Source organism: Mustelus asterias, chromosome 10 (genome assembly GCF_964213995.1).
Source record: "Mustelus asterias chromosome 10, sMusAst1.hap1.1, whole genome shotgun sequence".
NCBI classification, from domain to species: domain Eukaryota; kingdom Metazoa; phylum Chordata; class Chondrichthyes; order Carcharhiniformes; family Triakidae; genus Mustelus; species Mustelus asterias.
This window is the reverse complement of record NC_135810.1, coordinates 107,335,693-107,624,050: the sequence shown is the minus strand read 5'-3', so window position 1 is coordinate 107,624,050 and position 288,358 is coordinate 107,335,693. Positions and strand designations below refer to the sequence as shown.

Below are 288,358 nucleotides of genomic sequence, written 5' to 3'. Positions count from 1 at the left end.
GATTCTCCGTGGGTCAAAGATTCCCTCCCCAGTTTTTGCTCTGACTATGGTAGCCTATAGAATCCTGCACCAGGAAGAGCTCAATTGTGGGGTCACAGAATCACAGAATCCGACAGTGCAGAAGAGTCCCTTCAGCCCATCCAGTCTGCACCGACGCATGAAAGGTCGTGACCTCCCCACCTAATCCCACTTGCCAGCACTTTGCCCATGGCCTTGAATGTTACGGTGTGCCAAGTACTCATCCTGGTATTTTTTAAAGGATGTGAGGCATCCCCGCCTCCACCACCCTCCCAGGCAGCGCGTTCCCAGACCGTTACCACCCTCTGAGTAAAAAAGCTTTCCTTCAGGGTCGGTTTAGCTCAGTTAGCTGTCCGGCTGGTTAGTGATACAGAGCGACATCAACAGTGTGGGTTCAATTCCCGTACCTGCCTGAGGTTATTCATGAAGGCAAAAGAGAAAATGCTGGAAAATCTCAGCAGGTGCTTACAGATGCTGCCAGGCCTGCTGAGATTTTCCTGCGTTTTCTCTTTTGATTTCAGATTCCAGCATCCTCAGTAATTTGTTTTTATCCAGTTATTCATGAAGGCCCCACCTTCTCAACCTCGCTCCTCACCTGAGGTGTGGTGATCCTCAGGTTAATTCACCATCCGTTAGCTCTCCCTTTCAGGGGCCTATGATCATTTGGGACAATGGCGGCTCTGCGCTTACCTATTGTGGATTGATGTAATTAAGTTTGTTTATATTTTAGCTTCATCATCGATTAACGGTCAGGAATGACCGTTGCTCGTGGACACGCTCTTATTCATTTCTGTGGGATAAGTGTATTGGAAAGATCAATCCCGTATTTGTGCTCCAAGTTAATTATCTCATGGTGAAATTGTAATTTTGGCGTTGAGTCACCCCTACATAAAAATTACTCGAAGAAGTTGATTGCCATTGGTTATTGGAATTACACAGCAGCAGAGTTAGAAATTACCAATTAACCCTGCTCTCACTCTGGAGGCTGAAGACATGGTGTGGTACATAAATACAACTGAGCAAAACTAATTTATCTAGCATGTAAAAATGCCATGCATTGACAAATTATTTACTTAACCGATGACGAACATTGTAATACATGGTGCAACTATTGCCTACAGAATCAGGTTTTGTCATCAAAGCAGCAGCGTAACAATTTGACACATTAATTGGCATCATCCCATTCTCAATACAACCTCTATAATCTGATGACAGATTGAAGGATGTCTACAAATAATTATGATATGGTTCTGCCTCTTCGGGTAATAAACAGGTTGCGACAAATTTCTTTCCTGCCTATTGCATTGCAATCCAGTCGCACTATTGTTTGAAATTGGAAATTACAGACATATTCATTTTTTTTTAACAAAGGCCCTTGTTTCATCTTGAATGGTCTGGCTTTAGCCAGCCCTCTAATATGTTGAGGTGAAAGGCTAACGGCTGGGATTTTCCAGCTCCCCCCGTCATGGCAGGATTTGCTGGGAGAGATTTGACAGCCCGGTCAAATGTCTGGTGACTTTCAGTGGGACTGGACGATCCCAGCAGTGGGCAGGAATGCAAAATCCCGCCCAATGTCTTTAGATGCAGATGGTAAATGCACGCTGATTTGTTTTCTCCCTAAGTACACTAAATGCATTGCCCAACCTAATGCACACATATAATATGCATCACACCTTGACATCTCAAGAGTTTCTTTCTTATTCATTCATGGGACATGGACGTGGCTGGCTGGCCAGCATTTATTGCCCATCCCGAGTTGCCCTTGGGAAGGTGGTGGTGACAACTGAGTGGCTTGCTAGGCCATTTCAGGGCCAGTTGAGAGTCAGACACATTGCTGTGGCTCTGGAGTCACATGGAGGTAAGACCAGGTAAGGACGGCAGATTTCCTTCCCTAAAGGGCATTACTGAACCAAATGGGATTTTCTGACAATCAACAATGGTTTCATTGTCATCAATAAATTCTTAATTCCAGATATTTTTTATTGAATTAAAATTCAACCAATTGCCATGGCGCGATTCGAACCCAGGTCCCCAGAACATTAGTTGAGTTTCTGGGTTAATACTCTATTGATAATACCATTAGGCCATCACCTCCGCGAAAGTACCAAAAGACTGCTTGTTTTCTCATAATTATTAGCCTTCTGTGGTGGGCTTCAGTTGTGCCTTTGTCCTGCCTGGACCACCGTTGTGTGTTGTTATGCCTGGACACATCCCCTGCCGGCTCGGCTCCTCCCCTTGTCACCCAGTATAAAGGTGACTGTTTCCTCCCCCTTGTTCAGTTCAGGCCGGTTAGCTGTTGGGATGTGCTCCTGGTTCTGTAATGAATAAAAGCCTACAGTTGTATTGGCACACAAGTAGTCTTTTGCCTAATTGATAGCGCATCACCTTCAAACGGACTCGAAACGTTAACCTCTCTCTGCAGATGCTGCCAGACCTGCTGAGTTTATCCAGCATTTTCTGTTTTTATTAGGGGCAGAATGTGGCAAAGTGTAAATATCTGTCCATGTTGTCATAAATTGATGCTGGGACCTCATTGTGCTTTGGCAGGCCTGCTCTCTGTGCTGTTAGTTGGTTGTGTGTCTGTTTGGGAAAGATGGGAAAGTATGGCATTGCCAGCGCCAGTTAAAGGGGAGCTGCAGGTAGCAGGAAATGCTGAAAATTGGTGAACCTGGCAGCAGCACTGCTACCTCACAGCACCAGGGACCTGGGTTCGATTCCTGGCTAGGGTCACAGTCTGTGTGGAGTTTGCACGTTCTTCCCGTGTCTGCGTGGGTTTCCTCCAGGTGCTCCGGCTTCCTCCCACAGTCCAAAAGACGTGCTGGTTAGGTGCATTGGCCATGCTAAATCCTCCCTCAGTGTATCCGAACAGGCTCTGGAGCGTGGCGACTGGGGGACTTTCACAGTAACTTTGTTGCAGTGTTAATGTAAGCCTACTTGTGACACTAATAAATAAATTAAACTTAAACTTAAAGGAGTGCAGAAAGGGGCACTCACACTCTCTCTTCCAGCTCTCAAGATCCCTATGTAGAAAATCAACAGGAGTAGGGAGGTCCTGATTCTAACTCCAGAGGCAGAAAGACTTCTTGACACTATCTATAGAACAGCAGGAAGAGGTGGCTGGAGAGGTTAATGGGAGGGGCTTAACCCCCAGGGTCTGACTGCCATGTTCAAAAAGGTTTAATGACCTCAGCAGGATTGTCAAGGTAAGAATTCTGGATCTCAGGTCAACGACTCTCTGCTCGCACTTACACTACCTGCAGATTTGTTAAGAACAACACTTCTCTCCACAATTACCCTTCACTCTCCTCCAATCGCTGCACCACGCTTTATTCGATCACCTTCGCCACCTACTCACACACACACCTTTGCAACCCTCACTTCTCCTCTTATGAACAGCTGCACAATTCGACAAAACAGTAAATAAGACGAACACTGACGTATCACTTCTTCTTTTGCTGTTCACGATATTGGAGCCTTAGGTGCCTTTTTTGCTTTTGACAAATTAATCAGTGCAATCCAACTTCAAGCGCAGTGAGCTTTCAAACAAGGGAGGCTGAGTGATGATCACATATTCATGGCGGATTGGGATTTTGATTACAAACAAAGTGCATTGTCGCAAAATCTTATAAAAGCACTCTCAAGATGTGAGCATCACGGGCAAGGCTGGGATTTACTGCCCATTGCCGGTTGCTTGCTAAATGCAAGTATCTTAAACAGAACAAAGAACAATACAGCACAGGAACAGGCCCTTCAGCCTCCAAGCCCGCGCCGCTCCCTGGTCCCAACTAGACCATTCTTTTGTATCCCTCCATTCCCACTCCGTTCATGTGGCTATCTAGATAAGTCTTAAATGTTCCCAGTGTGTCTGCCTCCACCTCCTTGCCCGGCAGTGCATTCCAGGCCCCCACCACCCTCTGTGTAAAATACAGAGTTATTCGTCTTGGAAAGTCACAAATACTTTCTTGATGACCAAGATTTTAATTACACGTTTCAGTGTATGACTGAATTACATAAACAGAAAGGTGCCAAGATTGGTCCTTGACCACAGTTGATCAGCTGATCTCAATCAGGGTGGCAATTGAGCGTTTTTCTTTATTCTTTTCATGGCATGTAGGCAGCACTGGCAAAGGTAAAATTTGTCACCCATCTTGTTATGGTTTAGGTTCGAAACTCCAAAGTGTTCGAAATTCCAAAGAATTACACTTCAGGTATAATTCAAAAGACCCATTAGTGAGCTTTTATCAAACAAGGCTTATTTAAGAATATAGTTAACATGTATAGTAAGAAAATTAGCAATAACTTTGAACAATTACAAACAAAAACAAAACAACCACTATGATGAATAACTCTTAGTGAATATGCATAAGCTGTCCCAAGCAAACCATCCTCCATAAACAACCCTTTAAACAGGTTCAACACAGCATAGACTAAGGCTCACGTGACACTGGGATTGAGGCCATTAGTTGAATTCTGCAGTCAAATGCTCTTGAGACTCAGAACAGTTTGAAGACAAGACAGCTTCCCAAAACATCAGAGAGACTTCAGTCCAACCCCCAACAACAGCAGGTTTTACCCTTCAGAAAAACAAGATCTTGCTTTCAGCTAACCAACAGATTTCCCAAAGGGAAAAAAAACAGGGGAAGGTAGACTTCTCTTTCAGCTTGATGTTGCTAACACTCCAACTCCCAAACTGAAAATGAACTCCTGTCGCCTGAACTGCCCACAGTTTTTTTTCCTCCTTCCCAACAGTAACATTACCTAAGGCTATGAGCATAAATTTTTTTTAAACTCTTAAAGGTACATTAACACCACAATCTCTAATGTCTTGAACTGAATAGCTTCCTATTTTCTTTTTGAAATACATTTTTATCAAAGATTATTTTCATTGCAAAAAAAAAATGCAACACACTCTCAAAGAATGTACAGTATAGTTGGATCATTTTCAAACAAACGCTAGTGGAAAGAGAGACAAAAAAGATAATGGACGGGATTTACGGCCCCGCTCGAGCAAGACCGGAAATTCCCACCCGAGGTCAATGGACATTTCCGTTCTCCGCCCCTCGCCCACTCCGATTCCGTGGTGGGCAAGGTGGTAGACTTCCAGCAAATTACCAAAACGGTTGATTTGGATTATTCATTGTATCCAGCACCTCCCACCACACAAGTAATAAGATGATATATCAAAGGATGCAGAGATTTCAGAATGACAGGACACAGCCACAATTGGCTCAGTGCTGCACAAGCAAGCTAACAGGATAACAGTAACAGAGCCGTAGAACGTATGGAAAACCTTGCAGGAGTAAATTAGACAATGTGGAGCCCAGAAGCTTAAGATAAGGGTCCCAAACTTTATGGAATGTATCTGATTTAGCACAAAGTAAACAAGTCAAAAATGCCATTGGTATACATTCCAGAATGACTTTTTGTCGATTCCAAATTGAATCACTAAGGCATGAACATAGGAAATTCTTTTGTGCTGCAAATATTAGGATATTGCACAGTATTTTACTATTCACAGTACTGATCTTTTTGACCGGGAGATCCAGTATCAGATGCAAGGGGTCAAACCCTAAGACCAGATCAAAGATCCTCTCAAGCTCTTTCGGAGCATTAAACCAATTGGCCTCAATCAGGACACAGGACCAATAACAATGCAGTTAATCCCCCATATCCATCTTGACCCTCTGGCACAATGAGGATATGGCGAGGTCAAACCTGTGCCACAAGCTTTGAATCATATTTAGATGGTGAAATATCTTAAGCTGAGTTTCTTTTGTTCTGTTACAAACTGAAATTTTATTAGCGTATTCCCAAATATCACCCCATGTCTCCCCACCAATATTTATAGTGAGGTTTCTCTCCCAAAATCGCAGTGTGTCCAATGTATTATCACCAGATTTAGAGCATAGGGTGTCATTAAAAAATTATTAACTAGATGCCTGCGCTCCACTGATAGGGGGGGGTGACACGGTGGTTAGCACTGCTGCCTCAAAGCACCAGGGACCCAGGTTCAATTCCAGCCTCGGTCACTATCTGTGTGGAGTTTGCACTTTCTCCCCATCTCAGCGTGGGTTGCCTCCGGGTGCTCCGGCTTCCTCCCATAGTCCAAAGATGTGCAGGTTAGGTGGATTGGCCATGCCAAATTGACCTTAGTGTCAGGGGGACTAGCAGGGTAAATGTGTGGGCTTAGGGAAATAGGGCCTGGGTGGGACTGTGGTTGGTACAGGCTCAATGGTCCGAATGGCCTCCTCTGTACTATAGGGATTCAATGAGATCTATGATAGCAGGACTTGTTTCCGCCAGGGAAATCTTAGTACCAAAAAGAAGAATTGTATTATTGAGGAAAAATTCCCTAAGTTGTAAATATCTAAAAGGAATGTTTCAGAATATCAAATTATGGACATAGCTAGCTTACTATTTTAGAGGGCAGTTAAGAGTCAACCACATTGCTGTGGGTCTGGAGTCACACATAGACCAGACCAGGTAAGGATGGCAGATTTCCTTTCCTCAAGGATATTAGTGAACCAGATGGTTTTTGCAACAATCAATGAAAGTTGTCATGGTCACCATTACCGAGGTCAACTTTCAATTCCAGATTTATCATCTATTGAATTTTAAATTTCATCAGCTGCCATGGAGGGATTTGAACCCACGTCCCAAGAGCCTACTAGCCCAGTGGCATTACCATGACAGTAGCACCCCTCCCCATAGTGAGTTTAACCTCAGTCTCTCTAGAAAAGGCTTGACGGCTTCATATCCAAAAGCATCATTATGGTAACAAAACACTTTTGAATTGTAATGATTGTTGTTCTGTGAGGAATCTTTTTTTTATTCATTCATGGGACATGGGCATCACTGGCTGGCCAACATTTATTGCCCATCCCTAGTTGCCCGAGGGCAATTGAGAGTCAACCACATTATTGTGGCTCTGGAGTCACATGTAGGCCAGACCAAGTAAGGACGGCAGATTTCCTTCCCTAAAGGACATTAGTGAACAAGATGGATTTTTCCGACAATTGACAATGGTTTCAAGGTCATCAGTAGATCCTTATTTCCAGATATATTTTATTGAATTCAAATTCCACCAACTGCAGTGGTGGGATTCGAACCTGTGTCCTCAGAACATTAGCTGATTTTCTGGATTAATAGTCTAGCGATAATGCCACTCAGCCATTGCCTTCCCTAGTCAGCAATCAAACTGAACGCAGCTGGGTCACACACACAGCAATCGATAAATAGTCTCTTTTAGTGATGTTAGCTGAGGACTGCATGCTGTCCAAGGCACCAGAAAAGTGCCATTGGTTTTCCCCAAAGAGCGTTGTGAGATCTTTTGTCTGGACTTGAGAGGGAAGATTGGTTTAACGGACCACCTCCTCCGGGAGTGCAGTACTAAGTATCATCCTGAATTAGGCCCTAATGGGCTTGAAACCACAACTAACCGAGGCAGAATGCTACCACACAAGGCTAGCATGTGAGCTAAAAGAAGTAAAAGTTAATAAGGATCTCACTACTACTGGGAGGAACATGCATATGGACATACACCAGGCTCTGCTATGATATCCCCATAAAGGAATACCTTCCTGGAAGGTCATTAAACATAAAATGTGGTGCTTTGATCAACAAAAACAACAACAAAGCACGTGAGGAGATATTAGATCAGATGACCAAATGTTTGGTCAAAGAGGTAGATTTTAAGGAGAGTCTTAAAGGAAGAAAGTAAGATAGAGAGGCAGCGAGGCGTAGGGAGGGAATTCCATAGCTTAGGGCCTAGGCAACTGAAGACTCACCACCAATGGTAGAGTGATTATAATAGGGAAGGTATAAGAGGCCAGCATTAGAGGAGTGCAGATCTCTAAAAAGGTATAGGATTTGGAGGAGATTACAGAGACCGGGCCCTGGATGGGACCCAGGGAACCAAGCTCAGCACAAGGCAAGCCCTCGATGTGAGATGGGGAAAAATGAGAGAAAGTGGAATGTAAAAATATTTCCCACAGAGCTTGTCAAAACTGGTAATTTATGCAGAACCTTTTTCTTTCCCTCCTTTCATGGTATGTTTTTGGCTGAATAATATGGGGGATAGGGTGTGAGGATCGCATGCAACGTTCCACCCGGAAACAAGGCCGGTGTGGAGCTGACATGTGGGACTTCCAGACCTCAGTGACCGGCAGCTCCATCAGTCCTGGCAGCACGGGGCAGGTGTCAGAGGCGGCTGCTGGGACTGCAGAAGAAAAAAAACCAAGGCCCACGGATCCCCGGAGTTGGTCATTTTGGGGTCTTATGCTGAGAGTGTTTGTGTGTCAGTTAGGGAGATGGGCAAGGGTGGGAGGGTGGATTTAATTGGTACCCCCAAAGAGTTATCTGTCCGTTCCCCAACTTTCCTTCCCGCTCTTTTAACATTTAAGTTAACAAATTGGCCTTCCTGCTCCCACCCCAACTTCCCGCACCAAACACTTCATGGCGTGAACAGTGTATTATCAGTCAATTCACTTGATAACATTGATTAAATTGTTGTCAGATGTATTAACATAGAATGAAAAGTGTTGTTTCTTGCGCGCTATACAGACAAAGTACATTGGGGAGAAGAAAAGGAGAGGGTGCAGAATATAGTGTTGCAATCACAGATAGGGTGTAGAGAAAGGTCAGCTTAATGCGAGGTAGGTCCATTCAAAAGTCTGATGGCAGCAGGGAAGAAGCTGTTCTTGAGCCGGTTGGTACATTTTTTCAGACTTCTGTATTTTTTTCCCAACGGAAAGAAGGTGGGAGAGAGAATGGCTGGAACTTTACATCCTCGCTCAGACGAGGCTCGTAAAATCCCGCCCGAGGCCCACGGAGAATTGCGTTCTGCGAGCCTCGCCCTCCCCAATTCTGGGGCAGGCGAGGCGGTAAAATTCCGGCATAGCGCATGTAGTCCTTGACTATGCTGGCTGCTTTCCCGAGGCAGCGGGAAGTGTAAAGGGAATTCTCCTTTAATTGTTGATTTAAATGTGGCAGGCAGGCTGATGATTATGAGGGGGGTGAGTTCGGGAGTGGGCGGGAAGGTAATGGGGTGGGTGGCCACCCTAATTTGGTGGGAAACCCACCCACCTTGGGCACGTAATATTCAGCCCCTTGTGTGGGGCAGAGACTTGGACATTAGTATTTTGCGCATTTACCTTTTCCACCACCCATCAGTAATGACCTTGTAACTCCGATGCCATTCACAGTTAAGAAAACAATTATGTTACGTCGCTTTATAATGTGCTCAAAAATTATTCTAGTTGACCTAAGGTTTTCTCTATTTTATTAAAACCGCTTTGATGGATGGTGGAGATAGTCTCTCCTGGAGCTGCTGTATCAGATTATCATATTAATATTGAATGACTGTATCCATTGTATTTCAATCAAAGGGAATATGTTTCATAATTTGATGGAAACATGATTATTAACGTTCAATATCAATGTTTTTGAAAAAGGCAATGAAATTACTCATTGGCCGGGAGTGTGTAAACAAATTAAACTTTTTCTTAAATATCTCAGCTCGGATCCAGGCTGCTGCTTCTCTCAAACATTGACAACTTTTGCAAAAAGAGTCTTGGTTATTAATAATTTGTGCTACCTTTTGTAGAAGAAGGGATGTCAGTGAATCTAACAAACATCTCAATGGAGATCATTAGCGGTGCCTCTCAGCTCGCTGTTCAGGAGACTCTGGCAAGCACAGCTCCGCCGTGGTCTGGTTTCTTCTGGCCGGAATTCTCCAGTCCCGCTGCAGTGAACGGAGGTTCGGCCGAGCGCCAAATTCTCCGTCCTCGCTTGCAGCGGCGGAGACACGTGAACGGCCGGAACATTCCGGATTTTATTTCTCCTTCCCTGTCCCAGACAAAAACGGACAAACTGACCTCAGGACGCAAAGGAGAGGAGAATTTGGGTCCCCTCACATCATTTTGATTAGATTCAATTTGATTTATTATTGTCAGATGTACTGGGATACAGTGAAAAGCATTGTTTCTTGCGCACTATACAGAAAAAGCATACCGTTCATAGAGTACATGGGGGAGAAGGAAAAGAGAGGGTGCTAAATGTAGTCCATCAAGCCTGCACTGACAACAATCCCACCCAGGCCCTGTCCCCATAACCCCGTCTTAATCCCCCTAACGCTAAGGGGCAATTTAGCATGGCCAATCAACCTAACCTGCAAATCTTTGGGCTGTGGGAAGAAACCCGGAGCACCCAGAGGAAACCCACGCAGACACGAGGAGAATGTGCAACCTTCGCACAGACAGTGACCCGAGGGTGGAATTGAACCTGAGTCCCTGGGGCTGTGAGGCAGCAATGCTAACCACTGCGGCACCGTGACCAGAACTGTGTACAGTTTTGGTCACCCTATTATAGAAAGGATATTATTAAACTAGAAAGAGTGCAGAAAAGATTTACTAGGATGCTACTGGGACTTGATGGATTGCGCTATAAGGAGAGGCTGGATAGACTGGGACTTTTTTCTCTGGAGCGTAGGAGGCTGAGGGGTGATCTTATAGAGGTCTATAAAATAATGAGGGGCATAGACAAGGTAGACAGTCAATACCTTTTCCCAAAGGTAGTGGAGTCTAAAGCTAGAGCGCATAGGTTTAAGGTGAGAGGGGAGAGATACAAAAGTGTCCAAAGGGGCAATTTTTTCACACAGAGGGTGGTGAGTATTTGGAACAAGCTGCCAGAGGTAGTAGTTGAGGCGGGTACAATTTTGTCTTTGGAAAAGCGTTTAGACAGTTACATGTGTAAGATGGGTATAGAGGGATATGGACCAAACGAGGCAATTGGGACTAGTTTAGGGGTTAAAAAAAGGAGCGGCATGGACAAGTTGGGCTGAAGAACCTGTTTCCGTGCTGTAAACCTCTATGACTCTATGACTCAAAATGTAGTGTTGCAGTCATAGCTAGGGTGAAAAGAGAGAGCTAAGCTTAATATATGGTGGGCCCATTCAAAACTCTGATGGCAGCAGTCAAGAAGCTGTTCTTGAGTCGGTTGGTGCGTGATCTCAGACTTTTGTATATTTTACCTGATGGAAGAAGGCGGAAGAGAATAAGTCCTGGGTCCTTAATTACACTGGCTGCTTTTCCAAGGCCGTGGGAAGTGTAGACAGAGTCAATGGATGGGAAACTGGTCTGTGTGATGGACTGGGCTTTGTTCACAACCCTTTCTACTTTGATATGTTGCAGCATAAGTCCAGCATATTATCATGGCAAAATACTGTTTAATTATTGACAAGTGCCTATTTTTCTAACAACGATTGGGACTAGCTATATAGTGCACAGGAAGTGTGCACTCACTTTCAGCTGGAAGTTCACCGTCCACTATACTGGGGAAGAACAAACCAGAGCTGCTTTTTACCCAGGCCTGGCGAAGGTGTTAGGCCGTTTGTGAATGCCAATAATTGGCTGAACACCCCTCTGAGGGCTGCACACCAAGTTTGATTTCTCCTGAGGCAGTCAGTGCCACAGCAGGGGAATCAGCTCATAGTGACGCTTGCGACAAAGAAGGCAGGGAACCTCGCTGTATGTAAGCATTCCGACAGCCCTGCTTAAAATCCTCCACCTCGCTGCTGCTCTCAAACTCCAATCTCTCCCTCACATAACCAGTTTCTTCTCCTGACTCCTAAACCCAGACCTCTCATGTCCCCTTCCAATTCCAATCCGGGACCCAGTCTCAGGCCACAATGTGGCATCACCTGATGAAGGGGCAGCGCTCCGAAAGCTCGTGATGCCAAATAAACCTGTTGGACTTTAACCTGGTGTTGTGACACTTCTTACTCAGGCCACAATCACATAGCAGCAGCCCAACCCTGATCTACTCAATTCCTTCCAATTACATACTTTGGATTTTCTTATACTGCTTGTCTATTATTTTCTTTCTTCTCTTTAAAAATTGTCAATCGATAACTCTCTCACTTCCTTATTATTCTTCATACTCTGCACTACTTTCGTATTTAATGAGCTGACTTTCCTTTAACAACTTATTCTTTCATGGGATGTTACTGGTAAGACGAGCATTATATTCCCATTCATAATGAGCCAGGTCATTTTAGAAGGCAGTTAATAGTCACCCACATAGCTGTGGGTCAGGAGACCACCTATAGGCCAGACCAGATCAGGATGGCAGATTTCCCTCCCTTAAAGGACATTCATGAACTAGATGGGTTTTTATGATAATCGAGGGCACGGTGGCACAGTGGTTAGCACTGCTGCCTCACAGCCCTAGGGACCTGGATTTGATTCTGGCCTTGGGTGACTATTTGTGTTGGAGTCTGCATGTTCTCCCTGTGTCTGCATGGGTTTCCTCTGGGTGCTCCGGTTTGCTCCCACAGACCAAAGATGTGTGGGCTAGGCGGATTGGTCTTGCTAAATTGCCCCATAATGTTCAAAGCTGTGGAGGTTACATGGATTAGCCATGGTAAATGGCAATAGCCATGTGGGGTTGTGGAGATAGGGCAGGAGAGAGGGACTGGGTAAGATATTCTGTCAAAGAATCAGTGCAGACTCGATGGGCTGAATGGCCTCTCTGCACTGTAGGGATTCTGTAATGATAGTTTCATGGTCAATTCCAGATTTTATTTTTAATTGACTTTAAATTCCGTCAGCTGCCATGATGGGATTTGAACCCATGCACCCAGCCTAGGTTGCCTCGGCCTTTGGTTACTCGTCTAATGACTAGTGAGAACATGCAAACTCCACACAGTCATCCAAGGCTGGAATTGAGCCTGGGTCCCTGGCACCGAGAGGCAGCAGTGCTAATCACTACCACCGTGCTGCCCAATCCCTCAATCAACATCACAAAGACAGATTATCAGGTCATTATCGCATTGCTATTTGTGGGAGTTTACCATAGTTGGGACTTTCCAATCCTTCCTGATCTTCCGATCCCGCCAAAGTTGACCCCTGCCTCGGGTTCCCTGACAGCGGGGCCGGTGAGCTGTGCAAATTGCCGTAGACTTCAGCAGGACTGGAAGAAAGAACATGCCAGTGGCCAATGGCAAGTTGCCTTCCTAATGAGAAAACCTGTCCGGGTGGGAGGGGTTGGGAAATTCTGGCCCATATGCAAATTGCCACACTACCGACATACCCAACACAGTGAGTGTGCTGCAAAACCATTTAAAGTGAAGTTTGTTTATTAGTCACAAATAAGGCTTACATTAACACTGCACAAGTTACTGTGAAATTCCCTGAGTCGCCACAGTCCGGCGCCTGTTCAGGTCAATGCACCGAACCAGCTCGTCTTTCAGAATGTGGGAGGAAACCCATGCAGACATGGGGAGAACGTGCAAACTTCACACAGACAGTGAATCAAGGTCACTGAACCAGGTCCCCGATGCTGTGAAGCAGCAGTGCTAACCCCTGTGCTACCACGCTGCCCCTTCAATCACCTGTAAAGTGATTTGTGATGCCCCGAAAGGCGCTATATAAATGCACATCTCGAGTCATAGAGGTTTACAGCATGGAAATAGGCCCTTCGGCCCAACCTGTCCATGCTGCCCTTTTTTTTAACCAGTAAGTTGGTCCCAATTGCCCACGTTTGGCCCATATCCCACTATACCCATCTTACCCACATAACTGTCTAAATGCTTTTTAAAAGACAAAATTGTACCCGCCTCTACTACCATATCTGGCAGCTTGTTCCAGACACTCACCATCCTCTGTGTGAAAAAATTGCCCCTCTGGACCCTTTCTTTTCTCTTTCCTCATGTGACTTGCTGAAAGATCGCTGAAGAATCCTTTGCCTATTCTGTAGTAATTCTAAATGCATTGTCCTCTATGTTTCTATCATATCTGAGAGGAGGATAATGGACCAACATTTATTATTTTTATAGAATCATAGAAACCCTACAGTGCAGAAGGAGGCCATTCGGCCCATCGAGTCTGCACCGACCACAATCCCACCCAGGCCCTATCCCCACATATTTACCCGCTAATCCCTCTAACCTACGCATCCCAGGACTCTAAGGGGCAATTTTTAACCTGGCCAATCAACCTAACCCGCACATCTTTGGACTGTGGGAGGAAACCGGAGCACCCGGAGGAAACCCACGCAGACACGAGGAGAATGTGCAAACTCCACACAGACAGTGACCCGAGCCGGGAATCGAACCCGGGACCCTGGAGCTGTGAAGCAGCAGTGCTAACCACTGTGCTACCGTGCCGCCCATTTTAATGGTGTTTTAATGTGGCACTGAATCAAGCCGTATCCTCACCACACGAGAAACTGAATGATCGCATGCCTCGATGAAAGGACCATGTTATAAGGAGCTAGCAGGGAATTCAAAAGGGACAACCTGCCTGAAACACCTTAGATAATTCTTTGATGAGGTGACAGACAAGACGCTGGGAAAGCATTTGTAAATGGGAGAGCGCTAGAGGGAAAAATGAAGGGCGTAAGATTAGAGGGAGAATTGTCAACCACAATAAAGTGGTTAAAAATTAGAAAATGAGGTTGGAGTCAAGGTGGATTGTTAGGGTGGTTAGGAATGGGTGATGGTGTCCCATAGGAGGCCACGTCTGCTTACTGTGTGCGTCCACGATCCCAACATAGACCTCGAGGGAGTAGGCTCCAAATTCGCAGATGGGATTGAAAAATATTGTTCATTATTTGGAAGACCAAAGAAAGTTTCAAAGGGATATTGAGAAGATGGAGGAATGAGTTATTCACATGTACAGATGGTTTCAGGAAGCACCAATGATGGACTGTTTCCATAGGAGTCAAGGGCAAGAGGCTGTAAATACAATATGAAATGTTAGAAATGTTTGAGCTTGAAGTGGAAGTTATATGAATATTCAATGTTAGGTTGGATAGATGAATGAAGGATGAAAGGAAGATGGACAGATAGGAAAACAGCAATAAAAAGCAGAAAATGTTGGAAAAATGCAGCAGGTCTGGCAGCATCTGTGGAGAGAGAAACAGAGTTAGCGTTTCGAGTCTAATGTGACTCCTCTTTGGAAGAGTTCTGCATTGCAAAGAAAAGTCATACTGAACTTGAAATGTTAACTGGGAGGCAATGGTGAAGTGGTATTGTCACTGGACTAGTAATTCAGAGAACCAGGTTAATGCTCTGGGGACCTGGGTTCGAATCCCACCATGGCAGATGGTGAAATTTGAATTCAATATAAATCTGGAATTAAAAGTCTAATGCTGGCCATGAAGCCTTTGTCGCAAAAACCCATCTGGTTCACTAATGCCCTTTAGGGAAGGAAATCTCCTGTCCTCACCTGCTCTGGCCTACTTGTGACTCCAGAGCCACAGCAATGTGGTTGACTCTCAACTGTCCACAGGGATGGGCAATAAACGTTGGTCCAGCCAGTAATGTCCACATCCCATGAACGAATAAAAAAAACTCTGTTTCTCTCTCCACTGATATTGCCAGATCTGCCTAATTTTTCCATGCATTTGCCACTTTTTATTTCAAATTTCCAGCATCTGCATCTTTATTTCCGTGTAGGATAGGGGAACATGTGATTAGAGCTACTGGTCGGGATTCTCCGACCACGTCAGCGGCTGGGAATCTCCGGTCCCGCTGTTTGGCTAAGCGCCAAATTCTCCATTCTCACTGGCAGCGGTGGTGGGGTGAATGAGATCGGAGAATTCCGGCCAGTAACACACATGGAGGACAAATGCCAATGAGTGTGCCAACTGGTCGGTTTTGACGTTGTAATTTTGTCAGTGATGTGTCAGCTAATTTTATAACGTTAGCCTGTTGCTCTGGAAGGAACTTAATTTATTCATGTTGATATATAGTCATTGTGACAATGCAATCAAATCAAACCTTAGTGTTTCCCAAAAGCAAAATCTCTTATTTCAGAACTTCATACAGCTCGAAAGTAGGTTGTATTCTTTAATGTGGAATTGGCAATGAAATAAATAGATGGCTATAGTGACACTTAAAAAAGGGCACGGCTTTTATATTAGGAATCTATGACTCATTAATGTTTCAATTCCACGGCCAACAATTTGTCAATCATCTCATGTAAGAAATAAATCCACAATAGCATTTCTGCTGCCTCTATTAGGCATGTTCATTTGTAACACAGAACCACAGAATCCCTACCATGTAGAAGGAGGCCGTTCGGCCCATCGAATCTGCACTGACTCTCTGAAAGAGCATCTTACCCAAGTCCACCACCATATCCCCGTAACCCATGCATTTAGCACGGCCAATCCACCTAACCTGCACATCTTTGGACATTAAGGTAAATTTAGCATGGCCAATCCACACGACCTACATTCTTTGGACACTACGAATAAATTTAGCATGGCCAATCCACCTAACCTGCACACTTTGGCCACGAAGGGGAAATTTAGCATGGCCAATCCATCTAACCTGCACATCTTGGGACACAAAGGGGCAATTTTAGCATGGCCAATCCACCTAACTTGCACACTTTTGGACACTAAGGGGCAATTTTAGCATGGCCAATCCACCTAACTTGCAGATCTTTGGATACTAAGAGGCAATTTTAGCATGCCCAATCCACCTAACCTGCACATCTTTGGACATTAAGGGGAAATTTAGCATGGCCAATCCACCTAACCTACACAGCTTTGGACTGGGGAAAACTATTCTGTCAAGGGATATGAGCAGAATCCTACCGCTCTGCCTGCCGCGGAATCAGACCGGGCGAGGGGCAGACAATGGAAATGTCCGCTGACCTCAGGCGGGAATTTCCAGTCTCGCTCGAGCATGGCCATAAAATGCTGCCCCTCCAAGATCTTATAGAGATGCCTCTTCACCAACAACCTAGATGTGGTATGATAATGGGCACCATAAAATGATCATTATACCTGTCAGCATCCTTCAAGTCTGTGTTGATATGCACAATCTTCTTGGAGATCCACTCCACTTGAAGCCGGCAGTTCGCCGTGTCGATGGTAGCCATGATGTGGAGATGCCGGCGTCTCCACAACATGGCTAGCATCCTTCATACCAGCTTTTGACATTTCCACCACTGAGTCCATCACGAATGCTTGATGATGCAGCTTATTGGACTGTGGGTGTGTCACACCACAGAGTGACAGAATGTAGCATAGCATCTCACCCAGTATCGTTACAGTGCACTGTGCAGAACAAGGGATTTTCTAAAAGGGAAGAGACTCAGTGCAGACTGCTCCCCTGAATCGCAGAGCTGCCACTTACAAGTAACATCTGAGTTTAAAATGCCTGGGGGCAAAATGTTAATGAGAAAATACTTCACAAGAACAATATAAGAGAACTGCAAAATGATCTCAGAAGGAGGATAGGACACATAAATAAGTTGCTTAAAGCCGACAAATCATTTTTGATTTTACAGAAAATGCCGGATAAACTCGACGGATCTGGCAGCATCTGTGGAGAGAAAGACAGAATTAACAGCCAGAATTTTCTAATATCGAATGCCCCGCCGCCACTGCCAGAGAGAACGGGGAATTTGGCACTCAGCCAACTCTCCATTCACTGCAGCGGGACTGGAGAATCCCAGCCATGGGTGAGGTTGGAGAATTCCGGCCAGTGTTTCAAATCCAGATAACTCTTCTTCAGAACAGATTTCCAGCAGCCGCATATTTTTCTTTGCTTTTTGATTTTATGCTTCTGCAGGACCAGGATAAATGCCTGAAACTGTACCACGCAGCACAGTGTGTTCCAGCGTGCAGCTTTTCAAAAATATACTTGCAGAAATCCTCCGTCCTCGTTGACGGCTGGGATTTTCCGGTGTCGCTGGAAGAGAATAGAGTTTTGGCTGGAACGCCACATTTTCCTTTCTCGCTTGCAGCGGGTCCCGCTACGGACAAGGCCAGAGAGATTTGTGAGATTTGTTTACCATAAATTTCTATTCAAGAGAGAGAAGGAGAGTTACTCAACTCAGAATTCCCAGCCTTGTAGCCACAGTATTTGTGTGGCTGGTCCAGTTTAGTTTCTGGTCAGTGAGTGGTGACCCCCAGGATATTGATGGTAGGGGGTTCAGTGATGGTAAAGCATTAGAAGTAGATTTGACTGTCCCTGGGACACATGCAGTGAGACTTGTGATAGACTGAAGGATTTGTCTGTTGGCTTTATTAATATTCTACTGAAGTTGTCTGTGGTCATACATCAGTGAATTTTCTGATAGGAAGCTGACTCTTTAAAGGAACTTTATTCAGTTTATTTTCTTTTCATCAGTAGGCTTATAGGCAATTAGTAAAATTGTCCAATTGTTTTTGTCAGCTTGGAGCCCCCCTATTGATATCAATGGAAATATTATTTTAACAAGATGTTACAGGTGCTGAACTGCATTAGTAGCAGGTTTTGCAGCAGCAGGCTCAGTAACCCTTCCATATCTATATCCAGAGCACTCAAAGTACAATTGGAGCATTTTCACCTCGCCCCCCCTCCCACTTAGACCATAAGAGGGGAGGCGATGGCCTAGTGCTATTATTGCCAGATTATTAATCCAGAAACTCAGCTAATGTTCTGGGGACCCGGGTTCGAATCCTGCTACAGCAGATGGTGGGATTTGAATTCAATAAAAACAAAATATCTGGAATTAAGAATCTACTGATGACCATGAAACCATTGTTGATTGTCGTAAAAACCCATCCGGTTCACTAATGTCCTTTAGGGAAGAAAATCTGCCATCCTTACCTGCTCTGGCCTACATGTGACTCCAGAGCCACAGCAATGTGGTTGACTCTCAACTGCCCTCCAAGGGCAACTAAGTATGGGCAATAAATGCTGGCCAGCCAGCGATGCCCATAAAATATAGGAGCAGGATTAGGCCATTCGGCCCATCGATTCTGCTCCGCCATTCAATCATGGCTGTTAAATTTCCGAACCCCATTCTCCTACCTTTTCCCCATAACCTTTGATCCCCTTACCAATCAAGAAACTCTCTATCTCTGTCTTAAATATACTTGCCCGGGAAATGATCAAGATTAGATTAACACTCAGTTTATTTTCTATTGAGGACTCCTGGTCTATCTTCATCCATTAACCTATATCGCTAAAGAAGTTCTTTTAAAATTCATTTTTATGGGCTGTGGATGTCACTGGCTAGGCCAGCATTTATTGCCCATCCCTAGTTACCCTTGATCTGTTCCTTGTTACGTTGCTGTTTTTGGGAGCTTGCTGTGTACAAATTGGCTGCCTCACATTCTGCATTGCAATTGGGACTTAAAGTTAAAAAAGTTTATTTATTAGTCACAAGTCGGCTTACATTAACACTGCAATAAAGTGACAGTGAAAATCCCCTAGTTGCCACACTCCGGTGCCTGTTCGGGTACACTGAGGGAGAATTTAGCATGGCCAATGCACCTAACCAGCACGCCTTTCAGACTGTGGGAGGAAACCGGAGCACCTGAAGGAAACCCACGCAGACACGGGGAGAACGTGCAATCTCTGCACAGGCAGTGACCCAAGCCGGGAATTGAACCCGGGTCCCTGGTACTGTGAGACAGCAGTGCTAACCACTGTGCCACCGTACTAGAATATGTGATTGATGGTAATGGACTTTGGGACATTTTATCAGTGTAAATGACAATGAAAAATGCCAGTCTTTATTTCATTGTCTCCCAAGTTATTTGGCGAGATTTTCTCACCCAAACGCATTGGACTTTTGTCTTCTTACCAGAATTTCCAGTCACACCTGAGCGGATTCGCACCACAGGCAGGATAGGAAAATCCCAGCCATTGTCTGAAAAAAATCATGTCGTAAAAATATGTGACACACCTATCACAGTATACTGACAATCATAGATACCATAGAAACCCTACAGTGCAGAAGGAGACTATTCGGCCTATCGAGTCTGCACAGACAATAATCCCACCCAGTCCATATCTCCGTAACCCCACATATTTACCCCGCTAATCCCTCTAACCTACGCATCCCGGGACACTAAGGGGTAATTTAGCATGGCCAATGCACCTAACCCGCACATCTTTGGACTGTGGGAGGATCCTCAGGTTAAACCACCACCGGTCAGCCGATGGTCATCTGATGGGACTACGGCTAATTTGCACCTTTACACTGTTGTCGGCATGCTGTCAGGGCAGTATCCAGTGCCCACAGCCGTTTCTTGATATCACGTGGAGTTAATCAAATTCCAAGGTGGCACAGTGGTTAGCACTGCTGCTTCACAGCACAAGGGACCTTGGTTCAATTCCGGCTTCGCGTGACCGTCTGGGCAGGATTTTACGGCGTCGCCAATGCGAGACCAGGGATTTTACTAGGATGCTACCGGGACTTGATGGTTTGAGTTAAAAGAAGAGGCTGAATAGACTGGAAGTTTTTTCTCTGGAGCGTAGGAGGCTGAAGGGTGATGTTATAGAGGTCTGTAAAATAGATCAGCTAGATAGTCAATATCTTTTCCCAAAGGTAGGGGAGTCTAAAACTAGAGGGCATAGGTTTAAGGTGAGAGGGGAGAAATACAAAAGGATCCAGAGGGGCAATTTCTTCACACACGGGGTGGTGAGTGTCTGGAACGAGCTGCCAGAGGTAGTAGTAGAGACGGGCACAATTTTGTCTTTTAAAAAGCATTTAGACAGTTACATGGGTAAGATGGGTATAGAGGGATATGGGCCAAATGCGGGCAATTGGGACTAGTTTAGGGGTTTTTAAAAAAAGGGCGGCATGGACAAGTTGGGCTGGAGGGCCTGTTTCCATGCTGTAAACCTCTATGACTCAATGACTCTATGACTCTAATCCCACCCGAGGGCAACAGATGGATCATCCACTTGTCACTTCTGGCTGGCGATGGTTACAAATGTCTTCTGATGCGCTTGCCTCCCTCAGCGTTGAGGATGGGGAAATCTGCGGAGCCTCTTGCTCCTGTTGGTTGTCTATTTCATCCACCAGATCCATGACTGGATGTGACGGGAATGCAGATCTTTCCTCATTTGTGGTTTAGCCGTCTCATTTGTCTAAGCATTCCAACGGAGGGAACCGGGATTGCCACCTGAATGTGTACATTCTAAAATCCTTCGCCATTGCCACAGACCCGCAGCTCACAAAATTTCATTTTGATACGCCTTGAGGCTGGTTGACACTTCCAGTTCTGTGAGCCACTGGGAGTGTGTAAGTGTAACAGCGTAATTACATCCTAACATGGTGGCTACACAAGGATGCGCTCTCTTTTCAATTTTGCATTCCGTGTGGTCTCCGTCGGAATCCCTCCGGAAATCACGGAATCACGGATGAATAGCAGCGGAAAGAGGGATGAGGCACGAAAATAAATCGAAGTAAATTAAATCCAGCAAAGAACAAAGGAGCTCTGCAAAAGGAAATGCGGTTAGGAGAAAGCAGATGGGGAATTCCTGGAGAATGGATTGCAAAATCCATTCATAGGCATCCAGGTTGCCAAATAAAAGAGGGATCGTTGTAGCAAGATAGGATGAATTTTTTTTTTTAAAGAAGTAACAATCAGCAAGAAATGTCCTTGCACTGGGGAGGAAAATGACTCAAGAATAAAGGATGCATAAACCGGTTGGATGGAAGCCTCAGCAAAGGTGGGCGGTTTGCAATCCAGTGGAGGCTGTCTAGTTTAATTTGTTTAATAGATTGCTCAGTGTACGTGGAGCTATTTTGAGCACTGTTTTGGGAATATAAACTTAAGCTCATTTTAAAACTCTGCTACCCGTATCCTAGCTCACACCAAGTACCATTCGCCCATCACCTCTGTGCTCACTAAACGGCACATGCTCTCAGTTAAGCAACGCTTCCATTTTTAAAATATTCATTCATGGGACATGGGTGTCGCTGGCTGGCCAGCATTTATTGCCCATCCCTAGTTGCTCTTGGAAGGCAGTTGAGAGTCAACTACATTGCAGTTTGATTTGATTTTGATTTGATTTATTATTGTCACATGTATTGATATACAGTGAAAAGTATTGTTTCTTGCATGCTATACAGACAAAGCATACCATTCATAGAGAAGGAAAGAGTGCAGAATGTAGTGTTACAGTCATAGCTAAGGTGTAGAGAAAGATCAACTTAGTGTGAGCAGGGAATAAGCAGCTCTCGAGTTAATTGGTATGTGACCTCAGACTTTCGTATCTATTTCCTGACGTAAGAAGGTGGAAGAGAGTATGTTGGGGTGCGTGGGGTCCTTGATTATGCTGGCTGCTTTTCTGAGGCAACATAGAACATAGAACATAGAACATTACAGCGCAGAACAGGCCCTTCGGCCCACGATGTTGCACCGACCAGTTAAAAAAAAAACTGTGACCCTCCAACCTAAACCAATTTCTTTTCGTCCATGAACCTATCTACGGATCTCTTAAACGCCCCCAAACTAGGCGCATTTACTACTGATGCTGGCAGGGCATTCCAATCCCTCACCACCCTCTGGGTAAAGAACCTACCCCTGACATCGGTTCTATAACTACCCCCCCTCAATTTAAAGCCATGCCCCCTCGTGCTGGATTTCTCCATCAGAGGAAAAAGGCTATCACTATCCACCCTATCTAAACCTCTAATCATCTTATATGTTTCAATAAGATCCCCTCTTAGCCGCCGCCTTTCCAGCGAAAACAATCCCAAATCCCTCAGCCTCTCCTCATAGGATCTCCCCTCCATACCAGGCAACATCCTGGTAAACCTCCTCTGCACCCTCTCCAAAGCCTCCACATCCTTCCTGTAATGTGGGGACCAGAACTGCACACAGTACTCCAAGTGCGGCCGCACCAGAGTTGTGTACAGTTGCAACATAACGCTACGACTCCTAAATTCAATCCCCCTACCAATAAACGCCAAGACACCATATGCCTTCTTAACAACCTTATCTACTTGATTCCCAACTTTCAGGGATCTATGCACACATACACCTAGATCCCTCTGCTCCTCCACACTATTCAAAGTCCTCCCGTTAGCTCTATACTCAACACATCTGTTATTCCTACCAAAGTGAATTACCTCACACTTCTCCGCATTAAACTCCATCCGCCACCTCTCGGCCCAACTTTGCAACCTGTCTAAGTCTTCCTGCAAACTACGACACCCTTCCTCACTGTCTACCACACCACCGACTTTGGTGTCATCAGCAAATTTGCTAATCCACCCAACTATACCCTCATCCAGATCATTAATAAATATTACAAACAGCAGTGGCCCCAAAACAGATCCCTGAGGTACACCACTTGTAACCGCACTCCATGATGAATATTTACTATCAACCACCACCCTCTGTTTCCTATCCGCTAGCCAATTCCTGATCCAATTTCCTAGATCACCCCCAATCCCATACATCTGCATTTTCTGCAGAAGCCTACCATGGTGAACCTTATCAAACGCCTTACTAAAATCCATATATACCACGTCCACTGCCTTGCCCCCATCCACCTCCTTGGTCACTTTCTCAAAAAACTCAATAAGGTTAGTAAGGCACGACCTACCTGCCACAAAACCATGCTGACTATCACCTATCAATTCATTACTCTCCAAATAACTATAAATCCTATCCCTTATAATTTTTTCCAACATCTTGCCGACAACAGAAGTGAGACTCACCGGTCTATAATTCCCGGGGAAGTCTCTGTTCCCCTTCTTAAACAATGGGACAACATTCGCTAACCTCCAATCTTCTGGTACTATACCAGAGGCCAACGACGACCTGAAGATCAGAGCCAGAGGCTCTGCAATCACTTCTCTTGCCTCCCAGAGAATCCTTGGATAAATCCCATCCGGACCAGGGGATTTATCTATTTTCAGACCCTCCAGAATATCCTGCACATCCTCCTTATCAACTGTAATACTGTCTATTCTACTCCCTTGCAACCCAGTGTCCTCCTCAGCTATATTCATGTCCCCTTGCGTGAACACCGAAGAGAAATATTGGTTCAATGCTTCACCAATCTCCTCCGGTTCCACACATAACTTCCCTCTGCCATCTATAACTGGCCCTAAACTTGCCCTAACCAACCTTGCCCTAACCAACAGGAAGTGTAGACAGAGTCAATGGATGGATTGGGCTACATTCACGACCTTTTGTAGTTTCTTGCGGCTCTGGAGTCACATGTAGGCCAGACCAGGTAAGGGCAGCATATTTCCTAAGGACATTAGTGAACCAGATGGGTTTTTACAACAATTGACAAAGGTTTCATGCTCATCATTAGATTCTTAATTCCAAATATTTTTTATTGAATTCAAATTCCATCATCTGCTGTGGTGGGTTTCAAACCCGGGCCCCCAGAACATTAGTTGAGTTTCTGGATTAATAATCTAGCGATAGTACCACAGGACCATCACCACCCCAATCTCATCCTTGTTTTTGATTCCGTCCATGGCTTTGACTCTCTCCAACTATGCAACCTCCTCCAGTCCATCAACCCTGTGAGATAACTTTGCTCCTCCAATTCTTGACTGCGCGCAAACCAAATGTGAATTGCTGTGAACTTCCTTTACTTGCCTCGGTCCTGAGCTCCAAAATTCCTTCTCTAAGTCCTCATTGTGCCACCCTTCCCACGGGGTGGGGTTGGGGGGGGTTCCCTGCAGTGGAGGTGGTGAGCTATTGGCTACCAGCTGGATCTTCCAGTCCCATTGAAGTCGATGGCAATTTGCATAGCTCGCTGCTCCCCCCCCACCCCGCCCCCCCCCCCCCAACCATAGAATCATTGAATCCCTACAGTGCAGAAGGAGGCCATTTGGCCCATCGAGTCTGCACCGACTCCCTGACAGAGTATCTCACTCAGGCCCTTTACCCCACCCTATAACCCCGTGCCTTTCCCATGGCTAACCCATCTAACCTACGCATCTTTGGACACTAAGGGGAAAGTTAACATGACCAATCCACCTAACCCGCACATCTTTGGACTGTGGGAGGAAACCGGAGCGCCCAAAGGAAACCCACGCAGACACGGGGAGAACGTGCAAACTCCTCACGTCCAAAAGGCTTAATTCTGCTCCTATATCTTATGGAGTCAGGAATTGGGTAAGATACATGTTCACTATATTAGAGAGAGAGGGATTTTGCAGTGGAAAGGCTGACACCTGCAGGAAGAAAACCTCCTGCAAGCTGCACGCACTGCTGCCCAAGACTAAATAATGCATCCTCGCTGAATGAGTGCTATATTTTTTTAACCTCATTTATTCCCAGCCAACATTTTGCGGCGTTTAACGGAGCTCGTATTTGAAAACATTATCTTCTGGTTCAAAAGAAAAACCCTCTGCGAGTATCTAATCCGTCGCAATAATAATGCAATTTAAGTCCAGTGCGGCATTGAAGCAAACATGAAGCTACACTGCATTACTGTGAAATGCAGATTTATGCTGCTACAACGGCAGGACTGTATCAGCGCAAATCCGAGGAGATCTGATTGGAATGTTCACTGGTGAATATCTCTAACTTTTAGCAGCAAAACTTCGCCCAGAGGCCTGATTGGGGAAACGAAAGCATGCTGGCACTGAGAAATCCCCGAGCAAATCTTTAAGCTTCAGTCACAGCAGACTCATCCCTTGAAGCAAACTGACCCCTAACATCAATTTTTAAATCTGATTTTATTTGGCATGCTATCGACTAACCACTTGAAGGCGAGAAGGTGGACCGGATTACGCTCAGCGTTTGCTACCAGACAAGTCAAGAGATTCGATCCCCTTTTTATTGCTCACAACCCGATGATTCTCACTGCTGCGCATTTTCATTTGGCCGCTTGCTTAAGCGCAGCAAACTGGTGGCCTTGCAAGACCGCGGCGTTCAGGCCACGGATCGAGCACCACATCTGGGACAAGAAAAACAGAAATGCTGGAGAAACTCAGCAGGTCTGGCAGCCTCTGTGGAGAGAGAATAGAGCCAAAGTGCAATGGATGCTGGGACAATGAGTAAATTTTAAGGAGGAGTTAGACAGATTTTTGATTGGTCCTGGGTTGAAGGTTATGGGGAGAAGGCAGGAAATGGGGATGAGGAGCATAACAGCCATGATCGAATGGCGGAGCGGACTCGATGGACCGAATGGCCTAATTCTGCTCCTATATCTTATGAACTTATGCTGAAAGCAAAGAAAATCAGACAAGATTTATACTATGAGGGTGGAGGGGGGGCTGTAATTGGGCAAAATGAAATGTAAATGATGATGATGAGAGCTGAGAAAGGTGCTAAAAGCATGCATTAAGTGATCGGAATGTGTGAGTGGCAGAGCAGAGGTACAGATTGTTAAGGGACTGCCTGACAAATGTGGCAGTTAGTCCTGAAGTGAGGGGTGGGGCTTTTTTTAATTTTTATTTATTAGTCACAAGTAGGCTTACATTAACACTGTAATGAAGTTATTGTGAAAATCCCGTCGTCGCCACACTCCGGCGCCTGTTCGGGTACACTGAGGGAGAATTTAGCATGGCCAATCCATCTAACCAGCACATCTTTCGAACTGTGGGAGGAAACCGGAGCACCCGGAGGAAACCCCACGCAGACACAGGGAGGACATTCAAACTCCACACTCCAAAGGCCGGGAATCGAACCCGGGTCCCTGGCACTGTGAGGCAGCAGTGCTAACCACTGTGCCACCGTGCCGCCCCCTTGGAGACAAGAGAGAGAGCGAGATTTCAAAATGGAAAAATAGAAATAAGAATGGAAAGTGATAAAAATGGATAAATGAGATGAAAAGAAGAAATGAGGAGAAGCAAAGATGTCTGGGAAATTTGGTGATTTATTGCGTGAGGTCCTTCACTAAAATGACTCGCCCTGGTGAATGATCGTGACTTGGAAAGAAGGGCACCAGCCTGTGACACCACAGGATGAACCCACATTCTGTGGCGCACTGCAAAAGCTGACTGTAAAAGAGGACTCTCCCTGGTTTTTTTGCTTCCTTCCGGTGAGCTTTAGGTAAATGTCCCTGATGCACGCACATTCTATTAATCCCCAAAAATAGGCAGTAAAATGAGTAAAAGATTGCTTTCGTTATACCGTGCTCAGAATTTTAAGTTTTGAAAATCCCCACAGTTAAAAGGAGAGCAGAGTAAGGACAGGATTCAGATGAGGGAAAAGTAAGCGGAGGATGAATGTCAGCAGCTGGACTGCGCAGCACATCAAAAGGTCCAGCAACACCAACAACAACTTGTATTTATATCACACCTTCAATGTAGGCAGCGGGCCTAGTTTTTTTAATTCATCCTCGCGATATGGGCGTCACTGGCTGGCCAGCATTTATTGCCCATCCCAAGTTGCCCCGAGGGCAGTTGAGAGTCAACCACATTGCTGTGGCCCTGGAGTCACAGACCAGGTAGATCAGACCAGGTAAGGAGAGCAGATTTCCTTCCCTAAGTGGTATTATCGGCAAACTATCAATCCAGAAACTCAGTTGATGTTCTGGGGACCCGGGTTCAAATCCCGCCACGGCAGACGGTAGAATTTGAATTCAATAAAATATATCTGAAATTAAGAATCAACTGATGGCCATGAAACCATTGTCGATTGTCGTAAAAACCCATCTGGTTCACTAATGTCCCTTTAGAGAAGGAAATCTGCTGTCCTCTCCTGGTCTGGCCTACATGTGACTCCAGAGCCACAGGTTGACTCTCAACTGCCCTCGGGCAACTAGGGATGGGCAATAAATGCTGGCCAGCGATGCCCATGATCCACGAATGAATAAAAAAATATAGTGAAAATGTCAAGGATTCTCCCAGATAGTGGGGACTAATGCCTGGGATCATTTTATTGGACATTTTTATAATGGGGGAGGGTGGAATTGAATAGCCGTTCTGCATGGAAGAATTAAAATGGGACTAATTGGATTAACGCATCCCTACTTATCTTTGTGAAAAGATTTTTTTCAAATACACTGTGGTAATGGAAGCTATTTTTAGAAGAGAAAATTAAATGCCATCTTTATTATTCCGTTTTTTTTTCCTCCAGAACTGCTTTTGTCGGCACTGAGAGCATATGATTATTGCTTCTTGAAACCATCGCCATGGCAACCAGACATGAAAGGCCCAATTACACCAGAATTTCTACTGTGAGAAATATCTGTTTCAGAGTCTGGAGAAACCCCTTCAACACACGCGGCTATACGGTGCTCGAGAATGAAATGCACGAACACAGGATTGTGATCCCAAGTCACAAAGGCAGCCATTTTGGGTCCCCCAGACAATACCTTGGGAATAAAATCTGCACCACTAAATACACCCTGCTGAACTTTATCCCCAAGAATCTGTACGAGCAGTTTCACAGGTGGGTTCTTGTTTTCACTGGTTTTCAATTAATGTTCCTCGAATCAGTTCTCTCATAGAATCGTAGGAGGAGGCCATTCAGCCCATCGAGTCAGAACCTACCACAATCCCACCCAGGCCCTATCCCCACAACCCCATGCATTTACCTGAGCTAGTGCCCCTGACACTAAGGGGCAATTTAGCATGGCCAATCCACCTAAATCCGCACATCTTTGGACTGTGGGAGGAAACCGGAGCACCCGGAGGAAACCCACACAAACACGGGGAGAACGTGCAAACTCCACACAGACAGTGACCCAAGCCGGGGATCGAACCCTGGTCCCTGGCACCATGACGCAGCAGTGCTAACCACTGTGCCACCATGCTCTCATCCTTTATCTCTTTCTTTCTGCAGCTCACTTTCCTTTGCAGAGCATTGCAACCAATGCTAATGATTTTAATTGAAAATACTAACCTGATCAGCCCAAATTATACAGGAGTCATTTTCACCATTCTTCACAAAACTGACCGTTCTTATTCCTGATTTATGGCAATTTTGATTAATTCATGGAATGTGGGCATCGCTGCCAAGGCCACACTCCGGTGCCTGGTCGGGTATACTGAGGGAGAATTTAGCATGGCCAATGCATCTAACCAACACACCTTCCAGACTGTGGGAGGAAACCGGAGCACCCGGAGGAAACCCACACGGGCATGGGGAGAACGTGCAGACTCCGCACAGACAGTAACCCAAGTCGGGAATCGAACACGTGCCCCTGGCACTGTGAGGCAGCAGTGCTAACCACTGTACCATCAGATTGTATGTCGAAACTGCCTTGTAATTTTCAGATAGAGATGGGTAATGTATGGTGAGGCTCGATCAGCGGTCCTTGAAGGAATCACTAAGAAAAAGCCAAAGAAATTTTAGGAAGAGCTTTTTTGGGCCCAGAGGCTGTGCTGGGCCACACTGTCTTAAAAATTGAAATTCTTATACATCATCAAAGGAAGATGTGTACACTGATTGTAGACTGTTGCTGCATTAGCTTCAGTTGGCAAATCCTTTTAAGAGGGGAAAATAGTAAAGTGATAATTTCTGAAATAGTATTTAAAGAGATGAATTCCATACCATGCGGTAGCTTTAAGTGGCAGAAAGAAATCATATGAAGGATAAAGCAGAGGAGTGGGACTAGCATCCTTATAAAAAGGAATTATAGCAGAGTAGAATAAACATAAATATTATAGTCTTGCTTTATATTCCAGCAAAAGCAGTACAACACCAGGAGTATTCAAAACCATCTATCGTTGGTATGGGAAGACATACGGATACAGAATTTCATTTGACCGTTAGTCTAACATTGCAGACGTATTTGTTCTGACATTTTCAATGCATAGCACTTCCCAGCAGCTGACATCCTCGTGCATATCTTCCATTTGCGAATATTACTGAAAAGGTCAGCTTGAGTATGAAGTGGAAGATTCTTTCCTGTACACATCCCGCCTAACAGCAGAAAATATGCCGCATTGTACTTTATCGACACCCACAATCTGGATTAAAAGTTGCCGAGGCTGCAAGCTTGCCGCCACATCCACTAGAGGTCTCTAAAATGTTGTCCCTGCCACGGCTAATGCTGTGGGCTATGTAAATCTCGTTCCCCCGCACCAGTCGTAACTTTGTTCCTGCGGTGATGTTCTGAGACTGGTTGGGTGTCAATAAGCATTGCGAATCCAATATCATATGATCAATAAACCACGGCATGATCAACTCTACCTGCCACCAGGAATCAGTTAAAACATTTGAAGCTTAAAATTGTGCAGTGAGATAATAGCAAGCAAACGCTTTGTGCATTTGTTTGAGGTCATTCTCTATCTCTCTCTGTCTGCTATTTCTGCAGAGCCATTAGCCTATTTGAAACAAGCGAGTTAAGAGGCCCCAGTGAATTCCGGGCAAGAAAGAATTTCCGAAGGATGCATTTGGGTACACTTTGCAACATCTGGGTCACCAGCATGCAGGGACGGCAGGGGTGGCACCAATTCCGGCCTCGGGTCACTGCCTGTGTGGAGTTTGCATATTCTCCCCGTGTCTGTGTGGGTTTCCTCCGGGTGCTCCGGTTTCTTCCCACAGTCCAAAGATATGCGGGTCAGGTGGATTGGCCATGCTAAATAGCCCCTTAGTGTCAGGGGGACTAGCTAGGGTAAACGCATGGGGTTATGGGGATAGGGCTTGGGTGGGATTGTGGTCGGTGCAGACTCAATGGGCCGACTGGCCTCCTTTTGCACTATAGGATTCTATGATACTATGATGTAGCCATCAGAACTTACCTTATAATCGTAGGTTTGTAGATTGATACAGCACTCAAGTAGGCCATTCGGCCCACTGTGCCAAATCTTTTGTAGAGTGATCCACTTAACCCCACTCCTCTACCTTTTGTTTCCACAGCTTTACACCTTTACCCCTTCAAGTAATTTAAGTTTATTTATTAGTGTCACAAGCAGGCTTACATTAACATTGTAATGAAGTTACTGTGAAAATCCCCTAGTCGCCGCACTCCGGCACCTGTTCAGGGAGACTAAGGAAGAATTTAGCATGGCCAATGTGCCTAACCAGCACATCTTTCAGACTGTGGGAGGAAACCTGAGCACCCAAAGGAAACCCACGCAGACACGGGGAAAACATGCAAATTCCACACAGACAGTGACACAAGCCGGGAATCGAACCCAGGCTCCTGGCACTGTGAGGCAGCAGTGCTAACCACTGTGCCACTAATTATCCAGTGCTTTTTTGAACATTACAGTTGTGATCTCTTGACTGCCCTGTGAAATAGCCCGCAAGACATTCAGTTCAAGAACAATTAGGGAATTGGGTGACCAATCGGGAGTCAGAGTGGGGAAATCACCCTGGGGCCGGAGGCAGGGGTGGGGGCAGGAAGAGTTCTCCTCACGCAGAGGTAGAACATAGTTGTGCCGAACATGACGCCAAATTAAACTAATCCCCATTTGTATTATCTCCAAATTTGCAGATGATACAAAGAGGGTGAGCTGTGAGGAAGATACAGAGATGCTTCAGCGTGATTTGGACAGGCTGAGTGTGTGGGCATCTGCACGGCAGATGCAGTATAATATGGATAAATGTGAGGTTATCCACTTTGGTAGCAATAATAGGAAGGGAGATTATTACTTAAATGGGTGTAAATTGAGAGAGGTGGATACTCAACGAGACCTTGGAGTTCTCGTGCATCAGTCTCTGAAAGTAAGTGCACAGATACAGGAGGCAGTAAAGAAGGCAAATGGAATATTGGCCTTCATAGCAAGAGGATTTGATAGGGATAAGGATGTTTTCCTGCAATTGTATAGGGCGTTGGTGAGGACACACCTGGAGTATTGTGTGCAGTTTTGGTGTCCTTATCTGAGGAAGGATGTCCTTGCTATAGAGAGAGTACAGCGAAGGTTTACCAGATTGATTCCTGGGATGGCAGGTCTGTCATATGAGGAGAGACTAAATTGGTTAGGATTATATTCACTGGAGTTTAGAAGAGTGAGAAGGGATCTCATAGAAACTTCTAAAATTCTAACAGGTTTAGACAGGGTAGATTCAGAAAGAAGGTTCCCAATGGTGGGGGAGTCCAGAACTCGGGGTTTGAGTTTGACAATGAGGTGAGGAGAAATTTCATTCCCCAAAGGGTGGTGAATGTGTGGAATTCACTACCACAGAAAGTAGTTGAGGCCAAAACATTGTGTGATTTCAAGAAGAAATTAGATATAGCTTTTGGGGCTAAAGGGATCAAGGGATATCAGGGGAAGGGGGGAAATCAGGATATTGAATTCAATGATCAGCCATGATCAAAATGAATGGTGGAGCAGGTTCAAAGGGCCAAATGACCTACTTCCGCTTCTAGTTTCTATGTTAATATATTTCTATGTAATCCCTTCTGCCTGCCCTTGGTCCATATCCCTCTATTCCTCATGGGCTTATCTATATTTTGGAATTAGCTGCAAACACGCAGCTCCTGTGGGTGACTTGTAAATAAATCTCTTTTTGTTCCACTAATGAACTCCCCGAATGTGAATCATTCCACTGGCCTTGCCAGCCACATCCACATCCCACAAAATAATTCCATAAAAATTGAATCTACATGTTTATGCCACCTTTTCCGTCAGTATATTCCATATCATAATAGCTGTCTGTGTAAAAAAAACATTGATTTGATTTTTTTTCATTTGATTTGATTTATTATTGTCAGATGTATTAGTATACAGTGAAAAGTATTGTTTCTTGTGTGCCATACAGACAAAGCATACCGTTCATAGAGAAGGAAAGGAGAGGGTGCAGAATGTAGTGTTTTAGGCATAGCTAGGATGTAGAGAAAGATCAGCTTAATGTGAGGTAGGTCCATTCAAAAGTCTGACGGCAGCAGGGAAGAAGCTGTTCTTGAGTCGGTCGGTGCGTGACCTCAGACTTTTGTATCTTTTTCCCGACGGAAGAAGGAGGAAGAGAGAATGTCCGGGGTGCGTGGGGTCTTTAATTATGCTGGCTGCTTTTCCAAGGCAGCGGGAAGTGTTGGCAGAGTCAATGGATGGGAGGCTGGTGTCTCCTCAGGATTTTTGCCTATCCTCATGTTTGGTAAAGAATGGACTTACATTTATCAGATCAGATATTGCTGGAGTGGGCACCTTGCATCTTCCCCTATCTTAAAATTGAATATAAAAGAATTTTGATCACAAAGTTTTCTGGAAATGTGGGCTGATAGAGACACAGTAAGGACAACAAGCTACCTGTGAACCTGTTGAACAGGGTAAACAACTGCATATCCCCTTAACCGAGAGATTAAACGATTGAGAAATGAACGGAGGCTGTAAAAAAAGGCAAATTGGAAGTTTTATTCATTCATGGGATATGGGCACCATTGGCTGGGCCAGCATTTATCCCTAATTCCCCTTGTACTGAGTGCCCATTTAAGAACCAACCACATTGCTGTATATCTGGAGTCTTTTAAAGGCCACACCATGTAACCATGGCAGCTTTCCTTCCTGAAAGGACATTGGTGAACCTGATGGGTTTTTACAATTTCAGATTTTCGTACCGGCACGGTAGCACAGTGGTTAGCACTGCTGCTTCACAGCTCCAGGGTCCTGGGTTCGATTCCCAGCCCGGGTCACTGTCGGTGTGGAGTTTGCACATTCTCCTCGTGTCTGCGTGGGTTTCCTCCGGGTGCTCCGGTTTCCTCCCACAGTCCAAAGATGTGCGGGTTAGGTTGATTGGCCAGGTTAAAAATTGCCCCTTAGAGTCCTGGGATGCGTAGGTTAGAGGGATTAGTGGGTAAATATGTGGGGATAGGGCCTGGGTGGGATTGTGGTCGGTGCAGACTCGATGGGCCGAATGGCCTCCTTCTGCACTGTAGGGTTTCTATGATTTCTGTGATTGGATTTAAATTTCACCATCTGCTATGCTGGGATTATGAACCAGGGTCCCCAGAGCATTACCCTAGATCCCTGGGTCAGAACAATACCACTAAGCCACAGCCTTCCCTAAGGAATGGGTGAATTCAATCTCAAGAATAGGAAGATGCAGAAAGAGAGGAAAAGAAGATTGGATTAAGAGTGAGAGAAAAAGAGACAGTAAGGAAAATAGCTAACATTCAAAATGTAAAATTTGGCATATTAGAAATGTCCTAAAACAATTTGCAACTTGAAGGAGGACTTCATACTTTACTGTTTTCCTGCTGGGAAGGAGAAAAATTGGCAGTCATTAACTAATATCATATCCTAAAAGGTATTGGTACTGATAGTAACCAGGGTAACCTACTGCGGTGAATTTAGGGGCAGTTATTTAGCATCTAGCGCATGGGCGGTATGGTGGCACAGGAGTCAGCACTGCTGCCTCACAGTGCCAAGGACAGGGATTCGATTCCCGGCTTGGGTCACTGTCTGTGTGGAGTTTGCACATTCTCCCCGTGTCTGCGTGGGTTTCCTCCGAGTGCTCCAGTTTCCTCCCACAGTCGGAAAGACGTGCTGGTTAGGTGCATTGGCCATGCTAAATTCTCCCTCAGTGTACCCGAACAGGTGCCTGAGTGTGGCGGCTAGGGGATTTTCACAATAACTTCATTGCAATGTTAATGTAAGCCTACTTGTAACGCTAATAAATAAACTAAGCTAAACTCTTTGTGAAATGCACATGGGGGTTAAGCAGCATTCACACAAAGCTAATTTTTCCTCATTACAAGTTGCAGGCTGATTTGCACATTGACAATGATGTGCTTTTTTCTTTCTCAATAAAATCTGGCCCATGGTGTCTTTCATATCGTAAACATTTCACAGGCAATGAATTGCTTTTGATGTGCAGTCACGGTAATTTTATGGACAAACTTAGCAATCAATTTGCATGCAACAAGGTTCCGTGCACAGTAAGTGGGACAAATGATAAGTTATTCTATTTTGACACTGCAGGTTGTGGTAAAATATTGATCAGGACACCAGGAGATCTTCCTGCTCTTCTTCATCTTGAATCGGCACGGGTGGCACAGCGGTTAGCACTGCTGCCTCACAGCGCCAGGGATCCAGGTTCAATTCCAGCTTTGGGTGACTGTGTGGAGTCTGCACGTTCTCCCTGTGTCTGCGTGGGTTTTCTCTGGGTGCTCTGATTTCCTCCCACAGTCTAAAAGGCGTGCTGGTTAGGTGCATTGGCCGTGCTAAATTCTCCCTCAGTGTACCCGAACAGGCTCCGGAGTGTGGCGACTTGGGGATTTTCACAGTAACTTTGTTGCAGTGCTAATGTAAGCCTACTTGTGACACTAATAAATAAACTTATAAATTTATCCTAGGATCCACCTGACTGTGGAGGCTAGCTGTTGGCTCAATTGCTTATCCAAAATCCGCACTGCTGACAATGCAGTGTTCCCTCAGCACAACGCTGAGGTGTTCGGCTAGAATATACATTCGAGTCTTAGAGAACACAATAGAAATGCTATGAGCTGAGGCAAATAAAAATGTAACCATTTGATTGGATTTATTATTGTCACACGTATTGGTACACTGTAAAATGTTTTGTTTCTTGGGCACTATACAGACTAGGCATACTGTACATAGAGTACATAAGCGAGAAGGAAAGGAGAGAGTGCAGAATGTAGTGTTACAGTCATAGTGAGAGTGTAGAGAAAGATCAATTTAATGCAAGGTAGGTCCATTCAAAAGTCTGACTGCAGCAGGGAAGAAGCTGTTCTTGAGTCAGTTGGTACGTGACCTCAGGCTTTTGTATCTTTTTCCCGACGGAAGAAGGCGGAAGAGAGTATGCCCGTGGTGCGTGGGATCCTTGATTATGCTGGCTGCTTTTCTGTGGCAGCGGGAAGCTTAGTCGAAGTCAATGTATGGGAGGTTGGTTTGGGTGATGGATTGGGCTACGTTCACAAACCCTTTGTAGTTTCTTGCGGTCTTGGGCAGAGCAGGAGCCATACCAAGCGTACACTAATTTTCCACTTCGTGATTTCAAAGGCTCAGTTTTTAAAGTGAATCTTACAGAAGTAGTTGAGGGGGGCGTAGCTGCGGGATGGAGCTAATCAATGACAAACTGTAATGGAATTTGAGATTATGGGAATAAATATATACCAAGATGATCACACATACTCCCCAAGACACACACTGGGCTAATGGGCAGAGAATGAGGTTCCTGGAGGTTAGCAGACCAGCATTCAATTGTAATAATTGCTGTAAATTTGGTCAAATCTCCCTGTTTATACCCGGGGTTGTTCACTGTTTTGACTATCAGTGACCATGTCTTAAGCATTCCAAACATTTCACTTATTTCTTCCTTTATTCTTGTGCTCACAGGTGTGCCAATGTCTACTTCTTATTTTTGGCTCTTTTGAATTGGATCCCTGTCGTTGGAGCGTTCAGAAAGGATCTCACTATGATCCCATTAGTTATAGTTCTGGCGTTGGTTGCAATTAAAGACGCTATTGAAGACTATCGGCGATACAGATTTGACAGAGCACTGAACCATCTACCAACAGATGTTTTGGACAGGTACTTTGCTACAATTATGACAGTGCTTGTGTGCCATAATGCTGTTAAAAATGCAGGGAGCATTAACAGGGACTTGTCAATGATTGAATAACAAATTCAGTACACCAGTACAACTATTTTTCATCAGAAAAAATATCATCATAGAATCACTATAGTGCAGAAGGAGGCCATTTGGCCCATCGAGCCTGCTCCAGCAACAATCACATAGAGTCATAGAGATTTTCAGCATGGAAACAGACCCTTCGGCCCAACTTGTCCATGCCGCCCTTTTTTAAAAAATCCCTAAACTAGTCCCAACTGCCCGCATTTGGCCCATATCTCGCTATACCCATCTTACCCATGTAAGTGTCTAAATGCATTTTAAAAGACAAAATTATACCCGCCCCCACTACTACCTCTGGCAGCTTGTTCCAGGCACTCACCACCCACTGTGTGAAACATCCAAGCCCTATTCCTGTAATCCCACATATTTACCCCCTGACACTAAGAGGCAATTTAGCATGACCAATTCACCTAACCCACACATCTTTGGATTATGGGAGGAAACCAGAGCACCCAGAGGAAACCCACACAGTCACGGGAGGAACCAGCAAACTCCACACAGACCTGAGGCTGGAATTGGACCTGAGTCCCTGGCGTGAGGCAGCAGTGCTAACCACTGTGCCACCATGCCATTTATCTGGCAATATTACAGCAAAACCCTCTATGTATACAGTGCTTTTAGTATAATGCCCCATGAGCTTCACAGGAGCATTAGTGTTTCACAACGCACAACATTACGCAACATTAGAGCAGATGGTTTGTTGTGTAGGATCCATTCATTCCTCAGAATAGACGTAGGTAGCACTTGGTATGATTTTAAAATTAACTCAAAATAACACACTGAAGTGCACAATATATGTTATTCATAATCTGTGTTACTGAAATTGCTGGTGCAAACTGTGTCTCTAACTTTCATAAACAATTGGCAGCTGTGTGACCATGAAAACTTCTGTTTTGGCTTATTAAAAAGCCTGTTTACCTTGCATTGTACTTTCAAAGAATGCAGTCAATTTCTAAGATAATCCCAGAACACCTGCTGAGATTAAAATGCGGCCAAGTTATCTTTAAAGCTTAGCATAGTTAGTTACATAGGCAGAAACTCACCTGGGGCTATGGTAGAAGGTTACAAATAGTCTGCCTCAGCAGTGGTCAGTGAGAAGGATGGAGAAGCTAGGGAAGGGAGTTCATGGTAGGGACCAGAGACAATAGAGCCATAGGGTGGGATTTTCCGGCCGTGCTTGCCCCAAGACCGCAAAAACCTGCCCTAAGTCAGCGAACTTTTGCCTGGTCCTGTCCTGCTCGCTATGATTCCTGTGGCGGGTGGGATGAAAAAATTCTGCCCCATAGAATCATACAGTGCAGAAAAGGCTCTTTGACCCATCGAATCTGAACTAACAATAACTACCACTGGAATCATAGAATCCCTGCAGTGCAGAAGGAGGCCATTCGGCCCAACGAGTCTGCACCGACCACAATCTCACTCAGGCCCTATTCTTGTAACCCCATAAACCCCCACTAAAGTCGCACTAATTCCATTTTCCAGCATTTATCCCATTTCTTTGAATGTTGTGATGTTTCAAGTGCTCACCCAAATACTTTTCGGAGGTTGTAAGGCTTTTGGCTTCGACTACCTTCCCAGGCAGTGCATTACAGATTCCCACCACCCTCTGAGTGAAAAAATGTTTTCTCAAATCCCCTCTGAATCTTCCGCCCATTACCCTAAAACTATGACCCCTCGAGATTGACCCCTCTATCAAGGGGAACAACTGCTACCTATTCACCCTGTCTTAAGTTTCCAGATATTTAATTGACAGAAATGTATTTTATCCGTTACTGGAAATTGAACAAACGGTCGGATGGTTTTGCACCAGTGAAGGAGTTGATGGAGATGGTGGTGAGATGGTGTGGTCCATGTACATGTCAAAACTGATGCTTTAGGGTGATGTTGCCCAGGGGATAGTGTGCTGATGAGAAACAGAGAGAATCCAAGGATAGTTATTTGGATCAAACCAGAAGTAATGATGCAGGAGTGGGAAAATAAGCCATTGCAGGTGATACTGGATTGGATAAGATTGGAATGAGGTGAGTGCAGTCCCAGCAGGCTGGATGACCATGGAGAGTCTTTGGGAAAGGATGGTGTGGTAAACCATGTCAAAGTCCGCAGACATGTTGGGAAGGATGAGGGAGGATAGTTTACCATGGACGCAGTCACATAGAATGGAATTTGTAACTTGGATGTAATTTGTAATTTGGGGAGGGAGTGGCGTAGTAGTATTGTCACTGGACTAGTAATCCAGAGACCCAGGGCAAGTTCTGGGGACCCGGGTTTGAATCCCACCACAGCAGATGGCCTACATGTGACTCCCGAGCCACAACAATGTGGTTGACTCTTAAATGCCCTCTGTAACGAAGGGCAGCTAGGGATGGGCAATAAATGCTGGGCCAGCCAGCGATGCCCACATCCATAGATGAATAAAAAAAAGGATAAGAGCTATTTTGGTACTGTGTCAGGGGCGGAAATCTCTTCATTTTTATTCTTTCACAAGATGTGGGCATTGCTGTGTAAACCAGCATTCATTGTCCATCCCTAATTCCCCTTAAGAGGCTGGTCAGCCACCTTCTTTAACTGCTGCAGTCCACGTGGTGGAGGTACACCCATTGTGCTGTTAGGGAGGGAGGTCCAGGATTTTGACCCAGCAACAGTGAAGGAACAGCGACATATTTCCAACTCAGGATGGTGAGTAACTTGGAGAGGAACATGTAGATGGTGATGTTCCCAGGTATCTGCTGCCCTTGTACTTCCGCTTTGTAGAGATCACAGGTTTGAAAGGTCTTGTTAAAGGAGCTTTGGTCAGTTCCTGCAGTGCTTCTTGTAGATGGTGCTCACTACTACCACTGTATGTCTGCGGTGGAGGGTGTGAATGTTGAATGTGCTGTCGATCAAGCGGGGCTGCTTTGCCCTGAATGGTGTCAAGCTTCTTGGGTGTTGTTTGAGCTGCACTCATCCAGGCAAGTGGTGAGTATCCCATCACACTCCCGACTTGTGCCTTGTAGATGGTGAGTCAGGAGGTGAGTTATTCATTAGAGAACTCCCAGATCCTCACCTCCTCTTATTACCACCATATTTACGTGACTCGTCCAATGCAGCTTCTGATCAGTGGTAACCCCAGGATGTTGATGATGGGAGATTCAGTAATGGAAGTGCCATTGAATATCGAGAGGCGATGGTTAGATTCACTCTTGTTGGAGACGGTTGTTGCCTGGTGTTTGTGTGGTGCAAATGATGGACATGGACTTGGGAAGCAATGATAAGCTCAAGGACTTTGGAGAGAAATGGGAGGTTGGAGATGGGACAGTGGTTCCGAAGAGCGGTGGATTCAGAATTGATCTTCTTATTACAGCCATGCTTGAATAAGTGGCCTTTAAAAGAATAAAACTGATTGAATTTTGAAATGACTTATGTTCTTTTTGGTGGATATCTGGATAAATGGCTGCTGAGATGCTCTATTATGATTTCTGGCCTGCTTTGGTGTGGTGCAGTGCTCATGCGCATGTTCTACTCATTAACAATATTCTTTGTCCATCCTCAGCTCAGAGAGACGGGGAGCTGAGTAAAACAGGATTGCCCTGTGCCCACTGCGACATCTTGTCCAGTGCATTGAATTTAGATCAATGTTCTCGACGCCATCATGTCAGAAAGCAGTAATTTGGTGGGCGGGTAGTCCTAGGAACCAGGAGCCAGCCCACCATGTTCAAATTGCCGATTAATGGATATTTGCGATCATTAGCAGTCCAATCGACTGCAATAGTACGTTCTGAGTGTGGGAAAAATGGCAGGAGGGAAGTTTGCTCCTTTCCATAGTTGCAGGTGAGGATGGGTTTAAAAGCTGCAGTTTAGCCTCAGTGTTTGTCTTCAGCAGTGCAGTCCGCTGTGAATTGTGTGACGTTATTCTTGGAAGGTGTGCGTTTGGTAGCTTCAATAGGTGTTTCAACCTTGAAAGCTGAGTGCAGACTTGTGCTCTTGGAGCCTCATCTGCACTGCAGCCCGTGTTCTATGATCGACATGGGGATAAGAGGGGCACGGTGGCAGAGTGGTTAGCACTGCTGTCTCACAGCGCCAGAGACGTGAGTTCGATTCCCAGCTTGGGTCACTGTCTGTGCAGAGAATCATAGAATCCCTACAGTACAGAGAGAGGCCATTCGGCCCATCGAGTCTGCACCGACCACAATCCCACCCAGGCCCTACCCCCATATCCCACTCACTAATCCCTCTAACCTACGCATCTTAGGATACTATGAAGCAATTTTAGCATGGCCAATCAACCTAACCCGCACATCTTTGGACTGTGGGAGGAAACTGGAGCACCCGGAGGAAACCCACGCAGACACGAGGAGAATGTGCAAACTCCACACAGACATTGACCCAAGCCGGGAATCGAACCCAGGTCCCTGGAGCTGTGAAGCAGCAGTGCTAACCACTGTGCTTCCATGCCGCCCTGCACATTCTCCCTGTGTCTGCTTTGGTTTCCTCTGGGTGCTCTGTATTCCTCCCACAGTCCAAAGATGTGCTGCTTGGGTGCATTGGCCATGCTAAATTCTCCCTCAGTGTACCCGAACAGGTGCTGGAGTGTGGCGACTAGGGGATTTTCACAGTAACTTCATTACAGTGATGATGTAAGCCTACTTGTGACTAATAAATAAACTTTAAAATCCCCCATCCCTGGAACCATTCTTGTTAACCTCTTCTAAGTTTAAGTTTATTCATTACAGTGTCACAAGTAAGCTTAAATTAACACTGCAATGAAGTTACTGTGAAAATTTCCTAGTCACCACACTCCGGCGCCTGTTCGGGTAAACTGAGGGAGAATTTAGCATGGCCAACGCACCTAACCAGCACATGTCTTTTGGACTGTGGGAGGAATCCAGAGCACCCGGAGGAAAGCCACGCAGACACGGGGAGAACGAGCAGACTCTGCACTGTCACCCAAGCCCGGAATTGAACTTGAATCTGTGGCGCTGTGAGGCAGCAGTGCTAACCACTGTGCCATCATGCTGCACCCCTTCAAGGGTAATCTCAAAGACAGATATTTTAGAACATATAATCCCAGGTAAATATTGGAGTTTGGAAATAGAATAGGACAGTGGACCTCATTATTATATGAAATGTGGACAAATAATTCCTTTTAGGACGAGTCACATTCATCCTCATTAGTCAGTGTTTCCAATTTCTGGGGGGCATTTAAATTTGCTGAGCTGCTTTTTGGGGGAAATTGTATTCATTTATTATTGAACTCCTGACTTTGTAAAAGTATACTAAGTAAGGAACTTTTCACCATAATTGCTAATTTTAACCGAGGAATCATTATTTCTGGAAGTCATCATTAGAAATGTACTGTAACAATCTGCAGTGTACATTATACCTCTTTCTGCCAATGTTGTCATGCATTCTGCTTTCTCAGCAGAATTAATTACCTGAAAATAATAGCTCCCATCTCCCTGATGGTTCAGCATCTTGGTCCACTGAATCACACACACCAGGAAATTCCTGTTGCTGATCCCCAGTCTGCATGAGTTTGCTTACATACCCTGGGAGAAGGTCAGTTCATGCCTTGCTCTCCAGTGCCTGATGTTCACTCTGCTGCATTGGCCATGCTATATTCTCCCTCAATGTACCCGAGCAGATGCCAGAGTGTGGTGATATGGGGAATTTCACAGTAACTTCATTGCAGTGTTAATGTAAGCCTACTTGTGACAATAATAAATTAAATAAATCTGCGGCTGAAACTCTCATCCAATGCTTTTGTTAATTCAGGACTTGTCTATTCCAACGCGTTCATGGGCAGCCTCCTATCGACCGCCCTCCCTAAGCATGAGCGGTCATCCAAAACTCTACTAACTGTGTTCTAGATCATAACAAGTTCCATTCATCCATCATTCCCATTGGCTTCTGGTGAACCATCCCCAGATTTCTTGATTCTGAACCTTATTATTTGTGTAAACACCTCCAACTCCATGCGGTGGCGGCATGGTGCACAATGGTTAGCACTGCCGCCTCACAGCACCAGAGACCCAGGTTTGATTCTGGCCTCAGGTGGCTGTCTGTGCAGAGTTTGCACGTTCTCCCCGTGTCTGAATGGGTTTCCTCCGGGTGCTCTAGTTTCCTCCCACACTCCAAAGATCTGCTGGTTAGGTGGATTGGCCGTGCTAAATTGCCCTTAGTGTACAAATTGTGTAGGTTAGGGGGATTTGCAGGGTAGACGCACAGAGATAGGATGGATGGTGGGCCTGGGAAAGATGCTCAGAGAGTCGGTATAGACTCTCTGTGCCAAATGGCCTCTTTCTACACTGTAGGGATTCTACTATTCTATGAATTTCCCAGATACACCTGCAATCCTCCAATTTTAGCCTGTTGTGTATTCCCAATTCCGAGTTGAGTATTGCTGAAAAGACACATGTTGAAGCTTTTTCTCTTGCACTCATCAGGACACTTTGTAAGAATACAAATATTGTGTAAGAAGAAAGTGTTGATTAGTTGGCAAGTGGATCTTGATTGGTAGTGACATTGCCATGGAGAATGTACCAGTTGATGGTGACTGACAGTTAATCGCCGATCATTGTCACCTGCCACCCAATCAACATTCTCTCCTCAGACAGTATAAATTGTTGTTTTCCCCTTGTACCGGTATCACTGGGAAGTGCCCTGATAAGTGGAAAATGAGAAGCTTCAATATATCCGATTTTTCAGCAATGCTCAAGCTCTGTGTTACTAAGTGACCAATTCTAATTGTTCCACCATTAGCAGCCATACATTCAACTGCCGAGGTTCTAAGCCCTGGAGTTCCTCCCCCATACCTCTTCACCTCTTTCTTCCATCCCTGTTCCTCCTTTAAGACATTCTTTAAAAGCTAACTCTTGGTTCAAGTTTTTGATTATCTGCCCCAATATCTTCTTATGTGACTTGCTATTAAGTGTTGCTTATGATACTTTTGTGAGGACTCTTATTACATTGTACGTGCTGTATCAATACAAGCTGTTGCCATTATTCCCAATTGCCTATTTCTCTCCCATATGCCTACTTCCCTGACTAAGGGCCTCTCACTAGCATCTCTCTGACTCCCGGGGGTAGATTTTATGGGGGTACAGTTAAACGCCTCACCCCACCAAAATCAGTTGGCAAAGCCAGTCCCCCCACCCCTGGAAGCCTTAATTAGGTTAAAGTGGGACAACCAATCTGAAAGTAAAGTTTATTTATTAGTCACAAGGAGGCTTACATTAACATTCCAATGAAGTTGCGATGAAAATCCCCTAGTTGCCACATTTGGGTACAGTGAGAGAGCATTTAGCATGGCCAATGCACCTAACCAGCACGTCTTTCGGTCTGTGGGAGGAAACAGGAGCACCCGGAGGAAACCCACACAGACATAGGGAGAACGTGCAGACTCCATACAAATGGTGAATTGAACCTGCATCCTTGGCGCTGTGAGGCAGCAGTGCTAACCACTGTGCCACCGTGCCAGGATCGAGCAAAGGCCGCTACTGGAACTACAAGCAATTCCTGGAGAGGAAATGTCATGGTTCTGGTTTTCAGGTGAGTGCAGAGATTTTGGACATACCTGCCTAATAGGTCCCATTTTGGGGTGGGGGAATCATCTTGTGGAGTTGGTACCTCTGATGGGCACAGTGGAACAAGGGACCCCCCTCACCCGCATGAAGGTGGTACTCCCATTTCCTGCCTGACAGCACCCTGTTCTGTGAAGGCTGAGGGGCTGCCTGCTTTACTTCCAACTTCCCCCCACTGCAGGTATTGTAGTGGTAGAGCAAATCGAGGCCCCTTAAATGGCCATTAATTATCCACTTCAGCCCCTCAAGAGGCCCAAGGGTGGGCTGCCTCAGGCCTTGCCCACTCATGGGAGCTACCTGGTGGGGGTGGGTGGGAACCTGATGGACAGGCTACCTGTTTTATTTGATGCCACAATCAAGCCATGATCTAATTGAATGGTGGAGCAGATCTGAGGGCCCAATGTCCTACTCTTGCCCCTAATTCATTTGTCCGTACAAGCTCCCCTACCTCCAGAGATACTGGGGAGTAGGCAGAGTAAAATTCACCATCAGGTCTTCTGCTTGCATTTTATACACTGGTGTGCTGGGATTTTCCTCCACAAGGTTGTCCAGAATCAGGTGGGATACAGCCGAACGAACCTCCCAGGCCCAGCTGAGACTATCCTTTCCTGCCCCTGCCTGGACTTCATGCAAGGAGTGAAGCCCGGGCTGCAGAAGGATTTCCCTCCCGACCATCCCATTTCTTGCTGCATCTGGTGGCCGCCTTGTGATCCTGGGTTTCCCCACTAGAGGGAGATGGCCTCGTAGCTTTTGCAATGATTTAGCTATGTAGGCATCAGTTTCTGCCAAGGCTCATGAGGTTGTGAAAGACCTCTGCCCTTTTAGTTCCACCTCCACCGCTTTGATGTGTGTGCCATCCAACTGTAACACCATCAGAATTTTCCTGAGGACTATTGACCATCTTTTGGGTGGGAATCTCAAGATATAGTTGGGCCACTCCTCCTTTGTTGTATCTCTCACTGAGCAATGGGTACAGTTTATAATGATGGGGCTTGCCTTACGAAGCTGTATGGGGATCCACTGAGAGCACACTGCACACATTTGGTGGTACACAGATATTTTCCTGTTGATATTCTATCATGGAGGAACTAGCCCCAGGGCCTGACTAACCGCTCACATCACACTGATTCCCTGTCTCCCACTCACCTTTCACTGACTCCCAATCTTAAATTCTGTCCCTCCAACTGTAATTCCAAAGCTGCCCCAGCATGAACCTATTTGCTTGTGTTGGGGGTCCAATGGATGAATGTTATTGGGCTCCCCACTGCAGCTTAAGAGGCAGCTGTGCAGTAAATGGGGCAGAAGTCCCCCAATGATGAAGGGCTCTCCCCATGGCACGCTTAGTGATGTGGGGGTGAGGGGGGGACTTAATTGGGCAGGAGGGTCTTAGTCGGGGACTCCCCCATCTCACCATTGATTGCCTGGGGCACGGAGGCCCATGGATGGCCTTTCCTTCACAATGCCGAATCGAAGGATCCAGCCTCAAGAACAGGGTGTCTGCAGAGAGCCACCTTGCTTATCCTTGTTGCTGATATCCCTCCCCACCTTCCTCCCCCTCCCACCCACACCCCTCCCCCCGCCGAGCAACATGGTGGCACAGTGCCTCACAGCATCAGGGACCCAGGTTTGATTCCTGCCTTGGGTAACTGTCTGTGTGGAGTTTGCAAGTTCTCCTCGTGTCTGCATGGGTTTCCCCCGGGTGCTCTGGTTTCCTACCACACTACAAAGATGTGCAAATTAGGTGGATTGGCCATGCTAAATTGCCCCTTTATGTCAGGGAGATTAGCAAGGTAAATACATGAGATTATGGGGGTAGGGTAGGATTGTTGTTGGTGCAGGTTTAATGGGCCAAATGGCCTCTTTCTGCACTGTAGGTATAATAAAAAAAAGTTATGATTAAGGCTAGAGATATAGGACAGGATTCTCCAGCCGCACTGCCTGGAAACTGGAGATTCACGCTCGACTTTAATGGACCTTTACATGGTCCATCCCCCCACTCGTTAGAATTCCAGTGGCGGATGGGGGGATGGACCATGTAAAGATCCATTGAAGTCGGGCGGGAATCTCCAGTTTTCAGGCGAGTGCGGCCGGAGAATCCCGTCCTATATCTCTAGCCTTAACCATAACCTTTTTTTATTATATCTACAATGCAGAAAGAGGCAATTTGGCCCATGAAATGGAAGAATTTCGGCCATATTTTTGACCACATACTAAACACATACAAGACTTAGCTTGTCCTTGATAACTAGTCAAAATAATTTTCCTTTCATTGTCTACACAATATATCCAGATGTTCCTTCCTGTAGCATTAACAATGTGATCGCATAATCAGGGAAACTGTCCTAATGTGCAGGAGTCTATCAGTTAGTTTTCCTTTCCCCCACGTAAAGTGTATCATTATGACTAAGCATTCGGTAAGGGCCTGGGCAAGAGCTTTGAGAATTCATTTACAGAGCCAAGGTTGGAACGCACTCTGTTCTTCAGAATGAGACTACTGGACCATCAGAGCAACCGGTTTTTATTGTACAAAAAAATATACCTTTTTAGAAATTACAATGGAAGCTGTTTAATATCTTTGTATGGTGGATGCTGCATTTGTAGAGGGAATGCAGTCACACACTTGGAAAATGAAAGTTATGAACAGAGATAGGCTTCAGAAACTGTGCTAACCCAAGTGGTAAAGCGAAACCATTTCAGCATATTGCACACTGGTAATGTTTGTTGACTTGCCACATACCAGGATATATTTCAGAAATAAAATGTTGTCAATTTATGTTGCCTTGTCTTCATAATTTGTGTTGTGTAGCAATAATTCTTGAACTGAGGTCCATAGAGATTTCCCAGGGTGTTTGTGAAATAATGGGAATAGGGCCTGTTGCTGTGATGGCAAGGATCTACCTCTCGCTGTAACTTGTCCCAGTGGCAGAAATGTCACACGCCAAGTGGCATGTCAGCAATACTCCAGTGCAGGCAGACTGGTAAACACTAGAGGGGGAGGGGAGAAATTCTGAAACGCTTGGCAGCTGCACAGTGAGTAGCTGAGAGACGGAGGGTTACACCTGAAATGCTATGGGTTTTTCCAATGGAGGCCGCCACACCTAATCCCATTCTAGGAAGAACAAAGAGGTGCGGCACAGTAAAGTATCCAAGGTGAGGGGATGGCCTAATGGTGTTATCGCTAGACTATTAATCCAGAATCTCAGCTAATGTTCTGGAGACCCAGGTTTGAATCCCGCCACAGCAGATGGTAGAATTTGAATTCAATTTTTTTTAAATCTGGAATTAAGAATCTGCGGGTGACCATGAAACCATTGTTGATTGTCAGAAAAACTCATCTGGTTCACAAATGTCTTTTAGGGAAGGAAATCTGCCGTCCTTACCCAGTCTGGCCTACATGTGACTCCAGAGCCACAACAGCGTGGTTGACTCTGACCTGTCCTCTGGAATGGCCTAGTAAGCCACTCAGTTCAAGGGTGAGTAGGGATGGGCAACAAATGCTGGCCCAGCCAGCGACACCCATGTCCGATGAATGAATTTTTAAAAAGGCATATTGGAGTTCTTTGAAGGAGTCACAGGCGCTGTGATAAAGGGGAACCAGTGGAACCGCCCCACCACAGATACCCCGGCAGTTGAGAGTGAGAAGAACAGGAAACCCGTTGGACAGCAATGGGAAGACCTTGCTGCCAGCCAATGGCGGTCCGCAGCCGCAAAACACGCAGCAGGGGGTACGGAAAATAAGGCCTATGGCAGCCGCTCATTGAAGATATAGATGAGGAGGAAATTATTTCATCAGAGGTTGGGAGTCTATGGAACTCTTGTCCTCAAAAGGTGGTGGAAGCGGAGTCTTTGAATATGTTCAAGGCAGAGCGAGTTAGATTATTGAGTGATAAGGGGGTGAATAGTTAAGTTTAAAGTTTATTTATTAGCGTCATAAGTAGGCTTACATTAATACTGCGATGAAGTTACTGTGAAAATACCCTAGTCGCCACATCTCTATTCGGACACACTAAGGGAGAATTTAGCATGGCCAATGCACCCAACCAACACGTCTTTCAGACACAGTAGATGGTGAACACGAGTGGGTTTCCTCCGAGTGCTCCGGCTTCCTCCCACATTCAAAAGATGCGCGGGTTAGGTTGATTGGCCATGCTAAATTGCCACTTAGGGGGACGAACAGGGTAAAGACCTGGGGTTACGGGGATAGGGCCTGGATGAGATTGCTATTGGTGCAGCAGACTCAATGGGCCGAATGGCCTCCTTCTGTACTGTAGGGATTCTATGACCTTTTGACTCAAGAGGCTGGATGCATTAAAGTTGAAGCTGGACAATCATCAGAGGGAGAAGGGAACAGAGAGCTGCGATGATAGATTTAGATGAAGAAAGATGGGAGGAGGTTTGAGTGAAAGATGTGGGCAGCTTGGGGGGAGGGGGGGGGGGGTACAGGCTTGTTTCCGCACCACATATCCTACGCAATCCTAACCCCAGGACACAGTTAGAATACCCCTGCACTTGGCAGGGGTAATCCACAACGTGGAAAAACTTTTGTAATATCGGTAATTTTATTCCATTCCAGTCTGAAGGCCGGTCGTTGGCTCATTTGTTTATCCTTGGCATTCCTTCTCTCGGTGGTGGCTAGCCATTGCCTTGCACTGCCAGCGCCAAGGCAAGGAGACAGGTCGCAAGTCTGTCTCAGCCAGAAGAGGAATCGAACCCATGCTGCTGCCATTATTCTTAATCATCCGCAAGCCATCGAGCTAACCAAGCTAACCAGCCCCTGGGTAATTTGATGCGGACGAGTAAAGTTATGGTTTAGATTTATGCTGCAAATCGCTTTGAAAATGTGTTTGTGCAATTTTAATTCCGAGCGCCTCCTTCCTCAAGGAAAAATAGCGAAAATCCAGAGAAATGAACTCTGTGCATTCCCAGCGGCTCACTGCAGTCATTCTTCACAGAGGCCAATCTCAAATGGCCAATTAGACAGGACAGAGTATGAACACACACACCAGAATCTAAATATCACGCTAGTTTAGTGCAACACTGCCCCGCATAATCAATCCTTTCCATTTCTTGCTTTTTAAATTAAAAACCGGCACTGTGGCACAATTGCAGTTACCACTGACTGAGTGTAAGTGTCGCAGATAAATGATCTCTGCCCCGTGTGTGCTCAGAGTGGGTATTGAACTACTTTTTCTTTGTCCTCTCGTGCTTTGGGAATCGTATCCTTTCATTGGGGCTGCCGTGACCAGGCCATAATCTTAATAATACAGAGTTTATCTGTATATTTGCCACGGCATAGAATTTTATCAATTCAAACCCTTTATGAGTTGTACAGAATCTCAGGAAAACCTAACAAAGGCTGTAGTCAACATAACCTAAAGACTTGGTGTATTTCAGGAAGTTATTCTTATATGGTTTGAGATATCGTAATATTGAACCATAGAACCCCTACAGTGCAGAAAGAGGCCATTCGGCCCATCGAGTCTGCACCGACAACAATCCCACCCAGGCCCTATCCCCATATCCCTACATATTTTACCTGCTAATCCCTCTAACCCCCATATTTACCCGCGAATCCCTCTAATCTACACATCCCGGGACACTAAGGGGCAATTTAGCTTAGCCAATCAACCTAACCTGCACATCTTTGGACTGTGGGAGGAAACCGGAGTACCCGGAGGAAACCCACGCAGACACGGGGAGAATGTGCAAACTCCGCACAGACAGTCACCCGAGCCGGGAATCGAACCCAGGTCCCTGGAGCTGTGAAGCAGCAGTGTGGGAGGAAACCGGATCACCCGGAGGAAACCCACACAGACATGGGGAGAGTGTGCAAGCTCCACACAGACAGTCACCCGAGGCCAGAATTGAACCTGGGACCCTGGCGCTGTGAGGCAGCAGTGCCAACCATGCTGCCCATAAGCACGAAGCAGGAAGTAATCACTCACTTGCAGACTGTTCAATCCAGAGTTGCTCCCATTCTGCAAGGAGTTCTCACCCACAGTTTGAAAGGTTCTGATGCTGTACTTTATATTTCCAACTCAAACTGTTCCCCTGAAAGACTCTGACCAGGTGCAGAGCTGGCACATTCAGTGGCAGCACAGCAGACCAAGGAAAACATAAGTCATTACCTGCCACCAGGACAGGCTAAGCCAGGCAATTGGCATTTTCAATTGTAGCCACTCAGCCCGACAGTCAACTATGAATTTCTTGTCAACATGCAGCTTTCCATTGTAAATAACTTCACTTCCCCATTGGAAAGTTGACTCTGTTATTACGTGAATTTATGATGGAAAAGGATCCACAATCTGCCCAGATCCACAAATGTTCACTCCAGCCAGTGTCTGGAGAATATTACAGGGCCAGGTTTAAGGGCCTCACTTGGCAAGTTTGGAATGGCAGTACTTTGAAAACTGGTGGGCTCTCTAAGAGATCTTCCCAGAGAAGACTAATCAAGGGCCGTCCAATTACAGGTCCCTGAAGTTGCAGGCCCAAACAGAGGGCCTGCAGCTAAGGTATGACAGTTGCCCCACCGACAGAGCAGTCACTGTAGGAAGAGGGCTTAGAAAACTTTCCATGAGATAGCCGGCGACAGCCACTGTGGCCTGCTGATAGCCACGGCCCCACTGGGGGGGATTAGTGTTGGAGGACCTTGTGCCCAGGGCAATGGTCAGCAAAGCATGTCCTGGCACCTGCTTGGCTTGGTTCCTCAGTGAGAGATCCTGGCATCATCTCCAGTCAGCCCATTGCAGATTGGTTACCGGGCGCTGTCTGGCAGACAGCCACTGAGGGTGACAAGCCACCTCTGGGAGGATTGCCCGAAGGTAGGAATGACATTGACCTGATGTATATTTTCCTGAAACAACTCCTGGCCCCACCTTGAAGCTCACCCCCGTGGGACGGGAAATATCCCGCCCATGGTTTCCAAATTAGGCCTGATTGGGTCATCAGTGCTTCAGGGAGAATCAACTGCTAAAAATCATCCCACGATTATAAAGTTGACTCTTTTTCTTGCCATGGGTACGTGGGATTCGATATCCAATTTCTCACTGCCCTGTTTGCACTCAGGAAAAGGGGGTGGTAGCACGCTGAAAATAAAGCGCCAGTTCTTTCCGCTCGCTGAAAACTGACTTTACAGCCACTCACATTTCATGGGGCTCATTAATCCTGGTGGCCAGAGCTGCCAGTTAAAGATCTCAAACCAGGGTTAAGTGGCATCATTGCCATGTGAATGCCATCTCCCAAGTTCATCGCCTGACCAACTGCACAATCTGATGCCACACACCAACTATATGCAGTACCAGTCTGAGGCAGCAATTTCAAAAGTCATTTACAGGGATCCTGAGCTGTGCTCAGGTCAAGCCTTATCAAACTTTTCAGACCATTCTTCTTGCACTGACTTGCAGCCTTTTGACCTTAATGGACTTGAAGGAACCTCTGGCAGTAACCTCAGAAAGGCTGAGGTTTGCTGTGTGCTCCATAACATTTTTATAATGGGGACAACACACCCAGTGAAGGAGATTTAGCATGAGGAGCAAAAGGACTTTGATAGCATGGAGGGTAGTCCGGAGGGCTCCAAAGCTTAGTTGCCACCCATGCTGTATTTGTCCAGTACGTTGAAAAGCTTCTGAGTTGAACAGTCTGTAGTTCCCCACATAAACTGCCAGGCCAAAACACTTCTCTTTTTTGTTTGTTACGTTCCCCGTAGAAATCAATAGCTTTTAAATGTGACATGTTTCCCAAAAGACCAATAGGAATAACTGAAGGACAAAGTTTCAAGTTTAAGACTTTTACTGTAACATACAAGCTAAAATCAACATTGATCAAACGTTAGGCAACTGATACATCAAACTAAAGAAAATGTACTTTCACATTACCTAACATAGAAACCCTACAGTGCAGAAGGAGACCATTCAGCCCATCGAGTCTGCACCGACAACAATCCCACCCAGGCCCTATCCCCGCTTAGTTATCCTGCTAATCCCTTTAACCTATCATATCCTGGGACACTAAGGGTTAATTTAGCATGTCCAATCAACCTAACCCACACATCTTTGGACTGTGGGAGAAAACCAGAACATCCGGAAGAAACCAACGCAAACACGGGGAGAATGTGCAAACTCCACACAAACAGTGACCCAAATCGGGAATCGAACCCAGGTGCCTGGAGCTGTGAAGTAGCAGCGCTAACCACTGTGCCACCATGCCACATCAATATGTACATATGTAATCAAGATGTCTTACAATCTCTTTTGCTGTGCACTGTACTGTGTAGCATTACAATAAGTCCAATGTTAGTCCCAGCTTCCAGCCTCATTTCTCCATACTGCGCTAGGCTGCAACTTCCAGTGTCCTTTGAAAGTTGTTCCACTCAGCCTGAGTCTTCCAGCATCACCAGCAAGACCCACCTGGATGACTCCTTGTTACTTAAATCTCTACAAGTCCCATCTGTTCTGTCCCTTTCCTTTCAATCAGAAACCAAAGCCTTACAGGCATCCTGCTTCTCCACAGCAGTTTCTGTCTGTCTCTCTCTCTGTTTTTGTCTCACAAAAGCAAATCATAGGATCCCTACAGTGCAGAAGAGGCCATTTGGCCCATCGAGTCTGCACTCACTCTTTGACAGAGCATCTTATAATGGCCTCTTCCTCCACCCTATCCCCGTAACTTCACACATTTACCACGGCTAATCCATCTAACTACATTTCTTGGACACTGAAGGTCAATTTAGCATGGCCAATCCACCTAACCTACACATCTTTGGAGTGTGGGAGGAAACCGGAGAATCCGGAGAAAACCCACGCAGACATGGGGAGAACGTGCAAACTCCATACATAGAGCAATCCGAGGCCGGAATTGAACCCGGGTCCCTGGCGCTGTGAGGTGACAGTATTAACCACTGGACCACCGTGCCGCCCTAAAATGTCCATTTAATGTGAGTCACCGTGGATATAGGCTTGTCACTGAGCTAGCCCGCTTCTGGAATTCTCAATGTTACCTTAAGTTAAAGGAGACATTTTAAAACATAACTTTTTTTTGTAACATCCAGCATTCACAACACCTTTCTCTCTACAAAATACATTTGCCCAAATCCCAAAATTAATTCTCACGTGAAGCAAGATCATCAGCTATTACAGGGACACATATTGTAATCGGAGAAAGGCTAAAACACATTTCCTCACCTGGCCCTCACCTCCCAGTGGCAATCTGAAGCATTCATTTGACCTATTCCAATGCTTCAGAATGCTGCAACAGGCAGGTGGCTGGTTGCTATGGCCAATGAGATGCTTTACAAAGAACAAAGAACAATACAGCACAGGAACAGGCCCTACGGCCCTCCAAGCCCGCGCCGCTCCCCGAGTGAGCGAGTGATCTCAAAGAGGTCAAGCTTGGCAGTGGCCAGATTGAGGCCAGAACAACTCAGCCTCTGCCAGGGCATTCAGGTGGCACCAGGATGGGCATTAGCTCAGGAACTGTGTGGCCTCATCAGGCGAAATAGCATCATGTCCTAAACCCATTGTTTCTGCCAGTCATGCTCACATTCCAAGAATGAACAAGTTATTGAAAAAATAATTATCGGTGGGCATCACATGGCTGTTTGTGGGAGTTTGCGGTATGCAAATTTGATTTGATTTATTATTGTCACATATATTAGCAAACAGTGAAAATATTGTTTCTTGCATGCTGTACAAACAGAGCATACCATTCATAGAGAAGGAAAGGAGAGAGTGCAGAATGTAGTGTTACAGTCATAGCTCGGGTGTAGAGAAAGATCAACTTAATGCAAGGTAGGTCCATTCAAAAGTCTGACGGCAGCAGGGAAGAAGCTGTTCTTGAGTCAGTTAGTCCGTGACCTCAGACTTTCCCGGTGGAAGAAGGTGGAAGAGAGAATGTCCGGGGTGCATGGGGTCCTTGATTATTGCTTATTGCTTGCTGGCTTGATTATTGCTGGCTGTTTTGCCGAGGCAGCAGGAAGTGTAGACAGAGTCAATGGATGGTAGGCTGGTTTGCTTGATGGATTGGGCTATGTTCATGACCTTTTGTAGTTTCTTGCGGTCTTGGGCAGAGCAGGAGCCATACCAAGCTGTGATACAACCAGAAAGAATGCTCTCTATGGTGCATTGCCTGCTGCATTCCCTACATTGGAGAGCAACATTGACTATAAAGCGCTTTGAAATGTCTAGGGTGGGATTTTCCGGCCGCGCTCGTCCCCAGATCAGAAATTCCCGCCGGAGGTCAATGGACCTTGGCATGGTCCACCGAATTTTCCATCCTGCCGACAACAATTCCTGTAGCGGGCGGGAGGGGAGAATTCCACACCCAGTGTTGGTGGAGATCGCCACATAAATGCAGGCCTTTCCTTTAACTGGAGGGGGAAATCTGTCTGCTGTGTGTTTATGAGCAGTTTGTGGGCTTTGTCTCAGTGCGAGTCACCAACAGTGGTTAAACCTTCATACCAGTGTAATTGTGGCTACAGTTATAATCTACTCTCTCCTCACTGCGATGCACTTCCCCTCAGATCTCTCTGTTTCCCTTAAAATTAAGCCGAGTTCTGATCAAAATTTCAAAGGAGCCGATCCTTTTATCTCATCTTTCAAAACATATCTGAAGAGAAAATGTCTGAGACAGGACTCCCAATGACTCTAATCACTGCATGTGGAGAAATTTGAACGTGTAATTAACAGTGTAAAAAATGTCCAGTGCAATTTTTTAAAGTTAACTCTTGGTGGTAGTGGTGGCACAGTGGGTTAGCACTGTTGCCTCACAACGCCAAGGATCCTGGGTTCGATTCCTGGCTTGGGTCACTGTCTGTGTGAAGTTTGCTCATTCTCCCTGTGTCTGCGTGGGTTTCCTCCGGGTGCTCCGGTTTCCTCCTGCAGTCTGAAACATGTGCTGGTTAGGTGCATTGACCCGAACAGATGCCAGAGTGTGGCAACTAGGGGAATTTCACAGTAACTTCATTGCAGCGTTAATATAAGCCTTACTTGTGACTAATAAATAAACTTTATTTATGCAGTGTTTGGGGTGGCACAGTTGCACAGTGGTTAGCACTGCTGCCTCACAGCACCAGGGGCCCGGGTTCAATTCCGGCCTCGGGTCACTCTCTGTCTGAAGTTTGCACATTTTCCCCGTGTCTGCGTGGGTTTCCTCCGGGCGCTCCGGTTTCCTCCCACAGTCCAAAGATGTGCAAGTTATGCTAAATTGCCCCTTGGTGTCAGGGGATTAGCAGAGTAAATATGTGGGGTTACGGGAATAGGACCTGGGTGGGATTGTAGTCAGTGCAGACTCGATGGGCCGAATGGCCTCCTTCTGCACTGTAGGGATTCTACGATTCTAGGATGCCTGGCTGAATTTAGTGATAGCCAGTCAGCGCGCCGTGAAAGTGTACATGAATTACCTCCCACTTAAATCATTTGTGAAACAGGATCTGGCCATCAGCAGAAAGATAATGAATAACCCAACCAGATATCACGGAGATGGCCGGCGCTATTTATTTTAGCTGAAAGGTAACACTCAGATCCTTTTCAGTTAAGGAGGTGCATTTTCAAAATAAATTAAAATGTAAATGTCATTTCTCAAACGTTGCCAGCTGCCAGCTGCCAGTGAATGTTAATGTTTAATTCAGTCCTTTACTACCTTCCATCCCTGGCTCAATGTCCACTTCAGTCAGATTAAACTTTAGTGAAGTGCCTTGGGATGTTTTTCTGCATTAAAGGTGCTAATATCATAGACACAAGTAGTTACTGCTAAGTAAATAATCAGGACATCATGTTTACATCCAACTTGCAATAAAAGATGTGACAGACCCCTCAAGCGAAAGCAGAAAGTAAAGTGGAACGTAAGCCTGATATTCCTGCCAAACAATATGAGGTCGTTACAGAGAAAAACGGTTCCGAACCATAGAATCCTGACAGTGCAGAAAGTGGTCATTCGGCCCATCGAGTGTGCACCGACCCTCCGAAAGCGCATCCCACCCAGGCCCTCCCCTCCGCCCTATCCCCTTAACCCTGCGCATAGGGTGTCGCGGTGGCACAGTGGTTAGCAGAGCTGTCTCTCAGCGCCAGGGACCTGGGTCCAATTATTGGATTGGGTCACTGTCTGTGTGGAGTTTGCACATTCTCTCCGTGTCTGTGTGGGTTTTCTCCAGGTGTTCCGATTTCCTCCCACAGTCGAAAGATGTGAGGTTGAGGTGGATTGGCCATGCTAAATTGCACATCAGTGTCAGGGGGACTAGCTAGGGTAATTGCATTGGGATATGGGGATAGGGCCTGGGTGGGATTGTGACCGGTGCAGATTTGATGGGATGAATGGCTCCCTTCTGCACTGTAGGTCTATGATTCTATGATTTACCATGTCTAATCCCCGAACCTACACATCTTTGGACACTAAGGGGAAATTTAGCAAGGCCAAGGAGGAAATCGGAGCGCCCGGAGGAAACCCACGCAGACACACAAAGAATGTGCAGACTCCGCACAGAAAGTGACCCAAAGCCAGAATCGAACACAGGTCCCTGGTGCTGTGAGGCAGCAGTGCTAACCACTATGCTATTGTGCCACCCGCGTAATGTAAGGTACTCATCAGAGCGAGGGTCAACATGGGACTGCGGAGTGGCACCACCCACAGAGTGATGTATGTTGTCGCGTGGTCAGAGAACAGTCTCAGGCAGAATGCAATAAGTAGCAAGCCTGCATCGAACAGCTCCATGCAAGACCATTACCGGAATTTTACCGGCATGCCCACCCCAGAAACAGGACGGGCGCAGCTCGCCAAATGGAATTCTCCGTTGGCCTCGGGCGGGATTTTATGAGCCTTGCCCGATCGAGGTCGTAACATACCGGCCCATATGCGCAACCTTATCACCTCGTCCTACCCGACTTTTGGCAAGACAAGGTGTTAGGATTGGGTGAGAGACATAAAAATCAGGTTCGTGCCTGGTTTATCTCCTCCCCCGATAGTACCGGCCCTGTTTTGCCAGCAAAATTGGCTTTTCACCCAGAAAGGTCTCAAAGCCAATTTAAATATTAATGACATGCTTAGCATGCCATTAACAAGTACCAGACGCTATCGTCCAGGCTCACTTACCTATACCACCTTGCCGGGGGGATCAGAGGCCATTAATGCCCATTATGCTGGGTATAGAGGGATATGGGCCAAACCCTGGCAATTGGGACTAGCTTAGTGGTTACAAAGAGGGCGGCACGGGCAAGTTGGGCTGAAGGGCCTGTTTCCATGCTGTAAACCTCCATGACTCTATGGCTGACATTCTATAACCTCGCTCAGGCGAGGCTCATAAAATCCCAAGGCCAACGGAGAATTCCGTTCTGTGAGCCGCCCCGATTCCGGGGCAGGCGTGGCGGTAAAATTCCGGCCTATGACTCTGAATTACGTGGTTCTACCCCACTCCAGGGTTTGGACACAAAACTGAAGACTGACACTCCGGTGCAGTACTGAGGGGGCATTGCACTGCTGGAGGTGAGGTCTCCTGGATGAGGTGTTGAACAGCAATCCTCTGAGGAGATATAAAAGATCCCAGGGAGTTACCATAGAAACCCTACAGTGCAGATGGAGGCAATTCGGCCCATCGAGTCTGCACCGACAACAATCCCAGCCAGGCCCTATCCCCCAACACCACGTATTTACCCTGCTAATCCCTCAGTACACATACACATCCCGGGACACTAAGGGGCAATTTAGCATGGCCAATCAACCTAACCTTTGGACTGTGGGAGGAAACCGGAGCACCCGGAGGAAACCCACGCAGACACGGAGAGAATGTGCGAACTCCACACAGACAGTGACCCAAGCCGGGAATTGAACCCGAGTCCCTGGAGTTGTTAGGCAGCAGGGCTAACTACTGTGCCACCGGGCAACCCAGTTACATGATCGCATATGAATTAGGAGCAGGGGTAGGCCACTTGGTTCCTCAAGCCCATTCTGCCATTCAACAAGACCATCACTGATCTTGTTTTAACATCAACCTTGCGATCCTGCTTATCTCCAATGACCTTTCACCCCCCCACCTTGCTTATCAAGAAGCTATCCATTTCTGTCGTAAAGGTACTCATAAACTCTGGGTCAATCTGCTTTTGAGGAAGAAAATCCCAAAGTCTCACAAGTGTTTGAGAGAAACTTACTTTCCTCACCTGAAGTGGGCATCTCTGGTGGAAGTTATCTTTGGCGCCTGGGCCAATGTTTATTCCTCAATCAATATTGCAAATGAAACACATAGGAGGATGGAATTTTCCTATTTTGAGACGGAGTCCCGTGGCGGAGAATGGGAACATGGAGAGTCTCCCGCTGCAGAGGGAATCATCTGGCCAAAATTCATTAATTATGCAGCGAGGTGTTTACGCTGTATTCACTGATGGGACAAGCCTGGCTGGCCTGTTGTCCGCCATCTTGTCTGGATGCCATCTTGAAAAGGGGTACAATATCACTGACTCACTGTTGAAGAAAGAAGATGGACCCACTGAAAATGACGATGGAAGTCTGTGAACATTGTGAGGCTGGAAGATGGCCCCCCCTCCAGGATATGGAAGATCACCTGCAGATGCTCCCTACACCCACTGCTGCGATGTTCTGGGGTTGAGCGTTGCGGGCACCCTCCATCCTAAACTCTAGAGGCAGCTCCAGGCATTGTTCAGATTAATTCCCCCCCGACATCTGCGCGCACCATGTTGTTCCAAAAGCGTTTCACGCCGGCGTGTTTTTCCACCGACATCACGGAGGATCTGTTGTGGGGAATTGGGCCTTCATCTGCATCCCATTGACAGGATGCAAGTGAGGTGCACGCTGGTCTCCAGCAGCTTTTCTGCTAGCCATGGCGGGCACCAATGGATGATCCCGCTGTAAATTCATTCTGGCGTGAAACTGATGTCCAGGCCTCCTGCCACATTCTCCCCCCACACCCGCCATCGGACATGCCGACAGGGAATTGCGAGAATTCCGCGCATTAATTGGTCATTATCACATTGCGATTTGTGACAGTTTCCTGAGTGTAAATTAGCTGCAGAAATTCCCACATGAAAACAGTGACTCCGGGAGCTCTGGTTTCCTCCCACAGTCTGAAAGATGTGCTGGTTAGGTGCATTGGCCATGCTCAATTCTCCCTCAGTGTACCCGAACAGGCACCGGAGTGTGACGATTAGGGGATTTTCACAGTAGCTTCATTGCAGTGTTAATGTAAGACTACTTGTGACATGATAAATAAACTTTAAAACTTTGACTACATTTCAAAAATGTCTTCATTGGCAGGAAAGTACTTGGAGACATCCAGTGGCATTGAAAAGTTGTTCTTTCTTTCAGAGGAAAAAATCACAACCCATTGAGCCATAGCTAATATGATAATTTAAGATATGGATTGTGAACTAATTTTTTTATATTTGCCTGTTGTCGTTAAATTTTGTTCGTAAGCGCATATTCAATTGAACTCAAAATCAAGATGGCTGCTGAAACCATAAGACCATAAGATATAGGAGCAGAATTAGGCCATTCGGCCCTTCAAGTCTGCCCTGTCATTCAACTGATATGATTCTCATCCCCATTCTCCTGCCTTCTCCCCGGAACCCTTGATCCCCTTATCGACCAAGAACCTATCTATCTCTGTCTTAAAGGCACTCAATGACCTGGCCTCCACAGCCCTCTGTGGCAATGAGTTCCACAGATTCACCACTCTCTGGCTGAAGAAATTCCTCCTCATCTAAGTTTTCAAAGAGCGTCCTTCACTCTGAGGTTGTGCCCTCGAGTTCTAATCTCTGCCACTAGTGGAAACATCCTCTCCACGTCCACTCTATCCAGGCCTCTCAGTATTCTGTAACTTTCAATTAGATCGCTCCTCATCCTTCTAAACTCTATCGAGTGTAGACCCACAGTCCTCAACCACTCCTCATATAACAAACCCTTCATTCCTGGTATCATTCTTTTGAACCTCCACTGGACCCCCTCCAAGGCCAGCACATCCTTCCTTAGGTATGGGGCCCAAAACTGCTCACAATACTCCAAATGGGGTCTGTCCAGAGCCTTATACAGCCTTAGAGGTACATCCCTGCTCTTGTATTCTAGCCCTCTAGAAATTAATGCTAACGTTGAATTTGCCTTCCTTACTGCCGACTGAACTTGCATGTTAACCTTAAGAGAGTCCTGAACCAGGACTCCCAAGTCCTTTTGTGCCTCAGATTTCCAAAGCCTTTTTTCATTGAGAAAATAGCCAATGGGAAAACTCTATCATAGAAACAGAAAATGCTGGATAAACTCAGCAGGTGGCAGAGAGAAACAGTTCACATTTTGAGTCCGTATGGCTTTCACCTACTGGGTGAAAAAGTTTTTGTCATGTCCATAAGACCGGAAGATATAGGAGCAGAATTAGACCATTCAGCCCATTGAGTCAGCTTCAACCCTTCCAATCTACCTTAAATCTATGCCCCCCCCCTAGTAATTGACCCCTCAGCCACGGGAAACAAGCCTTTCCCTGACTAGGCCCCTCATGATTTTCGACACCTCAATTATTTTACCCCTTAGCCCCCTTGGTTCTGAGGAAAAGAACCCTAATCTATCCAATTACTTCCTCGTAGCTGCAATTTTCAAGCCCTGGTAACATTTGTGTAAGTCTGCTGAAAATCAAATAATCAACACGTGTTGCTTGGGAAGTGAACAATGTTCGTCTTCACCATCTTGTTTCCCAATAAGAATGTCTAATTATCACAGAATCACAGAGTACTACGGTGCAGAAGAGGCCCTTCGGCCCATTGAGTCTGCACTGATGCATGAAAGGTCCTCACCTGCCCAACTAATCCCACTTGCCAGCACTTGGCCCGCAGCCTTGAATGTTATGGGAAATATCAGAAAATACTTCGGCCTCTGTACTTGGGGCTATTTACTAAACCAAGCAGTCGAGCAAGTCTTACAGTCGTAGACTTATTACAGCACAGAGGGAGGTTGGTTTAACCCATCGGCCCTGTGCTGGACTGCTGCAGAGCGATTACGGTCAGTCCCATTCCTCTGCTTTATCACTGAATGTTGAACTTTTATAAAGCTCCGTTTCGACTAGAATTGTGCATTCAGTCCCGCTCACCCCACTTGTTGGAGGATGTTTATCATAGAAACCCTACAGTGCAGAAGGAGGCCACTCGGCCCATTGAGTCTGCACCAAGAATAATCCCACCCAGGCCCTATCCCATTCACCCCACATATTTACGCCGCTAATCCCTCTAACCTACACATCCCGAGACATGAAGGGGCAACTGAGCACAGCCAATCAACCTAATCCACACATCTTTGGACTGTGGGGGGAAACCGGAGCACCCGGAGGAAACCCACGCAGACACGGGGAGAACGTGCAAACTCCACACGGTGACCCAAGCCGGTAATCAAATCCAGGTCCCTAGAGCTGTGAGTGCTAACCGCTGTGCCACCGTACCGTACCGAGGATGTGGAGATTTACTAGAATGGTTCCAGGGATTTAGCTTCAAGGGTCAACCGCATTGCCATGGGCTCTGAGGTCATATGTATGCCAGGTAAGGACAGCAGATTTCTTCCCTAAAGGTCAGGAGTGAACAAGATGGCTTTTCTCAAAAATGATAGTTTCAGGATCACCATTACTGGACTAGATTTTTTCCATATTTAGTTATTAATTGAATTCAAATTTCACCAGCTGTTATGGCAGGATTTGAAACATTAATCAGGGAAGACGGTGGTGTCGTAATGTGACTGGTCTAGTAATTCAGAGACCCAGACTCTGGGGACATGTGTTTGAATCCCACCACGGCAGGAAGTTAAACTCATTTAATTGATCAAATCTGGAATAGCTTGTCTCAATAATGGTGATCAGGAAAATATCATTAATCGTTGTTAAAAACCCATCTAGTTCCCTGATGTCCTTTAGGGAAGGAAATCTGCCATCTTACCTTGGTCTGGCCTAAATGTGACTCCAGAGCCACAGCAATGTGGTTGAATCTGAACTGCCCCCTGTAATGGCCCAGCAAGCCACCCAGTTCAAGGACAATTAGCGACGGGCAACAAATGCTGGCCTTGTCCATGTACCACGAAAAGCAGCAAATATATAAATATTAAAGTTACTTTAAAAATACCTCCAGTAAAGAATTAAAGATCAGTAAAGTTTAAGTTTATTTATTAGTGTTACAAGTGGGCTCACATTAACACTGCAATGAAGTTACTGTGAAAATCTCCTCGTCGCCACACTCCGGCGCCTGTTCGGGTACACTGAGAGAGAATTTAGCACGGCCAATGCACCTAACCAGCACGTCTTTCGGACTGTGGGAGGAAACTGGAGCACCTGGAGGAAACCCATGCAGACGCAGGGAGAACGTGCAGACTCCACACAGTGTCCCAAGCTGGGAATCGAACCCGGGTAAAATCAAGCTTTGACAAAGGAACATCTGGACTCGAAATGTCAGCTCTTTTCTCTCCTTACAGATGCTGCCAGACCTGCTGAGATTTTCCAGTGTTTTCTCTTATGGAATCAAACTCGGGTCCCTGGCACTGTGCGGCAGCAATGCTAACCACTGTGCCACCCCTAATTATAGATTATCTTTGATTTTGCAGCCCTCTAGTCCTATAACGAGGCAGTGGGAGTGATGGCCGAGTGGTATTATCGCTAGCCTACTAATCCAGAAACTCACCTGTTCTTGGGACCTGGGTTCAAATCCCATCACAGCAGATGGTGAAATTTGAATTCAATAAAAATAATCTGGGATCTACTGATGACCATGAAACATTTGATTTATTATTGTCACATGTATTAGCATACAGTGAAAAGTATTGTTTCTTGTGCGCTATACAGACAAAGCATACTGTTCATAGAGAAGGAAAGAGAGTGCAGAATGTAGTGTTACAGTCATAGCTAGGGTGTAGAGAAAGATCAAGGTAGGTCCATTCAAACTTTTGATGGCAGCAGGGAAGATTGTTGGGAAAACCCATCTGGTTCACTAATATCCTTCAGGGAAGGAAATCTGCCCTCCTTACCTGGTCTGGCTTACATGTGACTCCAAAGCCACAGCAATGGGGTTGACTCTCAACTGCCCTCCAAGGGCAACTAGGGATGGGCAATAAATGCTGATGTGGAGATGCCGGCGTTGGACTGGGGTAAACACAGTAAGAAGTTTAACAACACCAGGCTAAAGTACAACAGGTTTATGATGTGGAGATGCCCACTCACCTGAAGAAGGGGCTTAAGGCTCCGAAAGCTTGTGTGGCTTTTGCTACCAAATAAACCTGTTGGACTTTAACCTGGTGTTGTTAAACTTCTTACAATAAATGCTGGCCAGTTAGCGAAGCCCTGTGTCCCACGAATGAATGGGAAAAAAAGATTTGTGTTGCGACTGAAAGAACAATCTTGATTTAAGGAGTTACAAAAGTGCACACATCATCCAGACTTGTTCCAAGTATCTACAACCTTTGAGTGTTTCCTGTCAACGTGTGTGTGTGTCTACACATTTTTGCATTATCTCGTTTGAGGCTACCATGGCTACAGACGGGAAACAATTGCCTATGTCATTTCCAATTCAACCTCTGGCTATCAGGTGAATAAGAGGCACTGAACTTGGTTGGCTACTGGGGAGGGGACTGTAGGGAGCTAATGGATCGACTGTAACCAAGAGGTGGAAAGTGAGAGAGACAGAAAGTGGGTGTGTTACAATAACAAAAAAGAAAGCGGAGAGGAATCAGCAGCTGAGCTGGGGGTTGGTTCTGTCTTGTGCTCTATGGGTGTGGTGACGAGCTAGCTGCTAGCGAGAGGAAAAGAAACTTGGAGCTGGCAGGTTTTTCGTTCGGCTTGCCGCTGGAACTGAATGTTAACTTTTGTCCATAACTTTTTTTCTTAGCGGAAATGTCGAAGTTTATCGTCAGGAGTGACGCTTCTATAAACCCAGAGAGGGAGAGAGTTTGGTGTTTCTCTGTGTGTGAGTTTCAGTGTGGCATTTCTCAGCTCCTGTCTGTAGACACAAGTGATGAAGTACTGGAAAAGTTTAACTCTGCGGGATATTGACAACATCAAGGAGATACATTTGAAGAGAGAGTGAGTTTGTTGTAAGGGGGGGAGAGGAGGTGATCGGAACAAAACACACCCCCAGTGACTATGGAGAGAAGAGAGAACATTGGACGTGGACAGGAGTTTGTTGGAAAATTTTGTGCCTGCCTCTCTCTGTAGGACAGGAGCAAAGTGGACAGACAGACAGACAGACAGTCCCATGCTGTCTCTGTGCATGAACTTATATGGTGCTGGTGGTGAAGGAGGGTTGGTGGTCAAACTGGGGTAGTCAGCAAGGCAGGGTGGTGGTCGACGTGCATGGGAGGAGGAGGAGGTCAGCATGGCTCAGGAGACACCCCCCGCCAAAGGTCGCAAGCTGCCCAGGTCCAAGGGCAGGAGGGAGGGCAAGAGCCGCAGTGTCCGCTCCAACCTGCTGTCCGGCGGGGCCAAGGGCACCGATCAGCCGGGGAGGCTGCATGCCAGCAACCATCTCAAGACCACCAAGTACACGCTGCTCTCCTTCCTGCCCAAGAACCTCTTTGAGCAGTTCCACCGCTTCGCCAATGTTTACTTTGTCTTCATTGCCCTGTTGAACTTTGTGCCCATCGTCAGTGCCTTCCAACCCGAGCTGGCATTGGCCCCTGTGGTCTTCATCCTGGCTGTCACCGCACTGAAGGATCTGTGGGAGGATTACAGGAGATACAGGTCTGACCAGGAGATCAACCACATGGACTGTCTGGTCTACTGCAGGTACTTGCTGCATTAATACTGTAATAGAATGCGGGTAATTCTGAAAGACGTGCTGGTTAGGTGCATTGACCCGAACAGGCGATGGACTGTGGCGACTAGGGGAATTTCACAGTAACTTCATTGCAGTGTTAATGTAAGCCTTACTTATGATTAATAAATAAACTTTACTTTATTTGTGGCATTAATACCTAAATTTTTATGTATTAATGCCACAAATTTAGGTATTAATTTAGGGTGGCACGGTCGCACAGTGGTTAACACTGCTGCTTCACAGCTCCAGGGACCTAGGTTCGATTCCCGGCTTGGGTCACTGTCTGTGTGGAGTTTGCACATTCTCCTAGTGTCTGTGTGGGTTTCCTCCGGGTGCTCCGGTTTCCTCCCACAGTCCAAAGATGTGCGGGTTAGGTTGATTGGCCATGCTCAAAATTGCCCTTAGCGTCCTGAGATGCGTAGGTTAGAGGGATTAGTGGGTAAATATGTAGGGATATGGGGGTAGGGCCTGGGTGGGATTGTGGTCGGTGCATACTCGATGGGCCGAATGGCCTCTTTCTGTACTGTAGGGTTTCTATGATTCTATAGAATTAAGATATTTGTGGCATTAATACTTTAATTTTATAGAATGTAGGGTTTTTTTATTCATCCATGGGATGTGGGTATCACTGGCTGGGCCAGCATTTAGTGCCCATTCCTAATTGCCCTTCAACTGAGTGGCTTACTTGGCCATTTAAGAGCCAACCACATCGCTGTGGCTCTGGAGTCACATGTGGGCCAAACCAAGTAAGGACGGCAGATTCCCTTCCCTGACGGGCATTAGTGAACCAGATGTGTTTTTCTGACCATCGACAATGGTTTCATGGTCATCAGTAGATTCTCAATTTCAGATTTTTTTTTAATGAATTCAAATTTCGCCATCTGCTGTGGTGGGATTCGAACCCGGGTCCCCAGAACATTAGCTGAGTTGCTGGATTACTAGTCTAGCAATAATGCCATTAAGCCATCACCTCCCCAAGTTTCTTGTAAAAACTCAAATGGTTCACTGCTCCTGTTTCTGCCTTGGTTGTCTTGACATCACATTGTAACATCTGTATTCCACCAGATCTTGCATTGGGTCTCTGGATTACCCGTGCAGGGAGAATACCACTACTCCACTGCCTCCCCCTTTTGAAGCATTAACATTCTACTTTTATAGGATGCAGGTATTTTCAACATTAATATTTTATTTTTAAGGTAGGCAGGTGTTTACAACATTCATTTTATTTTTGTAGAATGCAGGTGTTTACAATGTTAATACTTTATTTTCCTAGAATGCAGATGTTTACAGCATTCATATTTTTATAGTACGCTGGTGTTTACAACATTCGTACTTTATTTCTGTGGAATCCAGGTATTTACAACATTGATACATTGGGCGGGTTTTTCCATTCCCCCTGCACTGTATTTTGCGTGTTTTCTGGTCTGCTGCTGTTAATGGGCTTTCCTATTGTTCAGACCCTCTGCCGCTGGAAAACCCATGGCAGGGGGTCACTATGGGAGGGACCAGAAGCTCCCACTGATGGGAACGGCTGGAAAATCTTGCCCCCACTCTTTTCAAAAATGAAAATATTCCAAAATCTTAAGGAAGTATACTTTAAAATCAGTTCTTTGAAGAAGCATTATTTTATAACACGTATCTGGTACATTATTCTCCAGTGCGAGTTTTCTGTTGCCTCGGGTTTGGTGCAGGTCTCTTACGATTCACTCAGGAATTCTGCGTTGCTGTGGCAACACGCACTTTTTACATGTGTGTTGTAGTCTGGATCTATGGATGGTGATGGTAGAGGCTCCAATGTTCTTCCCATCTCTCCAGTTGTTACCGGCTGACGTTGGTGTCAATTGGAAGTATTTACAAGTAGACACTCAACCTGTTTGGTAGCATTGTGAACAGACCTTCCCAACAAGTCCTGGAGTGGGACCTGAACCTGGGGCTTCTGGCTTGGAGGCAGGGTAGCTACCCACTGCGCCACATCCAATGTATAGGGTGCATTTCTCCATTATGGATTTTCAACCATCTTGGTTTACACTGGTACTAGTTTGCCATTTAAGTGCCAAAACTAAAGCTTCCTGTCGGTATCTAGATGCTCTAAGGTTCCTGAGGTTTTGTCTTGGAACGTTCTAAGCAAGCCTCACAACTCTGGCGTTTAAAATATATATGATTTTCAAATTCATAAGTCTGCCATCAAACTCAGCCTAAGATCTGCATATAGAATCCCTTACAGTGCAGAAGGAGGCCGTTCGGCCCATCAAGTCTGCACCGACTCTCTGACAGAGCATCTTATCCCATCCCCATGATTCCACGTATTTACCCTGCTAATTTCCGCACCCCCCAACCTACAATGCCAGGGACTCGGGTTCAATTCCCGGCTTGGGTCACTGTTGGTGTAGAGTCTGCACGTTCTCCCCGTGTCTGCGTGGGTTTCCTCCGGGTGCTCCGGTTTCCACCCACAGTCTGAAAGACGTGCTGGTTAGGTGGATGGGCCACGCTAAATTCTCCCTCAGTGTAGCCGAACGGGTATGGCGACTGGAGGATTTTCACAGTAACTTCATTGCAACTTCATTGCAGTGTTAATGTAAGTCTACTTGTGAGACTAATAAATACACACCTTGGGACAATTTAGCCTGGCCAATCCCCCTAACTGGCACATTTTTGGGTATGTAACAGGTGATAGGCTAACTTCCTATTTCAGGTTGTCTCTGCAGTTTTTTGTAAGTTGGAACATTAACAATCTTCACATTGCAACACTGGATGTTTTTTTCTGTACACAGCTGCAGTACACGATGCGGACTCAAGCAGACTTTAATCATTCTTAACGGTTTGATTTACTGCCAGGGTGCTTTATAGATAGCTTTTTCCATATAAATCATCCCCACAAAGTTTACCTTAAGGATCACCTTGGGATACGCTGTGCTTTGAAAAACAGATCAAATACATGCACCAGGTTCTGTGATGAGCGGTAATTGGCTGGACATCTGTTGTCATGATTTTTTTCCCTAATTCAAGGGTGAGATTTCTACTCAAGGTGAGCTTTGGGAAGGTCTGATCTACTTGTACGAGTGTACGCTGGGATTTAATTTTAAAGGTTTGTTCCAAAGGCATAGACAGCGGCTTAGAAACTTTTGGGTGGGGGGGCGGGGGGGGTGCATCACTGCAGATGCATCTACCAGACTAATTGATTAAAGTTTTTTAAAAAGTTTATTTATTAGTGCCACAAGTAGGCAGCACGGTGACAGTGGTTAGCACTGTTGCCTCACAGCACCAGGGACCCAGGTTCAATCCTGGCCTTGGGTCACAGTCTGTTTGGAGTCTGCACGTTCTCCCCGTGTCTGCATGGGTTTCCTCCAAGTGCTCCGGTTTCCTCCCACACTCCAAAGATGTGCGGGTTAGGTTGATTGGCCGTGCTAGATTGACCCCAGTGTCAGGGGGATTAGCAAGGGTAAATATGTGGGGTTATGGGAATACGGTGTGGGTGAGATTGTGGTGGGTGCAGACTCCATAGGCCAAATGGCCTACTTCTGCATTGTAGGGATTCAGTGATTCTAGGCTTACATTAACACTGCAATGAAGTTATTGTGAAAATCCCCTAGTCGCCACACTCTGGCGCCTGTTCGGGTACATTGACCATGCTAAATTCTCCCTCAATGCACCTAATCAGCATGTTTTTGGGAATCAAACCCAGGTACCTGACACAGCAAGGCAGCAGTGCTTGTCACCGTAATGGTCACCGATAATGCCCATCTTCCAGCCTCTTGCAGAATCATCTTCATTCTCAGAAGGTCCATCTTCCAAATGAGAGCGCTTCCAGAGGTCCATCTTCATTCCCAGGAGGTCTATCCTTTTTCTTCAATAATGGGTCAGTCATGTTGAGTGCCTTTCCAATATGGCAACCGGATACAATGGCTATGAGCCTTGCCCCACCGTGGAAGATGGTGCCCAGTCGTATAATCAATGAGTTTGGGGCTGGAAGACGTGTCGTGTTTTCCTGCAAGCCTCCTTAGTGGGAAACACCCCTGGTCCCCGTCACTCCCACAGGACTAAACCCTGATGGAAGAACGCCACCGTTAACTCTGTTTCTCTCTGTTTTTATTTACATTTTAATATTGGGAAGGAGTGGCTGATTTCTGTTGACATTAAAAAAAATCCTGTTCAAAGTCTGAAGTTCCCTGATCAACCTCCTTGAAGGAGGTTCTTATCGGTGTGTCTTACACCATGATATTATTGGTACTTTAAACACCGATGCACATCCTAAACCTCTTTTAATTGACATTTGGGTGGAATTTTGTCAAAGATGTCATTCTGGGCTAGGAAAGGCCAGCGACCTTCCCGCACTCTGGGAGGGTCGGGGCCTAAACCGGCCAACAAGCCCAACTTCAGAGTACAGGTGCCCTGATCTCAAAGTGAATTGAAGAATCTCAGCTCTCCTGCATCGAACATCATCCTCCCTCCTCCTCATTGGATGCATGTTTCCACCCAACCACCACCTACCCCCACCCCAAACACAGATTGTCATCCTCGGGGCAATGGAACACCGCCCCCTGCCCCTACCTGGGGCACTGCCATGTGGGCACAGCCAGGTTTGCATGGCCCAGTCATGTCCCTGACCATCCAAGGGGCCTCAATAGCCTCTGAGCACCTTGGCGTGGCCACCGTGCCTGGTCTCCGTCTGAGGAGACCCGGTAGCGATTCTCGGTGGGTTCTCACTGTGTCTGAGGGTCGGAGAATCCTGGGAGCAGGGAGAATCTTGAAACAGACAAAGCGTATTTAAATGTGCGGGAAGCAGATTATGCCCGGGCGCGGGAGCTGGGAGAACCACAAAGGAAGTTCTTTCTAGCACTAAACGCTCTGGGGCCCCTCCCCCGTGATTCTCCGACCCCGTGCGGCCCCGATCTGATCTGTATCGGGCGCAACATGGCTGGATAATCGCTCCCACAATCCATTTACGGGAAAATATATCCTTGCATTAATATTGTTGACGGGTTGCAGTCTTCAGATTTATTGCAACAGATCAGATAAACCATTCTTTGACCTATGGCCCAGTCGATTTTCCCAGGATCTTTCGCAGCAAAAGCTAACTCAGATCACAAGTTGTTTTTTTAGTTCTATTGAAGTTGCTTCTACTTTTTCATTCATAGAATCCCTATAGTGTAGAAGGAGGCCATTTGGCCCATTGAGACTGCACTGACCACAATCCCACCCAGACCCCATCCCCGTAACCCCACATGTTTACCCTGCTAATCCTCCTGACACTAAGGGTCAATATAGCATGGCCAATCCACCTAACCCACACATCTTTGGAGTGTGGGAAGACACGCAGACCACGAGAAGAATATGCAAATTCCACACAGTCACCTGAAGCCGGAATCGAACCCGGGTCCCTGGCGCTGTGAGGCAGCAATGTTAACCACTGTGCCACCGTGCCGCCTAATTCACTTGTGTGAATTGCGCTGTCAAGAATGTGCTTTCATTTATAATTGAGAGGGCCGCGTGGTAGCATACTGACACGTGCATTTCTGGGAATGTTCCTAGCTTTGCATTTGGAATCCAGTTCCAATTTGGCGAGGGTTCCGAAGTGGCTATTTGCCTGGTTGTTAAGTCCGCTAAGTGTGTTGAATCGGAGTCGGGACAGATGTTTTCTCAGCTTTATTATTACTGTAACAGGATGAAGCTTGAACTGCTTTTTCTTTTGCCTGTGCAGATGGCATGGCCACAGAACCCTAACCCTTTAGTAAACTGGGACTGAGTTAAACTTAAACTAGTCCGAGCCGCTCTTACCTGCTGAAACTATGACGGACCCATCTGTTTTACTCTTTGAAAGATCTTTTCAATTCTGATTGTTTCCCTTTTTTACGCTGGAATTTCAAACCTTTCATTTTGAAATAACAAATGGTTTACAAATAGGAAATGAAATGTATTCCTCAGTCTTTGGTCTCTACTCCTGTTTTTTAAAAAAAAAATGCTCCCTTTTCCCAGAAACAGGAGTGAGTCATGAGGATGGAATTAAAGTCAATCTGTTATGTTTTAGCTGACAAATAGTGTAGGAATTGTTTTGTGAATCGAGCACTTAAACCACCGTTAATAATACAGTTTAGTTAGGAATTAAAAACAGAACCATCCCCTTTCGAGATTGTGAAAAACCATAGTGCTTTTATTCATTCCATGCTGCAATTTTGACAGCACATGAGTAGATGGCAAAACATGTTTCCAGCCCATTGCCACTGACTTTTGCAAAGCCCGACACTCTTAACATCACTTTAATGTCCGCAAATATCAGCCTTCAATTTCAAAATTCAGAAATGAGAAAATACCCAGATATTTAAATGTGGTTGAGGGGTTACATTGCAACTGAAGTTTCAGTGGTGGATAAACCACTTCCTCAAGGTAGCCCTGCATCTGCCACAAGTTGTTCAGATGATTTTGGTTTGACTGCTTACCTTCCCTAACTGAAATAGAGGCTACTTTGCAAGGAACCAAAAGTTGCTCTGGAGTGTACATAGCCATCTTGTCAGTTGAAATGGAAGACTACAGGAGTTATCACCATCTAAAAGGATGTGGAGGCTTTGGAGAGGGTACAGAAATAGGTTACCACGATGTTGCCTGGTTTGAAGGGCATTAGCTGTGAGGAGAGATTGGAAAAACTTGGTTTGTTTTCACTGAGGGGCGACCTTATAGAAGTTTACAAAATTGTGAGAGGCCTGGGATCATCTGAATCATTTCTCCAAGGTAGAAATGTCAATTACTAGGGGACAGTAAGAAGTCTCAACACCAGGTTAAAGTCCAACAGGTTTATTTGGTATCACGAGCTTTCGGAGCGCTGCTCCTTCATCAGGTGAGTTACAATTACTAGGGTTTAAGGTAAAAGGGGGAAAGTTCAAAGGAGATGTGAGAGGCAAGTTTTTTACACAGAGGGTGGGAAGTGCCTGGAATGCGCTGCCAGAGGAAGTGATAGAAGCAGATACAATAGCAACGTTTAAGAGGCATCTTGACAGATACAGGAATAGGCAGGGAATAGAGGGATGCAGACCGTGTAGAGGAAAAAGGTCTTTAGTTTAGAAAGGAATCATGTGTCAATGCAGGCTTGGTGGGCCGCAGCTTTTTCCTGTGCTGTACTGTTCCTTGTTTTTTGGTTCATCTATTCCAATCCTGCATTTATCCATCACTCTCTCGCAGGGGTTTACTTAAACATAGAGGAGTCGCCCTCAGTCCCACAAAATGAGGATGCGTCAGCCGGGTTTCATGATTTACGTGTCCTCGGGTGAATCACCAAGCCAGTCCCGGAGCCCCGGGTCCAGAAGCAGGGAGGACGAGAGTTGCCCTGAAGAAAGGGGTGGGGAAGGGGTTTCTTGAGCCAAGGTTCTGCTCTTTTCCCCCTTCCCATTTTTGTCACGTCTCCACAGCAGAGATTTTTTGGTCATTTTCCGACGGTGCCGTAGGTCCCTGGCGCTGTGAGGCAGCAGTGCCGTAGGTCCCTGGCGCTGTGAAGCAGCAGTGCCGTAGGTCCCTGGCGCTGTGAGGCAGCAGTGCCGTAGGTCCCTGGCGCTGTGAAGCAGCAGTGCCGTAGGTCCCTGGCGCTGTGAGGCAGCAGTGCCGTAGGTCCCTGGCGCTGTGAAGCAGCAGTGCCGTAGGTCCCTGGCGCTGTGAGGCAGCAGTGCCGTAGGTCCCTGGCGCTGTGAAGCAGCAGTGCCGTAGGTCCCTGGCGCTGTGAGGCAGCAGTGCCGTAGGTCCCTGGCGCTGTGAAGCAGCAGTGCCGTAGGTCCCTGGCGCTGTGAAGCAGCAGTGCCGTAGGTCCCTGGCGCTGTGAGGCAGCAGTGCCGTAGGTCCCTGGCGCCACCTGGCATGGCTTATGACCAGTTCCTCTCTCACACGTGCCCAATGTCAAATTGTCCCCTTTTCAGTGAGACCTTCAGCGTGTGCTTAAAGACGTTTTCTCTGCCCTCCTTGAGATCGGGCGACATCCTTGAGTTGTGAAAAGCAAATCTGCTTCAGAAGGAAGGAGGTGGATTAATGATTAAGAAAATGGCTTTGCTCCTCCTTGTCTCTTGAATCTCCTCCCGCCCCATCACCTGAGATATCTACGCTACTCTTGACATTCCCGATTATTAATCATTTCACCACTGGTGGCCATGTCTTCAGTTACCTCGGCCCCAAGTTCTAGGATGTCTCCCTTGTAAGTCTCCACCTCTCTACCGTGCTTCTTCAGGACACTCCTTCAAACCTACTTCTTTGGTTGAGCTTTTGGTGACCTGACCGACAATCGCATGCGTGGTTTGATGTCATACTGGGCTGTTTTACTACGTGAAACGTGCTGTCTTATCAGCAAGCTGTTGTGGTTCTCTTTCTGTGTGGTTCTCATTTCCCCTCTGCTCTTCCTTCACAGAAAGCACCTTTTCTTTCTCTTGTGTCTTGCTACATCACGTTATAGTTAAGGAAGCCTGCGAACGCCTCCGCTTTCTCAGAAGGCAAAGGAAATTTGGCATGTCAGCTACAACTCTCTCCAACTTTTACAGATGCACCATAGAAAGCATTCTTTCTGGTTGTATCACAGCTTGGTATGGCTCCTGTTCTGCCCAAGACCATAAACTACAAAAAGTCGTGAATGAAGCCCAGTCCATCACATAAACTAGCCTCCCATCCATTGACTCTGTCTACACTTCCCGCTGGAAAGAATGCTTTCTGTGGTGCATCTGTAAAAGTTGGTGAGAGTTGTAGCTGACATGCCAAATTTCCTTAGCCTTCTGAGAAAGTGGAGGCGTTTGTAGGCTTCCTTAGCTATAGTGTCGGCATGGGGGGACCAGGACAGGTTGTTGGTGAAGTGTAGAGCCTGCATGCTCTCCCCGTGTCTGCGTGGGTTTCCTCCGGGTGCTCCGTTTTCCTCCCACAGTCCAAAAGACGCGCTGGTTAGGTGCATTGTCCATGCTTAATTTTCCCTCAGTGTTACCCGAACAGGCATCAGAGTGTGGCGACTAGGGGATTTTCACAGTAACTTCATTGCGGTGTTATTGTAAGCCTCCGAATAAAAACAAAACTTGTAACTGATCACCAACCTGCTGGTCAGCTGCCTGTCCGAGAAACATAGTGAGAAGACAGGGTTGGCGGGTGGGGAGGCCCAAGAGGTCGGACCTGCCATCCGGATCAAAGGAAGGCTCGTCGACAAATTGGGAGGGCATGATGGGAAGAGTGCAACTGACAAGAGAAATCTCCGCATTCGAATTGGATTTAATGGTGGAGATTCCCGTTTGTTTCTCGATGGGCATCTCGGGAACCTAAGTGCAGAGAACGGGTAAAATGGTTTCCAGACAGAATCTGGTTTGCCCCTTCCCCCCACCACCCCGACCTCAGCTGTTTCTGTTGAACAGGTTGGGTAAAATTGACACAGTGAAAAGAAAAGTAAGTTTATTTCCCCCTTCCCCATCCCAGTCCCTCTTCTTGGCATCTCTTAACATTGGTGAGAGTGAGTCAGAATTGTCAACAGTGTAGTCAACACCTTGGTTAGATCCAGTTCCGTTCGTTTTATTAGCACAGAAGGTTTTATTTTCCGCACTGAAGGAAAGCTATAATGTTTTTTTTGCCAAAAGAAGGTGCGAACTAGCTACCTGATGACTCGCTCTTTTGTCGAAAGGGTTTCAATGAGGACGGTTCGCCTGCTGCTGAATTCCTGTTGCTAGGATGTGCAGGAGTGAAAAGGTTGTGTCTTTTCGATATGTTTTTGCTCTCTTTTTCGCCTGTGTCTGGGACTGGGAAGCCAGCTGTGCCCTTACCCCACAGCTGGCTCTCTGCCAGTGCTGGAGACCAGAAGGCTTGCATTAGTAGCTTGTTTGGCTGTCGGCACAGTCTTGACTGGACTTCAGAGAGCACGGTGGAGAGGAGATTATTTCTGCTCGGCTGGGAGTGATGACAAGACACCCTCGCCCTTCGCGCCAAAGCTTCTCCTTAAAGCGTGCCACACAATGAATTACTTCTTGAAATGTGATGCATTTTTCACTTGAGCAAATACATTTTCCCGGTCGTGTCTAACCTGGAAATGAAGTAAAGCAGTTGTTTACTCTTGCTAGCTCTCACCGCTGCCTGGAATGTAGCTGTTTTTAACGCTGCTCTCTGCGTGTAAATATCAACAGTTGGCCCGATGCTAATTGTGCAGTGTGGTTTTTTTTTTGTGTGTGTTTTCATTCATTCATGGCAAAGTCAGCATTTGTTCCCCCATCAGTGATGGCCCTGAACCGGGTGGCTTGTTAGGCCATTTCAGAGAGCGGTTAAGAGTCAAGCGTGTGAGTCTGGAGTCGCATGTAGGCCAGACCAAGAACAAAGAAAATTACAGCACGGGAACAGGCCTTTGGCTCTCCAAGTCTGCACCGACCATGCTGCCCGTCTGATCTAAAACCCCCTACACTTCCGGGGACCATAATCCCTCCATTCCCATCCTATTCATGTATTTGTCAAGACACCCCTTAAAAGTCACTATCGTATCTGCTTCCACTGCTCCCCTGGCAGCGAGTTCCAGGCATCCACCACCCTCTGTGTAAAAGGAAAATTCATTTTACCCGTTCTCTGCACTTAGGCTCCTCAGGTGCCCATTGGGCGGCACGGTAGCACAGTGGTTAGCACTGCTGCTTCACAGCTCCAGGGACCTGGGTTCGATTCCCGGCTTGAGTCACTGTTGGTTTGGAATTTGCACATTCTCCTCGTGTCTGCGTGGGTTTCCTCCGGGTACTCCGGTTTCCTCCCACAGTCCAAAGATGTGGTTGATTGGCCATGCTAAAATTGCCCCTTAGTGTCCTGAGATGTGTAGGTTAGAGGGATTAGTGGGTAAATATGTAGGGATATGGGGGTGGGGCCTGGGTGGGATCATGGTCGGTGCAGACTCGATGGGCCAAATGGCCTCTTTCTGCACTGTGGGGTTTCTATGATTCTTTCAATGAAAAACTTGCCTCGGACAGCTACTTTAAACCTTGCCCCTCGCAACTTAAACCTCTTCGTAATTGACTCTTCCACCCTGGGAAAAAGGGTGGTACGGATGAAAGATTTCCTTCCCTGAGGAGGTATTAGTGAACCAGATGGGTTCATAGTCATCATTGGACTTTTAATTCCTGTCCAACTTCCAACATCTGCCATGGTGGGATTCGAACCCTTGTCCCCAGCGTGTTACCCTGGATCTCTGGATTACTAGTCCAGTGACAATACCGCTACGCCACTGCCTCCCCATTGGCATTTCTGTTATTTGCCTTTTGAGAGACCGTCTCCCTCCGCTTACAGCATTGCGACTGACTCTCTCATCCTGGCATCAATATTATAGACCCAGCAAAAGCATATTGCGATGAACCAGGGTCCTGGGTCTGCCCCCCATTCCCATTACCTCAGTTACTGGAGCACCAGGCATGAGAAACATTTGTAAACAAGTGATGTCCAGCACAACGAAGTTTGGCATTAGCTGTGGCTCAACTGGTGTCACTTTCTCGGTTGAGTCAGAAGCTTGTGGGTTCAAGCCCCACATTCCTTCTCAGTCGCGAGATCAAAATCCTGGAACAGCCTCCCCAGCAGCACGGTGGGTGTTCCGACACCTTGGGGACTGCAGCGGTTCAAGAAGGCTACCACCCTCTGAAGGGCAACTTAGGGATGGGCAATAAGTGCTGGTCTAGTCAGTGACACCCACATCCATGAAAGAATAAGGAACAAAAATTCTCAAGACCCGAGCACCAAATCGGGGCTGGCACTCCACTGCGTTACTGAGGGAGTGCTGCACTATCAGGAGTGTTTGCCTTTGGATGAGCAGGTAAAACCCAACCCCCTCTCCCCATCAGGGAGGATGTGAATGATTCCGTGGCTCTAATTTGAAGAAGAGGAGAGTTATACCAGGAGAAACTTTTTCACCCAAAGGGTTGTGAATCTGTGGCATTCCCTGCCCAGTGAAACAGTTGAGGCTACCTCATTGAATGTTTTTAAGGCAAGGATAGATACATTTTTGAACAAGTAAAAGAATTAAGAGCTACGGTGAGCGGGTGGGTAAGTGGAGCTGAATCCACATAAAGATTAGCCATGACTTTATTGGATGGCAGAGCAGGCTCGAGGGGCCAAATGGCCTGCTCCTAGTTGTAATGTTTTTATGTGTCATGACCAACGTGGTGAAAACAGATTATCTGGTGATGATCTCAATACTGCTGCGCACAAATTAAGTTGAAATGTTTCCTACAGATCTTTGAAGGGCCGGGGAGTCGAGGGTCATGAGGGCGAGGCAGCAAAGTGGAGTTGAGACAAGGTCAGACCAACCATCATGGAGTAGGCTGTGGGGGCCATGTGTCCTACTCCGACTGCTATATCTTATGTTCTTGCCTCACACTGGGTACCTATGGCTGGGGAGGGGCTTCCACACATCTTGTCACTTCTGTCAGGAGACTGATTTCAGACATTAAGTGAAGCCAGGAAAGTAAAATTGATTGGGCCTAGCTTGTATCAAAATGTCTGGGCCCTGCAGCTCTCTTCTGGCCCCCTGCTCCTTGATACCACCCTACTGTTAAAACCCCACGCTGCCTTGCCCTCTTCTTGATTTGGTTGACTATTTTGCCGCACTGCTCAGTTCAGTAAGACTGCCTCCATTCCAAGCCGAGAGTAGCCAGCCAATGACCTCTGTCCAGCTCCACAATGGGGCACAGTGTGTCCTATAGCGAGGAATTGGTTGTATCTTTTGGGGCTTTAACATAGATTTTCTCCAATGTTTGGCCATGGTTGGATGTCATTAACTTGTCTGCTTTAGGTTTTATAAAAAATAATAATAATTGACTGTACCAAAGTTCCAACGTCATTTATTCTGGTTCGCTGTATTTTTAAATTGATATTTCTTCATGCTGGAGGCTTACTGAAAATTAGCCTTGAGCTACATTTGTCCCTTCCCGTAGACTATTATTGCGGCTGTAAACCTCCCCGAATTTACCAAAATAAACCTTGTCTTTGGAAATGTATGGTTATTACTGTATGGGCGGCACGGTAGCACAGTGGTTAGCACTGCTGCTTCACAGCTCCAGGGTCCTGGGTTCGATTCCTGGCTCGGGTCACTGTCTGTGTGGAGTTTGCACATTCTCCTCGTGTCTGCGTGGGTTTCCTCTGGGTGCTCCAGTTTCCTCCCACAGTCCAAAGATGTGCGGGTTAGGTTGATTGGCCAGGTTAAAAATTGTCCCTTAAAGTCCTGGGATGTGTAGGTTAGAGGGATTAGTGGGTAAAATATGTGGGGGTAGGGCCTGGGTGGGTTTGTGGTCGGTGCGGACTCGATGGGCCGAATGGCCTCCTTCTGCACTGTAGGGTTTCTATGTTTCTATGTTTACTTGAGGGAGACTCTAAAGTACAGGTTCATTGTGACATGTACATCTGCTGTGCAGAAGCTTTTATTTATTCATTCCTGGGATATGGTGGTTGATAGTAAGACCAACATTTTAGTGTGGTGAAGAAGGCATTCGACATGCTTGGTTTCATTGGTCAGAACATTGAATACAGGAGTTGGGACATCTTGTCGAAGTTGTACAAGACATTAGTAAGGCCACACTTGGAATACTGTGTACAGTTCTGATAACCCTATTATAGAAAGAATATTATGAACTTAGAAAGAGTGCAGAAAAGATTTACTAGGATGCTAACAGGACTTGATGGTTTGGGTTGTAAGGAGGAGGTTGGATAGATTTTTTCCCTGGAGGGTAGGAGTGATCTTACAGAAGTCTATTAAATAATGAGGGGAATTGATCAGCTAGATAGTCAACATCTTTTCCCAAAGGTAGGGGAGTCTAAAACTAGAGGGGATAGGTTTAAGGCAAGAGGGGAGAGATACAAAAGGGTCCAGAGGGGCAATTTTTACACACACGGGGTGGTGAGTGTCTGGAACAAGCTGCCAGAGGTAGTAGTAGAGGCGGGTTCAATTTTGTCTTTTAGAAAGCGTTTAGACAGTTACATGGGTAAGATGGGAAGAGGGATATAGGCCAAATGAGGGCAATTGGGACTAGCTTAGTGGTTTAAAAAAATGGGCAGCATGGACAAGTTGGGCTGAAGGTCTTGTTTCCATGCTGTAAACCTCTCTGACTCTATTATTGCCCGTCCCCAGTGCCTCTAGGGAAGGCAGTGGTGGTGAGCTGGATTCTTGAACCATTGCAGTCCGTGCGGTATGGTTGCCATCCAAAATGCTGCGAGGGAAGGAGGGAGTTCTAGAACTCTGACCCAGTGACGGGGAGAAACAACAAAATAGTTCCGAATTGGGATGGTGTGTGCGATTCAGCCCGTGGCCTGCTTCTCTGTATCTTCCAGCTGTTGGATGTGGTTCAGTTGGTAACACACTCACCTCTGAGCTACGAGTTCCGGGGTTCAAGTCCCACCTGAGGGCCGGAGTACCCAAACCCGTGCTGGCAAACCCGTGCTGGCACTCCCGTGCAGTACTGAGGGAGCTCTACACTGTTGGAGGCGCCGCCTTTAAGATGAAACGTCAAACTAAGGCCCCGTTTGCCAGCTCGGGTCCTCTGCCACCCTTTTGAAGAAGTCCAGGGATGTTGGCGCCAATGCCTTGGCCAATATTTACCCCTCAACCAATGCGGTTGACTTTAGATGCCCTCTGAAAGGGCCCATCAAGCCACTTGGTTTTGAGGCAATTAGGGATGGGCAACAAATGCTAGCTTTGTCAGTGATGCCCACATCCAATGAAGGAATAAATTAAGTTAACATCCCAAAAACATAGTGGTTTTCACATTGCTGTTTGTGCGAGCTCGCAGTGTGCCAATTGGCTGCTACATTTCCTACATTACAACAGTGACTCTACTTTCAAAACATTTCATTGGCTACAACACACTTTTGGGTATCTGGTGGTTGTGAACGACGCTATATCGTTCCACGCCTTTTCTTTCATGGGATGAGTGAGCCAGGTGTGATGGGAGTTGAGTGATCAGATCAAATGCCCTGTTGACTGTTTAACAAAGCTTTGTACATCGGAACATAGCAACATAGGAACTAGGAGCAGAAGTAGGAAAATTCAGCCCTTCGAGGCTGCTCCACCATTCAGTCAGATCATGGCTGATCTCTCCTTGGTCTCAAATCCACCTTCCTACTTGATCCCCTTTTTTCCCTTTTTCTTAAATTAGAAATATATCTATTTCCTTCGTGAAACGATTTAATGATTCAGACACCACCGCGCTATGGGGCAGCAAATTGCACAAATTCATCCCCGTCTGCGAGAAGTAGTTCCTTCTCATCTCAGTTTTAAATGGCACAGTGGTTAGCACTGCTGCCTCACAGTGCCAGGGGCCCAGCATCAATTCTGGCCTCGGGTGACTGTCTGTCTATATGGAGTTTGCACATTCTCCCCTTGTCTGTGTGGGTTTCCTCTGGGTGCTCCGGTTTCCTCCCACACTCCAAAGATGTGCGGGTTAGGTGGATTGGCCATACTAAATTGCGCCTTAGTGCCCCAAGATGTGTAGGTTAGGGGGATTAGTGGGGTAAATACTTGGGGTTACAGGGAACAGGTCTGGGTGGGATTGTCCCTTAGTGTCAGGGAGATTGCGTGGGGTTAAAGGATAAGGGCCTGGGTGGAATTGTTGTCGGTGCAGACTCGATGGGCCGAATGGCCTCTTTTTGCACTGTAGGGATTCTATGAAATCTACCGCCTCTCAACCTATACCTGTGACCTCTTGTTCTAGATTGCCACACAAGGGGAAACATTTGGTCTACATTTACTTTATCAATCCCTTTTAAAATTTTATATACCTCGATTAGATCACCTCACATCCTTCTAAACTCCAGAGAGTATAAGCCCAAACTATTTATTCTCTGTGCAGACGGCATGTAAACACATGAGCAAAAAGCACCGATTGCAAGCTCACGTGGCTGTTTTGAAGCGGTAAGATCAGTGGCATTGATTTGGACTGCTGGCTTTATCCTGCCCTCTGGTAACAAAAAACAGAGCTTCCTACATACATGTATTCACGTGTTGTGCATAGAACTGTCAGATGTTGTCTAAAGCCCAATGATAGAATCCCGACAGTGCAGAAGGAGGCCATTTGGCCCATTGAGTCTGCGTTGACCACAATCCACCCAGATCCTATCCCCCTAACACCACGTATTTACCCTGCTAGTCCCCCTGATACTAAGGGGCGATTTATTATGGCCAATCTACCTAACCTGCACATCTTTGGACCGTAGGAGGAAACCGGAGCACCCGGAGGATACCCACACAGACATGGGGAGATGTGCAAACTCTACACAGACAGTGACCCAAGGCCGGAATTGAACCTTGGTCCCTGGCCCTGTGAGGTAGCAGTGCTAACCACTGTGCCATGGTGCTACCTATGTGTGAGATTAAGTCTTGATACGAAACAAAACAGGAGTTAAAGACTTCCTGGATTTCGACAGTAGTTTTGCGCTCTCAGCCCATGTATGGGGGTCCTCTCTCCCCTTGCTATTGGCTCCTGGGTGCACACAGCAATCCCATACTACCGTGTGGTTGTATTGGCTCACTGACTCCGATGATCTATGTGTCTTTGCAGCCTTGTGGAGTCTGTGAACTATTGGTATATAAGTTGTCCTAGGCTGCACCCTCTTAGTTTTCTGAGAAATCTATTACTTTCTTGTTTGGTTGCACTTGTTTGTCTCACACTCTTGATCTTGGGGCACAGGGTGTTGGGGAGGGAGGAGGCTCTCCTCATGGACCTGCTCCTGGGCCAGGCCAAGCTGGCCATTAATAGGTACAGGCAGCGAAGGGGGTCGTCTGTCCCGACTCTCTGCCCCATCTTCTGCAACTATGTTCACTGCTGGGAGGTCCCTGGAAAGGGGAAAACATGGTGTCATCGAGGCTTTCCATACCCGATGGGCACCGTGGGGAATGGGATGTGTTATTGACCCATTTAAAGAAGTGTTATGATGTTTTTGATTTGATTTATTATTGTCACATGTATTAACATACAGTGAAAAGTATTGTTTTTTGCGCACTTACAGACAAAGCATACCGTTCATAGAGAAGGAAAGGAGAGAGTGCAGAGTGTAGTGTTACAGTCATAGCTAGGGTGTAGAGAAAGATCAACTTAATGCAAGGTAGGTCCATTCAAAAGTCTGATGGCAGCAGGGAAGAAGCTGTTCTTGAGTCGGTTGGTACGTGACCTCAGACTTTTGTATCTTTTTCCCAACGGAAGAAGGTGGAAGAGAGAATGTCCGGGGTGTGTGAGGTCCTTAATTATGCTGGCTGCTTTTCCGAGGCAGCGGAAAGTGTAGACAGAGTCAATGGATGGGAGGCTGGTTTGTGTGATGGACTGGGCTACACTCATGACCTTTTGTAGTTGCTTGTAGTCAGATGTCACGTACCAACCGACTCAAGAACAGCTTCTTCCCTGCTGCCATCAGACTTTTGAATAGACCTACCTTGCATTAAATTGATCTTTCTCTTCACTCTAACTATGACTGTAACATCTACACTCTCCTTTCTTTCTCTATGAACGGTATGCTTTGTCTGTATAGCGCGCAAGAAACAATACTTTTCACTGTGTGTTAATTGCTTGCGGTCTTGGGCAGAGCAGGAGCCATACCAAGCTGTGATACAACCAGAAAGAATGTTTTCTATGCTGCATTGCCTGCTGCATTCCCTACATTGGAGAGCAACATTGACTATAAAGCGCTTTGAAACGTCTAGGGTGGGATTTTCCGGCCGCGCTCGCCCCCAGATCAGAAATTCCCGCCGGAGGTCAATGGACCTTGGCATGGTCCGCCGAATTTTCCATCCTGCCGACAACAATTCCCGTAGCGGGCGGGAGGGGAGAATTCCGCACCCAGTGTTGGCGAAGATCGCCACATAAATGCAGGCCTTTCCTTTCTTTTAACTGGAGGGGGAAATCTGTCTGCTGTGTGTTTATGAGTAGTTTGTGGGCTTTGTCTCGATGCGAGTCACCAACAGTGGTTAAACCTTCATACCAGTGTAATTTGATTTGATTTATTATTGTCACATGTATTCGTATATAGTGAAGAGTATTGTTTCTTGCGCGCTATACAGACAAAGCACACCGCTCATAGAGAAGGAAAGGAGAGAGTGCAGAATGTAGTGTTACAGTCATAGCTAGGGTGTAGAGAAAGATCAACTTAATGCGAGGTAGGTCCATTCAAAAGTCTGATGGCAGCAGATACGTTGAGTCAGTTGGTACATGACCTCAGACTTTTGTACCTTTCTCCCGATGGAAGAAGGTGGAAGCGAGAATGTCCGGGGTGCGTGAGGTCCTTAATTATGTTGGCTGCTTTGCCGAGGCAGCGGGAAGTGAAGACAGAGTCATTGGATGGGAGACTGGTTTGCGTGATGGATTTTAAGTTTCCTTTGTGAATCTGTCTACTTTAATAATTTAGTATCCATTTTAAGGGGCTCGCTTTTAACTTATCCCTCAGTTTGTTCATTTGGTTTATTCGGTTAGCCAACGCACAGCCCATGTGCAGTCGGAAGGATATCCTGCATTATTTTCAAGAGGTTTAGATAATTGGTGATTTAGACTCTGTTTTCTATTCACAGTTTAAATGTTGATGTGATCACACAGCAATTGCAGTGTTCTCTACTCCTGATAATTGCTTCATTTTTCATGTAGAAAAATTGAGATATTTAATAAGTTAAATTTGGTGATTTTCAAATTAAGATCAGACAGTAATTGAGCTGTAAGAGAAGTATAAAATAATATGGTTTCTTTTGCTCAGATTGCAATCTTTGTCTGGGGACTGATTTGCAGTTTAGTTTTCATTCCCTCGGCTGAACCTTTTAGTTTGTTTTTTTTCTAATCTATTATTGAAGGCTATAACTGAAAGTTGGCCTTGGGGAGGGGTGGGGAGCAGAAGGGCGGCTTGAATCCAGTTGTGATACTATATGTTTCCCTGTATACCACCAAGGTCAAGGACGGCGGATACCTGGGAGCACCACCATCTGGAGGTTTCCTTCCAAGTCACTCGTCAAACTGACTAGGGTGGCACGGTGGTTAGTATTGCTGCCTCACAGCGCCAGGGACCCGGGTTCAATTCCAGCCTCGGGTGACTGTCTGTGGAGAGTTTGTGCGTTCTCCCTGTGTCTGCGTGGGCTTCCTCCGGGTGCTCCGGTTTCCTCCCACGGTACAAAAATGTGCTGGTTGGGTTGACTGGCCATGATTAATTGCCCCTTAATGTCAGGGGATTAGGAGGGTAAATAGGTGGGGTTACAGGGATAGTTCAGGACCTGAGTCAGTTGTTTTGGTGCAGGCTCGATGGGCCAAATGGCCTCCTTCTTCATTGTAGATTCTATGATTGTATGATTCTCTGACTTGAAAGCATATCGCTGTTCCTTCAGGGTCACTGAGTAAAAATCCTGGAACTCCCTCCCTAACAGTTCTGTGGTGTACCTACACCACAGGGACTGCAGCGGTTCAAGAAGGCAGCTCACCACCACTTTGTCAAGGGCAACTAGAGATGGAGAGTTTGTGCGTTCTCCCTGTGTCTGCGTGGGTTTCCTCCGGGTGTTCCGGTTTCCTCCCACGGTCCAAATATGTGCTGGTTGGGTTGACTGGCCATGATTAATTAGAGGACGGCACGGTAGCACAGTAGGGCGGCACGGTAGCACAGTGGTTAGCACTGCTGCTTCACAGCTCCAGGGACCTGGGTTTGATTCCCGGCTTGGGTCACTGTCTGTGTGGAGTTTGCACATTCTCCTCATGTCTGCGTGGGTTTCCTCCAGGTGCTCCGGTTTCCTCCCACAGTCCAAAGATGTGCGGGTTAGGTTGATTGACCATGCTAAAATTGCCTCTTAGTGTCCTGGGATGCGGAGGTTAGAGGGATTAGCAGGTAAAATATGTAGGGATATGGGGGTAGGGCCTGGGTGGGATTGTGGTCGGTGCAGACTCGATGGGCCGAATGGCCTCTTTCTGTACTGTAAGGTTTCTATGATTCTATGATTTCTATGATTAAATTCTGGCCGAGCCAGCAAAGCCCACATTTTGCAAGTACAATTCCTACAGTGCAGAAGGAGGCCATTTGGCCCATCAAGTCTGCACTGACTCTGAAAGAGCATCTTGCCCAGGCCCAGCCCACAACCTCCATGGCTACCCCAAGGGATAATTTAACATGGCCAGTCCACCTAACCTGCACATCTTTGGACTGTGGGAAGAAACCGGAGCACCTGGAGGAAACCCACACTGACACGGGGAGAACATGCAAACTCCATACAGACAAGGCTGGAATCGAATCCGGGTCCCTGGTGCTGTGAGGCAGCAGCGCTAAGCACTGTGCCACAAAAATAAAGCGCACTTTCCACTTCCCCCAAAATAAATCCGGAATTAAATGTTAGCCTCATTAATAATGACTGTGAAACCACCAGTGTCTCATAAAAACCCACTAGTTCCCTTCAGGGAAGTAAATCTGTTGTTCTCACCCTGCCTGGCCTACGTGAGGCTCCATGAGACCTACAATGATGTGGCTTGTCTAGCCAGCCACTTAGTTGAGTTAAATTGCTACAGAAATGATATGTGGTTGTATGTACCTCATGGATGGCTGTGGTTCAAGAAGGCGGCAATTAGGGATGGGCAATAAATGCTGACCTAGCCCGTGATGTTCACATTCCGAGGATAAAAATAAAAGATCTCCCAGAAAACAGAGTACAAACCTCGGTCAGTTTGATGATGCGGGGGTGGGGAGAGGGGGGAGAGATTCCTCTCGCAGCCCCCCCCCTCCCCACAAGGTGGTTGGATCTGGCTTTGAAGATCATTCCAGCCTTGGAAAGCACCTACCATCTGTCGGAGGTGAGCACCACATGACTTCAAACCCTCCCATTATAAGCGGTTTCCAAAACCTGCCATTCGATCTACTTGAGACTGCGTATGACTGCTCCCAAAGAAAACGTCCCAGAAGTTTCCAGCTTTTTTTTGGCCCTTACAGAAAGTCACTTCTATGAATAGAAAAAGGCAAAAATGCAGTTTCATTGGGGGCGAAGGTGGGGGAGAAACGTGAATAGGGTTGAGAAACGGAATGACGCGCAGGCGAAAAATACAAGTCACTAAGAAACCTTATTCATGCCCCTTGCCAAAATACACAGGTTGGCAGGTGAGAGCTTGACTTGACTCTTTGTTCGAAGCTGCAGACAGAATTTAGGCTTTGGGACATTCTGTACAGTTTCAGAATGATTGGCTGCCTTCCATAGATAGAGGCAACCTCTTTTTTTTCTTTAAGGAAAAAAAGTCATTCTGATGGAGCTGAAAGCCGAATAAATGGAAATAATGATAATGTATTTTCCTGGAATACTTTTGAGCTGGATTATTTTGGGTCTCTTATCTTGAATAAAATCCAAGAGAAGAGGGGCTGGAGTGTGTTGTTAAACTCCTACACACCTAGAATCTTGAGCATTCGAACAGGAGAAGGGCAATCGGAAGCATCTTGCTGTTGTATTGACTTAATTTATTATTGTCACATGTATGGGGATAAAATGAAAAGAATTGTTTTTTGCGTGCTATACAGACAGAGCATACTGTTCATAGAGTACAAAGGGGAGAAGGAAAGGAGAGAGTGCAGAATGTAGTGTTATAGTCATAGCTAGGGTGCAGAGATAGTCAACCTAATATCATAAAATCCCAATTAAAAAATATCTGGAATTAAGAATCTACTGATGACCATGAAACCATTGTCGGTTGTCTGAAAAACCCATCTGGTTCACTAATGTCCTTTCGGGAAGGAAATCTGCCGTCCTTACCTGGTCTGGCCGACATGTGACTCCAGAGCCACAACAATGTGGTTGACTCTCAAACTGTCCTCCGAGGGCAACTAGAGATGGGCAATAAATGCTGGCCAGCAAGCGGTGCACATCTCCCACGAACGATTAAGAAATATTAGGAAAGTGGTGCCTGTTCATTCCTTTAATATGTCTGTGTTGAATAAAATCAGAAAATGCTGGAAAAACTCAGCAGGTCTGGCAGCATCTGTGGAGGGGAAAAATAGAGCCAATGTTTCACGACTATATGACTCTTCCTCTGAGCTAAAGAGAAGGAGAGCTGTGACGGATTATATACTGTATGTGAGGGGGTGGAACAAAGTAGAAGGTCATTGATAGGTGGGAGCTAGAAGAGATTGCAGCAAAGGTGTGTAGATCACGAGGCAGTGGAAGTGTTAATGAGTGTGAAGGACCAAAGAAGGTGCTGAGGGTGGCATAAAGATAAGATACAATGTGTTAATGGGAGAAGAAAGTGGGAAAGCAAAACTACAGAACAAGTGACGGACGGCCCAGTGGGAGAGCGGGAAGTGGGGGAGGTTGTTTTGGGGCAAAAAAAAAGGTGTTGCCTGCATTTGTTGTGGTGAGGATATTGGCCCACCATCGGGAATCCATAGATCTGCAGGACACCACTGACCTCCAGATCCTTCTGAAGGTCAGTTGTGTCCTGGCAGCATGGTGGCACAGTGGTTAGCACTGCTGCCTCACAGTACCAGGGTCCCAAGTTCAATTCCAGCCTCGGGTCATTGTCTGTGTGGTGTTTGCACATTCTCCCCATGTCTGCATGGGTTTCCTCTTGGCACTCTGGTTTCCTCCCACAGTCCAAAGATGTGTCGGTTAGGTGGATTGACCATGTTAAATTGACCCTAGTGTTAGGGGGATTATCAGGGTAAATGCATAAGGTTGCAGGAATAGGGCCTGGGTGGAATTGTGGTCGGTACAGACTCGATGGGTCGAATGGCCTCCTTCTGTGCTGTAGGGATTCTATGATTCTATGAAATTATAATAGTTCTCTCTCCTCTTCACTCCCCCACCCCCCACTCCATATTTTGCCTTCTAACTTGTCCTGGGTTACATAGTTACCAGCAGCTTGCAAATAACTCAGCAAGGGGTCCTGCTTCCTGGGCGAGCTATAAGATTCTTCAAACTTTAGTAATCTGCTTTCTCCTTTTTAATATTGTCAAGATCATTTTACAATTGAGATCCCATGTGTTTAGGCTGTTCCCTCAAGGCTGGCGTCTCAGTAACCTCTAGTTTCAGAACAGTGATTATTCTTTCAAGTACTCTTAAAATGCGTTTATTTGGGCTAATTTTTGGCTTATGAATTTTAAACTATACGTCTGGTGTAATGCAGAAACTATATGTAATTTAAATGACTGGCGTGTGATGTGACTTTAACTTTGCTGCGATTGAGGTTGTGACCCTTTCAGGATAGCTCTCCTTAGGACTGCTGTTTGTCAAGCCGCTGTCACGAATTGAGATTCTTGAGGCTGATGCGTTACTGAAAAGCCTGGGGCCTAAGTCATTGTAATATCTGTTAGCTGCGACTCAGGTGGTAGCACTCCACCCTCAGAGTGAGAAGGTTCCGGATCGGCGCAGGCCCTCCGGAGTTGGTGTCTTTCAAACAAGGCGTTCAACCAAATCCCGTCTGTCAGCTCTGGTGAGTGTAGCGAGAGGCCCCATGGCCTAACATTTCGAAGGAGAACAGGAAGATTCTCTCCGGAGTCCTAACCAAAATCTAACCTGTGTACAGTTTTGGTCTCCTTACTTGAGAATGGATGTACTGGCACTGGAGGGGGTGCAGAGAAAATTCACTCGGTTGATTCCGGAGATGAGAGGGTTGGTTTATGAGGCGAGACTGAGTAGACTGGGACTATACTCATTGGAATTCAGAAGAATGAGGGGAGATCTTACAGAAACATGTAAGATAGAAGTAGGGAGGCTGTTTCCACTGGCGGGTGAAACTAGAACTAGGGAGCATGGCCTCAAAATAAGGGGGAGCAGATTTAGGACTGAGTTGAGGAGCAGTAAGAAGTCTCACAACACCAGGTTAAAGTCCAACAGGCTTTATTTGGTAGCACGAACATTTGGAGCGCTGCTCCTTCACCAGGTGAATGACTCACCTGATGGAGCACTGCTCCTTCAAAAGCTCGTGCTACCAAATAAACCTGTTGGACTTTAACCTGGTGTTGTGAGACTTCTTACTGTGTCTACTCCAGTCCAACGCCGGGCATCTCCATATCATGAGTTGAGGAGGAACTTCTTCACACAAAGGGTTGTGAATCGGTGGAATTTCCCTGCCCAGTGAAGCATTTGAGGCTACCTAACTACATGTTTTTAAGACAAGGATAGATAAATTTTTGAGCATTAAAGGAATTAAGGGTTATGGTGTGTGGGCGGGTAAGTGGAGCTGAGTCCATTAAGATCAGCCATGATCTTATTGAATGTCGGAGCAGGCTCGAGGGGCCAGATGGCCTACTCCTGCTCCTAGTTCTTATGTTCTTCAGTAAAAACCTTAGAAAAACATGTTCATGTTGCTGTCTGTGCGAGTTTGCTGTTTACAAATTGGCCGCCACGCTTGCTACATTCCAACACTTAATGGGCCATAAATGCAAGTCGTCATCTTTATTTATTGTGGGCATTAGCCGCGCTGGCCTTGCTGTCATTTATTTGGATCCAGTGCTGGATCGCCTCATTCATACATGCCGCAGATGTGATCTCAATGCTAGCCGGACAGTTGTTTTGTACAAGGGCCATTTTCTTGCACTTTGCTCTGGCAGGATGCATCTAACACCTTGCGTGGCACAGTGGTTAGCACTGCTGCCTCAGAGCACCAGGGACCCGGGTTCAATTCCGGCCTCGGGTGACTGTGTCTGTATGGAGTCTGCACGCTCTCCCCGTGTCTGCGTGGGTTTCCTCCGGGTGCTCCGGTTTCCTCCCGCAGTTCAAGGCTGTGTGGGTTAGGTGGATTGGCCATGCTAAAATTGCCCCTTAGTGTCCCAAGATGTGCAAGTTAAGTGCTAAATAGGCCCTTAGTGTCCAAAAATGTGCAGGTTAGGCAGATTGGCCATGCTGCATTGCCCCTTTGTGTCCAAGGATGTGTAGATTTGGGGGATTAGCCATGGTAAATGCGCGGGGTTACAGGGAATGGGCCTGGGTGGGATGCTCCTTTGGAGCGTCACTGCTGATTCGATGGGCCGGATGGCCTCTTTCTGGGTTTGCAGTAATATTGAAGCTTTATAATTCTGACTTTAAATGTGAGTCTGCGATTCTGAAGTTAGTTGGGATCATTGTTTCCCGTCCTGTATCAGTAACTCAGCAGGAACCTGATGGTCTCTGTGGGCAGTATATTTCCTTTCTATTCACTTCCTTTCATACAAACAGTATCAAATCTATGGGAGTAAATTGGTGACTCAGGAAATATCTTCCCTCAACATGAAAGCTCCCATTTACAATTGCCCACTTCCAGGTTTCCTCTGCACACTGCAATTGGATGAAGTTGCTTTGCCGTTTAGTCGCAAGGTTTGATATCAAGAAAGTTGTTCGGGAGATGCCACACCCCGAGACTCTTGTAATGGGAAAGCGATGTGGGTGAGGAAGCATTCCGACAGTGTGCAGCATGAACAGAGTTGAGTTGAGTTCTGCAGAGTTGAGGGAGAACAGTGCCTGTCAACTTCCTAGCAGCTTTAAGTTTATTTATGAGTGTCACAAGTAGGCTTAGATTGACACTGCAATGAAGTTGCTGTGAAAATCCCCCAGTCGCCACACTCCAGCGCCTGTTCGGGTACACTGAGGGAGAATTTAACATGGCCGATGCACCTAACCAGCACGACAGACCCTGTCGTTGGGGTGATCAGAGATCCTGCCTTTTACCAGGCAGTGGCCCTTTGTTCTTTGCTGTAATATGCCCTTCAGGATCCAGTGACACACATGGGGCTTTGTTGAAGCATCTTAAAGTCATAGAAATTAGAAGCTGGAGAAGGCCATTCGGCCCTTCGAGCCTGCTCCGCCATTCATCTTGATCACGGCTGATCATCAAACTCAAAATCCTGATTTTTTTCCCCCCACTTCCTGCAATATCTCTTTATCCCCAAGAGCTATATCTAATTTCTTCTTGAAACCACACAATGTTTTGGTCTCAACTACTTTCTGTGGGAGTGAATTCCACACATTCACCAGCCTCTGGGTGAAGAAATTTCTCCTCACCTCAGTTCTAAAAGGTTTGCATCTTATCTTCAAACTATGACCCCTAGTTCTGGACTCCCCCAACATTGGGAAGATTCTCTCTGAATCTACCCTGTCTAACCCTGTTAGAATTTTATAAGTTTCTATGAGATCTCCTCTCGCTCTTCTAAACTCCAGCGAGTAGAATCCTAACCAATTTGGCCTCTCTTTGTAGTCGTAGTCATTGATCGGAATTTTACTGGCACGCCCACCCCGATTCCGGAGGCGGGTGAGGCTCGGAGAACGGCATTCTCCGTTGGCCTCGGGTGGGATCGTACAAACCTCGGGCGGCCGTGACGGTAAAATTCCGCCCATACAGTGCAGAAAAGACCGGTTAGCCCATCAAGTCTGCACTAACAATAGCTATCACTAAAGACGCGCTAATCCCATTTTCCTGCACTTGTCCCACCCATATCCGTGAATGTTATGAAGTTGGGAAGTGCTCACCCAGGTACCTTTTTAGAGGTTCTAAGGTTTCCGGCCTCCATTACCTTCCCAGGCAGTGCGTTCCAGATTCTCACCACCCACTGAGTGAAAAAGATTTTTTTATCAAATCCGCTCTGAACCTGAATCCCGTTACCCTAAAACTATGCCCCCTCGTGATTGACCCCTCAATCAAAGGAATTTCTGCCCCTCCCCCATAGCAGGTTTTCCAGAGGCAGCTCGCAATTGGCTCTTGGTGGGATTTTTCTGGTCCCAACAAGTTGACGGCCATTTGCATTGCTTGCCGGCCAGACCGCTGGGGAACCTGCCGTCGGGGGGGTCGGGGTTTGCTTTTGGCCCAGCTGGAAGATCCCACCCACGAGAGAGGCCAGGGACTGTAGAGAGACAATAAAGCACCATGGCCAGGAGTTGTCACTCGACGATAGCAGTTACTGGGGAATAAAATTCTCATTCTGGGAGCTCGGGGAACAGTTGGTGGCGGCGGGTCTGTCAGATGTTATGCAACCCGCTCGATTTTCCTTCCCATTTTTGTCAGTTTTGCCCTCGCAGTTTTGGCACCCATGTAGCAAATAGCTCGTGGGTTTTGGTTGCTACGGTTACCCTTGGGCCTACTTAGTCCCCAGGATCGCATGAACGCCGGGGGAAGAGTGGGTCAGGTGAGACCTGAAACCTGGATGGTGACTGAGTTGACCGTTGATGTGAAAGAGCTCCAGGATATGCTGTTGGGCCACCCTTCAAACTAATTGGTCTGCCAGGCTAGAGGGTGTTTCTGGGACAAGGGCAAGTTTACAGCGCAGCTGTCGAAGTTACAGAACCTTGAGAAATTTTACTCTCTTGACTGAGATGTGAAGAAAATGCTTTTTTTGCACGAACAGTCATAAGTGTTTCAGGTTCCTGCAAACATGTAAATTTTAAAAGGATTCAGGATCAAGCGAGCAGCTGTCAGACCTGGATTATTATCTTTGCGATGGATTCGAGCCTTCAGGGCAGTCAGCACCCTTTAATCTATGGGCTGTCACTTTGTTAATACCAGGTGTATGAAGTCAAGTATTCTGCCGAGTAAACACCTTTATTGGAACTGGAAATCTGCCTCCTAAATTGGCATCATCAAAGGTGCACCCATTACAAAGCTATTGGGCAAGGGGGTTTTCGCTCCTGCGCATTCCAGGATGGGATTTTCTAGCTTTAGAAAGTGAATGTCAGGAAAACCATGGACTGGCCAGCATATCTGCGGAAATCTACAGCCGTTTTCATATGGGCGGCATGGGTGGCACACTGGTTAGCACTGCTGCCTCACAGCACCAGGGACCTGGGTTCAATTCTGGCCTTGGGTCACTGTCCGTGTGGAGTCTGCACATTCTCCCCGTGCCCGCGTGGGTTTCCTCTGGGTGGTCCGGTTTCCTCCCACAGTCCAAAGGTGTGTGGGTTAGGTGGATTAGCCATGCTAAATTGACCCTAGTATCAGGGGGATTAACAGGATCAACATCTGGGGTTACGGGAATAGGGCTTGGGTGGGATTGTGGTCAGTGCAGATGCGATGGGCTGAATGGCCTCCCTCTGCACTGTAGGAATTCTAGGATTCTATTAAGCCCATAATGTCACTGAACTTGATTACCTGCATCACGTCAGTGTGTGTGGGCCGTAATACTCGATTTAGTGCCTCAAGTGTTACTTGCTCTCTTTTTATGAACAAGGCCTGGGGTTGTCAGTATTGCTCCAACCATTCCTCCTCATATAGTCCATGGACATTTAAAACAATACGCATAGCCTGGCTGTACTGCTGCCTGTTTTTCCATGGTTTAGGCTGATCATAGAATCCCTACAGTGCAGAAGGAAGCCATTTGGCCCATCGAGTCTGCATGGACCACAATCCCACCCAGGCCCTATCCCCACAATTCCATGCATTTACCCTAGCTAGTCCCCCTGACACTCAGGGGAAATTTAGCACCTAACCTGCACATCTTTGGAGTGTGGAAGGAAACCGGAGTACCCGGAGGAAACACGCGCAGACACAGGGAGAATGTGCAAACTCCAGACTGTAGTGACCCAAGCCGGGAATCGAACCTGGGTTCCTGGCACTGTGAGGCAGCAGTGCTAACCACTGTGCCACCGTGCCGCCCCCACTGATGTGGTACAATAGTTTGATGCATCTCCCATATTGCATTTAAACCAAATGCAAGTGATGGCACTGGGAATTTTTGGTAAGTGCGGGTGGAAGGAGAAAGGGTGCGGCTGCGCCTACGCTTCTCCGCCTTGATGACGCAAATCGAAGTCCGATCTCAGTTGTAATAAGGCTGACACAAAGGTGACGTCCAATGCATGAAAAGAGATTGAACTCGGAATGTGGTTAGGCAAGTGGCCGCCTCAGTCATTCTTCTATCAAACGCTGAACAATCCACCAGCTTTATCTTGAGCTGCCATCGGAAGCTTCTGAAGATTAGATGGCAGGGGAAAATGCCAGGCACGGAGATGCTGACCTGAATTGGCCTGCCAAGGACCCTATTGAGGCAGTCTCAACCGGCTGGGCAGAGTAGCCAGAGTGCCTGGCACTCGCCGGGCAGATCTTTCTGGAGAGCTTTACTCTGGGATGTGCTCTAATGGCGGTCAAAAGGAAGGACACTCGAGCAAAGAGAACTAGAAAAACTCGGCAGGTCTATCAAGAGAGAGACGGAGCTAATATTTCGAGCCATAGATCTTTCATTAGAACTGAAAGGAGGAAAAGTTTAAAGTTTTTTTTATTAGTGTCACAAGTAGGTATACATTAACACAGCAATGAAGTTACTGTGAAAATCCCCTTGTCGCCACACTCCGGCGCCTGTTCGGGTACACTGAGGGAGAATTTAGCATGGCCAATGTACCTAACCAGCATGTCTTTCCGACTGTGGGAGGAAACCGGAGCACCCGAAGGAAGCCCACGCAGACATGGGGGGAATGTGCAGACTCCGCATAAGCCGGGAATCGAACCCAGGTCCCTGACGCTGTGAGGCAGCAGTGCTAACCACTGCCACTCACATCTTTGCCTTGAAGGATGAATAGCATAAAAGTGCCAACACGTTTTGTCACATGTTGCGACCTTAAAAGTAGCTTTAATTGGTTTTGAAATGTTAATCAAGTTCCGTGATTGGTGTTTTAACATGTTAGCTTGGTTGAGTTGGTAGTACACTTGCCTTTGAATCATAATAGTGCATACCACTCTTGAGTAATTTGTTTAACTCGAGTGCTGTACAGAGGAAGTTCCTGCCCTTTGGAATAGACTTTGATCTGAAGTCTGGTGGTTCGGACAGGCATAAGAAAACACTTAGTGCATGTTTTGAGGAAGAGAAATTCTTCTCATATGTTTTACAATATTCCTCTTTTAGCTAACCGGTGTGAAAATCTGATCTGCTGGGAAACATCTTATTATTGTTTGCTCTTTACAAAATGGCTGCCGTGTTTTCAACAACAACTTGTGTAGCGCCTTTAACTTAATGAAACGTCACTCGATGCATTATGAGGCAAAGTATGACACCAATCTGCATAAGGGAATTTTAAGTCAATGAGCAAGAACTTGGTCACGGAGCTAGGTTTTAGGATGTGTCTTAAAGTTGGAGGGGGTGCAGGGAGGGAAATTCCAGATACCGGGGCCTAGGAAACTGAAGGCATCAGTGGTGGAGAAATTAAAATTGTGATTGTAAAAGTGTTTCCATGTAAAATCCACTTCAAAATAACTTGGTGTATGTCTTGCAGTTAGGAATGTGACTATAAGATGTGCAAGATTTGCAACTCTTTTCCCCATCTTCACTATCTGGTTCCAAAAGAGAAAAAATGCTGGAAAATCTCAGCAGTTCTGGCAACGTCTGTAAAGGAGGAAAAAGAGCTGACGTTTCGAGTCCAGATGACCCTTTGTCAAGAAAAAAGAAACAGATTAATCTAGCTGACAACATCCTCCCAAATCATCAGTAAACTGGTGGCGTAGCCACGCTCAGTTGTACAACCTCTTAACCAGCAGCTTGACTGAGATGACACAACCCAGCTGTGATGAGCGATTGAAACTGGACCCTTCCTGAGCTTTAAGGCTCGGGTGTTCACTCAGTAAATGCCCAAAGCATGGGAGAAGCACCATGAATGTTTGTATTAAAATGATGTGGAGATGCCGGCGTTGGACTGGGGTAAACACAGTAAGGAGTCTAACAACACCAGGTTAAAGTCCAACAGGTTTATTTGGTAGCGTTTGCTACCAAATAGTGGCGTTTGCTACCAAATAAACCTGTTGGACTTTAACCTGGTGTTGTTCGACTCCTTACTGTATTAAAATGGACAGTGGTAGTTTGACGTTAGAATGCTTTATAAATAGCTTTTAAGAGATTGAACGGCAATGGTGGCACAGTGGTCAGCACTGCTGCCTCACAGTGCCAGGGACCTGTGTTCGATCCCCAGCTCGGTTCACTGTCTGTGCAGAGTCTGCACATTCTCCCCGTGTCTGCGTGGGTTTCCTCCGGGTGCTCCGGTTTCCTTCCACAGCGCAAAGATGTGCGGGTTAGGTGGAGTAGCCATGATAAATTGCCGCTTGATGTCAGGGGGACTAGCTAGGGTAAATGCATGGGGTTGTTGTAGGGAAAAATCCCTTACCAGCACAGAATCGAAGCCGAGTCGCAAATCAAGGTTCAAAGCGTGTCTTTATTGTACAATTTACTAGGATCCTAGGGAGACCCCCGTAGCCAGCTCAGAAACAGTGGCTTGGCCACGTTGATCTCAATTGGATTACATCAGCCCTGGATCTTTATAGGGCTCCAAATTTGAGCGGGAACATTTGATTATGCATCTTTTTACAATATGTATAAAGTGGTCTGTCAGGTCAGGAAGTTCTCTGGGAGGCTTGTCAATTTGCATTTGTATGGTGTGTGTTCGTGTTAATGGGATTACTTGGTCCTGCCCCGGTGTCTAAATGCGTTTCCCATTATCATCTCTATGTGTCCCCTTATTTGAATTTGATCCTATTGTCCCGTGTCTGTGTTTCCTGCTTGTGAGATTGAGTGTTAATGTTATCCTGTCTTGTTGGATGTCTGGAGTACTTCATTCTAACCTTTTATTCTTATATCTTGGTTTATCAGATTTTTATGTCTGCCTTGGCCGAATTAGTAATGTTTCAGTGATAGCTTGGTTTTGATAACCCACTCTATGGCTCGTTTCATAGGGGTCTTGATCGTCCTTGACCAGTTTAAAATGCAGCTACAGGCTGTTGCTAGGCAGATTAGGGATCTCCCGCAGTTTCTGAAATTCGTGAGTCTCTCAGCTGTGCAGGGGGAGACCCGATCGAATATCCATCCGGGGGTGCCCCTCTGCATTGTTGGCCCGTTATGAGTGGTGCCAATTAGTCCAATAAAAATATGTTTGATGATACAAATATGGTTTTCTGGAAAATTTCCTCCTTCAGTCCCTCCTCTCGTCCAGGGGGTGCCATTCATGGCTGACCCCCCATGGACGACCTTCAGAGGAACAGTGATTTGTACAGCTGTTGTCCTTGCCGTTGTTCCTCCTCTTCTGGGTCGTTGTTAAGTTCTTGCATCTGGGTACTGGCAGTGGGTAGCATTCTTGATGTAATATTTGCACATATCACTTTAATACAGGTTAGGCCAAGGCAGAGTGTGAACAGGATGGCTACTACTAGGATTAATCCCTTCATAATATATGCTCCCCAAACTGTGTTAAACAGCCATCCTAACCACCCATCAGTCCCTGTTAACCCCTGTTCAAAGTTATCCAATTGCTTTTGTATCCCGGACATGGCTGCTGTTATGTTTAGTGTCTCGTCGTGTACGTATGTGATGCATTTTTCCTTGATGATGGTGCATACCCCTCCTTGTCTGGCTAGCTGATAGTCCACCGCATATCTCGTTTGTTGTGTGTATAGTCTGAGTTCTGCGAGTTCTTGGTCAATTGCGCCTAATGCTTGTAGGGTGTTGTTTCCTAAAATGGTCAGTCCACATATGAAGAAGTTCCTATTACTGGCACTGATCACCCCTGCGGCGCCTCCCAGGGATAGTGTCCCCAGAAATCCATATCCTAAAGAAGACCCTAGTGTGACAGGGGCCTGCCAGTCGGAGCAAAATTCTGCGCTGATGGCCCTGGTCACTATGCGTTTCTGGACATGCCCTTCACTTGGGCATGGAACCGTGAGAGGTCTGATTGTCCCTACGGAAAAGAACCTTGGAGGCCTGTCTGTGGCCGTCATATATACATTTTTAAATAAAAACACGTACCCGTCTTTAACCCGATGACATGCATTACCCCGGGGTCGTTTGACCGCATGGCCCCATCTTGTGGAACCTTCCCTCCCCCTGGACTGTCCACTTGATTGTACCTCTTGGTGAGAATCAAATGGATATGTCCCTGAGGCTGAGCTTACGTGGGTGCTGTTGCACTTGCCACACATAAGCTGCCTACCCGCGGTGACTGCAATGCATTTTTGTTGCTTGCAGTCACAAGTGAAGTGTCCTTCCCGGACCCGGCACTCCTGGAGAGCACAATGTGCCTCAGCGCACGAATCATTTTTAGGGACAAAGGCATGCACGCACCCCCATCCCTCTCCCTTAAAACATTGTGGGTAGTTCCCATGTGTCTCCTCCGGTTGGGGTCCCGTCCCCCTTAGAATTCCCGGCTCAGTGAGCTCTACACACCTTCCTTGTATCCCTTGCTTAAAGTACCCAATATGTTCTTTGCAGGGTGCCCCTGATGTGTCAATAGTGAATAACTCTTGTGGGAGCCACCCTGGTGTTGCGATGAATAGGGAGTTTACTGATCGCGCTGAGGGGTAACAAGCGGTCCTATTCCCATAGATCTGGATGTGTGTTCTCAGGAATAGGTTTCCTTCCATGATTGGTGGTTCTGCTCCCCTAACCCTCGTATGCTGGAGTGTATTTACAATGGTCAGGGTTATTATCAGATATGTCCCTGTTCCCATATCGCTCTCTTTTTTTTTTTTCAACAGTATTTTACAATTACAGTATATACAAAAATAAACAGGCAATCAAATTAAAGGTAGTTGGTTCCGACGTCTTGATAGTGGATCTGGTCCTGGTTCCTGTGGAAGTTGAATGAGCAAAACGGTATTTTTTTTAGTTTATTTGTCCTCATATAGTTTTAATTGGGTCCAGTGTTTCCAGACCCCCTGTCCCCTTATATCTATACAGGCACAGGTATCTCCGCTAATAATGACCTCGTAAGGTCCGTGCCATCTTGGGGCAAATCCTGGTTTTGCAGGAAGCACCTTTGTTAATACCCGGCTCCCGGCTTTTGGGACTTCTGGTAGTATTTCTGAGTCCCCCTCTGCGTCGACCTGTGCCTGATTAGAAATTACGGACCGGCGCATCCCCTTCAATTGGGTGCTAAGGTCTCGGATGTATTGTCGGATCCTATCTTTTATCGGACCCACATCTGTCCAGCCTGTAATAATGTTTTCGGGTAAGTGCATTGCTCGCCCGGTCATCAGCTCGTATGGAGTCAAGCCGGTAGTTCGATTTGTGGTCGCCCTAAGCCTCATCAGAACTGCAGGTAGGACTTCTGTCCAATTTCTACCTGAGGATTGCATTGCTTTTGCCATTGTTATTTTTAGAGTCCGATTCATCCTCTCCACCATCCCGGAACTTTGTGGGTGATAGGGGATGTGAAATTTTTGTTTTATTCCTAATAGTTGGCAAATGTTTTTCAGAACCTTTCCTGTGAAATGTGTTCCCTGGTCCGAATCAACTTGAATTGGCATCCCCCATCCATAGCAAGCTTAGTGTGAATTAAATAACACTTTGTACTGGCCTTTTTTGGCTGCAATTGGACATCCATTCATTTGTATGTAATCTTATCAAAAGACATCGCTTTCCCCATTAAAATCACATGCCATACAGTTCCGATCTTTATATGAGTACTCTTACACTATCTCTAATTTGATCATCTGTTTGCGTGCAAGCGCTACACCACAGTACTTCACAAAATAATTATGTCTTTATCCATGCCCAATATAGTATATGAATATATCATACAAAGTTGGTTAAGGCTTTTCAGGATTTGATGTTATTCTTGTGTCTATATGGCAGTGCTATACTGTATAATAAAAATAATCAAGCGGCAGTTGTATCATACCACTTTACACATCGTACCCGTGATATCCAAACCCTTTTAATTTAAGCCGTTTCTTTTTTTTTAAACTGAGCTCCAGATCGAAACCCCCGCACTCTAGGAAAAGTAACAGGCGCCGAATCAAAATCAAAGCAGGTACAATACATACCAGTTATTTGATTAGGAACATTTTGGTTTCTTAACTGGCTAGGTTTTAAGCTTTGCAGTGCTTTTATATTTGGCAAACCTTGAACCTTGATGGCTCATGAAATTCCGACGGCAGTACATAATTTTAAACTAGTTCAGAATACTAAACTATCTGACGTTCGCAAATCGCGATATTCTGCGATTAATACTGTATTTCACTGACTTGATACACTTTAAACTAATTCATAGACCTCAGTCTTTTGTTCCTGCTTTTCTACCTTTCCACAAAATAACTTATTTTCTTCTCTTAACTCCTCAACTAACTCTTATAATTTCTACTTCAAGACAAAGGAAAGAGCACATGCTTCCTTCCAAGGTTTAAATCCTTTCTTAACATTAAAACAAACAACAACAAAGCATCCACGCAACCACTTTGTTTAAACACACACAGACACACACATGGAAGCTTCCAAAAGTCATTCCACAGTACATCCTTTTTCATTCAAACTTATCATTTCAGACTGGGATGAGTGTAAAACATTCAAAGAGAATACTGAGCATTGATTAAGACAATCGCTTTTATTCTTCTTTCTTCCAAACTGTAATTGACTCAAAGCAGAAGTAAATTCAAGAAATCCTATCACTTGAATCTTTACAGTTTTAACACTCTCCCAGCCCCCCCTGAGGCTAAACCAAGGTGCAATGTACTGCACCTACTGCCTGTAGCAAACATTCCACAGGAACAAAGAGCTCCCTGCTCTCAATCTAATTACTACAACAACCACCTACATTCGACAAGCTACCAGATCTCACAAACACACTGAAATACAAAAACTAAGATCTCTCCTATCCATCTGCTGCCTTTCCCCTGGCGTAAAAGGCTTATAGGTTGCCTTTGGTTGTGCTAACGTCCCTCCTCTCGTGACTGGCGCTAGATTATAATTTTCTACGTTTTCTTCTGATGCTGGAGTGGCTGTATGTTTCTGCACTGACTCGTATGGGCGCCGAGGGTCCGTTTCCTCTGATCTCTGCGTTATCTCCGCAGTGTGGTTTCTGTATTCTAATTCCCTCACTCTCTCCTGTAATACTTTAATTTGCTCTGTCTCTTTGTGTCTCTCCTCCATAGAGGCATTTACTTCCTCAATTAGTCCAGCTAACTGGGTCACTAATATTACTCCCATTACTTTTGTTTTGTCCCGTTTAACTCCGTCTACCCACTTTCTTTGATCTTCTAAAGTTTGTGATGCGTTCCACCCGTTCCGTTTCATCTTTGCAACAATCGCTTCTCTGGCTAACAGATACTTCAAAATGAGAGCTACTGCAGTTTCTCCCTTAACAACGTGGTCTGCCATTTTTCTGTCTAGCAGTCCTGCAACCCCCGTATGCTGGCTGCTACAGTAAAAGTGCCTCAACTCCTGTCACTGATACTGCCCCAGCACCGTCTGTATTGCTGTAGGTTCTCGTAGTGAGGTTCCAGTGGGTCTCTTTCCCCTGGGCTCCCCCAACTATTCCTGACACCTCACGCTTGGACTATTTTGTGTTGTCTTATTGGGATGTGTGCTGGTTGTTTAGTGGGTTTGTCCGCCCCTGTTCCCAGCCCCTCTAAGTACAACGCCTCCCGCTCGGCCACCACCCCCACTAGCAGGGTTGATCCGTTACCCCCCAAAACCGGGTATCCTGCTATGGGCTGTGGTGTTCCCTACAGACGAACAAGGTTATCAAACTCCGCCCGGGTCCCTAATGGATCCTCCGTCGTCGTGTCTCTTGGTCAGGATGGATCGGGTCCACTTTTCCTCAACACTTACACACCTGTACTCTGTTATCAAAGCCCCTGTTATAGTTAGTAACTGTATCGACTCCGAGGTTGTTCGTCCCTTCAGAGTCAGTGTTGTTACCCGATTTACACTGTCCGTGCCTTGCACCCTGAGTGCCTGTGCCTCTTAGCGCCCGCTTCAAAACCCAACCTTAGCGTGGGAGATTTCTCCTCTTAACGTCCAGTTTAGGGTAGGGCACCTTGAGTCAAGCACTCCCTTGTCCTATTGCCTTGGCACAGACAGTGGTTTCATTTACAATCCTGGGTTAGTTACACCAATTAGTTCTGCATGCGGTACTTATCTTTATATTAGTCTTAATTCCTGTTATCAAATAGCCCAAAACCTGTTATCTTTACCTCTGGTCCTTTACTCCTATTAAAGTTAAAAGTTACTTACCTTCTTCCACGCGGTCGTTCTGACCTGTACCTCTTTAGTGCGGACTTCTGTTTCAATTTAAAAACTTAGGCAAGATTATACAGTTCTACAAGACAACAATACTTAAAACAGACAAACCCTAACCCTTAAAGGTACCTCACTTTGAACGGAGACCTGCACTCGCCTTTGACTGCTCTGGATTTGTATCAGATTCGTTTAAATTTGATTCCGACTTTCAAACTGTGGCCATCAGTCAGAAGTCAGATATCAAATCCTGCCGTGACTACGCCATTTTGTTGTAGGGAAAAATCCCTTACCAGCACAGAATCGAAGCCGAGTCGCAAATCAAGGTTCAAAGCGTGTCTTTATTGTACAATTTACTAGGATCCTAGGGAGACCCCCGTAGCCAGCTCAGAAACAGTGGCTTGGCCACGTTGATCTCAATTGGATTACATCAGCCCTGGATCTTTATAGGGCTCCAAATTTGAGCGGGAACATTTGATTATGCATCTTTTTACAATATGTATAAAGTGGTCTGTCAGGTCAGGAAGTTCTCTGGGAGGCTTGTCAATTTGCATTTGTATGGTGTGTGTTCGTGTTAATGGGATTACTTGGTCCTGCCCCGGTGTCTAAATGCGTTTCCCATTATCATCTCTATGTGTCCCCTTATTTGAATTTGATCCTATTGTCCCGTGTCTGTGTTTCCTGCTTGTGAGATTGAGTGTTAATGTTATCCTGTCTTGTTGGATGTCTGGAGTACTTCATTCTAACCTTTTATTCTTATATCTTGGTTTATCAGATTTTTATGTCTGCCTTGGCCGAATTAGTAATGTTTCAGTGATAGCTTGGTTTTGATAACCCACTCTATGGCTCGTTTCATAGGGGTCTTGATCGTCCTTGACCAGTTTAAAATGCAGCTACAGGCTGTTGCTAGGCAGATTAGGGATCTCCCGCAGTTTCTGAAATTCGTGAGTCTCTCAGCTGTGCAGGGGGAGACCCGATCGAATATCCATCCGGGGGTGCCCCTCTGCATTGTTGGCCCGTTATGAGTGGTGCCAATTAGTCCAATAAAAATATGTTTGATGATACAAATATGGTTTTCTGGAAAATTTCCTCCTTCAGGGTTATGGGGATAGGGCATGAGTGGGATTGTGGTCGGTGCAGACTCGATGGGCCGAATGGCCTCCTCCTGCACTGTAAGGATTCTATGATTGGTACTGTAATGCTAAAATGTGGCCCAGTAACATTCCTTGTAATCTGCTGCTACTTGCATTGTGACCTCTTTGAGGTAAGACATTCTTTTAAATGCCGCAGCATACTTTTTCTTCCTCTGCTATTCTTCCTTTTTCTACATTAAATGAAAGAGTTTGCACGGAGAATTGGTGCTGGGCTCTGTGTCCTTTGTGCCCTCGGTATATTGCCTGACAGGGAAGCCATTGTTTTTCCCCACCCAAATATCTTACCGAACAACATCAGTTACAAATATTTTGGCTGTATTTGCGTTACGAACACTGGTCCCAAACTAGTATGTGTAAAACAGGTCAGGGAATCGTCAGAGCGACTTATACTGCATCTCACATTGAACTCAGTGATGTGTTCCACGTTACTGGACTGACCACCAGCACTGTGGGAATTCCGTCTGGATAATGTTTAATGTTGAGAGAATGTTCACATCTTCAACAGATCCGGCCTGAAGAGCTTTCTTGATACAGGTGCAGGGTTCGCCTTTTTTTCTTTTGAATCATAGAATCCCTACAGTGCAGAAGGAGGTCATTTGGCCCATCGAGTCTGCACCAACTCTCTGAAAGAGCACCTTAACCCAGCCTCTCTTCCCCCCCGTAACCCCGCACAGTTACCATGGTCATTCCACCTAACCTGCACATCTTTGGACTGTGGGAGGAAACCGGAGCACCCGGAGGGAACCCACGCAGACATGGGGAGAATATACAGACTCCACACAGACAGTGACCCAAGCCAGGAATCGAACCCGGGTCCCTGGCGCTGTGAGGCAGCAGTGCTAACCACTGTGCCACCGTGCTACCCTCTAGCCTAATGTAAGCCTACTTGTGACACTGTTAATGACAACTGTGAGGGGAGTTGAGAGTCAACCACATTGCTGTGGCTCTGGAGTCTCACATAGGCCAGACCAAGTAAGGATGGCAGATTTCCTTCCCTAAAGGACATCAGTGCTGGAAGAAGGGATCGCGCATAAAGTTTTGCGATCAGACTGACAGAAACATATCTGTAAATAATTGGTGAGGAGATTGTGGTTTAAAATAAAAATCACCGTCTTACAATAGAATTCACGGGGCTGTTGCAAAGAATCATTGCATTCACTCCAAGAAGCATTGAGTTGCCAACTTGTGATTTGTGGTAATTATCTGTCCTTCCAGTCAGACAGCAAATCACGCATCGTTTACACGTTTGAACCTTTGATGAGGGCGGTGGGCGAATCGTTGTGAGAGAACTGCAGTGAGAAGTTCAGGTGACTGCTGACCTGGGATTGTTCAGGACTCAGAATCATAGAAATCCTACAGTGCAAAAGAGGCCATTTGGCCTATCGAGTCTGCACTGACCACAATCCTCCCAGGCCCTACCCCCTTATCCCTGCATATTTACCCGCTAATCCCTCTAACCTACGCATCTCCGGACACTAAGGGACAATTTTAGCATGGCCAATCGACCTAACCTGCACATCTTTGGACTAAATCACATTTCCCTGAGCTGAGTTTCCTTACTGGAACTGTGCTCACTCCTGTATCAGCGACTGGGAATCTGAACGCTGAGATCAGTGCACTGATGGGTGTGTTTTTGGCCTTTTGTTTCTTTTTTTGATTTTTCTAACTGCGATTTTAAACAAGACAAAACCGTGCCCCCCGCACAAAAGATAGCTACATTCCAGGAACATTCGGAGAGCTTCAAAGACATTCCACAACACGTTTACCGCGTAATTTATAAAAATAAACACCGTGTGGTCCTTCCGTCAAGTGCAGCTTATTTGAAAACCTGAACTAAGGATTTTTGTTTATAGTTAAATATAATAATTTTGAATTGTCGCTAACATATTCACAAACTCGTTATCCTTTCTCTTTGCCTTCTCTCCTTTCTTTGCCTGTTTATCACTCTCTCCTATTCCCAGTGTGCAGGCATGTGCTCACACTTTGGGCAGGATTTAACACTCCCACTCTGGGTTTGAAGGTGGGAAGGAGGGGGGGACATGTTAAATGGAGTGGGCACTGTGTTTGCTGCCCACCCCACTGCCACCTAATTTGCTCGGGGTGGTTTGGCATTGGGCGGCCAATGGGTCCATGGGTTAATTCAGGCCCTTAAGTGGGCATAATGTCCCTTGGTTCTACGAGGGTGTAACCCCCTCCCAGTTTCCCCTCTGCTGGCCTTTCTACCCCAGCCCCCTCACTGGGTCCTGGCTTAGCCCCATCAAAACCCGCCACCCTCCCCCACACTTGTGTCGTATCCCAGATTCACCACAATATGCCTCGTCATGAGCCTTGTGGCAGTACCAGTGGTGGTTATCGTTCCTGGTGGTGCAGCAGGTACTGGAGAGGACTTCCTCTTGCTGAGTGGGGTGGGGGTGGATCAAGTCAACTAATGAGCAATTAAACCTGTGCAGTGCAGCCATCGGAATCGTTCATGGGCACGCACTCCCTGACCATTTTAGCCAGAGACTACTGTGTCCTGTAACATCCTGCCCTCTGCCTTTTCTCTTTCTCTTTTCCCACTCTCTCTCTCCCACTCTCTCTCTCCCTCTCTCTCTCCCACTCTCTCTCTCTCCCACTCTCTTTCTCTTTCCCCCACTCTCTCTCTCTCTCTCCCATTCTCTCTCTCTCTCCCTCCCCCACTCTCTTTCTCTCTCCCTCTCTCTCTCTCCCATTCTCTCTCTTTTTTTTTCTCTCTCCCATTCTCTCTTTTTCTCTCTCTCTCCCCCACTCTCTCCCCCTCTCTCAGGCCCTGACTTTACCGGCACATCCGCCCCGATTTTGGGGCAAAAAAGGCTCACAGAATAGCTTTCTCCGTTGGCCTTGGGTGCAATCTTACAAGCCTTGGGCAGGTATGCTGGTAAAATTCTGGCCTCTGTCTCTCTCTCTCTCTCTCTCTCATTTTTCTCAGTTTGCCAGTGAGATTTTCCCTTATCACTTTCCCCCGTCCTACCATAGACAATTTACTCCTTCCACAACCCTAAGCACAGCATCAATTGAATGCTAACTTCATTTAACTCAGCACTAAGACTCATCCTTTCCGTCTCAGCATTACATGCCCAACACTTGTTGTCCTGATGATTTATTTAAGCTTCTAAATTCCACCGAAGCCTCGAGCGTCTATCAGTTGTTGCCTTGTCTTTTTGAAATTTGTTTTCCAGAAATGAAGGTGCTCCAATTAATAAATGAGAAGCTTGTGAGAGGTTTGCTTAAATTCGGAGCATCGCTTTCAGAAGCCTAGAGTGACTGAGTACTCAGTGTGGAATGTTGCATTGAGTCTGTGGTCAAAGTTCAATTCAATTGAATATTCTAATAACTGAAACCAATAGGAAACGAGATTATTAGACTGGCGGTCTAATTATGCGTGTATCATCACTTGCTGTAAATGTTTGTGTACAATCATATCTCCTGTTATAGTAAATATTAGATCTTATTGATATGTAAATATTGGAAAGACTGAAGCCATTGTTTTTAGTCCCTGTCCTTCACCATTTTCAGCCTTGCTAAATGTCTTGGACTTTGACTGTTTGCAGCCTCAGTGTTATGTTGCCCCTGAGTTGGATTTCGAGCCACATAGCCGCACCATCACCAAGACTGTCCACTCCACCTCTGGGACATTGCTCGAGTCTGACCTTCTCCCAGCTCACCCCTGCTGAAACCCTCACCCCAGGCTTTGTTAGCTCTCGACTTGGCCACCCCAGTGTTCTCCCTGCCGACTTCCACCTTTGTTAAACTCAGAATCATAGGATCCCTACAATGCAAAAGGAGGCCATTTGGCCCAGCGAGTCTGCACCGATCACAATTCCACCCAGATCCTATCCCCATAGCCCCATGCATTTGCCCGAGCTAGTCCCCCTGACACTAAGGGGCAATTTAGCATGGCCAATCCTCCTAACCAGCACATCTTTGGACTGTGGCAAGAAACCGGAGCACCCGGAGGAAACCCACGCAGACACGGGAAAAATGTGCAGACTCCACTCAGACAGTGACCCAAGCCGGGAATCGAACCCGGGTCCCTGTCGCTGTGAGGCAGCAGTGCTAACCACTCTGCCACCGTGTCGCTCCTAACCTCTGCTCCTCCAAACCTCTGCTGCCTCTACCTTAACTCGCTCCAAATCTCATTCACCCCTCTGCGTTCTGAGCTTTACTGGCTTCCTGTCTGACAACCCCTCAACTTTAATATCCTTGTCTTCCTTTCCTAAGACCATAAGACACAGAAACAGAAGGAGGCCATTCGGTCCATCGAGTCTGCTCCACCGCTCAATGAGATCATGACTGATTTGATATGATAATCCTCAACTCCACTTTCCTGCCTTATCTTAACAACCTTTGATTCTCTTACTGATTAAAAATCACTCTCCCAGCCTCTACAGCCCTCTGCAGTAAAGAATTCCACAGATTCACTTCCTTCCAAGAGAAGAAATTCCTCCTCTGAAATGGATGACCCTTTACTCTGAGATGATGCTGTCTGGTCCTAGGCTGTCCCACAAGGAGAAATAGCCTCGCAGCATCCACCCTGTCAAGTCCCCTGAGAATCCTATGTGGGTGGGATTCTCCACCTCCCTCCATGACGCGTTCTGCAGCAGGAGAGGCAACCCACCATTGGTTTGTGATAGGATTTTCCGGGGTTTTCCATTGTTCAGGTCGCCATTGGTGGGACCAGAAGATCCAGCCGTCCGGAATGGCAAAAACCCCACCTTATGTCCCAATAAAGTTGTGTCTCATTCTTCTAAACTTTCCTCCATTGCCTCATGCCTCCCTGTCTGCACAGTTTCCTTCAGCCCTAAAAGTCATAGAAACCCTACAATGCAAAAGGAGGCCATTCGGCCCATCGAGTTTGCATCGACAACAATCGCACCTAGACCCTATCTCTGTAACCCCACACATTTACCCCACTAATCCCTCTAATCTGTGCATCCCGGGACACTAAGGGGCAATTTAACATGGCCAATGCACCTAACCCGCACATCTTTGGATTGTGGGAGGAAACCAGAGCACCCAGAGGAAATCCACGCAGACACGGGGAGAACATTCAAACTCCACCCAGACAGTGACCCGAGGCTGGAATTGAACCCTGGTCCCTGGCGCTGTGAGGCCGCAGTGTTAACCACTGTGCAACCCTTCACGGATAGGATAATCCTGAGTTTTTTCTGCATTGCCAGTGGCCCTAGTTTTACTGGAACAGTTCAAGTAGACTAGTGGCTCTCTGTCTCCAACACAGACAGTGACCCAAGCTGGGAATCGAACCCAGGTCCCTTGAGCTGTGAGGCAGCAGTGCTAACCACTGTGCCATCATGCCACGCAAGGTCTTCAAGGTCTCTAGGTTCCTCCAATTCTGACCTCATGAGCATCACCGACCGTAATTAATCCACCAGTGGCAGCCAATAATCTCTCCCTCAATGTCAACAGAATGAAGGAGATTGTCATCGATTTCAGGAAGTGTAAAGGAGAACATGCTCCTGTCTACATCAATGGGGACGAAGTAGGAAGGGTCGACAGCTTCAAGTTTTTAGGTGTCCAGATCACCAACAACCTGTCCTGGTCCCCCCCATGCCGACACAATTGTTAAGAAAGCCCACCAACTCCTCTACTTTGTCAGGAGACTAAGGAAATTTGGCATGTCAGCTACGACACTCGCCAACTTTTACGGATGCACCATAGAAAGCATTCTTTCTGATTGTCTCACGGCTTGGTATGGCTCCTGCTCTGCCAAGACCTCGAGGAACTTCAAAAGGTTGTGAATGTAGCCCAATCCATCACGCAAACCAGCCTCCCATCCACTGACTCTGTCTACACTTCCCACTGCCTTGGCAAAGCAGCCAGCATAATTAAGGGCCCCACACACCCCGGACATTCTCTCTTTCATCTTCCATCGGGAAAAAGATACAAAAGTCTGAGGTCACGTACCAACCGACTCAAGAGCAACCTCTTCCCTGCTGCTGCTCAGACTTTTGAATGGACTTGCCTTGCATTAAGTTGATCTTTCTCTACACCCTAGCTATAACACTACATTCTGCACTCTCTCGTTTCCTTCTCTATGAATGGTATGCTCTGTCCGTATAGTGCGCAAGAAACAATACTTTTCACTGCATACTAATACATGTAACAATAATAAATCAAATCAATTTCTTCACTCGCCTTGGCTTTAATTACCAGAATTCCCTTTTTCTATCTTCATCTGTCTATCGGCCTTTCATGCCTTAAGATGCTCTTAAAAATTGAAACTCTTTGATCGTGCTTTTCCTTCTCGTCCCTGACTTTTATATCTCGTGTTTCAGTGTGAAAAAATGCCAAAAATGTTTCCATTGACATTGTGTCTGATTGGTGTTTTGGGATAAATACATTATGTAGAAATTTGATGCCCCAGATGTGAAATTCCCACCATTTGGGTTGATGAAAAGCTGGAAATTATTTGGCCACTCGCTCTCATGAGGAAAAATATGGAATCTTATTAATTACGTGCAGAACTTAAAGCTACTTTACTCAAATGTGTCCTGATTTCGAATGTTGGCCTTACGGTGAATGCAACATCTGCCCAGAACACATACTTTACAGTTTTAATTATGTTTTACAGAAAACTTAGTAACACTGCCACAAAGAAAATGTTTTCAATAACTATTACTCATTGTTCAAAGTGACAAAATCTCCTCGCTTCCCTCCACACCTCCCCCCCGACCTCCTTCCTCTCTCTCCCCCTCGACCTCCTTCCTCTCTTCCCCCCCCGACCTCCTTCCTCTCTTCCCCCCCCGACCTCCTTCCTCTCTTCCCCCCCCGACCTCCTTCCTCTCTTCCCCCCCCGACCTCCTTCCTCTCTTCCCCCCCCCCCGACCTCCTTCCTCTCTTCCCCCCCCGACCTCCTTCCTCTCTTCCCCCCCCCCGACCTCCTTCCTCTCTTCCCCCCCCCGACCTCCTTCCTCTCTTCCCCCCCCCGACCTCCTTCCTCTCTTCCCCCCCCGACCTCCTTCCTCTCTTCCCCCCCCGACCTCCTTCCTCTCTTCCCCCTCCGACCTCCTTCCTCTCTTCCCCCCCCGACCTCCTTCCTCTCTTCCCCCCCCGACCTCCTTCCTCTCTTCCCCCCCCGACCTCCTTCCTCTCTTCGCCCCCCCCCAACCTCCTTCGTCTCTTCCCCCCCCCCCCCGACCTCCTTCGTCTCTTCCCCCCCCCCCGACCTCCTTCCTCTCTTCCCCCCCCCCCGACCTCCTTCCTCTCTTCCCCCCCCGACCTCCTTCCTCTCTTCCCCCCCCCCCGACCTCCTTCCTCTCTTCCCCCCCCCCGACCTCCTTCCTCTCTTCCCCCCCCGACCTCCTTCCTCTCTTCCCCCCCCGACCTCCTTCCTCTCTTCCCCCCCCGACCTCCTTCCTCTCTTCCCCCCCCGACCTCCTTCCTCTCTTCCCCCCCCGACCTCCTTCCTCTCTACCCCCCCCGACCTCCTTCCTCTCTTCCCCCCCCGACCTCCTTCCTCTCTTCCCCCCCCGACCTCCTTCCTCTCTTCCCCCCCCGACCTCCTTCCTCTCTTCCCCCCCCCGACCTCCTTCCTCTCTTCCCCCCCCGACCTCCTTCCTCTCTTCCCCCCCCGACCTCCTTCCTCTCTTCCCCCCCGACCTCCTTCCTCTCTTCCCCCCCCGACCTCCTTCCTCTCTTCCCCCCCCGACCTCCTTCCTCTCTTCCCCCCCCGACCTCCTTCCTCTCTTCCCCCCCCGACCTCCTTCCTCTCTTCCCCCCCCGACCTCCTTCCTCTCTTCCCCCCCCGACCTCCTTCCTCTCTTCCCCCCCCGACCTCCTTCCTCTCTTCCCCCCCCGACCTCCTTCCTCTCTTCCCCCCCCGACCTCCTTCCTCTCTTCCCCCCCCGACCTCCTTCCTCTCTTCCCCCCCCCCGACCTCCTTCCTCTCTTCCCCCCCCCGACCTCCTTCCTCTCTTCCCCCCCCGACCTCCTTCCCCCCCCGACCTCCTTCCTCTCTTCCCCCCCCCGACCTCCTTCCTCTCTTCCCCCCCCGACCTCCTTCCTCTCTTCCCCCCCCCGACCTCCTTCCTCTCTTCCCCCCCCGACCTCCTTCCTCTCTTCCCCCCCCGACCTCCTTCCTCTCTTCCCCCCCCGACCTCCTTCCTCTCTTCCCCCCCCGACCTCCTTCCTCTCTTCCCCCCCCCGACCTCCTTCCTCTCTTCCCCCCCCCGACCTCCTTCCTCTCTTCCCCCCCCGACCTCCTTCCCCCCCCGACCTCCTTCCTCTCTTCCCCCCCCCGACCTCCTTCCTCTCTTCCCCCCCCCGACCTCCTTCCTCTCTTCCCCCCCCCGACCTCCTTCCTCTCTTCCCCCCCCCGACCTCCTTCCTCTCTTCCCCCCCCCGACCTCCTTCCTCTCTTCCCCCCCCCCCGACCTCCTTCCTCTCTTCCCCCCCCCGACCTCCTTCCTCTCTTCCCCCCCCCGACCTCCTTCCTCTCTTCCCCCCCCCGACCTCCTTCCTCTCTTCCCCCCCCCGACCTCCTTCCTCTCTTCCCCCCCCCGACCTCCTTCCTCTCTTCCCCCCCCCCGACCTCCTTCCTCTCTTCCCCCCCCCCCGACCTCCTTCCTCTCTTCCCCCCCCCCGACCTCCTTCCTCTCTTCCCCCCCCGACCTCCTTCCTCTCTTCCCCCCCCGACCTCCTTCCTCTCTTCCCCCCCCCGACCTCCTTCCTCTCTTCCCCCCCCGACCTCCTTCCTCTCTTCCCCCCCCGACCTCCTTCCTCTCTTCCCCCCCGACCTCCTTCCTCTCTTCCCCCCCCGACCTCCTTCCTCTCTTCCCCCCCCGACCTCCTTCCTCTCTTCCCCCCCCGACCTCCTTCCTCTCTTCCCCTCCCGACCTCCTTCCTCTCTTCCCCCCCCGACCTCCTTCCTCTCTTCCCCCCCCGACCTCCTTCCTCTCTTCCCCCCCCGACCTCCTTCCTCTCTTCCCCCCCCGACCTCCTTCCTCTCTTCCCCCCCCCGACCTCCTTCCTCTCTTCCCCCCCCGACCTCCTTCCTCTCTTCCCCCCCCGACCTCCTTCCTCTCTTTCCCCCCCCCCGACCTCCTTCCTCTCTTTCCCCCCCCCCGACCTCCTTCCTCTCTTTCCCCCCCCCCGACCTCCTTCCTCTCTTTCTCCCCCCCCCGACCTCCTTCCTCTCTTTCTCCCCCCCCCCGACCTCCTTCCTCTCTTTCTCCCCCCCCCCGACCTCCTTCCTCTCTTTCTCCCCCCCCCCGACCTCCTTCCTCTCTTTCTCCCCCCCCCCGACCTCCTTCCTCTCTTTCTCCCCCCCCCCCCCGACCTCCTTCCTCTCTTTCTCCCCCCCCCCGACCTCCTTCCTCTCTTTCTCCCCCCCCCCCGACCTCCTTCCTCTCTTTTCCCCCCCCCCGACCTCCTTCCTCTCCCCCCGACCTCCTTCCTCTCCCCCCGACCTCCTTCCTCTCCCCCCGACCTCCTTCCTATCCCCCCGACCTCCTTCCTCTCCCCCCGGCCCCCTTCCTCTCCCCCTGGCCCCCTTCCTCTCCCCCCGGCCCCCTTCCTCTCCCCCCGGCCCCCCCCACCTCCTTCCACTAGATCTCCCACCTGACGAAGGGGCAGCGCTCCGAAAGCTCGTGGCGTCTGCTACCAAATAAACCTGTTGGACTTTAACCTGGTGTTGTGAGACTTCTTATTGCGGCAAATATCCCAGACTCCTCCATAACCACCCCTGCGTCTGTCCTGCCAGTGAGACAGGACAAGATGGGCTTGTTCAAATAACATTTGTGCAAATAAGAGAGAACTTAAACAGTTCTTCTTGACGTTCAGTGGCTTTTCCATTACTGAATTCCCCACCCAGGTGATGTCTTTGACTAGATATTTAGCTGCAGCTTAACTGTGGCTACCAGAGCAGGTCAAAGGCTAGGAATTCTGCTGCAAGTAACTCACTTCCTGACTCTCCAAAGCCTGTCCATCATCTACTGTTCATCTGGCAGTAAGGATACTTCATATGCAAGCAATATAAGAACTAACTTCACAAAGTAAACCAAAGAAAAGGTCCATTCATGACACTTTGTTACACCACCACTTGGGCCACACTCTGGGCAATAAATGCTCTCCACAATCCTCATCTGATTTCTATTTACATCGGGTCAGCTGAACACCACATCATTTGGCCATTGGTTATGTTGTCCACCTGGTCAGCCGACCCTCACAGCATGTTACCATTGGTTTACATGACAACAGATTCCAATGTTATCATTGGTTACATTATAACATCTACAAAGCCAAGTCAGGAGTGTGATGGAATACTCCCCGAGCTTGCCTGGATGGGTGCAGCTCAAAGAGCTTGACACCATCCAGGACAAAGCACCCTATCCACCACCTTCAACAGCCACTTCCTCCGTCAGTAGCAACAGTGTGTACCGTCCACAGTCGCACTGCAGCAACTCGCTAAGCTTCCTTCCACAACATTTTCCAAAGCTGTGACCTCTGCTAACTAGAAGGCCAAAGGCAGCATACACATGATGACACTTCCACCTGTGTGTTACCCTCGAAGCCGCACACACTGGTGCCAGCTGGTCGAGCTCAGTTCCCAGTTTTTAGTGTCATAGAGTTTTACAGCACAGAAAAAGGCCCTTTGGTCCATCATGTCTATGCCAGCCATCAAAAACCAACCTATTCTAATCCCGTTTGTGCTATAACATTTCTGTGAAGCCTTTGGGGTATTTTCTTACATTAAAAAGCTTATTTATTAGTGTCACAAAAGGCTTACATTAACACTGCAATGAAGTCACTGTGAAAATCCCCACGTCGCCACACTCTGGCGCCCCTTCAGGTAAACTGAGGGAGAATTTAGCATGGCCAATGCGCCTAACCAGCATGTCTTTCAGACTGCGGGAGGAAGCCGGAGCACCCGGAGGAAACCCACGCAGACACGGGGAGAATGTGCAGACTCCGCACAGACAGTGACCCAAGCCAGGAATCAAACCCAGGTCTCTGGAGCTGTGAGGCAGCAGTGCTAACCACTGTGCCACCATGCCATCCCATTAAAGGCGCTATATCAATACTAATTGTTGCTGTGACGGCCTATCTGCACACGGCTAGTTCCAATAATCAGCAATGGCTAATTGTTTTTAGCTGTTGCTTGAAGGTAAATGATAATATTGACTAGAACAACCATATGTGTGTGTACTAAATAAACCACCCTACCCTTTCTGATGTTTACTCTTGCGATATATATGTATGGTGCAAGTGTTACAGCAATCCTATCTTCGAGTTCCTGGTAGCTTATCTGCAAGTGCTGATAGTTATATTGATGGTTCTGACCTTCCCTGAGTACTTTCTGATCATTGTTGAATGAGGAAGAACAGTTATAGCACACCCTGTGAATTGTTAAGTGCACAAATGTTATCTGTTAAATCTGTTTTGCTTTAATTTATCCTGAGTTGTATTTCTCTGCAGGCAGTGACCTGCACCGAGATACAGTTTTGCACGAACCAGCAGCCCTCTGTTAACCCACACAATTGCCATACTTCAGATTTTAACTTAGGCAGTGCGTTCGTCATTTGAGCATTGAACTATATATTGAAGAGCGGCACAGTGGCTAACACTGCTGCCTCATAGCACCAGGGACCCGTGTTCGATTCCCGGCTTGGTTGACTATGCAAAGTCTGCACATTCTCCCCGTATCTGCATGGGTTTCCTCCGGGTGCTGCGGTTTCCTCCCACAGTCTGCAAGACGTGCTGGTTAGGTGCATTGGCCACGCTAAATTCTCCCTCGGTGTACCTGACAGGCACCAGAGCGTGACGACTAGGGAATTTCACAGTAACTTCATTGCAGTGTTAACGTAAGTCTACTTGTGACACTAATAAATAAATTTTATTTTTCTTTACTATTTTGGCTTCTGGAACAGAAGCACGTCGAATTCAAAATGCTCATCCCCATTTTCAAACTGCTCTGTGCTTTTACTCTAAATTCTCTGTAGCCTCCTACAACCCTTGGAGTACTTGATGTTCCTCCAGTTTTGACCTCTCTTGTGTATCCGTTGCTTTCCTTCAGCCCATCACTGTTTACTGTGCCTTCAGCTGTCCAGTCTTTGGGATCCCCTTCCCAAATCTTTCCTCCTCTTCTTATTAATACATTTCTTTTGGTCATCTATCCTAATCCTTATCTGATAAACACAAAATACTGTGGATGCTGGAATCTGAAACAAAAACAGAAAATGCTGGAAAATCTCAGCAGGTCTGACAGCATCTGTGGAGAGAGAATGGAGTCAACCTTTCGAGTCCAGATGACCCTTCGTCAGAACCGAAAGAGCCAATTCTTATCTGCCTTGCTGCCATTGTTTTGGGGGCAGTAAGAAGTCCCACAACACCAGGTTAAAGTCTAACAGGTTTATTTGGAATCACGAGCTTTCAGACCCACCTGATGAAGGAGCAGCGCTCTGAAAGCTGGTGATTCCAAATAAACCTGTTGGACTTTAACCTGGTGTTGAGAGACTTCTTACTGTGCCCACCCCTGTCCAACACCGGCATCTCCACCTAATGTTTTGGGGAGGCAGTGGCGCAGTGGTATTGTCACTGAACTAATAATCCAGAGCAAGATCCAGGGAGCTGGGTTCAAACCCCACCATGGCAGATGATGATAATTTGAATTCAATAAAAAAAAACCTGGACTTCAAAGTCCAATGATTGTCATAAAAACCCAATTGTAACAGCGTGGCATCCCTTGGGCAATGTCAAGACACTTCACACTTTGTTAGGAACTAAAGATATTTATTGATAAAGAAAAGTCAAGCACAGGGGACTGCAGCCCTAGGTTGCCTTGGATGAGGATCCCTGTTCTTACATACTTGCTATATGGCTGCTGGATGATTCTGCACCAGACAGAACTCCACCCTCTGGGGTGATTGGTCCTTCAAGCCAGGTGACCCTGCTGTCTTAAAGAGACAGACCCCACAATCACGACACCCGACTGGTTCAGTAATGTCCGTTAGGGAGGAAAATCTGCCCGTCCAGATCCACAGCAATCTGGGTTGACCCTGAAATGGCCTAACAAGTCACACGTTTCAAGGGCAATTGGATGTGGGCAATGGTCCTGCCAGCGACGCACACATCCCATGAATGAATTAAAATAAAACGGTGTGGGAAGGAAGGTCGGTAGCCCTGTTGCAAAAGTACATCAGGAAACACAGTGAATGGAGAGTGAGTGCTTGAAAAATTAAATGAAGTTAACTCACCGAGGCAGTTTTATTGAAACCAGGCATGTGGTTCATGTGGTCAAGTTCCTCTGGAATCCATGCGTGTCCAACAACCACCGAGGTCAGCCATCCTGAGACAGGTGTGCTTGTTAGAGTTGTCCCTGTCTGCACCATTTTGTGGTGTGCATACAAAGCCAGTGTTGGAATACCACGGGATAGCGCTACTTTGTTGAAATTTGCTGGCTGTTTTAGACTGATGTGCAAAATAAATATTATTGTCCTATTTCTTAGAGGTTTCTTGAAGACAAACTCCTCCTCGTGAAATGAGAATATGTTTCTTAACAATCATTGCTGAGCGCGAGATACAAAGCCCTTTAAAAACTGCACCGTTCTGCTAATCTGTTTTGAAAAAAGAAAAACCTGTTGAGTTTCAGTTAAAGGATATCTGTGAGAGATTTATATTTGAGTCACAAATTGGAAATGTCCATTGATTTGGTAACAGAAACATGGAGATTTCTCTCACCAACATCAGTGATTTAGGAAGTGCAAAATGTGGCTAGAACTGGATGGAGTTGGTGCACCCTCACCAACCACTCCCCCACCGCCGCCCTTCTCTACACCTCTGTCCCTTTGAGTCAGCACCCACTATTTCCGGGGGTTGTAGAGATAAGCCAGGCAACTACTGACCAGTGAGTCTCACGTCCGTGGTAGGGAAGCTAGTGGAGAAAATTCTGAAGGAGAGCATCTATCTCCACTTGGAGAGGCAATGTTTGATCAGGGATAGACCGCATGGCTTCGTCAGAGGGAGCTCATGCCTAACAAATTTGACTGAATCTTTTGAGGAGGTGACCAGGTGTGTAGATGAGGGTAGTGCAGTTGATGTAGTTTATATGGATTTCAGCAAAGCCTTTGACAAAGTCCCATATGATAGACTTAGACAGAAGGCAAATGCACATGGGATGCAGGGTAATTTGATGAAGTGGATTCAAAATTGGCTCAGTTGTCGGAGACAGAGGATGATGACAGAAGGCTGCTTTAGTGACTGGGAGCCAGTGTCCAGTGGCGTACCGCAGGGATCTGTGTTGGGCTCCCTATTATTCGTCATTTATCCAAAGATGTGCGGGTTAGGTTGATTGGCCAGGTTAAAAATTGCCCCTTAGAGTCCTGGGATGCGTAGGTTAGAGGGATTAGTGGGTAAATATGTGGGGGTAGGGCCTGGGTGGGATTGTGGTCGGTGCAGACTCGATGGGCCGAATGGCCTCCTTCTGCACTGTAGGGTTTCTATGATTCTATGATGACTTTATGGGGGGTAGGATTAGTAAATTTGTGGATGACACAATGATTGGCAGGTGGTTAACAGTGAAGCAGAGTGCCTTGGGCTACAACACGATATATGGTCAAATGGGCAGATAAATGGCAGACGGAATTTAACCCTGAAAAGTGTGAGGTGATACACTTTGGAAGGAGTAATTTGACAAGAAAGTACTCAATGAATAGTAGGACATTCGGCAGTTCTGTGGAACAAAGGAACCTTAGTGTGTTTGTCCACAGATCTCTGAAAGCAGGACATGTTAGTGGGGTGGTGAAAAAGGCAGATGGGACATTTGCCTTTATCAATCGAGGCAAAAGTAGGGAAGTCATGTTGGAGTTGTATGGAACTTTGGTGAGGCCACAGCTAGAGTACTGTGTGCAGTTCTGGTCGCCACATTATCGGAAGGATGTGATTGCAATGGAGGGGGTGCAGAGGAGATTCACCAGGATGCTGCCTGGGATGGAACATTTAAATTATGAAGAGAGGTTGGGTAGGCTTGGATTGTTTTCATTGGAGCTGAGAAGACTGAGGGGCGACCTGGGGTGCACGGACAGTGTGGATAAGGAGCAGCTGTTCCACTTAGTTGAAGGGACAGTCATGAGGGGACACGGGTTCAAGGTGAGGGGCAGAAGCTTTAGGGAAGATGTGAAGAAAATCGTTTTTATCCAGAGGGTGGTGATAGTCTGGAATGCGCTGCCTGGGAGGGTGTTAGAGGGGGGTTGCCTCATATCCTTTAAAATGTACCTGGATGAGCACTTGGCACGACCTAACATTCAAGGCTGGTAAGTGGGATTAGGTAGGTTAGGCGTTTCTCACGTGTCAGTGCAGATTCGATGGGCTGAAGGGCCTCTTCCACACTGAGAGATCCTGTGAGACTCCGAGGTGCTGAGAAGATGGTGTTTTTTGTCAGCAGTCACCCCCGACAGGCTGATTTCCAAGGGTAATGATTTTTTTCCCCCTTCTCTCTCCCTCTGGGGGTGGGGGGGGGTGGGGGGTGGTGTATTTGTCACACCTTGTCACTTGAACCAGACTGGCTCATGAAAATTCCCCCTCTGATGTGGGATTGTGGTCGGTGCAGACTCGATGGGCCGAATGGCCTCCTTCTGCACTTGTAGGGATTCTATGAAACCTTTGAGTTTGAATGCTGGACATCTTGCAACACATACATTAGCGATGAATTTTACTTGGATATTAGTCATTCCACTACTCCAAAGTGGCCACAATTGCACAACTCTTCCCTCTCAGTGTGGTGACACCACTCATTATGCGTGATTGTGGGATATTTATAGTTTATTTCAAAATACAGGAGTCCGATTCTATCCAGTATATTTTTTGTGGAATTCCCCTCTTGCCTTCCCTGCAGATATTGACCCCTGGGGAGGATGGAATAGTTGAATAATAAAGCATTATTGCTTTCAAATCTCGAAGCTGGTTCAGGGCGGGGAGGGAAACATCTGGCCAGGCGCCTGATTACTTTCACTATTTTCTAGCTTTCCCCCCTTCACCATGAAGTTGTATTTCGATTCTCTGTAAAGCATCCACCTTCGTTCAGAATCTAATGGCCCCCGATGCCTCAAATTTAAAATTCTATAACTCAAATTTAAATCTCTCACAGTGAAGGTCATCTTTTTGACAACTATCTTAGATCCGGGCTTTCAAGCATCAAGATAATTAGCAATGGGGTTTTGACTGAAGAGTTATTAATATCAACTACTCTTGAGAAAATGGTCTTTAATGGGCGGCATGGTGGCACAGTGGTTAGCACTGCTGCCTCACAGCGCCAGCGACCTGAGTTCAATTCCTGGCTTGGGTCACTGTCAGTGTGGAGTTTGCGCATTGTCCCTGTGACGCGTGAGTTTCCTCCGGGTGCTCCAGTTTCTTCCCACGGTCGGAAAGACATGCTGGTTAGGCACATTGGCCATGCTAAATTCTCCCTCTGTGTACCCTAGCAGGCGCCGGAAGTCTGCCGACTAGGGGATTTTCACAGTAACTTCATTGCCGTGTTAATGTAAGCCTATTTGTGACATTAATAAATAAACTTGAAACTTAATCCTCATGAAATACGTCTAGTGTTACACCATCAACAAAGTACCTGCCAGGGTTTTAGTTTGGTTTCTAAACTACCATCCAAGAAGTTCAGCATCTGGTCCCTATCTATGCTGCTTCTTCAATGCCAAGCTTTCCTCACAATTTTTGACTCCATCTTGATTCCAAACCCTCCAAGTGGCTTCTTAACACCATTTCCTGTTCCTACAATGGAAGGGACCCACCCCCCACCCACCCATGGATGATAATGTTTGTTAATAATGACAAATAAATAGTGAATAAAAAATAAATAGTGTCATCTGCACCATTCAATACCATCATGGCTGATAAGCTCTTCAATGCCTCTTACTCACACCATCCCGACAACCCTTTATGTTATTGTTCATCAGAAATCTATCAACCTCGACCTTAAACATACGGAGCTTCCACAGCCCTCTGTGTAAAGAAATTTCTCCTCATCACTGGAGATGATGTCCTGGAGTGGCATTTCCCCTTATGTTGAAATTGTGCTCGCTGGTTCTAGACTCCCCGACCAGGGGAAACATCTTCCCTGCATCCTACATATTTCGTGGTTTCAATGAGATCACCTCCCATTCTTCAGAACTCTAGAGAATACAGGCCCAGTTTGCCCAATCGCTCTTCATAAGGCAGTCGCGCCATCCCCGGAACAAGTCTGGTCAACAATCGTTGCACTGCCTCTGTGGCAATAATATTGTTTCTGAGGTAAGGGGACCAAACCCACACACACTGCTCCAGGTGTAGTCTAATCGCCTTCTATACAATTGAAACAAGCCCCCCCCCCCTCCCCAACTCCCTTCTCCTGTACTCCAATCCTCCTGGTGTAAAGGTTTGTCAAGCCAGATGTTAGCCTCCTTTGACTTATGGACAAGGACACTCAGGTCCCTTTGTACATCTGCACTTTCTAATTTCTTATCATTTAGAAAATACTCTGCACATTTGTTCCTTCTACCAAAGTGGATTACCTCACATTTTTCCATATTATATTCCATCAGCCATGTTCTTGCCCACTCACTAAGTCTATCCAAATCTTCCTGTAGCCACTTTACATCTTCCTCACAGCACACGTTCCCGCCTAGCTTTGTATCATCCGCGAACTTGGAAATATTACATTTGGTCCCCACATCCAAATCATTGATGTCCCAGTAGTCACAGCCTGCCACCGCAAGAATGACCCAAGTATTCTTCCACCCTGCTGTCTGCCTGTTGGCCAATCCTCAATCCATGCCAGTGTATGGCCTCCTATCCCATGTGTTTTTATTTTGCCAATCGACAAGTCATTATTCTGAAATCCAGTGCTTTATGAAAGAAGCCCCAAGCATTGGCCTGCTAGTTTTCAGTTAATCTTGAAATTTTTTCAATGTGTGGCATTTTAAATTGTTATAAGCCCTTTGTTCAAACAAAGGCTTCAAGTCAAGGCTGCAGTACAATGAAGTAGGAACCATCAGAAACAAGAGTTGGTCATTCAGCCTCTTTAGCCTGTTCACCAGGTCAATTCGATCAGGGTCCATCTGTCCTGTTGCATGTTGTAGCAGAGAAGCCACACTTCCATGACTTGCAAATACAGCATGCGACTTCTGTATTGACATAGCTAATCCTCTGCCACCAACAGGAAGGCGTGGTCAGTGGTGCTAGCTTGCAGAGAGAATGTGAACTGTGCCGAAAATGAGGAAACTTGGAACTCTGTTATTTATGGAAGTTTCAGAATGTGATTGAAGATTTCTCTATGAATTGTCCGTTGCAAACATGCTGCAGTACAACTTAGAATCATAGAGTCCCTACAGTGCAGAAGGAGGCCATTCGGTCCATTGAGAATGTACTGACTCTCTGACAGAGCATCCCACCCAGGCCCTATTCCCATTACCCCGCATATTTATCCCACTAATCCCCCCAACCCACACATCTCTGGACACTAAGGGGTAATTAAATACGGCCAGTCCATCTAACCTGCACATCTTTGGACTGTGGGAGGGAATCCACGCAGACACAGGGAGAATGTGCAAACTTCACACAGACAGTCTTGCATTCCTCCTGAAGAATTGCGGAAATATTTCAACTGGTATAATTATAATCTAAAATTGAATACTCACGAGGTCCGAGTCGCATGGTTTCAGAATGTTCACTCCACTTTTATTTCATTTGTCAGATGACTTTTAGGGGAAAGAAACAGTGGGGAAGTAGAAGGACACATTAAGTCATAACTAATCAACGAATTGTTGAATGTGGATTTGTTTGTAAACCAGTTTATCTGAACCCGTAATTGTATAGAACAAAGAACAGTACAGCACAGGAAAACAGGCCCTTCGGCCCTCCAAGCCTGTGCCGCTCCTTGGTCCAACTAGACCAATCGTTTGCATCCCTTCATTCCCAGGCTGCTCATGTGACTATCCAGGTAGGTCTTAAACGATGTCAGCGTGCCTGCCTCCACCACCCTACTTGGCAGCGCATTCCAGGCCCCCACCATCCTCTGTGTAAAAAACATCCCTCTGATATCTGAGTTATACTTCGCCCCTCTCACCTTGAGCCCATGACCCCTCGTGATCGTCACTTCTGATCTGGGAAAAAGCTTCCCACCGTTCACCCTATCTATCCCCTTTATAATCTTGTACACCTTTATTAGATCTCCCCTCATTCTCCGTCTTTCCAGGGAGAACAACCCCAGTTTACCTAATCTCTCCTCATAGCTAAGACCCTCCATACCAGGCAACGTCCTGGTAAACCTTCTCTGTAATCTCTCTAAAGCCTCCACATCCTTCTGGTAGTGCGGCGACCAGGACTGGACGCAGTATTCTAAATGTGGCCTAACCAGCGTTCTATACAGCTGCATCATCAGACTCCAGCTTTTATACTCTATACCCCATCCTATAAAGGCAAGCATACCATATGCCTTCTTCACCACCTTCTCCACCTGTGTTGCCACCTTCAAGGATTTGTGGACTTGCACACCTAGGTCCCTCTGTGTTTCTATACTCTTGATGGCTCTGCCATTTATTGTATAACTCCTCCCTACATTATTTCTTCCAAAATGCATCATTTTTAAAACTTTAAACCTATTCCTGTTAATGCATGATGACTCGTTTTGGGGCTAAATAGAACGTTTGTTAATGGTTGATGGTTTACTATTTGTTAGCCACGGCTGTTATGAATTAACATTCAAACATGTCTTTGCAACAAAGAAGTTTGTTCAGTGAACACAACACTGTCAGAAAGGCAACATGGTTAGGTAATAACATTGTTAGGTTGCTGTGACATGCCTTGCCATAGGGGGTAGCATAGGTGCAATGTGCTGAATGGCCTCTATTTGGGCTCTGAGTCGACACGGTGCATGTTTAGGCCACTGGATCCCACAGTAAGTACTTGGTCTTGGGAAAGGGGCATGGGGAGAAGTCAACAAGTATCCAGGTGGCACGGTGGCACAGTGGTTAGCACTGCTGCCTCAAAACGCCTGGGACCCGGGTTCAATTCTGGCCTTGGGTGACTGTGTGGAGTTTGCACCTTCTCCCCGTGTCTGTGTGGGTTTCCTCCGGGTGCTCCGGTTTGCTCCCACAGTCCAACGATGTGCAGGTTAGCTGGATTGGCCATTTTAAATTAGATTAGCTAGATTAGCCATGGTGAATGTGTGGTGTTACGGGGCTAGGGCGGGGGAAGAGGGCCTGGGTAAGATGCTCTGTCAGAGTCAGTGCAGACTCAATGGGCTGAATGGCCTCTTCTGAACAGTAGGGATTCTATGATCCTGACTTGGACAACCTGTTGACCCTGTTGTTATCTAGGCTTAGATTAGTATCTGCACAATCAGGTATTTTTGTTTGTCGTATCCTTTTAAATCATGGGGGACTTTGGAAATGTCAATGCTACAGGAAGCCATTAGACCATTATGTCTGTGCCATTGCTCGCTCCCCACCAGAATTTTAATCTTACTGTACAATGTCCTTCTTTAAAATCTAACTCCAACTTATACTGTGACTGGCTCATTTTAAATGGCCGCCTGTGGTACATTTTGAAATATGGTTGACGGCTGATGAGTTATGTTTTGACTTAAATTAAGATTAAAATATGCAAGGATGGTGGAGGGGTGCGGAACAACTATAGACTTATAGTGCACTTCTGGCAGCTTGCCTGTGTATCATCCTGCACTCTCTGATAAAGATTTACAGAGTCTGTGTAGGCAGTAGTGATTATGGCTTTGTGCTGCGGCCTATGCAGGGTGGTACAATCATAAGACCATAAGACCATAAGACATAGGAGCGGAAGTAAGGCCATTCGGCCCATCGAGTCCACTCCACCATTCAATCATGGTTGATTTCAACTCCATTTACCCGCTCTCTCCCCATAGCCCTTAATTCCTCGAGAAATCAAGAATTTATCAATTTCTGTCTTGAAGACGCTCAACGTCTCGGCCTCCACAGCCCTCTGTGGCAATGAATTCCACAGACCCACCACTCTCTGGCTGAAGAAATTTCTCCTCATCTCTGTTCTAAAGTGACTCCCTTTTATTCTAAGGCTGTGCCCCCGCGTCCTAGTCTCCCCTGTTAATGGAAACAACTTCCCTACGTCCATCCTATCTAAGCCGTTCATTATCTTGTAAGTTTCTATCAGATCTCCCCTCAACCTCCTAAACTCCAATGAATATAATCCCACGATCCTCAGACGTTCATCGTATGTCAGGCCTACCATTCCTGGGATCATCCGTGTGAATCTCCGCTGGACCCGCTCCAGTGCCAGTATGTCCTTCCTGAGGTGTGGGGCCCAAAATTGCTCACAGTACTCCAAATGGGGCCTAACCAGTGCTTTATAAAGCCTCAGAAGTACATCCCTGCTTTTGTATTCCAAGCCTCTTGAGATAAATGACAACATTACATTTGCTTTCTTAATTACGGACTCAACCTGCAAGTTTACCTTTAGAGAATCCTGGACTAGGACTCCCAAGTCCCTTTGCACTTTAGCATTATGAATTTTGTCACCGTTTAGAAAATAGTCCATGCCTCTATTCTTTTTTCCAAAGTGTACGACCTCGCACTTGCCCACGTTGAATTTCATCAGCCACTTCTTGGACCACTCTCCTAAACTGTCTAAATCTTTCTGCAGCCTCCCCACCTCCTCAATACTACCTGCCCCTCCACCTATCTTTGTATCATCGGCAAACTTGGCCAGAATGCTCCCAGTCCCGTCATCTAGATCGTTAATATATAAAGAGAACAGCTGTGGCCCCAACACTGAACCCTGCGGGACACCACTTGTCACCGGTTGCCATTCTGAGAAAGAACCTTTTATCCCAACTCTCTGCCTTCTGTCTGACAGCCAATCGTCAATCCATGTTAGTACCTTGCCTCGAATACCATGGGCCCTTATTTTACTCAGCAGTCTCCCGTGAGGCACCTTGTCAAAGGCCTTTTGGAAGTCAAGATAGATAACATCCATTGGCTCTCCTTGGTCTAACCTATTTGTTATCTCTTCAAAGAACTCTAACAGGTTTGTCAGGCACGACCTCCCCTTACTAAATCCATGCTGACTTGTCTTAATCCGACCCTGCACTTCCAAGAATTTAGAAATCTCATCCTTAACGATGGATTCTAGAATTTTGCCAACAACTGAGGTTAGGCTAATTGGCCTATAATTTTCCATCTTTTTTCTTGTTCCCTTCTTGAACAGTGGGGTTACAACAGCGATTTTCCAATCCTCTGGGACTTTCCCTGACTCCAGTGACTTTTGAAAGATCATAACTAACGCCTCCACTATTTCTTCAGCTATCTCCTTTAGAACTCTAGGATGTAGCCCATCTGGGCCCGGAGATTTATCAATTTTCAGACCTTTCAGTTTCTCTAGCACTTTCTCCTTTGTGATGGCAACCATATTCAACTCTGCCCCCTGACTTTCCTGAATTGTTGGGATATTACTCATGTCTTCTACTGTGAAGACTGACGCAAAGTACTTATTAAGTTCCTCAGCTATTTCCTTGTCTCCCATCACTAGATTACCAGCGTCATTTTGGAGCGGCCCAATGTCTACTTTTGCCTCCCGTTTGTTTTTAATGTATTTAAAGAAACTTTTACTATCATTCCTAATGTTACTGGCTAGCCTACCTTCATATTTGATCCTCTCCTTCCTTATTTCTCTCTTTGTTATCCTCTGTTTGTTTTTATAGCCTTCCCAATCTTCTGACTTCCCACTACTCTTTGCCACATTATAGGCTCTCTCTTTTGCCTTGATGCATTCCCTGACTTCCTTTGTCAGCCATGGCTGCCTAATCCCCCCTCTGATAACCTTTCTTTTGTTTGGGATGAACCTCTGCACTGTGTCCTCAATTACTCCCAGAAACTCCTGCCATTGCTGTTCTACTGTCTTTCCCATTAGGCTCTGCTTCCAGTCGATTTTTGTCAGTTCCTCCCTCATGCGCCTGTAATTACCTTTATTTAACTGTAGAACCTTCACATCTGATTCTGCCTTCCTTCTTTCAAATTGCAGACTGAATTCTACCATATTATGATCACTGCTTCCTAAGTGTTCCCTTACTTTAAGATCTTTTATCACGTCAGCCAAGGATCCAGTTCCTGGTCAATGTCAGGTAAATCTGTGTCATAGAACATAGAACATTACAGTGCAGTACAGGCCCTTCGGCCCTCGATGTTGCGCCGACCAGTGGTACCAATCTAAAGCCCCTCTAATCTACACTATTCCAATATCATCCATATGTTTATCCAATAACCACTTGAACGCTCTCAACGTTGACGAGTCCACCACTGCTGCAGGCAGGGCATTCCACGCCCTTACTACTGTCTGAGTAAAGAACCTACCTCTAACATCTGTCCTATATCTCTCACCCCTCAATTTAAAGCTATGTCCCCTCGTGCTAGCCAACACCATCCGAGGAAAAAGGCTCTCACTATCCACCCTATCTAATCCTCTGATCATCTTGTATGCCTCTATTAAGCCACCTCTTAACCTTCTTCTCTCTAACGAAAACATCCTCAAGCCCCTCGGCCTTTCCTCATACGATTTTCCCACCATACCAGGCAACATCCTGGTAAATCTCCTCTGCACCCTTTCCAACACTTCCACATCTTTCCTATAATGCGGCAACCAGAACTGTACGCAATACTCCAAATGCAGCCGCACCAGAGTTTTGTACAGTTGCAGCATGATCTCCTGGCTCCGAAACTCAATCCCTCTACCAATAAAAGCTAACACACCGTACGCCTTCTTAACAACCCTATCAACCTGGGTGCCAACTTTCAGGGATCTATGCACATGGACACCCAGATCCCTCTGTTCATCCACACTACCAAGTATCTTACCATTAGCCCAGTACTCTGTATTCCTGTTACTCCTTCCAAAGTGAATCACTTTGCACTTTTGCGCATGAAACTCCATTTGCCACCTCTCAGCCCAGCTCTGCAGCTTATCTATGTCCCTCTGTAACCTGCCACTTCCCTCCGCACCGTCTACAACTCCACCGACTTTAGTGTCATCCGCAAATTTACTAATCCATCCTTCCACGCCCTGATCCAAGACAACATTCGCCACTCTCCAGTCCTCTGGCACTATCCCCGTGATTTGGAGATGCCAGCGTTGGACTGGGGTAAACACAGTAAGGAATCTTTTAACCTTTAACCCGAGTCTAATAACCTTTAACCTTTAAACTTTAACTTGGCGTTGTTAGACCCCTTACTGTGACTATCCCCGTGGACAGTGAGGACCCAAAGATCAAAGCCAAAGGCTCTGCAATCTCATCCCTTGCCTCCCAAAGAATCCTAGGATATATCCCATCTGGCCCAGGGGACTTATCGACCCTCAGGTTTTTCAAAATTGCTAATACATCTTTCCTCAGAACATCTACCTCCTCCAGCCTATCAGCCTGTATCACACTCTCATCCTCAAAAACGTGGCCCCTCTCCTTGGTGAACACTGAAGAAAGATGACAGATGGTTCATGGCCTTTTGGCTAAGATCAAGATTGGATAAAGCCCAAGATGGGGTACAATACCTCATCTAATCAGCTTGGATCTTGTTTGTCTCCCTTGTGGGAAATGTGAATTGGATTTTGAATTTGGTTTTTGGAGTCAAGGAATGGATTCGGGTTTGCCCGGTCCACTCTGAGCGTTGGCTTTTTAACTTTACAGATGGATAAAAAAATTTTAAAAAAACAAAGGGTCCATGGCCTCTCCCGGCTCTTCTCAATCTTTTGGCTAAGATCATACATGAGATCAGGTGTAAGATCAGACGAAGGGTGGCACAGCGGTTAGCACTGCTGCCTCACAGCGCCGGGGACCCGGGCTCAAGTCCAGCCTTGGGTGACTGCCTGTGTGGAGTTTACACATTCTCCCCGTGTCTGCGTGGGTTTCCTCCAGGTGCTCCGGTTTCCTCCCACACATTAAAGCTGTGCTGAATAGATAGATTGGCCATGTTAAGTTGCCCCTTGGTGTCAGGGGGATTAGCAGGGTAAATACGTGGGGTTACGGGGATAGGGCCTGGGTGGGATTGTTGTCAGTGCAGGCTCGATGGGCCAAATGGCCTCCTTCTGCACTGTAGGGTTTCTAAGATGATTCGATGTAATTCTAGTCAGCTTGGATCTAGTCTGTCCCTGTTGTGGGAACCATGAATTGGAATAATTTTGAGTTTGAATTTGGTTTTTGGAACAAGCAAGGAATGTAGTAGGGGCTTGTCCTGTTCACTCTGCTCATTGACTTTGTAACCCTGCGAATAGAAATACACTTTATTAAAAAAAAACAGTTGTCAGTTCACTGCAGAATCCAGTACTATTCAGTAGGAGAAGGGAAAAGGGGGGAACGGCTGTGTAAAGAAATGGGGCTATACATCAGGAAAGCACAGTGTTTAGCACTGCTGTCTCACAGCGCCAGGGACCCGGGTTCAATTCCCGTCTCGGGCACTGTCTGTGTGGAGTTTGCACGTTTTCCCCGCGTCTGCATGGGTTTCCTCCGGGTGCTCCAGTTTCCACCCACACTCCGTAGATGTGTGAGTTAGGTGGATTGGACCATACTAATTATCCCTTAGTGTCAGGGGGATTAGCAGGGTAATATGTGGGATTACGGGGATAAGGCCTGGGTGGCATTGTTGTCGATGTAGGTTGGGTGGGCTGTAGGGAATCTATGATTTGCCTTGCTTCATTTTACAGCAGTGTTCAGTTCATCTCGGAGTGGTACTGTGGAAAATTGTTACTCAGCGCACCATGACTTGCGTAATGTTGTAATAACGGCACAACCTCATGACGGGCAAAGTGTTCCATTTACTCAATCGTTTCTATTCAATACATTCAGTGTCACAGGACTGCTTATGTGTAGTTGTATGTCTTAACATTGAGAGACTGCTGTGGTTTACAGAGCATCTCTTAGTCTTGTAACAGTTTTGTAGATTTGAAAGCCACAGTGCTTAATGAGGAAGGGGACCTGTGATTTTATAGACATGTTACTCTTATTTGCCACAGCAAATTTTTTATTTCAATTTTGAAGATCTTAATATTCAGGATGTCGTGATGTTTATTGAAATGACTTAAAAGTACAAAGATAATTTTTATCTTTCCTGCTCTGTCTGGACTCTGCTGCTTGATGGAGTATTTGTTTGTGAAGTTCATGTTTTTCATACATAATTTTCACCCATCCTTGACTATTCTAATGTACCCCTGACTGTTCTCCCCCATTCTACCCTGGTAAACTTGGGGTCATTAAAAACTCTGCTGCCCATATCTTATCCAGCAGCAAGTCACATCCTCCTGGTCCTTCTCCACTTTGACAGTCAGTGCCCCGGGATTGAGGAAGACATGCTCAGGGTTTGAGGGTTTTGAGATGGCTGGGGAATCCAATGCATGATCTGTGCAGATTGTGTCACATGTAGGGCAGGTGGTGATTGAAGGGTGGAGCTGATGAGGTATTTGGAGACCTGCGCGTTCGCTCTGAGGCTTCGACTACCTCCCTGTGTGCTCCCAACGATGTCTTTTGATGTGTTCAGTCCCTTCCCCAATGAACCTTCTCCATTTTTGTTGCCCCTTGGCTCGCTGGCCGACATCGACTCCCAGGCAAACAGCATCTTGGTTTTAAGATCCTCATCCTTGTTTTCAAATGCCTTGCCCACTCTGATCTCTGTAATCTCCTCCAGCCCCACAACCCTCCCAGGTCTTTGCCCCTCCCCCCTAATACTGGTCCTTTTTGCATTCCCCCCCATGCCGACACTATAGTTAAGAAAGCCCACCAACGTCTCTACTTTCTCAGAAGGCTAAGGAAATTTGGCATGTCAGCTACAACTCTCACCAACTTTTACAGTTGCACCATTGAAAGCATTCTTTCTGGTTGCATCACAGCTTGGTATGGCTCCTGCTCTGCCCAAGACCGCAAGGAACTACAAGAGGCCATGAATGTAGCCCAATCCATCACGCAAACCAGCCTCCCATCCATTGACTCTGTCTACACTTCCCGCTGCCTCGGCAAAGCAGGCAGCATAATCAAGGATCCCACGCACCCCAGACATTCTCTCTTCCACCTCCTTCCATCGGGAAAAAGATACAAAAGTCTGAGGTCACGTACCAACCGACTCGAGAACAGCTTCTTCCCTGCTGCCGTCAACCTTTTGAATGGACCAACCTCGCACTAAGTTGATCTTTCTCTACACCCTAACTGTGACTGTAACACAACATACTGCACTCTCTCGTTTCCTTCTCTATGAATGGTATGCTTTGTATAGCACAAGGAACAATACTTTTCACTGTATGTTAATACATGTGACAATAAATCAAATCAAATTCCCAGTTTACTTCACCATTGGCCATGCTTTCCGTTGACCAGGCTCTAGAACATCCTCCATACGCCGTTCTGCCTCTCTACTTTCCTCCTTTGGGGCACTGCTTAACACCTATCTCTTTGCCCAAGCTTTTAGACACTTGACCGAATGCCCCCTTATGTGGTTTGGTGGCATTTTCATAGAATCATAGAATCCCCAGTGCAGAAGGAGGCTATTCAGCCCATTGAGCCTGCACCGACAACAATCCCACCCATGCCCTATCCCACGTGTATGGCCTGCTAATTTACCCAGACACTAATGTAACATGGTCAATCAACCTAACCTGCACATCTTTGCACTGTGGGAGGAAACTGGAGCATCCAGAGGAAACCCGCGCAGACATGGGGAGAATGTGCAAACTCCACACAGTGACCCCTAGGCCGGAATCGAACCCGGGTCCCTGGCGCTGTGAGGTAGCAGTGCTAACCACTGTGCTGTCCCTGTTGAGCGGGACCTTTAATGATGTTCAAGGCCCTATATAAATATTAGCTGTCTCTGGTGGAAAATACCCAACATCCTTCAGAAGTTATTGTGACTTTCAGTCATAACACATGTGGAGCCATACTTTAATATGTTTGTTTTTTATTCATTCGTGGGACATGGGCATCGTTTATTGCCCATCCCTAATTGCCTGAGGGCAGTTGAAAGCCTACCACTTTGCTGTTGTTCTGGAGTCACATGTAGGCCAGACCAGGTAAGGGATGACAGATGTCCTTCCCTAAAGCACATCAGTGAACCAGATGGGTTTGCAAATATGAACAATGTGTATCCCGCCATTTTTCTTTAAAACCCATGTTTGCCTAGATAAGTTCGGACAATTCAGAGTAACTAACTTTCTAACTCAATTGCTTTGAGACGTTTGAAACAAGAAGCAATAAAAACTGTTAGAAGTTTGGCTTCGCTACTCAGCTTAGAGAACAGTGTGTGCCAAAAGCAAAGACTATCATCTCTTTGACAAATATTTAAAGGCCCGTCGAGCTTGGGATCACTTTTTAATCTTTAAACACAAGTCAGCGATTAACTGCAGGCTGTAATGGATCTATTGAAGCCACTGTGAAGCCAAGGAAGTATAATGTGTGCGGTGCTAGCTGTGGCTCGGTGGGCGGCACGGTAGCACAGTGGTTAGCACTGCTGCTTCACAGCTCCAGGGACCTGGGTTCGATTCCCGGCTTGGGTCACTGCCTGTGTGGAGTTTGCACGTTCTCCCTGTGTCTGCGTGGGTTTCCTCCGGGTGCTCCAGTTTCCTCCCACAGTCCAAAGATGTGCGGGTTAGGTTGATTGGCCATGCTAAAAATTGCCCTTAGTGTCCTGAGATGCGTAGGTTAGTGGGATTAGTGGGTAAATATGTAGGGATATGGGGGTAGGGCCTGGGTGGGATTGTGGTCAGTGCAGACTCGATGGGCCGAATGGCCTCTTTCTGTACTGTTGGGATTCTATGAAATTCACTTCCGAGTCAGAAGGTTGTGGGTTCAAGTCCCACCCCGAAGGGTTTGAGTGTAGAAATCGAGACTGGTAGCAGCTTGGTCCTGAGGAAGTGCAACAATTTTTTTTTTAAAAATTATTTATTAGTATCACAAGTAGGCTTACATTAACAAAGCAATGAAGTTACTGTGAAAATCCCCTAGTCGCCATACCCCTGTACTAACCACTGTGCCACCAGACTACCGCACGCAACACAACAATGAGTGGTTCACTTTGAGTGGTTTTGGTTGAGGGATACATATTGACTGGGACACCCTTCCTGCACTTCTCTGAATAGTACCATATGATTGTTTGCTCAGAGGGAAAAGAGGACTTCATCATCCAAAAGGTAGGTGGGACTTTCCAACCCCATGATGTGCTTTCCGGAAGCAGAGGCACTCACCTTTGGCCAATCTCAGCAGCGTTTTGCGTTGTTCACCAGTTGCGCTGCTGAGTACCCACCATGGGCTTGGGGCAGGGTCGCCATCCCACCCAACGGGAAGGGCCAAATTCAGCCAAGCACTTTCAAAAATTCATTTATCGGACATGGGTGTCGCTGGCCATCCCTAGTTGCCCAAGGGCAGTTGAGAGTCAACCAGGTTGCTGTGGTTCTGGAGTCCCGTGCAAGCCAGACCGGGTAAGGACAGCAAATTTCCTTCCTTAAAGGACATTAGTGAATCAGATGGGTTTTTCCAACAATTGACAATGGTTTCATGGTCATCAGTAGATTCTTAATTCCAGATATTTTTTATTGAATTCAAATTCCGCCATCTACCGTGGCGGAATTCAAATGCGTGGGGTAGTCTGGTGGCACAGTGGTTAGCACTGCCGCCTCACAGTGCCAGGGACCCGGGTTCAATTCCTGACTTGGGTCACTGTCTGTGCGGAGTCTGCACGTTCTCCCCTTGCCTTTGTGGGTTTCCTCCGGGTGCTCCGGTTTCCCACAGTCCGAAAGACATGCTGGTTAGGTGGATTGGCCATGCTAAATTCTCCCTCAATGTACCCGAACAGGCGCCGGGGTGTGGCGACTAGGGAATTTTCACAGTAACTTCATTGCAGTGCTAATGTAAGCTTACTTGTGGGACTTGGTGTACAAATTAGCTGCCATGTTTCTTACATTCCAACAGTTAACTACACTTCATCAGTACTTATCCAATGGCAAAGTGTCATCAATAATGGACATCTGAAATAAAAACTGAAACTGCTGGAAGCACTCAGCAGGTCAGGGAGCAAGTGAGGAGGGAGAAGCTCCATTAACGGCCATTCACGCCCAGCCACCGCTGCCGGTGAGGACACAGAATTTGGCACTCAGCCAAATCTCCAATCACTACAGCGGGACCAGAGAATCCCGCTGGTGTGGACGGCCGGAAAATCCCACCCAACATTTCAGATCGATGACCTTTGTCTTTTAGGTGTTAGACTTGACTCTGATAGCACATTTCCGTCTGAGTCCGAAGGTCATGGATTCAAGCACCTCTTCAGTGTCATAAGCTCATAGGCTAGACTGGGCACTTCAGTACACTGATGGCAGAGGGAGTGCCACCCTGTTGGAGGTGGCTGAGGGAGTGCCACCCTGTTGGAGGTGGCTGAGGGAGTGCCATTCTGCTGGCGATGCTGTATTTTGGAAGACATGTTAAATTGAGGCTGCACCTTGATTTGGGGTGGGAGTGGGCATTCATGGTGATGGCTGTAATACTGCTTGAAGACATCACAAAGGGAAGGGATTGAAAAGATGAGGATGGGAATTCTTGATCTGAGATGTTTGATGATTGCAAGACAACGCAGATCAACAGAGAGACGATGGGAAAGGATAACATGATGGAATACCAGACAGGCTCCAGATGTTTGGATGAACCAATGTTTTACAGAGTTAGTAACCCTCAGAACAATTCTAAAGTACTTGTGTATGAACTTGAAGTGCCTCAACAGACAAAGTAATGGACCAAGAGGCAGAGAGTGGGGTTAGACTGAATGCCTCCTGCGATGCTGTAAGTTTCTGTGGTGGGCACAGGGAGGCTGACTGGAAGAATGTTGGAATAGTGGAGTTTAGAAATGGCTAAAGCATGAATCCAGGTTTTCACAGCAGTTGGGTAGAAATGGGGGTTAGGTTGGGCGCGGGTGTGGTACAGAGGTGGAATAGGCACTCACTCACTCTGGCTGAGTGGATACGGGTTCGGAGACTTTGTTCAGGGTCAAATAGGATTGCGAGTTTGTGAACCTGAGCTGGAGACCGGAGAGTTTGTGACAGCAACTAGAAAATGGCTTCATTCTTCCTGAGGTTGTACAGGGGGGATTGAGTTTCGTTCGGGATTGCATGTGGGGCCAACATTCAGGAAAACGGAAGAGCCGGTTCTATAGTTTAAAGTAACCAACTGCTTCTGAATGCTCTAGGACATTGAGGTGTGCGTCGCTATTTCCCCCTCCCCCTCCCGCCGGTCTCCCCCTCCCGCCGGTCTCCCCCTCCCCCTCCCGCCGGTCTCCCCCTCCCCCTCCCGCCGGTCTCCCCCTCCCCCTCCCGCCGGTCTCCCCTCCCCCTCCCGCCGGTCTCCCCCTCCCCCTCCCGCCGGTCTCCCCCTCCCCCTCCCGCCGGTCTCCCCCTCCCCCTCCCGCCGGTCTCCCCCTCCCCCTCCCGCCGGTCTCCCCCTCCCCCTCCCGCCGGTCACCCCCTCCCCCTCCCGCCGGTCTCCCCCTCCCCCTCACGCCGGTCTCCCCCTCCCCCTCACGCCGGTCTCCCCCTCCCCCTCCCGCCGGTCTCCCCCTCCCCCTCCCGCCGGTCTCCCCCTCCCCCTCCCGCCGGTCTCCCCCTCCCCCTCCCGCCGGTCTCCCCCTCCCCCTCCCGCCGGTCTCCCCCTCCCCCTCCCGCCGGTCTCCCCCTCCCCCTCCCGCCGGTCTCCCCCTCCCCCTCCCGCCGGTCTCCCCCTCCCCCTCCCGCCGGTCTCCCCCTCCCCCTCCCGCCGGTCTCCCCCTCCCCCTCCCGCCGGTCTCCCCCTCCCTCTGCCGCCTTCCCCTTTCTCACCCCGCCGCCTTTCCCCTCTCTCTCTCTCGCCCCGCCCCCTTTCCCTCCCTCCCTTTCCCCCCACACCACGGTTTATTTTGAGCTCTCTTTTTGGCGATGAAATGGGGAAAGATTCTCGAAACAGCTTCTTGCAATCTGCCCTTTTCAGGACCGAATAGAGCTGTGATTTGTGTCCAGGCTCCTCATGAATGCACCTCCTTATCATTCTCCGTGGAACACACACATGGTGCTGTCTGAGCCGAGGGAGCGGCTGTTCTGGCTGCGATGCAGTAGCTGGCTGCCTTTCATCATATTACATGTTTTGCTGGCAGCAGCAAGGGAGAACTGACGTGGCAGCATGTGCAACAGACTTTGAGACTAGATGTAATTGGTATAACTGGACTGGTTAACTACAGTTGAGTTAATTCACATGGTCACATCGATGTTCGCGTAGACAAATAAACAGAGGCACTCGGTGTTCCCTGCATTATGTTTAAACTCTTTAATTGGGACTTGGTGAATGTTAACTGATCTTTCCACTAGATGGGTTAACCATGTATTTGTCTTCCCGCAAATAACTTCTTTCCATGAAATAGCAAAATTAATTGTAGCCCTTCCAAAAGAGTGATAGGTCTGGTGTGTAGCATTCAGTGTGTGATTGAGAGAGAAGTTGCACTCTTTATTATTAACACTATACCATTCAGTAGGGTGGCATGGTGGCACAGTGGTTAGCACTGCTGCCTCACAGCACCAGGGACCCGGGTTCGAACCGGCTTGGGTCACCCTCTGTGTGGAGTTTGCACTTTCTCCCCATGTCTGCGTGGAATTCCTCTGGGTGTTCCGGTTTCCTCCCACAGTCCGAAAGACATGCTGGTTCGGTGCATTGGCCATGCTAAATTCTCCCTCGGTGTACCCGAACAGGCGCCGGAGGGTGGCGACCAGGGGATTTTCACAGGAACTTCATATTGGCACTCATCAATAAACTTAAAATCCAGCCATATGAAATCTCCCTATCTCCTATTTCTAAACACTGCCTGGGCTTCCCGGGTTCTGCCTGGTGGTGGGAATCGGTGCAGGCGGGTGGGACTGGAACATTTGGAGAGTGGCCAAACATCCATCAACTTTCGGCGGGGTTTTCCAGTCCCGACTTCTTAACACATTGGGCAGGATTCTCCGAATTCGTCCCTGCTGCAAGTGGGAACGGAGAATTTGGGAAAATTCCAAAACTCAATTTAATTTCAGCGGCACCGAAGAATCCCAGCCACCAATGAGGACAGAGCTTTTTGTCAACTTAATTCAAATGCGCATTTAAAATTGCAGAACATTATTTCAAATCAAAGAAGACAATTTGGAATAATATCATAACTAACAACAGGATTACTGTGTGTAGTTTTGGTCTCCCTACCTATGAAAGGATATTATTGCCGTAGAGGGAGTGCAGCAAAACTGGGATTGGTGGGACTGTCCTATGAGGAAAGGGATTGGTTTGACTGGGCCTGTATTCACTAGAGTATAGAAGGATGAGGAGAGATCTGTCTGAAACATACAAAATTCTAACAGAGCTGCACGGCCAGATTCAGGGAGGACGTTTTTCCTGGTTGGGGAATCTGGAACCGGGGATAGGTTGGGCATCATGGTGGCACAGTGATTATCACTGCGACCTTGGTGCCATGGACCTGGGTTCAATTCCAGCCTTGGGTGACTGTCTGAGTGGAATTTGCACATTCTCCCCATGTCTATGTGGGTTTCCTCCGGATGCTCCAGTTTCTTCCCACGCTCCAAAGATATGCAGGTTGGATGGATTGGCCATGCTAAATTGCTCCTTAGTATCCCACGATGTGTAGGTTAGGTGGATTAGTGGGCCAAATGGCCTCCTTCTGCACTGTAGGGATTCTACGATATGGGGCAGACCATTTAGGTCTGAGATGTGGAAGAATTTCTTCACTCAAAGGCTAGTGGACCTGTGGAATTCTCTACACAAGAACGGCTGTGGAGGCAAAATTACTGAATGTGTTCGAGAAAGAGATTCTTTTTTTAGATTTTAATAATATCAGAAGGTATGGAGAGAAAGCGGGAATATGGCATTGAAATTGAGAATCAACCATGATCGTATTGAATGGCGGAGCAGACTCGAAGGGCCGAATGGCCTGCTCCTGTGCCTAGTTTCTGTCTTTCTATGTAATCGTAACTGTCCCTGGGACTCCCTCACTAACAGCACTATGGGTGTACCTACACTGCAGTGGTTTAAGAAGGCAGCTCACCACCACCTTTTCAAGGGCAATTGGGAATGGGCAATAAATGCTGGTCTGGCTAGTGATGCCAACATCCCATGAATGAACTAAAAAAAACCATTTTAAGCACTTCTAAAAAATGCATGCAGGCTTACCGCATTTAGTTGACTGACTGCTGTGTTTCATTCCGTTTTTTTTTCCAAGGAATGAGAAAAAGTATGTGGAAAAATACTGGAAAGAAGTTCAAGTCGGGGACTTTGTTCGCCTGCGATGCAATGAAATAATTCCAGCTGATATCCTGCTGCTGTACTCCAGTGATCCTGATGGACTTTGCCACATCGAGACTGCCAACCTGGATGGAGAGACCAACCTCAAGCAGCGGCAGGTTACCAAGGGTTTCACTGAACTGGTAAGCGATTTTCAAACAGCTTGAACAGCCCTTGGCGTAGGAGGTGCAGGGTGGCCACTCTGCCCATCGTGCCTGTGCTGGCTGTTTGCAGATGCACGCCAGTCAATCCCACTCCCCAGCTTGTCTCCCACAGCACTGCCCCCACTCCCTCGAAGTGGTTCATCATAATGACAGTGGACATGTCTTGCTTTGTGACAATGTGTTGTTTATCTAAAAAAAAACACAAGTGAATGTCAGAAAGCTGGAGTCAACCTCAGGAAAAGTAAAGTAAAGTTTATTTATTAGTCACAAGTAAGGCTTACATTAACACTGCAATGAAGTTACTGTGAAATTCCCCTAGTCGCCACAGTCCGGCACCTGTTCAGGTCAATACACCTAACCAGCACGTCTTTCAGAATGTGGGAGGAAACCGGAGCACCCGGAGGAAACCCACGCAGACACAGGAGAACGTGCAAACTCCACACAGGCAGTGACCCAAGCCAGGAATCGAACCTGGATCCCTGGCATTGTGAAGTAGCAGTGCTAACCACTGTGCCACCGTGCCCCATGCTAGAAGTATGCACAGCCAGTGAGGCAGAATCTGAAATCGGAAAGCACAGTCACCAGGATCCGTCAGCAAAACTGCCGCAGTCAGATGGCAGAACCCCTCGCACTGAGTGGTAATGTGAATCATAAAGTGTCAGATGCACAGGACAGTAATTCCAGAGCTTTCTGCCAATGGGCTGGAGGCGACCCTCCCCACCATGGTGGGTTTATTTTTTATTCATTCGTGGGACATGGGCGTCGCTGGCTGACCAGCATTTATTGCCCATCCCTAGTTGCCCGTGGGCAGTTGAGAGTCAACCACATTGCTGTGGGTCTGGAGTCACATCACATGTAGGCCAGACCAGGTGAGGATGGCAGAATCCCTTCCCTAAAGGGTATTAGTGAACCAGATGGCTTTTTCCGACGATCGACAATGGTTTCACGGTCATCAATAGATTCTTAATTCCTGGTTTTTTTTTTAATGGAATTCAAATTCCACATCCCGCCGTGGTGGGATTTGAACCCGGGTCCCCCAGACTATTAGCTGAGTTTCTGGATTAACAGTGTAGTGATAATACCACGAGGCCATCACCTCCTGGGGGCTGGGTGGACAGGGCATACAAAACACTGTAGACATCAGTGGGTCTGAAAGATACCGCTGGGGGAGGTGGGAAAATTCCAACCATAGGATAAATATCAAAGCTAAATAACCCTTGAAATCAATGGCCGGAATTTTACCGGCACACCCGCCCTGGAGTCGAGGTGGGCGAGGTTCGCAGAACGGCATTCCCTGTTGGCCTCGGGTGGAATCTTACGAGCCTCGGGTGAGGTGGCAAAACTCCACCCAATGGATTTCGACATTGGCAACCTTGAGGCAACTCTCCAAATTAAGTCCTTAAGATCTTCCCTTTCTGGTTTAATCTCTTTTCCCATACAGAGCCTCATCCTTGGAAACCTCCTTTGGTTGAAACATCACACAGCACGGGAGGAATCTTGCCTGTGCTGGCAGTTTGCAGCAGCTATATCCAGAAACTTTCTATGCTTTTGTCTAGAAGATTTCCTCATCTATTATGGAGGGAAATGGCTTGGTATGGAGGGCATTAGCTATACGGAGAGGTTGGAGAAACTTGGTTTGTTCTCACTGGAACAACGGAGGTTGAGGGGCGACCTGGTAGAAGTCGACAAGATTGTGAGGGGCATGGACAGAGTAGATAGTCAGAAGCTTTTTCCCAGGGTGGAAGAGTCAATTACTAAGGGGCACAGGTTTAAGGTGCGAGGGGTAAGGTTTAAAGGAGATGTACGAGGCAAGTTTTTTACACGGAGGGCAGTGGATGCCCGGAACTCGCTGCCAGGGGAGGTGGTGGAGGCAGATACGATAGTGACTTTTAAGGGATGTCTTGACAAATACATGAATGGGATGGGAATGGACAGATATGGTCCCCGGCAGGGTAAGGAGTTTTAGTTCAGTCGGGCAGCATGGTCAGTGCAGGCTTGGAGGGCTGAAGGGCCTGTTCCTGTGCTGTAATTTTCTTTGTTCCATTCGCTGGGGGGACTAAACCCACTGTCTGCCCCACCTGTGATGGAGACTGTAGGGCTGTCAGATAGCAATTGAAGAAGAGTAAAAATAAGTTATGTCTGGCAGATCAGTACAACATTTTGCTGAGACTTTCGTGGCCAGATTTCTGCTTTTGGCAGTCTGGCAGTTGACAACTTATTCCGTTCCCCCTTCATATCACCGTACAAACTTAATGGGGATGACTATCACTGGTCTTCCTTGGATTTCAGCCGGAGTTGTTCCTTGTTTCTTCAGACAACACAGCCCACCCGTTTTGTGAGAAGATGGTGGCTTAGTGGTATTGGCGCTGGACTTGTAATCCAGTGACCCAGGGTAATGCCCTGGATACCCGGGTTCGAATCCCACCACAGCCAATGGTGAAATTTAAATTGGATAAAAACCTGAATGACCATGAAACCATTGTTGTTTGTCATAAAAACACATCTCGCTTACTACTGTGCTTTAGGGAAGGAAATCTGCTGTCCTTACCCGGTCTGGCCTACATGTGAATTCAGACCCACAGCAATGTGGTTGACTCGGAGGTGGCATAGCAAGCCACTCTGGGCAATTGGGGCTGGGCAATAAATGCTGGCCCAGCCAGTGATGCCCACGTCCCCTGAACGAATAAAGAAATTGGTAGATACTCTTGGTGTCAGCTTTTGATTGGAAAGAATGGTTGGTTCTCAGAGCCATTGCCACTTATTCTCAATGTTGACTGAACATCACCCGAGTTCTAGTTTTGCCTTTTTTATTTGGTTTCCCCGAAATTCATCTCAGTGGATTAAAACCCAACCACCCAAGAATACGTAATTCCATTTCTTTTAGATCGGATGTTATTCAGGTACGTCAGCATTTGCCGGAATTTTCTAACGCACAAATCCTTTCTTGTGACCTCAATAAAAAGCAACCTTTTCTTGCTCATTAGTCTATAAGTTTGCTAGTTAATAGTATTTGAGCCACTTTGACTCTGTGGTCACAGATCCTGGATTAAGAAGGTCCATTTTCCATATCCAAACACTTTGTTCAGGATGTTGCCTGGTATGGAGGGCATTCGCTATGAAGAGAGGTTGGAGAAACTTGGTTTGTTCTCTCACTGGAACGACGGAGGTTGAGGGGCGACCTGATAGACGTCTACAAGATTCAGGGGCATGGACAGAGTGGATAGTCAGAAGCTTTTTCCCAGGGTGGAAGAGCTAATTACTAGAGGTCATAGGTTTAAGGTGCGAGGGGCAAGGTTTAAAGGAGATGTACGAGGCAAGTTTTTTTTACACAGGGTGGCGGGTGACTGAAACTCAGTCGGGGGCGGTAGTGGAAGCAGATACGATAGTGACTATTAAGGGGCGTCTTGACATGAATAGGATGGGAATAGAGGGATATGGTCCCCAGAAGGGAAGGGGGTTTTAGTTAAGTCGGGCAGCACGGTCGGTGCAGGCTTGGAGGGCCGAAGGGCCTGTTCCTGTTCTGTAATTTTCTTTGTTCTTTGTTCCCAATCAAGGATAGCCATTCCATCAATTTGGATTGTGTTTCAGATTTGGGTGATAGATGATGGTGCTGAAGGAAATTTATTAGATTAATGTTGAGACCAAAATGTTGTTGGCAACTGGTCAGGTTTTTTTTCTGCTGCTGCTTTCCAGTTGTATAGGTTAATTTTTGTGCATCATCTTCCAAACTAAAATCTTATCCGTTACCTTTTGTGTCCATGAATGCATTTCTGTTTGGTATTTTAATTGGCCCAAACTAACCAAATGATATTATCCATCACATGGTGTTATTCATCATGCGATCAGTGGGTGACTCAGGCTAAGCTCAGAACCGTGAGAAGAAAGTCACTTTGAAGGCCAGACTCCTGCACTAGCCTGTATTGATTTAGTTTTGCTTCTGAGTGTGTATGCGATGCTTGAAATGTCAACTGATAAAGCTTTACTTTGATTAGCTTTGGCCTCGTATATATTTTCTCCAAAGTAACCAATTTATAACACATGCCCACATGCTGTACACTTTCCTGATGTCGGTGGGGGAAGGGGGTGAGCATAACGGTGGCACAGTGGTTAGCACTGCTGCCTCACTGCACCAGGGACCCGGGTTCAATTCCACCCTTGGATGACTGTCTGTGTGGAATTTGCACATTCTCCCCGTGTTTACGTGGGTTTCCTCAGGGTGCTCTGGTTTCCTCCTACAGTCCAAGTATGTGTAGGTTAGGTGGATTGGCCTTGCTACCTTGCCCCTTAATGTCGAAAGATGTGTAGGTTTGGTGGATTGGCCATGCTACATTGCCCCTTAGTGTCCCAAGATTTGCAGGTTAAGTGGATTGGCCATTAGTGTCCAAAGATGTGTAGGTTAGGGAGTTAGCCATGCTAAATGTGCAGGGTTACAGATAGGGCGGAGGGGTGGCCTGGGTGGCATGCTCTTTTGGAGAGTCGGTGCAGACTCAATGGGCTGGATGGCCTCTTCCTGCACTGTAAGGGCCTATGGTTCTATAGTACATGCTTTCCTCCCCGTGTTCCCTCGCAGTTTGTACCTTAGCCTCCTTTGTGCAAAGGTGACCTATTCAAGTGAGACGTGATGAATCCTGAGGCTATTGGAGGTTTGGAGTTTCCAGTCTGCTTCCGAGTCTTGTATATGTACATACAATATAGATGAGGGGAGGGCGGGCGGGGAGATGTGCTTTGAGAAATAAAGGAGATGGCCTGTTATAGGCACAATGAGAGGAATCATGAACTTCAGAAACAGAGGTACACAAAGGATTAAACCGACCAGCATAGAGAGAGCAATCTTATGTAGTGGAAGAGGAACAGTGGTATTTGGAGATGTTGTTGAACTGGGGCGATATATATATAATGACAGCTCAAAAGAAGATTTTTCGTTCAAGTTTGATGCACAGGTTTAAGAAAGCCTACCAACACCTCTTCTTTCTCAGAAGACTTAAGGAAATTTGGCATGTCAGCTACGATTCTCACCAATGTTTACAGATGCACCATAGAAAGCATTCTTTCTGGTTGTATCACAGCTTGGTATGGCTCCCGCTCTGCCCAAGACCGCAAGGAACTACAAAAGGTCGTGAGTGTAGCCCAATCCATCACGCAAACTAGCCTCCCATCCATTGACACTGTCTACACTTCCCGCTGCCTCGGCAAAGCAGCCAGCATAATTAAGGACCCCACGCACCCCGAACATTCTCTCTTCCACCTTCTTCCGTCGAGAAAAAAATACACAAGTCTGAGGTCACGTACCAACCGACTCAAGAACAGCTTCTTCCCTGCTGCCATCAGACTTTTGAATGGACTTACCTTGCATTAAGTTGATCTTTCTCTACACCCTAGCTATGACTGTAATACTACATTCTGCACTCTCTCATTCCTTCTCTATGAACAGTATGCTTTGTATAGTGCGCAAGAAACAATACTTTTCACTGTATGTTAATACATGTGACAATAATAAATCAAATCACTTAATGTTCTATTCTGGAAATCCAGTTGATTAAGGATAGAACTGGAAGCAATCTTCACACACTTTCGTATTTATTTGCAGGGTTATATGTCATAAGCATATTCCTCCTAACCCAATTTTAATCTGCCTATTTTTATGGGGACTCAAGTGAATCGCCAGTTAATGCTGACAATCCGCATTCAATTATTTTTATTCATTCATGGGACTTAGGCGTTGCTGGCTAAGCCAGCATTTATTGCCCATCTCTAGTTGCCCTTGAGAAGGTGGTGGTGAGCTGCCTTCTTGAATTGCTGCAGTCCTCATGCTGTGCTTTGGACACAGTAACCTTGTAGTAAACTCTGCTGTTTCCCTGACTTACTTGAAGGCCCATATTATAACTGCATTATTTCTGACACAACGTGGGAACTTGTCCAAAGAATGAGAGCCAAACAAGTACAGAACCATTCATTTTGAACTGTTCCATGAGTGGAAAATATTGAAATACTTAGTCAACTCTTAGGAGAAAAGGCAGGTTAATGATTTGAATGCAGATGCAGAGCTGGATACAGATCAATAACTTATCTATTGTGTGGAGCTCAGAGAGGGTGTCAGTATGTTGCTTCAGAGGTCTTGTTTTGGGAAATATTGCAGCTTATTTAGTTTCCTGAAAGGTAGTTGCTGACTGCTATCCTTCCTGAATTATTCCTGAATGATTTTGATTGTTCCTGCAGACAGGAATGAGGTAACCCTTGGAAGCTTTTTTTTTAAAAACAGATCAGTTTATTTTTAGTATAGAACTAAAAATAGAAAATATCTTGAGTGTAAGTTTTTCCAAGCTGTAAGTAAACATGCCTTGAAAATCTCTGCGCCCATTTAATGTGTGACACACAATTGTTGATAGATGCATCAAGAGCAACTTTACTTCAGCTCAAAACATTATATTTATATTCGTACTGTAAATTCATTTGACTTTTGGTAGACTTTGCTCATGGTGGAATGCACTATTACCATTACCCTATTTTGAGGCAAATTAATTTGATTAAAATAAATCAAAAACTGAGGGACAAATTAAAGGAGCAGTCCCTTAAAGGGATACTACCTGAACCAAAAATCAAATCACAAATGAAGCTTAAAACGCTAAACCTAAACGTGATTAAAGGGGTTAATAAGGCACCCAAGTCCCCACAGTGCCCATCGGGCATGGAAGGCTTCACCAGTCATAGAATCCCTACAGTGCAGAAGGAGGCCATTCGGCCCATCATGTCTGCACTGACCATAATTCCACCCAGGCCCTTTTCCCGTAACCCTACATATTTACCCTGCTAATCCCCCGACACTAGAATCAATTTAGTAAGGTCAATCAACCTAACCCGCATATCTTTGGACTGTGGAAAGAAACCAAGGCACCCAGAAGAAACCCACGCAGACACGGGGAGAGTGTGCGACTCCACACAGACAATGACCTGAGGCTGGAATTGAACCCGGATCCCTGCGCTGTGAGGCAGCAGTGCTAACCACTGTGCCAATGCCGGTAGATACCGCGTGCTCCCACTCGAGGGATGCCTGGCCGCGAATGTAGGTGCGATAGAGGGGCAGATAGTCGTAACACATAAACACCATTAAGTTAAACAACATCCCTGAGGAAATCCAACCAGCTAATTTGCTGAGCAGCAGGAAATTAGGTTCCTCCTTTTAAACACCAGCCCAAGTGACACCCAAGCAGCCTCTCCTCCAGTCGAACAGTGCGAGGGCCATCATTCCTAAGAACCAGGCCAAGCTTCAAGCCTGCCATGTTACAGTGAGGCAAAGAATATTGCTATGTGTCAGGGAGCTAATCTGGAGATGGGCTGGAGTTGTAGGAGCCTGATCTTTAAGCTGAACACCTTACTGCTCAATGCCACCAGAGCTTGAAGTCGAGAAAGTCAGTCAGATGGTAACAGTGGCTTTGGATGAGTAGATGTTCCCATTTTAACATTTATCAGTGTCACAAGTAGGCTTGCATTAACACTGCAATGCAGTTACTGTGAAAACACCCTATTCGCCACACTCCGACGCCTGTTTGGATACACTGAGGGAGAATTTAGCATGGCCAATGCACCTAACCAGCGCGTCTTTTGGACTGTGGAAGGAAACCGGAGCACTCGGAGAAAACCCACGCAGACACGGGGAGAATGTGCAGAATCAGGCAAATACTTGTTTAGCTATTTAACTCTGGGCTCGATGGGCATTTACATCAGGATCTTGAGAAGTTAGCTGACCAGGTTGGGGTGGTGTGCTGGATTGAATACACCCAGCGACTCAGATGTTCAAATGCAGTCACAGGACTTTGCTTATTCACTTATTAACTTCTTCCTTGAGGGCAACAGCTAAACAACAACATCATACTGTCCTAGAAATACGCAGGGATAAAAGCACGGTGGCACAGTGGTTAGCACTGCAGCCTCGCAGCGCCAGGGACCCAGGTTCGATTCCTGTCTTGGGTCACTGTTCAGACATTTCCCATGCAACCTTCTCAGTGAGCAATTGTTTTACCGAATAAATCACTCGTGGAAGCTCATGCACCCACGAGGACAATTGTATGAATTCCTGTCCTGTGCTCTCATTCTGCAGCACTTCAGTATCGTAATCAGAGTTGTATAACTGCTGAGAAAAGTAAAATACTGCGGATGCTGGAATTTGAAACAAAAACAGAAAATGCTGGAAAATCTCAGCAGGTCTGATAACATCTGTGGAGGGCTGCCTCAAGAGCGCCAAGGACCCGGGTTCAATTCCCGGCTTGGGTCACTGCCTGTTGTGGATTCTGCACGTTCTCCCCATGTCTGCATGGGTTTTCTCCGGGTGCTCCAGTTTCCTTCCACAGTCCAAAAGGTTAGGTGCTGGTTAGGTGCATTGGCCATGCTAAATTCTCCCTCAGTGTATCCGAACAGATGCCGGAGTGTGGCGACTAGGGGGTTTTCACAGTAGCTTCATTGCAGTGTTAATGTAAGCCTACTTGTGACACTAATAAATAAGCTTAAAACTTCCCAGGTCTCTTATATAAGAGGGGGTTTTCTCATCAAGTGCCAGTTTTAGAAATCAAGCTCCCTAATCAAAGGTCTAGGCTTTTCACACGTTATGGAAAGATTTTTCTTTGGCACAGTGGTTCGAAGATCTGTAGGTTAGGTGGATTGGCCATGCTAACTTACTCCTTTAGTGTCCAAATATGTGTGGGTTAGGTAGATTAGCCATGGTAAATGGGTGGGGATGCGGGAATCGGCCTGGTGTGGGCCTAGATAAGAGAGCCAGTGCAGACTGGTTGAGCCGAATGGCCTCCTTCAGCACTGTAGGGATTCTACGTTTCTTCAACATGAGTGTACCAGCAGAAATGATACAGGGCTCCACTTATCTCTACATTTGCAATGATCCTCTTTTGACATTGTTTGATTTCCTAATTTAAGCTTTATTTTAGTAGTGCCTGTGGTGACCTTGTTGAGGAAATGAGATTACTCAAAGGATTGAGCGGAAGTAAGTATGTGAGAGTACACACAACTGCACTTCCTAAATGAGTAGAATGATTGAAGAATTCTGTGGGCGCCTGAGTGAATAACTTTCCTGGTTACTTCAGTTTGACCTTACAGTCCCATTTCATAATTCTCAGAATGAAATCATCCTTTTTTTGTTTTGCAAATCAATCAGACTGTAAAATAACAATGTTCTTTTTTCTCTTTTTCCATTGGGTGTGAGCATATCTCACCAGTTCAGCATTTGGTTCCTATCGCTGATTGTCCTTGAGAAGGTGATGGTGAGCTGGCTTCTTGAACCACTGTCATCCCTGTGGTGCCCAACAACACCCACAGTATTGTGAGGGAGGGACTTCTTGGATTTTGACCCAGCGACCGTGAACCCCCAAGGATTCTTGGACAGCACCTTCCAAAGCCCAAGCGTCTGGGCAGCACAGTGGTTAGCCCTGCTGCCTCACAGCACCAGGGACCCGGGTTCGATTCTCGGCTTGGGTCACTGTCGGTGCAGAATCTGCACATTCTCCCCGTGTCTGCATGGGTTTCCTCCGGATGCCCCGGTTTCCACCCACGGTCCAAAGATGTGCGGGTTAGATGCATTGGCCGTGCTAAATTCTCCCTCGGTGTACCCGAACAGGTGCCGGAGTGTGGCAACTAGGGGATTTTCACGGTAACTTCATTGCAGTGTTGATGGTTTTTTTTATTCATTTGTGAGACATGGGGCGTTGCTGGCTGGCCAGCATTTATTGCCCATCCCTAGTTGCCCTTGAGAAGGTGGTGATGAGCTGCCATCTTGAATCACTGCAGGCCATGTTCCGTGAGTTGACCCACAATGCCGTTAGGGAGGGAATTCCAGGATTTTGACCCAGCGACTGCGACGGAACGGCGACATACTTCCAAGTCAGGATGGTGAGTGGCTTGGAGGGGAACCTGAAGGTGGTGGTGTTCCCATTTATCTGCTGCCTTTGTCCTTCTAGATGGAAGTGGTCATGGGTTTGGAAAGTGTTGTCTAAGGATCTTGAGTGAATTGCTGCAGCGATGTAAGCCTACTTGTAACAAATAAGTAAACTTTCCTACCACCTCGAAGGGCAAGGGCAGCAGGTGCATGGGAACATCGCCACTTGTAATTTTCCCTCCAAGCCACACACTGCTGCTGACTTGCCATCCCTTCACTGTTGCTGGGTCAAAATCTTGGGTCTTCCCAATAGTATATGGATGCACTTCCATTAGATGGACTGCAGCAGTTCAAGAAAGTGGCTCATCGCCACTTTCTCGAGGGCAATTCAGGACAGGTGACAAATGTTGCCCTCCCCCCAGCAACAATCACATCCCTTGAAAAGAATTTTTTTTTAAAAGCTACAGACTGCTGTCACTGCATTGGCTGTGGAGCGAGTGAATCTTTTTAAGGTGGTGGATGTAGTGCCAATCAGGCGGGTTGCTATGTCCTGGATGGTGTCGAGCTTCTTGAGTGCTGTTGGAGCTGTGCTCAGCCAGGCAAGTGGAGAGTATTCCATCACCCGCCTGACTCGTACCTTGTAGATGGTGGACAGGCTCTGGGGAGTCGGGAGGTGAGTCACTCACTGCAGGATTCCCAGCCTCTGACCTGCTCTCGTAGCCTCAGTATTTATATGGCTGGTTCAATTCCGTTTCTATTAAGTGATTTCTCATTCTATTATTATTCAGGCCTACTGTTGCTCAGCGCAGTGGTCTGTCTGGCAAGTCACTGTAGTCAGAACAATGGAAAATGCTGTTGGAGCAGTGAGCTAGTACATGCCATTATCTTGCATGAGCTACTTTATCATTCAGAACCGATCTGCAAATGCATGTTTTATCTGGAGGCAGTTACTGAACTTGAGAATTCAGTTTTTTGGGGATGTGGGCACCTCTGGCTAGGCCAGCATTTATTGCCCATTCCTAATTGCCACTGAAGGGCATTTAAGAGTCAACTACATTGCTGTGGATCTGGAGTCGCATGTAGGCCAGACCAGATAAGGACGGCAGATTTCCTTCCTTAAAGGGACCAGATGGTACGACTATTGACAATGGTTTCATGGTCATCATTAGACTTTTGATTCCTTTTTTTGTTGAATTCAAATTGCACCATCTACATAAGAACATAAGAACTATGAGCAGGAGTAGGCCATCTGGCACCACGAGTTGCTCCGCCATTCAGTAAGATCATGGCTAATCATTTTGTGGACTCAGCTCCGCTTACCCACCCGCTCACCATAACCCTTAATTCCTTTACTGTTCAAATATTTATCTATCTGCCATGGTAGGATTCAAACCTGGGTTCGCAGAACATTACCCTGGGTCTCTGGATTCATAGTCCAATACCACTACCCCACCACCTTCCCTTAATTCAGTTGACCAGAGTGGGATCCTCGGCCGTGGATTATCGGATGTACCCAGCATCTCGTTTTATAGCAACCTCTGGTGAAACGTCAGCAACGCTGGGTGGAATTCTCCAGTCCTGCCACAGTGGCGGGTTTTCCTGTGGCGTAGGCAACTCGCCACCTGTGGGATTTTCCGGTCCCGCTGAAGCTAATGGCGATTTGCGTTCCTCACAGTGGCACCATCGGGGAAGTCATGATGTGGAGATGCCGGCGTTGGACTGGGGTAAACACAGTAAGAGTTTTAACAACACCAGGTTAAAGTCCAACAGGTTTATTTGGTAGCAAATGCCATTAGCTTTCGGAGCGCTGCTCCTTCGTCAGATGGAGTGGATATCCACCTGACGAAGGAGCAGCGCTCCGAAAGCTAATGGCATTTGCTACCAAATAAACCTGTTGGACTTTAACCTGGTGTTGTTAAAACTCTTACCATCGGGGAACCCATGGCAGGGATTGTTTTTGGTGGCACCGGAAGATCCTGTCGACGGGAAAGGCTGGAAAATTCCGCCCGTTAACTCCTGTTTCTCTCCATCACTGCTGCCTGACTAGCTGAGTATTTGCAGCCATTTCTCGTTTTGACTGATTTTATTTTAGCTGATAAATTATGCGCTTTTACAAAAGTGAGCCTCTGTGAACTGCAGAAAGACACACATGTGTTTGTTACTACAAATAGTCTAGATTCTTGGAAAAAGCTCATGGTTCAAAAACTCCAGTGTCAAGGGCTTTGAAAGCAGTATCTTGGAATCTGCACCTGATAATTCCTGTTCCTTCACAATAGATAGAAACTGAATGTAATCTTGGGACAGGTGCACATAGAGTATAGGAAAGGTTTACCTGGATGTTGTCTGGTATGGAGGGTATTAGCTATGAGGAGAGATTGAATGAACTGGGATTGTTCTCCCTGGAAAGACAGAGGCTGAGGGGCAACCTGATAGAAGTTTATAAAATTATGAGGGGTGTGGATGAGGTGAACAGTTGGAAACTCTTTCCCAGGGCAGGATCTTTTAGCAGTGTGGGAAATGGAGGTAGTCACAGATCTGATAGCACCGGAGTTGGGAGCTCCATGTTGAGCCCTGGGAGTAGCGGCCTGTAAGATTTGCAAACGGGATGAGTTTTGCAAGGGGGCACAAGTTCAAGGTAAGGGGTGAAAGGTTCAGTGGAGATGTGCGGGGGAAGTGTTTTTACACAGAGGGCGGGTGGGGGCCTGGAATGCACTGCCAAGTGAGGTGGTTGAGTCAGTTACGTTAGCGACATTTAAGACTTATCTGGATAGACACAGGAACAGGCGGGGAATAGAGTTAAAAAAGTGATTGGTCAAGGTAGGACAACATGATCGGTCCAGGCTTGGAGGGCCGAAGGGCCTGTTCCTGCGCTGTACTGTTCTTTGTACTCGGTAATGGAAACTGAAAGCCCTAGCTGCAGAATAACTCGAGCGCAGTCTTTTGCAGAAATCAAAACTGATAATATTCAACATATTTGCCAACATTTCTAAAGAGAAAAAAAGCATGTTAAGGGGTGGGGTCAAATCCCATGATAATCGCTAAATACCACGAGAGGCCAAAAATGGGAATTGCGCCAGTGAGATTTCCGATTGCAATCTTCCCAGCCTCCCTTCCCCTCCGATGGCACGATCGGGTTCGCCCCCAGGAAGGGCATGAACCCGAATTGCATGAAGTTGAATCCATCACCATGCACTGAGCATGGTTAACATCACATCTTCGGCCCTCACCCAATTTCCCCGCCCACCAGGCCCTGAGAGGACTAGACATACTGGAGAGGGGAGGGAGGTAAAGGTACAACATAAGAATAAGCACGCTCGTGTCGAGGAACCAATCTCAAAACTCATCCCGTTTGCAAATCTTACAGGCCGCTACTCCCAGGGCTCAACATGGGGCTCCCAACTCCGGTGCTATCAGATCTGTGACTACCTCCATTTCCCACACTGCTAAAAGATCCTGTTATGGTTCAGGTCAGAAACTCCAAAGTGTTTTACGGAGTCCACCTGGATCATAACGTTTTGCATCTTGAATTTGGCTAGGATAAGCATGATAGGTTTCACTTCAAGTATGATTCAAATGATCCATTAGGGAGCTTGTATCAAACAAAAAGTTTATTTAAGAGTATAGTTAACATGTGTAGTAAGAATATTGGCAATAAATTCTATCAATTACAAACAACACCAAAACAACCATGATAATGTATAATCCTTCACGAATATAGGAGCTGTCCCAATCAAACTAATCCCATTAACAAGACCCTTCAAACAGGCTTAACACAGTATAGGCTCATGCTCACGTGATATTGGAATTAGAACATAGAACATAGAAAAGCTACAGCACAAACAGGCCCTTCGGCCCTCAAGTTGCGCCGAACAATTTCCTTACCTTCTAGGCTCATCTATAACCCTCTATCTTACTAACCTCCATGAACCTATCCAAAAGTCTCTTAAAAGACTCAATCGAATCCACTTCCACCACCACTACCAGCAGCCGATTCCATGCACCCACCGCCCTCTGAGTGAAAAACTTACCCCTAACATCTCCTCCATACCTACTCCCCAGCACCCTAAACCTGTGGCCTCTCGTGACAACCATTTCAGCCCTGGGTAAAAGAATTGAGTCCTTTGGTTGGAGAATTGAAAACCCTCAGTCATGTAAGTTCTAGTGGTCGTCTTGACACACCCAGAACAGTTTGAACTCACGACAGCTTCCCAGACCAGGGAGATTCTCTGGTCAAGCCACCAACAGCAGATTTTCTGCTGCAGGAAGGCTTTCAGCTAAACCGCAGAATTTCCCAAAACCAGGGGGAGAGAGAGAGACACACACTGCTTTCAGTCTGATGTCCACTCCCTTCTAAACTAAACACTGCTGACAGCCAAATCTTGACGGGCCAGAACATCGAATGCTCCAAGTTTGCATATAATTTTTTGCTGGAATTAGACTCTCTTTCTGCCCCTAACCTGCACGTCTTAGGACTGTGGGAGGAAACTGGAGCACCTGGAGGAAACCCACGCAGAAGGTACAAACTCCACAGTCACCCAAGGCCGGAATTGAACCTGGGTCCCTGGCGCTGTGAGGCAGCAGTGCTAACCACTGTGCCACCATGCTGGTCTCAACCCAAAACCTAACACCCTGCACAAGATGTGACACTTAGTGACCAGAATTCCTTTTTTGTCTTTTGGCCGATTTATATGTTTCAATATTATGTGAAGATTGAAGTCTACGTGATTTACTCACTTTCTTCTTTGTTTGTGTTTAGGAGACAGAATTTGACCCCATGAAGTTTAACAGTGTGATAGAATGCGAAAAGCCACACAATGATCTGAACAGATTTCGAGGATATATGTGAGTACTTCACAGTTCTGTACAACAGGACACTTTGCTCATCTCGGAAAGATGCTTCCCTACATGAACAGCGCCGCACATTTATCAGGACTGCCTGTGACCTGTCACTGAGTGGCTGTTACAGACAGAAATAGTTCTAACTAGTTCCAGTTAACAGCCTTGCATCCCATGCAGATGGATCACGTGATGCATCTCTGCCTTGCAATACTCCCAAATCTCTGAAGGTCCAGTACAATAATTTACCATCACTCGGTGTTGAGATGAAAAGGTCATTCTTTTCCGGTTAATCTTTTACCAAATCTGTTGTACACAAACACAATCTTGAGGTGTAGATCAACGGTTAACAACAAGGTGTCATTTAATCATTACTGAGAATCCGTTTGCACATTTGCTAGTTTAATCGAAGCTTCTTTCTCCTGTACTTTGTTGCACATTTTTCTTTCATCTTCCCTCCTCCTCTCCTGCAGTCACTGATCTCGGTGGACTGCAGTTCAGTGGCGTGTCAATAGCTCCCATATAACTCCGCCTTGTGGCTGTGAGCCCCAGCAGTGAGGGACGGAAGATTTAAGAGCAGGGCTTTTCAAACTGTAGGTTGCGCACATGCGCACGTACGTACGTGCATACGTACGCGTGTACACACATACACGTGTACACACGTACGCATACACGTACACACACATGCACATACACACACGTGCACACGTATACATGTGCATGCATGCACTATACATACATTCCAAATACCGTGAAACTTGCAAATGAAGGGTACCAGTAAACCTTGTCCGTACTGGTTTTGTACACCTCAAAATGGAACTCCAGTGTTACTGATTATTACTGAGTTTTGAACTTGTTTTTCCTTCGGGACTGTGGGATTTGCAAACTCTGAGACAGCAATAGCTGCCGCAGAGCTCGGATTGGATGCGAACCGCTGCGAGACCCCTTTAGATTCTTACTATGTTTCGAATGCTGGGCAAGGCACGGACAGAACTTTGAGGTCTGCTGCATTAAAAACCTGTGAGAAAGTAAGTCTTTCTGGAAAGAAACATGCATTTAAAGAATTGCAACCCTGATTCCACCCACCCCGATTTCAGCGCCAGCTGCTGTAGAGCTGAACGCCAGTATCTCTCATACCTCCAACCTTTCTCAATATGCTCATGGGGGCATTAAAATGGAAAGAGTTTGAGAAGTGCTGTTCCTGATCAATGGTGAGTAGCACTTGGTGAGCTAGCCTTGGACATTATACACAAAGGCTGTCCGGAATCTACAAGATTCAAGTCACGAGTGTGATGGAAGACTCTCCGGCCTGGCTGAGTGCAGCTCCAAACTCACTCAAAAAGCTCAACATCCAGAACAAAGCAGCCCATTTGATTGGCACCCCATTCACCACTGACCCTAGTTGGCAACAGCGTGCACCATCTACAACATGCACTGCAGCAACTCATCAAGGTTCCTTTGGCAACACCTTCCAAACCCACGACATCAACCATAGAGTCATAGAGGTTTACAGCATGGAAGCAGGCCCTTCGGCCCAACTCGTCCATGCCATCCTTTTTTTTAAACCACAAAGCTAATCCCAATTGTCCATTTTGGCCTATATCCCCCTATACCCACCTTACCCATATAACTGTCTAAATGCTTTTAAAAGACAAAATTGTATCCACCTCTACTACTACCTCTGGCAGCTTGTTCCAGACACTCACCACCCTCTGTGTGAAAACATTGCCCCTCTGGACCCTTTTGTATCTCTCCCCTCTCACCTTAAACTTATGCCTTCTAGTTTGGACTCCCCTACCTTTGGGAAAAGATGTTGACTATCTAGCTGATCCAAGCCCCTCATTATTTCATAGACTTCAATAAGATTACACCTAAGCCTCCTACGCTCCAGGGAAAAAAAGTCCCAGTCTATCCAGCCTCCCCTTGTAATTCAAACCATCAAGTCCTGGTGACATCCTAGTACTTCAAAGGACAAGGGCAGCAGATACCTGGGAACATCACCACCTGAAAGCTCCCCACCAACCTGCTCACCATCCTGAGTTGGAAAAATATCTCCGCTGTTCCTTCACTGTCACTGGGTCAAAATCCTAGAACTCCCTCCCCAACAGCACTGCCCTGACAGCAAAATCCTGGAACTCCCTCAGAGTCCACCAGCACCTTCTCAAGGGCAATTAGGCACGGACAATAGATGCTAGCCCAGCCAGCGACGCCTACATCCCATGAAAGAGTTTAAAAAAGGAATCTGGAGCCGTGCTTCAGTAACTCCTTCACCCACTCTCCTCACACCCAGTTCAGTTATTGACAACAATTGGGCAGCACAGTGACACAGTGGTTAGCACTGCTGCCTCACAGCACCAGGGACCCGGGTTCAATTCCCGGCTGTCAGTGTGGAGTCTGCACATTCTCCCCGTGTCTGCGTGGGTTTCCTCCGGGTGCTCTAGTTTCCTCCCACAGTCCAAGGATGTGAGGGTTAGGTTGAATGGCCATGATAATTCGCCCCTTAGTGTCAGGGGGACCAGGAGGGTAAATGTGTGCGTTTGCAGGGATGGTGCCTGGGTGGGATTGTTGTCGGCGCAGGCTTGATGGGCTGGGTGGCCTCCTTCTGCACTGTAGATGCTATAATTGAGGCACCACTTGAAATTACTTGACTGAGACCATTTGATTGGAACCCACGATCTTCTGGCTCAACACTACATTAGGTGGCACAGTCTTTCACTGATCCAGTGGGCAGGGGCAAACAATGAAACTAATTGAAATTTCGAAAAGCAACACTTGTCATCTTCCCAGAGAGGCCAGATTACGGTCCAGCTGTGAAATAAAGGAGGGTGAAGTAAAAACAGAAAATGCTGGAAAATCCCAGCAGGTCTGGTGGCACAGTGGTTAGCACTGCTGCCTCACAGCGCCAGGGACACGGGTTCAATTCCAGCCTTGGGTCACTGTCTGCATGGAGTTTGCACATTCTCCCCATGTCTGCGTGGGTTTCCTTCAGGTGCTCTGGTCTCCCCCCACAGTCCAAAAATGTGCAGGTTAGGTGGATTGGTCATGCTAAATTGCCCCTAGTGTCAGGGGAATTAGCAAGGTAGATAAGAGTTACGGAAATAGGGCCTGGGTGGGATTGTGGTCGGTACAGACTCGATGGGCTGAATGGCCTCTTTCTGCACTGTGGTGATGCTGTGATTCTATCAAAGAATCATAGCATCACCACAGTGCAGAAAGAGGCCATTCAGTCCATCAAACCTACATCAACAACAATCTCACCTGGACCCTATCCCCGTTATTTACCCTACTGATCACCCTGACACTAAGGGTCAATTTAGCACGGCCAATCAGCCTAACCTGCACATCTTTGGAGTGTGAGAGGAAACTAGAGCACCTGGAGGAAACCCACGCAGACATGGTGAGAATGTGCAAACTCCATACGGACAGTGACCCAAGGCTGGAATTGAACCCAGGTCCTTGGCACTGTGAGGCAGCAGTGCTAACCATTGTGCCACCGTACCGCCCCCTTCCCCCATCTGTGGGGAGAGGGAGTTGGCGTCTGAGGACAACAAGAGTCACACGGACTCGAAACATTAACTCTGTTTCTCTCTCCACAGATGCCACCAGACCTGCTGTGTTTTTCCAGCACTTTCTGTTCTTATTTCAGATCCCCAGCATCCGCAGCATTTTTGCTTTTGTTGGTGTGTTTCCTTTTCTATTTTTGGAAAGTTACCTGCTGCGCTGTTCCTAACCACATATTCTCATCTCAACCGTGTGCGATGGAGAGGCAGTCACGTGTCGGTTATGTAAAGGCAATCAGTTAGAAAGGAGGATCATTAGAAGAGACAGGTTTGGACTGTAAAAAGGCCAATATCAGTAGATTTAACTCAAATTAATCTGACATGTGTTTTGTGTTATTGGAAGAACAGATGCTCCCTTCACTCTATTTGTCTGCTGGAGCCTGGTTACGTTAGAGTGTACGCTCTGGTACGTGCAACATTGCTCTTCTAATGGGTTCTGGACTTTGCTTATTAACATTAGACCGTCTATATTTCTTTTCATTTGAAGTGGCACTGTATAGTAGTAATGAGTGCGCCAACAGCTTACTATCTCGCAATGAAACCTGTTCGTAAGTAGATGAGGCAACGTATTAGTTAGTGATGTTGCCCCCGTTTCATTTCAACGTCCAGTGTGCCGAATTTGCCACTTGTATGCTATAGAATAATAATACTGGGGGAAATCGGAAATCCCCAGAATTCTGAAACTTAAACACAGGGACCGGGGTTCGATTGCGGCCTTGGCAGACTTGTCTGTGTGGAGTTTGCACATTCTCCCCGTGTCTGCGTGGGTTTCGTCCGGGTGCTCCAGTTTCCTCCCGCAGTCCAAAAATGTGCAGGTTAGGTGGATCGGCCATGCTAAATTGAACCTTAGTGTCCAAAGATGTGTAGGTTAGGTGGATTAGCGGGGTAAATGCATGGGGTTATGGGGATAGGGTGTGGGAGGGCTGTGGTGGTGCCAAGGTAAGATGCCCTGTCGGAGAGTCCGGGCAGTCTCGAAGGGCTGAATGGCCTCCTTCTGCACTGTGCGGATTCTATGATTCTAAGGTCAAAATGACTGAAGTGTGCAGCCAGCCAGCTAACATTAGAATGGGGAAATCAGCATCAGTGAAAATGCTTCATCAGGATTCTATAAAACTGATTGGGTGGGATTTTACGGCCACGCTCGAACAAGACTGGAAAATCCCACCTGAAGTCAACAGACATTTCCGTTATCCGCCCCTCCTTGCCCGCTCCAATTCTACGGCAGGCAGGGCGGTAGAATTTTGGCCATGATCTCCTTCCTGTGGCAAGCATGAATGAAGAGGAAAGCAAGTTTCAGCACAGTTGGCTTTAGCTGAAGTACTTGCTACATAAAATAGTCAGGGGGATCGAGGAAAACTCTTCTGGAAGTTATTCCAATCTTCATTATCTTAAACATCCATCTTTAAAATGGAGAGTCACTTGTTCAAAGTGATAGCCAACTTTTACACATGCACCACAGAAAGCATCCTTTCCGGATGTATCACAGCTTGGTATGGCTCCTGCTCTGTCCAAGACCGCAAGAAACTACAAAGGCTTGTCAACAAAGGCCAGTCCATCACGCAAACCAGCCTCCCATCCATTGACTCTGTCTACACTTCCCGCTGCCTTGGAAAAGGAGCCAGCATAATCAAGGACCCCACGCACCCTAGATATACTTTCTTCCTCCTTCTGCCATCGGGGAAAAAGACACAAAAGTCTGAGGTCATGCACCAACCGACTCAAGAACAACTTCTTCCCTGCTGCTGTCAGACTTTTGAATGGACTTACCTCGCATTAAGTTGATCTTTCTCTACACCCTAGCTATGACTGTAATACTACATTCTGCACTCTCTCCTTTCCTTCTCTATGAACGGTATGCTTTGTCTGTAAAGCATGCAAGCAACAATACTTTTCACTGTGTACTAATACATGTGACAATAATAAATCAAATAGCCATTAGTTATTTGCATTGTCAGTTTCACAGTTGCTGGTTATTGCATCCTGAGTGCTTTTTTGGGGGCAGAATTAGTCACGATTATTCACCAGTTTGTAGGTTTTACATACCCTAGGTTTCCACTACTTTCCCAATTTAAAATTCTCCTGTATAACCACGGGCAAACGTTCCAAAGCCACTTCCACTCAGCAGAGGAGACAATAAGGGGAAGCTATGTACTGTGACAGCAGTGTGTACCAATCTACAAGAAGCACTGCAGCAACTGACCGAAGTTCCTTCGACAACACCTTCCAAACCCGGGACCTCTGCCACCTGGAAGGACAGGGGCAGCAGACACCACCACCGACCTGCAAGTTTCCCTCCCGGCTCCACAGCATCCTGAATTGGAACTATATCCCTGTTCCTTCACTGTGGCGCTCCCTCCCTAACAGCACCGTGGGTGTATCTGCACCACATGGAACTGCAGCGGCTCATGAAGGCGACATTCCACCACCTACTCCAGGGCAATAAGGGATGGGGAATAAATGCTCGCCTAACCAGCGGCACTCACATTGTGAAATAATTTTTAAAATAAATTGCAGCAGCTCCATTGAGTGGTGTTTATAGACCTAGACAGACGCACTTCAGTTTGTTGGTATCTGAACCCTCCGGATTACTTTGCTGCTGCTTCTAGCTTTGTCGTGTACGCGATATGAAATATGTTTCGAGTCTCTGCTGCCATTGCTTTATTTATTTTTCCCCACGGATGCTAAGCGATGACTTGGGATTTGACCAATTTGATTACTGGAAGATTGCGAGATTCTGATTGTCTTTTGTCCCAAATGAGTTGAAACAAAACTTCTTTCTGCATATGCACATTTTGCCCGCTCGCTGCTAAAAGGCAACTAACTGGAATGATGTGCCTTTTCACTGTGTCATAAAGCAACTTGCATCAGGCCTGGTCTGACCGTGTCTTTGTTTGATCTGCCTTCAGAATGGTTAAATAAGCACGTGTGTGAGAAAAGTCTAGTTCAGATCACAAGGGGGATATTGTCACCACACCCCCAAGATCATGTTTATTTTTTATTCATTCCTGGGACATGGGCGTCGCTGGCTGGGTCAGCATTTATTGCCTATCCCTAGTTGCCCGAGGGCAGTTGAAAGTCAACCACATTGCTGTGGCTCTGGAGTCACATGCAGGCCAGGTGAGGATGGCAGATCTCCTTCCCTAAAGGGCATTAGTGAACCAGATGGGTTTTTCCGACAATCGACAATGGTTTCATGGTCATCAGTAGATTCTTAATTCCAGATTTTTAAAAATTGAATTCAAATCCCACCAACTGCCGGGATTGGAATCCGGATCCCGAGACCATTAGCTGAGTTTCTGGATTAATAGTCTAGCGATAATACCACTAGGCCATTGCCACCCCCCCCCCCCCCCCTCCCCCCCACCAATTGTCTAGTTAGCTGTAGGGAAATGTGGTAAACTGATAACGTACTCACGCAGATTGTGGGAGCAACTGATTGCCTACAACCCACCTCCACCATCCATTTGTAAAATGACCTGGGTACAAACCATGCCAGCTGGTGCCAGGAAATTGCAGTCCCATCTACTTCCAATCCAACCTCTGCCCCTGTTTTAAAAACACGTGGCCCAATAGGTCGATCTTGGTCCCACTTTCCCCTTCGCCGGCAAATGGAAAATCCAAGGAAATTGGCCTCGGATTGGAAGGTCAACCGAAAGTTGCAAGGAGTAAAAGGTTGATTTGGGCTCTTCCTGGGCATGAACGTGTCAATCTTGGACGTTCTCAGATGATTCAGTCAGGATAGCTGCCTGGGGGAAAGTGGCTGCTTACAGATGAGCTAATTCATCCGTGATGTGCTATGGGTTCCTCTGCAGTTCATATCACCAGCACTCATCCATGGCAACCGTAGGTGGCAGGATTCAGTATTAAACTAGCCGCGGCAACAGTGATAGCTGTTCAAGCTCGCGTGTGCTGTACAATTAAAATTTTTCCAACTAGATTTTCCAGTATTACCGTTTTCTCTGATCAACTGATCAGTAACAGCTCTGGAATTTCTCACACAAACACTAGGGCAGCACAGCGGTACAGTGGTTAGCACTGCTGCCTCACAGCACCAGGGACCCGGGTTCAATTCCACCCTCAGGTGACCGTCTGTGTGGAGTTTGCACATTCTCCCTGTGTCTGTGTGGGTTTCCTTCGGGTGCTCCGGTTTCCTCCCCCAGTCCAAAGATGTGCAGGTTAGGTAGATTGGCCATGCTAAATTGACCCTTAGTGTCCCAAGATGTGTAGGTTAGGGGGATTAGCGGGGTAAATACTTGGGGTTACGGGTCTGGGTGGGATTGCCCCTTAGTGTCAGGGGATTACATGGCATTACAAGGATAGGGCCTGGGTGGGATTGTTGTCAGTGCTGACTTGATGGGCCGAATTGCCTCCTTCTGCACTGTAGGGATTCTGTGATTCTTATTATAGAAGGGTCCAGCTCAGACAGCATTTTAAGACATTTTCACACTGTCTTCCAGATGCTAAAGGGTCGTTCATTCACTGTCTGATTGGCTAACACAGTGGGCCGGATGTTAAACAAAGAACAAAGAACAATACAGCACAGGAACAGGCCCTTCGGCCCTCCAAGCCCACGCCGCTCCCTGGTCCAAACTAGACCATTCTTTTGTATCCCTCCATTCCCACTCAGTTCATGTGGCTATCTAGATAAGTCTTAAACGTTCCCAGTGTGTCCGCCTCCACCACCTTGCCTGGCAGCGCATTCCAGGCCCCCACGACCCTCTGTGTAAAAAACATCCTTCTGATATCCATGTTAAACCTCCCCCAGCTCACCTTGAACCTATGACCCCTCGTGAACGTCACCACCGACCTGGGAAAAAGCTTCCCACCGTTCACCCTATCTATGCCTTTCATAATTTTATACACCTCTATTAGGTCACCCCTCATCCTCCGTCTTTCCAGTGAGAACAACCCCAGTTTACCCAATCTCTCCTCATAACTAAGCTCGAGGTCCAAGTCCTGTTGAGTTTATAGCATTTCTTTTTGAAGTCTTCTTTTCCCAGACACGGCCAGGTAGACTGAGAGGTAAAGGCAAAATACTGCGGATTCTGGGATCCGAAACAAAAACAGAAAATGCTGGAAAATCTCAGCAGGTCTGACAGCATCTGTGGAGAGAGAATAGAGCCAACGTTTCGAGTCTGGATAACCCTTGGGCTCTGACGAAGGGTCATCTAGACTCGAAATGTTTGCTCTAGATTAAGAGGCAGATTGGCTGTCTTGACAGTCGACCTTCCACACTAGGCCATGGTCAGGGAGTGGAGTCGAGAAAAGGGAGGCACTGGGGTGGGGAGCGCTTTGGGGCGGGGGAAATCGGAGACCCTGGCAATGTTGGAGCGAGGAGATTGGAAGAGTTGGTGGGGAAAAGACTGGAAGGGTCGAGGGAGGGTAAAGCAAGTAAACCTGGTAGCATACAGGTGCAGATGGTATTCAGGAAGGCAAATAGAATGCTGGCTTTTATTTTAAGGGGGCTGGAGTGTAAAATAAAGAGGTGTTGCTGCAGCTGTACAAGGTATTAGAGAGGCCACATTTAGAATACAGTGTACAGATTTGATTTGGTTTATTATTGTCACATGTATTGGTATACAGTGAAAAGTTTTGTTTCTTGTGTGCTATACAGCCAAAACATACTGTTCATGGAGAAAGAAATGAGAGAGTGCAGCATGTAGTGTTACAGTCATAGCTGGTGTGTACAGAAACATCAACTTTATCGTGGGATTATATTCATTGGAGTTTAGAAGGTTGAGGGGAGATCTAATAGAAACTTACAAGATAATGAACGGCTTAGATAGGATGGACGTAGGGGAGTTGTTTCCATTAGCAGGGGAGACTAGGACGCGGGGGCACAGCCTTAGAATAAAAGGGAGTCACTTTAGAACAGAGATGAGGAGAAATTTCTTCAGCCAGAGAATGGTAGGTCTGTGGAATTCATTGCCACAGAGGGCTGTGGAGGCCGAGACGTTGGGCGTCTTCAAGACAGAAATTGATAAATTCTTGATTTCTCGAGGAATTAAGGGCTATGGGGAGAGAGCGGGTAAATGGAGTTGAAATCAACCATGATTGAATGGTGGAGTGGACTCGATGGGCCGAATGGCCTTACTTCCGCTCCTATGTCTTATGGTCTTATGGTCTTAATGCGAGGTAGGCCCATTCAAAAGTCTGATGGCAGCAGGGAAGAAGCTGTTCTTGAGTCGGTTGATACGCATCCTCAGACTTTTGTATCTTTTTCCCGACGGAAAAGGGTGGAAGAGAGTATGTCCGGGGTGCGTGGAGTCCTTGATTATGCTGGCTGCTTTTCGGAGGCAGCGGGAAATGTAGACAGTGTCAATGGATGGGAGGCTGGTTTGCATGATGGAGTGGGCTTTGTTCACGACCCTTTGTAGTTCCTTGCAGTCTTGGGCAGAGCAGGAGCCATACCAAGCTGTGATACAACCAGAAAGAATGCTTTCTATTATGGTCTGATTTAAGGAAAGATATATTAGCATTGGAGGCAGCACAGAGGAGGTTTACTAGGATGATCCTGGGTGTGGAGGGACTGCCATACTACTTGGAATTGAGGAGAATGAAAGGTGATATGATTGAAACATATAGGATTCTTAGGGGGTTAGACAGGGTAAATGCTGGGAGGATGTTTCCACTCATGGGAGAGTGTCAGACTAGAGGCATAGCCGCAGAATCAGGGGGTGCTCATTTAAGATGGATTTAAGGGAGTATTTCTTCCCTCAAAGAACGGTGAATGTTTGGAATTCTTCACTCCAGGAAGCTGTGGAGGTCGAGTCCTTGAACATTTTCCAGGCTGAGATCGATAGGCTTTTAATCAGTTGGGGAATTAATGGTTCCGGAGATAAGGCAAGAAAGACTTAGTGAGTGTCAGATCAGCCATAGTCTTATTAAATGGTGGAGCAGGCTTGAAAGGCTGAATGACCTATTCATGTTCCTATTTCTTATGGCGGTCCTTATCTCCTTATAATCATTTGATTTTCCCGAGGCCCAGATCTAAATTTGAATTGCAGTTAAATCTGAGGCACGCAGTCAGATTATAATATTATTATTACTGTCTCCTGGAATAGTTTGGTTTAAATTGGTTGCACGCAACCCAGTTATGTCTTCTGGTTCCCATAAATTAGCTATAATCATGCTTCAAACCACACGTCGTACTCAAAATGCTGCATCTTCGTTGAGTGTATTTCTTGCTGCTTTCCACGTCACTGCTGGATTAATACCTCAGCACATGGCTGCAGTGAGATCGTGAATGTGGCACCCTCGGAGGCAAAGGAAGACCCAAACCTTGTCTTATCTCTCCGATCCACGCCTCTCGAGGCTGAGGTGACATCGTCTGCAGAACTGTGGAATAGAAGAACGTATAAGACAATTCTGCCAAGCCAGGTACTTCCCCTGGCCACACGGAGGGAGTGAGAGACATGGTGCTGAGGTAGAAAGAAGTCAACACCTCAAACATGCTGAATCCCTGCCTGAGCTGTTGAAAGGACACACCGCACATGTACAGGATCCAGTCATAAAAAACCTGGAACCCAATAAAAGTTGTAGGTGAAGGTGAGCCTTTAGGGCCATATGGCATTGAGACTGAAGCTGGTAAGGGACTGAAGCTGGTAAGAGAATGAGAAGGAACGTATGTATTCGATAGACGAGATGGTCAAATGGGTGGAAAAGTGGCAGATGGAATTTAACCCTGAAAAGTGTGAAGTGATGCACTTTGGAAGGAATAATTTGACAAGGAAGTATACTATGAAAGGTCTGAAACTGGGAAGTTCTGAAGAACAAAGGGGACCTTGGCGTGTTTGTCCATAGATCTCTGAAGGCTGAAAGGCAGGTTAATAGGGTGCTGAAAAAGGCATATGGCACACTCACCTTTATCAATCGGGGTATAGATTACAAAAGCAGGAAGGTCATGATGAAATTGTATAGAACTTTGCTGAGGCCACAGCGGAAATACTGTTTGCAGTTCTGGTCGCCACATTATAGGAAGGACGTGAATGCAGTGGAAGGGGTGCAAAGGAGATTCACCAGGATGTTGCCTGGGATGGAACATTTAAGTTATGAAGAGAGGTTGGATAGGCTTGGATTATTTTCCCTGGAGCAAAGAAGACTGAGGGGCGACCTGATTGATGTGTACAAGATTGAGGGGCATGGACTGGGTGGATAGGGAGCAGCTGTTCCCCTTAGTTGAAGGGTCAGTTACGAGGGGACACAAGTTAAAAGTGAGGGGTGGGAGGTTTAGGGGGGATTTGAGGAAAAACATTTTTCCCTAGAGGGTGGTGATGGTCTGGAATGCGCTGCCTGGGAGGGTGGTGGAGGCGGGATGCCTCACATCCTTTAAAAAGTACCTGGATGAGTACTTGGCACGCCATAACATTCAAGGCTATGGCCAAGTGCTGGCAAGTGGGATTAGGTGGGGAGGTCAGGGCCTTTCATGCGTCGGTACAGACTGGATGGGCCGAAGGGTCTCTTCTGCACTGTCAGATTCTGTGATTCTGGGCCCTACGGCGGAGCTGAAGAAAGCAGAAAAGATCATCAACTGTGTCAGCAACATCACGAACCAGCAAGACAACATCAGCAACCAGCAGTGAAACAGCAACGTCACCAGCAAGTGACACATTAGTGACATAAAGCAAACTCCTCCAAAACCAGGAACAACATGCTCACCATGGCCTGTGCAGCGTGCCAACTCGTCACTGACACTAATGAACTCCATATCTACCAGACAAAAGCACAGCTTTGTCCATCACCAAAGCAATACAGCGAGTAATAGTTTGACAAAAGTAAAACAAGCTATAAATGATTCTTAAGAGTTTCAGTTTATATAGTAATGTTGATTGCTAATCTTCTCAGCTTAGAGATTGGCAGTTATATTGATATTTTGATTTCATTTATTATTGTCTCATGTATTAGTATACAGTGAAATGTATTGTTTCTTACGCGCTACACAAAGCATACCGTACATAGAGAAGGAAAGGAGAGAGTGCAGAATGTAGTGTTACAGTCATAGCTAGGGTGTAGAGAAAGATCAACTTAAAACAAGGTAGGTCCATTCAAAAGTCTGATGGCAGCAGGGAAGAAGCTGTTCTTATCGAGACATTGTATATTTTTAAAATATATTATTTGGAAAGAGCTCGCAACTGATTGTCATGAGAACGTGGGTGGAATTCTACGGCCTCACTTGTCCCGAAACCGTAAAACCCTGCCCGAGGTCAACGTCTGTCCACTCCGATTCCCATGGCAGCCGGGCGGTAAAACACCCGCCCATATATTCCAGAGTGCCACATTCACTGTCGCACTGTAGTCACGTGCCATGTGATCAGTCTGCCAAGCCAGGTGACCTCCTGCAAAAAGTACACTTGGTGAAGCTCCAGAATTTTAAGTCCAAAGTCTGATTATTCCTGAATGATAGGAAACTGAAACCATAACACTCTCCCAGTCGAGTGTTAAAATTGCAGTTTTTTTTTCCAGCCAGGCTCGCCTGCGGGAAAGAACAGGTTAAAATTCCAATCGGCGGGAAGGCCGTGGCAGCTGTTAATGTCACCACATCGATTTGTACTTGCCCATTCGGGGAGGCAATGGCCTAGTGGTATTATCGCTAGACTATTAATCCAGAAACTCAACTAATGTTCTGGGGACCCGGGTTCGAATCCCGCCGCGGCAGACGGTGGAATTTGAATTCGATAAAAAATATTTGGAATTAAGAATCTACTGATGACCGTGAAACCATTGTCGATTGTCAGAAAAACCCATCTGGTTTACTAATGCCCTTTAGGGAAGGAAATCTGACCTACATGTGACTCCAGAGCCACAGCAATGTAGTTGACTCTCAACTTCCCTCTGAAATGGCCTAGCAGGTCACTCAGTTGTATCAATTGCTACTCGATTTCCGCCATTGGAAGTGACAGTGACATTTTAGAATTCGGACAAGCGTCCATGAAAGTGCACCATTGTTCGTAGAACTCCAAGAAAGTGTGTTAACGTTCACTGCAGACCATTTAGAAAACCTCAACTTTAAAACAGAAATAAAAACAACCTAACAGACTATCCAAACAAAGGGTTAACTTTTTCTGCTCAGAGTCGCAGAATCACAGAATACCACACTGCAGAAGAGGCCCTTCAGCCCATCGAGTCCGCACCAACGCATGAAAGGCCCTGACCTGGCCACCTAACCCCACTCACCAGCACTTGGCCCATAGCCTTGAATGTTATGTTGTGCCAAATGCTCATCCAGGTACTTTTTAAAGGATGTGAGGCATCCCGCCTCCACCACCCTCCCAGGCAGCACATTCCAGACTGTCACCACCCTCTAGGGAAAAATGTTTTTCCTCAAATCCTCCTTAAACCCCCCACCCCTCACTTTTAACTTGTGTCCCCTCATAACTGACCTTTCAACTAAGGGAAACAGCTGCTCCCTATCCACCCGGTCCATGCCCCTCATAATCTTGAACACTTCAATCAGGTCGCCCCTCAGTCTTCTCTGCTCCAGGGAAAACAACCCAAGCCTATCCAATCTCTGTTCATAAATTAAATGTTCCATCGCAGGCAACATCCTGGTGAATCTCCTCTGCAACCCTTCCAATGCGTCAACGTCCTTCCTATAATGTGGCAACCAGAATTATACACAGTTGCCAGCTGTAGCCTCACCAAAGTTCTATATAACTCCATCATTGACTTCTCTACTTTTGTAATCTATACCCAGATTGACAAGGGCGAGTGTGCCATATGCCTTTTTCACCACCCTTTTAGCCTGCCTTTCCGCCTTCAGAGATCTATGGCAAACACGCCAATGTTCCTTTGTTCTTTGGAACCTCCCAGTGTCAGACCTTTCATTGAATACTTCCTTGTCAAATTACTTCTTCCAAAGTGTTTCACCTCTCACTTTTCAGGGTTAAATTCCATCTGCTGCTCACCCGCCCATTTGACTCAACGATTACCCTACTTCAAGATTTTGCTCATTAAAAATTCCTCGGGTGCAGAATGTTCATTGGGTTTCTTTTTGGACTTCTGCCCATTTTTTGCTTTCTGCTGTCTTGAATTTAGTTCAGTTATTATATGTAAAAACCTGACTACATCCTGTCTAAATTACTCAATTGTATTAACCCGTCAAGAGTTGCAGCATTGCTAGACTTTGCAGTCAAACAATGTGATTACTCATTCCCCAGTTGGCATTGCTTAGCCCTGCTGCCTCACTGCGCCAAGGACCCGGGTTCAATTCCAACCTCTGGTCTGTGTGGAGTTTGCACATTCTCCCTGTGTGTTTCCTCTGGGTGCTCCGGTTTACTCCCACATTCCAAAGACCTGCGTGTTATGTTGGTTGGCCGTGCTAAATTGCCCTTCGTGTCGGGGTAAATTGGCAGGGTAAATACGGGGTTAGGGCCTGGGTGGGGATTGTGGCCGGTGCAGGCTTGATGGACCAAATGGCCTCCTCCTTCACTGTAGGGATTCTATAATTTACTATAGAAATTAATGTATTTTTCACCAAAAGAGTTTGATTTTCCTGATGGTCAGTTTTCCACGTGAGGGAGAAATATTGCACACTAATGTTCTGGGCAAGCTGTTATTTTGAAACACTAAAATATGTCTGCAATTCACCACGGCAAATAAATAACTGGCTGCTGCAGCTTACTGTAAATACATGGTTGGCTTAATCTCAGCAATGTTTGCTCACCGGTAGAGGCAGATATTTGCTTTATCTGATTTGCTTGCATTGCTTATTGGCTCTTAAACTTGTGGCAAACTGCACCGTGTTGAATCCACAAAGATGGGCTTTAAAACCTGATGTGATCGGAGTCTGGCAATGTCATCGGCTGAGGCAGGAAGTGTTTCTTTTTAGTTCCCTTGCAGTTTTGCGGAGAACAGCTGCGCTTGCATCACGGTTCCCACTCGCTCCCTTTGACTCGCTCCTTTCCCCCACAACCCCTCAGTCCCTGGGTATTTTCTGACAGCTTATTCGAATGATCGTTTCTCATGATGGGTGGGTGTGTTATTCATAGAATCATAGAGTCCCTTCAGTGCAGAAGGAGGCCATTCGGCCCATCGAGTTGGCACCGACCACAATCCCACCCAGCCACTATTCCATTAGCCCCATATATTTACCCTGCTAATTCCCCTGACACTAAGGGGCAATTTAGCATGGCCAATTCACCTAACCCACACATCTTTGGACTGTGGGAAGAAACCGGAGCACCCGGAGGAAACCCACACAGACACGGGGCAAACGTGCAAACTCTGCAAAAACAGTGACCCGAGGCTGGAATTGAACCTGAGCCCCTGGCGCTGAGGCAGCAGTGCTAACCACTGTGCCACCGTGCCATTCTTCAGGGTGGGGCATCACAGCCATCCCAATCTCTCATCTGCACGTATTCCACTTTCCATTCTGGTTCTGATCAGATTTGAGAGCTGAGTCTGATTTTCTCCCCCCCCCATCTTCCACCCCCCTCACCCATGAATGGATATGGCAGCACTGTGGCACAGTGGTTAGCACTGCTGCCTCACAGCGCCAGGGGACCCGGGTTCGATTCCCGACTTGGATCACTGTCTGTGCGGAGTTTGCACGTTCTCCCCGTGTCTGTGTGGGTTTCCACCGGGTGCTCCGGTTTCCTCCCACAGTCCGAACGATGTGCTGGTAAAGGTGCATTGGCTGTTCTAAATTGCCCCTTGGTGTCCAAAGATGTGTAGGTTAGATGGATTGGCCATGGTAAGTATGTGGAGTTACGGAGATAGGGTGGGGGAGAGGGCCTGGGTAAGTTACTCTGTCAGAGAGTCGGTGCAGACTCCCTGGGCCGAATGGCCTTTCTGCACCGTAGAGATTCCATGAAATGTTGCCTCAGATGAGAATGGTGATTTTATTTTGCGGTAATTGAGCAGTATTTAAGTTTTATTTTAACTAATGAATTAATGGAAGATGGTGGTGAGCTGCTTTCTTGAACCACTGCTGTCTGCGTGGTGTAGGTACATCCACAGTGCTGCTAGGGAAGGAGTTACGATTGTACTAAATCCGACACCTGGACTTTATGATAAGGAATGAGTTGGAAGGGTTAAGATAAAAGTGCCAGATGGTAAAAGGAAAACTTAGGTGTAGGTGTGAAGTTCCTCTGAGGCCTGAAATTAAATTAATGTGTGTGTGCATACGTGTGTGTGTGTGTACGTACACGTGTGTGTGTGTGTGTGTGTGTGCACATGTGCGTGTGTGTGTGCACGTGTGCGTGTGTGTGTGCACGTGCGTGTGTGTGTGCACGTGCATGTGTGTGTGCACGTGCGTGTGTGTGTGCACGTGCGTGTGTGTGTGCACGTGCGTGTGTGTGTGCACGTGCGTGTGTGTGTGTGTGCGCGTGCGTGTGTGTGTGTGCACGTGCGTGTGTGTGTGTGCACGTGCGTGTGTGTGTGTGCACGTGCGTGTGTGTGTGTGCACGTGCGTGTGTGTGTGTGTGCACGTGCGTGTGTGTGTGTGCACGTGCGTGTGTGTGTGTGCACGTGCGTGTGTGTGTGTGCACGTGCGTGTGTGTGTGTGCACGTGCGTGTGTGTGTGTGCACGTGCGTGTGTGTGTGTGCACGTGCGTGTGTGTGTGTGCACGTGTGTGTGTGTGTGCATGTGTGTGTGCACATGCGTGTGTGTGCACATGCGTGTGTGTGCACATGCGTGTGTGTGCACGTGCGTGTGTGTGCACGTGCGTGTGTGCGCGTGTGTGTGCACGTGTGTGTGCGCGTGCACATGTGTGTGTGTGCACGTGCATGCGTGTGTCTGTCATCTTCAGGCAATCTCCTCTTGGAAGTGTCGAGCACAGATCAGTCATCAGAATATAACAGAGTAACTGTTTCTCACCCTATCCATGCTCATACTTGGTGTGCACTCTCTGTAACTTAATTTAGCTTATCTGTGGAGTTTCTAAATGACCACTGTTAGCGTGTGTTAAATGCAAACTGTAGCATGATAAAATAGTGCTTCTTGCTATTTGAGTGTTTAGGAGCCTCTTGGCAGTCACTAAGTGAATTGCGATATTCTGCTTTGTCGACACTCTGCTGAGAGTGGGAATAGGCAGGTTTCCATCCTCATCTCATTGAACGTAGATCTGGAGTTTAAACTTTAGCTTTTAAATGTCCACCAATGTTTTGTGATAGTGTTTTATTAAATGACTACAGGGAACCAAAGAATCATGATCTTCAAACGCCATATTTTATGAAGCCACCAGATTGTTTAATGACATTTAATTAATTTAGAACATCACAAAGATCTCCACGAAAGTTAGCGCGGTACCAATTTTTCTTCTTTGTAAACAGGATATGAGTGTCGCTGGCTAGGCAATATTACCTATCCCTAATTGCCCTTGAGAAGATGGTGGTGAGCTGCCTTCTTGAGCTGCTGCGGTACATTTGTTGTAGGTGCTGTTAGGAAAGGAGTTCCAGGATTCTGACTCAGTGAGGAATGTTCGAGGGAATGACTTGCTATTTCCAAGTTAGGAAGGTGTGTGTCTTGGAGGGAAACTTGCAGATGGTAGTGTTCCACTGCACCTGCTGCCCTTGCCCTTTGAGGTGGTAGGGATGGCAAATATGGAAGGTACTGCTGAAGGAGCCTTGGTGGGTTGGCACACTGCGTCTTGTAGATGTGCACACTGCTGCCACTACGCGTGGGTGGTGGAGGGACCGGATGTTTAAGATGATGGATTGGGTCCTCGTCAAATGGGCTGCTTTGTCCTAGATGGTGTTGAGTTTCTTGTGTGTTATTGGAGCTGCACTCATCCAAGCAAGTGGAATGTATTCCATCACACTCCTGACTTGTGCCCTGTAGATGGTGGACAGGCTTTAGGGGGGGATCAGGAGGTGAGTTACTTGCCACAGAATTCCCAGCCTCTGACCGGCTCTTGTCGCCAAAGTATTGAGATGGCTGGACCAGTTCAGGCTCTGGTCACTGGTAACCCCCAGGAAGTTGACAGTGGGGGATTCAATAATGGTAATGCCACTTACTATGAAGGGGTTATGGTTGGATTCTCTGTTTTTGGAAATGGTCGTTGCTCGGCACTTGTGTGGCGCGAATGTTACTTGCCACTTGTTAGCCCAAACCTGGATAGTGTCCAGATCTTGTTACATTTGAACATGGACTGCTTCAGCATCTATGGGGTGGTGAATGGTGCTGAACATTGTGCAATCATCGGTGAACATCCCCACTTCTGACCTTTTATGAGGGAAGAACTGTAATTGATGAAGCAGCTGAAAATGGTTGAGCCAGAGTACAATCCTGAGGAACCCCTGCAGAGATGTCCTGGAGCTGAGATGATTGGCCTCCAACAAACACAACCATCTTCCTTTGTGCTAGGTATTGACTTCAGTTTTGCTTGGGTTCCTTGATGCCACACTTGGTCAAATGCTGCCTTGACATTAAGGGCTATCACTCCTCTCCCCTTCTGAGTTCAACTCTTTTGTCCATGTTTGAACCAAGGCAGTAATGATGTCAGAAGCTGAGTTGGCCTGGTTGAGCCCAAACTGAGCGTCAGTGAGCAGGCTTTTGCTGAATGCTGCTTGACAGTACTGTCAAAGACCCGTTCCATCACTTTACTGATGATAAAGAGTAGATTGATGAGGATAGGGCAGTGGATATTGTCTACATGGACTTCAGTAAGGCCTTTGACAAGGTCCCTCATGGCAGACTGGTGCAGAAGGTGAAGTCGCATGGGATCAGAGGTGAACTGGCAAGGTGGATACAAAACTGGCTCGGTCAAAGAAGACAGAGGGTAGCAGTGGAAGGGTGCGTTTCTGAATGGAGGGCTGTGACAAGTGGCGTTCCTCAGGGATCAGTGCTGGGACCTTTGCTGTTTGTGATATATGTAAATGATTTGGGGGAAAATGTAATTGGTTTGACTAGTAAGTTTGCAGACGACACAAAGGTTGGTGGATTTGCGGATAGCGATGAGGACCATCAGAGGATACAGCAGGATATAGATCAGTTGGAGACTTGGGCAGAGAGATGGCAGATGGAGTTTTATCCGGACAAATGTGAGGTAATGCATTTTGGAAGGTCTAATACAGATAGGAAATATACAGTAAATGGCAGAACTCTTAAGAATATTGATAGGCAAAGGGATCTGGGTGTACAGGTATACAGGTCACTGAAAGTGGCAATGCAGGCAGAGAAAGTAGTCAAGAAGGCATACGGCATGCTTGCCTTCATCGGCCGGGGTATTGAGTTTAAAAATTGGCAAGTCATGTTGCAGCTTTATAGAACCTTAGTTAGGCCGCACTTGGAATACAGTGTACAATTCTGGTCACCACACTACCAAAAGGATGTGGAGGCTTTGGAGAGGGTACAGAAAAGATTTACCAGGATGTTGCCTGGTATGGAGGGCATTAGCTATGAGGGGAGGTTGGAGAAACTTGGTTTGTTCTCACTGGAGCGACGGAGGTTGAGGAGAGACCTGATAGAAGTCTACAGGATTATGAGAGGCATGGGCAGAGTGGATATCAGAATCTTTTTTCCCACGGTGGAAGAGTCAATTACTAGAGGGCATAGGTTTAAGGTGCGAGGGGCAAGGTTTCAAGGAGATGTACGAGGCAGATTTTTTACACAGAGAGTAGTGGGTGCCTGGAACTCGTTGCCGGGGGAGGTAGTGGAAGCAGATACGGTAATGACTTTTAAGGGGCGTCTTGACAAGTACATGAATAGGATGGGAATAGAGGGATATGGCCCCCGGAAGCGTAGGGGGTTTTAGTTAAGTCGGGCAGCATGGTCGGTGCAGGCTTGGAGGGCCGAAGGGCCTGTTCCTGCGCTGTAATTTTCTTTGTTCTTTGTTCTAGACTGATGGGGTGGTAATTGGCTGGGTTCAATTTGCCCTGCTTTTGGAGACAGGATATACCTGGACAATTTTCCACCTTGCCGGGTAGGTGCCAGTGTGATAGCTGTACCGGAACAGCTTGACTTGTGGCATGGCTAGGTCCGGAGCAAAGGCTGCTCTGTTTTCAGGGCCCATAGCCTTTGCGGTATCCAGTGCCTTCAGCTGTTTCTTGATATCATGTGGAGTGAATCAAATAGACTTGAGACTGGCTTCTTTAATGCTGGGGACCTCAGGAGGAGGCCGAGGTGGATCATCCACTGACCCCTTAGATTGAAGATGTGTTTGGCTCTTCCGCCATTGAGGATGGGGATATTTCTGGAGTTTGTTTCTCCAGTGGATTGTTTAATTGTCCACCACCATTACAACTGGAGATGGCAGGATTGAAGAGCTTAGATATGATTGGCTGGTTGTGGGATAGCTTACCTCTGTCTTTCACTTGTTGGTTGTGTTGTTTGGCACACAAGTCATCCTGTGTTTAGTTCCACCCCAGTCTGACACCTCTTTTTTAGGTATGCTTGGTGCTGTTCCCTGCACGCCTACCTGCATTCTTGATTGAACAAGAGTCGATTCCCTGGCTTGATGGCAATGGTAGAGTGCAGGATATGCCAGGCCATGAGGTTACCGTTTGTGGTTGAGTGCAATTCTGCTGCTGCTGATGGCCCTCAGTGCCACATGGATGCCCAGTCTTGATCTGTTCAAAAGCTGTTCCACTTAGCACAGTGCTGGTGCCACATGACATGATGGAGGATGTCCTCGAGGTGAAGAGAGGACTTTGTCTCCAAATAGACCCGCATGGTGGTCATTCTTCCACATGTTGTCAAGGACAGGTGAGTCTGCATCAGGTAGATTAGTGAGGACGAAGGCGAGTAGATTTTTCCCTCTTGTTTCCCTGGCCGCCGGCCACAGACTCAGTCCAGCAGCTATGTTCTTTAGGACCCGTGATGTGGAGATGCCGCTGTTGGACAGGGGTAAACACAGTTAGAAGTCTCACAACACCAGGTTAAAATCCCAACAGGTTTATTTTGGTAGCAAAAGCCACTAGCTTTCGGAGCGCTGCCCCTTCGTCAGGTAAACTTACCTGACGAAGGGGCAGCGCTCCGAAAGCTAGTGGCTTCTGCTACCAAATAAACCTGTTGGACTTTAACCTGGTGTTGTGAGACTTCTTACTGTCTTTAGGACCCAGCCAGCTTAGTCAGTAGCAGCGTGAGGCAATAAATAATGACCTAGCCAGGAATGCCTACATCCCCCGAATGAATAAAAAAATCTTACCTTGTCCGAATCTGCACGCTAATGGAAACTTTAATACCCAAATGTGTCTAACTGTGGAGATATAGCGCCATGTAGTTATGTCTGCAGTTTATTATTCACTGCAGTATAGGGTTGAGTGTCAAGACATTCACTGGAGTAAAGCTTGACCCTTTCTGTCGAAAGCTCTTAGCTCTCTGAACCCTTCTGACATTTAGTCAGTGCGAAAGCCAAGTGTTGCTATTAGCTCGATAATATACCAGTGATGAGCAGAACCACTTCCCGATCAGGAAATCATTTCAGTTTGCATCGAGAGGGAGAGACGCTTTGTCCAGGATAATTACATTTTATAACACCAATTGCACTTGATTATACTCTTCAATGAAATATAAAAGCAAAATATTGCAACATTTTCATTGGAGCGTGTATCCTGTGTGATTTTGCTTTACAGCATAATTGACCATGTTAATATAGTGACTTCCTATTTTCTTCCAAGAGAGATCAAGATCAAGAGTTTTTGAATAGTTAAGTTGATTTCGCAGTAGCTTTTGTTGTGTGTGTCTAATTTGTAACTGGAATAAACTTCCTCAACTATTTATACTTTATGGTTTCAATCTAATTTATACGGGTGAAGATTTCCTTTCTGGACATTGTGTACAGTTCTGGGCATCACGCTATAGGAAGGATGTGAATACATTGGATAGAGTGTAGAAGAGATTTACAAGGATGGTTCCAGGGATGACTTTAGTTATGAGGATAGATTGGAGAGGTTGGGACTGTTCTCCTTAGAGAGAAGGTTAAATGAAGATTTGAGGGGTCTGCACAGTGATAGGGAGAAAATGTTCCTGCTCATAAAAGTTCTCAGGATGACGTCAGAGTGTGGCGACTTCTTGCAAGCTGTCCTCAGCATGCCCTCTGATTCTATCTTTCATTCTCATTCTCTGCTTTTAAAACTCTACTCTCACTCTTATAAACTCTCTAACAATGCTCTAATTAAATCTCTCACTAGATTTGGTGATAACAGCTTCCTCCCTGCTGCCATCAGACTTTTGAATGGACCTACCTCGCATTAAGCTGATCTTTCTCTACACCCTAGCTGTGACTGTAACACTACATTCTGCACTCTCTCTTTTCCTTCTCTATGAACGGTATGTTTGTCTGTATAGTGCGCAAGAAACAATACTTTTCACTGTATACTAATACACGTGACAATAATAAATCAAGTCAAAAAGGATCTAGAATGAGAGGGTACAGATTTAATGTGATTTGCATAAGAAGCAAATGTGATGTGAGAAAAAACTTATTCACACAACTAGTTGGGGTCTGGAATGCCCTGTCTGGAAGTGTAGTAGAGGCAGGTTGAAGTTTGTTTATTTATTTGTCCAAGTAGGCTTACATTAACACTGCAATGAAGTACTGTGGAAAATCCCCTGGGCGCCACGTTCCGGCGCCTGTTCGGGTACACGGAGAGAGAATTTAACATGGCCAATGCACCTAACCAGCACATCTTTCAGACTGTGGGAGGAAATTGGAGCACCCGGAGGAAACCTACGCAGACACGGGGAGAACATGCAAACTCCACACAGACAATGAACTGAGACATTCACGAGGGTATTGGGTGATTGTTTTGAATAGAAACAATGTGTAGGGGTACGGGGAAAAGGCAGGAGAATGGCACTGAACCACGATGGTCGGTTGGGGAGCTGGTGCAGACACGATGGGCTGAATGGCCTCCTCCTGCGCCATGACAATTCTGAGATTATTAAGCAGGCATCTGATTTTATTAAACATTCGGAAGAAATTTCCCATACCGCAGAAGAAGATTCGAGTCTGGTCCAAGAGGTAAGTTGTATCGAAGGAGAGTTTACCCTCGTCACGTTGTGTCCAAATCATGTAACCTCGTTGTTCTAGAATTTCAACCCTCTTATCTCCACATCACATCAGCTATCTGTGAAATTTAACCACTGTCTTACCCATCAACCACCATACTTTCTGGCAATCGGTTCCAGTTCTTGCACATCCTGTGCTTAAAGGAAATTAACATTTGAAAAGGAAACATTTACATGTGTCCCATGTGACCACATTGAACATTTAGGTTTGACTAATTGGACAACTCCCATAAAGAGCTGACACATATGTGACTATCTTCTGTGATGTTTGTTTGATTTTTAATGTCTTACACAGAAACATAAAACTAGAAGCGGGAGTAGGCCATTCGGCCCTTTGAACCTGCTCCGCCATTCATTTTGATCATGGCTGATCATTGAATTCAATATCCTGATTCCCCCCTTCCCCCCATATCCCTTGATCCCTTTCGCCCCAAGAGATATATTTAATTTCTTAGATTCAGCCTCTGACTTGCCTGACATCCAGTTTTGGATGAATAGCGAAGCCCAGTGTCTTCAGTTCCCATCCCAAACTCTGCTCCTTCGCCACTGACATCATTCCTCTCTCCACAACTGTCTGAAGCTGAATCAGACTATTGACAAATTCTGTGGGCGGAATTCTCCCAATCTGGGACTAAGTCCGAAAGCGGGAGGGGGGAATGTGGCACATTTCCCACTGTGCAGGACGGCGGGAAACCACGCCATATCTTCCGACCCCAACTTCATGCATCTGGAGGTTTTGTGATGTATTCGGTGGAGGGGTGGGGATGATCGTTCGAGTCCCACCATGATACCTGGGTGCCATATTGAAAATGCACCCAACATCCACTGATCCACCATTGAAGAAATGAGATGGATTTCCCCTCTTAGACAAGAAGATGGACTTCCTCAAAAAGAAGCTAGACCTCCAGGAACGCTCAGAGGGTGGAAGATGGACCTCCTCAGTGACACTAAATCTGGAAGGTCAGCCTGTAGATGCTCCCCCCCACCCACTGCTATGGCATTCCAGGATCCAGGATTGCTGGCAGCCTCAGGCTTTATTCAGCAAAGACCCGATTCTGCATGCCACATGGGCGGCGTGGTGGCTAAGTGGTCAGCACTGCTGCCTCACACTGCCAGGGACCCAGGTTCAATTCCTCCACTATCTGTGTGGAGTTTGCACATTCCCCCCGTGACTGTGTGGGTTTCTTCCAGGTGCTCCGGTTTCCTCCCACAGCCCAAAGATGTGCAGGTTAGGTGAATTGTTATGCTAAATTGCCTCTTAGTGTCAGGGGGACTAGTAGGGTAAATACATGGGGTTATGGGGATAGGGCCTGGGTGGGATTGTGGTCGGTGCAGGCTCGATGGGCCAAATGGCCTCTTTCGGCACTGTAGGGATCCTGTGATTGTTCCAGACGTGTTTTGCCACTGGTGTCACGGAGAATTGGGAGTGGGGAATAGATTCCAGCAGGGTCCTCATCTGCATCCCGCTAATGGGATGCAAATCCATTTCACGCCAGCCTCCAGCGGGTTTCCCGATCTGCCATGGTGGGCACCAATGGACATTCCCATGGGAAACTCATACTGGTGTGAAACCGATATTTGGACTCCTGCCGAAATCACCCACCCGCCCCTCCCCCACCCACCGAAGGGGCCAGGCGAGACTTCCGCCCATATCTTACTTCAATCTCTGTACTGTCTTGACCCAGCCTGAGCCCAACATATCCGGAGACTCATTCCCTTGTAGCATCTCGACTCTGATATCTCCTGGCTACCTTCACACCTTGCATCCCACCCCACCGCCCGCAAATGTGAAGCTATTACTATTGGGAGTGCGACCGCGATCAATGCTGGGGTTTCAGCTATTTTCAAACTATGATCAATGATTTGGATAAAGTGACCGAATGTATGGTAGCTAAATTTCGTGGTGACATAAAGATGGGTAGGAGAGTGAGTTGTGAAGAGGACATAGAATCATAGAATCCCGACAGTGCAGAAGGAGACCTTTCAGCCCATTGAGCCTGCACCGACCGCAATCCCACCCAATAACCCCACATATTTACCTTGCAATTTGGCATGGCCAATCCACCTAACCCGCACATCTTTGGAGTTTGGGAGGAAACCGGAGCACCCGGAGGAAACCCACGCAGACACGGGGAGAATGTGCAAACTCGACAGTGACCCGAGACTGGGATTGAACCCGTCACTGGCGCTGTGAGGCCACTGTGCCACCCATCATTAATGAGACAGCAGAGGAATTTAGATAGATTAAGTGAGTGAGCAAACATTTGGCAGGTGGAGGGTGTGTCATTGGGAAAATGTGAAGTTGTCCACGTTGGCAGGAAGGGAAAGAAGTAGCACAGTAAAATATTTGTTATCCAACATGCTCAGGGAATGGGTGGTGCCAGTTAATCAAAAATGCCAGTTAATGAGGAGTTAAATTACTCCAGATACGAGACAAGGTGCTGTATATCTTTGCTCAGACACAGTAGCTAAAACTGACCCACTAATTGCAGTGCAAAACGTAACAACACAGTGTTGGCACGGTAGCACAGTGGTTAGCACTGCTGCCTCACAGCTCCAGGGACCTGGGTTCGATTCCCGGCTTGGGTCACTGTCCATGTGGAGTTTGCACTTTCTCGCCGCGTCTGCTTGAGTTTCCTCCGGGAGCTCCAGTTTCCTCCCACAGTCTGAAAGATGTGCGGGTTATGTTGATTAGCCATGCTAAATTGTCCATTAGTGTCCATGAGATGTGTAGGTTATAAGGATTAGCGGGATAAATATGTTGCGGGGATAGGTCCTGTCTGGGATTGTTGTCAGTGCAGACTTGATGGGCCGAATGGCCTCCTTCTGCACTGTAGGGTTTCTATGATTTCAATGAACAATTTTGGCAGATTAAAGAATCTATTTTTTTTTCTGAAAGAATGCATCATCTGAACACTGGAAGTGATTGGCTATTGGGAAAAATGATCAAGCTGCCAGAAGTCCTGGTAATCTTATTGCTAGATTCCAGCCAGTTAAAGTTGCTGCAAAGTCTCTTGATCTTCTTGTGAGATGATGCAGTATAAGTGGCCAGCAGGTCCAGGGGTTACGAACTCCCGACAAACAGCCAGTCTGGTGCAGATGGGTGACAAGGCGTGGATACCTGTCCAGGTGCCATTCAAAGATGGCGGCCGGACATTCGACCCCATGAGGTAACGGCGGAGCTGGCGTGTTCCTGTCCATCTTCACCACATGATTGGCCAGGGCCCTCACCTCTGCATATTTAATTGACTTGCCGCCATGTGGTCAGCTCTACCTCTGACCAGAAGTGTTGCATGTGAACTTTCATTTCTGTGATCACCTCTCATTTCTCCAAGTAGTTGATAACGCCCCTGTGATGTGTTGAGGAAAGTTGTACTGTATTAATGACGTTGTTTGCCTTTTATGGACCCTCTCCACTGTTCCTTAGCCAGAAATTAATTCTCCAATGGGTTTTAAAAGGTAGGTTCAAATGCATAGGTGTCACTGAAAAACTTGTGCTCATGCAGTCATATGGCATAATCACTATTAGTGCCTTATGTACTGCCATGTAATATAGCAGAAACCAATGAGGGGGAGGCAATGATGTAGTGGTATTATCGCTGGCATATTAATCCAGAAACTCAGCTAATGTTCTGGGGACACGGGTTTGAATCCTGCCACGGCAGATGGTGGAATTTGAATTCAACAATAAAAGATCTGGAATTAAGAATCTACTGATGACCATAAAACCATTGTCGATTGTCAGAAAAACCCATCTGGTTCACTAATGTCCTTTAGGGAAGGAAATCTGCCGTCCTTACCTGGTCTGGCCTACATGTGACTCCAGAGTCACAGTGATGGTTGACTCTTAACTGCCCCTCCAAGGGCAACTAGGGATGGGCAATAAACGCTGGCCAGCCAGCGATGCCCATGTTCCCTGAATGAATAAAGAAAAATATTGTTCTAATGTTCCAGTTAAAGTTGTATTTAATGGGACTGGCAGAGCTCAGGTGGGAGAAAATCTTTGGCTAATCGGAATTTTCTCTTGTTGCAGAGTATATAAAAATGAAAAGAGAGCTGGACTTTCTAAAGACAACCTCTTACTTCGAGGCTGTACGATCAGAAATACAGAAGAAGTTGTGGGGATCGTAATCTATGCAGGTATGTGTGTGTACCAGTGCATGCGTTTACAAGTACAGGCGTGTACAAGTGTGTGTATATGGCTTTACAAGAATATTCCTTTTAAGAGCCTGGGTATTTCTCAGTTAGCGTCCTACCCTAATTCAAGCACTTCATTTGCTCTTAATGTACTGGTAGCCACCCTGAGAGTCCAATTTATTTCAACAGCATTAGTCGGTATAATATCTTGTGGTTTCCTGATTTGTGTAACACGATCTGGTTTCACTTCTGCCCCGCACAGTGGCAGGGTAGTGTGGGTAGAGGGTGGTGGATAGTTGGGAGGGGTTTGGGCTGCCGTTTGGGGGTTGGGGTAGTCCAGCCAAGTAGGGGTGGGCAGTGGGAGCAGGGGAGGGGGGGGGGGAGCAGGGGGTGCGGGTGCGAGTGGGGCCAGCTGGGGTTGTGGGTTGGGTTGCACTGTTAATCACTGAATTAGACCAGAGATTAATCAGTGTAACAGTTCTAGGGCAAGTGTCCGGGTGAGTAGCCCATACCTAGCCCAGGCGTCCGAGTCAGCATAACAGACATTCAGGAAGAGTCCAGAGCTGCTTAGACCTGCTCAGCAGATGGTTAAACTTACTGGCAGTTAGAAACGTAGAAAAACTACAGCACAAACAGGCCCTTCGGCCCACAAGTAGTGCCGAACACATCCCTATCTTCTAGACCTACCTATAACCCTCCATTCTATTAAGCTCCATGTACTCATCCAGGAGTCTCTTAAAAGACCCTATTGAGTTTGCCTCCACCACCACTGACAGCAGCCGATTCCACTCGCCCACCACCCTCTGTGTGAAAACCTTACCCCTAACATCTCCCCTGTACCTACCCCCCAGCACCTTAAACCTGTGTCCTCTCGTAGCAGACATTTCCACCCTGGGAGAAAGCCTCTGAGAGTCCACCCGATCTATGCCTCTCAACATCTTATACACCTCTATTAGGTCTCCTCTCATCCTTCGTCTCTCCAAGGAGAAAAGACCGAGCTCCCTCAGCCTATCCTCATAAGGCATGCCACTCAATCCAGGCAACATCCTTGTAAATCTGTTTACATTAGCGTGGACTTGCGTGCATCAGGTCTTCCTCAGGGTCCTGACCCACACCAGCAACAAAAGTTCAGTGCATCGCTGCTCCTAATACCAGGAAATCTGGCCCATAATCTCTTTTTTTATTCCATTGTTTTTTTTTCCTTCCCTCTCCCCTTTTTTTTTGCCCCTTTCTCTCCTTCACTTCCTCTCTCTCGACCCCCTCGCCTCCCAGTTTCATCACGGGTTAAAATTGCTGTAATATACTGGCATTAACTTTTTCACAATTACCCCAAACCTGGTTGTGCATTTACTGTGAATTTCCCAATTTCAGAGACTGATACGCGAATAGGGCCTGGGTGGGATTGTGGTCAGTGCAGACTCGATGGGCCGAATGGCCTCTTTCTGCACTGTAAGGATTCTGTGTTTTAAACGTATTGCCGCATCTCACGCCGCAATCCTGGTTTTGATAAGTCAGCAGGGCTTGCTGCTTTTAAACTCAAAATTAGTTATCTTTCATCTTGTATTTATTCTGAATTCAGACTTTGGATGGCAAAGGGCCAAGATATTTTAGCATTACTTCCGGAATAAACTATAAGGTGCAGTCTAGTCTTCTGTTTCTTCTTTGTGTGAAGTCATCAGTGTAAATTCACCCCCCATGCCCCAAACTGGACCCTTCAGTCCCACCAAAGTCAATGGCCATTTGCGTTACTTGCCGGGAGACTGGAAGATCCCGACGGTGGGAAGGACTGGAAAATCCCGCCCATCGTTAAGCCTGCACATGTGGGATGACAGTTGGTTAATTTGATATCTTTAAAAAGTTTATTGCAACTTTTGAGTATCCAGCAGGCACCAGCCACTCGATAAACCCACCTTATACGGACACACTCCTTATACGGCAGCACGGTGGTACAGTGGTTAGCACTGCTGCCTCACAGCACCAAGGGCCCGGGTTCGATTCCCAGCTTGGGTCACTGTCTGTGCGGAGTTTGCACGTTCTCCCCGTGTCTGTGTGGATTTCCTCTGGGTGCTCCGGTTTCCTCCCACAGTTCGAAAGGCGTGATGGTTAGGCGCACTGGCCGTGCTAAATTCTCCCTCAGTGTACCCGAACAGGCGCCGGGGCGACTAGGGGATTTTCACAGTCACTTCATTATAGTGTTAATATAAGCCTACTTGTGACATGAATAAATAAAATTGGACCAATCCAAACATTACAACCAGCCAAAAGCAACAATGCATTAATCTTACAATAGATTAATGACTTGGATGAAGAAACAGGGAGCTGCATATCCAAATTTGCAGTTAACATTCTTGGAGGAACAGTAATTAGTGGAGATGGGAGTCGCAAGTTCTAAAGGGGCAAAGGCAGACTAACAAGAGAGGGCACAGTGATCGCAAGTGGTGTTTAATGTGGTCACCTGCTGTGAGACACAAAGCAGAAGGGTCTTGAGGCTGTGGAACACCAAGGGGATTTAGATGTTGATGTGCACAAGGGTTGCGCAAACCTGGAGGTGAAATGGTTAATGGATTGTTGGTCTTTGCCTCAAGAAGGCAGGAATTCAGAACTGACAAATGAATGCTTCAGTTGTCTTAGTCAACCCCACATCTGGAGTATTGACTTGTCCTTTGTCCCCTGGGTGGGGTGATGGGGAGGTGTGCTGGCCTTGGAAGGGTACACTGTAGATCCCCCAGAAAGGTTCTGGGGCTTAAAAGGTGAAATTACAAGGTCATGATTCACCAGAAACCTAACTGGATCAACCCCATAAATACTATGGCTGCAAGAGCAGGTCAGAGGCTGGATATTCTGTGACCAATATCTGATTTCCCCCCCAGACAGCTTTGTGAGTAGCCTATTTCAAGCATATAATGGAGAAATGCCAGAAGGATATGGGCAACCTTCAAGCTCAATGGGACTTGAATATTGGAGACCTAAGAACAGGAGTAGGCCATTCGGCCCATCAAGCCTGCTCCACCAGTCAATTAGATCATGACTTATCTGATTGTGGCCTTAATTCCTCAGTTCCTTCCCCCATAACCCTCGACTCCCTTGTCAATCGAGAATCTGTCTAACTCAGCCTTGAATATATTCAGTGACCTCTAACTTTCACTGCATACTGAGGGAGGGAATTCCAAATACTAACGTCCCTCTGAGAGAAGAAATTCCCCCCCATCTCCATCTTAAATGGGAGACCACCTTATTTTGAAATTATGCCCCTTAGTTCCAGATTCCCCCACAAAGGGGAAACATTCTCTCAGCATCTACCCTGTCAAGCCCAGTCAGAAGCTTGTATCGTTCAATAAGACCACCTTTCATTCTTCTAAACTCCAATGAGTGTAGACTCAACTTGCTCAGTCTTTCCTCATAAGACAACACTTTTATCCGGGACTCAGCCAACTGAATCTTCTCTTAACTGCTTCTGGGTAAGTGTGAACCTCCTTAATTAATGTGCAAAGGAATATAGAATTCGGGGCAGGGGTAGACTATTTTGGCTATTCAAGGAAGATGATTGATGAGGGTAGGGCAGTGGATGTTGTCTACATGGACTTCAGTAAGGCCTTTGACAAGGTCCCTCAAGGCAGATTAGTGCAGAAGGTGAAGTCGCATGGGATCAGAGGTGAGCTGGCAAGTTGGATACAAAACTGGCTCGGTCATAAAAGACAGAGGGTAGCAGTGGGAGGGTGCGTTTCTGAATGAAGGGCTGTGACAAGTGGCGTTCCTCAGGGATCAGTGCTGGGACCTTTGCTGTTTGTGATATATGTAAATGATTTGGGGGAAAATGTAATTGGTTTGACTAGTAAGTTTGCGGACGACACAAAGGTTGGTGGATTTGCAGATAGCGATGTGGACCGTCGGAGGATACAGCAGGATATAGATCAGTTGGAGACTTGGGCAGAGAGATGGCAGATGGATTTTAATCCGGACAAATGTGAGGTAATGCATTTTGGAAGGTCTAATACAGATAGGAAATATACAGTAAATGGCAGAACCCTTAAGTGTATTGATAGGCAAAGGGATCTGGGTGTACAGGTACACAGTTCACTGAAAGTGGCAACGCAGGTGGAGAAGGTAGTCAAGGTGGCATACAGCATGCTTGCCTTCATCGGCCGGGGTATTGAGTTTAAAAATTGGCAAGTCATGTTGCAGCTTCATAGAACCTTAGTTAGGCTGCGCTTGGAATATAGTCTTCAATTCTGGTTGCCACTCTACCCGAAGGATATGGTGGCTTTGAAGAGGGTACAGAAAAGATTTACCAGGATGTTGCCTGGTATGGAAGGCATTAGCTATGAAGAGAGGTTGGCGAAACTTGGTTTGTTCTCACTGGAACGACGGAGGTTGAGGGGCGACCCGATAGAAGTCTACATGATTATGAGAGGCATGGACAGAGTGGATAGTCAGAAGCTTTTTCCCAGGGTGGAAGAGTCAATTACTAGGGGGCACAGGTTTAAGGTGCGAGGGGCAAGGTTTAAAGGAGATGTCCGAGGCAGGCTTTTTACACAGAGAGTGGTGGATGCCTGGAACTCGTTGCCGGGGGACGAAGTGGAAGCAGATACAATAGTGACATTTAAGGGACATCTTGACAAATACAGGAATAGGATGGGAATGGAGGGATATGGTCCCCTGAAGGCTAGGGGTTTTTAGTTCAGTCGGGCAGCATGGTCGGTGCAGGCTTGGAGGGCCGAGGGGCCTGTTCCTGTGCTGTCATTTTCTTTGTTCTTTGTTATTTGGGCCCTCGAGCCTGCTGTGCATTTTGATAAGACCTAAAAGAATGTAGTTTCAAAATTGGACAACTCGTACATAAAGACAGTGGTGGAATTTTCTCATCCCGCCTGCCACAGGAATCGTAGCGGGCGGGACAGGACCGTGCAAAGGTTTGTTGACCTCGGGCGGGATTTTCCGGTGTTGCAGGGGGCGAGCGTGGCCGGAAAATCCCGCCCACTGTCATAACGCAAACGATCATTAATATTAAAGAAAGGTCGAGAAGATGCGGTAAATGGAGAAATGGTCAGCAGCGAAATCAAAGCTCTGGTTTTCATTGAAGGACATGCTAGCGAACTGAAGAGAAGCGGGACATTCTCCCTCTTGAGGCCCCAGGAGTTTAACTGAGCCAGGGCTTCAATGTAAGGAGGGTGTGAGGGGGAAGGAGAAAATGCTGGGTGATACAGAACGTTCACCTGAAGGAACTCTTCAGTGTAGGCAATAAAATAAAACAAGACTTACTCCAACTTATAAATCAAAGAAAAAGGTTTAATAAAGAAACTTCATTACTCCAACACTTGAGGCCTCACCCTGGGCCATTCCAAGCTCCCACAAACCCCAGCAGCTTCTTATTTATACTGAGTCAGCTGACCACCACATCATTTTGTCATTGGTTACATTTTTTACTGGGTCAGCTGACCCTTGCAGTGTGTTACCATTGGTACATCTACACCAGATCCAATGTGGCCATTGGTTGCATTCGAACAGAAGGCTGTGAATGGAATATGAGCGTCAGTCGCTGTACCAAAGAAGCTTGGCACTGGCCAGGTAGCTTTCCATGAAATCAATGCTTGGTATATATTTTGTAAACCCTGTAAGGAGTCACATCCTTAATTGAGATGGATAACTGCAATGACATTTATGGATGATATCTAAATTCTGAGACCTCAGGTACCTGAAAGGCGTCTGTTTCCATCATGATAAATGTTTGAACAATTTTAGTTGCTTACTATTGATATATAGTGACAGCCTTTGTCCTGTTCTGGAATAGATTTGTCAGTGGATGCCAGCAGTCTGTGCTTCCATTACAAGTGCTTTCTATCAAGAGTCTATTGCTGGTCTAGTGTTCTTGGTCCTCACCTATCTTTCTCCAATCCTTTTAGGTCATGAAACTAAAGCTATGTTAAATAACAATGGACCTCGCTACAAGCGCAGCAAGCTGGAGAGACAGATGAATGTAGATGTCTTCTGGTGTGTGATCATACTCTTTGTAATGTGCCTTTTCTCAGCTATCGGTAAGTTGGATAAGTTGTATTGGGTTTTTTTGTTCATCTGTGGGACATGGGCATTTGTGGGCTAGGCCAGCATTTATTGCCCAGCCCTAGTTGCCCTTGAGAAGGTGGTGGTGAGCTGCCTTCTTGAATCGCCGCAGTCTATGTGCTGTGGGTTGACCCACAATGCCGTTAGGGAGGGAATTCCAGGATTTTGACCCAGCGTCTGAGAAGGAATAGCGATATATTTCCAAGTCAGGACGGTGAGTGGCTTGGAGGGGAACTTGCAGGTGGTGGTGTTCCCATGTATCTGCTGCCCTTGTCCTCCTAGATGGAAGTGGTCATGGGTTTGGAAGGTGCTGTCTAAGGATCTTTGTGAATTGCTGCAGTGCATCTTGTAGGTAGTACAAACCACTGTTATTGAGTGTCGGTAGTGGAGGGAGTGGACGTTTGTAGATGTGGTGCCAATCAAGCGGGCTGTTTTGTCCTGAATGGTGTCAAGCTTCTTGAGTGTTGTTGGAGTTACGCCCAGGCAATGGGGAGTATTCCATCACACTCCTGACATGTGCTAACCACTGTGCCACCGTGCCACTCATCTTATATGCACTGCTGCCCTGCCTCCTCAACCTTGCTCAACGATGGCTTTGCAAAGGACCCCTTTTTATAATGCACACAGTTAATCTCTGGCCTTTTGCGTTTTTCCATTCTTCAGATATTGTCTTATCTCTCTGGCTCTAGTGTCCCTCTTCTATCTTACCTGTTAAGCTTGGTTGAATCTCCTTTTCTCACTTACTTGTACTTCTTCCTCTTCTCAATCCATTCCTGGATATGGTTCCCTCCGTCAAATTACTAAGAGCAACTCATGTAGAACCTTTCCTTGAAATTGGTTGGATTGTGTCCTTATTGTCACCTAGCTCCACAGAATGTTTATTGCAAGTGATCAAAGGCATCAAAATGACTTGGGCTTGTAAGCTTTGCCACACATGTCAGCTTAATCTTCAGCTAGTCTTTCCTGTAGGAAAGCTAAGATAAAGAGGATCTCCTGGTGGCCTGTCAGGAGCTGAGGTCAAGACCATAATATAAGGATGAATATGGACCTGCAACATCTTCTGTCTCGGAGAGAGGATTCAGACAGGATAAAGGAATAGGAAGTGGTGGCCCCAGAGCAAGCGGGAAGCAGATTAAGTAAGAGTTGAAACTGGAGCTTGCAGGCGAGAGAAGAGTTTGTTGGACAAGTGTCAGGAAAGCAGATAGTGCTGGAAAAAAACCCAGCAGGTCTGGCAGTATCTGTGGAGAGGGAAATAGAGTTAACGTTTCAAATCCACTCTGACCCTCTTCAGAAATGTTCTGGAGAAAAGTCATACGGATCCGAAATGTCAACTCTGTTTCTTTCTCCACAGACGTTGGCTGACCTGCTGACTTCTTTTTTATTTTTGATCTGCAGCATCCTCAGTGTTTTGCTTTTATTTCAGTGTCAGGAAATGATTGAACGGAATGGACAATTCCCAGGGTGAAAAATCAGCGATTATCAGACCCAGTTTTCAATGACAATTGGAATCGGAGCACTAGAATCTGCAGATTCTCCCCTTGTCTGCATGAGGTTCCTCCGGGTGCTCCGGTTTCCTCCCACAGTCCAAAGATGTGCAGGTTATGTGGATTGGCCATGGTAAATGCATGGGGTTAAGGAGATAGGACAGAGAGGAGAGCCTGGGTAAGATGCTCTTTCGGAGAGTCAGTGTAGACTTGATGGATCGAATGGCCTCTTTCTGCACTGTAGGGATTCTATGGTTTTTATTGGCTCCCAGTTAACCAGTGGCATGGCTTCCAGTTGGTAAGCTGAGCGCTGGCAAGTTGCTGATGGAAGTTTCTCTTTTAGTCAAAGAAATTCCTTCCAAAATATGCTGTTAGAAATTTTGGTGTCTAATACTTGGGCATTTTCTAAATCATATTTCCAGTCAGAACTGATACTGAAAGTTTGATGTGCAGGAGTAAATCTTTACAAAGAAAATGGCCGACAAATTCCCCTTAATTTAAAGTTTATTTATTAGTTACGAGTAGGCTTCCATTAACACTGCAGTGAAGCTACTGTGAAAATTCCCCAGTCGCCACACTCTGGCGCCTGTTCGGGTACACTGAGGGAGGATTTATCATGGCCAGTGCACCTAACCAGCATATCTTTCAGACTGTGGGAGGAAACTGGAGCACCCGGAGGAAACCCACGCAGATACGGGGAGAACGTGCAGACTCCGCACAGACAGTGACCCAAACCAGGAATCGAACCCGGGTCCCTGGCGCTATGAGGCAGCAGTGCTAACCACTGTGCCACTGTGCTTAGTCTTCAAGATCATGTGGATTTATATACCTTAAAACGACAAACCATCTCTGTGGCTGCAGGATGTTGTCCCTCCAGGGTGAAGTGCGGTAATCCATCAAAGTTCCTTCGAAAGCCCTTTTCAGACCAGTGGCGTCCATCACAGGAAAGGACAGGAGTAGCAAGCGCATGGTAACATCATCATCTTAAAACCCCTCTTCCAGCCATACACCGAGGTGTCTTGGGCAAAGCATTGCCATTTCTTTATCATCGCTGGGTCAAAAATTCGGCACCTCCCCAAATTATACCATAGTGGGCGCGCTTTGACAAGGCGAGCTTCAACAGTTCGAGAAGAAAGTTCCATCGTCACCTTGTTGAGGAGAGTCCGAGACGGACAAAGGCCAGAATTTTCCAGCCGTCCAAGCCAGCGGGATTCTCCGATCCCGCTGCAGTGAACGGAGATTTCACGGAGTGCTGAATTCTCCATGCTCGCTGACAGCGGCAGCTGGGCTTGAATGGCCAGAAAATGCAGGCCTGGCTACTGATAACTATAATCTCACGAATGAATAATTTGAGGGGGGAAAGAAAAGCTGTTGCGGAACAAACCTTGGTGACTTATCGATGTGAGCAGACTTGATACTCCCAAAGAGCAGAGCGGAAAATGTACTTGTTTTACCTCAGTTTTCTTAACATTGTTTTCTTTCTTGTTGCCCTTTGCAGGCCACGGACTCTGGGTCGCTCAGTATGGTGAGCAGCGACCGGTATTTGACGTTCTCAGCAGTGGCGGCACCTCCTTATCTCCTGCTTTATCGGGATTATATTTATTCTTTACGATGATCATTGTTCTGCAGGTAATGCAGCTGGAGCATGTTAATTGCACAACAATTTCTGTTAGAATATAATAAGTCTCACAACACCAGGTTAAAGTCCAGCAGGTTTATTTGGTATCACGAGCTTTCGGAGCACTGCTCCCTCACCAGGTGAGTGATCTCCACATGTTAGAATATAGGACATTCCTGTGACACGGTTAAGAGGAGTATTTTAGTGGGCTGATGTCTTGCCTTATTACAGAAGCCGGCAATTGCTGTCCTGTCTAATAAAATGAAGCTTCCAAACCCAAATAGGAATTGCAACGTGCCTAATTGCTATTGCCCCAATGTTGATGACCTTGCCCTTAGCTGTCTGGCCCCAAAGCTCTGGAGTTTCTCTCCCTGAACTTCCCTGGTTTGCTATCTTCCTTTTAAGGTTTTCCTTGAAACTCACGGGGGTGATTCTCCCAAAAACAATTCTAGGTGGTGAATTTGTGTAAAAACTGGAGTAAATCCCGCTGGTTTTTTTTCAGTGGGAGTTTGAAAATGAATCTCCCACATTCTGTGCGCTGCAGAGAGCCTCCGTGTGATACACGTGGAAAATCAGTAGGCTGGGCCTATTCCCGCTGGAGAGGCCTGCAGCATAGCGCTGAGTGGTCCATTGCGCATGCGCCGATCTGTCAGTGCCGAGATCGGCATGTGCGCAGTCACCTCCCGATCACTGGCCAGCTCCGCAACCCCGCATTGCTGGCCGTGCGGCCTTCCCTACGGCTGGATCGCTGGCCCCCCAGACCTGTCCAGGCTAGCCTCAATCACCCTGTCTGCCCCAAGCCTGCCTCGACGCCACACTACCAGAAGGATGTGGTCACTTTGACGAGGGTACAGAAGAGGTTTACCAGGATGTTGCGTGGTCTGGAGGGTATTAGCTATGAGGAGAGGTTGGAGAAACTTGGTTTGTTCTCACTGGAACGACGAAGATTGAGGAGTGACCTGATAGAGGTTTACAAGATTATGAGTGGCACGGACAGAGTGGATAATCAGATGCTCTTTCCTCGGATAGAAAAGTCAAGTACTAGGGGCGTAGGTTTAAGGTGCGTGGGGAAAAGTTTAGAGGAGGTGTGCGAGGCAAGTTTTTTATACAGAGGGTGGTGAATGTCTGGAATGCGCTGCCCAGGGAGGTGGTGGGAGCAGGGACGATAGCAGCATTTAAGGGGCATTTAGACGAAAACATGAATAGGATGGGAATGGAAGGAAATGGACTCTAAGTGCATGCAGTTTTAGTTTAGGCAGGCATCATGATCGGCGCAGGCCTGGAGGGCCGAAGGGCCTGTTTCTGTGTTGTACTGTTCTTTGTTCTTATCTCCCTGTCTTGCATTAACCTTCAGTCAGCCATCTGTAGCAACACAGCTGAGACAGGGAAATGTGGTTTCTGATATTCTCGCGGTGGGATTGCTTTGTGTGGAAACACGATTACTGTTGGATTGCAATTTTTTTTAAAATTCAGGTGCTGATTCCAATCTCGCTCTACGTTTCCATTGAGATCATTAAAATTTGCCAAGTATTTTTCATCCATCAAGACTCAGACCTGTATGATGAAGAGACGGATTCCCGGCTGCAATGCCGAGCATTAAACATCACCGAAGATCTGGGGCAAATCCAGTACATTTTCTCTGACAAAACAGGCACACTGACGGAAAATAAAATGGTGTTCAGAAGATGCACAGTGGCCGGGGTTGAGTACTCTCACGATGCGAATGGTAAGTCACCTTTGCTGCTGCTAATAGTCTTTAAAATTTAATGTTTTAAAGTTTATTTATTAGTGATTCAAGTAGGCTTACATTAACACTTTAGTGAAGTTACTGTGAAAATCCCCTAGTCGCCACACTCCAGCGCCTGTTCGGGTACACTGAGGGAGAATTTAGCACGGCCGATGCACCTAACCAGCACGTCTTTCGGACTGTGGAAGGAAACCGGAGCACCCGGAGGAAACCCCTGCAGACACTGAACGCGCCAATTGCGCCCGGACAGTGACCCAAGCCGACAATCGAACCCGAGTCCCTGGTGCTATGAGGAGCAGTGCTAACCACTGTGCCCCCCGAACCTATGATTCAAGTGTTCATGACGTAGAGGTGTTCAAAATAATGAGAGGTCTTGATGGCGCAGATGAGGAAAAAATTGTTTCCATGTACATAGAAACATAGAAGGTAGGAGCAGGAGGAGGCCATTTGGCCCTTCGAGCCTGCTCCACCATTCATTACGATCATGGCTAATCGTCCAACTCAATAGCCTAATCCTGCTTTCTCCCCATAACCTTCAATCCCATTCACCCCCAAGTGCTATATCTCACCGTCTCGTGAATACATTCAATGTTTTGGCATCAACTACTTCCTGTGGTAATGAATTCCACAGGCTCATCCCTCTCTGGGTGAAGAAATGTCTCCTCATCTCCGTCCTAAACGGTCTACCTCAAATCCTGAGATTGTGACCCCTGGTTCTGGACTCCCCCACCATCAGAAATATGCTCCCTGCATCTACCCTGTCTAGTCCGTTTAGAATTTTATAAATCTCTATGAGATCCCCCCTCATTCGTCTGAACTCCAGCAAAAACAATCCTAACCTAGTCAATCTCTCTTCATACATCAGTCCCACCATCCCCGGAATCAGCCTGGTAAACCTTCGCTGCTCTCCCTCAAGAGCAACATGAAGGTCTCTAGCCAGAGTTGTACAGATTTAAGGTAAATGACAAAAGTCCAGGGAGGAAATTAGAATTCTTCAGACAGTGATTTGCACTGATCTGGATTACATGACCGGAAAGGATAGTGGAAGATGATTCCGTACTAACTTTCAAATGGGAATTGGATAAACACTTGAAAGGATAAACTTGCAGGACTGTGGTGAAAGAGCAGGAGTTTTGAACTCATGGGATTGTTCTGGCAAAGAGACAGTACAGGCATAATGGGCCGAACGATCTATATTTGGTGCCCACCCACCCATCTGGAATGTCGGGGGTGAGCACGCCTCTCTCTCCAGCTCTGCCTCCCCTGGAAACCACGACTCCATTGTTCAGGCGTGGCTTCTGCCCCTCTTGATTGCAGGATGTCCCGCCACCAAGAGCTGTCAGCCAATGAGCAGGCTGGCAGTCCTTTGGGCCCAGCAGCGCCACCTGGAGCAGTGGCCACTGCTGGAACTGCAGCAGTCCTGGCACCCCAGTGACCCTGGAGCTGGCCCAGAGGAGAGGCAAATGGGGTTGTGGATTTCCAGGGTCAAACAGGCTCGCTGAGCGACTCTCCATGGAACAGTTGGTGTCCAACTGGGAGTCTGTGGGGTAGACAGCGGCCTTGTATTTTCTTTCCAATTTTTTCAGTGTTGAGTCACAAGCGGGGGTTGCAAAGTGTTGCTCAGGTTACTGGTGGTGATGAAGGAAGTTGTGAAGTACGCTCTATACTGTGTTTCCCATTGGAAAATGAGAGAGAGGGGGACAGAAAGAGTATCAGGAAAAGAGCAGCATAGCTGGGATTTGGCAGATTTAAATATTTTTCATTCTAGCTTCAGCATTGTTCAACGGTTTGATTATACTTTTGACATTTTTATGCGCAGTTAATGTAAACAGTTTATTCCTTGAACAGCGAAGAGGTTGGCGATGTACCAAGAGCCTGATTCGGAAGATGAAGAATGCACATCGAAATCGGGAACCATACCGAGGTGTGATAGCACGTCCAGTCACCAGAGTGCCAAAATTATTCACCGCACCCAAAGCACCAAATCTCACCGCAGGACTGGCAGCCGGGCAGAGGCTAAGAGAGCCAGCATCCTCTCCAAACACACTGCCTTCAGCAGCCCAATGGTTAGTCCACACACCCTACTGGAGGGGGTTCAGGTTAAAGCACACCTCCAACTCAGCAGCTTGTGGCTTCGGGCGACACTCGAGCACCTGGCCTGGAATCCAGGTTAATCTTTAGTGCCGTCCCTGAGGGAGTGCAGTGTTGTCAAGGGTGGGATCTTTTCGATGCAATGCACAAGCTGGGAACTAATTGGCCTGTTGAGGTGGCTACAGATGATCCATGGCACTATTTGAAAAACATGATGTGGAGATGCTGGTGTTGGATTGAGGTGGGCACAGTAAGAAGTCTCACAACACCAGGTTAAAGTCCAACAGATTTATTTGGAATCACGAACTTTCGGAACGCTGCTCCTTCATCAGTGATGTGGGAGGCAAGTGATGAAGGAGCAGTGCTCCGAAAGCTCGTGATTCCAAATAAGCCTGTTCGATTTTAACCTGGTGTTGTGAGAGTTCTTACAACTTGAAAAAGATTAAAGGTAGTTTGCCAAGTATCCTTTCCAACAGCTAGCCCTTAAGTGCCCCAGCAGAACAAGTCAACTAGTTATTTATCTCATTCACCCCATTCAAGTTCAAGTTTATTTATTAGTGTCACAAGTGGACTTGCGTTAACACTGCAATGAAGTTACTGTGAAATCCCCTAGGCGCCTGTTCGGGGTACGCTGAGGGAGAATTTAGCATGGCCAATGCACCTAACCAGCACGTCTTTTGGACTGTGGGAGGAAACCGGAGCATCTGAGAGAACGTGCAGACTCCACACAAACAGTCACCCAAGCTGGGAATCGAACCCAGGTCCCTGGCACAGTGCTAACCACTGTGCCACCCCATAGGTCTGTCAAGCTTGCTCCACCCTTCATTATGGTCATGGATGATCTGGGGTCTCAGCCTTAAATGTATTCAATGATGAAGCACCCACAACCCTCTGTGGTGTAGTATTCCACACATTCACAACTCTTTTCCCCTCACCTCCATCTCAAATAGTCAACCCCTTATCCTGAGCCCTGTCCCCCATGTTTTATATTCCCCCGACCGATGGAAACAATCTCTCTACATCCACCCTATCGAGTCCCCTCAGAGTTTCCTGAGTTTTGGTGAGATCGCCTGTCATTCTTCTAAACCCCAGAGAATATAAGCGCAGTTTAGTCAGCCTCTCCACGTAGCACAACCCTCTCATCCCAGCGACCATCCTTCAAAAGGATATGTTGACGAGGGTTAAATGAAGAGCAGTGGGAAAAGTCTTGCATGGAGTACAAATACCAGCATAGATGGGCTGAATGAGCTGCTGTTCTGCTGCAAATGTGAGGTAACTTGACGTATGCAGGTCATACCTTTTCAGTTTAAGTTGTGTGGAATGACCGATATGAGAGTTAGCCATTTAATAAAGAAAGAACAGAGAAAAGTACAGCACAGGAACAGGTGCTTCGGCACTCCAAACCTGTGCTAATCGTGATGCCATAACTAAAGTAAACAAAAACCTTCTGTCCTTACTCAGTCCATTTCCCCCTATTCCCTCCATATTCATGTACCCATCCAGATGCCTCTTAAATGTTGCTATTGTACCTGTTTCCAGCGCCTCCTCTGGCAGTGCCAGGCACCCACCACTCTTTGTTTCCTTTGCCTTTGGGATACAACCCATGAGAAGATCAGTATAGAGCAGATATTAGCTGTGGCTTTGTTTCCAGAGTGTTCCATGCCATGTGTTATTTATTTCTAGGAAAAAGACATCACGCCAGACCCTCAACTGTTGAAAAAGGTGAATGAATGTGCTGGTCAGCTGGAGGTTTTGAGACAACATGGCCAACCATTAAGCCACTTGACCCCTGAATTATCCGACATCATTGACTTTTTTATAGCGCTGACTGTTTGCAACACCGTGGTCGTTTCATCTCCAAATCAGCCTCGACACAAGGTATGTGATACTCATTCATCCTGCTTCCAACCCAAACCCTCTTATTAGTGTCACATTAACACTGCAATGAAGTTACTGTGAAAATCCCCTTGTCGCCACACTCCAGCGCCTGTTCAGGTGCACTGAGGGAGAAGTTAACTTGGCTAATGCACCTGGTGCGCCATTCGGACTGTGGGAGGAAACCAGAGCGCCCGAAGGAAACCCAAGCAGAGACGGGGAGAACGTGCAGACTCCACATAGATGGTGACCCAAGCCAGGAATCGAACCCGGGTCCCTGGCGCTGTGAGGCAGCAGTGCTAACCACCGTGTGGATGGGAGGCTGGTTTGCATGACGGACTGGGCTTCTTTCACAACTCTTTGTGGCTTCTTGCAGACGATCGGGAGAGAAAGCGTTCCCATGGTTACTCCACACGGCCAGTGACCCAAGCTGGGAATCGAACCCGGGTCCCTAGCACTGTGAGGCAGCAGTGCTAACCACTGTGCCACCGTGCTGCCCTTTAAAGTAAAGACTAGCATGTACACACTATAATGTTTTCTCTGCTGAAGGTACTTGTGTTATTTTTCTGAAGGTTCGGGTCCGCTTTGAGCTGAAGTCTCCAGTCAAAACATTGGAAGATTTCATCAAAAGGTTTACCCCCAGCCGCCTGACTTCGGGCTCCAACAGCAGCAGCTCATCGAGTATTTCCACAAGTAAATCGCTGTACAGAGTCTCGTCCAGTGCCTTATCCTCTCCTTCAGGCGATGTTACCTTGCTGAAGATGGGGGAAGAGCTTGGCCGGTCCCCGCAGAGGGAAAAGAGTGAAAGCTGCTTTAAGCCGGGAGTGACGCGCGACGATGGGAAGGATGGCGAACTCCGCTACGAGGCCGAGAGTCCAGACGAGGCCGCGCTTGTTTACGCGGCCAAGGCCTACAGCTGTGCGCTGGTCGAGAGACTGCCAGAGCAGGTGACCGTGGAGCTGCCCCACGTGGGAAAGTTGACCTTTGAGCTCTTGCACACCTTGGGATTTGATTCCATCAGGAAGCGGATGTCTGTTGTGGTGAGGCACCCGTTCACCGATGAGATTGTTGTTTACACCAAAGGAGCAGATTCTGTCATCATGGACCTCCTTCACCAGCCCTCCACAGGTAGGCAGACATTTTCTTTCCTGAGAATCTTTGTTCACAGTACAAAACGCGGAAGTTCTCGCCCACCGCGTGGAGGTCCAGCGTCTCTATAGCTTCTAACCTGTGCTGAGCTCCCATTTCAGGAGTGTGACCTCCCTTAATGTGTCACTCTCCGATCTGCCTGTTGCAATCTAGCTTTTGGCCAAGTAATTCCACAGACCTGAGTAGAACAGAAACCTCCCTCTCTCTCTCTCTCGAGTCCAATGCAGAAACACAGAGAGGTCTTCTTAAAAATACGTTAGAAAAAGGATGACGGAATGCCAAATGACAAGCAATATTTAAGAAAAAAAAAATCACAATTTGTACAAAGGCCAATGCTGTTCATGTGGTCACGTGTGAATTCTAAACAGGCCATTCGGCCCCTCGAGCCTGTCGTGTTGCACTTGCTCTTCCCGGGCAGCACAGCTGCCCAACACATGTTTAAAATAAAGATATGTTATGATGACAAAGTGGAATTAGAATTGGGTAGATTCAAATTGTGTGCAGTTTTGGAATGTGTGCAGTTTTGGCCTCCTGGTCTGAGGAAGGACATTCTTGCGATTGAGGGAGTCCAACGAAGGTTCACCAGACCGGGTTCCCGGAATAGCGGGACTGACATATGAAGAAAGACTGGATCGACTGGGCTTGTACTCACTGGAATTTAAATTAGGGGGGATCTTATAGAAACGTATAAAATCCTGATGGAACTGGACAGGCTAGATGTGGGAAGAATGTTCCCGATGCTGGGAAAGTCCAGAACTAAAGGGTCACAGTCTAAGAACAAGGGGTAAGCCATTCAGGACTGAGATGAGGAAGAGAGTCGTGAACCTGTGGAATTCTCGACCACAGAAAGCCATGCTAAGTTCTCCCTCAGTGTACCCGAACAGGCGCCAGAGTGTGGTGACTGGAGGATTTTCACAGCAATTTCGTTGCAGTGTTAATGGAAGTGACACAAATAAACTTGAAACTCTACGTATCTCGCATTTGATCATTCAGCTACGGGCCCTCATTCAAGACACAGATACTGGAAACTGCCACTTTCTATCTATAAAATCAAAATGCCGCAGATGCAGGAAATCTGAAATTAGAAATAGCAAACACAGGAAGTGTTCTGCAGATCAGGCTGCGTCTGTGGCGAGAGAAACAGTGTGAATGCTTCAGGTTAATGACCCCTCGCCAGTGCTGACAAAGCTTTATCAACCTGAAATGTTAACTTTGCTTCTCTCTCTCTCTCTCTCTCCACTGCTTCTGTCCATCTTGTCCCAACACTTCATAATTTTAGGCATCAATGTTGCCCCTTTCTTTGTACCATTGTGAATCCCAGTGAACTGATATTGCTACAATGAATGGGCTTCTGGTGTTCTGCACCTAATTCCACCCTGCCACCAGGAACGAGTTCATATGGTCATTTGTGTTTTCATCTGCTAATGGCAGGTATTATTAGTCTTTGTATAAATTGGTTGCCCTATTTCCTTGCATAACAAGGCATCGAGACACCTGAAGAAAGAAATAAAGCGTTAGATAAATGCAAAAATTTCTCCCTTTCTGCAGACCATATAAAAAGATGATTCTCATAATGTCTCACTTACAAAATTCAGGTTGTAAGCATTCACACACAATGCTACAAGCCCTTCTAGCCTGCTCCGCCATTCATTTTGATCGTGATTGATCATCGAATTCAAATATCCTGATCCCGCTTCCCCCCCATATACCTTGATCCCTTTAGCCCCAAGAGCTATATCTAATTTCTTCTTGAAATCAGACCTCTGTGGTCGTGAATTCCACACATTCACCACCCTCTGGGTGAAGAAGTTTCTCCTCACCTCAGTCCTAAAAGGTTTACCCCTTAACCTCAAACTAGTTCTGGACTCCACCACCATCGGGAACATTTTTTCTGAACCTACCCCGTCTAACCCTGTTAGGATTTTATAAGTTTCTATGAGATCCCCGCTCTTCTAAACTCCAGTGAGTATAATCCTAACCAATTTAGGTCCCTCAATCCTAACCAATTTAGGATGGGATTTTCTGGCCGCGCTCGCCCCAAGGCTGGAAGTTCCTGCCTAAGGTCAAATTACCTTTGCATGGTCCGCCGAATTTTCCGTCCTGTCCGCGACAATTCCCGTGGCGGGCGGGATGGAAAATTCCGCCCTTAGTCTCTCAATTAATGAATGCATCAATATAAAGAAGATGCACCAGACTAGCTGGTACAACTGCTGATCACTCATAGAATCCCTACAGTGCAGAAGGAGGCCAATCGACTCATCAAATCCGCACCGACCACAATCCCGCACAGGCCCTATCCCCATAACCCCATGCATTTACCCTAGCTAGTCCCCCTGACACTAAGGGGCAATTTAGCATGGCCAATCCACCTAACCCGCACATCTTTGGACCGTTGGAGGAAACCGGAGCACGTGGAGGAAATCCACGCAGACACGGGGAGAATGTGTAAACTCCACAGAGACGATAACCCAAGCCGGGAATCGAACCCGGGCCCCTGGCGCTGTGAGGCAGCAGTGCTAACCACTGTGCCATCGTGCTGTCCTAGTAGGCGATCAGCTTAAAGGAATTACATTGATTTGAAAAAGTAGAAGGCTTCAATTGCCACTGAGGTTACAGCCACAGGAAATGCTCGGTGATGTATCTTGGCCCTAACCAGTACTTAAATTCAGAGATACGCTGAGTCATCCCTGTGCCTCCAGAGTGTAATAGACTGAGCAACCAGTCACAATTGACTACATTTAACAGAGCTGCGATTGAGATCTCTGAAGCTCTGCTCAGAACTAGAGGTGGGAGAGTATAAAGGTCACACAATATCCGAAACCGCAAGGGAGAAATTTCAGCATGTTCTTTGGAAATTAGAGTATCTGAGCAGAAAATAGTTAGGTGCTTTTTTTTTTGAAGAAAGAAATTTGACTAATGTAACACCTGCCCTACTCTCATTCCTTACCATGTAGCAGGGAGACAAGTTTTGCTGAAGGAATTCATGCTGGAAAAAACATCTTCGACTGAAGCTCTTATTTTTTTGCCCAAGATACTCGCTAGCTGTCTCAATTCCTAATAACCAACTAATTGAATGAGATTGTTCCAAATCACAATTGAATTCTCAGCTGCTGCAGACCAGAAGTCTTATTCAATTTCTGCTGTGCAGATTGATTTGATTTGATTTATTATTGTCACATGTGTTGGGATACAAGAAAAAGTATTGTTTCTTGCACGCTATACGGACCAAACATATGGCCGGCACAGTGGTTAGCACTGCTGTCTCACAGCTCCAGGGACCTGGGTTCGATTCCTGGCTTGTGTCACTGTCTGTGCGGAGTCTGCCCATTCTCCCCGTGTTTCCTCTGGGTGCTCCGGTTTCCTCCCACAGCCCGAAAGCCGTGCTGGTTGGGGTGTATTGGCCATGCTAAATTCTTCCTCAGAATACCTGAACAGGCGTCGGAGTGTGGCGACTAGGGGATTTTCACAGTAACTTCATAGCAGTGTTAATGTAAGCCTACTTGTGACACTAATAAATAAACTAAAACTAAATATACCGTTCATCGAGTACATGGGGGAGAAGGAAAGGAGGGAGTGCGGAATATAGTGTTACAAAAAGAACAATACAGCACAGGAACAGGCCCTTCGGCCCTCCAAGCCTGCACCGACCATGTGTTCCTAACTAGACCATCCATTTGTATCCCTCTATTCCCAAGTTGCTGTTTTTTGAGTGGAAAGTTTGCCGATAAAAATTGGCTTTGATAAGATCTGGAATATTTATTCCTTCTGCCCAATCTCCCTTCATCCTTCACTCAGAATGATGTGGTCAGGAACTGGTTGAATATTGCATTTCTTTCACCAGCCCCAATCCTGCCCTGAAATTCCTCAGTGACTCGCCCTCATCACCTTCAAAGACTTTGTTAAAATCCATCTTGTTGAGCAAGCTTTTGGGCTCCCTTTCCATTACATCTTCCTTTCTCTCAACATTCGCTTGGCACAACATCAGAGGTGTTCTTGGTGCAGAAGGAGGCCATTTGGCCCATTGTGTCCCTGCCAGCAAAAAAGGAGCCAAGAAGAGAGAGCCATCCAGCCTAATTCAACTTTTCAACTCTTGACCCAGACCTCTGTAGTTTATGGCACTTCATAGAATCCCTACAGTGCAGAAGGAGGCCCTTCGGCCTATTGGCACCGACTCAGCATCTTACTCAGCCCCCCACATCCCCCTCCCCACCTCCCACCCTCCCCCCTGCTACCACTAATCCACCTTACCTACACAGCTTGGGACACTAAGGGACAATTTAGCATTAATCCACCTAACCTGCACATCTTTGGACAATGGGAGGAATCCGGAGCACCCGGCTTCTGCCTTGACTCAAGTTTTCAGGGATTGAGTTCAAGACACCCCGCCCCCTTACCACCTTCTGTGAGATTTGCACTCTCATACAATAGAATCATAGAATTCCTACGTGCAGAAGGGGGCCATTTGGCCCATCAAGCCTGCACCGACAACAATCCTACCCAGGCCCCATCTCCACCTATTTACCCTGCTAATCCTCCTGGCACTAAGCGGCAATGTAGCATGGCCAATCAACCTAACCTGCATATCTTTGGAGTGTGGGAGGAAATCGGAGTACTGGAGGAAACCCACACAGACACGGCGAGAATGTGCAAACTCCACACAGACAGTGACCCAAGGCCGGAATGGAACCTGGGTCCCTGGAGCTGTGAGGCAGCAGTGCTAACCACTGTGCCAACATGCCACCCTCGACTCCCTTCTAATCATTCTGCAAATTACTTTAAATCCACCCTCCCTGATTGCTGACCTCTCTGCTGAGGGAACTGGGCCCCTCCACCTGTAACTTCGCACACCTCCATTAAAGCTCTCTTATTCCAAAGAAAAGAAATCCAACCCATCCAATCACTATCTGATTATAACTATAACAAGTTACCTTGGTGCATTTTTCTATGTTAAAGCTGCTATATAAATGTAGGTTACAGTTGATGAGCCTTTGTGGAATGATACTGGGCTTCTGTCCTCTCCTCCCACCTCCACCTCAATGCTACATTCTTTCTGCAGGCAGCAAGGGTACTCGATCATTGGCCTTTGTCAACATAATTTATGAATTGGCTGCCAGTATACAGCACTGGAAGACTCACCCTTATAAATTTTTACCTCTCCTGATTTTAACCGAGCTGCTGTGAGGAGATCACCATGTGGCAGGAGAGAATATATTTCCAGCCACTCAGTACTTTTAAGTTGGACGATATTAGAATATCACGTATCGAGTCGCCTATCCGATGAAATTTCCCAATAACAATTGAAATTCCAAGCATTCTTGCAAGTGCAAAGGTTAATGGTGCTCGTCAGTAGCCAGACCCTTAGATAAAATGAGGAATTGATAATGCATCCAGGAACTGAATCCAGGTGAATTGCTGCACAGAATTTCTTTTTTTTTTGCAGTGTGCTTGCACTGTTTTCTTTACATTAACACTGCAATGAAGTTACTGTGAAATTCCTCTAGTCACCACACTCCGGCGCCTGTTCGGGTACACTGAGGGAGTATTTAGCACGGCCAATGCAACTAACCAGCACATCTTTCGAACTTGTGGGAGGAAACCGGAGCACCCGGAGGAAACCCACACAGACACGGGGAGAACCTGCAGACTCTACACAGACAGTGACCCAAGCCGAGAATTGAGCCCGTGTCCCTGGCACTGTGAGGCAGCAGTGCTAATCACTGTGACTGTTACCGTATATACTGGGATTTTGCAGCGAGAGTAATGGAGAGATTATCAGTGCTCACCGTTATTTAAGAGTGAATTGGCCAGCGATTTCCAGCACCCACAGTTAAAGGTGGACGTTCCTCTCCATTCTGCCTTGCTCTTCCAGATGTTTGCTATAACAGTATTTCACTCGGAGATTTGACATTCAAACAGATGCATGAAGTTGCAACTCTTATTATGATCAATACCAACTAACCTCCACCAGTAAAAATTCTCTTACCCAGTGGCGGCACAGTGGTTAGCACTGCAGCCTCACAGCGCCAGGGTTCAATTCCCAGCTTGGGTCACAGTCTGTGCAGAATCTGCAGGTTCTCCCCATGTCTGCATGGCTAAATGAGTAATCCTCTCTCCACTCCAATCTCCTGCTCCTTCCCATATCCCTTGATTCCCTGAGAGCTTAAAAATCTATCGAACCCAGCTTTGAATTTACTCAACAAAGGAACACCCGCAACCCTCTGGGCTAGAGAATTCCAAAGGTTCACAAAAGTGAAGAAATTTCTTTTCATCTCAGTCCTAAAGAACTGACCCCTCAACCTGAGACTGTGTCCCCATGTTCTAGATCCCCAGCCAGGGGAAACAAACTCTGTGTCTACCCAGTCAAGCCCCTTCAGAATCTTGTATGTTTCAATCATATCGCCCCCTCATTCTAAACCGCAGAGAGGATTGGCCCAATTTGCTCAGCCTCTCATCCCAGGAACCAATGTAGTGAGTCTTCACTGTACTGTCTGCAAGGCAAGTCTATCCTCCTTTAAATATGGAGACCCAAATGGCTCAAGGTACTCCAGCTCTGGTGTCACCAAAGCCCAATACAATTGTCGCAAGACCTCCTTATTCTTGTGTTCCCACCCCTTGCATGAAGGCCAAAATGCCATGCGCCTCCTTAATTGTTTGCTACACCAACATGCTAGCTTTGTGTTCCCTGTACAAGTGTCCCCAAAAGTCTCTCTGAACATCTGTTTCTGAAGGAAGAAAGTTGAAGTGCAGGAAATTTATATTAAACTTGTATCGCACCTTGGTTGGGCCATGCTTGGGAGATCTGGTTTGGATCCCTATGGGAGATCTGGTTGGGGATCCCCATAGGAGCTCTGGTTGGGGAGCTCCATGAGAGAACTGGTTAGGGATCTCCATGGGAGATCTGGTTAGGGATCCCCATGGGAGATCTGGTTGGGGATCTTCGTGGGTGATCTGGTTTGGGGGTTCCAGTGGGAGATCTGGTTTGGGGGTTCCAATGGGAGATTGGGCAGCATGGTGCCACAGTGGTTAGCACTGCTGCCTCACAGTGCCAGGGACCTGGGTTCAATTCCTGGCTTGGGTCACTCTCTGTGCAGGGTCTGCAAGTTCTCCCCGTGTCTGTGTGGGTTTCCTCCGGGTGCTCCGGTTTCCTCCCAAAGTCCAAAGATGTGCGGGTTACATGGATTGGCCACGCTAAAATTCTCCCTCAGTATACCATGTTAAATTGCCCCTTAGTATCAGGGGGACTAGTCAGGGAAAATGCATGGGGTTATGGGGATAGGGCATGGGTGGGATTGTGGTTGGTGCAGACTTGATGGGCTGAATGGCCTCCTTCTGAACTGTAGGATTCTATGAATCTATGTTTCTATGATCTGATTTGAGGGTTCCAGTGGGAGATCTAGTTAGGGATTCTCATGGGATATCTGGTTGCGGATTCCCATTTGAGATCTGGTTGGGGATTCCCATGGGAGATCTGGTTGGGCAGTTTCTGAAGGAAGTAGAAATACAGGGTGTTAAACTTGTATCGAACCTTGGTTAGACCATGCTTGGAGTACTGTTAATAATTTTAGATTCCATGACCTGGAATTTTACCAGGCCTCTGAGAGGCAGGCTGCTCTCTCTAATTGGACACCGGTTCTGATGGCGGGATTGTAATCAGCTCCTGTTACTGGTAAAATCGTCCCAAGGGGGTCCCACGCCGCTGAAAACTGTCAGTGACAGGAACAAAGGCAGGAACCGTGTCCCACTCGTTATTTATATATATCCTGCCCGAGGCACTCTGACTGGATGGGCAATGCCACATGTGATTGGCTAATCCCTGTGAACGGTCTAACACAACTGGGTTTGTATTGGCTCGCTGGTGGCACGGGAGCCATTTTGCCTGGAGCTTACCGGTGTCTGGCTTTGGAACCCAAAGTGTCAATCATCTGATCCCGCAACACCAACTTTTAGCCAAACCTCAAAGCCCTTCCCCTGCATTACGTCACGGCATCATGTCCAGGAGGCTTTGAAAGATGCTATTCCGTACAGGAAGAATCTTTGCTGGTTTAACTAAGAGATCTGTGCTGTCTTCCTGCACGCCCCACTTTATTCAAGCTGTCAGAACTCTCTCTCACTCTGTCTTGGGACTTCTGGAAATTTTTACATTTAACCTGTGTTTCAGAAGCTCACTGTAATAACACTTTACGCTCGCACAATGTAAGAAAGAACTCAGTGGCAGAGATCTTTTGTTTTCCCTTGGGCTCCCTGTGGCCAACTAGTCTATACATTCACTTCAATAACTTCAGACTTGGCTAACTGCGCCTCATTTTTCCTGCTAGTCTTTTCCATTCCGAATCAGATCGTTCCTCTCCCCATGTTTTCCTCACCATATGGTCGACATTCCTTACATTCTACCCCAACAAACGAGTCATCGGAATTGTTAAAATGCTGCACATAAGAACGTGAGATAATCCCATTAATCAGATCACTTACCAACAGGGGGAATTTACGCTGGTCTTTTTAACATCTCTTCCAATTTTGACTTCACTTGCCTGTCCCACTTGACCTTTTTTATCTCAACTGAGCACTTAAGCCGCCATCCTTCCAGTTCAAAGGATTCTGCTCATGATTATTAAGCCCATTAGCTGCTCTTCTGTGGTGATGGGAAGAATTTCTGACCCTTGGCTTTGACCTCTGTGACTCATTGAATCCTACAGTGCAAAAGGAGGCCATTCGGCCCATCAAGCCTGCCCTGACCATAATCCCACCCAGGTCCTATTCCCACAAACCCCTCTTATTTACCCTGCTAATCTCCTGACACTAAGGGGCAATTTAACATGGCCAATCAACCTAACCCACACATCTTTGGACTGTGGGAGGAAACCGGAGCACCCGGAGGAAACCCACGCAGACATGGGGAGAATGTGCAAACTCCACACACACACACCGACACCAGAATCGAGGCCAGAATTGAACCCAGGTCCCTGGCGCTGTAAGACGGCAGCACTAACCACTAGAGTCATAGAGGTTTACAGCATGGAAACAGGCCCTTCGGCCCAACTTGTCCATGCCACCCTTTTTTTTTTAAACCCCTAAGCTAATCCCAATTGCCCGCATTTGGCCCATATCCCTCTATACCCATCTTACCCATGTAACTATCTAAATGCTTTTTAAAAGATAAAATTGTACCCGCCTCTACTACTACCTCTGGCAGCTTGTTCCAGACACTCACCACCCTCTGTGTGAAAAAGTTGCCCCTCTGGACACTTTTGTATCTCTCCCCTCTCACCTTAAACATATGCCCTCTAGTTTTAGACTCCCCTACCTTTGGGAAAAGATATTGACTATCTACCTTGTCTGTGCCCCTCATTATTTTATAGACCTTCCTACGCTCCAGAGAAAAAAGTCCCAGTCCCAGTCTATCTAGGGGGATAGATAGAGTGAACGTTCAAAGACTATTTCCTCGGGTGAATGGAGCGGTAACTAGGGGGCATAACTATAGGGTTCATGGTGGGAGATATAGGAAGGATGTCCGAGGTAGGTTTTTTACTCAGAGAGTGGTTGGGGTGTGGAATGGACTGCCTGCAGGGATAGTGGAGTCAGACACTTTAGTAACATTTAAGAAGCTCTTGGATAGGCACATGGAGCACTTCGGGATGATAGGGAGGAAATAGCTTGATCTGGGTTTCAGACAAAGCTCGGCACAACATCGTGGGCCGAAGGGCCTGTTCTGTGCTGTACTGTTCTATGTTCTATGTTCCAATCAGCCTCTCCTTATAACTGAATCCATCAAGTCCTGGTAGCATCCTAGTAACCCTTTTCTGCACTCTTTCTAGTTTAATAATATCACTGTGCCACCCCACTCTGTTACTTTTACTGCTTCCTATAAGTCGGTCTGTGTTGCCCTTTTCCAGAGCGTCACTCAGCGCATGAAGCTAGCAAAAAAGCAATGGGCAGAGGGAAAGAGAACAGTGTTTGCTGGAAACCTGCAGCAATGAAGTTAAAATGGTCAGCAGTCCAGTCCCAACCTGTGCAGGAAACCCAGGTCAACTTTTGACGAGTCAGAGCAGGGTTAATTTAGTTAACTCCGTTTTAAGCACTCGCTGTTTAGCGTGCCCATTCTCTCACTCGTGTGCGGACCGGGGAGAAACAAGGAGGGACAGAGTGAGCACAGGGGTGGGGGTAGAGCTATATTGAAAATTGTGATAAGCCCCAGGACTTGCACGGGGAATCACTGATTGGCCTCCCTTTAGGACCCGTTGAATACGAGCTCCCTGCGGATTGGTAAATAACCAAACAGGTGGAGCTCATATTCCAAGCCCTGTATAAAGCAGGCCCCTGAGTGGGTCCATTATTGTATTGTCCCAGTTGGGACCTGTTGTGTTAACCACAGGCTTGTGGTTTTGCTTTACTTTGTTTTGTGCAATAAAGCACCGTTCCTTTATAGCCGACTCCTGGAATTATTACAAAAGTATTCCTCGAGGTGATTTGGTGGCTGAATTATCTCTTGTACTGAAAGGGAGATTGGGATCCTGATGCTGGATGGTTCATTTGCTCATTTCACAACAACTTTTTGGCTCGTAGAATCTCCACAACATGAAAGGAGGCCATTTGGCCCATCGAATCTGCACCGACCACAATCCCACTCAGGCCCTATCCCCATAACCCCATGCATTTAACCTAGCTAGTCCCCCTGACACTGAGGGGCAATTTAGCATGGCCAATCAACCTAACCAGCACATCTTTGGACTGGGGGAGGAAACCGGAGCGCTCAGAGGAAACCCACACAGACAAAGGGAGAACATGTGAACTCCACACGAGGCTGGAATTGAACCTTGGTCCCTGGTGCTGTGAGGCAGCAGTGCTAACCACTGTGAGGCAGCAGTGCTAACCCACTGTGCCACCGTGCCACTCCATACAGTTACCAGCCCTCTTCTTTCATGAAGTGAGAAGTATATTAGCTGCGATGTTGTAAGAGTTGTTCATTTGACACATAGGCCCAGAGCCCGGCCAGCAAAGCGATTAACATCCTGGGGTGCAGGCTACTTCCTCGAGTGATAGAGTCTTGGAGATATGCAACTCGGAAACAGGCCCTTCAGCCCAACTCGTCCATGCCGACCAAGTTTCCTAAACTAAACTAGTCCCATTTGCCTGCATTTACAGACAGTAGAAAGCACCGTGTTGGTGTGACTCGTAACGTCAGCCTTACAGCAGCTCAGTTGAGGTTGTAAGACTCCAGAATCTTGCGGCCTTGCCTGATATAAATCTTAATGACAAATGCTCCTCTTGGGGAAGGGAAACAGAGCACTCGGTGGAGATTTGATCACTGTGAACCTCTGGTTGCTGAGCGGCAGTTTGTGTAATGATGTGAAAACACCCTCAGGATTTTAATAGAAGTCTCCTGAGGATTTGTGATGTGATACAAGCCACAGTTAGAGCAACAGGCATCTATATATATATTAAATTCATTGCTTTGGAATTTGCATTATATTTACATGTTAACGGGTTTGTTTATGCTTCGTTAAAGGTTTTTTTAAAAGTTTATTTATTAGTGTCACAAGTAGTCACATTCCATTAACACTGCAATGAAGTTACTGTGATAATCCTAATATAAAAGCAAAATACTGTGGATGCTGGAGCTCTGACGAAGGGTCATCTAGACTCGAAACGTTGGCTCGATTCGCTCCCCACAGATGCTGTCAGACCTGCTGAGATTTTCCAGCATTTTCTGTTTTTGTTGCTCTGAAAATCCCCTAGTGGCCACACTCCGGCGCCTGTTCGGGTACACTGAGGGAGAATCGAGCACGGCCAATGCACCTAACCAGCACGTCTTTCAGACTGTGGGAGGAAACTGGAGCACCCGGAGGAAACCCACGCAGACACGGGGAGAACGTGCAGACTCCACACAGACAGTGACCCAAACTGGGAATCGAACCCAGGTGCCTGGCACTGTGAGGCAGTGGTGCTAACCACTGTGCCACCGTGCCGCCCATATGGGTGTACCTACCTGACAGGGTGTGCCTGTCAGACGCTGTGGGTGTACCTACACCTCAGGGACTGCAGAAATTCAAGAAGGCAGCTCACCATCACCTTCTGAAGGGCAATTAGCCATGGGCAATAAATGCTGGTCTAGCCAGCAATGCTCACGTCCTACAAAAATGAATTTTAAAAAACCTCTCCGGTCTCTTCCAGTGCAAGGATGTCCACCTTTTGCAATTGTTGACTGCGTTGGGCAGGAGGGGGAGTTGGATGGGTGGAGGTTGCCTCCTTAATATCAATAATGTAACCATTTGTGGCAGGAGTATCTGACACCAGCGATTGAAGATGTGTATTACCCAATTGAAATGACATTTTTGCAATGCTTAGTACCAAACATGTTTAAAGGCTTTCTTTGAAATCTGTCGAGGCATTTGCTCTTCTGGATCTGAAAGTGAAAAATAATAAGGCTTTTAAATAGTGAATGGCTTTCATTTGCAATGTAATGGAGAGTGTATGGGGCATGATAGCAATAATGGAAGGGCAGATGTGCAGTCATTTAATTCAATCTCACATGTCACCTTCATCCGAAGCATTTCAGTTGGGTTATTGCGTGACATCCTCTGAGTCCATTCTGAATTTTCTTTTCTTTTGTGGCTAACCCATACTCTGCATGCAATAATTATATTGGCATTATATTTGTGTTGTGTCAGTTTTAAGTCTTCTCAAGGGGTTGGAAGACAGGAGAATGACAGACTCTAATCAAAAGGTGGGGTAGGATTTTTTTTAAATTCATTCATGGGACATGGGCGGCGCAGGCTAGGCCAGCATTTATTGCCCATCCCTAGTTGCCCTTGAGGAGGTGCTGGTGAGCTGCCTCCTTGAAACGCTGCAGTCCAAGTGCTGTTAGGGAGGGAATTCCAGGATTTTGACCCAGCGGCTGCAAAGGAACGGCGATATATTCCCAAGTCAGGATGGAGAGTGGCTTGGAGGGGAACTTGCAGGTGGGGTGGCGTTCCCACGTGTCTGTTGCCCTTGTCCTTTGAAATGGAAGTGGTCGTGTGTTTGGAAGGTGCTGTCTAAGGATCTCTGGTGAATTGCTGCAGTGCATCTTGCAGATGGTACACACTGCTGCTACTGAGTGTCGGTGGTGGAGAGAGTGGATGTTTGTGGAGGGTTGGGTAACAAGTGCATTCTTTGCTCTGGAGCAGGTCATTTGACAGATCTGCCAACATCTTTGTGCAATAATTTGTGGTTAACCACAGAATGATGGCTTCATCAGATTTGATTACATACTGCCTACAACCCAATGGTGTTGTAGCTTTAGTGTTGGAATGCAATATTGCACAGTGAAGTCCCACCATTCGCACCTTCCAGTGTGTGATTTCACTCACCCATGTTTTGTACTTTGCCCACTGCATTGCCCAGCAGGTTCAGTTATCATGCTGAGGCACCCTCTCTTTCTCTCTTTCGAATCAGCAGTTCCCACCTCCACCAGAGGGGCCCGCCAGCACTCGGAGGCCTTTCCACCATCCTTAATTGGGTGGTGAACCCCTCCCTGCCATCAATTGCCTGATCCTTTAACTGCCCCTTCAACTGGGTGGGCATGTATGGAACGCGGCGTGTGAGGGAGGGACCTGGAACTGAATTGGTGGGTAGGTTCCCGACCCAGAAGTGAAAATCCCAGCCATACGTTCAGCACACGGCGGCACGGTGGTAAGCACTGCTGCCTCACAGCGCCAAGGATCCAAGTTCGATTCCGGCCTTTGGTGCAGATTTTGCCTGTGCAGAGTCTGCACATTCTCTCCGTGTCTGTGTGGGTTTCCTCCCGGTGCTCTGGTTTCCTCCCACAGTCCAAAGATGTGCGGGTTAGGTGGATTGGCCATGGTGTCTGTGTGGGGTTATGGGAATAGGGCAGGGAAGTGGGACTGGATAAGATGCTGTTTTGGAGAGTTGGTGCAAACTCGATGGGCCGAATGGCCTCCTCCTGCACTGTCAGGATTTTATGATATTTAAACAAAGGGGCAATGCTTTTTAGTTCTCTGCAGTGATTGGGTGGGTGGTGTACTTATAGCATCAGCGAGAAGCTCAAACCAGCTTGATGGTTGGGCCATATTAGCGAGGTGCTATGAGTGCCTAAAGGACTCCCAGGCAGCCAGTCAGTCAGGAAGGAGTGAATTCAGCGAGCTGCTATGTTGAACTGGTCAGCAATAAAACAGGGTAATTATGCACCTGTAGAGTTGATGGAAGTGAGTGGAAGCCTCGGGGATAGTGGGCTAGTCTTCTTGCAATACAATAACATGAAAAATATCTAATTGTCATTTGTGGTGACACCACTGTGATGAATCAATACTCAAATCCTTTGGATCTCCTGACTTCCCCCAACTAAGAATATCATTTCCCAAAAAGTCTTTCATCAGAGCTATTGCGTCCTTCAAGCTTCGCCGATGTATTGCTCAGAGGCTCCCCCGTCTGTGGTACACAGGTACTGCACCACTCGGCAGCTCTCGAAAGCGCAGGACCTCCTTGCCCAGGGCCCTTCATCAAAAAGATGGCCTAAAGCTGGCCACATAACTGCCTGATGGGCACTGAATGTGGCCAGCCATCGCCAATGGAGGTGACGCAGGACTCCGACTGGTTTCCTAACCCACCCCGTCACCAACTTTACGTTCATCCCGCATTTCCGATTTCTTGAATCACAAATTCCCACAAGTTGCTGATCGATTTTCACCACTCTGCCCTTAGCTTCACAACATCATCTCTGACTTCACTTTCTGGTGATTCCCAGGAAGCCGCTGTATTGGCATTAATGAAGCACAAAGTTTTTTTTATTTATTCAAATGTGGGGACATGGGCATCACTGGCTGACCAGCATTTAGTGCACATCCCTAGTAGTGAAGTCTATGTATTAACAGCATAGGTATACTGTTAATGCCATGATGTGTTAATAACTGCCAATCAACCTCTTCTGATCCAAAGTTTCATCCTAACCTGCACCAAGTCTCATTTTGCCACCCTCCTTATGAATTGCCCTTTAAAACGTTCCGCTAAGCGTGATCCCAGTCACCCGTCCTAATGTCTCCTCCCTCGGTTAAGTGCCAGTCTTCACCTTAATGATCCACCTGTAAAGTGGCTTGGGATGTTTCAGTGTGTGAGGGGTGCTTCATGAGTGCAAGCTTGTTTGTTGTAATCCGATTAAAGGAGTGACACAGTGGTTAGCACTACTGCCTCACAGTGCCAGGTAGCTGAGTTCGATTCCCGGCTTGGGTCACTGTCTGTGTGGAGTCTGCACATTCTCCCCGTGTCTGCATGGGTTTCCTCTGGATGCTCCAATTTCCTCCCACAGTCTGAAAGACGTGCTGCTTGGGTGCATCGGCCATGTTAAATTCTCCCTCAGTGTACCCGAGCAGGCGCCGGTGTGTGACGACTGGGGGATTTTCACAGTAACTTCATTGCAGTGTTAATGTAAGCCTACTTGTGACACAGATAAATAATCTTTAAACATTACAAAAAAGTATGCGCTGGTGCAGCATAAAGTGGATCATAAAAGTCCTCTGGTAAAGATATATCTGTAACATCAGAACCAAGAGCTGTATAAGCAACATTAAAACTAAATTTCAAAAGAAAAATATATTGACAACACTTAAAGCTGAAAAATTACCTTCTAATTGGACACACTCCAAATGGCTGCGTTCCCCTCCTGAAAAGGCTGATGGATTCTCTCCCTGTCAGTGCCGACAACTCTTCCAGCTGCACTTTAAATAATAGAAAACATTTGCCGTTTGAAAAATGGGAAGAAGCTCCAGTGTTGTCGGAGATGCCAAATGTGGAACCGATGTGAAATATTGGTGCGGCCACATTAATTACAATCGATAGGAATGCACCATAATTCATGGGCCTGGCAGGGGTGAGCTTCTCATCTTGACGCCTGTTGCAATTCCATCTCTTTGTTCAGTGAGATCCGTCAGTTCTCAATTGGGAGCTGCTGGAGCGAGTGACCCCAGATGAGGACAGAGGACAAAGTGGCTCAGATGATCACACTCCACCAAAAGCGCACCGCACCCCCCACCCCCCGCAGAACAAACATGCATTGAGGAGGCGTCAGAAATTGCCCAAGCCCTAGACTAATGCTCAAACTGGAGGCAAACACGAGGGAACCAAATTCAATTGGAGGATGCGGAGGGTGCAAGAAAAGTGAATACTCATCCAGACTTCAAACGTTGGCTCTATCCTCTCTTCTCAGAGGTTGTCAGACCTGCTGAGATATTCCAGCATTTTCTGTTTTTGTTTCAGATTCCAGCGTCTGCAGTAATTTGCCTTATCTGAGTGTTTTAATGTGTTCAGTTGCGTGGCATAGTCAAGAGCCATAGAATTCCTACAATGTGGAAGGACACCATTCCGCCCATCGAGTCTTCACCGATGCTCCGAAAGAGCATCTTACCCAGGCTCACTCCCCGTGACCCTCCGCATTTATCATCGCTAATCCCCCTAACCCACACATCTTGGGTCTCTAAGGGCAATTTACAATGATTAATTCACCTACCCTGCGCATCTTTGGAGTGTGGGAAGAAACCAGAGCACCCGGAGGAAACCCACGCAGACACGGGGAGAACATGCAAACACCACACAGACAGTGACCCAAGCCGGGAATCGAACCTGGGTCCCTGGCGCTGTGAGGCAGCAGCGCTAAGCACTGTGCCACCGTGCCGCCCCATCATGCGGAATGATTTTGTTAAGCAGCCTTCTACTATGACCTGTCCAAACACTGGATCATTTTTCTAATGTTTTCTTGGCCACTGTGCAGATTAATTTTCCTCACAAACTTAATTAACTTTCTCTTTCCTCCCTTTTCGAATTCTAAAGAGAACACCACTGGCAAGCGCACGAGGAAAATCCGGAACAAAACACAGAATTACCTAAACCAGTACGCCACAGATGGACTCCGGACGCTGTGTATAGCCAAGCGGGTGTGTATTCACTTAGAAAACCCTTGAGCACGAGTTTCAAAGTTCTGATTTATTGTGTGACGGGTTCATAATTGTCGTACTTACAGCAAGTTCAGCATCACCTGAGTTTGCGATGGGGCCTCAACAACTTGGTGTTTTTACACTTACCTTTAACCCATGTTTATAACCTGCCACTGCTTTCAGGAAATCTAATTTAATTGTGTAATTTTGCGGTCTATTAAACAAAGCAGTAGAATGTAAAGTGTGAAGCCATCACAAACTTCGTATGGTCTCCCCTAATGTATAGTCTACTCATCTATTTAAATGGCTGAGAAAAGGTCTTGCATAAGAACTGTCTGATATCTAGGTATAGAAGCAGGAGTAGGCCATTCGGCCCTTCGAGCCTGCTCCGCCATTCGTTTTGATCATGGCTGATCATCAAACTCAATATCCTGATCTTCCCCCGCCCACCCCAATATACCTTGATCTCTTTAGTCCCAAGAGCTATATCTAATTTCTTCTGGCCTCAACTACATTCTGCGGTAGTGAATTCCACAGATTTACCTCTCTCTGGATGAAGTAATTTTTCCTTGCCTCAATCCCCCAACTATGACTCGTATGACTCTTATCCCTCAACTATGACTCGTAGGGCATGATTTTCCAGTCTCGCTTGCCCCAAGACCGGAAAATTCCACCCAAGGTCAACAGACCTTTGCATGGTCCTTATCCCGCCCGCTACAAGCGGGAAGGAAAACTGTGGCCTCTGGTTTTGGACTCCCCCACCATTGGGAACATTCTTTCTGAATCTACTTTGCCTAAACCAGTTAGAATTTTATAAGTTTCTATGAGATCCTTTCACTCTTGAGCACACTTGAGTAAGATTCTGAAGTATCCATCTCCACCATTCAACCCTGGTCTGTTGCCCGCCCAAGAAAACGCTTACTGATCCTTAGCAAAGGAATTATTGAGTCTGACAAAATGTTTTTTACCGCAGGGTTCCCTCCCCCAGAAACAGTGGCCCTCTGGTATAAATTATTTGATGCTGTCACTTTGAAGGTGGTGGACTCCTCCCAGCTCATGTCACTGTCTGTGTGGAGTTTGCACATTCTCCCCGTGCCTGCGTGGGTTTCCTCCGGGTGCTCAGGTTTCCTCCCACAGTCCAAAGATGTGCAGGTCAGGTGGGTGGATTGGCCATGCTAAATTGACCCTTTAGTGTCAGAGGAACTAGCAGGGTAAATATATGGGGTTACGGGGTTAGGGCCTGGGTGGGATTGTTGTCGGTGCAGGCTCGATGGGCCGAATGGCCTCCTTCTGCATTGTAGGGATTCGCTGATTCACTGAAAAGGCTTGCCATTGTCTGTCCCCAGCTGTACAGGGGCTTTGTGAGACCACACCTGGAGTTTTGGATGCGGTTTTGGTCTCCTTAGCTGAAAAAAAAGTATATTCTTGCCATAGTGGGAGCGCAGCGAAGGTGCACCGGACTGATTCCTGGGATGGTGGGACTGTCATAGAATCTCTACAGTGCAGAATGAGGCCATTCAGCCCATCGAGCCTGCACTGACAACAATTCCACTTAGGTCCTATCCCCGTGACCCAATGTATTTAACCTGCTAATCCCCCTGACAATAAGGGTCAATGTAGAACGGCCAATCAACCTAACTCTCACATCTTTGGGTTGTGAAAGGAAACCGGAGGACCCAGACGAAACCCATACAGACACGGGGAGAATGTGCAAACTCCACACAGACAGTGACCTGAAGCCAGAATTGAAACCAGGTCCCTGGTGCTGTGAGGCAGCAATACCAACCACCGTGCCACCGTGCCAGCCATGTTGTATGAGGAGAGACTGGGTTGGCTGGCCTATATTCAATGGAATTTAGAAGACGGGATCTCATCGAAATGTATAAAACTCTGTCAGGGCTGGACAGACTGGATGCAGGAATGTTGTTTCCTCTGGTCTGGTTGGAGAGTCTAGAATGAGGGGGGGTCACAGTCTCAGGATTCGGGGTGGGCCATTTAGGATAGAGATGAGGAGAAATTTCTTCACTCGGAGGGGGCTGAACCTGTGGAATTTTCTACCACAGACGGCTGTGGAGATGAAGTCGCTGAATATATTTAAGAAGGAAATAGACAGATTTCTAGGGGCGAGCTTTCCTGTTCCGCCCACCACGGGAATCATAGCGGGCGGGGGTGGGGAGGGAGCGGACCATGGAAAGGCCTGTTGACCTCTGGCGGGATTTTCCAGTTTTAGGGCGAGCGCAGCCGGAAAATCCCACCCCTAGACTCTAAAGGTGTTGAGGGAGAGCACGGGAGTATGGTGCTCAGTTAGAGGATCAATCATGATCATCTTGAATGGTGGAACAGGCTGGAAGGGCCGAGTGGCCTATTCCTACTCCTATTTTCAATGTTTCTATTTCTTCCATGTGAACCATTGCTTCCGACTGATTGGTGAACCCAATTTGCTGCAGTCAGGGCCACCATTTTGGGGTGCATCCCTGGCCATGTTGAACCAACCACCCACACTCCGGGTGGCCAAGCTGTCAATCAATTTAATCCCGCCCCACCCCATCCTTTTGCCATTGGTACCAGCATGCTCCATTGAGTAAACAGGATGGATTTGACCGAGAAGAAGCCAATGTAACTCCAGTCATATAGGAAGGACCACGTGTGTTATCACCAGCCCCATTCAGCTCCTCCCCAAAGGAGTCAGTCCCCTCAGCCACCACTGCCTTCTGCAGAGAACCTGTGCTACTCTCGTACTCCGTAGGACGGGGATTCTCCACTCTTGTTTGTTCCTCGCTGCCAGTGAGAATTTGGCGCTCAGCCAAAACATAAGAACCTAAGAACTAGGAGCAGGGGTAGGCCATCTGGCCCCTCGAGCCTGCTCCGCCATTCAATAAGATCATGGCTGATCTTTTCGTGGACTCGGCTCCACTTACCCGCCCGCTCACCGTAACCCTTAATTCCTTTACTGTTCAAAAATGTATCTATCCTTGCCTTAAAAACATTCAATGAGGTAGCCTCAACTGCTTCACTGGGCAGGGAATTCCACAGATTCACAACCCTTTGGGTGAAGGGGTTCCTCCTCAACTCAGTCCTAAATCTGCTCCGCCTTATTTTGAGACCATGCCCCCTAATTCTAGAGCTCCATTCACCGCAGCGGCACCGGAGAATCCCAGTCGCGGGCGAGGTCAGAAGCTTCCGGCGGTGACCCCTAGCTCTGTGCCCAGAGTGCAATCCCCATTGGAAGCCGGCAGTTTAGCGGAAACCTGGTGACTTAGGTGCCGGGAGTGACCAGGTGGCAAGAAAGAACGCCTCTTGTGAAGCAACTTCAAAAATATGTTGGTTTTCTTTCTCCGTTTAGTTTTGTTCAACAGAAAACCAGAGCGGGAACTACAGAGATTAAGATTCATAACTGCCTCAGGGAACAGCATAATTTGAGAGGAAAGAAAAGAATGATTGGGAGACATGTAATTAAGAGAGGGAATAAGTATGAGGAGCTGAATCTCTGGAGTGCAGAATGAGGCCATTCAGCCCATCGAGCCTGCACTGACAACAATTCCACTTAGGTCCTATCCCCGTGAATGGCCCCTCGAGGAGCTGAAATAGCAGTTTAAATGAGTAGGTGTTTTTTTTTTATTGAGTAAGGAATATACATTCACTTCATTTTCCCTTTCAATCAGTACCTTTGCTAACCCCGCCCCCCCTCAAAGGAGCTGCCCAAGACGCCACTGAAGAAAGGATTTTTTAAGACGATGTTTTGTTTGGAAACCTGACTCAAGACAGCCTCAGGTTCCAGAGGATTTCTGTAATGGAAAATTCCTTCTGCATGTAGTTTTGTGTTGCTGTCCAGAATCAATCTGCGGAGAATGAATGGGTTACTTCACTTCCCCAAGTACTGATTCCTAAGGGAATGTCCCTAAAAAAGTGGCCCTTGGAACTACCAACCAGACAAGGCTCTTCACCGCACAGACTGCCGCGCATCAAGAAGGTTTCCCATCACCACCTCCTCAAGGGCCACTGAGAATAGGCACCAAACGCTGGCCTTGCCAATCACGCCCATATATCCCTGACAAGGTTATGAAGGGAATAGATAAGATAGAAGCAGGGAGGTTGAAACTAGAACTAGGGGGCATGGCCTCAAAATACGGCGGAGCAGATTTAGGACTGAGTTGAGGAGGAACCCCTTCACCCAAAGGGTTGTGAATCTGTGGAATTCCCTGCCCAGTGAAGCAGTTGAGGCTACCTCGTTGAATGTTTTTAAGGCAAGGATAGATAAATTTTTGAACAGTAAAGGAATTAAGGGTTATGGTGAGCGGGCAGGTAAGTGGAGCTGAGTCCACAAAAAGATCAGCCATGATCTTATTGAATGGCGGAGCAGGCTCGGGGAGCCAGATGGCCCACTCCTGCTCCTAGTTCTTATGTTCTTATGTAACTCATCTTTGAAAATTGCATACATAAGCTGATGTACTGAGGGTATTTAATCATCTACAGATGCCAAGATATCTGTGATGCTCTAATTCTGGCCAAGGAGTGCCAGAGTGGACCTGAATGGACAGCAGAGATGGCCAATTTATAATTGCCTGCCTTTGCTGTCCATTCAAGCCCACTCTGGCACTGCCAGATTGGAACTGCCAGGCTGCTCATAGAATCATAGAACTACTGTCAGGTTGGCACTACCAGGGTGCCGCGGAGCAGTGCCCAGCTCTTTCCCTCACCACCCGAGGCTATACTCAACTCCGCGCCCCCGGCTTGGTATCAAGACTAGTTTCTGTTTTTGGAAGCCAATAGTGATTTCCAAAGCTGAACATCACGTCGACTCAATACATGTGACTGAATGTTGGAGCAGGCTTGTAGGGTTGAATGGTGCAGTACATACTCAACGGGCCAAATGGCCTACTGCTCTTATTTTCTCTGTTTCACCAACATTACAATTTAACTGGGATTTGGACCCTCCTGTACCGATCTCTTCACATGCAAAAAACATACGTGACTGGATGGGGGGAACACACGGCGAGCCCAGAAAGTAAAGTGTTCTGCTATTTAGGCTTATCAAAAGCGACTTAAATCCATGGTTATCAGGTTCGTGCCCTTGCTGGGCTTGACCCTGATAACATCATCAATGGTGGGGGGATGGGGCGGGGGTGGGGGGGTCTCACTCTGGGATCTCCCTGGCACAAATCCCGTAATGGCCCTCTTGTAAGAGTTAGCGGCCATAACAGGGCAGATATTTGATGTGAAAAAGAGACCCTCCAGCACTGCAGCATGCCCTCAGTATGGCACTGGCGTGTCTGCCAGGATTGTTTTGTTCCAGGCCCAAGAGGGGGACTTGAAACCACAGTCTCCTGACTCTTGAGGAGAGAGCACTACCAACTGAACCATGGTTGAAAGGATTGAATTCTGCTGCTGAGGTGAAGGTCCCTCACTCTCAATCAGGGATGCATCCAAAGATGTGCAGGTTAGGGGGATTAGCCATGCTAAATTGCCCCTTAGCATCAAAAGATGCGTAGGTTAGGTGGATTGGCCATGCTAAATTGCCCCTTAGTTGTTCGCTGCCATTCTCCAGCTGCACAGACTAGGCACCTCCCTGACTATGGACGATGAAGGGGTGATGGAATCGAGGTGGGGGCTGCAACAGAGGAACTGGAGAGGAGTCCAGAGGAGGTTCACGGGAATGATCCCGGGAATGAAAAGCTGGGCGGCAAGCTGGCAGCATGGTTTGCACTGCTGCCTCACAGTGCCAGGGACCTGGGTTCGATTCCCAGCTTGGGTCACTGTCTATGCGGAGTTTGCACATTCTCCCCGTGTCTGCGTGGGTTTCGTCCAGGTGCTCCGGTTTCCTCCCACTGTCCAAAGATGTGCAGGTTAGGTGGATTGGTCATGCTAAATTGCCCGTTAGTGTCAGGGGGATCGGCTAGGGTAAATGCATGGGGTTATGGGGATAGGGGCTGGGTGGAATTGTGATCATTGCAGACTCGATGGGCTGAATGGCCTCTTTCTGTACTGTAAGGATTCTATGAGATATGGGGATTGGCCATGCTAAATTGCCCCTTAGTGTCCAAAGATGTATAGGAGCTGAAGATGAGCATTGGTAAAATGCATGGGATAGGGCAAGGGGTGACCGTGGGTAAATTGCTATTTTAGATAGCCGATGCAAACTTGATGGCCGAATGGCCTCCTTCTGCACTGTAGGGATTCTGTGGTATCGTCAGGCCATCGCCAAGAGCTACTCTTGTCCTACCCTTCTACATCACACACACGCTGCTACGTGAAGTTCCCAAGGCATCCTGTGTATTTTCAGAAGCATCTCTAACCGGGGCAAAAAAGAGGTCCACGCAAATGGTGTGGAAATTTTTAGGGAGAATTAGATCATTATTTCTCAGAGTGCAGCTACAATCTTAGCTTTTGGGCTCAAAACTGGATGAATTGAGCTTCTGGCCTGTACTTGCCCATGTTCCTCTGTTGAACCTACTCTCTCCCCATCTCTTCACAAAAAGCAGTGGAGGCCAAAACATTGCATGTTTTGAAGAAGGAGTTAGATGTAGCTCTTGGGGCTAAAGGGCTCAGCATATTGAGTTGGATGATCAGCCATGATCATAATGAATGGCGGAGCAGGCTCACAGGGCTGAATGGTGCGGTACATGCTAAATGGGTCGAATGGCCGACCCCTGCTCTTGTTTTCTCTGTTTCATTGACATTACAATTTAACTGGGATTTGCACTCTCCTGTGCAGATCTCTGCACATGCAAAAAAACATAGGTGTCCCGTATGTCACCCTGGCTAAAGAGTGGCACAATGGCAGGAGTGTAGTTGGCGTTTAACATCATTCTGATTGTTTCAAACTCCGCACCTACACTATGAGGGGCAACTAGGGATGGGCAATGAGTACTGGCCTACCAGCGATGCCCGCGTCTCGTAAAATGAATTACAAAAAACAGTGCCCTTAGATTTTTTTTAATGATGTGTTTTATATTTGATTCCTGTTGTTTTGTTATGTGCTAGCCAGTCGTACTATTTTGAAGTCTGCGTTATAATCCGCTTTAATGAGTGCCGCGTTCCAGTGATCCTTGTTTTAGAAAGAGCTTAAATAATTAGTAAATCATCATGAGGTTTCATTTAATGTGGGCAGCGCAGTGGTTAGCACTGCTGCCTCACAGCACCAGGGAACCGGGTTTGATTCCCGGCTTGGGTCACTGTCTGTGTGGAGTCTGTGCGTTGTCTGCGTGGGTTTCGTCCGGGTGCTCCAGTTTCCTCCCACTGTCCGAAAGACGTGCTGGTTGGATGCATTGGCCCTGCCAAATTCTCCCTCAGTGTTACCCGAACAGGCACCAGAGTGTGGCGACTAGGGGATTTTCACAATAACTTCACTGCAGTGTTAATGTACTGTGACACTAATAAGTAAACTTTTTTAATGTTTAATTATTTCAGGTCTTGCGCAAGGAGGAATATGCACGGTGGCTGGAAGATCATTTGGAGGCAGAATCTTCGGTTGAAAATAGGGACGAATTGCTGTTCCAGTCAGCAGTGCAGCTGGAGACTGACCTTCAGCTGTTAGGTATGGACTAACCCTTGGGTGGTATCAAAGGCCTTAGATAAGCACATCTGTGCCGTGATGCATTGGGTCCTAAAAACAAGCAGTTGGCAAAAACTACCACATGCTTATATTTGAAATGTTGACTCTCTGGAGGAACTGTAATGTATGGGGCTTTTCCACCAAGTTGACTATCATTAATAGCGCTTCAGAGGAAAGGGCAACCTCTGGATAATAAACTACATCAATTAGGTAAAAGCAGATGTTTGCGCAGCACACAGCAAGAAATTCATTCTTACCGGCGCATTAAGACCATATTGCACCCAGCTGTGTTAACACTGCATCGTCAGTGTTTCAGCGGTACAGACAAGGTGAGTGTACTGTGGTGTAGCTCAGTCTCTCCAGTGTTGGAGTCCACCCTACAGATTTGTAATGATCACCTTTTTATAGAATTTAGGACATTTTTGTCATTGAATTTTTATTTAAGTTCTGTGCTGACTCTGGCATTGGCCGATTTTCATAAACTATCAAATTTAAGAGCAGGAATATAATTTCATCGGTGGCACAGTGGTTAGCACTGCTGCCTCACAGCACCATGGACCTGGGTTCGATTCCCACCTCGGGTGACTGTCTGTCTGTCTGTCTGTCTGTTTGCATATTCTCCCCATGTCTGTGTGAGCTTCCTCCAGGTGCTCCAGACAGATGGTGGAATTTGAAGTCAATAAAAACTATCTGGAATTAAGAATCTACTGATGACCATGAAACCATTGTCGATTGTCGTAAAAAACCCATCTGGTTCACTAAGGGCGGCGCGGTGGTACGGTGGTTAGCACTGCTGCCTCACAGTGCCAGAGACCCGGATTTGATTCCAGGCTTGGGTCGCTGTCTATGCGGAGGCTGCACGTTCTCCCCGTGTCTGCGTGGGCTTCCTCCAGATGCTCCGGTTTACTCCCACAGTCAGAAAGACGTGCTGGTTAGGTGCACTGGCCGTGTTAAATTCTCCCTCAGTGTACCCGAACAGGTGCCAGAATGTGGCGACTCGGGGATTTTCACGGTAACCTCATTGCAGTGTTAATATAAGCTTACTTGTGACTAATAAATAAAAATCATGTCCTTTGGGGAAGGAAATCTGCCGTCCTTACCTGGCCTGGCCTACATTTGACTCCAGAGCTATGTGGTTAACTCACAACTGCCCTCGGGATGGGGAATATGTGCTGGCCAACCAGCAACACCCATTTCCCACAAATGAGTAAAAAAACATTGACTTTTCCTGAAAAGTCAAGTATTTTGAAAAGAACTTCCCATCCATGGAACTTGTGGGTGTTCTGCATGAGCTGTCTGTTGGGCGGCACAGTGGTTAGCACTGCTGCCTCACAGCGCCAGAGACCTGGGTTCGATTCCCGGCTCAGGTCACCGTTTGTGTGGAGTTTGCACATTTTCCCTGTGTCTGCGTGGGTTTTCTCCGGATGCTCCAGTTTCCTCCCACAGTCCAAAGCTGTGTGGATTAGGTGGATTAGCCATGCTAAATGCTTAATGTCAGGGGGACTAGCTAGAGTAAATGCTCAGGGTTATGGGGATAGGGCCTGGGTGGAACAGTACAGACTCGAAGGGCCAAATGGCCTCTTTCTGCACTGTCGGATTCTATGATACTATGTTGCTTGAGACAGGAAATGAAATGTTTGCAATAATGCTTGTAACATATATTTAAGCTTAATCGGTAGTTGTGCAAACAAGAGAATAGCAATGTTTATACAGATACCCTAAGTTATTAGCATTTTCAGGGAAAAGTTTCTCTTTAGTTTGTTTTTTTGTTGTAACCATCTTTTTAAAAAAAATATCGTCACATCATAAATATGATATGATAAATGTAGATGGTTTGTGATATGGAGAAGTTTGCATTGATAATACAATTTAGCAATTCCTGTGGGAAAATTCAACCTTTTGTAAAGCTACATGTTACTTTCCAAAACGAGCAGAAGATGGATGAGAGTGTGGTGAAGGTTAGGAGTACACCCATGGGTTTGGAGGATTTTGAAAGCTTTGTCCTTGCGATTCATAATTTGATCTGACCCCTCTGCGTCAGAACTGTAGGTCGGCTGGTCTTTCGCGTAAGACTGCAAGTGCCAACCGAGGCAAAACAACTGCTCTCTGTGCGTCAGATGTTGCCTGTTATTTTTACGTATAAAACAGAGTTTGTGTCAAGTATGAGTGCGTGCAGGATATCTCGGTACAGCCCGCCCAGTGTTTTGCATAGATCAGTGGCTGTGTTTAACGTTTCACCAGTACTCATGCACATTCACAGGGTTTTACAGTAACACAAGTGACACCCAATTTCTTCAGGCTTCGGCCTTCCCTAGATTCGAGAACATTCTACGTGGATTGTAAAGTTTATTTATTTATTTATTAGTCACAAGCCAGCTTACATTAACGCTGCAATGCAGTTACTGTGAAAATCCCCTAGTCGCCACACTCTCGACACCTGTTCGGTCACACCTGAGGGAGAATTTAGCATGGTCAATGCAACTAGCCACGTTTTTTGGACTGTGGGAGGAAACCGGAGCACCTGGAGGAAACCCGTGCAGACTCCACACAGACGGTGACCTAAGCCGGGAATCGAACCAGGGTCCCTGGCGCTGTGAGGCAGTAGTGCTAACCACTGTGCCACCGTGCCGCCCCAAGGTAGAAACTGTAACCCTTTCTTGCAAGAAAGGGGCAGTAGGACATCAGGGGAGGTGTAAACCAATTAGCCTGATATCAATAGTGCAGCAAATGCCGGTATCAATTATAGAACAATACAGCACAGGAACAGGCCCTTCAGCCCACCAAGCCCCCGCCAATTCCTAATCCTTATTTAGACCCACTACTTACTGCCTACATGGTTTCTACCCCTCCGTTATAAGGAACATAGTAATAGGGTACTTTAAGTATAATATGATTAAGTAGAGTCAACACCGATTTATAAAGGGAAATGGTGTTTGTTTGATTTGTTCGAGGATGTAATTGGCATCACAGGTTTGGGAATAATATATCAATGGGGATTGAGGATTGACAGAAAACGCGTCAGAATCTGATTTGCCATTTGGAACAAGCTGTGTACTGAGAGGATTAGCATTAGGCCTCGGCTTTTTACAATAGATACCACTGACTTAGGCAAAGCGTCTGATTGTGATGTACCCAAGTTTACCATCGGTACAAAGTTAGCTGGAAAATTGAGGAGGGCACAATGAGGCTGCAAAGGGATATCGTCCGGCTACGTGGCTGGGCAAGAACGTGGCAGCTGAAGTTTAATACAAGGAAGTATGAACTAGCCACTTTTGAAGGAGAATAGAGAAGCAGGGCTTTTGAGAGGATTGGGGAATATAGGAATTTAGAGGGATCTGGATGTTAGCACGTGCAAGTCACGCGCAGGTACAGCAAGCAATCAAGAAAGCAAATTGAAAACCTTTGTCTATATATTAGCCTTTATTACAAAGGGTTTGATGTAAACAAGTGAAGAGGTCTTACTGCAGCTGTGTAGATCCTTGTGAGACACACCTCGAGTGCTGTATATAGTTTGGTCTCCTTACCCAAGGAAAGACATAGTTGCCCACAGAGTGACTGAAACAAAAGGTTGATCTTTCTCTACACCCTAACAGTGACTGTAACACTACATCCTCTGCATCCTCTCCTTTCCTTCTCCCCTATGTACTCTATGAATGGTATACTTTGTCTCTATAGCATGCAAGAAGCAATACTTTTCACTGTATACTGTGACAATAATAAATTGAATTAAGTTTTGATGCACTATGTTCCTGACAATACAGCGGAGAAGTTCACCTTTGGTGCCGACGGCTTCAACACCATTAATCCCGCCTGCTGTCACACTGTCCAGAAAAAATGGTAAAATTCCGCCCTGTAACTTTAACAAAGTGAAAACAAAAAGCTTCAATGGGCTTCATGTCGATGGTGTAGGATGGTAAAGAGGGAAGCTTCAAAAGAGTGACCGTTTCCTGTGTACTTATTCCCCAGTAGTATGAACTCAATAGACTACCTGGCATTGCCACTATTGTGTGTGTTTAAGGATCAGTTTTGATCATTCCAGAATCAGATCAATCACATTTCACCACCAACTTCATCTCATTGCTCTCACTTCTCTCCTCCTCCAATCCCTTTAGGTGCGACTGGCATCGAAGACCGCTTGCAGGATGGGGTTCCCGAAACTATAGCAAATTTACGGAAGGCTGCGTTGCAGATCTGGGTTCTGACTGGGGACAAACAGGAGACAGCGATCAACATTGCTTACTCCTGCAAACTCCTCGGGCACGACGAGGAGATCCTCACCTTGAATGCGGAATCTCAGGTGAGCACAAAACCCAAAATGGATTTTCCAAAAAGCTATTACGTTAACAGCGCCGCTATTTCTACCGACCAAAATCTTAAAGCAATGCCAGAAAATGAACACAAGTGTCTCGTGTATTTATTATGCACGCACCACTTTGGCAGAGTCGCAGTTCCTTTTTCAGTTATCTCTGCTGAGAGCAATTGCAGTGTTTCACAGTACTGGGAGAAACCATTAATGGGCAAGAGGTGAGAAAAATAGCAAACTTGCCTGATTCCCTGTGGGCCTTTAATTTGAGTTTACAATCCCAAAGTTCATGGGATGTCAGTATTGTAAAGGTCGTGCGGTGAAGATTACCTGACTATCGGGAAGATTAAGTTTCCGGACATCAGTACGTGTCATAGAAACATAGAAGGTAGGAGCAGGAGGAGGCCATTTGGCCCTTCGAGCCTGCTCCACCATTCATCACAACCATGGCTAATCGTCCAACTCAATAGCCTAATCCTGCTTTCTCCCCATAACCTTTGATCCCATTCGCCCCAAGCGCTATATCCAGCCGCCTCTTGAATACATTCAATGTTTTGACATCAACTACTTCCTGTGGTAATGAATTCCACAGGCTCACCACTCTTTGGGTGAAGAAATGTCTCCTCATCTCCTTCCTAAATGGTCTACCCTGTATCCTCAGACTGTGACCCCTGGTTCTGAACACCCCCACCATCGGGAACATCCTTCCTGCATCTATCCTGTCTAGTCCTGTTAGAATTTTCTAAGTCTCTATGAGATTCCCCCTCATTCGTCTAAACGCCAGTGAAAACAATCCTACACTAGTCGATCTCTCCTCATACATCAGTCCTGCCATCCCCGGAATCAGCCTGGTAAACCTTGGCTGCACTCCCTCGAGAGCAAGAACATCCTTCCTCAGAAAAGGAGACCAAAACTGCACACAGTATTCTAGGTGTGGCTTCATTCAGACCCTGTATAATTGCAACACATCCCTGCTCCTGTACTCGAAACCTCTCATAATGAAAGCCAACATACCATTTGCCTTCTTTACCACCTGCTGCACCTGCATGCTAACCTTCAGTGACTGGTGCACAAGGACACCCAGGTCCTGCTGCACACTCCCCTCTCCCAATTTACAGCCATTCACATAGTAACCTGCCGCTGTTTTTTCTATCAATTCCTGTTTGGTCACAATTCATCATAGAATCATCATATAGGAATCCCTTCAGTGCAGCAGTAGGCAGTTCTGCCCAGCAACTCTGCACCGACTCTCTGAAAGAGCAACTTACCCAGACCCAATCCTCGTTACCCCAAGTATTTACCCCGCTAGTTAACGTTACCCACACATCTTTCGACTGTGGGAGAAAACCAGAGCGCTTGGAGGCAATCCACACAGACATGGGGGGAACGTGCAAACTCCACACAGATAGTCTCCCAAGGCTGGAATTGAACCCGAGTTCCTGGCACTGTGAGGCAGCAGTGCGAACCACTGTGCCACACTGAAGTGTAAAAGATATTTTTACAGAAAAAGTAAAATCTTATCTTGGGAAGCGCCACTTGGATCGGTATCTGATGGGACTAAATCACCAGTGAAAAATCTGTGCAGGACTTGTAGTTTAGTAAATAAATTTGCATGATGTTTGGTTTGTGGTCTTGAAGGGCAACAGATGTGAAGATAAAATCTATTTATTAGTGTCACAAGTAGGCTTACATTAACACTGCAATGAAGTTACTGTGAAAATGCCCTACATGTGTATGCATCTGTGCTGTGAGTAATGAACAGCCAGAGGGTGGGAAACTCATTACCACAGAGGATTGTGTAGGCCGGGTCATTGAGTGTCTTTAAGTTAGAGATAGATGGGTTCTTGATCAATAAGGGGATCAAGGGTTACGAGGCGAAAGTAGGAGAATGGGGATGAGACTCATATCAGCCATGATTGAAAGGCAGCGCAGACTCAGTGGGCTGAATGGCCTAATTCTGCTCCTATATCTTATGGTCTAACACGACTACCCAATTTGAAACTGTATTGAGGGGAATTTCAATCACCTGTTTGTGATTAAGGGGTCCCTTCTTCCCTATCCGTCTGTGAATAATCAAGAGCTAAAAACATAGCACCGTGCACTTAAAGAAAATTAATAGATTTAATCTGATCCAAAATGCCAAGTCCCATTGATTGCCAACGTAGATAGCACCTAGTGAATAATAGGTTGCAGCAGACAAAATCTTTGTCAGTGCAGGTTCCCTGCTGCCATCAGACTTTTGAACAGATCTACCTCGTATTAAGTTGATCTTTCTCTACGCCCTAGCTGTGTCTGCAACACTACATTCTGCACCCTCTCCTTTCCTTCTCTATGAACGGTATGCTTTGTCGGTATAGCGCGCAGGAAACAATACTTTTCATTATGTACTAATACATGTGACAATAAATCAAATCAAACCTTGAGTGTCATTTCATAGCAGCATTTCTCAAGCCTCACAGACTTTGGTACATAAATAAATACAGTCTGTTCCTTCGTCGAGCTGTCACTGAGCTAAAAAACCACCGTGAAACCACATGTGGAAGACTTAGTGACCAAATTTGATTTTTTTTTCCCTTTACCATTGGCACGTACATCAAAATACTCACCAAGAAAAACGTCAGATGTTAGGAATCCAAAAGTGGGCAAAAGAAATGATTATTGTTGGCCTGAAGACAGGGAACTAAAGAGAGCAGTGCAGGTACCCAAAATCTATACTCGTTGCAAAGCACAAAGTAGACCATCTATGTTTTTTGAAATTATGATTAAAAAAGCATTAATGTGCAGGTGTTGAAAAGACCTTTATACTAAATCGCGTGGCAAAAGCTATTGCTTACAATTAGAGTCCAAGATAGTCTCCAGTCTAAATGTGACTAGGAGAGGTTGTAAATTATGGAGTGGCACAGTGGTTAGCACTGCTGTCTGATAGTACCAGGGACCCGCGTTTGATTCCGGTCTTGGGTGACTGTATGGAATTCGCATATTCTCCCCCTGTCTGCATGGGTTTCCTCCGGGTGCTCCGGCTTCCTCCCACAGTCCGAAAGACGTGCTGGTTAGGTGCATTGGCCGTGCCAAATTGCCCCTTAGTGTCCCCAGGATGTGTAGGTTAGATGGGTTAGTCGTGATAAATGTGCAGGATTACAGGCATAGGGCGGGAGTGAGCCTGGATGAGGTACTCTTTCTGAGAGTCAGTGCCGAATGGGCCGAATGGCCTCCTTCTGTGCTGTAGGGATTCAATGGATAGACTGCTCCCTGGCTCAGAAAGATGGCCAGCAAGCATTCAAAACAAACAGAAAAATAAGTAGCTTGAACACAAAGAACAAAGAACAGTACAGCACAGGAAACAGGCCCTTCGGCCCTCCAAGCCTGTGCCGCTCCTTGGTCCAACTAGACCAATCGACACATGAGGATGGGTGTTTGAGCCTCTCGATCGCTGTAAAGGAGACACGAGTTCTGCTTCTTCATAAAATACCTTTATTTCTTTGATCCAACTCCAGACACAATTCTCCAACAACAAACACCCAATGCCACCTGTGGCCCCTTTATATATCAGTGACTCCTATTGAATAATTAGCATCAAATTAGGACTTGATTGGAAGGTCTGTTAACCCCTACCTCACAATGGAGGCGACCGCTGGGCGCCGCAGGGGCTGGGGTGTATTATCGACCCCGATAATCACCTTTTGGTTTGACGTTTTAAGTTTCCTTTCGACTTTGTTTTTGGTTCGGGCTGTTCCCCCCCTTCCTTTTGGGGAGCCGCCCCTTTTACTTTGTCCCTAAGTTAATTTGAGTTCGTTTACTTGATTGGTGTCGAAAGAAATACCTAACAATGGAGGATAAAATGAGCTGTGTTCTTCTTGTACACAGACCGTAAAGAATCCAAGACAAACAAATCTTTATTTAAGAGGTTGAATAGCTTTTCCCTGATTGTACACGGTTGTATCAATTTTGAGTCCTGTCTGTTTGTAGGTTCCTAGCAATTCTCCAATTCTGCCCGTGTACAGCCTTCGTACGCTACTGAGATAAAGGAAGGAAAGGAGAAACTATTAAACTCCTGATTCCAGTCTGTACTGGGTTGTGAAGAACTCCTAGGTGGAACTTAAAACAGGGCAAGTGACGTAAATAATTCTGAACATAATGCAGAAGCTGATGTGGGATGGGAAGTATCATTGTCATTATTGATCTTATATTTGACCTGTGTCTGATCGTTCTGCAATTTTTGTTTGTTTTTTTTCCCCCCCTCATTTATTTTCCCTTTGTCTCGCAGGAGGCCTGCGCTGCCTTACTGGAGCAGTGCTTGAGCTACATTGAATCAAAGAGTCCACCCGACAGCCGTAGCAGCGTCGCTGAAACTCCGACGGTTGACTTCACCCCGTCAGACGGGACCTCGGTGACCTCGTCCACTCTGTGGCCCAACTTCAGCCTGGTGATCGACGGAAAGACTCTGAGCTTTGCATTGGAAAAGACACTGGAGGACAAGTTTCTTGCTTTGGCCCAGAGGTGCCGCTCAGTGTTGTGCTGCCGTTCCACGCCATTGCAAAAGAGCATGGTGGTTAAACTGGTCCGGGATAAGCTGAAAGTCATGACCTTGGCAATAGGCAAGTATATTCACCCCACCCCCCCACCCCCAACCGTAACCGCATGTTGTTACATTTTAACTCACCAGGCAGCTTCTCCAGTCTTAGGTAGCAATAAAATAATCGAATAGGGGATTAGCAGGATAAATAATGGGGTTACAGGAATAGGGCCATGGTGGGCTTGTTGGCGATGCAGGCTGAATGGGCCGAATGACCTCCTCCTGCACTGTAGGGATTCTATGAAATTCCGTTCTCTGAAGAATAAGTCTGGTTCCAATATGTACAGAGATTAACATCCAAACAGACAAGGCAGATGAGCAATAAAATGTTGGAAATACTTGGCAGGCCAGCCTGCATCTGGGAAGAGTTAACATTTCAGATCAATGCATCCCTTTCCTTACGGTTCTGCAGCTTAACTCCTTTACCTGCTGTGGTTCTGTACCTCGCTATCCTTTGATACCTATGCCAAACAAAAACCTTATCAATCTCAGTTTGGACATTTTTCAATCTCAGCAACATTTTCGTGGAGAAGGTTCCAGATTTCCAGAACCTGTTGTGTGAAGAAACGTTTCCTGATGTTACTTCCCCTTCCTCCCCCTCGCACCTCTTTCCCCCCCCCCCCCCCCCCCCCCCCCCCCCCCCAAAGCCTTTTAATTTTATCTCTGGACTCTCCCACCAGAGACAATTTTTAAAGTTTATTTATGAGATGTGGCCGTCGCTGGCTAGGCCAGCATTTGTTGCCCATCCTAATTGCCCCTTGAGAAGGTGGGGATGAGGTGCCTATCTATCAGCCTTCCCTCTATCTGTCTTGGTAAAACCTTCAATCATCCGAAATGCCTTATTAGAAACCCCTTCATCTTCCAAACTCAGAAAAATGCAAGGCTCGTCTATTCAGCCTGTCCTTGCAATTTAACGTTTTTTCATCCACAGCAGCATTCTGACACGGTCATGAATAAAATCTTCCAGTATCAGCAAGGGTGTTCAGTAACATTTCTATTGACTATACAGGCCCCCTAGCCTTTGTTGCATTTTCTGCTGGTTGTTGATGGGAGCTAAGTTGAAGAGAGTGACGGAACCAACCTTTTTGACGTAACGTGTTCACAGTGGCCCAGAGTTTTCTGCCAAAATAATTGCATTGAAACAAACAGCAGAAGTTCTCAAAAGCTTTACTGCATCACATATCCTAATCCTGCACATGAATCGATTGGCTGTAGGGAGTTCAGAACTGTTAAGTTAACATACTGGATCTGGACAGGTTGGGTGAATGGGCAAATCAATGGCAGATGCAGTATAATTTGGATAAATGTGAGGTTATTCACTTTGGAAGCAAAAGCAAGAAGGCAGATTACTTCCTGAATGGCTGTAAATTGGAAGAGGGGAGTGTGCAGCGGGACCTGGGTGTCCTTGTGCACCAGTCGCTGAAGGTAAGCATGCAGGTACAGCAGGCGGTAAAGAAGGCAAATGGCATGTTGGTCTTCATTGTGAGAGGTTTTGAGGACAGGAGCAAGGATGTGTTGTTGCAATTATACAGGGCCTTGGCGAGGCCACATCTAAAATATTGTGTGCAGTTTTGGTCTCCTTTTCTGAAGAAGGATGTTCTTGCTCTCGAGGGAGAGCAGCGAAGGTTTACCAGGCTGATTCCTGGGGTGCGGGACTGATGTATGAGGAGAGATGGACTAGCGTAGGATTGATTTTGCTGGAGTTTAGACGAATGAGGGGGGATCTCATAGAGACTTATAAAATTCTAACAGAACTAAACAGGGTAGATGAGGAAGGATGTTCCCAATGGTGGGGGAGTCCAGAATCAGGGGTCACAGTCTGAGGATACAGGGTAGACCATTTAGAACATAGAACATAGAAAAGCTACAGCACAAACAGGCCCTTCGGCCCACAAGTTGCGCCGGTCATGTCCCTACCTACCTAGGCTTATATATAGGCTTACCTATAACCCTCAATCCTATTAAGTCCCATGTACTCATCCAGAAGTCTCTTAAAAGACCCTATCGAGTTTGCCTCCACCACCACTGATGGCAGCCGATTCCACTCACCCACCACCCTCTGAGTGAAAAACTCACCCCTGACATCTCCTCTGTACCTACCCCCCAGCACCTTAAACCTGTGTCCTCTCGTAGCAGCCATTTCAGCCCTGGGAAAAAGCCTCCGAGAATCCACCCGATCTATACCTCTCAACATCTTGTACACCTTTATCAGGTCACCTCTCATCCTTTGTCTCTCCAAGGAGAAAAGACCGAGCTCCCTCAACCTATCCTCATAAGGCATGCCAACCAATCCAGGCAACATCCTTGTAAATCTTCTCTGCACCCTTTCAATCATTTCCACATCCCTCCTGTAATGAGACGACCAGAACTGAGCACAGTACTCCAAGTGGGGTCCGACCAGGGTCTTATAAAGCTGCATCATTATCTCCCGACTGCTAAACTCAATCCCTCGGATTGAGGACGGAGATGAGGAGACATTTCTTCACCCAAAGAGTGGTGAGCCTGTGGAATTCATTACCACAGGAAGTAGTTGATGCTAAAAAATTGAATGTATTCAAGAGGCGGCTGGATATAACACGAGGCAAACGGGATCAAAGGTTATGGAGAGAAAGCAGGGTCAGGCTATTGAGTTGGACGATCAGCCATGATCGTAATGCATGGTGGAGCAGGCTCGAAGGACCGAATGGCCTCCTGCTCCTATCTTGTATGTTTCTATACAGCCCTTGCAAACTTCACTCGAGATTTGAGTGGTGATGGGCCCTATTATCTCTGTAAATCGCCAAGTTAGGTAAGTATAGTTTTCTTATTAAAAATTTGCTCAAGTGCAAATCGCCCCCATTGTATTGTGCCCTTCATTATCTGCTGGTGCAACTTTAAAATGTCTCTCAACTTGCACTGATGAACAAAAGAGCTGAACTCAAGAGGTAAGGTGACAGTGACTGCCCTTGACATCAAAGCAACACATGGCTGAATGTGAGATCAAAGAGCCCTGGCAAAACTGGAATCAGGGGAAAACCCTCCACTGGTTGAAGTCACACCTAACACAAAGGAATATGGTTGTTGGAGCTTACTCACCTCAGTCCCAGATCACCACTGCAGGAGTCCGTCACGGTGGTGAATTCACCCCAAATATAGGCTGCTTCATTAATAATCTTCCTTCCAAAATAAGGTCAGAAGTTCATGATGTCTGTACAACATCCAGCACCATTCGTGACGCCTCAGATACTGAAGTAGTCTGTGTCCAAATGCAGCAAGACCTGGACAACATTCGGTTTGGACTGAGAAGTGGAAAGTAACATTCGCACCACATAAGTGCCAGGCAATAACCTTCTCCAACAGGAGAAAATCTACCCAGCTTGATAGTCATTGGTATTATCATTGCTGAATCTCCTACTATCAATTACCTGGGAGTTACCATTGAACAGAAACTGAACTGGACTCACTGTATAGAAACCGTGGCCACAAGAGCAGGTTAGAGGTTGGGAATTCTGAAGCAAGTAACTCACCTCCTTACTCCCCAAAATCTGTCCACAAGGCACAAGTCAGGAATGTGATGGAATACTCTTCACTTGCCTGGGCAACTGCAGCTCTAACGACACTCAAACAGCTTGACACCATCCAGAGCAAATCATCCCGCTTGATTGGCACCCATCCATCACTTTCAACATTCACTCCCTCCACCACTGATCCACAGTGGCAGCAGTGTGACCCATCTACAAGATCCACTGTTACAGGTGGCATAGTGGTTAGCACTGCTCCCTCACAGCGCCAGGGACCCGGGTTCAATCCCCGGCTCAGGTCACCGTCTGTGTGGAGTCTGCATGTTCTCCCCGTGTCTGCGTGGGTTTCCTCCGGGTGCTCTGGTTTCCTCCCACAGTCCAAAGATATGTGGGTTAGGTTGATTGGCCATGCTAAATTGCCCCTTAGTGTCAGGGAGACTAGCAGGGTAGATGGGGTTGCTGGGATGGAACCTGGATGGGATTGTGGTCGATGTAAACTCGATGGGCCAAGTGGCCTCCTTCTGCACTGTTGGGATTCTAACTCACCAAAGCTCCTTCAACAGCACCTTCCAAACCCACAACATCTACCATCTAGAAAGACAAGGGCAGCAGACACATGGGAACACCGCCACCTGCAGGTTCCCCTCCAAGCCACTCACCATCCTAACATCCTTCAGAGTCACTCGGTCAAAACCCCGGAACTCCTTTGCTAACGGCACTGTGGGTGTACCCATACCACGTGGACTGCCGCGGTTTGAGGAGGAAGTTCATCACCACCTTCTCAAGGGCAATTAGGGATGGGCAATAAATATTGGCTTAGTCAACATCCCGTGAAAGAATTTTAAAAATGTGACTGGTTAGCTGAAAGTTGGAAAGCAGACACATTATCATGTTATGTTTTTCATTAACTGTAGGAGACGGGGCTAATGATGTGAGCATGATCCAGGTTGCTGATGTTGGAGTGGGAATCTCTGGCCAGGAAGGGATGCAGGTAATTGTCAAAACCATTTCATGGTAGCCGTTTCTGTAAATCTGCCTCTGAAGTACACCAATAACTCAAATGTGTTTGTGTTGATGAAGGACTGTTTAATATGTGGAGTGGAGAGGACACTTTCTGAAGGTAACCATCAATCCTGGTATAAATCTCCTGTTTCACTTGGTGCTTGGTAGTTTTCTTCCTCCCTGTTCCTGGACCCACTTTCCTGGGATACTGTCCCAGACGCGCTGGCAGCAATCGCTACTTTGCCCAAGTAACAATTTGCAATTATATAACGGGTTAAAGGGATATTGGGAACAGGTGGGGAGGTGGATTTGAGACCAGGATGAGATCAGGCTCGAAGAGCTGAATTTCTGCGCCAAATTCCTATGTTCCTACGTAATGCCTTTAACCAGACGACCATAAGATATAGGAGCAAAATTAGGCGATTCGGTTCATCGAGTCTGCTCCGCCAGTCAATCATGGCTGATATGATTCTCATCCCCATTCTCCTGCCTTCTCCCCATAACCCTTGATCCCCTTATTGATCAAGAGTCTATCTCTGGCTTAAAGACACTCAATGACCTGGCCTCCACAGCCCTCTGTGGCAATGAGTTCCACAGATTCGCCACCCTCTGGCTAAAGAAATTCCTCCTCATCTCAGTTTTAACATGGTGAAGCAGCCAAACTCCTTCACAGGAGTGTTATCAGACAAAATCTGATGTTGGGCCACATGAGCTACTAGAGCAGGTGACTAAAACCTTTCAGACAGGGTAGATTTTAAAGATGGGGATGGAGGCGGACAGGTTTAAGAAGGGTATTAAAGAGCTGAGGGCCTAGACTGCTGAAGGCACGGCTAACAGTGGTGCATGTGTGAGGCCAGATGGTGAGGATCATTATGCTATTTCGCAATGGGATACATGATCAAATCTACCCTCATCCACACAGCACAATTTTCATAGCCGGTGGCCAAGCTCCTGTATGACCCCGGGGTAATGAAGAGGAGGCGGTGGCCTAGTGGCCAGACTATTAATCCGGAAACTCAGCTCATGCTCTGGGGACCCAGATTCGAATCCCGCCAAGGCAGATGGTGGAATTTGAATTCAATAAAAAATATCTGGAATTAAGAATCTACTGATGACCGTGAAACCATTGTCGATTGTCAGAAAAACCCATCTGGTTCATTCATGTCCTTTAGGGAAGGAAATCTGCCGTCCTTACCTGGCCTGGCCTACATGTGGGTCCAGATCCACAGCAATGTGGTTGACTCTTAAATGCCTTCTGAAGTGGTCGAGTAAGCCATTCAGTTCAAGGGCAATTAAGGATGGACAACAAATGCTGGCCCTGCCAGTAATGCCCCACATCGCATTAAAGAATAAAATAAAAATGCTTTCTGTAACCCTGGCTCAGATCAAGTTAAGCCACATGAGACCACACCTAGATCTTTTTGGTCTGTATAGTTCAAGACCATATTGTATTTATCAACCATTCACCAGGACAAAGTTAAGCTAACCTTTAGCGACAATTTAGATTTTTAAGTTTATTAGTGTCACAAGTAGGCTTACATTAACACCGCAATGAAGTTACTGTGAAAACCCCCCAGCCGCCACACTCTGGCCGGCGCCTGTTCGGGTACACAGAGGGAGAATTTAGCGTGACCAATGCACCTAACCAGCACGCCTTTGAGACTGTGGGAGGAAACTGGAGCACCCAGAGGAAACCCAAGCAGATACAGGGGGAACATGCAGACTCCACACAGACCCAAGCCGGGAATCGAACCCGAGTCCTTGGCGCTGAGAGGCAGCTGTGGCTAACCACTATGCCACCCTCGGCTTTTCACAGCGAATGATGTTTTATCAGCACAATCTCCATTTCTGCATTTTATTCACTGAAAAAATTCTTGCCTGGTAGAAATAATTAAAGTAAATTGTGTACAGCTCTGCATGCTTCATTCATCCACCCATTGACAGTTTAATTAACATGTCAGAATTTAAATATGATTTCATTAAGTGGAGGAGGTCAGGCTGCATACCACGATATTTTCCCACTGGGTACAGTGTCAGTACGTCAGTCATTTTGTAACGGGCGGGAATTTCATCTGCCTCGTGTCCAGCTTTTTTGACATGAACAGTTTTTTAAAAAAGAAAATGGGGGCAATTCTCCAAAAAACAAATTCTGAGTGTCGTATTAGTCTGGAAACTGGAGTAAATCCAGTTTCAAAATGAATCTCCCAAACTCTGCACTGCAGAGTGCCTCAGAGTGAATCACGCTGACAATCCCACCGAGGAGACCGGCAGCATAGTGCTGCGTGGGCCACTGCACATGAGCCAATCTGTCAGCACCGAGATCGACGCATGCGCAGTAGCCCCGCACTGCCGGCCTCCCGATTGCTAGCCAGCCCCGTGACCCTGCATCACCAACCGTCGACCACCCCCCCATGGCCCGATCATTGGCCCCCCGAATATACCCAGGTAGCCTTGACCCCCACCCCCAGCCCACCTCGATGTCACCCCCCCCCCCCCTCCTCTCTCTTTCTTTTCAACTTCTTATGCATTCGCCCCATTCCTTTGCTCCAAACCTGAAGGCCCTAAGCCCTCCATTTTGGAATTCCTTATCGACATCCAATGATTTCGAAAGGAAGTTGGATGGATACTGAAAGGAAATAAACTGGGAGGACTGCAGGGAAAGCGCAGTGGGGAGGGAAGGGAAGGGGAGTGGGACTGGGTTGCTCTACAGAGCTGGCAGAGACTCAATGGGCCGAATGACCTCCTCCAGTACCAAATTGACACTAAACCCTCCATCTCTCCATGTTTCTTTACCGCACTCATTATAAACCATCTCACTGACTTCACTCTTTCTAATAACTCCTGCTTTGACATAGCGTCTGTTGTGGAACACATTATGCAATGTGCAAAGTTGTTGCTGTTGTTTGTTGTTTCTGCTCCAGTATGAATTATTTTATCCAGGTTTAGTAAATGAAGATGAACCCACGTACAATTATTTATGTTGCTGTGTTGTTTCAGGCAGTAATGGCAAGTGACTTTGCCATCGCACGGTTTCGACACTTACAGAAACTCTTGCTGGTCCACGGCCATTGGTGTTACTCCAGACTTGCCAACATGGTGCTCTATTTCTTCTATAAAAATGCAGTAAGTTTATTTTCTACACCTACTTTAAGCAGAAATGTCATTCTGAACCTAGCTAATCAGCAGATGCTGATGCTGCGTTGGCAAGACATCAGTAAGATGCTCCAAGATATTGCTTAAGCATCGACATCGTGCTCCCAAGTGTCAATTTTCACAGCCAGTCAGCAAAGCTGTAGCTTTAAGCACATTCCTATCAGACGATAAGAGTGGCATAGTAGTTAGCACTCCTGCCTCACAGCGCCAGGGACCCGGGCTCAATCTCGGCCTTGGGTGACTGTCTGTGTGGAGTTTGCAAATTTCCCACGCGGGTTTCCTCCGGGTGCTCTGGTTTCCTCCCACACTCCCAAAGGATGTGCAGGTTAGGTGGATTGGCCTTGCAAAATTGCCCCTTAATGTCCAAAAGATGAAAGTTAGAGGAATAAAGGCAAAATACTGCAGATGCTGGTGTTAGAGGGATTAGCGCATGGGGTTACGGAGATTGGGCCGTGGTGGGATTGTTGTTGGCGCAGGCTCGATGGGCCGAATGGCCTCCTTCTGTACTGTAGGGATTCCATGATTAGCCACATGCTTGAATGCAGCATCTCCTGAGGTATGCTTGCAGATAAGAGATACTATTGGACAGATAAGACTGTGAGGCACATTAGGAAAAAAAATCTAATTTGTACGTGTTTGATTACAACACTCTACCATTATTGAACGGAGAACCCTGAATTTTAGCTTCAACAGTTACATGGTGCTTTGCTTCAGATACTCACTCACTCGCATGCTTCATCAGTGCAAAATGTCTACAGCAGTTAATGGGAGTAATTTAAACCCAGATAGATCTGTCCAGTGTGAATATCATTGTGTTCACAAGGGAAATGCCAGAAGATATTAGAAATGCACGGCAGGCTGACTAGCACTGACCAGAGGTGAACTTTTTCATAATCGGTGAAATCCCTAAAACTCTATCCCTAAACTCGGGTGGCACAGTCGTTAGCACTGTTGCTTCACAGCACCAGGGACCCAGATTCAATTCCGGCCTCAGGTGGATCTCTGTGCGGAATCTGCACGTTCTCCCCGTGTCTGTAAAAATGCAGTGAGTTTCCTCCGGGTGCTCTGGTTTCCTCCCACTGTCCAAAGATATGCAGGTTAGGTTGATTGGCCATGCTTAAATTGCCCCTTAATATCAGGGTAAATTACCAGGTTAAGTACATGGGATTGCAGGGATAGGGCCTGGATGGGATTGTTGTCGGTGCAGGCTCGATGGGTCGAATGGCCTCATTCTGCATTGTCGGGATTCTATTGTATGATTCTAACCTGTGCATCTTCTATTTTTGTTGTATTTGCCCTCTACCTTGTTAGCTCCATGAAGAGTTGATGCTTTAGTATTCTTAATGACAAATGCTGGAATATCTGAGGCAGCAAGACTAATAATTCTCAGCCTAATCTCTCCCAGTTTTCTGTGTCTTTTAGCAGCAAGGCACTCTACGACTGTGTTTTCATTTTCACTCTGACTTGGTGCCAAACCCATATTCCTGATCTTGCTATTGAATCTGGAATCTGTACATTGCACTTTGGAGTGGCTCATCCAAGTTTCCTTCCACCGACTATGTGGCAACGTGTTCCATGAATCAACAATCTCAGTGTGAAGCAAGAGCTCCTCGAGTTACCTTTCAGCTTGTGTTTTCTTTAAGATTGGTGAGACTGTTGCCAAAAATCTCCATCCTCGTTGGCGGCTGGGATTCTCCGGTGTCGCTGAAAGTGATTGGAGTTCTGTCTGGAACGCCAAATTCTCCGTTCTCACTTGCAACGGGGAAGGGACGAGATCGGAGAATCTCAGCCCATATCTCGGATATCGTGTGCAATTCTGATCTCCTTGTTGAAGGAATCATAGAATCCCTACAATGCAGAAGGAGGCCATTCGGCCCATCCAGTCTGCACCGACTCTCCGACGGAATATCTTCTCCATAACCCCACGCATTCACCATGGTTAATCCAGCTAATCTACAGATTTTGGGACACCTAAGGGGCAATTTTAGCATGGCCAATCCACTCAACCTGCACATCTTTGCACTGTGGGAGGAAACCTACGCAGACACAGGGAGAATGTGTAAACTCCACACAGACAGGGAAATCGCGTTTGACAAATTTATTAGAAACCTTTAACACACGCCTGATTGTGGTTGGATTTTCTAAATGTCCTGTTCCTTAATAATGGATTCGAGCATTCTCCCAATGACAGATATTAGATTAACTGACCTGTAGTTTCCTGTTTTCTGTCTCTCTCTCCCCCCGCCCCCATCCCTTTCTTGAACAATGGTGTTACACTTGCAGTTTCCCAGTCCACCGGCAGGAATTTTAAAAGATTACAAACATTAACTCTGATGCAGACAAGCCATCAAGTAAACTTGTCAGCCTTTAGTCTCACTAGTTTACCCAGGACTTTTTATCCAGTGATTGTCTTAAGTTCCTCTCTCCCACCACCCTCACCTCCCCACCCACTTTTCTACGATTGTGAGGAAGTCACTTATTTCTAATTATAAATTCCCTCGTCTCATCCTCTGAGAGACCAATGATCACTTCAGCTACTCTCTTCCTTTTTATATACTTGTCGCAGTTTTTACTCGGATTCCAATGTGGGCAGCATGGTGGCACAGTGGTTAGCACTGCTGCCTCACAGCGTTAGGGACCCGGGTTCAATTCCCAGCTTGGGTCACTGTCTGTGCGGAGTCGGCACCTTCCCCCCCGTGTCTGCGTGGGTTTCCTCTGGATGCTCCGGTTTCCTCCCACAGTCGGAAAGACGTGCTGGTTAGGTGCATTGGCCATGCTAAATTCTCCCTCAGTGTACCCGAACAGGCACCGGAGTGTGGCGACTAGGGGATTTTCACAGTATCTTTATTGCAGTGTTAATGTAAGCCTACTTGTGACTCTAATGAATAAACTTTGAAAAATGTTTCCATGTTTATTTATTTAATCATTATTTGCAAGTTCCGATAAGTGTCCCAATTCTCCTGAGCTGGCACTAATCTTTGCAGCATTATCCATCTTGTCTTTCAATTTGACACCCTTACCTTCTCTAGTTTGCCACGGATGGTGCATCTTTCTCAATTGAATATATATCTGTTAAGAGTTAGGAAATGTCAACTTAAATACCTACCATTGCTTCCCTACTGTCTTACCTTTTAACTTATCTTCCCATTCCACTTGAGCCAACTCAGTGATCTTGGCCTTTAATGCTTTCAATTACGTTAAAGTTTAAGACTCTAGTTTTAGACCCAGATTTCTCACCCTCGCACTGAATGCGAAATTTAAGAACATAAGAACTAGGAGCAGGAGTAGGCCATCTGGCCCCTCGAGCCTGCTCCGCCATTCAATAAGATCATGGCTGATCATTTTGTGGACTCAGCTCCACTTACCCGCCCGCTCACCATAACCCTTAATTTACTGTTCAAAATTTTATCTACCCTTGCCTTAAAAACATTCACTGAAGTAGCCTCAACTGCTTCACTGGACAGGGAATTCCACAGATTCACAATCCTTTGGATGAAGAAGTTCCTCCTCAACTCAGTCATAAATCTGCTCCCCTTTATTTTGAGGCCATGCCCCCTCGTTCTAGCTTCACCTGCAAGTGGAAACACCCTCCCTGCTCCTATATTATCTATTCCCTTCATAATCTTATATGTTTCTATAAGATCTCCCCTCATTCTTCTGAATTCCAATGAGTATAGTCCCGGCCTACTCAGTCTCTCCTCATAAACCAGCCCTCTCAACTCCAGAATCAACCTAGTGAATCTCCTCTGCACCTCCTCCAGTGCCAGTGCATCCTTAAAGCGGCTTTATATGAAGCCACATTGCTTTTCAATGTTTTCTCCATTCAGGGAACGTTGGTGCTCTCACCCTCATACTGTTAACATTCGGAAAGAGCCACTCTACAGCACAAGCTTCAACCACCAATGCACAAAGTACTTTTTGCTGCTGATCCCTGCGTTCACACTCTGCAGTGTGATACCGGCCAGCTGCATGAGAACTCCTGTGAGACAGACAGTTGCATTGCAGTAAACCTTCATTTCTTCTCTTGCTCAAGGAGTCAGGGCCTTTTTGCACCCTCTTTCATTCTGACCAAACATGTCTTTTATCCTCCTGTGAGCTGGTGAAGCTGCACAATAACACTGTGGCTTACACTTATATAGCTGCTTTAATATAGAAAAATGTCACCAGACACTTCACAGAGGCATAATTAAAAATAAAGCCCCAGTGAGGTCTCGCTAATGCTGCATATTATTGTCATTATTTAGTATTTTGCATTTTCTGGCTACTTTTAAATGATTTAATTTGTATCCGCACCTGACCTAACGCAACTATTTAACTTTTAATGGCATAGGTCTATAAAATAATGAGAGGCATAGATCAACTTTTTCCCAAAGGTAGGGGAGTCTAAAACTAGAGGGCATGGGTTTAAGGTAAGGGGGGAGAGATACAAAAGGGTCCAGAGAGGCAATCTTTTCACACAGAGGGTGGTGAGTGTCTGGAACAAGCTGCCAGAGGTAGTAGTAGAGTCGGGTACAATTTTGTCTTTTAAAAAGCGTTTAGACAGTTACATGGGTAAGATGGGTATAGAGGGATATGGGCCAAATGCGGGCAATTGGGACTAGACTAAAAAAAAGGGTGGCATGGACAAGTTGGGCCGAAGGGCCTGTTTCCATGCTGTAAACGTCTATGACTCTATACTTGTCATAGTGGTCAAATCCTCATTGTTTTGGTACGTCCGAGCTGTAGGTGATTCCAAAGGTCACTCTTCTTACAGCTAACTCTGTGCGAAGGAATTTGACAATAGTGGAGGAAGGGTACGTGATGCTGCCCCCCCCATTCTCAGTTGCTTTTAATAGAATCATAGAATCCTGACAGTGTGGAAGAGGCCATTCGGCCCACCATTGCTTTTACATGAACCCAGAGGCGAGGGAAGATTAAGGAGAGCTGGGTAGCTTGATAGCTGCAGTGGATGACCGGGGAGAGTGTTTCTCAGCTTTTGCCCTTGCTACAGTTCACCTGAGATTTCCTATTCATGGCTCATGCCGTGATATCACTTAGAGCCAAGCCAAGGATGTGGAACCCCAGCCACCCCCCTCCCAAAGAACTACTTCAGATGGTAGGGGAATTGAACCCACAATGTTAATGTCATTCTGCAGCACGGTGGCACAGTGGTTAGCACTGCTGCTTCACAGCACCAGGGACCCGGGTTTGATTCCCGCTTGGATCACTGTCTGTGCGGAGTCTGCACGTTCTCCCCGTGTCTGCGTGGGCTTCCTCCGGGTGCTTCAGTTTCCTCCCACAGTCCGAAAGACGTGCTGGTTAGGTGGATTGGCCATGCTAAATTCTCGCTCAGTGTACCCGACAGGCACCGGAGTGTGGCGACTAGGGGGTTTTCGCAGTAACTCCATTGCAGTGTTAACGAAAGCCTACCTATGAGACTAATGAATAAAAATAACATTTAAAAACCTTTTAGAACTGACGTGAGGAGAAATTTGTTCACCCAGAGCGTGGTGAATGTGTGGAATTCACTCCCACAGAAAATAGTTGAGGCCAAAATGTTGTCTGATTTCAAGAAGAAATTAGATATTGCTCTTGGGGCTAAAGGGATCAAGGGATATGGGGGGAAGGGGGGGATCAGGATATTGAATTCGATGATCAGCCATGATTAAAATGAATGGCAGAGCAGGCTTGAAGGGCTGAATGGCCTACTCCTGCTTCGAGTTTCAATGTTTCTTCTCTAATGGCCTCTAATTCTGCATGTACCTCAGAAGCTGTGGCCTACACTTAGTATCCCAAAGGTCAGAACTTTGCTGATTCACTTGTACTGTTAGCATTTTACTATGCAATTCAGCAAGCACAAACCTTGCTTTATTTCTATTTTCAGATGTTTGTTGCCCTTCTGTTCTGGTATCAATTCTTCTGTGGATTCTCAGGATCGGCAATGATAGACCAATGGTACCTTATCTTCTTCAACCTTCTGTTTTCATCGATCCCTCAACTCATCACTGGAATCCTTGATAAAGATGTTTCAGCAGAAACCTTGGTGGCCTTACCTCAACTTTACAAAGGTGGACAACATTCTGAGGTAATGTTCCTTTCAGGAACAAAATGCTGAATGTTTACCAGGTGGAATCTTCCTGGAATGCAGCACTCCCTTGACCGCAATATTTACGTCATTGTAAAAGCGACCAACCCATCAAGAGACCATCCTTGAGCAGCCTAGTTATATTTCCCAAATGATAGATGCTTCTCAGCATTAAGGTTTTCCAGGTTCTCAAATAGAGAATCTGTGCGGGATCTGCACATTCCCCCCAGAGTCTGCGTGGGTTTCCTCCGGGTCCGGTTTCCTCCCACAGTCCCATAGACGTGCTAGTTAGGTGCATTGGCCATGCTAAATTCTCCCTCTGTGTACCCCGAACAGGTGCCAGAGTGTGGCGACTAGGGGATGTTCACAGTAACTTCATTGCAGTGTTAATGTTAAGCCTACTTGTGACACTAATCGAAACATGGAAGATAGGAGCAGGAGGAGGCCATTTGCTTTGATTTGATTTGATTTATTATTGTCACATGTATTAACATACAGTGAAAAGTATTGTTTCTTGCACGCCATACAGACAAAACATACCGTTCATAGAGAAGGAAATGAGAGAGTGCAGAATGTAGTGTTACAGTCATAGCTAGGGTGTAGAGAAAGATCAACGTAATGCATGGTAAGTCCATTCAAAAGTCTGACGGCAGCAGGGAAGAGGCTGTTGAGTCGGTTGGTACGTGACCTCAGACTTTTGTATCTTTTTCCCCAACGGAAGAAGGTGGAAGAGAGAATGTCCGGGGCCCGTGGGGGCCTTAATTATGCTGGCTGCTTTGCCGAGGCAGTGGGTGTTGTAGACAGAGTCAATGGATGGGAGGCTGGTTTGCGTGATGGATTGAGCTACATTCACGACCTTTTGTAGTTTCTTGCGGTCTTGGGCAGAGCAGGAGCCATACCAAGCTGTGATACAACCTGAAAGAATGCCCCGCCATTCATTACGATCATGGCTGATCATCCAACTCAATAGCCTAATCCTGTTTTCTCCCCATAAGTTTTGATCCCATTCACCCAAGTGCTATATCTAGCACCTCTTGAATACATTCAGTTAATAAATAAACTTAAACTAGAGTGGTCAGGTAGTTTCAATATCTGGACTTAAACCGGTTTTTATGCGTTTCTCACTGCAGTCAATCCCTGATTTATGCTGAGTTACCTGATGTTCAGCCAGGCTCTCAGGAGGTGTCCGTGTCTGTGAGTGAGGCAGTGCCAGTTGGGCAGCTGGATACAGATCACTCTGCAGTAATTGTTCCTGAGCAGTGCACATCTGTTTGGATAAGGTTGCTTTGGCAGGCTGTTTGGTATTGGAGGACCCATTGGCCAACACGTACCATCCAGACTCAAGCACAAGGAGTATGTGGTGTGGGTACGCATGTGGAACCCACTCCAGTTAAGGATATTCTGCTGGATGAGATTGTTCTAATTGAATGGCAGAACAAGAGTCGGGGGCTGAATGGCCCACTCTTGTTTCCATGTTTCAGGGTAGCCACAAGAAGAAAGATGATTGGCCAGCACGGTGGCACAGTGGTTAACACTGCTGCCTCACAGCGCCAGGGACCCAGGTTCAATTCCAGCCTTATTTGACTGTGTGGAGGAGTTTGCATGTTTCTCCATGTCTGTGTGGGTTTCTTCCAGGTGCTCCGGTTTCCTCCCACAGTCCAAAGATGTGTAGGTTAAGTGAATTTAGCCATGCTAAATTACCCCTTAGTGTCCCAAGTGTAGGTTAGATGAATTAGCCAAGGTAAATGCATGGGGATAGGGGGATGGGTGAGAACAAAGAACAACAAAGAACAATACAGCACAGGAACAGGCCCTTCGGCCCTCCAAGCCTGCGCTGCTCATGTGCCCATTAGACCATTCTTTTGTATCCCTCTAAAGAACAAAGAACAAAGGGAGCAGTCTTGGGTTAAGATATTCTGCCAGAGAGAGTTGGCGTAGACTCGGTAGCCTGAATGGCCTCCTTCTGCACTGTAGGGATTCTATGATTAAAGGGGAAATGAGGAAATTTTCTTTTTACCCAGAGGGTGGGTAGGGGGCTGGAACTCACTGTTGGAAAGGGTAGTAGAGGTATTAGAGAATTACCTTCAACTATATCGGGAAAAGGAATTTGAAATGATTTTGCTATTTGGAAGCCATCAGGGACAATTTATTTTAAATATACATAATCTAAATTGCCTGCCTTATTTTATTCGTTAGTGTCACAAGTAATGAAGTTACTTGTGGAAATCCCCGAGTTGCCACACTCCAGCGCCTGTTCGGGTACACTAAGGGTCAATTTAGCATGGCCAATCCACCTAACCAGCACTTCAGACTGTGGGAGGAAACCGGAGCACCCGGAAGAAACCCATGCAGACACGGGGAGAACGTGCAGACTCCACACAGACAGCGACCCAAGCCGGGACTCGAACCTGGGTCCCTGGCGCTGTGAGGCAGCAGCGCTAACCACTGTGCCACCGCCCATAGTGCTAAAGTTTAGATATCATAGAAGCCCATACTGTGCAAAAGGAGGCCATTCAGCCCATTGAGCTTGCACCAACAACAATCCCACCCAGGTCCTAACTCCATGTATTTAAAGTTTATTTATTAGTCACGAATAAGGCTTACATTAACACTGCAATGAAGTTACTGTGAAATTCCCCTGCTAATCCCCCTGACGCTAAGGCGCAATTTAGTGTGGCCAATCCATCTAGTCTGCATATCTTCCGGCGACCCATTCAGCCACTGTTAAATTTGTCTTTACTATACAAAGCCACAACGAGTTACATGAACTGGACTGAAAAGGAACAGATTTCTCTGCAGACCAAGCAGACACACAAAGAATTAAATTACTGTGTGTTTTTTGAGGCTGTGTTAACAGCAATTGCAAATTCTGCATAAAACTAGCCTTTTAATTACTCCTCTCTTCTAGGAATACAAGCCATACATGTTCTGGATGAATATGATTGATGCTCTTTACCAAAGCCTGGTCTGCTTCTTCTTTCCATATTTGGTATGTTTTTCTTTCTCTCCTGGCTGAAGTAAATTTAAATGAAATTATTCCTGTGTGAGCGGAAGTGATGACTGGCTTTGAAATATGTTGTTGTTTCTCTGTTGCAGGCTTACCGAGATTCTGATGTTGATGTTTTCACTTGGGGAACTCCCGTCACCACTCTGGCCCTCTTCACTATCTTAATGCACTTGTGCATTGAAACTAAAACCTGGGTAACGAGTGACTTCTTCTTTCTATTGTCCTTTTTTTAGGTTTGACCTGCATGTTGCTGGGGCGGCACGGTGGTTAGCACTGCTGCCTCACAGCACCAGGGACCTGGGTTTGATTCCAGCTTGGGTCATTGTGTGGAGTCTGCATGTCCTCCCCGTGGGTTTCCTCCGGGTGCTCCGGTGTCCTCCCACAGTCTGAAAGACGTGCTGGTTAGGTGCATTGGCCATGCTAAATTCTCCCTCAGTGTACCCGAACAGGCGCCGGAGTGTGGCAGTGTTAATGTAAACCTACTTGTGACAATAGGCTTATTTGAGGAAGTGTTCATTGCAGGGTGACCTGACTACATGTGATATATTAGGCTATTGAGTTGGACAGTCAGCCATGATCGTGATGAGTGGCAGAGCAGGCTTGAAGGGCCAAATGGCCTCCTCCTGCCCCTACCTTCTATAATATATAAACATAAAAAACTTTAAAATTAAAAACTTTGATGTTTCTTGCAAAAGTTGCAGAATGTGTGTCTGCGGTGTCCTTGTGGGTGTCTCCATTTACAGAAACATTGGGTATCAGAGGTTTTTATAGGAGAAAAAATAACATTGCAGCACTCAGGACTGTGCCGTCTTTGAGCTGTGAACCAACTGATTTTACCTGAGTTTGCAACGGAATAATTTTACAGGATAAGGGAAAAAAACTGCAGATGCAGAATTAAAACAAAGCTGCCAAAACACTCAGCACGTCTCCACACTGATCTAAGTTAAAGTTTATTTATTAATGTCACAACTAGGCTTACTGTACACTGCAATGAAGTTACTGTGAAAATCCCCTAGTTGCCACACTCCGGCGCCTGTTCGGGTACACAGAGGGAGAATTTAGCATGGCCAATGTATCTAACCAGCACGTCTTTTGGACAGTGGGAGGAAACCGGAGCACCCAGAGGAAACTCATGCAGACACAGGGAGAACGTACAGATTCCAAACAGACAGTGACCCAACCAAACCCAGATGCTATGAGCCTGCAGTTCTAACCACTGTGCCACCGTGCCACCCAATGATCTGCTGAATGTTTCTAATTTTTGTTTCACAAGGGATATGGGGTGCACCCAAATAATGGTACTTTATTATTGGTCACCTCAATTACATTCTTCAGCATTAAGGAAAAATGAGGGTCACTACTCACCAAAGATAAACCGGATCCCCTTTCTTCCTCAAGTAATACATGTCACTTGTTCTTGAGTTTTGCTTTCACTGAACACTGATCTTTGTTCTCCCATTAACGCATTCTGCTATTAATGTCACTCCGAGCACATCCTATAGCACATCACGCTGCCATTAACACTTCCTCTGTCACATGATTTACACACCTTTGTCACAATCTCTCCTAGCTCCCACCTTATTTTAATTCATTTATGGGATGTTGGCGTCACTGGCTGGACTGGCATTTATTGCCTATCCCTAATTGCCCTTGAGAAGGTGGGGGGTGAACTGCAGTCCTTAGGGTGTAGGGACACCCACGGTGCTGTTAGAGAGGGACTTCCAGGATTTTGACTCAGTGACAGTGAAGGAACGGCGATATATTTCCAAGGCAGGATGGTGAGTGGCTTGGAGGGGAACTTGCAGGTGGGGGTGTTCCCAGGCATCTGCTGCTCTTGTCCTTCTAGATGGTCGTGGTTGTGGGTTTGGAAATTCCAAATGCATCATTCTGGAGCGCTCAAGCTTTTGCGGAACTGAAGTGACAGCTTCAATTGGCTGTTCAGTTTTGCAGCATTTAGCGATGGAGCAGCACTGCATTTACAAAACAATGGGGCATCTGAGAAGCAGTCTATCATTTTTTTTTCTGCGCACGCGCAGTTGGAGGCTCCGATCACAGCTGCAGGATTTTGGGCGGGTTAAGCCCCGCCCACAGGCTTGTGCAGCGCGATTCGGACTCGCTGATATTTTTTCAGGCAGTGTGAGTGTATGGGGGCGCCTGAGAACGGGTCTAAAAGTCGGATCTGAAACACTCCCAGTTTCAAGTCCGCCCAGCACTTCGAATCGAAATGGTAAAATAGGGCCCATGGTGTACGCACTGAGACATAATGGATAATCAAAATTAGATTAGGATTCAATGGTTCATATAGTTCTCTCAGAGGGTAGTGAATCTCTGGAATTCTCTGCCCATTGAAGTGGTGGAGGCTTCCTCGTTGAATATGTTTAAATCACGGGTAGATAGTTTTCTGATCGATAAGGGAATTAGGGGATATGGGGAACAGGCGGGTAAGTGGAACTGATTCGCTTCAGATCAGCCATGATCTTGTTGAATGGCGGGGCAGGCTCGAAGGGCCAGATGGCCTACTCCTGCTCCTATTTCTTATGTTCTTATGTTCTTATAGTGCGAAGGCATGTAGTTAAGCTTTCAGGCCCAGCAAAGCTGTACGGCTTCCCTGTCCCATGTAACTTTAAGTCAGGGTGAGTTTGAAAATGGGGTCTTTGGGCTCACAGGTTGTGCAGTATATAGGGGAGGCGATGGCCCAGTGGTATTATCGCTAGGCTATTAATCCAGAAACTCAGCTAATGTTCTGGGGACCCGGGTTCAAATCCCGCCACAGCAGATGGTGGAATTTGAATTCAATAAAAAAGTATCTGGAATTAAGAATCTGACTGATTCTTAATTACTGACGACCATGAAACCATTGTCGGGAAAACTCACCTGGTGCAGTAGCGTCCTTTAGAGAAGGAAATCTGCCGTCCTTACCTGGTCTGGCCTACATGTGATTCCAGAGCCAAAGCAATGTGGTTGACTTTTAAATGCCCTCAGAAATGATCTAGTAAGCCACTCGGTTCAAGGGCAATTAGGGATGGGTAATAAATGCTGGCCCAGCCAGCGACACACATTTCCCATGAAAAGAATTTTAAAAAATAAGAATTGAAATTTAAAGATGACTTTTATAAAATACAGCCAATGTATTTAGAATCACTGTTCAGCGTTCTATCAAATGTCAAAATGTTCGGTTTTGCATGGATTCACTGTTTCTCAGTTGCTTGAGACTAAAATAATTTGGTAACGTCAGTATTGTTCCAAAAGGTCAACTTGTTTTCTTTCATGTTTCAGACTTGGATGCATGTTGCCTCCATTACTTTCAGCATCCTCCTCTTCTTCACTGTTGCACTAAGTTACAACGCAGCCTGTCCTACCTGCTACCCTCCATCCAATCCCTACTGGACTATGCAGAGGTTGATGGCTGATCCCAAGTTCTATCTGATATGTGTTCTTACACCAGTGGCAGCCTTACTACCAAGGTAACTGAAACGTGCATTGTGATTAGGTTATCTGATTAAAATTGCACGGTTCGGGAAGGAACCCAGCAAAATCTTACTGAACATACCAGGCAGTCCTGTGGATATGGGATAAGATGGGGCAGTTGGGGAAAATAAGGGCAGCTTCATTGGCATGGCTCCCCGGTGTGTTCCTGCCACAGTGGGGGTGGGTGGGTAGGGTGAATATTGGCTGCCCGCTCCACTGAGGCAAGCAGCCAATCTGAATGGGGGCTCTTATTAGGGATGTATCAGGCTCTCCAGAGGTTTGCCAGTGACAGAAGCAGCCCATGCAAGGCTGCCAGCTCAATAGAAACAGGCTGTGGGGCTGGCCACCAGAGCCAGAGGCTTCGTGCCTGAAGGGTTGTGAATCTGTGGAATTCACTGCCCCAAAGTGCAATGGATGCTGGGACAGTGAGTAAATTTAAGGAGGAGTTAGACATTTTTAATTGGTGATGGGTTGAAGGGTTCTGGGGAGAAGGCTGGAAAATGGGGATGAGGAGCATATCAGCCATGATTGAATGATGGGGTGGACACAAAGGGCCGAATGGCCTACTTCTGCTCCGATATCCTATATCTTACGAAGGAAAGGACTCCAAATTTAGGAGGAAGGGACCAAACAGAAATTCTTATAAAATCAGTGATGAAAGTCATTTCGCTGATTTGTCCGTCGTGCAAAAAGAATGAGTGCAGTATGTGCATCCTTAGAGTACAGTTACGTCTGTGCAGCTCTGTGGGGCAATGGTGTACCTAGCCGGGCAAGTGTGAATTGTAGCTTACTTCATGTTGTATGGTAGTGAATACAATGCATGTTCTTTATTGCTGAATGAATCATCTGTAGGTAAGGAAGGATTTCAGTTTTTCACTGCCCCAATATCTCAATTTTTTTTTTGTCTCTCTATTTGATAACAATTTTCACTAGGTACTTATACCGAATCTTTCAAGGCACCTTGTTCCCCACTCCGATCCAGCGAGGCCGCCAGCTGGACAGTCTCCGTCCTGCGGCTTGTAGTCGTGTTAATAAATGGAACGCCCAGGGCAATTGGTCAGCCACACCGAAACCGGACTTGGTGACGCCTCTTTCCAAGGACTCTGGCATTGGGGTTGATGAATCCTCATCCGGCACTAGCCAAAGCATCCACTCGGACACAAACCAAAGCTCGAATGGACCACTAGATAAACTGCAGGCATCCGAGTTGCAAGAAGCCAGTTCGTCAACATTGGAGTTGGCAGAAGGTGCAAAATACTCTCTTACAAATGGCAGCTCGTCAGCAGTTCCCAGCCAAAATGCACAGCCACACCTGCACAAACTTCAGAGGTCTGAGTTAGTGACAGAGTTGCCTTACACAGAGGATGGAGTTGAATTGAACGCTCGTTCTGGAGCGGACCCATCAAATCTACATTTATTAAACTGGAGGACACCAACATCATCTGCTAATGACGCAGCGTGTCTTTTCCACTCCCCGTCACAGTGCGGTGCACAGACAGTGGAAGGTGGAAGATCTGTGCCAGGTAATATTGAGGAGGAGGGCATGAAACGTTCTGAGGAGGTGTTTCCAGGCACCTCCCACACCTCAACCCACGTGTTCCTGAAAAACTCACTGGAGGAGAGCTCCTCGGAAATGACTCCTTTGTGACCAAGAACTGGCCGCCCATCTCTTGAATTTTGCACAGTTTGAGATTTTAGTCTTATAAAATTTTATATTTAAATATTAGATCATTTTTTCGTGAATCCGAAGTCAGAGCAAAATGATGTATTTTATAATTTGCGCAGGCGGAATTTAGAAAAAAAGGGTTGTGCAGAATTTAATATATAACTATCTGAAATAGTGCTGTCACTAAAATGCAGCTTGCGTTAACCATGTCAAGTGAACGGTTCTGTATGTCCTGTCTGAGCATTGTGCCGAATCAAACCTTTGCATCCCATCCTTCTTGCTCTCAAACCCTGACCCCCCCCCGGGGGAGGAGAGAACAGCTGGACGCTCAGACAGATGTTGAGATGGCACTTTTTCTTTTTGTCTTTTTTTATGATTGAAGGACCAAAGAGAAGATATTCACTATGTTAGTGATATCAGTAACAAAGCAGGAAATGTCACTATAGTATGAAATCGGGAACCTATTGGGAACAGATGCATCCTGTTCTGAAAGGACCCATTATATATATTGTATATTATAATACATACGCAAAACCCTAAATCGTGTGTGTGCGTGTATCCTTCAACTGTTATATGTCCAAATCTATAACTGAAACAGCCTTCCGCAAAGCTGCCACATTATTTGAGAGACAAAGGCCGGAATTCTCCGGCCGTTCACACTAGCGGGATTCTCCGGGTTTCCTGCCAGGGTGGGGGTGAGGTCAATGGGAATTCCCATTGACAGCGGCGGGACCAGAAAACCCCACCACTGGCAAACAACGCGCCACCTCCTGCCGGCGGGAAACACGTAGCTGGGAGGCTGGAGAATCTCACCCAAAGTCTTCATAGTCCCAGACAACCCCGCTCTCCCCTTTGAGGGGGGAGAACTGACTGGTGGCGTGTAATAAATCTTCAAAGGCAGAAGTCCCTTCACCAGAATCCCTTTATTTACAAACTCTAACGGCAGTACACAGAGTGCCAGCAGTTAGCATCTACCTCCGGGGCGCCAGAGGAACTGACACACCCGGTTAAATACAAGGCAAAGACTCCCTGATTGGCCCATCAATTGGATCCTTAATCAGGGAGTTCATATTCCAATAGGCCAACCTCAATGGCCTGAGTGAAGTCATTACATGGTAATTTAACCTAATTTAACCACACCTCGGGTTGAGAAGGTAGGGCCTTCATGAATATTCTCAGCCTGCACAGGAATTGAACCCCCGCAGTTGCTGTCGCTCTACATCTCTAACCAGCCGTCCAGCCAACTGAGCTAAACTATAAATGCGTAGTGAAAAATAGGCCATTCTGCCCATCTGGTTAACACTGGTTTCACAGGCTCTCATTATCTAATCCGATCAACAAAACCTATTACTTTTAATTCCCTTGGGCCTTTATCGGCCATTCCCTTAGATGCAGCCAGTGTTGAATTTTCTATTTCTAGATTTATTTGAAAAAAGATAAATATGAAAGATATTATTTTCAGCTGCCCTGAATTCTGATTGGGGAAGGGTGTGTCCAGGGAGGAGTGGGGAGAAGAGAGGATGGAGACAGGAAAATTCCCAATCTGTCAGTAGTGATTCCCAGGAGATAGTGGAGTGGCGAATTTCGATTGGAGACAAGAAGGTAAGAAACAGGCTTAAGACTTAGGATAAAAGCAAAATACTGCGGATGTTGGAATCCGAAACAAAACAGAAAATGCTGGAAAATCTCAGCAGGTCTGACAGTATCTGGGGAGAGAGAATAGAGCCAAAGTTTCGAGTCTGGATGACCCTCTTTCGACACTCAAAACATTGGCTCTATTCTTTCTCCACAGACGCTGTCAGACTTGCTGAGATTTTCCAGCATTTTCTGTTTGGAATTGACTTTTTCAATCGACTGGAAGACTTTTCATTTTTGCACATGCCGTGGCAGTTGGACTATGTATTGAAATTTCTTTCTCCTCACATGAACACTAAACACCCCCCCCCCCCCCACCAAAAAAAAGTTTTAAGTTTATTTATCAGTGTCACAAGTGTCACACTTACATTAACACTGCAATGAAGTTACTGTGAAAATCTCCCAGCCGCCAGATTCCGGCACCTGTTTGAGTACACTGAGGGAGAATTTAGCATGGTCAGTGCACCCTAACCAGCACATGTTTGGACTGTGGGAGGCTGTATCTGCCTGGGTTTCCTCCGGGTGCTCCGGCTTCCTCCCACAGTCCAAAGATGTGTGGGTTAGGTCGATTGGCCATGCTAAATTGACCCTAGTGTCAGGGGATTAGCAGGGTAAATATGTGGGGTTACGGGAATACGGCCTGGGTGGAATTGTGGACAGTGCAGCCTCGATAGGCTGAATGGCCACCTTCTGCACTGTAGGGATTCTATAACCAGCATGTCTTTCAGACTGTGGAAGGAAACCGGCGCACCTAGAGGAAACCCACGCAGACACGGGGAGAAGGTGCAAACTCCCCACAGACAGTGACCCAAACTGGGAATTGAACCCTAGTTCCCGGCGCTGTGAGGCAGCAGTGCTAACCACTGTGCCACCGTGTCGCCTCTAGATCAAAGCAGCTATGATGCAGAGCGTTCCCTTTGAAAAGCAATGGCAATGGGCTTGATGGAAAGCAGCAAGTTGCTATCGGACTAACTGTGGAGGAACAGAAAGAGGCAACAAAGATAAAATGATTTGTAACCGGTGACATTCGAGCAACATAGTCACAAGGGATGATCGGTGTTAGTGGGATGTCAATTGTACCTCACATCTCCTCTCATGCACTCTGTTTCTATGCATGCTAGATTCATAAATTCTATTGAAATTATAAAATTAGATGTAAATTTTAATTACAGACTAAATTTTATGGGGTCGTAAATGTTTTTCTTCCCTCGTGATGCCATCGTTTCCTGCACAATGGGAAAAAATATTTTAACGACTGTGAATGGGCAATGGTCCAAACTACTTATTCATTCAGCTCTAGAAATAACACTAAAACAAAGCTAAAGGTTGAACATAATGGTGGCAATATATTTCAGACGTCGATTGTTTAACTGGTAAGAGGTGTTTGCATACAGGGCTTGCACTGCAGTGGGCAAAATTAATGGCTTTATGGAACCTCCATTCCGCAAGTAAAGTGGCCCGTTCAGTCACTCTACCAATTAATAGATTGCGACACGGTGGCACAGTGGTTAGCACTGCCGCCTCACAGCTCCAGGGACCCGGGTTCAATTCCAGCCTCGGGTCAGTGCCTGTGTGGAGTTTGCACGCTCTCCCTATGTTTGCGTGGGTTTCCTCTCTCAGTCCAAAGATGTGCAGGTTAGGTTGATTGGATATGCTAAATTAACCCTTAGTGTCCCGGGATATGGTAGGTTGGAGGGATTAGCACGGATAGGGCCTGGGTGGGATTGCTGTCGGTGCAGACCCGATGGGCCGAATGGCCTCCTTCTGCACTGTAGGGATTCTATGTTTAAAGGTTGCTGTAAAAACTGTGGATGGCTCCTATTTTGTTTGGGACCAAATGTTGCACTGGCCAGTAAATTCCAAGGGGAATGGTCTAAGCTTTAAAAATATGGTCCACTTTCCACCTAATTGATTATTATGGTGTTGATTATGAGGAGAGACTGAGCAGATTGGGTTTGTACTCGTTGGAATTTAGAAGGCTGAGGGGGGATCTTATAGAGATAAGATAATGAAGGGGCTGGATAGGGTAGAAGTGGAGAGATTCCTTTCCACTTAGAAAGGAAACTAGAACTAGAGGGCACAGCCTCAAAATAAAGGGGGGTCAGTTTAGGACAGAGTTGAGGACGAACTTCTTCTCTCAGAGGGTGGTGAATCTCTGGAATTCTCTGCCCACTGAAGTGGTGGAGGCTACCTCGTTGAATATGTTTAAATCACAGATAGATGGATTCCTGATCGGTAAGGGAATTAGGGGTTATAGGGATCAGGCGGGTAAGTGGAACTGATCCACTTCAGATCAGCCATGATCTTATTGAATGGCGGGGCAGGCTCGAGGGGCTAGATGGCCTACTCCTGCTCCTATTTCTTATGTTCTTATGTTCTTAATTCTGTAACTGATTTGAAGGCATTAGTTTTTAGATTTGTCAAGCTAGGCAACACATTTTATTTAACAGCACAGCCCAGGTTAGAATTACAGATATGGGGTGGAATTTTATGCCACCCCAGGAATGAGGTAACAGGGGTGGGGTGGGGGAAAAGTCACCTACCCACCTCCACTGGTATTTTGGGCCAGTTGAGGCCCATAAGTGACCGATTAGTTGCCACTGAAGGGCCTCCTCATGCCAGTGCTGATATTTTACCAGAGGTGGAGACTGCCCACACCATTCAACTGGTAGCGTTCCTTCAGTTCCTCCCAGTCGGGCAACCCTGCATCCAGAGGAGGCCTCCTCCCAAAACCAGGCCTAGGCCCACAAACTCTCACTGGGGCCTGCTGGACTGCTTCACACTCCATCTAATTTGTCTTAAAACGACTGGAAAATTGCTTGCCAATCAAATTAACACCATTCGAAGCAACCAGTTTGTGCCAGCATTTATTCTCCATTCTTGCAAATGGAAACACTTACAGTTGCATCACCATACATTGTGCCAATAAAAACAGCCTCAATTTCTTCAGTTCTCCTTTGTAGTTGTATTTTTTTTTCCAAGGTAGGATTGGTCTGTGTTTTCCCCTCTACACCTTTTTCAGGTGGAATCCTGGGTTATTTGAGAATCACCAAACCATAGCTTACACCATGATTTTACTGTGGGGCGGCACGGTGGCACAGTGGTTAGCACTGCTGCCTCACAGCGCCAGAGACCTGGGTTCAATTCTGGCCTTGGATGACGGTCTGCACGTTCTCCCCGTGTCTGCGTGGGTTTCCTCTGGGTGCTCCGGTTTCCTCCCACAGTCCAAAGATGTGCAGGTTAGGTGGATTGGCCATGCTAAATTGCCCCTTAATGTCCAAAAGATGTTTAGGTTAGGGGGATAATAGCAAAATTTTGCAGATGCTGGAATCTGAAACAAAAACAGAAAATGCTAGAAAATCTCAGCAGGTCTGACAGCCCCTGTGGAGAGAGAATAGAGCCAACGTTTCGAGTCAGGATGACCTTTCGTCAGGGATATTAGCCATCGTAAATGTGCGGGGTTACAGGTGGAGGTTACTGTTGCGGAGGGTAGTCCTGGGTAAGATGCTCATTCAGAAGGTTGATAGACTCGATGGGCCAAATGGCCTCCTTCTGCACTGTAGTGATTCAATGGCAAGGAGGCAGGTCCCAAGTTTACATCTGGCAGAATAGGGGTTGAATCTTGTGCTGTTCAAGTTATTCTGAAATACGTGTGAGCCAACTAAGCTTATCTGTCCCGCCAAAGTCTCCAATGTTTTGCAAGGCTCACCCGCCCCACCACAGGGGGTTGCCTTCAGCGGGACCAGAAGATGTTGCCAGTGGGAAGAGCTGAAAAATTCCACCCATGTGTGGAGCCCAGTTCTGAGGCTTAATGGCTTTATAACATGAAAATGGAAAGTTAAATGCCAAACTTAACATTGCTTTCCATTATATCTCCATGGAAGAATTTGAAATTATAATTTAGAAAATGCAGCCTAAACTAATAAATGTTAACGTTCCAGGCTGCAAACCAAGTTATTGTGGCCTGATTTTGCTTCATGCTGTTAAAATCAAGACTCCTTGCTTAGCCTTCAGTCGTGACAAATTAGAGCCTCAAAACTGTGCAACACTTAGAGTCATGGGGGGAATTTTCCCGTCCTGCCCGCCACGGGAATCATAGCAGGTGGGGGGCAAACCATGCAAAGGTCCGTTGACCTTGGTAGGGATTTTCCGGTTTTGGGACGAGTGCAACTGGAAAATCCCACCCATAAAATCATAGAGGTACACAGCATGGAAACAGACCCTTCGGTCCAACTCACCCATGCCGACCAGGTTCCTAAACTGAACTAGTCCCATTAACCTGTGTTTGGCCCATGTCCCTCTAAACCTTGCCCACCCATAAACTTTCATCTCTCGTGTCTTGCCTTTCTCCTGCTAAGTGCCTAAAATAATTAGGAATTGGCCTTATTTCCCTTCTTTCCAATTTGGTACGTGCACTGTCGGCCTTGTCTCTCACTCTTTCTCAACTTTAAAAAAAATCCTCTGTCCATAAATTATGTACTGGCTGTAATCATGTTGCTTAAATCCAATCATTTTCAATTTATACGTGCCTAAGACAGTCACCCTGGCATATTTCTGTTTAGCTTGCGGCTTATTAGAATTTTTGTTCTGTCAAACCACTTAGGTTCTAACTCTGCGCTACAGCTCCTAATTGCCTGTTGAGACAACACTTACATTGACTGGAATCTTATAACTCTTATAACTGTCTGCATCTGTCACTGAGAGAGACGAGGCAGCAGAACAGCATCAGCAAAAATGATGCTTATGTGAACATCTTCCTTCATGTGTTGCAAGGTTTTAAAGCTCAAAGCAAAAATGATGCACTCCTTTGTAGAGGCTGAGGTTTTTGATTTGACTTATCATTGTCACATGTATTGGTATACAGTGAAAAATATTGTTTCTTGTGCGCTAAACAGGCAAAGCATACTCTACATAGAGAAGGAAAGGAGAGAGTGGGGCGGCATGGCAGCACAGTGGTTGGGACGGCACCGTAGCACAGTGGTTAGCACTGCTGCTTCACAGCTCCAGGGACCTGGGTTCGATTCCCGGCTTGGGTCACAGTCTGTGTGGAGTTTGCACATTCTCCTCGTATCTGCGTGGGTTTCCTCCGGGTGCTCCGGTTTCCTCCCACAGTCCAAAGATGTGCGGGTTAGGTTGATTGGCCATGCTAAAAATAGTGTCCTGAGATGCGTAGGTTAGAGGGATTAGTGGGTAAATATGTAGGGATATGGGGGTAGGGCCTGGGTGGGATTGTGGTTGGTGCAGACTCGATGGGCCAAATGGCCTCTTTCTGTACTGTAGGGTTTCTATGATTCTATGAGTGCAGAATGTAGTGTTACAGTCATAGCTAGGGTGCAGAGAAAGATCAACTTAATACAAGGTAGGCCCATTCAAAAGTCTGACAGCAGCAGGGAAGAAGCTATTCTTGAGTCAGTTGGTTCGTGTCCTCAGACATTTGTATCTTTTTCCTGACGGAAGAAGGTGGAAGAGAGAATGCCTGGGGTGTGTGGGGGTCCTTGATTATGCTGGCTACTTTTCCAAGGCAGCGGAAAGTGTAGACAGAGTCAATAGATGGGAGGCTGGTTTGAGTAATGGACTGGACTTCGTTCATGACCCTTTGTATTTTTCTGCGGTCTTGGCTGAAGCAGAAGCCATACCAAGTTGTGATACAACCTGGAAGAATGCTTTCCAATGTTTGAACTCTCGGCCTTGCCTTTTTGATGTGGGCCTTTGAACAATATTACTGTTACTGTAGAAATCTTTGGACTGACTGTCCAGGAGCAGCAATCTAATGGGTGCTTTTGGGAGGTAGACATCAGGTACTGCAATATTGAGAGTCATATAGATATAGAGTGCAGAAACAGGCCCTTCGGCCCAACTGTCCATGCCGACCAGGTTTCCTAATCTGAAATAGTCCCATTTGCCTGCATTTGGCCCATATCCCTCTATACCTTTCCTATCCACGTACCTGCCCAAATGACTTTTAAATGTTGTAGTTGTACCCGCCTCTACCACCTCCTCTGGCAGCTCACCCCATACACACACCACCATCTGTGTGAAAAAGTTGCCCCTCGGGACCCTTTTAAATCTTTCCCCAATTTCACCTTAAACCTATGCTCTCTAGTTTTGGATTCCCCTACCCTGGGGAAAAGACCCTGGCTATTCACCTTATCTCTGCCCCTCATGATTTTATAAACCTATCGAGAACTTGTGCCTATTGATGTATCTCCATCCGGAGCCTGAATGAGTTAGCAGCATCACACCATGGATCATTAATGTCAACGTATTTTTAAAGCTTATGTGCAGACTCTGGTGGCTTTTGAGAGAAGAACAATTGTGGAAGTGAAACCAGTCAGTAGGGAAAAGATTTAAGCCCTCACCGACAATAACTTGGGTTGATATGACACGTATACCATAGCAAAATGTCCAACACTAAATACATTGTGAGGGCGGGGGGGGTGTTACCAGACCCAGAACTGGAGGATTCTCCCATGGCTCAGTCCTCAGCTAGCTCTTTGTATTGTGGAGGCAGGAATGTCTAACCTCAGCAGAGTGCCTCTTTCAAATAACTAAGCAAGTATCTTATCCAGGAAGGGGTGGGGTTGAAAGGTGAGGGTGGAATGGGGTGGAATGGGGCGGGGGGGGGGGGGGGGGGGAACAAACTACACTCTGTTCCAAAATGGTGCTCTCAGCCTTTGAGTGCAGAGTTCTTTTTCACCTTGGGTACATGGTGTGACCACATCAATGGGCTATTTGACTGTGGGAAGAGATTGGTGTAATTCCAGAATACACTGCCTGAGAGTGCGATGGAGGCAGATTCAATCGTGACTTTCAAAAGGGAATCAGATAATTTAGGAATTGGCGTTGGCGAGAGCTAGCACAAGTATGACTGACTGAATGGCCTCCTCCTTTGTAGTAACTATGCCGTAACTCTAATGCGCCTCCGTGTATGTGCATGAGGTGGGATTCATTCCATCCTTTGTGATCTACTAGCTGTTGGACAGACGCGTAATCGAAATTTGACCTCAGTTCACTATTGGTTTCTGTTAGCCACGATTAGCGCAGTGGTTAGCACTGCTACCTCACAGCGCCAGGGACCCAAGTTCGCTTCCCCGCTTGGGTCACTGTCCGTGCGGAGTCTGCACATTCTCCCCATGCCTGCGCGGGTTTCCTCCAAATACTCTAGTTTCCTCCCACAGTCCCAATGACGTGCTAGTTAGGTGCATTGGCCATGCTAAATTTTCCCTCAGTGTACCCAAACAGGCGCCGGAGTGTGGCAACTCGGGGATTTTCACAGTCACTTCATCGCAGTGTTAATGTAAGCCGACTTGTGACACTGATAAATAAACTTAAAACTTACCTTTGCATTTTTTTTGGAAGCGCAGTGCAGTTGAAGGGATATCTTTTGTGCTGTTGCTTGCCAGGTTATTTCAGGGACTATTTGTCACAGCATTTATCAATTGCTATAAATAACACCAATTCATTGTATTTTTAGTAATACAAGCGAAAGCTGTTGCCAAATCAGACAAACCAAACCAAGATTTGTTTTCATCTCAAACGAGATTTCTTCACTTGATGTTTACATATTTTAAAAATAAACTTGATTTACTTGAATTTTGCCTTTAAAAGAATTTAGGTCTCCAATTTGTTAAAACACCAGTAAGTGTAAAATGGTTGTTCTTAAAGGGAAGCACAATCTCACATTGTTCGTCTCTTGTACCCGTATCCTGATAATATGATAGCACAGAATATTGGTGACCTAAAATTGCAGCATGGGATGTAATTCCTCTCGCTGCTGTTCATCAGAGGTGTTGATCTTCTTTTAAGGAAAGAACAAACTCATATTTTATAAAGCACTTTTCACAAACACAGCACATTCCGAAGCACTTTACAGCCAGTGCAGTACGATTGAAGTGTGGTCATTGTTGCAGAGAAATAAAGCAGATTAGACAACACTCCCATTAAAAAGAATTTCGGACAAAAATAATTTCCCAGTCTGAGAAAATATCTAACTAGACTTCAGCACGAATCGTTTTACAGGTGGTGGAAAGGTTGGCCCTGCCTTGTGTTTACCGACTCTACGATACAACCAAATGTTTCTCTGGTAATACTCCATCTACCTGTGCCTCCTCGCATTATAAAGTTAATCCATTATTCTGTACAAATGTGAACATTTGGGGTGGGATTTTCCTCCCACTCCCTCCATGGTATGTTTCGAGGTGGCGGGAGGCAGTGCGCACTCGATGGCAGCTGGATCTTCTGGTCCTGCCGTTGTAAATTAGGTTTCCAATTGAAGGCACCCCTCACCCCTGGGGAACCCGTGACAGGGGTGCACAGTCGGTGGGACCATAAGCTCCCATCAGCGTGAACGGCAGCAAGATTTCAGTAATTATGTTAAAAAATAACTAAGAAAAATATTAAGACTATTTTAACTTGGGAGTTGGTCGGATACATATGGAATATTTTGGCTGTTGTTTTCCAGGTTTTATAGTGTTTGGAATATGTTTTATATTTCATGTTGCCTGACTTTTCCTGGAACTATCTGCCTCAAGTTATCATTTTACTCAAGTGCCCTTAAATAATCTTTTGTTCTTTGCTGCCCAATAAGCTTGAGATCTTTTTGGGCCAGAGTTTGACAGGTTGGAATTAAGAATCTACTGATGAAACCATTGTCGATTATCAGAAAAACCAATCTGGTTCACTCATGTCCTTTAGGGAAGGAAATCTGCCCTCCTTATCTGGTCTGGCCTACATATGACTCCAGAGCCACAGCAATGCGGTTGACTCTCAACTGCCCTCCAAGGGCAACTAGGGATGGGCAATAAATGTTGGCCAGCCAGCGACACCCATGTCTCATGAATGAATGAAAAAAAGGCACTAGTTACTTGAGTGGCCAGTCTAAATGTAGAGGGTACCCTGTTAGCTATTTGACTGTGGAGGTTTTTGTACAGCCAAGCCTGACCATGCTGTCACCCAATGTCCTGGGAAGTGAGGTTAGATTCTTGGCTCATTTTGCTCTTCCAAACATGAGGGCATGTGAGACCATTGGTGAAGCCTCCTTTCCTACGATCGGCTAACTTGTATGGAAAGGGGCTGGAAGCCTAGCCTTAGTCCCCTTAGCTTGCCTTAGCTTGCTCAGTCACTACAATGGTACGGCTTGGTGATATTGTCCAGCCTAATGGCAGATTTACTGAAAAAAAGGAATTACTAAAAAAGGAATTTATGGTGCATGACAAACAAAAAAAAAACCCTTTCGACGAGTTGGTTCTGTTTTCAATTTATTTTTTGGAGGCACTTCATAGGCAACTGCAGAAAAACAAGTCTGTCAAACAGTTATGTGGCTGGGTCAAATTCCTTAACAGAACTGAGTATATTTGTATACAAGTTTCGACTTTGTAAAAAACATCTTTCAGAAAGAACAGTTGTTGATTCTTCAGAGATTTGTTTTTAAATCTACAATGGAAAATCCCGACATGTTTACCATCAAGTAAGACATATCGGCTAGAATGTTACTGCCTCGCCCGCTCCAAGGCTCGGAGAACAGCATTCTCCGTTGGCCCCGGGCGGGATCTTATGAGCCTCGGGCGGGCAAGGCGGTAAACTTCCGGCAATCGTCTTTTGTTTAGTTTGTAGAAAGCATCACTGCAGAAAATAAAGAAATGCAACTTTAGACATATTTTCTTTTTAAATATCTTTCTCCAGGCTATGTGGCGATAGCGAGATTTGAAAACACAATGTGGTCATTAAAGGTTCTCTGTGTCTGTTGGCGATAGGGCCAATGAGAAGTGGTTTCTCTTCCACAATAAGGCTACATTTCCAGATGAAATCAGCCGGCAGAGGTTGATGGGAAGCTGCAGTTTCCCCACCGTTTCGGAGTTCCCGCAATGTCGGGGAAACTCTCAAACTTGCCCTGCTGGTGTAAACATAGCCCCAAGTTCAGCATCAGGGTTGGCAGTTATATAAACTGCTGGGAATCTCGTCAGATCTTCAACCGATCAAATCATATTCAAGTGAATGCAGATACGTACAACTTATACAAAGATGTAAAGAACATTCCTGAAAAAAGAGACATGCTGTTGAAGCTTTTTGTCTTGTACTCAGCAGGGCATGTGCAAGAATACCAATAGGAAAGAGAATAGCAATTTATACTCCATGAGAAGAGAGTGCTGATTGGTTGGCAGTTGACATTCTCTTCTCGTGCAGTATAAATTGTTGTTCCCTTTACTGTTGATAATCTTGTGATCTGTCCTGATAAGTGCAAGGTGAAAAGCTTCAACAGCATGTCTCTTTTTATTCATGCAGCAATACACAAGTTCCGTATGACCAAATCAGGCTGAAACCTCGGCTGTCGGCCAGTAAACTGGCTTGATGCCGAAGTTACGGCCGCCAATTTGGAGGGGCCCTGAGGAGATTTCTGGTGTTCATGTTCAGCTGATAGCAGTTTGCGACAAAACTAATGTAAAAGCACCAAAGCAGCCGTGTGTAGAAGCGTTTAGTCTGGAAATTCTATTGTGTGGCCAAGTGTTGAGTCAGTGGCTCAAAATATTTTAAAAGCTTCATTATGGTTTCCTTTCATATTACCATGATTGCTATCCCTCGGCAAGTTCTTCACCGCTGGATCGGAAAGCAGGAAAGAAAGATTTGAATTATGTTTACCTAGAATTCAAATTACTGCCTCGACACAACGAAAATCTAAGTAATTATGATTTGAAAGGAGATACCAATAATTCACGCAACGAATGCAAGTCTTGTGCCCTGAGTTAGGAAATTAAACTTTTATAAGTCAAAGTTTTATGACTTAAATACTGAAATTTAATAAAGAGACTCGAGAGTAATTTTCAGGTTGCTACAACACGATCGCACCCCCTTCATTCTGATAAGGTAGGGGGTGATATTAAATATGCATTTCGCTACTGGGCAGATGGTGTAATTGGTCTCATTCTATGATCAAAGGTGCAATAACTTTAAAGGCTTACCTGAGAAATGTTACAATTCGGAACTATACCTGAGACATACCTCATGAGATTCTGACTGCCCGTTGCTTCTTAAAACCTCGTCTTTGAGGTTAAATGGAGAATCTCAGCACCATTTTACTCTGCCCTTTTCCAGCACTGTCCTTTCTTTTCAGTTGATCTGCTCCCCCATTGGGAAAGGGCATCGACTCCTGATCGGAAATCTGAGTTCTGTCTCACATGGCGGTTAAGTTTAATTTATTTATTATTGTCACAAGTAGGCTTACATTAACGCTGCAATGAAGTGACTGTGAAAATCTCCTAGTCGCCACACTCCGGCGCCTGTTCGGGTACATTGAGGGAGAATTTAGCACGGCCAATGCACCTAACCAGCACATCTTTCAGACTGAGAGCACCCAGGGGAAGCCCATGCAAACACAGGGAGAGCGGGCAAACTCCACACAGACAGTGACCCAAGCCAGGAATCAAGCCCAGGTCGCTGGCGCTGTGAGGCAGCAGTGCTAACCACTGTGCCAACGTGCCGTCCATTCAGCCCAAATGTTGAATTTTGGGGAGCTTTGTGTGACGGTTGGGAGTGTGACAAAAAATAATGTTTCACTGTCACCCATCAATTTATTGCACGGGAGCATTAGTATTAGCTGGAATTTTCCTTTCGTTCACGTCAGTGGGATTCTCCAGTCCCGCTGCAGTGAACGGAGATTTGCTGAGCGCCAAATTTTCTGTCCTCTCTCTCAGCGATGGTGGCGCATGAATGGTCAAAACATTCTGGCCATTATGTCGAATTTGTAGCACAGAATCCAGCCATTCAGCCTAACTGGTCTCGGCTAGCTTCTCTGTCCCAAGCAAGTCTCCAGCTCGCTGAAAGGGAGCAAAGCTGAATCAGAAAGCAGGGGAAAAAAAAGATTTAAATTGTGTTCACGTTGAATGCAAATTACTGTCTCTACACAATGAAAACTCAAGCGATTTAGGATTTGAAAGCAAAGGCTGTAAAGAACATTGGTGAAAAAAGAGACATGCTATTGAAGCTTTTCGTCTTGTACTCAGCAGGGCATGTGCAAGAATACCAACAGCAAAAGGAACAACAATTTATACTGCATGAAAAGAGAGTGCTGATTGGTTGGCAAACAGCATTATCTTCTCGTGCAGTATGAATTGTTGTTCCTTTTACTGATGATAATCTTGTGATCTGCCCTGATGAGTGCAAGATGAAAAGCTTCGACAGCATGTCTCCTTTTTTTGTAAGAAAGTCTCACAACACCAGGTTAAAGTCCAACAGGTTTATTTGGTAGCAAATACCATAAGCTTTCGGAGCGCTGCTCCTTCGTCAGATGGAGTGGAAATGTACTCTCAAACAGTGCACAGAGACACAAAATCAAGTTACAGAATACTGATTAGAATGCAAATCCCTACAGCCAACCAGGTCTTTTTTTGTGGCAGTGCACAAGTTCCGTATTACCAACTACCTGAATGTGATGCAAGAATGTTCTAAGTTGGGAAAGTAAGTCAAAGTTTTGTGATTAAACATTGAAATTTAATAAGGGGATTTCAGAATTATTTTCAGATCTTTCTTTAAAAAATCACACCTCTGTTTTTAACATGGAGTCATTTAAATTGCGGCCTCTCTTCAATCCCTTAATTACAGTTGTGTTTTCAGGTCGATACAAATATTTGGCGGAAAACCGCCCATTGCCATAAATCTGATCATACGGGATTTGTTTTGCTTACCCAGACCAGTCTTCTGACATAGGCATCTTACCGTAAAGCCAGAGAAATGGCTGCTGTGTGACTTGCCATTCCCCTCTCCTGCTTTTTGCCAAAGATACTGATGCGAAAATGTTTCAGAACCTTCAGCCTATGAATTGTATGGGTGTACCTACAGCAGGAAGAATTTGCTTTGTATCGTCAGTTCAACATTTATAAATTGTAAAGTCAGAGTGAGATATTTATTATGAGACGTGTTAATTTTTGACCTGCGCTGTCAATTAGACAATAATTTGAAAATGATATAAATGGAATGTTCTCAAATGCGATATTTATATTGATGGTCATTTCTGTTGCCTAATTAAACCAACACTGATTTAAATTGTGTGGACAGATGGGTAATGGTTTCGTGACGCTGATGTTGAAAGGGCTTCCTTCCATAGGTCCCTGTCAAGATGAATTACTATTCATGGCTTAATCAAACAGTGGTAAAATTGGTCATCTGTCCACACCTATTTCAAAAAATGGACAAACTGAGAAACTGGTTAATGATTCCTCAAAACTGGCTCCACCTATCCCATTCCATCCATTTAGCAATAACTGCTCGTTAGTGTGAGGATTATATCTGGTAGTGGACGCTCTGGAGCCAGAGAAGCAGAAACAGGAGTGGCCCTGCAACCCCCCCCACCTTCCCAACTTTGCATAAGGAACTTTGCATAATGGGCGGCACGGTAGCACAGTGGTTAGCACTGCTGCTTCACAGCTCCAGGGTCCCGGGTTCGATTCCCGGCTTGGGTCACTGTCTGTGTGGGGTTTGCACGTTCTCCCCGTGTCTGCGTGGGTTTCCTCCGGGTGATCCGGTTTCCTCCCACAGTCCAAAGATGTGCGGGTGAGGTTGATTGGCCATGCTAAATTGCCCCTTAGTGTCCTGAGATGCGTAGGTTAGAGGGATTAGTGGGTAAAATATGTAGGGATATGGGGGTGGGATTGTGGTTGGTGCAGACTCGATGGGCCGAATGGCCTCTTCCTGTACTGTAGGGTTTCTATGATTTCTATGAAAGTGTAGGGAGGGCAGTGAAGATTAAAGGGGAGGGTGGCAAAAATGAACTGCATATGATTTGTCCATCAAGAATTCAACCACTTTTAAGTGTGGTTGGTTACTTTAAAGGTTGACAAAGTTTTTTAATTGCAAAAATTATCATTCCCAGTGCTGGTTCCCACACATTTTGGGAATTAGGGTGAAGAGATCGTGGTTCTCCTCATCCTTTACAATGCATTAAAATTATTGGATGGGATGAGTTCTGAGCTGAAATGGTCTACAATTGTCCTATTGTTTGAGCTGTGCATCAGAAACACTGGCCGGTATTTTATGACCTCACTCGGGCAAGGCTTTGTGAAATCCCACCCGAAGCCCACGGAAAATTCCATTCTGCGAGCGGGATTCCGGAGCGGGCGCAGTGGTAAAATTCTGGCAACTGAATCTGAGGGCTGAATCTTCACTCCCAAAAAAAATGGGTCATTATTGTCTGAACCAAGAACATAACTTGTCTCAAAAGCACCCACTTCCAGGTTCAATGGAGGTCAGTCATCTGGTTGCAGGAGGTGGATTGGTGATTCGAAGCCGCTTACCTTCACATGCTAAGGCACGTTGGTCAGATTTCCCTGGTATCTAGAAATCCAGCATATGAAAGGAGGCCAGAAGGATGGGATCCAGGAGCTAGGGACTTTTATAGTACTGTTTGTAAGCCAGGGAGAGTGTTTCCTCCAGTTCAACAGCAAGGCATTGTCCACCCCCACTATCGGAACACCAATCGTGATCAGACCCACCCTCCCGCCATCAGGTCCCTCCCAACCCTGGCCCCAGACCTACCTGTTGTGCTTGATGGAGGCCTTCTGCTGCAGGCTTCTCAGGTAACAGGTTTACGGCCAGCCAAATGGGCGGGAAAACAAGAGAAGGAAAATTTTCTGATTTGTGAGCTACATACAGAGACCCGCATGAAAGGTTTCTTCCAGACTCCAGCACTAAAATCTATACTCATTGTGTGAAATTGGAATGTTAGAAAAATTAGATTGGTATTCTATCATTTGCGTCAAGGGTTTTGTGCGTGATAACATTGAGGTCAGATGCCATTCTATATCAGCCAACTCAAATAAAGTAACGGTCAGAGCCAGTGATTGATGAGAGTATAGGCAGGGCTGCAAAGATTTATTAATAGCTCATTCCACATCGCAAGGCCTTGACACTAAATGCAAAGTACCTTCAGCATCCTGTCATCATTAGTCCTTCGATATCGAAGAAGGCAGCCATTCTATCATCTCATTTTTTGCATTGAGTGCTTTGCTGAATGATGAGACCAATTTTAGCTTTGAATATCCGTCCAAAGATTGAACAAGATTCCAAGTTGCGAATCTTGAATTTTCAAGTGATACTTCATCATCTGACATTTACATTCAGAAGTTAAATTATGCCCAATATCTCCTTTATTGAACCATAACTGCAAAGGTACAATTATCACTGTTACAATACGCAGTATCCAGGGTCCCATTAAAGTGAATATATGGCACCAAGAATTTCAATAATGAGACATTACTGCATTACTGCAATTGTACAAGGCGTTGGTGAGGCCACACCTGGAATACTGTGTCCAGTTTTGGTGAATTTATCTGAGGAAGGATGTCCTTGCTATAGAGGGAGTGCAGTGAAAGTTTAACAGGCTGATTCCTGGGATAGCAGGCCTGTCATACAAAGAGAGACCAAATCACTTAGAATCATAGTCATTGGAGTTTGGAAGAGCGAGGGGATCACGTAGAAACTTATAAAATTCTAGCAGGATGATACAGAGTAGATTCAGAAAGAATGTTCCCGATGGTGGGGGAGTCCAGGAGTCCAGAATGAGGGGTCATAGTTTGAGGATAAGGGGCAAACCTTTTAGAACTTAAGTGAGGAGGAATCTCTGCATCTAGAAGGTGGTGAATGTGTGGAATTCACTACCACAGAAGGTAGTTGAGGCCAAAACGTTGTGGGATTTCAAGATGAAATTAGATACAGCTCTTGGGGCTAAAGGGATCAAGGGATGTGGGAGGAAGGGGGGGATCAGGGTATTGAATTTGATGATCAGCCACGATCAAAATGAATGGTGGGGCAGGCTCGAAGGGCCGAATGGCCTCCTCCTGCTTCAAGTTTCTATTAGTTTGGTTCAATGTGTAGTACGTGTAATTTCCAATGTTCTTGGCAGAGTTCAAAGTGGCTCTGTACTTTCAGATTTCAACTCGAACTGTTTTTTTGATTACAAAGGAATGCAAAAGTCTTTCAAGTTGCAGTAGTTTCCCTGCAGTGTTGGGACAGTTTATTCGACTTGAGGTTGTTCTGATTTGGGGTTCCTTTAATTCATCTTGCCGTCCTACATGACATTCTGCTTCAACTTTTCCTCAAAGTTTCTTCACCAAAATTCTTCTAACGGGAGAATGTTTGATGTTTTTGATGTCTTTGATGTTTTTGTGAACTAAATATAAAGTTTAAAGTGTATTAGTGTCACAAGTAAGGCTTACATTAACACTGCAATGAAGTTACTGTGAAAATCCCCGAGTCGCCACACTCCAGCGCCTGTTCGGGTACACTGAGGAAGAGTTTAGCACGGCCAATGCACCCAACCAGCACATCTTTTGGACTGTGGGAGGAAACCGGAGCACTGCTCCAGTTTCCCACTGCCTCGGCAAAGCAGCCAGCATTATCAAGGTCCCCAGGCACCCCGGACATTCTCTCTTCCACCTTCAGCTGTAGGGAAAAAGATACAAAAGTCTGAGGACACATTCCAACTGACTCAAGAACAGCTTCTTCCCTGCTGCCATCAGATTTTTGAATGGACCTACCTTATATTAAGCTGACCTTTCCCTACACCCTAGCTATGACTTGACACTACATTCTGTACTCTTTCCTTTCCTTCTCTATGAACGGTATGCTTTGTCTGTTTAGCGTGCAAGAAACAATACTTTTCACTATATACCAATACATGTGGCAAGAATAAATCAAATCAAATCACCCAGATGAAACCCTAGACAGACACGGGGAGAACGTGCAGACTCCGTACAGACAGTGACCCAAGCCAAGAATTGAACCCAAGTCCCTGGTGCTATGAGGCAGCAGTGCTCCCGTGCTTTTAAGATCAACAATCAAAGTAAAATAATTGAATAGCTGACATGGCCCAGCGAGTCACTCAGTTGTACCAAAACCACCAGTAAAAAGCATGACAAGAGTAAAGCTGGATAGATCCCTTTACATTGTCCTGGGCATTAGGTTTGGATGCTACAGCTCAGTTAATCCTGTAGAGTCCCCTTTGCTGACATTTGGGTGAACTGTGCAGATATGATTTGATTTGATTTATTATTGTCACATATATTAACATACAGTGAAAAGTATTGTTTCTTACACACTATACAGAGACAGCATACTGTTCATAGAGAAGGAAAGGAGAGAGTGCAGAATGTAGTGTTACAGTCATAGCTAGGGTGTAGAGAAAGATCAGCTTAGTGCGAGGTAGTTCCATTCAAAAGTCTGATGGCAGCAGGGAAGAAGCTGTTCTTGCGTCAGTTGGTACGTGACTTCAGACTTTTATATCTTTTTCCGTCAAAAGAATGTGGAAGAGAGAATGTCTGGGGTGTGTGGGATCTTTGATTATGCTGCCTGCTTTTCCAAGGCAGCAGGAAGTGCAGACAGAGTCAATGGATGGGAGGCTGATTTGCTGAATGGCCACTCTGTGTTGTAACCTTTCTATGGTTCAACGGCAGCAACATTTTGAACGACCTCAAGTTTGTGAAGGTCAACCGAGGGGGACCGATCAGGCAAGCATTGGGATCCAGTCCTGAGGTAACAAAAGCATGGACAAGGGATGCAGCAGCAGATGAAGCCAGGGCAGAATAAGGTGATGTTACAGAGGCGCAAATAGATAGCCTGAGCAGTGGCACAGATATGTTGTCAGAAACTCATCTCGGGGTCAGGTGTAACGAAACGAAACGAAATGAAACCATTTTACACTGAAGCCACGGTTATAGAAGTAAGGAGACTCTTGGGATGCAGTTATTATGCCAATTCCAGCTGGGCATCAAAGCCGCATACATCTGGCGAAAGGGTCCCATCTGACTGTCTAACAATAAGCCGAGACCCCCTCGGGTCCTGTCGCAATGTACAATGTAAGTTCAACACGCTCAGAAACAGTGGCTCCAGCTGCATGTAGCATGTGTCCGGCACTTGATCCATTTTTGCAAACTTTTTTGACGTTTTGTGGAAACGAGCCTCTTGCCTGGATTCTTAAATCATTCGAAATTTACTGGTTAGGCAGGGCTCGCCTGGGTAGGGGGCAATTTGTATGTGGGTCCCATGGTAACACTAATCCCAAAATGCAACAGCAAAGCAGTTTTAAAAAAGGAAAGTTGGTAGCAGTAAAAGTAAGCAAGTCAGACCATCGTTAAAAACCAAACTGGTTCACTAATAGAATCATAGAATCTACAGTGCAGAAGGCGGCCATTTGGCCCATCGAGTCTGCACTGACAAGAATCCCACCCATGTCCTTTCCCCATAACCCCACATATTTACCCTCCTAGTCCCCCTGACACTAAGTGGCAATTTATCATGGCCAAACAACTTAACCTGGGCATCTTTGGGGTGTGGGAGGAAACTGGAGCACCCGGAGGAAACCCACACAGATAAGGGGAGAACATGCAAACTCCACACAGACAGTGACCCAAGGCCAGAATCGAACGCGGGTCCCTGGCGCTGTGAGGCAGCAGTGTTAACCACTGTGCCACCGTGCCGCTTAATGGGAGGAAACCTGCCTTGTCTAGCCCATCTGGCCTATATAAGGCTCCAATCTCACACCAACGTGGTTTACCTTAAACCATCCTCAGCAGTGGCCTGGCGAACCATTCTGTTGTATTAGATGCCTGGGAACACCAACCACCACCTCCAGGTTCCCCTCCAAGTCACATACCTTCCTGATTTTGAGCTATATCACCTGCCTCGGTATTCTCTGTTCACCATATTCACTGTCACTGGAACTCCCTCCCTAACAGTATTGATGGACTGCAGGGGTTCAAGAAGGCAGCTCATCAGCAACTTCTCAAGGGCAACTGGGGATGGGTGATAAACACTGCCTCAGCCACTGACCATCCGCATCCTATGATTGAATATTTTAAAAAAATTAAACTTAGGCACAGGGTGACTGTGTGGAGTTTGCACGTTTTTCCGTGTCTGTGTGGGTTTCCTCCCACAACCCAAAGATGTGCGGGTTAGGTTGATTGGCCATTGTAAATTGCCTGCTAGTGTCAGAGGGACTAGCAGAATGGATCAGTAAGATTATGGAGATAGGGCCTGGGTGGGATTGTGGTCGGTGCAGACTCAATGGGCCAAGTGGCCTCCTTCTGCACTGTAGGGATTCTATGTTTCTGTGTACAGATGGGCAATAAATGTCAGCCAGACAAAGACGCCTATGTCATGAAAGGATAATAAAAAAGTTACTGACTGCACAGTTTGTACACAACTGCTTATAGCCTCAGTCTAGCAGTCAATCACAACAACAATCCAAATTTTTAACATTTATTTAGAAGTCGTTAACTTACAAGTGATCATCTTGCCTATTCCTGAAAATGTGTTGGTATGGATCTTCGGCTCTGCGTTTTTCAGTTTTTAACTCCATCATTATCATGTTATTTATTTATTATTGTCGCAAGTAGGCTTACATTAACACTGCAATGAAGTTACTGTGAAAATCCCCTAGTCGCCACACTCCGGCGCCTGTTCGGATACACTGAGGGAGAATTTAACATGGCCAATGCACCTAACCAGCACGTCCTCTGGACTACAGGAGGAAACCGGAACACCCGGAGGAAACCCACGCAGACATGGGGAGAATGTGCAGACTCCGCACAGACAGTGACCCGAGCTGGGAATCGAACCCGGGTCCCTGGCACTGTGAGACAGCAGTGCTAAGCACTGTGACACCATGCCACCCCTTTGGACAAGGCTAATCCTGTTTGCTCCACTGCACATTCTCAAATAGTTAACGTTGCCTCACATTAAGGTTAGTACCTGTCTCTGTTCTTGCCGTGATGGCCGTGTTTTGTTTTTTCTCCTCCAGTACTGGCTATACCTTAAAGGGCATTTTCAAGTCATAAAATTAGGCAGATAAAACATTAATGTTTTGTGAGTTCAGGTAGGAGCCTTTGCTGTCTTAAAACATTAAGCAAGAGTGTCCAACAAACTATGAAGTGCCAATGGACATTAATTCTTTTGATGTCTGACTTCACATTGGACTGAAGTTATACTTCACATGGTGCTACCCCACAGAGTGGGTGAGGTAATTGCACAGATTAATTTATGGAGAAGCTGGGTATGTTGAAGAAAGGAATCGTAGGATATGCTATCAAAAAAAGTAACGTTTAATTATTAGTCACAAGTAAGGCTTTCATTAACGCTGCAATGAAGTTTCTGTGAAATTCCCCTAGTCACCACATCCAGCACCTGTTTGGGTCAATACACCTAACCAGCGGGTCTTTCAGACTGTGGGAGGAAACCAGAACACCCAGAGGAAACCCACGCGGACATGGGACGAATGTGCAAACTCCACACAGACAGTGATCCAAGCCGGGAATCGAACCTGGGACCCCAGTGTTGTGAGGCAGCATTTAACCACTGTGCTACCAGGAAGTCAAATGGGAGTTGATTTGTGTGAAACATGTAACGACAGAATGGTCTGTTTCGATGCCGTAAGCTCGATATAACGATCTTGAGTCCAAGTGGTGCCATTTCCCAAAAGGTCTTCTTTGTTCTTTGTCTGAAATCGCCTGGTCCAAGTGAGTTCCTGAATCAGATCGGGACCTGACTGTGATGTTGGACTATTACTTTGCATGACAATAGGCATCTCAAACCATCTTCCAGCATCATGAAGGTGGCAATATTACTGCACATTTATTGTTCAAAATATACTTTATTCACAAGGTTTCTAAAAATACATTTCATAACAGTTCCAAATTGACATTGCATATAGTGCAATAGGAGAACAGTTTCTTTCAATGCAGTCTGTGCCTCACTATACTTACAGCTTTTATTTACAATATTAACTTCACATCAAATATACAGGCGCTGTACATGGCTTCCAATCCTTCGTTGTAAGGCATGAGGGCCTTAGACAGTGACCATTCGCCATCGGGTCTTTGTTGCCACTAGCTTTAGTGCGTCCTCAGCACATAGTCCCAGACCTTAGAATGTGCCGGTCTGCTATATGTGGATATTGACAGCTCTGTGTGCTTAAAGACCAGCAAATTTCAAGCAGATCAAAGAACATCTATCTCCAAGTTAATGGTCCTCCAGCAGCAGCTGACGCGTCTCAGGGAACACCCTGTAGAGCGCTGAGTCCTTCATTACGTAGCTACTCGACACAAACCTCAACAAAAGCCAGCGCATCTCTTTCCAGACCTGCTTAGCAAAGATACATTCCAGAAAGAGATGGGAGACAGTCTCTTCCCCACCTCAGCCAGCATAATGGCAACGTGGATCAACTCGGTTTGTTCCCACTGGAACAACGGAGGTTGAGGGGTGACCTGATAGAGGTTTACAAGATTATGAGTGGCATGGACAGAGTGGATAGTCAGATGCTCTTTCCAAGGGTAGAAAAGTCAAGTACTGGGGGCCATAGGTTAAAGGCGCGTGGAGGAAAGTTTAGAGGAGATGGGTGAGGCAAGTTTTTTACATAGAGGGTGTGAATGCCTGGAACGCGCTGCCTGAGGAGGTGGGGGGAACAGGTACAATAGCGGCATTTAAGGGGCATCTAGACAAATACATGAATAGGATGGGAATGGAAGGATATGGACTCCGTAAGTGCATACAGTTTTAGTTTAGGCAGGCATCATGATCGGCGCAGTCTTGGAGGACCCAAACGCCTGTTCCTGTGCTGTTCTGTTCTTTGTTCTTTGTGTAGAGAGGCTGAGACCCCAGGCACTCAGGATGGATCTGACGGGAGGGCCTTTCTCACCACAGCTTGGGGTTTGTTTGAAAGTTCTGGCGATGAAACATTCAACCAAATTATCTTGACAGTCCGCCCAGGTAGCCATCCTCTTTGTCCCACGGGGCGTCTAGGATGTTTCATGTATAAATGTGCATGTAGAAATGTGTGTGTTGTGGCCACATTGTTGAGTTCAGGTCAGTGTTTTCAAATGGTCATCAGTTTGTTTTACAAACCATACTTTAACCTCCTTCCCACTTTGATTCAATAATCCGTATTAGAAATCTCGCCGTGTATCCACAATTCATATTGTTTCATGGGGGGGGGGGGGGATTTTCCTGTCCCGCCCGCCATGGGAATCGTAGGGGTGGGCAGACCATGTCAAGGTCTGTTAACCACAGGCAGGATTTCCTGGTTTTGGGGTGAGCACATTTGGAAAATCCCGGCCGTACACTCTGTTACACGTTTTGTAAACACGCCAACCCGTAAAGAAGTTGCTGTGAGCCGGTCACATGATTTGGTGGTGATGTCATTGGGGTGTTTCACAGACTGATGTTTTCTTGGTTTCAGTTTCTACTCAGCAGAGAACATCTCTTTCAATAAACCTGTTGAGTGTTACTTTGAATCCACGTGTGCAACGCACGCCTTTTCTTTTTATTGAAAATTCACAACCTTTAACATGGTTAGGACATTACACTGTCCCCTCCCCATCTCGCGCGGGATTAAAATTAGTTCATTATAAGGCGTATCGTTATCGGCATTTGTGATATCTGTCACCAGGAATCGTCGCTCGGGGAGAATGCGAACCATTAGTGTGGTGCTATCTGAACAAATGTCAGCAGAGGGATTCAGCTTCAGCACATTAGTGATGTCTAATTGAAACCAGTGCTTGTGTTTACAGCACTTTGCCCGCTAGTTCACCTCTTGTGTGCTTTGTAACAGAAGCCCGGCAGGCAAAGATAGATGAGCTGACTCCCTGAAATCCCGGCGGTGGGTCCCCACATACCAGGTGCACCATATGTGGTCTGAAATCTATATATTTTTGAAATGCTGTTATTAATGAATTGTCACCCGGGAACTGCTGATGCGAACACAAGCTATTAACTTTGCAAGATGCCGATGCTATAATCAGCAGAGTTGCGCTGATGGAGCTGACCTGGAGCACACGTTGCTCCTTTACTCTCAGCACTGTGCCATTCATTGCTATAATTAATCTCAGAATGAATAAAAGAGCATGGCTGGAAGCTGAACAAGTCAATTCTAACGCGACTCTTGAATATCCCAATGGATTCATGGGTTAAGGCTTAACAATCTCTGTGTAAACTGAGGTTAAGGCTCAACCTGCATACCATTGCACTCCAGGCCTGTTGGACTAAGATGGGACTTTTGAGGGACTTTCAGAGACAAATTCGTCAAGGTCCTAAACATGGCTTTTGCCACTCCACGCCCAGCATCGTTGATTTGATTTGTTATTGTCAGATTTATTGGGATACAGTGAAAAGCATTGTTTCTTGCGCGCTGTACAGTCAAAGAATACTGTTCATAGAGAAGGAAAGGAGAGAGTGCAGAATGTAGTGTTGCAGTCATAGCTAGGGTGTAGAGAAAGAACAGCTTAATATAAGGTAAGTCCATTCAGAAGTCCGATGGCAGCGGGGAAGAGGCTGTTCTTGAGTCGGTTGGTACGTGATCTCAGACTTTTGTATTTTTTTCTTGACGGAACAAGGTGGAAAAGAGTATGTCCGGGGTGCATGGGGTCCTTGATTATTCTGTCTACCTTTCTGAGGCAGCAGGAAGTGTAGATATAGTCAATGGATGGGAGGCTGGTTTGCGTGATGGACTGGGCTTCATTCGCGACCCTTTGTAGTATTTTGCGGTCTTGGGCAGAGCAGGAGCCGCACCAAGCTTTGATACAAAAAGAAAGAATGCTTTCTATGGTGCATCTGTAAATGTTGGTGAGAGTTGTAGTGGGCATGCCAAATTTCCTTAGTCTCCTGAGAAAGTAGAGGCGTTGAGGGCTTTTTTAACTATAGCGTCGGCATGGTGGGACCAGGGCAGGTTGTTGGTGATCTGGACACCTAGAAACTTGAGGCTGTCAACCATTTGAGGGAGGCAGCATGTAAACTCTGCGTTGCCTCCTCATCTAAATGATTTCAGGTGTTCATCAGCACAGTGTGGAATGTATCAGGCGGCCCCTCAAGGCAAAATGAAAATGGAAGCAAGTGGCGAGGAGGGTCAAATCCTAGAGGCTGACCCCACGGACCTGGCAGCAGGAGGTTCAGTGACTAACGACCTCAGCGGGCTGCTCAAGGTCAGCGAGTATATCTTCACTGGACATCTCCCATCCATCACAACACCAACCTCTGCTCAATGCATCCACCCTCATCATTCACTCGTCAGCAATCTTTAAGAATGAGGACTCAGGCCTTCACATTCAAAGAACAAAGAACAGTACAGCACAGGAACAGGCCCTTCGGCCCTCCAAGCCCGTGCCGCTCCCTGGTCCAAACTAGACCATTCTTTTGTATCCCTCCATTCCCACTCCGTTCATATGGCCATCTAGATAAGTCTTAAACGTTCCCAGTGTGTCCGCCTCCACCACCTTGCCTGGCAGCGCATTCCAGGCCCCCACCACCCTCTGTGTAAAATATGTCCTTCTGATTACTGTGTTAAACCTCCCCCGCCTTCACCTTGAACCTATGACCCCTCGTGAACGTCACCATCGACCTGGGGAAAAGCTTCCCACCGTTCACCCTATCTATGCCTTTCATAATTTTATACACCTCTATTAAGTCTCCCCTCATCCTCCGTCTTTCCAGGGAGAACAACCCCAGTTTACCCAATCTCTCCTCATAACTAAGCCCCTCCATACCAGGCAACATCCTGGTAAACCTCCTCTGTACTCTCTCCAAAGCCTCCACGTCCTTCTGGTAGTGTGACGACCAGAACTGGGCGCAGTATTCCAAATGCGGCCGAACCAATGTTATATACAACTGCATATACAAATACTCCACCTCACACTCACACATCCAGGTCAGAGGGATCAAGAGGTGGGAATTATGAAGCAACTGTGATGCTGGGATGATATCTTAGGGAACCGTAGTTTCAGTGTCCACTTGCAGACAGTTTGTCCAGGGCAATCGATGCTTCTGGCCACAATCAGCTCCTGAGATGACTCTGAGTATAGAAGCCTGCACTTATCAGGCTGAGCACCACTGGAATACAGCCCCATTGCACCAAGTTTTAAAGTTTATTTATTATTCTCACTGGTAGGTTTACATTAAACTGCAATGAAGTTACTGTGAATATCCCCCAGTCACCACACTCCGGCGCCTGTTCGGGTACACCGAGGGAGAATTTAGTGCGGCCAATACACCGAACCAGCATGTCTTTTGGACTGTGGGAGGAAACCAGAGCACCCGGAGGAAATCCACACAGACACAGTGAGAATGTGCAGACTCCACACAGACAGTGACCCAAGCCGGGAATCAAACCCGGGTTCCTGGTGCTGTGAGGCGGCAGTGCTAACCACTGTGCCACCGTGATGCCCCGAGTGTCGCGATTCTCCATTTCTCATCCTGACCTCGCTTAGCGAGTTTGCCAACTTGTGCTGATTTCGAAACTGATTTCATGTTATAAGCTTGGTGCTCTTTAAGTACTAGTAAGGGACGTCTTGATAAATACATGAATAGGATGGGAATAAAGGGAAATGTTTCCTGGAAGGGTGGGGGGGTTTTAGTTAATATGGGCAGCATGGTCAGTGCAGGCCTGGAGGGTCGAAGGGCCTGTTCCTGTTCCGTAATTATATTTGTCCTTGGGAGCATTGGGAACAGATAGAGATTGACATTTACCCCATCAGTTTCAGTTGGATTTGAGACCAGGAGCTGGGCACTGCAAGACCAGTGTCTGAATCAAATGCATCGATAGCAAGGATTCTAAAGGAGCAAAGAATCATTTCTTTGTGGAGACAAGACCAAAATCTATAACCGATAATATTCCTCTTCAAATCCTCAACTTGAACATGATCATGGAAAATTCATTCCCCTCTCTTAAACCTAATCTCTTGCCAGATGACACAGCGCCAACACTCTGAAGGTGAACAGTCTGCAGCTTTCACTTAATTGATTTCTTATGCATGAAAATATGTTGGAGCATAAGCACAAACATTTCTAACTCTACTTTGAAAAATACAGTGACCCAAGAAATACCCAGGCCCTCCATTACAACCAACTCTTCCTCTACTGCCAGACCCCAGCTTCAGGTTCCCTTAATATACTCCTCCTCATGAAGGATTATATTAAGTCAATCGTGAAGTAAGGAGCAACCAGTAGATTTTTCTATTTCTTTTTATGGCCTGAATTTTCTGGCTCTTCCCACCGGGATTTTTTTTTATTCATTCGTGGGACATGGGCATCACTAGTTGGCCAGCATTTGTTGCCCATCCCTAGTTGTCCAAGGGCATTTGAGAGTCACCACATTGCTGTGGCTCTGGAGTCACATGTAGGCCAGACCAGGTAAGGACGACAGATTTCCTTCCCTAAATGACATTAGTGAACCAGATGGGTTTTTCCGACAATCGGCAATGGTTGCATGGTCATCAGTAGATTCTCAATTCCAGATATTATTTATTGAATTCAAATTTCACCATCTGACGTGGTGGGATTTGAACCCGGGTCCCCAGAACATTATCTAGGTTTCTGGATTAATAGTCTAGTAATAATACCATTAGGCCATTGCTCCCCCTGATCCCTCCCCCCTTGCTAGATCTTTTCACTTCATTGGATTTGGGTGTCACTGGCAAGACTTGCATTTGGTGTTCCTCTTTAGTTGCTCTGAATCTAATCAAGTGATGCTTCTAACCAGCCTCTGCAGGGCATCATGGGTTGGCCCTGCTTTCTAGTTATTTGTTCTGGGCCTTGAGTTGACCTTATTCTTATTCACACCATTCCTGGCTCTTCTCATCTGCCCTGTTGCACTTCATTAATCCTTCGATGGGGCAGTCATCAGGGCTCTCCCCATGCCCCCTCAATGTAACTTGAACATTCTCCCATTGGGGAAGTTGCTGTTGGTCTGCCATAGTCCCCTTTGGATTCTGACCTTTCCTGATGGACAAAATATAAGCTGTTAGAAAGACTAATGCCCGTTCCCTGCCTATAGTCTTTTAAGAGCTTATCATTTTCACAAACTCCCATTCCTCCTCCCAATCACAACGCTCCCTGTATATTGGTCTTAAATAACAGCCAATGTACAGGGAGCCTATTGCAATTATATTAAAGAACTCACCTTGTTCGGTTGAGTGAAGTCAGTTGACTACAAGGCTCTGCAAAGACCCAGGGATCCTGGTGTCATTTCAGTAACAATTGCTGAATTGGTTCTTGTCTTGTGAGGGGACTGTCATAAATAGGAAGCCATGGTCAAATGAACATCCAATTGAATTAAGAAGCAGGAATACTACATCCAGACTGGACAAGTCATACTCATTTAAAGTGAATTTACTGCTTTGGATTGATCCTTTTGGAAATGAATAAATCTCTTCTTTTCCAAGGAATTGTTATATGTTCCATGGTTACGAGTGGGCTAAACTTGGTGGTTTTGGTGTGTAATAATATATTTGTCTTAACTTGGCAATAGTGACCTACGTCAGGATGCAGCAGAAAACCTGGAATGTTTTAATCTCTTCAATCCCTGTGAATAATTATTATTCTTGACATTCTTCTGCAACTTCCAGGCACTTCTGGCAAGATTCGCCCACTAAGACCAAGACCACAAGAAACTACAAAGGGATGTGAACAAACCCCAGTCCAACACGCAAACCAGCCTCCCATCCATTGACTCCGTCTACACTTCCCACTGTCTTGGCAAAGCAGCCATCATAATCAAGGAGCTCACGGAACCCAAAATTACTCTTTTCCAACTTCTTCTGTCGGGAAAAAGATACAAAAGTCCGAGGACATATACCAACCGGCTCAAGAACAGCTTCTTCCCGGCTGCTGTCAGATTTTTGAATGGACCTACCTCGCATTAAGTTGATCTTTCTCCATACCCTAGGTATGACTGTAACACTATATGCTGTACCCTCTCCTTTCCTTCTCCCCTATGTACTCTATGAACGGTATGCTTTGTCTGTATAGCACGCAAGAAACAATACTTTTCAGTGTATCCCAATACATGTGACAATAATAAATCAAAGCAAATTAAATCATGCGGGGTCGATGCAGAATTTGATTTGATTTGATTTATAATTGTCATGTATTAGTATACAGTGAAAAGTATTGTTTCTTGCATGCTATACAGACAAAGCATACCATTCATAGAGAAGGAAAGGAGAGAGTGCAGAATGTAGTGTTACAGTCATAGCTAGGGTGTAGAGAAAGATCAACTTAGTGCGTGATAGGTCCATTCAAAAGTCTAACAGCAGCAGGGAAGAAGCTGTTCTTGAGTCGGCTGTTACGTGACCTCAGATTTTTGTATCTTTTTCCCAACGGAAGAAAGTGGAAGAGAGCATATCTGGGGTGCGTGGGGTTCTTAATTCTGCTGGCTGCTTTTCTGAGGCAGCGGGATGCGTAGACAGAGTCAATGGATGGGAGGCTGGTTTGCGTGATGGATTGGGCTACATTCATGATCTTTTGTAGTTTCTTGCGGTCTTGGGCAGAGCAGAAGCCATACCAAGCTGTGATACAACCAGAAAGAATGCTTTCTATGGTGCATCTGTAAAAGTTTGTAAGAGTTGTAGCGGACATACCTAATTTCTTTAGTCTTCTGAGAAAGTAGAGTCATTGGTGGGCTTTCTTAACTATAGTGTCATTGTTAATTGTTAATGCCACCATTCTGTCACTGTTTTCAACTTGGGCGGCTCACGGAACCCAACACGGTAGCACAGTGGTTAGCACTGCTGCTTCACAGCTCCAGCGACCTGGGTTCGAATCCCGTCTCGGGTCACTGTCTGTGTGGAGTTTGCACATTCTCCTTGTGTCTGCGTGGGTTTCCTCCGGGTGCTCCGGTTTCCTCCCACACTCCAAAGATGTGTGGGTTAGGTTGATTGGCCATGCTAAAAAATTGCCCCTTAGTGTCCCGAGATGCGTAAATTAGAGGGATTAGCGGGTAAATGTGTAGGGATAAGGGAGTGGGGTCTGGGTGGGATTGTGGTTGGTGCAGACTCGATGGGCCAAGTGGCCTCTTTCTGCACTGTAGGGTTTCTATGATTCTAATTGAATGTCTAGAGGGAGCAATGCAGTCGCATTCCAGACTGGGAATTTGGTGGATCTGGGCAGATTCCAAGGGGACATTTCCTTCCACTCATAATGTAACCTGTCCTGAAAGCCGCCTCTCACATGGGACAAATGATCAGGGGCTCACTCTGGCATTTCACACAACAGGCTGTCTTCAGGGAGACAGGGGCAGCAGACCCATGAATGCGCTCCATCCATTCCTTTGAAAATAAAGGAAAGAAATTTTTGTAGAGATGAGATACAGTAAATTTTAACCCAAAGCAGTCTTTCAAATCAGCCCAATTTTCCAGCAAATTTTCACCTATTTGAAAATGACGCGCGTGGGAGTAATGTCCGGACTCAGAATTTCTAACGAATTCTGGCAAATCTTCACGCAAATAAAAATGACAGCTTTTTTCAAAAAAATCTCGGCGTTATGTTGATTACCCATCCCTAAGGAGGTGGTGGCTTTGATTTAACTGAGTAACTTGCTAGACTCATTCAGTCACATCTTGGCCAGACCAATTAAGGGTGACAGCTTTCCTTTCCTGTATGACATTAGTGAACCAGTTGGGGATTTTTGTTTACAACAATGTGACAGCTTTGTGGCTTTTCTTTTATTTCCAAAATATTTTGAAGCTAGAATCAAATTCTCAAGCTGCCATGAGTGGGATTTGAACTTATGTACTATGAATTCTCGGCTCAGGTTTCTGGACTCATTCAGCCACTATACTGGGGAGGCGGTGGCCTAGTGGTAATATCACTAGACTATTAATCCAGAAACTCAGCGAATATTCTGGGGACCCGGGTTTGAATCCACCACAGCAGATGGTAGAATTTGAATTCAATTTTTAAAATCTGTAAGAATCTACAGATACCCGTGAATTGTCAGAAAAACCCATCTGGTTCACTAGAATTATAGAATCCCTACAGTCCAGTCCATTTGTCCTTTAGGTCTGCACTGACCACAATCCCACCCAGGCTTTATCCCCTTAACCTCATCTATTTACCCTGCTAGTCCCCCTAACACTAAGGGGCAATTTAGCATGGCCAATCAACTAACCTGCACATCTTTGGAGTGTGGGAAGAAACTGGAGCACCCGGAGGAAACCCATGCAGACACGGGGAGGACATGCAAATTCCACACAGACAGCAACCCCAGGTTGGAATTGAACCTGGGTCCCTGGCGCTCTGAGGCAGCAGTGCAAACCACTGTGCCACCTTGCCGCCTGTCCTTATGGGAAGGAAATCTGCTGTTCTTACCTAGTCTGGCCTACATGTAACTCCATAGGCACAGCAATGCAGCTGGACCTTAACAGCCCTCTGAAATGGCCTAGCGAGCCATTCAGTTGTATCAGCATTTCAAGAAGGCAGCTCACCACCATCTTCTCAAGGGCAACTAGGGATGGGCAATAAACGCTGGGCAGCCAGCGATGCCCATGCCCCACGAATGAATAAAACTAAATTCTGGGTACCACACCTTAGGAAAGATGTGAAGGCATTTGGGAGAGCGCAGAATAGGTTCACAAGGATGGGTCCTGCGATGGGGAACTTCAGTTATGTGGAAGGATCGGAGAAGCATGGGGCTGCTCTCCGTGGGGAAGAGAAGACTGGGCAGAGATTTGGCAGAGTTATTTACAATCTGAGCAGTGAAGATAGGAACTAACTGTCACTATCAGCAGAGGGATTCAGAACAGAGGAGTCTGATTTAAAGTGATTGACAAAAGGAACAATGGCGACATTAGGAAATAAACCATTGTGGGACATAGAACCAGGAAGGCCCAGCCTTGCCAAACCTGGGCAGTCACAGGAAGGCCACCTCAATGGACCCGCGAGGTGATGAGCCATTCCAAAGTCAGTTGGATGTTGGTGAAAGGGGGCGTAAAATTGTCTTGAATACGTCACTAAATTCCATTGACATTACAGCAAAATACCGAGGGTACTGGAAACCCAAAACCATACCAGAAAGCACCCAGGCCAGGCAGCATCTCCATGGAGAGAAACATTTCCATTCAATGACCTTTCATCAGAACTGGGAAAAGTTAGAAAAGTAATAGTTTTTAAGCAGGTGAAAAGGGGAGGGTGAAGATGGAGAGGAAGACTGTTAATAGTAAATGAACAAAGAACAAAGAAAATTACAGCACAGGAACAGGCACTTCGACCCTCCAAGTCTCCACCGACCATGCTGCAGTACTGAACTAAAACCCCCTATCCTTCCGGGGACCATATCCCTCCATTCCCATCCTATTCATGTATTTGTCCAGATGCCCCTTAAAACTCACTATCGTATCTGCTTCCACTACCTCCCCCCGGCAGTGAGTTCCAGGCACCCACCACCCTCTGTGTAAAAAAACTTGCCCCGTACATCTCCTTTAAACCTTACCTCTCACACCTTAAACCTATGCCCCCTAGTAATTGACTGTTCCACCCTGGGGAAACATCTTCTGACTATCCACTCTGTCCATGCCCCTCATAATCTTGTGGACTTCTATCAAGTCGCCCCTCAACCTCCATCATTCCAGTGAGAACAAACCAAGTTTCTCCAACTTCTCCTCATAGCTGATGCCCTCCATACCAGGCAACATCCTGATAAATCTTTTCTGTACCCTCTCCAAAGCCTCCACATCCTTCTGGTAGTGTGGCGACCAGAATTGAACACTATGTTCCAAGTGCGGCCTAACTAAGGTTCTATAAAGCAGCAACATGACTTGCCAATTTTTAAACTCAATGCCCCGGCCTATGAAGGCAAGCATGCCGTATGCCTTCTTGACTACCTTCTCCACCTGCGTTGCCACTTTCAGTGACCTGTGTACCTGTATACCCAGATCCCTCTGCCTCTCAATACTCTTAAGTGTTCTGCCATTTACTGTATATTTCCTATCTGTATTAGACCTTCCAAAATGCATTACCTCACATTTGTCTGGATTAAACTCCATCTGCCATAGAACATAGAACATAGAACATTACAGCGCAGAACAGGCCCTTCGGCCCACGATGTTGCACCGACCAGTTAAAAAAAAACTGTGACCCTCCAACCTAAACCAATTTCTTTTCGTCCATGAACCTATCTACGGATCTCTTAAACGCCCCCAAACTAAGCGCATTTACTACTGATGCTGGCAGGGCATTCCAATCCCTCACCACCCTCTGGGTAAAGAACCTACCCCTGACATCGGTTCTATAACTACCCCCCCTCAATTTAAAGCCATGCCCCCTCGTGCTGGATTTCTCCATCAGAGGAAAAAGGCTATCACTATCCACCCTATCTAAACCTCTAATCATCTTATATGTTTCAATAAGATCCCCTCTTAGCCGCCGCCTTTCCAGCGAAAACAATCCCAAATCCCTCAGCCTCTCCTCATAGGATCTCCCCTCCATACCAGGCAACATCCTGGTAAACCTCCTCTGCACCCTCTCCAAAGCCTCCACATCCTTCCTGTAATGTGGGGACCAGAACTGCACACAGTACTCCAAGTGCGGCCGCACCAGAGTTGTGTACAGTTGCAACATAACGCTACGACTCCTAAATTCAATCCCCCTACCAATAAACGCCAAGACACCATATGCCTTCTTAACAACCTTATCAACTTGATTCCCAACTTTCAGGGATCTATGCACACATACACCTAGATCCCTCTGCTCCTCCACACTATTCAAAGTCCTCCCGTTAGCCCTATACTCAACACATCTGTTATTCCTACCAAAGTGAATTACCTCACACTTCTCCGCATTAAACTCCATCCGCCACCTCTCGGCCCAACTTTGCAACCTGTCTAAGTCTTCCTGCAGACATCTCTCCGCCCAAATCTCAAACAGATCTATATCCTGCTGTATCCTCTGACGGTCCTCATCGCTATCCGCAAATCCACCAACCTTTGTATCGTCTGCAAACTTACTAATCAAACCAGTTACATTTTCCTCCAAATCATTTATATATATTACAAACAGCAAAGGTCCCAGCACTGATCCCTGAGGAACACCACTTGTCACAGCCCTCCATTCAGAAACGCACCCTTCCACTGCTACCCTCTGTCTTCTATGACCGAGCCAGTTCTGTATCCACCTTGCCAGCTCACCTCTGATCTCATGCAACTTCACCTTCTGCACCAGTCTGCCATGAGAGACCTTGTCAACGGCCTTACTGAAGTCCATGGAGACAACATCCACTGCCCTACCCTCATCAATCATCCTCGTCACTTCCTCGAAAAACTCAATCAAGTTAGTGAGACATGACCTCCCCTTCACAAAACCATGTTGCCTCTCACTATGCTGGAAATGTTGGCTGAGCAAAGAGTATGTCATTGGGGCAATTAAAGAAGCAAAAGGTGTGGCCAGAGGAGGTATGATGATGAATTAATGTACAGTTGCAGAAAACAAAAACAGAGGACAAAAAGATTAAGAATGAAACCTGAAGAGAAAAGGAACTAAAAGAGGAACGAGTTTCCTGCCTAAAATTGTTGAACTCAACATTGGACGGAATTTTATCGGCTCACCCTACCCATTGATGGATGGATAGAGCCGTTAAAACCGCGCGAGAACCAAGAAATCAGGATCACGCCCGATTTCTCACCTCTTGTGATCTTACAAGAGCCGGATTTCCAGTGAGGGATCCTCTCGCCGGAAATGAGCGAGAGGCTGAATAAATTATTTAAATTTATTGTAATCTTCATTACCATGTTTTTCACGAGCCTGGCGCTGAATCGTCCGGGCTCGCTAACCTTTATGGCCTCGTTGGGAGAGGTTCTCTTCAGCGAGGAAAACACCAGCTCCTCATGAAAGGGGAACAGTTGTAATAGCCTCGCCAGTAAAACCGGAGGCCATTGAGGCCCCCTGGGGAGGCTTAGGACAGGGGAGATTGCCCCTTGGGCAGTGCCAGCCTGACAGTGCCAGCCTGGCACCTTGGCACTGCTGCTTGACACCACGGTAATGCCCACCGAGCACCTTGGAACTGCCCACTGGGCAGGATGTATAGGGGCAGGGCCTATGGGGGGGCTTATAGCAGTAGGGTCTGTGCGGTGGGACATATAGGTGATGAGGCCTATGGGAGTCTGCGCCTGCACAATAGCTCCCTCTGCAGGCTGGCTGGCGAATTAAGATGTGGAGATGCCGCCATTGGACTGGGGTAAACACAGTAAGATTCTTATGGTGAATTGAGCCCAGCCAACTGTCTGCAGCAGCGAGAAACAGCCCATATTTTCAATGTCTAAGTCCGTAATATTAGGAGTGAAAACACGCCCAAAAAAAAGAATCAGGAACTCTCCCAGTTTTAAACTAGCTGGACACTTAGAATCATTCTCGTAAAATTCCATCCATTGAATCAAGAAGGTTGCAAGGTGCCTAATCGAAAGGTAAAGTGCTGCTGCTCTGAGCTTCATTGGAACTGCAGCAATGGTTTGGCCACCTTTCCTGTTTTATTTTTGCGCCAGACAGGAATAAACATTTGTTGCAGTTCACCCCTGCGCTCTTTGATTGTTTACCATCACCTATCCACCACATCCCTTCAAGTAACGTTCCTCAATCCACCATAGCCAAATCACACCACATACCATCGTAGTTACCTTTATTCAGATTCAGGACCCGAGTCTCAGAATCAACTACGTCACTCTCAATCTTGATGAAGAATTCTATCATATTATGGTCACTCTTCCCCAAGGGGTCTCGCACAACTGAATTGTCAATTATTCCTTTCTCATTGCACAATACCCAGTCTAGGATGACCTGTTCTCTCATTGGTTCTTCAGCATATTGTTCCAGAAAACTATCCCATACATACACCCAGAATTCCTCCTCTCTGGTACTGTGGCTAATTTGATTTGCCCAATCTACAGGCAGATTAAAGTCACTCATAATTACAGATGTTCCTTCATTGTATCCAGTTCTCATTTCCTGTCGAATACCATCCCCAACACCACCACTACAGTTTAGGAGTCAATATACAACTTCCATTAACGGTTTTAGCCCCTTGCTGCTTCTCAGCTGTACTTTTACATTGTTGGAGCTAATATCCTTCCTCACTGTTGCGTTAATTTCCTCTTTAACTAGAAATGTAACCCCACCACCTTTTCCTTTTTGTCTGTCCTTCCTAAATATTGAATGACCCTGGATGTTCACTGTCAATCCCTGGTCCTGCAACCATATTTCCGTAATCCTGACTATATCATACCCATTTACATCTATTTGCACAATTAATTCATCCACTTCATTGCAAATATTCTGTGCATTAAGGCACAAAGCCTTTTTTCACATTCCTTGTCCCATTCCTATTATTTTTCACAATGGCCCTGTTTGATTCTGGCCTTGCTTTTTCTGCCAATCATTTTTCTTATTCCCCTCTCTGGCTTTCGTTCTTATCCTTGATTCCCACTCCTCTGGCTCCTTAGATAGGTTTTCATTCCCTGGCCATTTTAGTTTAAACCCTCCCCAAACACAAAGAACAAAGAAAATTACAGCACAGGAACAGGCTCTTCGGCCCTCCAAGCCTGCACCGACCATGCTGCCCATCTGAACTAAAACCCCCTACCCTTCCGGGGACCATATCCCTGTATTCCCATCCTATTCATGTATTTGTCAACATGCTAGCAAGTATTCCCCCTAGGAGATCAGTCCTGGTCCTGCCAGGTGCAACTGTTTGTACCAATTTGTCCCCCACCTCCCATAGAACCGCTTCCAATGTCCCAGGAATCTGAAACCAAATGGACTACTTCTGCTCCGATGCATCATGTTCTCATGGAGTTGAGACCACAATTAAATCAGCCACAGTCACGTCAAAGGAAGCAGGCTCGGCATGGTGGCACAGTGGTTAGCACTGCTGCCTCACAGAGCCAGGGACCCGGGTTCAATTCCCAGCTTGGGTCACTGTCTGTGTGGAGTTTGCACATTCTCCCCGTGTCTGCGTGGGTTTCCTCCGGATGCTCCGGTTTCTGCCCACACTCCAAAGATGTGTGGGTTAGATTGATTGGCCGTGCTAAATTGCCCCTTAGTGTCAGGGGGATTAGCAGGGTAAGTACATGTGATTACGGAGATAGGTGGGATTGTTGAGGGTGCAGGCTCGATGGGCCAAATGGCCTCTTTCTGCTCCGTATGTATGAAAAAGGAATGTATGAAAAAAAGGCCTGAAGGGCTGAATGGCCTCCTCCTGCTTCAACATGTTCCTAAATGTTCCTGTTTCTAGAACTGCAAAGATGCTGCCAATGATTCTGAAGTGTTGACGTGATTAAGGCAATGTACGGAGATGTCTGCCTCTTGTTATTCTTGCCCTTTGTAGGAAATTGCACATTCAGCAGAAACACTTGCCCTCGAG

At 46.6% G+C, this 288,358-nt stretch overlaps 1 protein-coding gene across 1 annotated transcript; it reads left to right on the top strand.

Moving 5' to 3' along the window:
• Positions 1 to 63,789: 63,789 nt before the first annotated feature.
• On the top strand, positions 63,790 to 251,225 carry atp10a (ATPase phospholipid transporting 10A). The gene is made up of 21 exons (XM_078222415.1): positions 63,790 to 64,515; positions 136,761 to 136,965; positions 151,620 to 151,705; positions 179,244 to 179,350; positions 185,245 to 185,376; positions 188,384 to 188,514; positions 189,977 to 190,229; positions 192,099 to 192,316; positions 194,025 to 194,219; positions 194,789 to 195,344; positions 212,181 to 212,284; positions 219,692 to 219,818; positions 223,949 to 224,133; positions 228,404 to 228,734; positions 233,127 to 233,203; positions 236,212 to 236,337; positions 242,231 to 242,431; positions 245,340 to 245,420; positions 245,528 to 245,632; positions 248,715 to 248,902; positions 249,840 to 251,225. The coding sequence occupies exons 1-21, from the start codon at positions 64,106 to 64,108 to the stop codon at positions 250,552 to 250,554; spliced, it is 4,533 nt and encodes a 1,510-aa protein (XP_078078541.1). The 5' UTR covers positions 63,790 to 64,105; the 3' UTR covers positions 250,555 to 251,225.
• Positions 251,226 to 288,358: the final 37,133 nt, after the last annotated feature.

What these genes read in the sequence shown, in the direction of transcription:
- atp10a (XM_078222415.1), top strand. Translation starts at nt 64,106, where the DNA reads ATGGCTCAGGAGACACCCCCCGCCAAAGGTCGCAAGCTGCCCAGGTCC. An exon ending in CAAATCAGCCTCGACACAAG is followed by an intron (nt 194,220 to 194,788) that starts GTATGTGATACT and finishes ATTTTTCTGAAG; the next exon opens with GTTCGGGTCCGCTTTGAGCT. An exon ending in GTGGCAGCCTTACTACCAAG is followed by an intron (nt 248,903 to 249,839) that starts GTAACTGAAACG and finishes AATTTTCACTAG; the next exon opens with GTACTTATACCGAATCTTTC.